At 41.0% G+C, this 262,959-nt stretch overlaps 1 protein-coding gene and 1 non-coding gene across 2 annotated transcripts; both read right to left on the reverse strand.

Moving 5' to 3' along the window:
* Positions 1 to 31,490: 31,490 nt before the first annotated feature.
* Positions 31,491 to 192,536, reverse strand: LOC124786882 (kelch-like protein 18). The gene is made up of 10 exons (XM_047254297.1): positions 192,341 to 192,536; positions 181,953 to 182,083; positions 152,632 to 152,772; positions 99,249 to 99,447; positions 98,909 to 99,069; positions 94,107 to 94,243; positions 93,554 to 93,776; positions 88,698 to 88,914; positions 47,236 to 47,405; positions 31,491 to 36,273 (listed from the first exon to the last, which is right to left on the reverse strand). The coding sequence occupies exons 1-10, from the start codon at positions 192,461 to 192,463 to the stop codon at positions 36,057 to 36,059; spliced, it is 1,719 nt and encodes a 572-aa protein (XP_047110253.1). The 5' UTR covers positions 192,464 to 192,536; the 3' UTR covers positions 31,491 to 36,056.
* Positions 148,871 to 148,944, reverse strand: Trnar-gcg. The gene has a single exon. It is a non-coding gene; the product is annotated as a tRNA-Arg (tRNA).
* Positions 192,537 to 262,959: the final 70,423 nt, after the last annotated feature.

A 262,959-nucleotide genomic window follows, 5' to 3' on the forward strand; every position in this document is an offset into this window, starting at 1 on the left:
ATCCTGTGGCACAAAATGCAGTTGCCATAACAGACTAGATTTCAATGGCCAATTCACAACTCAGGCCATCTGGATCCTCCCATTCACCATCAGCTTTTCTGAACTGCACAGATAGGATTATCCTTACAACACTGTCTCAGCTCCTGAAATCATCCTGGCCTCAAGTTTTGATAACCAAATGTCCACACATCCTGCAACCAACTATTTCTGCCCTATTCCTTACAATCTGTCTCTCCTCACCCTCATTGTGCACTGCTCACTGCCAGTGCATCCACCAGTCTTATCCTCTTTTCTATTCCACTCTCCATTTCCCACCCCTGCCGCCTCTCCCTTTCGCACAGCTTCCCGACACTGTGCATGTTAGCCCTGTCCTGCCACCTTTAGTCTCTGCATGCTCCAACAGGCAGTGCTGATTCCTCAGCCCAACCTGTAGTCTGCTATCCTTCCCCATGCTCCACCACACTGCAACCCATTTTTGTTGCAGTCTGGTCAAAGGTAGTGGTCATATGTAAGGTGTGCTTGCTTGTGTGAATGTGCATGCATTTCTTTTCTGAAGAAGGCTTTGGCTGGAAGCTTATATGTAACAGTCTTTTCACAGTGACCATCTGCAACTCAATGTGTCATCTTTATGGCGAGTAGCAATGTATCCATTTCTAATATTGTTAATATTCCAACCTGGACTTTCCATTGTTTAATTTACCTGACAGATACGCAACATGCATATTCTACAAGGGTCACTCCAAAAGAAATGCACACTATTTTTTTTAAAAAATCCATCTTTTATTCTACATGTTTGAAAGTTTTACAGTATGTAGATACATCCTTTAGGAACAATATTTTCATTTCTCCACATAATTTCCATCCCTCTCAACTGCCTTACGCCATCTTGGAACCAGTGCCTGTATACCTGCACGGCAAAATTCTAGACCAACCTGTTGGAGCCACTGTTTGGCAGCATGCACAAGGGAATCATCATCTTCAAACCTTGTTCCACGAAGAGAGTCTTTCAGTTTCCCAATGAGATGATGGTCACATGGAGCCAGGTCAGGACTGTAAGGGGGTTGTTTCAGTGTTGTCCATCTGAGTTTTGTGATCGCTTCCATGGTTTTTTGACTAACATGTGGCCGTGCATTGTTGTGCAACAGCAAAACATCCTGCTTTTGCCGATGTGGTCAAATACGACTCAGTCGAGCTTGAAGTTTCTTCAGTGTCGTCACATATGTATCAGAATTTATGGTGGTTCCACTTGGCATGATGTCCACAAGCAAGAGTCCTTCAGAATCGAAAAACATCATAGCCATAACTTTTCCAGCAGAAGGTGTGGTTTTGAATCTTTTTTTCTTCGGTGAATTTGCATGATGCCACTCCACTAATTGCCTCTTCGTCTCTGGTGAAAAATGATGGAGCCATGTTTCATCACCTGTCACAATTCTTCCAAGAAATTCATCTCCACCATTCTCGTACTGTTCCAAAAGTTTGCTGCATACCATTTTGTTGTTTCTTTGTGAGCCACTGTCAACATCCTGGGAACCCACCTGGCACAAAACATTTTTTACGCCAACAATTTCAGTTTTCTGCAAACACTTCCCTCCCCTATCCCAACGTAGCGTGACAATTCGTTCATTGTGATGTGCCTGTCAGTAGTCACCAATTCATTAACACTCTGCACATTGTCTGGAGTGTGTGCAGTATGAGGCCTGCCACTGTGAGGACAATCCTCAATATTGCCGTTCCCGTTTTCATCACATAACCTGCTTGCCCACTGACTAACTGTACTGCGATCGACAGCAGCATCTCCATACACCTTTTTCAACCTCTTGTGGATGTTTCCCACTGTCTCGTTTTCACAGCACAGGAATTCTATGACAGCACGTTGCTTTTGATGAATGTCAAGTGCAGCAGCCATCTTGAAAACATGCTGTGATGGCGCCACTCACGGGAACAGGTTGAACTAAGTTTGAAAACAAGCGTGAAGGATGTATCTACACGCTATAAAACTTTCACACATGCAGAATGAAAACTGTATTTTTACAAAAATAGTGTGCATTTCTTTTGGAGTGGCCCTCGTAGTTTACTTTCTTTGTTGGATTTAGTCCTACAATTTTGACAGTTTGAACTTCAGCTACGTTCTTAGTTTTACAGCTTATTTAAATTTCCTATGACTTTAACTGTAGGGCCCTGAATTGTAGCATGTGTTTTTGAGGTGTTCTGAGTCAAACAGTTGAGTTGGAAGCTTGTTTATAGGCTATTTATTATATTAGTATGCAGGCAGTGACATATTGTTTTCTTTTTTGCTTCATAATTTTCAGTTAAAACAGCTGTCTCATCAGGAAACAGAGTTGGTGGAAAGGTGATACTAATGGTCAAATCAATAACGTGGAACAGAAAGAGAACAGAACCTTGAGATGCATCTTGTGACACTGTTCTTCATTTTGAAGGATAATTTGGTGTATCTGAGGAAATCATAACTACTTGCCTTTGGTGACATAAATTTCATGTAAGCAAGAGTGGTGCACTATCACTAATCCCATACGTACCAACTTTATAGATTAGGAAGGTGAGGTCTACAAAGCTGAAGGCTTTTGTGAGGTCACAGAAGATATCTGCCATTTTTATTTTTCTTGTCTAGTGAAACACTAACCTTGTCAACAAAGTTATTTATGGCATAATTTTTTTTCATTTTTTTCCGTGCTAGAAAAAAACTGGTTGCTCACAGTAATGTCACATTTTCAGATTCTGTATCTGAGTAGCATTTAATTTCTCAAACACTTTTGACACGACAGGAAGAGGAGGGATAAGTTTATAATTTTCCATGGCTTTCCTTGACTCTTCATTGAAGCTGGTATATATCTTCGCTCAAAAGACTGATTTATTAATGCAGCTAAGAGGATTATGTGTTATTTTATACTCTGATACATGATGACTACATTTGTGGGTAATCCTCCATAACCTGTGTAATTTTTGTTTGTTGGTGATAATAAAATATCTTCTATATCCATTGTCAAAACATTTCAGAATTTTGCGCAGTTCTCATATTTTTTTATCAAGCCCTAAGGGGCTTACTTATCTTGGGTAATCTCCTGTACAGTTTTCACTACATTTTCAAAAAAGGAATTACAGACACTACAGCAAGGACAAAGCAAGGTCAGTAAGTGTGCCGAATCTGCTTGCAATCCCAGCAATCGAGCTTCTGTGTGTTTACCTCATGCTACCCCTCACAAGTGTGCTATCAAGACTGCCGTAATGTGTACTGACAGTTCCGCAGGGCCATACCGTCCTAACACGGCAGCGTTTAACACTCGGCCGGACGCAAGTGTGCATGCGCGATGAGTGTCACATGTTCCCGCCCCTCGCGGACAGCACCTCAAACAATGCAACTTCGGCTCCTGCGCGCCGCCATGCGACCGCCACTGACAACACAAACAGTGCACTCGCGCCAAGCATTTCACCTGCGACCGTGCTACGACAGGCCGTGCCCTGTGACAGTGGACTCACTAATGCTTCACGAGCTCTACAGAGTTCACCCGACCACGGTGCCACTGCTTCGGTCCAGCGGCCATCTTGTCACGTTGACTCCCGGGACACTTCACCGCCTCGGCTCCCGTTGGATCTGCCGAGTGGCTCCGAACACCACGACCACGCCTCGCCTGCCCTGCCTGCCATACATTGTAAACAAACCACCTCCTGTGCCGCCGGAAACATTTCCGTCGTCACCAACGGCACGGTTCACAAGCTTCCCCTCATGCGAGGCCCCCCGATCTCCAGTAAACCACGTTAACTTTGTCCTGAGTGCCTCTCCGACCTTAAAAAGCAGATTTCTGAACTTCTAAGCTCCAGCATCATTGAACCCTCTGCCAGTAGCTGGTCTACGCCAATTCATATGACACCCAAGAAAGACGGGTCCTGGGGCATGCGCGGAGACTACCGTCGACTAAACACATGAACAATTATGGGCACCTACCCCATACCCAACATTGCCGACTTTACCAGTTCCCTCGCCGGTGCGACCACATTCTCTGTCACTGATTGCAAACGGGCCTACCACCAGATCCCCATGGCTCCTGAAGACATCGAGAAGACAGCAATCACCACCCCAATTGGGTTATTTCAGTTTCGATTCATGCCCTTCGGTCTGAAAAACGTAACCCAGACCTGGCAACGCTTCATCAACGAAGTGCTATTCGAACCAAAATTCTGCTTTGCATATCTTGTTGACATTCTTGTGTTCAGCTCCTCTGTCGAGGACAACATTCAACATGTGCAAACTGTTATGAACACTCTCAAGGCAGCAGGCATCGAAACCAACCAGGACAAATTGCAGCTACATCAGCCCGCTGTCACTTTTCTTGGTTTTCGGGTCTCTGCTGAGGGCATTTCACCGCCCCCTCAGAAAGTACAAACAATACTAAACCTACCCAGACCTTCGTCATTCAAAGAGCTCTGGCGCTTTCTGGGGACGATTAATTATTATCGCCGACATCTACCTTGGGCTGCGGAGATTCAGGCTCCATTGGCAGACGCCTTGGTAGGCACCAAGACTTCTGGATCTCGGCCCGTTCCATGAACCCCTGCTATGACTGACTCTTTCACTGCCCTCAAAAATCTTCTTGCCGAAGCCTGCACCATCGCGCTTCCTCATCCCAATGCGCAGCTTTTCATCACCAAAGACGCGAACGATACTGCCATCGGCGCTATCCTTAGCCAGACAGTCAACAGCCAAACTTTGCCTCTGCAGTTCCTCTCGCGCAAGCTCACCAATGCACAACGGAAATATTCTGCATTTGATAGGGAGTTGCTCGCAGTCTACGAAGCGATGAAGCATTTTAAGACTGACATTGAGGGACGCCCTTTCTATGTTTTAACAGACCACAAACCCTTGGCTGCGGCCATTACAAACCAGGCAGCTGACCCGCCTCCTCACCGCTTCAGATACATGGACTCCATATCTCAGTTCACCACTGATGTCAGACACATAAAGGGTGCTGACAATATAGTTGCTGATTTCCTTCCACGAGTCGACGCAGTTCATTCGCTGTTAGACCTCTCTGAACTGCCTAACCTCCAACCCGCCGACGAGGACATGCAAAACCTGATTTCAGACTCTACCTCTTCACTACACTTCGCCCACACCACCTTCCCTGGCATTTCTGGTGAGATCTGGTGCGACGACAGTACGGGCACGTTACGCCCCCTCATCCCATCCACGCTCCATCGAGCTGTCTTCAATGCACTGCATAATTTAGCCCACCCCGGTGTTTGTGCGTCTGCCCACCTCGTAGCAGAGCACTTTGTGTGGAGAAATGTCAACAAGGACTGCCAGAAATGGGCATGCACCTGCGTCGCGTGCCAACACTGCCAAGTACACAAGCACACTTAACCCCCCTCGGCGCGTTTTCGATCCCTCCTGGGCGTTTCCAGCATATTCATATTGACATTTTCGGCCCTCTCCCCCCTCTAACAGCTTTCGTTATGTTCTCTCATCTATTGACCGAACAACTCGCTGGGTCGAGGCTGTCCTCCTCCCCAATATCAAGGCAGAAACTGTTGCTCGAGCTTTCATCGAGTCATGGGTATCGCGTTTTGGATGTCCAGCTATCATCACCACAGACCAGGGCAGAAAATTTGAGTCGGCCCTGTTCAATGAGATTTGTAACATTTGCGGCATCCAGCGCATCCATTCCACAGCATATCACCCGCAAAGTAACGGGCTAGATGAGCGCTGGCACTGCACTTTCAAGGCGGCTCTTCGATGCCACGACTCTCTATGGATGGAGGCTCTTCCCCTTGTGCTTTCAGCATTCGTGCGATCTATAAGGAAGACCTCAAAGGCACAATAGAGTTCGTATATGCCCAGAACATTGTTCTCCCTGGCAAACTTGTGAGCCCTTCCGCTTCTCTCCCTCAGTCTGACTTAACTTCCTTCGTGGACCGCGGCAGACGCCACTTCATCAACCTCCACATCCCTCTGTTCGCCAGCCATTCCCGCCCTAAGGTTCACGTCCCGAAATCTCTGGACTGCTCCCCTCCAACCTCCATATACCGGCCTGTACCGAGTTCTCCAGCGCTCAGCCAACACCTATGACATCCAGATAAAATATTCAGCTGTTTCAGTCTTTCTCAACAGACTCAAGCCTGCTCATGTCGAGCCCGCTTCTAACCCCCCTTCAGGCCATGACCACACCACTCACTGTTGTGGCTCATGACGCTCAGACCACTCCCTCCACGTCTGACTTACACACTTGGTTGAGTGTCTTCCAGCTTTAATCGTTGAGCTCTTCTCCGACCTTGCCCTCTACTCCGGTCTCACGCACTCCGTCGAGTGACCACATGCTCCCCACGTCGAGCTTACCTACGATCACACCCTTGCCGCCGGGCCCTTCGACAGTCCCTTCGACCTCTCCCCCATCACCTGCCTCACCCTGTCGAGGTTTCTCACGCCCCCATATCTTGAACGTGCCCTCGCTTGAGGTGTTTGTGCCTGTTCCCCCGGACATAATCCACGACATCTCTATAATACTACGCGATGATACACTGTTTGTCCTGTGTTTCCCTTCATCCGGTGCTCATGACACAACCTCCACCATTCCCTGCCACCTGGTGAAAAGTGTTCCCCTCTTGCCTGACGTCGACCTGGACATGCTTCGTGTGTTCGCCACGCCCTCCGGAGACATCATCGTCGTTGCTCCATTCCACCCACACTTGTAATCTTACCCTCCCAACATCACTATTAAAACTCTCTTTCTATGAAAGTTTCGAAAGCTTCAAGAGGCATATGATATACAAAAGAAAAACTTTTTACTTATTTTCATTTTCTCTCCTTGTTGCTGTTGGCTCCAATTATTGTGTCTAGGGGTACATTCTCGCAGCTGAAATTTTGATTTGACGTTGTGGGTATCGTCCGGGATCTGTTGACTGATAACAAAGTTTTATCTGTTGCAGAAGAAGAAAGGACAATTATTTGTATATGCAGTTTTTATCTAAATGAACTTCAATCACTTGATGAAGGAAGACCCGAGAGCTGCCCAACAAAGTTGGATCAACAGTGATGAGATAATATTAACCATGATGGACCGGATTAATTGAAAGAGGACTTTTCAACTACGAAGAGGGACATCAACAAGAAAAAAGATAAGTACAGACTATTTGTGAAAATGTTATTTGTGGACTCATGTGATTGGTAGGAAAATGAATAGAGACAAGGGCAGTGATGTAGATGTGAAAGCTGTAGTATCCGGCCAAGACATGTTTAAACCAAGTGAAAGTGTAGTCAGCAAAGAAACAGTGAAAACCAATATTTTGCTGTTGATTTAGCAAAATTAGAGGAAATGGAAACAGAACAGTCTGAAAACAATAGTAAAATGGACAGGGTACAATACCAAATAGAACAACTTAGTAATCAGGTTTCGGAACTAAAAGAATGAGTTCTCAGATGGATTAAAAAGTGTGAATGAAAAAGTTGATGTCTTAGAAAGTAAATTTATTGTTTTGGAAAGTTTTCACAACAGGAGAAGAATGTTAATGACTGACCCTGTCAACAGAAGGTCATAGAGGAAACAATGGAACAGAACTTCAGTAGTTTAGATGAAAAAAATTTAAATGTTCGAAACAGTATGCTAACTAATGTCAATGTTTTAGATCAAAAAATTTTAGTTGCTCAGGAAAACAGTAGTCACAAAAATCTGTATTCAAATAATGGTATTGCGTGGTCCAACATTCCAATCAAAAGTTTTCCGTCTGACAATTTACATCCAGTGGATTTTCTACACCATTGTAGGAATAGTGTCAGGCATGAGTGATGATCAAAAAATTAAATTTGTTAAAAGTTGTCTTGAAGGCAAAGCTCTGTCATTGGTAAATCTAAATTTATAACATATCAAAGTTTCGAAAAAAGTATTTAAAATAAATTTTGGTCAGAACCCAAACAAGGGAGAATTAAAAGTAAATTTCTGAATGGCCCAAATTGTAGGAATATGGACGGTACACTGAAAGAGTTTTGTAAGAATCAACTTAAGGAATTAACACACCTTGACAAACCATTTGACAAAATGACATTGATTGACATACTGAAAAGGAGATTACCAGAAAGGTTGCAGTGGGATTTAGTACATGGACCTGATGGTTGCCTTCAACAATCTTTACAATATTTTGACAGGCTGGATAGGGCAGTAGAAAGAAGCATGTACCATAACAATCGAAATGATAAGAGATCACAATGGTATCACAGTGTTTTGGAATACTATGTTTAATTATGATGATGTAGATACTAATCACAAACCAGAATGTAAGGGTAATTGGAATTTTGGTGTAGTGTGTACTAATGATTTCTTCTCTTGGTCTGATAACAGTGTTATTGATGTGCGCAAAACAGGTGATGACTGTATTGGATCTGAATTAAGTAGTATTTTTTATGTAGATGTGAATGAGAGCTGTGAAATGACTGAGGTTGATAAGTCTGAGACTAGTAGCTTATTGCAAACGAATGTAGGTGAAGTGTGTGACTTTGATGGTAATGAGACTTGTGTTGTCAATGATGTTGTGTTGAAGTAATTTTGGAAGAATACGATGATGATGATGATGATTATCAGGCATTCGTGGAGTTTAAGAATAATTAAGTTTCAGAGTTGTTTGTGAACGCAGGTAAGGTAAGTGACGTTTGCGATATTGTAAGTGAGAGTCATGGAATACCAGTCCAGTCAAAACAGCTTTTCATTACTGTCATGCAGAGTAATGATCCAAACAGTACAGGTGAGGTATCTATAAGCCTAGAGAATAAAGGTGACAACTTTTTGAAGTTTGTTTGGAACCAGATTGACGATAACATAGATAAATGTGCAGTATGGAATAATTTATCTGTGGTTAGTCAAAATTTGTATCCAAATTGGTGGAATGAAGTGAAAGATGATCTACGTAGGAAGTGTGATTTTGACAGTAATATATTTTGTTTTCCTTCTGTAATAAGTTATGTTAGTAATGCTATGGAATCCATTCAGTGTGTTCACTCTTTACCTGACATGTGTAACCAAAGTAATGCTATGATACCAGTAAAGTTGATAAAACCCTGGAAAATCAGTGTATATATAGCATTTCATGAAATTGAAAATGATCTTTTACATGAAGTGTCTAATAGCAGAGATGATGATTCAGATTTTGGATGTCCTTACATTAAGATTAAGATTGATCAGTGGGAAGGGAATTGTTTGATTGATACGGATAGCCCAATCTGTGACATAGCTGAACAATTTAGAGACAAGATTAAATACAGAAAGAATTTTGTGGAAATGCCCATTACACGTGTAAAGATAAGAGGAGCTACTGGTATGTGAAGCAAATATGTAAAATGTCAAGTACTGTTAATGTTTAATATAGAGGACAAGAGATATGAACGTGGATGCTTAATGATACCTAGTCGAAAAGAATATATTCACTATGTCTGTAGATTTTTAAGACTATGTAATCGTGTTTTGTTTACCATGAATGTAATATGTAAGAGCATGTTGGGTAAGAAAGGAGGAGAAAAGACAGAACTGTATTATAAGGTACACAAGGGTATTTTATTCAGGAGACATATGACTGACTCAGAGGACTGGAAACTATGTTGGCCAGAACAACGTATTGATACTTTAATTACTTATACACATGAGAGTTTTGGACATTGAGGATCAACCAAATGCACACAAAAGATTCAGGAAAACATCTATTTTTATAACATATGAAGAAAAGTCAGAATAAGACTGCCATCTGTGGCAGATATCAAGGAGTGAAGATAAGTAACCAAATAAGAAGAGGCCAAATGCAAAACATACTGCCTAATAGTAACCTTGATCTCATGTCTATGGATGTTTATGGACCTCTACTTAAGTCTAAGAATAGATTTTGTAATGTTTTTGTGGTGATTGATGTATTTTTGAAGTTCATAAAGTTGTTTCCTCTTAAGAAAACTACCAGTAAGCAAATCATCTCTAAATTGGAAAACACATATTTTCATCAGGTTGGTATTCCTAAAACAATTTTATCTGACAATGGTTCTCAGTTAACATCAAAAGCTTGGAAAGATTTTATTGGTCACACAAAAATAAGGCACATTCTAACCTCGGTGTACTGACCTTTGACTAACCCTGCAGAAAGAGACATTAGAGAGATTGGAAAACTGTTAAAACATATTGTAGAAAGATCAAACATTAGAAAATCCAGGATGGAATGTAACAATACTAGAGAAGGAAAGTTGCTACTCACCATATAGCAGAGATGTTGAGTCGCATTAGGCACAACAGAAAGATTCACACAATTATAGCTTTCACCTATTAAGGCCTTTGTCAGCAACAGACACACACACACACACACACACACACACACACACACACACACACACACACACAAAAATGCAACTTGCACACACGTCTGCAGTCTCAGTCAACTGAGGGTTTCAGTCTGCAGACATGTGTGCAAGTTGCATTTGTGTGTGTGTGTGTGTGTGTGTGTGTGTGTAGTGCTGACAAAGGCCTTAATGGCCGAAAGCTATAATTGTGTGAATCTTTTTGTTGTGCCCATCACGACTCAGCACCTCCACTGTATGGTGAGTAGCAACTTTCCTTCTCTAATATTGTTACATTGTAGAAAGAATCATACCAGTTGGTTACATTATGTCAGTGATTTTGAGGATATTATGAAAAGCTTACAACATTCTTCAACAAGTTTTTCACCATTTGAAATAATGTTTAATCACAGACCAGCTAACTTAATTTCTGAAAATGTTGAGTTTCCACCATGTAAAATTCTGTCTCCACAAGAGAGGGAAGAGAGTGTTGGGGAGATGATGAAAAAACAGGGGGACAGGAGAAAGCAGAGACATGATGGTAAAGTAAGTTTGACGTAGGAGATCTTGTGTTGGTGAAGCCAAAGAGAAATCTAAAGTGTTAACATCTGAGATAAAGAAATTTTTCGATATTTATATTGGACCACTTGAAATTCATGAAAATCCACATCCTAATGCATACAGACTTGTGTATCCAAAATCTAAGAAGTTGTCTGGATTACGCAGTATCACTGAATTGAAAGCATACAGACATGATCCACAAATATCTAATTTCTGTTTGTTTGTTTTTCCATTATCATGAATTTAGTATGGGAGATGATGTGATTTCTAGAGTTCTTTCTTATCCATTGACCGAGTTTAAACCATTTGTAGATTCATAAAATTATATAATTGTGTTTTGTTTGTCAGGAATTTAGAATTTAGTATGTCAGATGATGTGATTTTAAGTTTTGTCTTATCTATTGATTCAGTTAAAATCTATGACACACTACATAGTTGTGTTCTGTAATAGATTTGTACTTTAGAATTTGATATATATATGCCATGAGACTAAATGAGTCAATCCTTTTATAATTTTTATAATATGTACTGCAAAAAGTAGGAATAGTATCTGAGCATATCTGTGTGTAATACTGTAGTGATTCGAGAATTCCTGCATAAATTCTAGAAACACTTGGCCTTCTACCATCTCGTACACATGATATTTTAGATATGAGTGCAAGGAAGTGGAATCCTACCTACTGCGTGTCACATGTTTGTGTGTGCAGGTTGGAAATGAGTCGCGAGCAGAATGTAAACGCCGTGGTCAAACTGCACCAACAAGTACTTGTTGGTCAATCCATGGAAGTTTAGTGAAAATGGACAGAAGAATCTTGGAGTATTTATGCTACTCTGTTCTAATTGTGTTTTGACCATTGTTATAGTAACATGAACAGTTGAAAAGAACCATTAAAAACTTTTGTCTTAGCCTACGAGCAGAATGTAGACACAGTGGTCGAACTGCACCGAGAAATACTTGTACTTTTAAGCCAGCTTTCTCTCATATGTAACTAATTTTGTTCCTGATGCTTGGAGACATGAGAGGCTTACAAAACAGTATTTATTTATGTGAAGTGTGGAATTTGTAAAATGTCAGAAGTTAAAATATACATCGTTAATTGAAGCAAATGAAACTTGGTATGTCTACTTATTTTTATAAATAGAAAGAGTCTTAAGAAATTCCTGTATGTAGCAGCATACTTCAGAGAAGAAGTGAAAGAGAGTTTGCAGCAGCAGGCCAGCCAGCTGCGAAGTTTGGCCGAACATCTCAAGGAAGTCATCTCATAAAAGAAGTGGAAGTTTGTATACATACTTCAACACTTTAAGTCATCCAAACCATTAGAGTACCTTAATAGTCCATTTTTTATTGCATTTAACTCTGTTTATTAATGTTTCTTATGTGAAGACTTTTTAATTTCACCTGACATAAATCCCATATAATTGTCTTTGAAAAGTTATTAAGGTGAACATATCTCATGTAATTTGAAGAAGGTACTGAACAGCATGTTTAGTGCACAAAACAATGTTTCATGATTTGATGTGAATGCTAGACAGAAAGTTACCTATCCATTGGAGCGTGTGATGAGAACTCTAAGGAGGAAACTGAAAGATGTAGGCGGATCCACTCCCCACACTGCTGTATCCTGCTGAACCAGTCAACTTGCAAGAGATCACGGGTGCTGGGTGACGCACTTAAGCATCTGTCAACTAAATCAGTGTTATGACTGATATTTGTTAATTGTTAGCCAAGACTGCTAAAGACAGTGTTATTCAGCATAAATGCATATTTTTTCAAGTACAATACATTATGTAACTTTACGTCAGTATGTATTTTTTTTTATCATTTGTAAATGAATCTTCTAGGTCTTTATACATGTAGGTTAGTTTGTATGAACAATTGGCAAATAGTGTGGAAGACATTTTCTAATCTGCTTTCATACTCTGATTTTGGTTCTCAAGTTAATGGATTATGTCCTCATTCAAAGTTATTTATCACTATGTTCACTTGAATCTATCCTGAGTATTGCAATGTTGTATCTGATTGGATCTTGAGTCATGGACAGACTCACGCATAGCTGTTTCAGATATCCCTGGTCATCGGAACTGCGTGTGTACTCGAGGAGAGAGTATAACCATTGACTAAGGCTAGCTACTTCTAACAGTTACTCTTTGCATATAATTGAACTTAGTGATATGATTATGAGCTTTATTAATTTTGTTGTATCGAAACTTTTTTGCTGGTTTGTACCCGGAGTGGTTTGGATTCATGGGCCGATCCTCACATCGTAAGCTTAAGCCCTATTATTTTTTCCGTTATTTTGTTCCTTCATGAGTCAGCATATCCTTGAATACTCTGGTTTATGTGGCTGATTGATTCCTGCTCATGGTGGAGTATACTCTTCTGGTCTGTACCTGTCGTCGTGAGCTTTTCGAGTCAGTCCACTCGTCGTACACTTAGGCTCTGAAATGTTCCTCTTCCATTAGTGCTGTAATGTTGTAGTTTTGACCCTGTATTATTTGTCTTGTGACAGTATGTTTCACAGATCTGAAAATCTGAATGGCATATCCTGATATATATACTGTATAGATTATCATTTGTATAGTAGTTATTTTTCTTATGTTTTCTGTAATATGTTATGTAGCTGGTGCTTCTATACATCTATATGCAGTTGTGGGCATCATTTTGTTCACTGTTTGGCAAACCTTACAGTCTGTCACCTCTTTTTATATATATATTAGTGAACATTATGTCAGCTGTTTAACTGAATGAATTTCAATTGATTTTGCATACGATGCACTACATTTCAGTTGTTGTTGTTGTTGTGGTCTTCAGTCCTGAGACTGGTTTGATGCAGCTCTCCATGCTACTCTATCCTGTGCAAGCTTCTTCATCTCCCAGTACCTACTGCAGCCCACATCCTTCTGAATCTGCTTAGTGTATTCATCTCTTGGTCTCCCTCTACGATTTTTACCCTCCACGCTGCCCTCCAATACTAAACTGGTGATCCCTCGATGTCTCAGAACATGTCCTACCAACCGATCCTTCTTCTAGTTAAGTTGTGCCACAAGCTCCTCTTCTCCCCAATTCTATTCAATACCTCCTCATTAGTTATGTGATCTACCCATCTAATCTTCAGCATTCTTCTGTAGCACCACATTTCGAAAGCTTCTATTCTCTTCTTGTCTAAACTATTTATTGTCCATGTTTCACTTCCATACATGGCTACACTCCATACAAATACTTTCAGAAACGACTTCCTGACATTTAAATCTATACTCGATGTTAACAAATTTTTCTTCTTGAGAAACACTTTCCTTACCATTGCCAGTCTATATTTTATATCCTCTCTACTTCGACCACCATCAGCTATTTTGCTCCCCAAATAGCAAAACTCCTTTACCACTTTAAGTGTCTCATTTCCTAATCTAATTCCCTCAGCATCACCCGACTTAATTCGACTACATTCCATTATCCTCGTTTTGCTTTTGTTGATGTTCATCGTATACCCTCCTATCAAGACACTGTCCATTCCGTTCAACTGCTCTTCCAAGTCCTTTGCTGTCTCTGACAGAATTACAATGTCTTTGGCGAACCTCAAAGTTTTTATTTCTTCTCCATAGATTTTAATACCTACTCCGAACTTTTCTTTTGTTTCCTTTATTGCTTGCTCAATATATAGATTGAATAACATCGGGGATAGGCTACAACCCTGTCTCACTCCCTTCCCAACCACTGCTTCCCTTTCATACCCCTCGACTCTTATAACTGCCATCTGGTTTCTGTACAAATTGTAATTAGCCTTTCACTCCCTGTATTTTACCCCTGCCACCTTCAGAATTTGAAAGAGAGTATTCCAATCAACATTGTCAAAAGCTTTCTCCAAGACTACAAATGCTAGAAACGTAGGTTTGCCTTTCCTTAATCTTTCTTCTAAGATAAGTTGTAGGGTCAGTATTGCCTGACGTGTTCCAACATTTCTACGGAATCCAAACTGATCTTCCCCAAGGTCGGCTTCTATCAGTTTTTGCATTCGTCTGTAAAGAATTCGTGTTAGTAGTCAGTAGTTCTAATGGAGTGTTGTCTACTCTGGGGGCCTTGTTTCGACTCAGGTCTTTCAGTGCTCTGTCAAACTCATTTCATCTTCATCTACCTCCTCTTCCATTTCCATAATATTGTCCTCAAGTACATCGCCCTTGTATAGACCCTCTATCTACTCCTTCCACCTTTCTGCTTTCCCTTCTTTGCTTAGAACTAGGTTTCCATCAAAGCAGTTGATATTCATGCAAGTGGTTCTCCTTTCTCCAAAGGTATCTTTAATTTTCCTGTAGGCAATATCTATCTTACCCCTAGTGAGATAAGCCTCTACATCCTTACATTTGTCCTCTAGCCATCGCTGCTTAGCCATTTTGCTCTTCCTGTCGATCTCATTTTTGAGACGTTTGTATTCCTTTTTGCCTGCTTCATTTACTGCATTTTTATATTTTCTCCTTTGATCAATTAAATTAAATATTTCAGCATTAAATTCAATATTTCAGTATAAAATGTATAAAAATAAGTTAATTTGTTACACACTGTATGTATGGTTCAAATTACTCTTCTTTTAAAAATAATTGAAATAAGAAATTTCTGGCATACTTAAAATTCATAGTATTAAGTGCACAATCTAACACTAATTATTAAATTTATTTCTAGATTCATTTACAAAATAATCATATATTTTAGCAAAGATTCTTCTTTGGTCAAGAAAGTTTGTAAATTCTTTTGTTTTGTAAATTATTTGGAATATTGTGAGTACCGCAGAATGTTGAGAGCAGTGAGCATCCCTCTGATGGAATCAGACGTGTTTTTGATTGTGTCACCAATAATGTAATTTGTGGTGTGATAGAAGTGAAAATTGTACAATCAGAGTGATTTAGAAGAATAGGATAAAATAAAAGAAAGTCATAGCAATAGATAATTCTTCATCAGTTATTTCATCTTCAAGAACCCACAACATTAAATCAAAATTTCAGCTGCAAGAATGTCCCCTTAGACACAATAACTGGAGCCAACAACAAGAAGAGAAAATGAAGGTAAGTAAAAAGTTTTTCTTTTGTATATCTTATGCCTCTTGAAGCTTTTGAAACTTTTATAGACATAGAACTTTACTAGTGATGTGTGGGAGGGTAAGATTACAAATTCCTTCCTAACATAAAGGAAAGATCCAGAATATCATACTTTCTTTCAACCAGGGGAGATATACAATACATGTAGGGTATGGTCCATATCCCAACTACTTACTGAAAATAAAACACACCACAGACACTTGTGAATGTGGAGCAAATGGCACCCTGGACCACTTGTCTGGAAGCGTGGCATTAGACAAGATATTACAGATCAGGATACAGACATCTTTGGTAATACAGCAGTCTATAATAACACAATAAAGAATGAGGAACTGTGGCATAAGCTGAACTCGCTGGCAACTAAAATATCAGCTTATGAACAGCAAGCCTACATGGCTGAGAAAGAACCAAAAAAAAGGCCATACATCGTGACAAAGAGAGGCACGACAGCAGAACATCTACCTATAACAACCTTCTCGAAGCAGTGATGAGATGAGTCCTGGGAGATTTCTGAAGACCCTGACAGCCATCTCCAAGTCTCTACACACTGGGTGGCGCAGAAGCATGGCCTCTATGAATCTTGAGTTGTGCTTCAGCATTCCAGGGTCTAAATATCCAGACAAATGAGAAATCTAGCTCGGTTCTGATTCCAAGTACAGTAGTGTAGTGTATACCAAAATCATAATTACAAAACTTGTGATCCAACAATGCAGTACAATACAGTAGAGCAGTAGGATGTACCTTCTGGATTCCGGATGAATATATACCTGTGCACAAGATGAGCAAAAGGGTAGTACATAGAATTGTTTTTTATTTCTTTTGAAAATTATTTTTTTAATTAGATATTTTATGTAGATTGTTTTCCCCTTAAACGGCACACATGAAATTATGATAAAATATTACATGCTATATTCATGCCAATTCGTGTGCAACATTTGGTCTCTTCTTACATCTAGATAACAGACTAAAAAATAGGAAATAAATAAAAATTCAGTAAGTCTTTGTGAGTAGCTAGTTTTACAGTTTCCTATTGTGTACCATTCTGGGAGATGAGCATAGAACAGAATGTTATCTCTAAGTAAAGTAATCAATAGTATTTGTAGAACAGAAACTGATCACTACATAAAGGTAATCGACAGTATATGGCCCTTTTCACATGTATTAACATTGGCGATAGAGGGTTGGCTGTTTGACCTTATATTTCTCCCCTCTAAATTTGTTTTATAATATTTTCTTTTTCTTTGGTAAATGTGGAAGAGATTCCTGTGTCTGGCAGTGCTTCTAATATTATTGTTTTCTTTAAAGTCAGTACTGCCATTAGACTGTTGTTTATTTACAGTGTTACATTTACACTTACACAATCATGATTTTGGCTTCAAAGTGCCATTATCAAGTGTTTTAAGTGTTATAAATTGCCTAAGATGGAATATTGCCGTATTAAAATACACTATGGCAAAATGCCATCTTATGCAATTTATAAACACTTGAAACACTTGATAATGGTGTATTTTAATATGGCAGTATTCCATCTTAGGGAATTCATAACACTTAAAACACTTGATAATGGCACTTTGAAGCCAAAATCATGATTGTGTAAGTGTAAATGCAACACTGTAAATAATCAACAGTTTAATGGCAGTACAGACTTTAAAGAAATGGTTCAAATGGCTCTGAGCACTATGGGACTTAACATCAGTCCCCTAGAACTTAGAACTACTTAAACCTAACTAACCTAAGGACAGCACACAACACCCAATCATCACGAGGCAGAGAAAATCGCTGACCCCGCCGGGAATCGAACCCAGGAACCCGGGCGCGGGAAGCGAGAACGCTACCGCACGACGTTTAAAGAAATATATTATGACTGCGGCCCAGCATTATGAAAAAATTATTAATACTATTGTGTTTGTTGTGAAACACCTGAAATTCTGAAACACTGATTATTTAAAAACAGCAGGTTATCTGAAATATATTCTGTGGGTGCACTTGCACCAAATGTTTTCTTAGATGTCTCTATACATACAGGCCCTTGGCAACAGCTCCTTTTTCTTAGTGGCCAAAAGACATAATTTACTTTATTGGCTGCAGTGCTTTTTACCCTCTTTTGGATTTAGGGTATAGTATAGTGTATGTCTTTTTACCTTCATCTTCCCTTTTCCTTTCAGTGAACACCACACAGACATCATTCTAAAGAGCATGACTTCCTAAATAATTAATACACAACTGTGAGGACAAGCATTAGGTTTCTGGCTTGTGAGCACATTGCTAACATTTTCCAGAGATTAAATTGCCTTTACCATCTGTGATGGTATGACCAAATACTTAGCAACTGAAATCTTGGCATCATATTTTGAATTTAAGATTACATGCTGCAGTAAATATAACCAGTGCTAAAGCAACAACTGGCTTATTAAATATTAAAATTAAAATGACAGACTGAAGTTTATTATCACACTTTTTATAAGATTATGCAGTTCGATAACCATCAACCTTAAAGTTAGTTTGAAGTTTGGTACAGAAGGATCTCTTATCTTGATAGTGGGCCAGTGATTACTATTTCATGAAGTTCCACATGTTATGTCACTGAAGACCTCTTTAAAAAATTATACAGTTTAAAAATTATACAGTTACACTAAAAAAATCTGTGGAACAATTTACAGCTATAAATATCAAAAATTACTTGCATTTGTCAAAAGATTCAGTACACTGTCCACCAGTGGCGGCCGATTCCATTGGCAGTGCAAAAGAGTTTGATATATTCCTGGAGAACATGATAACAAGTAATATTTAGAAAGAAAGAGAGAGAGAGAGAGAGAGAGAGAGAGAGAGAGAAAGAGAGAGAGAAAGTGGTTGCTTTAGCTACCTTTTTCACAAGTCTGCATGAGATATAAATCGTAACACAAATTCTGAAAATCTCTCTCGCACATACAAATGTAAGCACGCAAACACATATTGACAGCAGAATTCTTCACTGCTCACAGGATATGTGCAGACACTTTTACGTGCCAGTCGTAAGCAGGGGGTGTTTTGATGTATGGTTGCATATGACTGGCAAATAAATATATCACGCTTGAATTGAAAGCTTCAATTTTATATCCAAATGACTTTTCATAGGATAGCATCCCTAAGACACTCAGTCGTTCTTCTTTCATGGTGTTTCATAGAAACGTTTTAATTCTCTTGAGCATCAAAAAGCACCACTCAGCTTCTCATGTCGAGATAGGCCTTGTGATTAGCAGTTTCAAAACTTTAACAGACTCTTTGAATGTGTCATGAAGCTCATCCTCTAGAATCAATGAAAGAAATGGAACTGTGCCAGAAATTGTTCACAACTCTGGCCTAGCAGAGAAGACTTGAAACTCACCGTTCAACTTTCTTTTTTCCACAAATGTATGTGTCTCTGTAATTTCAAGGTATTTGTCTGGAAAATTTGGGATGTATTTGTCAAATTGATTTATGTCAAATAAGTTGGCCGCAATGAGGTGTCCAGTGACTCATCAATAATTCGTGGCTTCTTGGTGGGCATTGTTTCATTTTCGAAACTAATCTCATTAATGATGGAATTACCACTTCAAAGTTCTGTATGTCTTGTTTTGCTTTGGTCAGTTCAGTTATCTTCTTCTGTAGCTGAGCCAAAAGTACGTCTGCATGAGGCATTATATTATAGGAAATTGGTAGCCAGAAAATTAATTCATTATTTTGCAGCCTTTGTTTGTGTGAACCAGCTTTCTCAATAGTAGAAGATGGTTTTATGCTCTAACACGTTTCAACGACTTCCATAACAGAAATAGGATTTTCCCTGTTTTTAGGTACATCTTTTACTATTCACAAATGGTAATCCCTTCTTGTGGCACACACACATGGGGCAAGCTTTTGAATAATGCTGTACACCACTTTTTTTTAATAATGCTGCACACCAGTTCTGATATCTGTGGTGATTTAGAAAAGAAAGAAGAAATACCTGAAAGCTGTGGAAAAAGGATGAGAGCTTTGCTATTAACAGAGGCTGGCATAGACATAGTAAGGTTGAACTGATGCACATAACAATGGATGTAGTTTACATTTGGGTGTTTGTCTTTAATTAATTTCTGAACGCCATTCAACTTGCCACTCATAACATTTGCACTGTTGTAAATCTGAGCTATCAGTTTTGCTGCTTGGACATTGCCAATCAATGGTTCAACGGCTTTCACAATACTCTCACATATAGTACAAGCATTCTGGATTGACAAAGTTCCAAAATCTTTCAACGTGTTTTCCATCAACAACATAATGCAAATACAATAACGAAAAGAAATTTGCAGGACACATCTGTCGTTTCATCCATGATTATTGCAACTAATCGGCACATTTTATTTTTTTACGAACTTCATCATGGTACACTTCCAACATGCATTGCGGTACTTCGTACTGAACAGTCTTAGAAATGCCTTTGAAAACTGATGTTTGACTGAGATGAACTTGAAGATCTTTATCCAGTTCTGCACTGAACTGAGGTAGCTCACAAAAAACTGCCTTATTTTGAGAGGCATCAGTTTCATTGTCGCCCTTAAGAACCAGTTCCAAAGCGCCACAGAACCGAATACAGTTTACAATTAAATTAATTAAATATCTACTCTTTTCTATATGTTTATTGTGGCTGTCAATTGTTTGTCTATATTGTGAATCTAATTTGTGCTGAATGTTGGCTTTGCCTAGAAATGAAAGATTCGGTACATTTTCATGTGTTGCTTTGACGTTTCATGTACCTTCAGTTTAGTCCATATATGCCTAATATCAGTTATTCTGGTCTGCCACCAATGAACATCTCCTCCGAATAACACACAAGGAAAACAAAAAAACTGCATTTTTTTCTTCACAGCCACAAATCCATTTGTTCTTTTGATAAATTTTCAGATTGAACTTACAGTATTGACTTTTTGTGTGCTGCTGCACATTCTGATTCATGAATGGCCTACCTAGGGTTTTTATCTTGAAAATTTTCACTGGGAGTCCTGTCACTAGATGGTGTTTTCAATATCTCTCTTATTTTGTTCATGTCTCCTACTTCCACAATCAACTGAATTTTCACTTACAGGTAACACTGCGCACGCAGTGATCTACAGTCAGTTGTCTGACCATACTCTTACTACAATGTGTTTGTACAGAACTGTATTACACAAACGTAACGAGTATAAACAGAAATACTACACTGTTGTTTGGAAAACAGATACTCAAGAGGTGGTGAATTACGTTAGTTATTTTTGTTCTGTACCAATAGCCCTGCTTTTGTGAAATATGCAAATATTAAAATAATGCCTGTTAGTTTCAAAATCTAAAGGCATAATTATATTCAAACTACACATAGCTGTTTATAACTCTATTTAAGTGTATCATTTTTGTATTCAATTTAATTAAGTATTAACATTAACTTGCAGATAGGTGTAACACTGGATTACAAAACATTTGAGCCCCGATGTATTCTAACATGGCTAGATGGCAGATTGTGCTTCAACAGGTTCTGAACTTTACTGCTTCTGGCAGAAGGAACGTAAATCTCTGAGTCAGAGAAGCTGTGGCTCCACCTCCATCTAAAGAAGCATGTAGAAACCAATGGCCGAGCCTTTCGCACAGTGCTTGTGAGGGTGGACGGTGCCAGTCAGCAGTTGGCTCCAAGCTTCAGAAAACTACCTTGTGCATGTGCTTGGCAAAACATGCCTCTTCAACTCAGAGAATACATACACCAAAACAATATTTTATATGCAATTCGCATAGATTTCTCTCTCTTTTTTTTTTTTTTTTTTTTTTTTTCATACACGTGGTGCCATGGCACAGCAGTGCTGCCTCAGAAGCCGCCCCTGCTGTCCACTACAAATTTGTGAAGACTGCATCTTGATAGATATATTTGCAATGGCCTGCCTTTGCTGCCTCATTCTGTATGTTTACTCGATTTCTTTGGCCATAATCCAGAAAGATCACCTGGTGATCGAACAGCATGAGCAACCACCTCTAGAACGCAGGCTACAAATCTCCTCTAAATGCCACTGAATGGTGAACATTATTGCTATTTTTACTTTGTGCACATATCCATGATACATTATACAGGGTATCCCAGGAGGAATGGTCAGTATTCACGGATAAGGCAGGAATGATAATTTGAGGCAAAAAAATGTAGTAGACATGGTCTTTATAATGTATAGCTTAAGAGCCATGAGCACTTGTTCAGATGTGTTTCACAGTAGCTCTTAAGGTACACATTTTAGAGCCAATGTTCACTGTACTTTTTATTGATTTGGTCCACACTCTCACCTCTCAAAATATGGAAACAAAATAGCTTGCAACAGAAGAGATTTGCTTCACAGTATTGAAGGTGAAGAAATGCTCACAGCTCTTAAGGTTAGCCCATGTTTACTAGACTGTTACTGTTTTGAATGATCATTCCTGTCAAATCCCTGAATATTGACCATTCCTCGAGGGCCACCCTATTTATAATGTGGCGGTATGTTTGTTAAGTCTAATCTCATGTTCTAATTTATGATAAAAATATTGTTTAGTTTAAGGTCAAAGACCACTTAAAATGGAGCTACAGTCATAAATAATAATTTCACTTAAAAAAACATTTTATACACACTAATGAAATTGTGTGCACTATATTTATTTATTTACATTTTAATTTGTTTGCTTTTTATGATGAGTGAGAGTAAGATTATTTTTATATATATAGCGTGTTTAGAATATATACCGGTTCATTTGCCACAAATATATACACAGATCTGGCACAGGTAGAAGTTAAGATGTGTCATATTGAAACTTGATAACCAGTTCTACTGTAGTTAGCAATGTAAGAACAGTATGAAATGGGGGTCTTTTAAGGCAATGCCCACTGCTTAGCTCAACTGGTAGTAGCTGAGAAATGTAAATGTGGAGGGTGTGGTAATTGCAGTCAGCATTTTCTGTAAGGTGAGGTACAGGTTGGTGAGAATAGCCAGAGTGTTTAGGCCCTGGAATTTCCCAGTTGCACTGTGAAAGATAAATGACTGGCACTGTTTCCTGTAAACCGTTGTTGACAGTAACAAAAATCATACTTTTAAGATTTTTTGATCGGCTCAGGACTTGGAATAGTTTGCTGTTGTTTCAGACAGAATTTGGCTGTGAGCCAATACTAAACTTTCTACATGTGATAAGACTCTGAACAACTGTTGGGACCTATCCACTCTCATCTCTTCTCACTCACTTGCACTCGCATACCACAGAGGAGCACAAAATACACAACTCTCAGTCTACGGCTATTTTGCAAAATCCATTGTTACAATACGCATCCTGGAACTATACAGTAGCTACAATAGTGTACTAGGGAACTGTGTCTATCAGATCGCTGAGACAAATTTAGAAGTAGACACATTAAAAAGAAATTACTATCTTCTACCTATTGGCCAATGTTGGTGGTCAGACAATGCACATGACCTTAAAACATGTACCACATGTCTCCTAAAATAGACAGCAATTCAGTTGGTATGCCAGCTGCATGTAACCTTCTGTCTTGATATAAAATACTTTCTTTTAATATGACAGTGGTCCCTCTGGAGGCAGATTAAAATTACTTCTTAGCACCTCAGCAGGAGGAAGCAGAAATGCCATGGCTATATTATTTGTTTTTACCAACAGCAGTTTGGTATTACTCAACCCTAGTCACTCCTCCTCCAACTGACACATGACCCTGTATGGAGGGGGATGACTGGGATGTAACTGCATGTATAGGGACATCATCACATAGAGCAACTGCAATAGCTATGCAGTTGCCTGTAGCTGTTTCATTGCCTTGATTTCCAATGTGCCCTGGGACGTAGCAAAATACCACCATTCCCTACCCGTGCAGAAGGAAAAGGGAGCTGTGGATCATCTGACTTATTTGTCTGCTGGGTACATGCAATGGATGTCCTGAAGGGCAATCAGGGAGTCAAGAGCATACGAGGAATTTGGTAGCACGATCATATATTACTATTAAAAGAAACACATTTCTCCCAACGTGTATCAAGTTTTTTTTATTCCATCACCGAAAAATTCTTCCAACTTTTCTCCAATCCAGGATGTGACAGGTGCCTTCATCTCATCATCTAAGGTGTAGTGATTACCCTGAGGTCTCTCTGCAGTAGAGGAAAAATGAAAATGGCAAGATGCGGCTGGGGGAGTAAGGAGGGTGCCGAATGGCTTCAGACTTCAGGTTTTGCAGAGGCTTTTTAGTTGTGTGCAAGATGTATGGACAAGTATTGTCACATTGCAAGATTACTGTTCAATAATGAATTGGGCACATTCCTTGAATATTTCAATATGATCTGTGATATGCTTCTGAGTGATTCACCTATCAGTTTGAATCAAATTGTCAATGAATTCATGATGTTTATCATCTGTTGCAGCAATCAAATTTTCGCTATGTTATGGCTTTCCTAGGCTCGCAAGCACAAAATTTTATTACCCATTGATTTACAGTTGACCTATAAAAGGCATCATCACCACAAACAGGCTTTAAATGACTATGAGTCTCACTAGGAGTCACTTTTTCACCAGTTAAAAAGTCAATTCGAGTATGCTGTTTAACTCATGTTGACATAGCAATAGAATATGTTTCCATTTTACAAGCATGTGTGCAATACTTTTCAGCCTACCCTCATAGTTCAACACAGAACACTGTGAAATCAATAGGTAAGGAATCAGTGCAATTATATTCAGGAGGTATCACTGTGCAGCTGATGGAGTCTTCCTGCTTAAGCCTTTGGGTGTAAACTACAACATAATTGCAGCTCTTGGATAAAATTCTGTATAACATGGACTTAAAAATGTAGTTCAGCCAACAATTCTCAATGTACCCTGTAAAACATGGACTTCAAAATGTAGATCTCAGTGTACCCTGATAAACCTAAAGTAATTCTACATCTTCTCATTAACCGAGTGATGAATGACTTCATCCTCGATTAAGAATTGTAAAATGGTTTAGTTGAGATGCAGCAAGTCCTGCTTAATGTGACTTCCAAATGACCCAACTGCTCATGGTATATTTACGAATATTCATTTTGTTGAATGATGAGCAATGGTATAGAATGCTACTGATTGGGAGGCCAACAGTAGATTGTAACATTTTTCAGTGACAGTGACTGAACTGAAGCACTCTGCTATTGCCTGTTCGATGTCTCTAGGTGCAGACTGGAAATCCCCTGAAGCATGCTAGGTACTGGTGCCATGAAATCTTTGCCAGATATCCTCCATACAGTTTTTCATGTCTCTGAAGAGCTAGTGGTACAGTTTATTGAATTCAGAAATACTTGCCATGAACTTTTCTTGTTCTCTTTGATTATTATCCATGCATTTGGCCTCACAACCTGAATTGCTCCAAGGTTCTCCACAGGTGGTTGACTTATGTACTGTGACAAAACCATACATCTGAACCTAACTGTGAAGTAACATTTGTCTTCCATCATGGGAAATGTTGCCTCTGAAGTTGGTCAGAGGGCTCTGGAACACATTCATCAGCAACAAGGTGGGTCCCACTTGTAATGTAATCCACCCAGTCTTGGTGCTCAAAAACAGTCAGTCAGTTGTACAGAATCCAGTTTAGTCTGCTGAGAATCTATCATTGGGCTTTCTTTCAGGGATTGCTATGCCTGAGAGGTGGATCCACCTGAATGCAAGTCGCCAGCCACTTTCCACTGAGTAGCACCTGCGAGAGCAGGGGAGCAGAAAGTGAAGTATATGGTTCAGAATGATCCTGTCACAGTCTAAAATACATGTTAGTATCAGTATCTAGAAGAGGTTGGTCTTCTGACACAATGAGGTTTTGAAGGACTTTATCTCCATGGCATGTTGCTGTTAATCCCCATGGCACATCATGTGCACTGAAATCTCCAAGCAGGAATGGTTGTACAATTAGTTAAGAAAAATTACACAGTCTCTTAAAATATTTTAGGGAACCCTCCAAGCCTTTATGAGTCGTTTTTGAATACACAAGAGTGACATCTTCTCGTAAGTACCTTCTTAAGATCACAAAAACTTTTTGACATGCTGGGCATGCCCCGTTATGTTACCCTCCTATTCATTTTTCTGGATGCCTACTAGGAGGACAAACCTCCAGTACTCTGTTGACTGAGTGTTCTTATTGCTTAATGAACCACCTGGACCAATGGGGGTGACTTTTTTGAGAATTAAAAGATGTCATGGTGTTTACTTAAGCACCTAGGGATGTAAAAATATGTAAAAATATATTCAGAGCCCTGCTTCCCTAGGGTACAGCAAATGACCCAATGATTTCCAGGTAATAACTGCTGTTTCACTTAAACAGCCACTCAAACCCATGAGCATATAGCATATCTTACTTATTTATTTATTTAAATAGAGGTTTATTCCACGTGAAATATTTCATGTGCTTATATAGCACACAGTACTTATGCACTCTTTGAATCACTGAGGGGCCACCATTCCAAGTAGTATTTGAATGAATAAGAATAAATAATGGATTTTAATTTATCCATAGATTTTTGTGTTGCCAACCATGACTGAGCCTCCTAATTCACAGACATTTAACTGTTATTTAATATGCAAATGATCCTGAGTTACGACTGGTATAACTGCACAATCATGAATAAAGCCTGTTATTGCAGCTAGAACAGTTGTAGGGTACATATGTAAGCATATGTGACCTACCCCTAAGTTGACATAAATGAGTTACCGTATTTTTGGGTTATGCATTTGTCCACTCTGCCTTGATTGACTGCTGTCATTTGCAAAGAGGCATCCAGATACAATATTAAATGTGAGAGCTTATCTCTCTTTGCCCCTTCTCTACTGGATAGTCCTCTTTGAATTCAATCTTTGTCCAAAAGCTAAACTAGAAATCAACCTTTTCTTTGTGCATGTATGGTACTTAACACATTGCCGTCCGTACGTCTTGTAGAAATCCATTCGCTTGGCACTGGTAGCGCTAAGTCGATTACTTGGCTTGTCGCCAGCCATTCTTGACAGTATCAGGAGATTATAAATCGTGAAGTTTCACTAATATCATCGTTAGTTCTCATCAGTTCTGAATCTTGTTCCCCTACTTTCATGAAATTTCATATACGCACATACATAAATAAATACAAAATTTGTTTGTTTCATGTATTTGTTTATTTGCATTGTCTTTGGTACTTAGTATTTCTCTTTCATATGATACGCAGCAAAATAGTCTCCAAGACATAACGCAACTCCACAAGACTTGCACATTTATTTATTTTTTCTTCGTTTATTCGTTTTGGAAATAAGTATTAGTTGGTGTTGCCTCATACGCAGCAAAATAGTCTCCAAGACATAACGCAACTCCACAAGACTTGCACATTTTTTTTTATTCGTTTTGGAAATAAGTATTAGTTGGTGTTGCCTCATGTGGCTGGAAAGTCTGTGATAAGACGTATGTGATGTAGTGGCAACCTCCAAGTTTTGCTCAGTACATGGTCTTTTATCCACGAATCAGACACTTTCAATAAAAAATTGTGAAATCGGAGACTCTTATGTTCTGTATTGAAAAACTCACTTGTATGGAATGCATTAAATAATGCACAATTAAAGAGGTACATGCAAATCTTTTTTGGCCATTTTGTAGTTTTTCTGCATATAGGATAACAACTCAAATATTGGTCCGCCGGATCCACTCCTTTTATGTATTTGTTGTAGTCTAATACACATTCAGGTTTTATTTTTATTGTGTAATTGGTTTTTCTACGTTTTCTTTGAGTATCAGTCAAAGTGGCATTATGTATAGTAGAGATCATTCATATCATTTTAGTTTTCGAAGCTCTCCATACCTGTACGAGTACTTCACCTTTCTGTCGATGACAAGCTTCAAACACATTGACTTTTGCGCACTTTAATTTTTCCAGAAATCCTCTATTTTATTGTATCATTCTACAAACTTGAATTTTCTTTTCAAGTAACTTTTATGCAAGTTCACACTGTTATAATAAGTATCCATGTACAGGTGATGCCACTTTCCATAAGAAGATGTCAGTAGTTCCATCACTGTTTGCTAAAGGCTGTCCAGGGCCGGAATATATCTTGAGTGTGGAAACGTATCCCGTGCTCAAATCACACAGCATCCGAATGAGTATGCCATACTTCATAATTTTCGATGGATTGTAAACCTTAAAATTTAACCATCCACGCCACAGTTTCATTCCTTCATCAAATGAGATGTTTTAACTTAGATTAAAAGTTTCTTTAAACTTTTGGAAAAATGATCAATTACGAATTGAACTTTAAAAAGCCAGTCAGCATTATCCGTTTTATTGTTGTTGTCGGAAAAATGTAAAACTGATAATGTTTGTCTGAATCGACTGCGGGACATCGTGTATATCTAATTTTAGTGGCCATTAACGGTCTAGCAGCAGCTGTAGGGCCGTCTGTCTCACCTTCTCTACATGCAGATGACTTCTGCATTTCATTCTGCTCCACCAGTACTGGTGTTGTTGAGCGGCGCCTACAGGGAGCCAACCAAAGGGCGCAGTCATGGGCTCTAGCCCACGGTTTCCAGTTTTCGGTTGCAAATATATGTGTGTTATGCACTCTGTCAGCATTGTTCTGCTCATCTGAAACCAGAGCCACTCACTGTAGTGGAGACATTTCAATTCTTAGGACTGGTTTTTGATACCCGGTTAACTTGGCTTCTTCACCTTCGTCAGCTTATGCAGAAGTGTTGGCAGCACCTCAATGCCCTATGCTGCCTGAGCAACACCAACTGAGGTGCAGATTGCTCTAAGCTGCTGCAACTTTACTCGTGGTTTATGGTTCGGTGGTGCCCTCAGTATTGCATTTATTGGACCCTGTGGACCACTGTGGAATTCGACTAGCGACAGGAGCTTTTAGGATGAGTCCGGTGACAAGTGTCCAGGTGGAAGCTGGAATCGCTCCATTGAAGGTTAGGCATGCACAACTGCTCGCCAGTTACATTGCGCATGTTCATAGTTCTCCTGTGCATCTGAATTACAGTCTCCTTTTTCCACCCACGGCAGTTCATCTCCCGCATTGATGGCCTGTGTCATGGCTTACAATTGCAGTTCACATCTGACCCCCTCTATCCGAACTGGAGTCCTTGCCTTTACCACCTATACTAGAGGTCCATTCAAGTACACCTCCAGGGTGTACACCTTGGCTGCGGCTTCGCCTGGACCTTCCACATGGCCCTAAGGACGCAGTTAACCCCGCAGCTCTCCGCTGCCACTTCCTCTCAATTCTTGACATGTACCGAGGCCATGAAGTGGTTTACACCGACGGCTCAATGGCTGATGGTCATGTCGGCTTCGCGTATGTCGATGGAGGACATATTGAACTGCATTCCTTGCCCAATGGCTACAATGTTTTCACTGCAGAGCTGGTGGCTATATCTCGCACTCTTGAGCACATTCATTCATGCCCTGGGGAGTCATATCTCCTGTCTACTGACTTCTTGAGCAGCATATAAGCTATCAACCAGTGCTACCCTCGTCATCCTTTGGTAGCGACCATCCAGGAGTCCATCTATGCCCTGGAATGGTCCAGTGGTTCAGTGATGTTTGTCTGGACCTCAGGTCCGTTGGAAACTCAGGCAATGAACTAGCTGACAGGCTGGCCAAACAGGCTACACAGAAACCATTTATGGAGATCGGCATCCCAACAACTGACCTGCGTTTGTTTTTATGTCGCAAGGTTTTTTGGCTTTGGGAGACGGAATGGCATAGTCTCAGTATGTACAACAATCTGCGTGCCATTAAGGAGACTACGAAAGTGTGGAAGTCCTCCATGCGGGCCTCTTGCAGGGGTTCTGTGTTTCTCTGCCGGCTCCGCATTGGCCACACTTGGGTAACCCATGGCTACCTTCTGTGCTTTTAAGACCAGCCTCAGAGTCGGTGCGCCCGGTTGACAGTGGCCCATATTCTGGTGCACTGTCCCACTTTGACTCCCCTGTGACGAAATCTTGGGTTGCCAGACTCGTCGCTGCTAATTTTATCTGACAACGCCTCATTGGCTGATTTAGTTTTACGTTTTATTCGTGAGGGTGGGTTTTATCATTTGATCTAAGTTTTAGAATATGTCCTTTGTCCCTCTGTGTCCTCCACCCTAGTGCTTTTAGGGTGGAGGTTTTAATGTGTTGCAGAGTGGCTGGCTTCTCCATTTTATTCTCATGTTCAGCCAGCCATGGTAATCTGCTTTGTCATTTAATATCTTCTACCTGTTTCTTGCTTTTCTTTCTCTTGTCCCCTTTGTCCATTTAAGAATTTGATGCCCTTCTGTCGTTCTTGTGGTTTTTCCTTTATTCCATTTTGTTTTGTAAGTCTCATTTGTTTTATTCTCACCCATGTTGCATTGTTTTATTCGGAACAAGGGCCGATGACCTAGCAGTTTGTTCCCTTCCCCCCTCTTTTAAACCAACCAACCTGAATAAAAAGCCAAACATCATTTGCGGAAGCTATTCACCATACTGGTACAATGCCTCAAAGAAAAAAAGAAACCGCCACAGGGACCTTCTTCCTTTCCTGCAACCACCATTCACAACACCTCTCACTTCACTTTCTAGCCATGTAACTACTAGTTAACCCCCCTCTTCCCCCCATACATTACAAACCACATTATCCTACTTAGAGATTTCCTTTCATGGATCCAGCTTCTCAAATGGAGATCTACCTTCATAATCTATTTTAAACTTACAAATGAAAAGTTCCAGCTCAACCACATGAAGAAACTTCTCCTTTCTCCTAAAGACATTCTTGTTAGATATTCCAAGAACTCTTGTACCTTACAGCATGATCTCCCAAACCTTCACGTCTGAAACCTCAGTACTTACTCTTGCAGAGTCAAGTATAGCCATAATATGGATACAGACAGCTCTATCATCATCAACATCAGTGTCCTCTTCCTCCTTAGGAAAGGAGTACATGACAGAAGAACTACATCGATCCTTGACCACTGTGATATATTATACAAAACTGATCCTCATAATCAAATTCTTTAAATTAAGAATGAATTACAAAATATCCTAAGCCCTCTCACAAGGTTTCACTTCTGCTTAAACAGAACTACTTGATCTACAGAACCCTACGCGTGTGTTCTAGCGGCTGTCTAAAATACAGAAAAGACAATCATCCTGATGGTCCCATTGTGGTAGTCTTTGAAGCACCAACCACATCCATCTCTGTTGTGCTATACTAACACCTCCAACTTATCTCCTGGAGCATCCCATCTCACAGCCAAGACAAATGCTTCCTAGAGCATCATAAATCCTTCCCCCACTGCCAGCCCCCCAACTGATATCTTCCATGTCATCAACTTGCCTATATCAACAAATCATACTGAATTTATTTTCTACAACCACTGAAATGTGTAAAAACAAAATATGAGTGAGCTACAAGAACTACTACTACTACTACTACTACTACTACTACTACTACTAGATGTGAGGTGGCAAACAGTGTAACTTTCATATGAAAGCAATTGTTAACAGGAGAAAATAAAATTCATTTAAAATTTTTATTTACATAAATATATTTACAATTCTGACAGCTTACAATACATTTGATTTGTCTTTCAATGTTTCCTCTTTCATATTCTTTCTTGTTGTTCTTGTCTTTACAACAGAAAGCATTTTTTTCCAGTTCTAAGGTAAATAATTTTCTTACAATATTTAGTATGCTTCTTGATGAACAGGACAAAACAAATTTGTACTCCAATATTTAACATCAAAAGTGATAAAAACAGATTGCACATTTTAAGATCCATTCATATAATACAGTATTGAAACACTTGCATCCTTTCAAAGAAATGATCTTTTAGTTCACATCTGCTTCATACACAGGGTAAATAATGTGCATTAACTAAAAATTACTGAAGCAGCTACTCACAGCCATGTTCTTAACATTACAGGAAATCATACAAAGAGTCTCAACATTACATTGCTAAACTACCCTCCTGAACCACAATAGTGGACATTCTTAGAAATAACAAATCCTCTTCCTACCAGTAATTCTAGGTAAGTAAATTAAAAACTTGGACAAATGAAAAAATTATAATCACATCACATCAGCTCTATCTCATACCAACTCCTCCAATTTTTTAAGGCCTGAATCACTGCCAGTTCCTTTACATATTAATCATGTTATAAAGGAAGCACTACAATGTTAGTCAAGAAATGTCACTGGTTAAAGAAAAGAGCAGATACAGAATGCACTAATTGCCATAACAAGAAATGGAGAGCACAGTTTTTCTTGAAGACAGAGCAATAAACTGTGGACAGAATCAAGCACTTACCAGTTATCCATTTATGCCTCAGTAATTCCAGCCCGAAGTGAGAGAATACAGGCTCAGTGCTCTGCAGTTATGGGTATCAATAGCAAGTTACATAAAATGATGCTTTATGACTGTGACAGTCAGTGACTCAAGAAGAGGCGCAATATTTTCAAAAATTTCAGGTATGTTAAAGAAGGGAACGGAAGGAAAGAGAAACAAAGTGTGATCTGCTCATCCCTTCCAGTGTCTGGAGTTCAAGATAAAAGTCAGTAAAAAGAAAACAAAGGAGTGCAGTTACTGCAGTATATCAGAGATGGTGTACAAAGAAAACTGCAATAAGTGCAAAAGCTTCAAAATCATGACAATATGCAAACCAGAAAATTAAAATTATATATCACATTATGTTACCTTAAAAATTCTAACAATCAATAATTTATAAGTAACGTAAGGCTACTCAGCTGCCAACTGCCATCACACCACACATGCAAATAATGAACACAAGGGGATAATTAAATTATAGTTCAAGCATACAAGCATTACAACAGGAATTGACACATGACTCTAAACACAGGAACAGTGGAGTTATTTCTCAGTCATACATTTCAAAATGACTTGCAGAATACAGAGCTGGGCATAGTTTAATGATACAGTTTGCTCACAAAGAGATGAACGAGGACTACCCACTTCTGAATTGGCAGAAATCGGTTGAGTTTGGCCCGCTCGTGTTTCGTGTCAAGCCACAGCAATTTAATACAGAACCTTGCAAAGTGATTGTTGTGCTGTGTTGTATTACATACAAATTAATGAATTTTTTAATGAGTGACGAGTGGTTCCTGGCCCATCATGAGCAGCACCAGATACTCTTTCCACTCCTCTGAAAAGGGGAAGGGACAGAAGAGCAAAAATAAAGAGCTTGTGTCCAACTGCTTGGAGCATAAACTGACATATGAGCAGAAGTGTAGTGTTAGCACTGTGAGAGGTAAGTGCAGCTTGCTCCCGCCATCCCAGCCCTCTCCCTTGCCAGCCAATTGCTGGGTGTTGGTGGGTGGGACTTGCTTCCTATGACCCCTCTCTCACCCCCCTCCCCCTCATAATTCAGTCATCTCCTTGTGAACACACTATACACTTCAATCCAAATGGCTCCATGTCGCATAATAAAAATACAACATGTGAAAGATTACAGATAAGAGCAGTATTATAGGTGCTGTACCCCTTGACATCCAGATTTCTTCTGACCTCGGAACTTTAATATTTAATATAATTATGTGCTCAAAAATATTCAGAGGAATATGCAACTGAAAAGATTATTTTTCTCAGATATGGCCCATTATTATGGAATCAACATCAGAAATTCAACAGACCTCTGGCGTGTTTGTTCAACCACTTTTATTTAGTTTTTCAACACTGTTTGCAAATGATGAAGCTACAGATGGCATTACAAATGATGGCAGTCGAGTTTAGGCTTGTTCTGCACATCTCCTTCATGTAGTCTCCAACAGACAATGAACATACAGTGTTGTTCTGAGCACTCTGCTGTGAATGTCTAAGCAATCCAAGCATCAAATGTTATTGCAGTGAATTGTTTAGTGAATTTTTATTCCATTTGTTGCGAGCTGTCATTGCAGATGTTGGCGACAAGTGAGAAAGTCTGCATAAGTGAGAAAGTCTGCATAAGTGAGAAAGTCTGCATAAGTGAGAAAGTCTGCATAAGTGAGAAAGTCTGCATAAGTGAGAAAGTCTGCATAAGTGAGAAAGTCTGCATAAGTGAGAAAGTCTGCATAAGTGAGAAAGTCTGCATAAGTGAGAAAGTCTGCATAAGTGAGAAAGTCTGCATAAGTGAGAAAGTCTGCATAAGTGAGAAAGTCTGCATAAGTGAGAAAGTCTGTATGAGCAAGCGAGAGACATAATTTGCAAGATACATGCTTTCTTCCAGTACAAAGCACGTGTATGCGAGTACCACAAATGCTGTTTGGAACTGAAAACACTGGAATACTCGTCTGTGCCTTGACCCATGTGAACTGCCATCATTCATGAAACAAGGTTATAATTAAGAAGTGGTCACTTATGGAAACTGTTGTGATACTCAGAATTATTTGTGAAAAATTAGTTCTTGGTGCACTAACTGGCAGTTCATTCTTAATATTACTGGAAGGTAATAAAATATTTCTTCATTGCTTATGCAGAGCATCAAAGTTGAGCCACAATTCTTCAAATATATGAGCATGACGATTGAAAAACCCTAGCCATGTGAACCCAGTGGTAGAGAAGCAGTTAAAAGGATTGTTTCATTTGGTGTGTACTACGGAGAAGCAGCTTTTGTATGTAAGAAGCTTTAAAGAAAATTGAGAAGTCTCTACTTTAGCATCACTTACCAGCCTTAATGAACAAGATGAGTACAAAAACTAAAAGTTCATCGATGAGCCTGTACAACTGGTGGTCCATTTAATGTAAGGGTACAAAAATATTACAGAAATGTTCAATAAACTCCAAAGGAAGAATAAAAGAAATCACAATAAAAAAATCAGTAAAAAGAGAGAAATTGGGGAATATACAGTTGTACACAGGCACTCCCACTGAGAGGGAGAGGTTGGAGGAGGGTATTAATTAATTTTATCAATAACTGTGACAGATACCTCTTAACATACTCCTTAAGATGTGCTGTGGTAAGTGAATGTAATTGGGGTAATGAAATTTCTATGATTGTAAACATAATGAGACAGCTGAGGAAATTCTGAATTGGAGAGGTTCATAAACGGCCAGTATTAGTGTTGATGATGACTAAATTCATGAGGGAGGAACAGTTTATCTCAGAACCACAGCTTATTATCAACACAGTGCTTCTGTTACTACCAGACAGACTGACTGTTATAAGACAGCTGTATCAGACTGCTTGTATAGTTAGGTTGGCTTAATCCCATTAATGAAAATTACAAACAACAGATAATGGCATGTTTTTATTTTTCATAATTGTTCATATGTTTGCTTGTAAATGGTGGAACTGCAAACACCAGAAGGTAATCAATTTTAGTAAAGAACAAAAGCCAAAATTTTCTTCTGGCCACAGCTTGAATCTGCAGGTCTTATATCAATAAATGGGAAATGACAGCACGTAACAGCATACTCTTCCAGAAAACTAAGTTAGGAAAGTCTGAGTTCCATATTAGCAGTGAATAGTAGCTTAATTTACAACAATATTACCCTATAGCTTACCATTACAAAGAAATTAAATCATTTTAATGAATTTAATTCTGCAAACTATAATCCCATAATCAAGACCTCCTTTAGTACTATTAGTGTAGCAGTTACAAAAACTGCTAAAAATTTACTATTAGAGTGGTTTTTATAGTTTTATCACAGTACCACTTAAAAGAAGATAATATTAAGTAGATAATAATATGATCATTAAAAATGCAAACTTTGCATGGCAATAAGAATAACAACAAACATTTAAAAATAATCTCAATTTTTAATTGTTTCACTTTCATTCTCTTGGCGTATCAAACGTGCAATACGATCACACTCTTTTAATCCACACGTAGAATTTTCAACCAATTAAATATAACAATAATCATATTTATTTTATCGCTGGACTATTATTTCAGATATAGTACTTAACAGTTTTGAAATATGAGATCGTTCGCTGTGAAAGCAAATATCCATATCAGATCAAGAATGACATTTCTTTAAATGTAGAATAAAAAATAAAATGCAACACAACATAAATTATTTACAAAAAAACAGTTATGAAACGTGTGTGAGGAAATAAAAGTCAGCCAAGCCACAATCACCATCCACAACAAACATTTCAGCAAATTAACTGTATTATTTTGACACTCAGCTGTCAGTCTTTACATATAGGTATGACACCCACACCGACTCCTCCTTCATGGGCACACATTGATGCTACAAATGACCATGAATCTGTATTTGGGTCATAGACTTCAACTGTAGATAAATTTGAAACACCATCGTATCCTCCAATTGCCCACAGTTTACCCATGTTCGCAACCAATGCAACTCTACTACGCATTACATTCATTGGTGCAACAAACTTCCACCTACAGAAAAAAAAAGTATGTTTCAACATAACACAAGAATGGTTTCTTCAAATCAAATCAGTTTCCATGACATCAAAATAACATGGCAGACAAGAGATTACTGTATTATAATGAAATCAATAATGTAATCAATGATGAACACATTTCATGTCTACATACATGTAGTTTTACTATGTGAATTTCTCTCCAGCAACACAGATCAAATTCAGTAAGTAAATATTCCTTTCAACAACAAAAGCATACCACACTACACTAAAATTGCACCATTAACAGCTGTGCGGGGAAACTGCACAGTTCGCGCTGCTCGGCCTACGTTTTTTCAGGCTCGGCCCATTCCTGTGGCCCTTTGTGATCAGATCAAATGGGAGCTAGAGCGTCTCACTGCTTCAGGGGTCTTGCTTCCTGTCACTTCCAATGAGTGGTCCTCTTCAGTCGTCGTCGTTAAGCCAAATGGTGATATTCATCTCTGTGGTGATTTCAAAGCCACTGTAAATGCTCAATGCCTTATCGACACTTACCCTATGCCTCGACCTGAAGAATTGTTCACTAAACTTGCTGGAGGCCAGTATTTTTCTAAACTTGACCTGTCAGAAGCATATCATCAACTTCCTCTCGACACTGCTTCCTGGAAGTTTCTGGTTCTTAACATGCCTTTCGGCCTCTATCAATTCTTGGAACAATTATTGCTCACTGTCCCTGGGTGTATAAATTACCAGGACGACATTGTTGTCACTGGCTCCACCACTGACGAACATTTTCAAAATCTCCACACACTTTTTCATGTCTTACAGACTGCCGGTCTTAAGTGTAATCTTCAGAAATCAAAATTTTTTCAGGCACCTATCACGTACTTGGGGTTTCAACTCTCTCGAGATGGTATTCGTCCGCTTCAGCAAACTGTCGCTGCGATCGATGCCCTTCCTCGCCGTACATCTGTTAAGGAACTGCAGGCCTTCTTGGGGAAAATAGCATACTATCACAAGTTTTTACAGTCTGCTGCTTCGGTGGCTCAGCCGTTGCATCACCTGTTGCACAAAAACATGCCTTTTCACTGGTACGCGTCATGCAATGCGGTTTTCCAGAAATGGAAGACTATGCTGAAACAGGCCCCGTGCCTGGCTACTTATCGACCTGGCCAACATCTTGTTCTTGCCACGGACGCCTCTCAATATGGGCTTGGTGCAGTCCTTGCGCACCGTTTTTCTGACGGTTCTGAACAACCCATTGCTTATGCCTCCAAAACGCTCACGGATGCCCAACAAAAGTATTCTCAAATTGAAAAAGAAGTTTGGTCATTATTTATGCTCTTCATAAGTTTGGTGTTTTTCTCTATGGATCCAAATTTCATCTTGTTACGGATCACAAACCACTTGTTTCCTTGTTTCATCCATCAATGTCACTTCCCGACAAGGCTGCACACCGCCTCCAGCATTGGGCTGTTTACTTGTCTTGTTTCAATTATGAGATTCATTTCCGGCCGTCGGCTCAACATGCGAATGCTGATGCAATGTCTCGCCTTCCCATGGGTCCTGATCTGGCATTCGATAGGGACGAACTTTTGTGTTTCCACCTGGATGTTGCCGATCAGCGGGTTGTGGACGGGTTCCCAATCACCAGGGATCGGCTGGCGGCTGCTACGGGTTCTGACCCTACCCTCTCCCGGGTTTTACACTATATTCAGAAGGGTTGGCCAGATCGTCCATCCGCTAAGACTTCTGATCCGTTGGGGAATTACTACGCTTTGCGTTACTGCCTCACGGCTAGGGATGGTGTTATCCTCCTTTCTACCAAAAATGCTTCGCCGCGTGTTGTGGTACCTGCGTCTTTGGGTGCTTCGGTCTTGCGCCTCCTTCACCATGGGCACTGGGGTGTCTCTCGCACAAAATCTCTGGTGCACTGTCATATGTACTGGCCCGGCATCGACTCTGAAATTGCACATATGGTCGTTGCCTGCGGCCCTTGTGTGTCACAGGCCGCCTCCCTGAACTCATCTTTGTCACCGTGGCCTTCGCCTGAGAAGCCCTGGGAGCGTATTCATGTTGACTTCGCAGGACCTTTTTTAGGTACTTATTGGCTTCTCGTTATTGACGCCTACTCTAACTTTCCTTTCATTGTCCGTTGCACGTCGCCTACCACCGCGGCAACCACCAATACTCTAGCTCGCATTTTCTCTTTGGAAGGCATTCCCTCTACTCTTGTTACTGATAATGGTCCGCAATTTGCCTCTTCCAATTTTGCGGATTTTTGTGCCCGTTATGGCCTCATGCATGTCATGGCCCCTCCGTTCCATCCACAGTCAAACGGTGAGGCTCAACGACTGGTCCACACATTTAAGGCTCAGATGAGGAAACTCCTGACTTCTGCTGCTGATGATGCGCTTCTCCAATTTCTGGCTTCTTACCGTTTCACCCCCATGGGCAACCACAGCCCAGCTGAGCTCTTACATGGCCGAAAGCCCCGCACGCTATTTCATCTTCTGCGGCCTTCCACCTCATGGCCGCGGGTGCCTCCACTTGGCCGGTTTACCGCCAACGACCTTGTATGGGTACGGGGATATGGCAGGCGGCCATAATGGAGTCATGGCTGCATCTTACGACACCGTGGCCAATGCCTGTATGAAATCCAGACGGACACGGGTGTTGCAGTGCGTCATTCGGACCAGCTTCGGCCTCGTGTGCCGGCAACACCTGTTCCAGATGCCGCTACACCACCTTCGGCTCTACCTGACGCTCGGGATACTGGAATCTCTCATTACTCACAACACAGTCCTCTCACCATCATATCAGTGCTAGCACAAGAACTGACGCCACCAGGAGACGTGCCCATGCAGGAACCAGATGACCATCATCTGTCGGAGCAACTCTACTCGCCTCCTTCTCCTACGGATGCGGACACATCGCCCATGTCTCCTGTTACAGCAACCGGACTTGCCACAACGTGCAGATTGGTGCACGAGGCCCCAGCAGATTCGACCCCCATGTCTCCTGTCATCTTGAACCGTTATCATTGGGGACACTTCCGTCCATACGGGAAGCCTCCTCCTCAAGACTTTACGGCTAGTCAAACAACACCTATGGACGTTAGCAATCTACAGGCCACCTCCATCAAGACCTGTGCAAAAACTTCAAAGGGGGGAAAAGTGTTGTGACTCGCCGATCTTTCAAAGTGCTCGGAGGGGGAAGAGGGGTGCAGCAGCGGCACACGTTCTGCATTCTGGAAAGATCGATCTGTGACGTGTAGCAACATGCACGCTGCATATTTTTGTATTATGAATGTATAAATTTGAATTCTATGAAACACAGCATGTTACTTTCCGAAGTATTGAAATCAAGATTGCGCTGCTCTTTTGTAAGCCAGTCATACCTCATGTCATGTGATCTCATCAGACAATGACAGCAGATATTTAGAGCCTACGACACATGATGTAGTCAGCCAATAGCAACATCACTGTTAAGTAGCGCGAACACACAAATAGAAAAAGTTAATGGTTTAAATTGATATACATAGTATTGCTACAAGGAAAACAAAGCTTTCATATGTAATATTGGTCTCTTAAGATTAATAAGCTGCAGGAGAAGCTAAGCTTTCACATATAATATTGATCTTTTTTGCATATGTTACACTTTAAGATACGTCATACAAATGTGTCTGTAAAATTTTAATAACGACATAAATGTCTGATCTTCTGGGCTCCAAATTCTTCTAAATGGTCATCCTCAAGGAGTTGATTTTTAAATGAGAGTCAGTCGCTCTGTGATTTAAGAAATTCATCGTACATTCTTGCACATAGTTCATCTTGCATGAAAGGAAACTTACTTTGAAAGTAACACTTTTCAAACAACCATTCACAATGTTTTCCCGCGACCTATTAGAAATAGGTTCGTTTCAGTAGTTACCAGAGAGCGGCAGATAACAGGCATCATCACACTTGCACAGATATTTTGACGCAGGAAGTCCATATGTTTGTACGTGTTAAACATTAAAAGATATTACATTAAGTCATAAAAGAAACAAGGCATTAGAGGATACCCAAGAGCATCGGAATTTCGTGAACCATACCAAAATGCATAATTCGGCTTAAAGTGCACATTCGTATGTCCAGATTCGGATGTAAATTTTCTTGGAGTACCAGTACTGTATTATCTCAAGTTTGGTTCTTTATTATGGCATAATGCCACACATGTTAGAAGATGAAAACGTGCACTTGAAATGCAGTGCACAGTTGAAACTAGCCAACAGTGTGGAATTAAACACTCCGTTTCAGATAAATTGTCTGCCTCAGTGGAAAATATTAATAAAAGCCAAATTTCTTTAGCAAACCGACAAAAATAACTTCATTGTTCTGCAAGGCTATTAATGCTTGACTGTCAGAGAGGTGGAAATAAAATAAAATCTGAACCTAATAACATATTTTAATTTACTTGATAGCTCCCAAGCACAGAAACCTTTTTTGTTTCATTTGATGTGAGAGCTGTAAACGAAGAGGAACCGGCAAAATCACTAAACATAAACACGTGTCACATGGAGATTACCCACTTCCCTACTACAACTGAGACTGCAATGTGCATCAGCCCTGGAGCGACGATATTTCCGAACCAGGGTACTACTAGATACAGGACCCCCCCCCCCCCCCCCCCCCACACACACACACCCGTGGGCAATTGAAGTAGGATGTAAAAATTAAAAAAAATAATATTTTCAAAAATATGTTCATTTTGTAGTGCACATCTTTCTGAAGAGTTTTATGCACAACACACATGTGTTCAAGGAAATTCAAGGCATGTTACTTGGTCTTCAGTGTTCAACGGTGCACTGCCACGCCTCTTTACACAGCCTCCTCCTATCGCACGTCACTATTTAGCTGTGTGGAATTCTAAGTGTATATTTTGTAATGGATGCCATCAAACTATATTCGAAATTAAAATGTCCTGTGGTACCTCTCCTGCTCCCAGTCGGCAGGACTCCTCCTCTTCAAAAAAATCTCGTGATTAATACTGGATGGGATTATTTGTAACCGGAAGAACAAGAACTCTTCAGGAAATTTGGACTCTTTATTGCTTATTAGCTAATAAGTTGCTGTTTTGTGTGACATAAAATTACATACAGGATATATAAAACCAGTAAGGACAAGATAGAACTATTTCTTCAATACTCAAGTCCTAGCATTGTTTTCTCTCTAATCTTGCTACAGCTTTACATTGCATGCCTTCCTTTCTGCAAAAGAAACTATTACCTCATTAAAGTTCGTCAAATGTTCTGCCACAAGAAAAAACGAGATGTCTTCATCAAATACTGAAAAACCTGTTAATACAAATAGTAACCAAGACCGGCGTGATTTCTCGATCTGATTACGTGTATTTTGCCACTGTCTGCCAGATAAATGAAATAGGCCTGTCTAATATTGCAGCAATTGTAACACACACCAAATAAATGAGACACAAATGATGATTTTTATAACACGACAGAATATAATTCATGAAGTACCAAAATCAAATGCCTATTAGGCTTATTACAAGCAAAAAGCTTTATGTTAGGAAATAGTTTCACATTTCATTCATATGCTCCAGCTTCTCAAGCATTAGGTCAAAAAGTAGTACTACGAAATTATTGTATAAATTTGGAATCATCATATTCTTACATAATTTGTGTGATGACCCCGTTTCTTCTCCTTCCTCATCCTAACAAACAATCTTGTCATCACTAATTCTGTAACTATTCCTGCCAGTGTCAAAACTTATTCTTCGGTTAATTCTAGTAACCCTGCCACAATCACCGGTTTAGATATCCAGTGTTTATTCTCCGGTTAGGCGTTATTATGTGTTCGTACAACATATTTTCCACACTACTCCCAGAATAGAACTTCAGTGGCTGCTAGCGGGAGGCCACAACTGATCCTTACTAGTGTAGCAGTCTGGCCAAAAATTATCTGTCAAAATTTGATTTTCTTGGATACACAGAGAAGATAATATGTAATCTTTCTTACCTGTTGTTTCTTTTGATCACTTATTTCCACTCTGCTGGTCTGAATCTATGTACTTCATTGGTAATTATAAAACAGTGATGATTCAAAAACCCAGTTAACCACATAAACAAACAGTGACTGGCATTCACCCATTCGGCTTTATTCCGCTCAGCTTGTATAGCCACGTCTCCTTTTGTCTGCAGGAAAGTTTATTTCTAGATTTCTAGAAGGCACGGATTCAACAATCGACTAATGATTCATTTAGAAACCAACTTAGAATGTGATCAAAAATGTTCAAATACCAATATGGATGCATTTCAAAATCATATGAATCATCAATAGAGTAACGTGCGCTGCGTGCTTGGAACTTCGTGAAACAAGGCTTTTTTCCTCATGTCTTTATTCATCCAAAAATTACAACAATGGAAAAGTGTTTGCAAAAATAGTACTTTTGGAAAGTATTCTACATATGACTTATCATTATCCTATATGAGTAAATATTTATAACAATGATATGTACTCTCTTCAAGCATCTGAAGAGTGGAAACGGAAAATGATCAAGTGCCATTTTCCTTGCAAAGTGTTTTTTCATTGCTATTGTGTTCTCGGTACTCTGTTACATCTATGGACTTGTTCCAAATGACAAATCATGGAGAAAATTTTTCAAATGTTCATTACTACCGGTGCATGCTTTTTGTACTAAGCAGTGGTTTCCAATGTAGTTTCAAGTCCCATGCAGCAAGTTTTCCCCTATTTCACCTTGGATGGTTTTAAGAGATAACATACAAGTTCCGGTAAGTGGGCACAGCTTTTTGAGCGGCTACGGAAAATTTTGATATTATAGAGACCTGAAAATAGTAAGCAAGGTCTTTGTTTCGCACAAGATTTGCACAAGACTATTGAGTCCATTAAAGCTATCAACCTCTTTCATGTAATTCCAATGTATACAGCTGGCATATTTGATAATAAAGATCCTGTAAAACACTGTTGCCAAAGCAGGTGTATAAGCGCTCCAAATGCAGTATGACCAAAGTGTCTCATACTCGTCACTTCAAATAGCTACATAAAAATTCTTATCCTGAAAGACAACAACAGAAAAATGTGAACATATTCAAAAGAGGAAACACCCTGGCAGATGTATGTAATGCTGCACTTTATCTGAAAGACCAGACACACTTATCAGTTGCAAAACAGAAAAACCCACTGACAATGTTGCCATTTCTTCCTCAGAAGCAGGAGCAGTTAAACAGTAAACTTTGCAGCATCTCAGGAATGGAGTTGTGTACGATAGGAAAGTCGATACTGAGAGACTTTTTCTTGAATTTAAATAAGTTATTTTCAACAATATTATGAAAAGGATACTTGTTACTCACCAAATAGTGGAGATGCTGAGCCACACATAGACACAACAAAAAGACTGTCACAAAATAATCTTTCAGACCACAAGGCCTTTGTAAAAACAGACCACACACACACACACACACACACACACGCAAACGCCAAAAGTTTATTTTGTGACAGAATTTGTGTTGTGCCTATCTGCGACTCAGAATCTCCACTATATAGTGATTAGCAATTATCCTTTTCATAATATTGTTACATTCCACCATAGATTTTCCATTGTTTGAGTAAGTTATTTTCTTGTCACAAATTTAAAAGAAATGTGAAATGGTTTTTGTTGACTATAGTTCTACTTGTTAAAATATTGTTGCTGTATTTCTGTACTTGTATTATCAAACAAAACATCTTGCATCTGTGTTAGAGGCACTTGGGGAAAAAGAATACTATATTTGTTTGCACTTACAACCAGTCAGTTTCCTGACATGGATTTGCAACATTCTTAATCAATTATTTATTTTCTCATTTGCTTCATTATTTCTGCAGCGATGAGGTGGACAGCATAATTCCGTAGTTTCATGATATCTTCTCCATTTATTGGATACAAATATATTATGTACAGAGATATGCACTGTTTTTTGATTCTCCTGACAAATATAAGATTTGGCACTTAGAATCATTTCCTTTTCCACTATTCATCTATTGCTGATATATTGGGGTGGGGGTGGGAGTGAAAACTGGGTAACATAGGAAATGGACAGAGAAATTGGGAGAAGGACATGGACAGAGAGGGGGAAGGAGGAAATGAACAAAGAGGGGGAGCAGGAGGTGGATATTGTCAGACACAGTTGAGGAGGAAGAAATGGACATAGAGAGTGAGGAGGAGCAGGTGGACAGAGGGGATGGGGAGGAGGAGATGGGCACAGACATGAGGGGAGGTAATGGACAGGAAGAGGGTAAAAGAGGAAATGAACGCACAGTAGGTGAAGGAGGAAATGGATGTAGAGAAGGTGAATGAAGAGATGGATAGAGAGGAGGACGTGAATGAGGAGGAGGAGGAGGAGGAGGAGAATATAGGGAGGAGGGAGGAAGTGACAGACATTGGCATGGGGAAGGAGGAGAGAGACAGTGCAAAGGCGTACGACAGACAGTGAGAGTATGAGAGGGACAGAGAGACAGTGGGAATAGCTGATGGAGAGACAGAGATGGGGAGCAGGAAACAGAGAGGTGGGAGTATGAGATATATTGAGTGGGAGGGGAGGACGAGTGAACGAACAGAGAGGGAGGGGAGGATGGGCAAACAAACAGACAGAGAGTGGGGTGGAGGAGACAGAGAGTGAGAGGTAGAGGAGGAGGGGGAAAGAGGAGGATGGAGAGAAGGCAGGAGGAGATGGACAGGGGGGGCAAGAGGAAGGTGGAGAGAAGGCAGGAGGAGAATGGTCAGAAAGAGGGGGAGAAAGAGGGGGGAGAGGTGCAGGCAGCAGTGGAACATGGAAATGATTAGTGCACAGGAGGAAAACAAAGGAGAGGAGAAGGAAATGGACAGGGAAAGGGGGAGGAGATGGAGAGGGAGAGGGAGAGGAGGCGGATGGGGAAAGGGGGAGGGAGAGGAGGCGGATGGGGAAAGGGGGAGGGAGAGGGAGGGGGAGGAGGAGAGGAGGGGGAGGAGGAGAGGAGATGGAGATGAGAGGAGATGGAGAGGGGCGAAGAGATAATGAGAGGGAGGGGGGAATGATGGAAAGGGGGGAAGAGATAATGAGAGGGAGGGGGGATGATGGTCAGAGAGAGTGGGAAGAAGGAGGAGGCCAGAGAGAGGGGAGGGGGACATGTGCAAGGAGTAGGAGAGGTGGAATTGGTCAGAAAGAGGGAGATGGAGATGGACATAGAAATAGGGAAGGAGTACATGGACATACACAGAGGCAAAGGAGATGGACAGAGGGAATGTGAGCAGATGGGTAGAGAGAGGGGGAATAGGAGGTGGAGGTGGTGGACAGAAAGATGGAATGGAGGAGATGGACAGAGGGAAGAGGAGGAGGAGATGGACAAAGACAGGAAGGTGATGGAGATGGACAGAGAGAAGATGGTCAGGCATAGAGAGAAAGGAAATGGACAGGGAAATGTGGGAAGAAGGAGACTGAAAGAGAGATAGGGCAGAAGAAGGAGGAGGAGGAGGTCAGAGAGAATGGATGGATGGGAGGAGGAGGAGGAGGAGGAGGAGGAGGAGGGGATGATAAGACAAAAGGGGCAAGGAGGATGTGTGCAATACATGAGATGTGTTCATATGCTGGCAAAGACACACTAAAAGGCTAGTTTTATACATAACAATGGATATATGTGTGAGTGTGGGTACATTCCACCCCTACTCCTAAACCACTTGATCATTTTCAATTAAACTTGGTACATGTAATGCTTATTATCTGAAAAGAAGCACTGTGAGGGTAATAACCACCTAGCTCCCATGGGGGTGGGGGACAGGTGTGAGAAGGGTTGGTAATGCATGACATCTAGGCTGCCCTGCACAACTTTGGAGGCTACCCTGAACAACTCTGGTGTTATGCAGGTAAAATCAGAATGTATTCTAGTTGGTATAATTGTGGACAAGGATGGATGAGCATAGAGAAGGGTTAGCAGATGGACAGTGAATGATGGAGGATGAGATGGACAGAGTACAGGGAGAGGAGGATGAGATGGAAGAGAGAGGGCAGAAGGTGGACAAAGAGAAGAGAGGAGGAGATGGACAGAGCGGGAGGGAGAAGAAAACATGGACAGAAAGAGGGGATGAACACAAAGAAAGAGGATGAGATGGGGGATGAACAGAGAGAGGGGAGGGGGAGAACATGGACAGGGAGGAGGAAGGATAGGATGGACAGAGAGGAGGGAGGACAAGACGGATGGGGAGAGGTCAGACGAGATGTGCAGAGAGAGCTGGTGGGAGGAGGAAGGGGGAGGAGATGGTCAGAGAGAGGATGGGGAGAGGACAGACGAGGAAATGGACAGGGAGAGGTGGTGGGATAGTGAGAGAGAGAGGGGAGAGGAGGTGGTCAGAGAGCGGGGAGAGGAGATGGTCAGAGAGTGGGGGAAGGAGATGGGTAGAGGGAAAAGGGGGAGGAGATAGAGAGAAATGGGAGGAGAAAACAGAGAGAGAGAGAGAGAGAGAGAGAGAGAGAGAGAGAGAGAGAGAGAGAGAGAGAGAGAAGATAGACTTTGAAGGGGGGGGGGGGGGAAGATGAGGAGGTGTAGGAGGCTGGTAGAGGGCAGGTGAAAAAGGAAGAGCGTATGAGGAGGCAGGTGGAAGAGGGACAGAGAATGTTGAATCAGATGGAAGAGGGGAGAGATAAATAGGAGGAGTATTTTAGATTAGGGGAGAGATCACGCATATGATAGTGCAATTTATAAAGGCGAGAAAAACTGCAGGTAAAAAGCTAGTAAATAAATAAATATGAAGTCCAACAGTGAAAGAGACTGATAAGCAAAGGTAAAACAGTGACTTACAATAGCAGCCAAAACTACTGCTTTTTCAATAGTGACTACAAATAAAGCAAACTACTATTCATTTCACTTCTAAACACTACATGTATTTCTATAATACCTTGTATTAAATATATTGCAGCCATTTAACATTATGTATGATACGCTTAAAGAAATATGTTTAGGTCACTTACTGATTCAAAATGGGATCATACATTTCCACTGACTGCAGAAATGTTGAGCCATCATAGCCACCACACACATAAAGCTTTCCATTTAGTGTTGCTACTCCAAGCCGACAACGCCTTGTAAGCATTGGTAAAACAGAAGTCCATTGGCCAGTTCGTGGATCGTACCTCTCCACCTGTGTACATATGTAAATGCTCAGTAGCAGCCAGATGGCAACAGTAGTTACTGTTCATGTATGGGGTAACTGAACTAATAAAAGAATTACCATTTTATACACCTGAAACTGAGAATTACTTCACTCTCCAGATGCGTCATGTTAAAATAATTCAGACTTCACAGGCTCACATCATGCGCAGATCAATTTTTCATTGTGATCAGTGAATGACATGACACTGTCCAATCAGAAGTGACAGTTTCAAGGAAGAGGAATAAGGATACCTGGAAACTAGAGAACAAAACAAAAGTACATGTGGGAGTCATTACGGGAAAATGATTTGATATGCAAAAAGTGAAAATATTTTTATAGGATGTAGAGCTGCCACATTTAACTGTATTACAGTTGGTCAGCAGATCTGTTATTCAGTGAGTAAGTTGGACTTCCCCTCTCTGGTTATCACTGCAATTAACTTAGAAAGGGACGAGTTAGAGATTGGCTCAAGCAAATGGAACAGGTGGTCATTTGACCAGAGGAGAGTTGGCCAATTAATGCAAAGTGTGCTTAAATATGTATCATTGAATAAAAGTAGAAATATTCATCTTCATCTGAGAGAAATGGGTCAACAGACTTTACACTGTTTGTTGTGGTGTACTCTATGTTCTACTTAAAGAAGCTCTTTCTCTGAGTATACTACAGCACTTGTGATGACAAAATATGTTCATATAAAAGCAAGAGGTGTGGCTCACAAGTCAATGTGGTAAGATCTACACTTCAAAATTGAAGGTCTAGTGTTTGAATCCAAGCCAGCCTGGGATTTTTTTACACTTACTTCTTCTTTCGTCTTTGGCTAGGAATAGCTGATATGAAAATGGCAAAATTTCACTGTGGTATCGAATGCATGATAAACTGCTGCAAAGTCAGAAGAAGGCACAAGTATCTCAGAGGCAACAGGACTGTACATAATAAAGCACGGTCCTGTTCAAATCAACCTTCAGCCAAAGAACAGCTTTACCTTCAGTTGTGTGGCAGTTGTTTCTAAAAAGATCCCCTCACACCTCATCCAAAGGAAATGACAATTATTGCATCACAAGTTCAGTAAAATGTTCTCTCATAATATAATAGGTCAGGGTCAAAATTTTCCCCCTTGTTACACAGAAAATGGTGCTGCAGTCACCACAGACACCTACTGCAGTGGCAACACAGCAGACAGACCAAAGATGTGGGTTGCCGAATCCGGTGCAAAGTCTGGCAAATGCATGAATGTATACAAGCAAGTACCACAGTTGACAATGAACATGTAGGTGCAGTCAACATCCTTCAGAGAGCAGCAACCAGCAGCAGAGGAAGGGGGCGTGACAATCAAAAAACTATTTCCTGGTGATCATGTGCATGCAAGTAGTCCCAGAAATATCTTACCACCCGGGACTAGATAAGCCAGTGCCCAGCTGTTCGACAGGCAGGTCTTGACTTGCCGAGTATGGAGAAGATCGGCTGGTTCAGCAGTGTGCCACTTTGACCATCCTCTCTTCCACAACAGTTGTGCTACGTTGCTTCCAGCATGGTATGCTATCTACCAGCTGCTAGCAGCCGACTTCGACATGGAACATTTGTACAGGTACAGAGTCGAAGGGCACTCTGATTGTAGGAATCAGTAATTATTTGCTTGCTCTGCAGGAGGGATCCTTATTGCTTTGTTTGTTTTGAAGAGTGTGTTACGGTTGGTGTTTATTGTAGTTTCCATAATAACTAAGTTGGCAAAACCAGTTGGTTGTTGCTCTGTAGATTTAGCAGTATTCATCACTCAAAATTTATTTTTCCTGCTTCCCTTGTAAATACTGTAATACTGAGCCATGCTTCCTCTATAGACATCCATAATTGCAAAAGTGTTGGCAGTGAAGGATTTTGTTCATGGACTGCTCTCAAGATTATACCATAAATGTTCGATGGGGTTCATTTCAGGCAATATCGGTATCCAAATCATTTGCTCGAACTGTTCAGAATGTTCTTCAAACTAATAGCGAACAACTGTGGACCACTAACATGGTGCATTTCCATGAGTGGCTGAAAATGGTCTCCAAGTAGCCAAACATACCTTTTTCAGTCAATAATTGGTTCAGTTGGATCAGAGATCTCAGTCCATTCCATGTGAACACAGCCCACACCATTATGGAGCCACCACCAGCTTGCACAGTGCCTTGCTGATAACTTGGGTCCGTGGCTTTGAAGGGTCTGTGCCACACTTTAACCCTACTACCAGCTCTTACCAACTGAAATTGGGACTCATCTGACCAGGCCACGTTTTAGAGTCATTATGTGCCAAACGCTATTGTCACAAGCTCAGGAGTGGCACTGCACGCAATGTCTTGCTGTTAGCAAAGGCACTTATGTTGGTTATCTGCTGCCATAGCCCATTATTGCAGAATTTTGCCACACTGTCCTAAAAGATACATTTGTTGTTAGTGCCACATTGATTTCTGCAGTTATTTCACAAAGTGTTGCTTATCTGTTAGCACTGACAACTCTACACAAATGCTGCTGCTCTCAGTCATCAAGTGAAGGCCGTCAGCCACTGTGCCATCTGTGGTGAGAAGCAATGCCTAAAATTTGGTATTCTTGGAACACTCTTGACACTATGCATCTCAGAATATTGAATTCCTTAACGATTTCCAAAATGGAATATCCCATGCATCTATCTCCAACTACCATTCTGCATTCAAAGTCTCTTAATTTCCATCATGCGGCCATAATCACAATGGAAACCTTTCCACAAGAATCACCAAGTATAGCTTTATTCATGTGTTGTCATAAAATAGCAGATTTTAAACAATTTTCTTCTTCTCTGAATTTCTTATCTTTCTGACGCACACTAACAATATAACTACTGACTATTTTTGTATCTAAATGTATCACGAACTTCCAATGGAAACAGAAGGCTGACCGACCTACCTACTTGAACTTTCCAGTCCAGATACAGTAAGATAGAGTCTTCAAATGAAAAGGCACAAAACCTACTGTGTCAAAAAATTTATTCTGTTACTGGCACTTAAGTAAATGAAGAATACTGGACTGTATAACAAAACAAACATCTACAAAGATATAAAAATGTCATAGTGCCAGTACACATAAAACTAGTTTACTGTGCAGCAATAAACTTGTTTGCAAGCACTGCCTTAAGAACACAGAGAACAGTTCAATTAAAAGTTTTGCTACAAACAAGAAGACCACTACTGCCAACTGATTATAAATGCCATATTTGATTTTTAATGTTGTCTAAATACAATGTTGCCGACTAATTAACCCACCACAAAATATACACACTATATGTTAACCATCACACTATGTTAAATTATTAAATAACTACCAAGCAAACCCAAAAATTTACATCCAACTAAACAACCTGTTACTAGAAAATGAAATATGTTGGTTGAGGAATTCCAAACTGCCCAACTCAGTTTTCCATAAATGAGCCAGATCAACCAGAGAAATCAGCTTACATTAAACTCAAATCCAGCCAGCAAGTACATTATCAATTATTAATCTGAGACACAACAATGAAATTTATGTTCAAATACAATATCATGATGATACAGCATCAATGGTTACCACAGTTAATAAATCCATCATGGGGGCTTGGAGAGGTTTTATGTCACTAAAAGAAGATAAGCCTCCTACTAAGACAATGAATGGACATCATTTACTTCCAATACAACAGATACAGAGGAATTATGGGATAAGTTTAAACTGATTATAAACCACACTTTGGAGAGGTACTTGCGAAGTAAGGGGACTAAGGATGGGAAAAACCCACCATGGTTTAATAAGAAAATTCAGAAAACCCAGAGGGAGCAGAGACTGTTGCACTCTCAGTTAAAAAAAGAAAAAAAAAGTGGATATGTTGACAGGCAAAACTTATTAGAGATTCAGGCATCTATAGAACAATGGGTGTGTGAAGCATATAACAACTTCCACCACATCTTAGTTAAAGACCTTTCCAACAGTCTGAGAAAAGTCTGGTTCTATGTAAAATCACTGAGTGGGTCAAAAGCTTCTATTCAGTCACTCATCAATGAGAGTCTACAGCAAAAGAAGAAAACAAGAGGAAAATTGAAAGAAGAGAGCAAGAGGAAAATTAAAGTTTTAAGTTTTAAACTTCACATTTAAAAAAAAAAACATGCACACAGGAGAATCATAAGGACATATAACTGTTTGATAGTCACACAGATTCCTGTATGAGGACACAGTAGCAGGCATTCATGGCTTTGAGAAGGAACTGAAAAGATTAGAAACAAATATGATGCCAGGTCTGGATGGAATCCCAGTTTGGTTTTACAGAGATTACTTGTCAGCACTGGTCCTGTACTTAGCTTGGATTTACTGCCAATCACTTGCCCAGCTCATGGTCCCAAGCAACTAGAAAAAAGCACAGGTGACTCCTGTACATAAGAAGGCATAAAAGAATGGCCCCTCAACATTACCGACCAATACCATCAACATCAGTCTGCTGCCAATCCTTGTGCATATTCTAATTTTGAATATAATACATTTCCTTGACACAGAAAAGCTTTTGTCTGGAAATCAGCAAGGACTTAGAAAATATTGCTCGTGTGAACTCAGTTAATCATTTTATTGCATATAGACGAAGGGCAATGTGTACATTTGATGTTCCTAAATTTCCAGAAAGCATTCGGTAGTGGCGCACTGCAAACTGTTAATGTAGATCTAAGCATAGAGAACAAGTTCCCAGATATGTCAGTGGCTTGAAGACTTCGTAAATAATGACCCCAGTAAGTTGTCCTGGACCGCAGGAGATCATCAGAGGCAAGGGTATCATCAGGGGCAGGAAGGGACTGATTTTTTTTTCTGTATACATAAACAATCTGATGGATGAAGTGAGCAGCAATCTGTGACACTCTGTTGACGGTATAGTTTGTGGGAAATTGTTGTCACTGGGTGATTGTAGGAGGGTGCAGGATGACACAGACAGAATATCTATTTGGTGTATGACTGGCAGTTTGTATTAAATGCAGAAAAATGTAAGTTAATGTGGATAATTGGGGAAAACAACCCATAAAGTTCAAATTCGTTATTAGTGGTGTGTTGTTTGACACAGTCACGTTGATTAAATATCTAGGTGTGATGTTGCAAAGCAATATGAAAGGGAATGAGTGTGTAAAGTCAGTCACAAGGAAGGCGAATGGTCAACTTCTGTTTATTGGGAGAATTTTAGGAAAATGAAGCTCATCTATGAAGGGGAGTACATACACAACACTCAACCCATTCTTGAGTACTGCTGAAGTGTTTGGACACCCCCCACCCCCCCTCCGGTTGGATTAAAGGAAGACATGTAAACAGTTCAAGAGGCATGCTCTTAGATTTGTTACCTGTAGGTTCGCCCAGCACATGACTAGTACAATACTGAGAAGATTTGCAGAACCAGTATTTGTGGCTGCCATCAGTGTACATTTCACATAAGGACCACAATGACGATATAAGAGAAATTAGGGCTCATATGGCAGCATATAACCAGTCTTTTTCTCTCTCTCCATTTGCGAGTGGAACAGGAAAGGGAATGACTAGTTAATGGTACAAGATAGGCTAATCTGTCAATACACCATATGGTGGCTTGGGGAGTATGTACGTAGATGTAAATGAAGAAATAAAAATTTGGAGTAATGGCTACATAGCCAAGAAGAGATCTGCTTAAGAGTGTCTTCAACAGAAGCATTTATCACCTGATGCCATTATGCTGAAAGGCTATGATCAACACAGTAAGAATTTTAGTTTCACAGCAATTAGACAAGTTTGAAGAACTTTTCTGAAACAGCATTGGTTCTAATATTCCTGTTGATTGCCACCTGGCTACATTTCTCAATTTTAGTGTTGTGAGTGTTAGTCCTAATGCTTGTACACTGCTCAAATTTATATTGTTGATACTGGGATGTTACAAAATAATAGCAATAACAAAGAAATTTCTGAGTGGCTTTAACTAACAGATTTTTTCTATTTGATACAACAGATATCTCTTGGCACAGAAGTTTGAGGCTTCTCATGATATTGCACATATGAGGTGTGTTCAAAAAGTGATGGGAATTCTGTAATTTTGAATGTTGTATTAGTGGGAATCATAGATTTTTTTATCAAATAATGGAAAATACAGGATGGAATAATAAATATATTATGAAACAGATAGACTCACCATACAGAGGAGAACTTGAGTTGCAGACTGGCAGAACAAAAAGACTGCTAAACTAGTAAGCTTTTGGCCAAAAGGCCTTCTGAAAGACAGCATACAAACACGTGTGTGTGACATGTCTGCAACTCAACATCTCCATTGTATGATGAGTAACGATCTATCACTTCCATACATTTTTATCATTTTTGTATTGATAAAGATGTCTTAAAAGTATCTGTACAATGTAAGCCACAATGAATATTTAGTCTGTTGTCAGCTGTCAAAAAGGCTGCATATGTTTTGGCAATATCAGTGATTATTTATATGGTTTAAAAATAGATCAGAGAATCTGCATTATTTTCTCTATAAGAATGGAATAAAGTGCAGCAAAGTATTATAAATCTTGAATATTGCTTTTAACAATATAAGAAAAAGATTGGTGGCCCCTCACAATAAAGATGACACACTGTGTTGCAGACAAATCACAATGAAAAAACGGTTACACATGTAGCTTTTGGTCAAAGCCTTCTCCAGAAAAGGAAACACACACACACACACACACACACACACACACACACACACACACACACACACACACACACATTCACTCAAGCGAGCACATGCATACATGACCACTGGACAATCATACGTCTCTGAGGTGTGCTTGCTTCTGTGAATGAATGTGTGTGTGTGTGTGTGTGTGTGTGTGTGTGTGTGTGTGTGTGTGCTGTGCTTGTCAGAAACTCAACGTATCACCTTTATGATTAGTAGCAATCTATCTTTTTCTTGTATTGTTGATACTTGAATCAGGAGTTTGCACTGTTAAATATTGCTTTTAGAGTGTCAACTGTGAGTAATGAATTTCATCAGTTCTTAGAAAATCACAGATGTATAACAGAAAGTAAAAAGTTGTCAAAAATATTGAGATTGGTATCTGGGTACAAGGTAATCACGTTTTTCCCAACATGATACAACCACAAATTAAACGTCAGAACATATGATTTTGAGAGATCTTTATTTTGTGGTCACCCAGAAAAAAAGCAAAAATTAATGAACATGGTGATTTAAATCAAAAACTATGAAATATAATGAAAATTGTCAGAATCTAAAGCTGCATAAGCACCAAGCTCGAAACATGTTTCTGGCTATTTTATGTGGACACCATTTGGAAAGACCTTTCGAAATATGTTCCGATACATGGAAACATCTATTCACAGCAGTGTCAGTACAGATCAAAGGGAACAATGTTTCAGGCCAACTACCACATATCACCACTGCATGGCGCAAGTGTATGTTTATATGACACACTGTGACATCTATTGTATAGAGTTGTTGGGTGTTTTGTTTTTTCCCCTGTTGTATTAAGCTTTGCTGTGGGGTTGGGGGGAGGGAATGCAGTGGAAAAGGCAGCAGACTGTCGAGTTGTAATTTTTGTACCAGGCTGAGGGCTGCTTGTGGAATATATGAAGCAAGCAGAATGAGAATAGTAATAAAACACAAAAAGCTCTGCAGAAAACTGCTGCTACATTTGGCAGAATGCTGACAAAGACGTAGAAAAGATAATAGGGCTATTTGTCGTAGCATGCTTCAAAATGTGAAGTAAATACTCATGGCTCTGGAATAAATCTTCCACTGCAAAAAAACTACAACTTATAGCAAGTCTGGTTGTAACTGCTTTCCTGAAATTTCTAGGTTTTTCTTTAAGAAATGGTGATACCACATTTGCCAGAAATTCAAAATTGTTAGATGATATCTGAGTGAAATTACAGAAACTAGAGCAGTCTCCCATATTCAGTTCCCACATGTAGCAAGTTTCTCTAGAGTTTGTTTTTGCTCATCAAAGATAATGACTATGCAAACCAACAAATCGATTTCATATAACTAATCTGCTATACAAATTCTCCATCAAAATATGCAGTAGTTTTAAATAAATTCTTTGAAAAACACAACCTTATTCTGTACAACTACAAAACTCTGAGAGATACTTCAGGCCACAAGTCACAATAAATAAGTAAAAAAATGAAAGAACAATGACAACATCATTCATTTTGTTTGTGTGTACCTTCAAGTATTAATAATGCAGCGCGTATTGCAGTTTCCTCATCTCTAGACATGATGTGGCAGACAATCTGAAAACAATTCAACAAATAGCGTTGCAGATGATGCAAATACACTGAGAAATGTTTGCTGCCCATGTAGACACGCAAACAGAGACAAGAAACAAGTTCCGAAACAGATGTGAAACCCTCAGGAAGCAATGTTTCCAACAGAAACAGGGTTTAACGTGTGTGTGTGTGTGTGTGTGTGTGTGTGTGTGTGTGTGTGTGGATGCGAGCAGAGTGACCTATAACAATTTGCTTGTCAACTTTTCCTTTTTCATTGTGCTGAGTAGTCAAAGTCGAGCCTTCTGCAGTATTGCCAATGTATGCCATTTGCACTTTGAACTTGTTGCTTGCTGTAATGTAAACACAGCAGGTTTCATGAAAGCGTGTATACTTGCGCAAGTTATCCTCCACATGAGGCACTTATTTATACCGCTGAATACAAAATAAAGTTGAGTCTCTTGTGACTTCAGTGTTACATTTCTAACACACTGTCTGCCATCAAAATGCATTAAACACCATTCAGGACTGCAACAAAGATGAACAAGCCATCACACAACTGTTCACTGAAAACATCCTGTTAATTGTGGTGGAGCACATAGCAAGTGGAGCAGCCTACTTTGGCTGTAGTCAGTAGAAGCATCATATGTTCCAAATTCTATCGACAGGCTCTGAGCAGAACTGCTGTAAGTAAAATTAACACACAGTAGTGAAGGGTGTACAAGGTATAAATTAAACCTATGTGGAAGCTGTGGTAACTCAATTTGCTATACACCAATTACATCAGCCGTACTTTGGAACAAGCTACAAAATATGCCACTGCATTAGCATGGCTTCACCATGCTATGCAGATACTGGCTGCAAGTGGAAAACAAACATCTGACATGATGCAATCTGGCAGTTTTCACTGTTTTTCACAAAGGCTATAAATTTTAGCTCTCAAAGTTGTGTGTTTTAAGGTGTAATTTGTGGCAGTAGTGCATTGGGAAATGGCTCAGTTACCTCATACATCATTAGTAAAAGTGATAGTCTTTTCAATTATATACACTACAGTATTACTAAATGCAAAACCCAAAATTTTTTTCCTGATGGGTCTATTATGTGATGTAATATTCTGAAATTTCTTCTTTGTTTGTCTATGGATTTGTGATCTGGTTATGCTGGTTGACGTAATGGGTGGTGGTAAAATTACTACCTACGAGGAAAAGAGCGAAATTCTAGCACCAACTTCTATTCATAGCTTCTGTGCTCATTTTGAGTACTTCAGGAATTTCGAATTTTTTGTAGGACAAGGTCTGTAAACTTGTTATGTGTTTAAGTGTGGTGTGATGGCTTCACTGGTCGTTGGGTGACATAATAAGTCGCCAATCAATAAGGGCCAACTAGCCGGAAATGGCCAATGTTTTCTTGATTCCGAATGAGCATATTACTAAAGATTCAGTGTTTGAATTTAAAATATTGACAATCAATACTGTTGCTGAATTCAATACATCGGGAATACATGTAAAAAGATGAGACTGAGTTATAAGTGGTACATATTGGCTCAATCTGGAACACTTATCCTCAAATGTCCTGTTTTTCCATTGCTGCTGCAACCTAGCAGTAGTTGAATCATAATTGCATGGTGAAGCTAAACGCTATAAGTTGTGATGGCAACTACGATTGTGGATTATATCAGTACTTCCTCTCTCAAACTCCTCTCTCCACAAAGGCCTAAAATATTCCTTTAACTACACCTACACCCATTGTGCAAACTGTCTACCCTTTGTGCCACTTATAACTTGTTCAGTGACGTCAAATATCAATAGAAAGAAAATGCGATGAAGTCAATTGAGACATCAAATAAGAAGTAGAACCAAGGTCAGCCGTACTAGGAAGGAATGTAAAATTGGGAAATTTTAGCATTGATCCTACGGGATTTTCACAGGAGCTACAAATTTATGGTGTAGAATTGCGAAAAATGTAAAATTGGAGAACATAAAATCAAAATTCCACCGTATATGCACTACAAGAAAATTGTGGGTACAAATGTATACAGTAGATCTTAATCATATGTACCCTGGTAATCAGCTATTTAAATACTTCTTGAACAAAGTGCGGGTTTTGCAACTGCATAATGTGTATGGCGAGTTTTGCAAGACAATAGATAGCCCCTCCGTTTTTCTGTAAGCTTGTAAAACCTGCCGTTTTTATGAAAAGAATTTGGAAAGGACGCAAGTGAGTTAATAAAGATACTAACCTCTTTAAAAATTATTGTTATTTTAATGAAATGTTCCCATTGGCTTAACATTCTTATATAGGTAAACTACCAGCAGTTCACAAGTGCTAGCTGAAAAATCAAACAATACTATTACATCAAAATACTGCTAACCAAAGTGGAGACATAAAAGTTACCTGATATCCTTTGGTTTTAGTGCCTGCATTTGAACCCCTTTTTTAATTTCTTCAATGTAGCTGCTCTGGTTGACATTTTATGCCTTCTTGCACACCTCTTAGGTTCACTTATGTTAATGTTGTAAAATGGATCACCATGAAGTAAAATCACATTGTTCTTGCTACACCTGGCTGTAATATTTTTTTACTTCCGGAATATGAAATGCCCTTGGCCTGGTTGTTTGAGGATACCATCAGAATGGGATTTCAAGTTCTCAACTGCAAAGCTTTGTCCCAAGTGGATTACCATAGCGTATCTTCCTATCAGATTTGTGCACTCTTCTGGGCTCTCAATCACATCCCATGTCAGACCTCTCTCTCTGGTTTACCATAAATGCTGTCAGGTGGAATGAATGAGTGTTTGACAATGGGGAACTACATCTCAACAGTTTTAACATTTTGAAGAGCTTCGAAAAGCATCCAGTGAGACAACATTCCCAACACTCCTTTATTCTTCCTCTGACCACCACAAACCATAAACATCAGAAAATAAAAGTACTGTTGAAAGCTCCTCTAAAGCCTAGTTGCATAGTCTGTGATATATTCCTGAAGCAATCTGACTGCACCCTTTCGAATACTGGTTTTCTTCTTCTTTTAAGTTCTGCTTCCAGCAAGTCGCTTTCCATTCTATCACTCAACATATCTTAAGCAAATAAAATCAGATAAATAGCAGAGTAGAATGGTTGTATTGTCAGCTGCATGTATTGGCAAGTTCAGCAAAAAAACAAATAAGAAGCAGCAAAGCTGTTTCTTTCATAGTATAAAGAAAAATATCATCTTCAGTCATTGCTTACTTTCCTTCCTGACTGCAACATAAACATAAAATTTTATTCCGAGAGAAAAAAGTCAACACAGAGGTTGGAAAATTTAGCTAATTTTGCATCTGTAAACTTAATACGATGGCGGACATACCAGCTGCATTGGATATAACAGCTTTCGCACCACCACATGACTATAGCTGGCTTTGCAATTGCACGGCTGATGCACAAAGCACACTTTGCAACCCAGTGCATTTTTATTTGCTCTATGTAGAACACTTGTAGTGTGTTGTGAAACTCAGATTATAATGAATTCTGTGTTCATAAAGTAAAGGAGAATGCGGGATGAAAATCCTGAAATCAAATTTTCTGTCAAATAGCAGGTTTTGCAAGTGGCTTACTCATACGTGAAACTCATTGTAATGCATCTTACGAGAAAGTAGTTAAAACATCACTGTCATATTCTTAACCTTAAGACTCTGCTGAAAATATAGAAAGGGTTAAAAAGCTCTGTCAAAAAAGTAGCACAACTTTTTTTTCAAACCATTATAGTTTCAAAGTAATCTACTAAACGAAGACTGAAACGGAGAAAATTATACTAGCAGAGAACGTAAATAAACAGAGCAATACTCCAAAAAAACTGATACAATGGTGACATGATTTTTACATGGATAGGAGAGAACTGAATACGACTGCTTATATTGATAGCATATTGCAATTAAATTTATTGACAAATAAAGAAAGTCAGTAAGTGAGTACATCTAATTATTGCTCTTTTTAGTCTATTATGTAGTTCAGGAGTGTCTGCAGAGGTGATCTGTTTAGCAGCTGACTTTCTTCAATGAGAATAAAGCCTCGAGTTTTCTTTTTCTGAATGTAAATTTTGAAGTATGTGGGCTGTTTCATCTCCCTGACTGCCCTTCCTCTCCTTATTTGAGCACTGAAAAATTCAGACGACTCCTCAATGTTGGGCAGTCTCCTACAAATCAAGAAATCTCAAAATAGTGGTTGGCTCAGTGACTTTCTGAGTGTTAAATCATAGAATGTTGTTCTAGACTGTAAATGTTCATAAGACACAAATGTAAAGTTAGAAGTGCCTTTAAGTAAGTGTGATATGATTGCTCCTGTTCTCCATATACATAAATGATCTCTTGGACAAGACGGGCAACAATCTCAGACTGTTTACTATCAGCACTGTTGTGAACAGGAAAACATTGTTGTTGAGTGGCTCTAAAGGATTTCAAAATGACTTCAACATTATTTCTATTTGGTGCAATGAATGGCAGTTTGCTTTAAATGACAGTAATTGTAAGTTGATGTAGACATGTAAGGAAAACATTCCTGCATTGTTCAAATACAGCATAAAAGTTATGATGTTTGACTCGTCACTTCAATTAATTACCTATATGAAATGTTGGCAAATAACAAAAAGAAACACACACATCAGGTCAGTTCTGGGAGGATCAATGACTAGTTACAGCTTATTAGGAGTGCTCTTGTAAAGTCAGTGCACCTGTAAAGGACACTACTTACATAATGCTTGCGCAGCCATCTCTTGAATATCTAATGTGGGGTCCCCATCAAGTAGGACTGAAGGAAAGCATCAAATCAATTCACAGACCGTGGGTCTATCACTATGAGAGTGTTACCGAACTGACTCAAGAGCTTATATGGGAATCCTTTTCACGAAATGCTGCTGAATTAGTGTAGATACTGAGCATTTGCAAAAGACTACAGAACAACTCTACTGCCTCCAACATTCACCTCACTTAAGAATTGCAAGGACAAAATAAGGGAGATTAAGGTTCACACAGAGGTACAAATGCAATAAAATTTCCCTCGCACCATTTGCAAGAGGTTCAGGTAATGGAATGCCTGGAAATGGTACAAGGTACCTTCCACTATGTGCTGTACAGTGGATTAAGAAGTACGTACATAGATCTACAATTCTCTCTCTCTCTCAAAAGGAATCCAGTGCCTTTTTCTCAATATTAGAGCATAACAGTACTCTCTAAAACAAGACGAAGAATTCTTGGTGCCTTCTAGTAAGCTGAAAAAGAACAAATTGTACAAGGCAGTTTTCAAACTCTGGATTTCCATAGAAGAGGATAGCTGTAATTGTGTTACAGACAAGATTATGACATAGATTGTTACCGAAAAAATGTGATTTACACACCAGAACAAGTCTGGAATTTTGCATCCATTGCCAAAGTATGGAGTATTAGTTCATCTGCAATTTATATGAAACTGAATTTTGCATCTGTGCAGTGCTACTGCTATAGCTAAAATTTACATGTACAAACAATGCCAAGGAATTTCTGTGAGTCACATATCTCAAAATGTGTTACTGTCTGAAACCCATAACTCAGTTGTTTCACGTGATTCATGAAAAATCCACAGAGGTCAGATGATTCCAGCAGATATGAGTCTTAGACATCACGATTTCCTCTTTACGTATTTGTCTGAGAACCTTCCAGATGATTATGGCATCTACAGCCTGTACTATTTCTCAGACCCAATATATACACCAATCTACATCTACATCCCTGTTCTGCAAACCACTGTGAACTGCATGGAAGAGCGTACATCCAGTTGTACCAATTGCCAGGGTTTCTTCCCATTCCACTCAAGTATGGAGCACAGGAAGAGCGATAAGTGCACTGCATCTGTGTGAGCTGTAATTAGTGTAATCCTGTCTTCAAGATCTCTATGCGAGCATTATATAGGAGATTGTAATATATTCCTAAATTCATCACTTAAAGTTGGTTCTGCAAACTTTCTAAACAGGTTTTCATGGGATAGTTTGCATCTTTCTTCATGTGTCTGCAAGTTCTTCAGCTCTTTCAGAATCTTTGTGAAGCTCTCCCATGTGTTAAACAAACCTGGGGCCATTTGAGATACCAATCCTTTGTATCCATTCAATATCCCCTGTTAGTCATATTTGGTATGGCACCCACACACTTGCGCAAAATTCTCGAATGGGTCACACAAGTGTCTTTTATGCGGTCTCCTTTGTAGACTGATTGCGTTTCCCTAATATTCTACCAACAAACCACAGTCTGCCACCTGATTTACCTCCAACTGAGATCATGTGACCATTCAATTTCATATCCATATCGATTGTTACTACTAGATATTTGTATGAGTTGACCGATTCCAACTGTGGCTCACTGACATTGCAATCATGGGGTATTACATTTTCTCATTTAGTGAAGTGCATTTCTGAACACTTAAAGCAAGTTATCAATCTTTGCACCACTTTGAAATCTTATCAAGATCTGATTAAATATCTGTGCAGATTTTTTCAGACAGTACTTTAGTATAGATAACTCCATTTGTGAGAAGTCTTTGGTTACCATAAATATTGCCTGAAAGATCATTAGTACACAACATGAATAGCAGGTCCCAACACACTTCCCTGTAGCATACCCAAAGTTGCTTCCACATTGTTGATGACTCTGCCTCCACTGTAAATTGCAGAATCCTCCCTACCAAAACAATCCTCAATTTACTCACAAATTTTGTTTGATAAACCCCCCCCCCCCCCCCTCCAAAGATATTAAGCTTAGGTGTTGTATTGCTTGTATGCTTTTCAGAAACCAAGAAATATTGTATCTATATGACTGCCTCAATACTCAGCTATCAGTATACCATGCAAGAAAAGTGAGAGTTGTGGTTCACATGATCGATGTTTTCAGAAGTCGTGCTGATTAGCTTGGAGGAGGTCATTCTGTTTGAAATACCCCATTATGTTTGAGCTCAGAATATGTTCCAAGACACAGAAACACATGGACATCAAAGATATTGGATGGTAGTTTTGTGGATCACTTCTTGTAGAAAGGTATGAACTGCACTTCTTCCAACTACTGGACACAGTTTTTTGTTCAATGAGAGAGATATACACCAAAGCGCCAAAATAAACTGGTATAGGCATGCATTTTCAAATACAGTTATTTATAAACAGGCAGAATACGGTGCTGTGGTCAACAATGCCTATATAAGACGACAAGGTCTGGCGCAGTTGTTAGATTGGTTACTGCTGCTACAATGGCAGGTTGTCAAGATTTAAATCAGTTTGCACATGGTGTTATAGTTGCCGCACGAGCGATGGGACACCACATCTCCGAGATAGTGATGAAGTGGAGATTTTCCCATACAACCATTTCACAAGTGTACCATGAATATCAGGAATCCAATAAAACATCAATTCTCCAACATCGCTGCAGCCAGAAAAAGATCCTGCAAGAACAGGACCAACAACAACTGAAGAGAATCGTTCCACGTGACAGAAGGGCAACTCCAAATTACAAAGCTGGGCCATTAACAAGTGCCAGTGTGCGAACCATTCGACAAAACATCATTGATAAGAGCTTTTGGAGCTGAAGGCCCATTCGTGTTCCTTGATGACTGCATGACACAAAGCTTTATGCCTCGCCTGGGCCTGTCAACACCGACATTGGATTGTTGATGACTGGAAACATTTTGCCTTGTTGGACAAGTCTCGCTTCAAATTGTATCGCGTGGATGGGCGTGTACAGGTATGGAGACAACCTCATGGATCCGTAGACCCTGCATGTCAGCAGGGGACTATTCAAGCTGGTGAAGACTCTGTAATGGTGTGGGGCATGTGCAGTTGGAGTGATAAGGAATCCCTGACATGTCTGCATACAACTCTGACAGGTGATATGCACGTAAGCATCCTGTCTGATCATCTGCATCCATTTATGTCCATTGTACATTCTGACAGACTTGTGCAATTCCAGCAGGACAATGTGACACCCCACATTTCCAGAATTGCTACAGAGTGGCTCCAGGAACACTCTTCTGAATTTAAACCCTTCTGCTGGTCACCAAACTCCCCAGAAATGAACATTATTGAGCAGATCCGGTATGCCTTGAAACGTGCTGTTCAGAAGAGATCTCCACCCCCTCGTACTCTTATGGACTTACAGTCCTGCAGGATTCATGGTGTCAATTCCCTACAGCACTACTTCAGACATTAGTTGAGTCTGTGCTAAGTCTTATTGCGGCACTTCTGCGTGCTCGCAGGGGCTCTGCACAATTTTAGGCAGTTGTATAGTTTCGTTGGTTCTTCAATGTGTAACAAACATGGTGTGGACATTGGTAAAACAGGTAGTGTTTGTATAGAAATGCCCTCAACTGGCAGTCAGGAAGGAAAGTGTGAACGTACACCGCTGCACCATTTGTCTGTTAGATTTGCTCGACAAGAAGTCAGTGAGTCACGTGTGCGTTCAACTAGACTCTGGAAGTTGAGAAAGACGAACAGTGAAGCGAAGTGTAGTTTTTAACTGTGGAAGACATGTCAGGAGGTGAAATTCTTGCCTGAATATTTGCTGTATATGGAGAACATAGTATGCCTTGAGTGGATGTTTTTGCGTGGAATATGTGATTTCCTAATGGTTGGGTGTCACTGAAAGACGGTAGTTGGCCATGACATGCTCATCTTGTCATTACCCCTTCTGTAATTGTTGTAGTGGATGCTGCGATCAGAACTGGTTGATAGTGGAAGACATTCGGCTCATATTAGGCACCAGTCTCATGCTGCTCATGCCATCATGACAGAGCATCTGAAGTTCCAGAAAATCTGTGTGTAGTAGGTTCCCCACAAATTGATGGAGGAGCAGACATTGAACAGAATGTCGACATCACTGCAGCACCTGGAAAGGTATCATGATGAAGAATATCATTTTCTGTCCCGTATTGTCATTGCAGATGAAACATGTTTTCATCATTGTGATCTGAAAAGGAAGCATCAGCACCAAAAATGGAAGCACAAGGATTCACACCTAGTGAAAAAATCCAAAGCTGCTTTTGACAGCTCTGGGAAATTTGTGATGACTTTTTCCTTTGACTGCAAGGGTCCACTGCTACTTAATCTTCTGGCACACAGTGCCACAATTAAAGCACAGCAGTACGTGGTCACTTTTCAAAAACTGAAGCACGCCATCAAGTCCAAACGCTCAAGAATGTTGATGGACGACATCGTTCTGTTGCAGGATAATGCCCACCCACATGTTGCCAAGGTTATTTGGATGATGATGATGATGATGATGATGATGATGATGATGATGATTTCAGGTGAGGGACACTCCACATCATGATCATCAGCACTCTGACGAAAAAAAAAGGTTCAAAATGGCTCTGAGCACTATGGGACTTAACATCTGAGGTCATCAGTCCCCTAGAACTTAGAACTACTTAAACATAACTAACCTAAGGACATCACACACATCCATGCCCAAGGCAGGATTTGAACCTGCGACCGTAGCGGTCGCGCAATTCCAGACTGAAGCACCTAGAACCGCTCAGCCACTCCGGCCGGCTCTCTGACGAAAAGTCAGCATGCTAATCTCATAACTGGGGTTGAAGGACATCCCCACATGCAGCGCAGTTTATAATGCATTAAAGTCAGCCTCCCTGCCCCACCAAGTTAGGGATGAGGCCTTACAGTTCACAATATTTCACCAGTCTTGTAACACTGGAATCAGCATGTGCAGGGATGGTGGGCAGATGTCCATCGAGATTGAGGGCTGCCCTAATATCAGTATATAGGACACACATAGTCACAATATGCTGAACTGAAAGTTGCACACCACAAATTTCACAGTCATAGATCCTCCCACTGGAGGAGGAAGCCACGTGTTAAAGGGCTATGCCCAATGTACAGTCTGGTAAGTGGAACTTCCTTCCAGCGGTGAGGCTTTCATGAAGTTCGCCAAGCCTCAGTGGTCAATTTGAGCGACTGCAGTTTCTTTTCTGTCACCTGCAACCATTCATTCTCACACTGACCCATAATGTGTATGTCAGAAAATGAGATGATGGCGTGCAACAGGATGGGACACTGATGGACAGCACCATCCCAACATGCTTCCTTGCCGGCTTTGTCGGCCGTATTGTTGCCCTGTGTCCCAATGTGGCCAGGTACCCAGCAAAAGACCACTTCTTGCCAATGTTGGAGCTGCTGTAAGGAGTTGTGTATGAGCTGGATACATTTGGTGAAGTGCTTGCAGTGCACTAAGCGTGTCGGGACAAGACACAAAACCCTGTACAGTGATGTCTGTGAACCCCCTCCAGTGCCATCAGAATGCCATATAATTCCGCATCATAATTTGTAAATTGTTGCAGAAGACACACTTTAAAAATCCTAACAGGGAAAACAGCAGAATAACCGAGGACATTTTCCTGCTGGGACCCAGTTGTATAAACAAAGATAAAACTGTGGTACGTACTTAAAATGGACAAAAATGAAGTTGTAAAAATAAAATCTGGAGTACAAGTTTTCTGGAGTACAAGCTTGAAAGCACTTTGGGCCTCTGAAGACACCATGGCAGCAACGCGTTCCATCCCTGGTTGTGTATTTTGATGCCTGATTGATCCAGAAGCTTGAGACAGTCTGTAGCATCTATTCCAAATGGCTTGGTTGCAAGGGGCTGATTCCTGAACTGCCGTTCAACGATGGGTTGGGCTATTGAACTAAATGTCAATGACTGAGCCGACAGAGAGATTTTCAGCACCTATCAAGCCAACAGGATATATCGCCGAATCCAGAGTGGTGGTTCACCAGCCTCTGCCCACAGGCTCTGAAATGGGCTGGTCCGAAAGTTCCAGTCGATATCCGAATGCCCTCATGGTGGACAGCATCTATCACCTTGAAGTAGGAAGGACGGGCTGATCCATGAACCATGCTGCCATAATCTAAACATGACTGAACAAATGCCCTATAAAACTGCAAGAGGCGGGCCTGTCAGCTCCTCATGTGTTTTCACGAAGGCATTTCAAAATATTCAATGACTGGAAGCCCTTTGTTCGTACGTCTTTCATGTGGGAGCCAATTTAATTTTGAGTCAAATAATAAACACAAAAAGCGCACAGTATCTTGAAAATGTAAAATATTGTCCTCCATTGTGAGTGCTGGTCGGTTAAAACTTCAACAAGCATGGTTAGAATTGGCGCATGTAGTCTTCTAGGGTGAGAACTGAAAACCAGTTGTCCTGGCCCAGGTTTCCAGCCTCCTAATGGTCAGCTGTAGCTGCCTTGCCATCATCATAAAATCAGAGGAAGTGTAGAAAATTGCGAAGTCATCCACAAACAAAGAGCATTTGACAGGGCTCCTGACTGCAGAGGAAATGCCACTGATAGCTATGGCAAACAATGTGACACTGAGGACACTGCCTTGAGGGACCCCAATCTCTTGAAAATAGGTCAGACATGGCATTGCCAACGCGATATCGAAAACACTGGTCCTCAAGAAAGGATTGGATAAGAAATGGCAAGCATCCATGTAGTCCTCATTCATGAAGTTGAAGAACGATGTTGTATCTCCAAGAAGTCACATGCTTTTTTGAGGTCCAAAAACACACAGTCCAAATGGTTTCGGCATAAGAAGGACTCCCATATCGCTATCTCCAGTACAGTTAAATTGTCAAGGGTGGAACTGTAGCACCTAAAACCGCACTGGGAGCGGCTCAGGTGAACTTGGGATTCGAGCAGGCACATGAAGTGGTGGTTGACTATGTTTTTATGGGTCTTACCGTATTTACTCGAATCTAAGCCGCACTTTTTTTCCGGTTTTTGAAATCCAAAAAGCCGTCTGCGGCTTAGAATCGAGTGCAAAGCAAGCGGAAGTTCTGAAAAATGTCGGTAGGTGCCGCCACAACTAACTTCTGCCGTCGAATATATGTAGCGCTACACAGGCATGGTTTGTAGGCACAATGATAAATACTGGCGCCAAAACCTCTGCGTCAGTAAATAGATTTTTTTTAAAAAAAGGTGGAAGACGAGCCTTTTTTTTCTCCGCCCCGAGTTTCGACCACTGCATTTTCATACATTATCCAACGAAGTAAATACAAACTCCGTATTGTTAATCTTCGAATGTAGCAGAATTTCAATGTACTACGAAAATCCGACTGGCAAGACCGTTTGGGACGTTTGTCAATATGGCCAACTCTACGTTCTGAAATTTTTCCTACCTATGACAAGAGGTGGTTGCTAATAGGAACTTTTATGAATTGTGAATCACATGCAGTATTCTCTTCACCATAAGAATAATATGAATATAAACATTTTGCCATGTTTTCTTTCGTGTTTGCTGCAATCTCATTTAAATCCTGCCTGCCTAATTAACTACGAAACTAGAGTGAGACAATAGCAAACGCGGAAGAATATACGTATCATGTTTATATTCGTATTAAGTGACACAGTCAGAAATGAAGCACGGCAACTGACTAGATTTTCAAATCTAAGATGACTAATTTCTATGCAGAATTTGATGTACTAAAGAAGCGGCCGCAAAGATTTCCAAACGGAGAAAAATTTTCACCTAACTCTCGTTCAGAACATGTTCTACCATACGCAGCCTATTATTTGGTTCTTGTTGATCATTGTCAAAGAAAGCAGCAGTGTAAGTAACAACAAATAGCAGTCTCTTGCCATTGTTTCGCTAATGAGACGATTCCTCTCTCTTTTTTTTTATTGTTAGCGGCAGTAGCGCGCACAAAAGCAAGCTATGCCGCGAGCGGCGACAGTCCGTAAACACGCACTATCAGAATGCGACAAACAATGCATGACACAGTACAGTAATGCATTTTCAGCTTAGAGTGACGTAAACACCTATAACAAAGAAAACGGCACTTATCAGATCGAAGCAAAATAAGCAATAGATTCAAACCAGACGAAGCACGTGAAAAAGGAAGGGTACCCGTATAAATACGGACGGAGCGCCTGACGCATGCTAAGCTTACGACTCGAACCAAACTACTGTAGCTGTATCGTCATTCATTCGACCTAAATTGTGTCTCATATTACAATGGCCCAACTTTGATTCGATTTGGACGTGCGGCCTAAAACTTTTCTCTCCCCTTGAATTTCGAGTCTCAAATTTCAGGTGCGGCTTAGATTCGGGAAATTTTTTTTCCTTTATTTCGAGTCTCATTTTTCAGGTGCGGCTTAGATCAGAGTGCGGCTTAGATTCGAGTAAATACGGTATTCATACAACTGGTAAGGGCTACACTCCGGTAATTGTTAGGGGTGTCCTTGTCTGCTTTCCAGAATGGAATTCATATTGTCTCCTTCCAAATCAAGGGGTATTGTCCATCAAACAAGATTTGATTGAAACATGAGAGGAGCTGTCCTTTTGCTGCGGGGCAAAGATGGTGAAGCATGGCATAATGGATCTCACTCATCAGGTCCTGGAGCAGCGTCTCTGGCTTCAGACAAAGCTGACATGGTGAACAGAAGGTTGGAGACTTTCTCATTATGCAAGAAGAAATTGAGCTTCCTCATTTCTGTAGTCCTACGGAACACCTTAAAAGCAGGAGCTTATCTCAATGATGTAGTAAAAGTAAAGAAGTGTTCCACTAGAAGCTGAGCCATGTCTCCTGGTGTGTCCACTAAGACCCCATTACTTGGTAAGGCTGTAAGGGGACATGTACTACCCTTGCCAGAAATCCATCTTATCGATTCCCAAACTTGCGCAGTGGAGTGTGTGTGTGTATTTGGATCTGATGGGCACCCCACGGCGGGTCATCAGCACCCTTACACTTATGAAAGCAAACAAATGTGGAGATGAACTAAAGGTGTTGTACATGCACGACCTCGAAATGACCACACAGTCACTCTGTATCACGTGCACTAAAACCAATTACCAGGGAAGAGCGCTAATCAAAAAATTAAAAAAAAGAGAAAACAAAACACAGGAGAATGAAAAGAAAAGCACAGGGAAATGTGCTGGCTGACCTCTTACAAAAAACTAGGGTGAGCTAACCACTCTCTGACACATTAAGACCATCTCCCTAAAATCTTGTTAAAATTGTTGGACAATTCACAAAACTTTAAAATCCTAAACACATTTGTTTGATCATTACACAAAATAGACGGCAGATCTGCTGGCAAATCTGCCACAGTCTGCTGGTCAGCAAATAAAATGCAGTCCAATAAAATATGGCGCACTGTGATCTGTACGCCACAAGCACCACACGTTGGAGGGTCCTCTCGCTGGTGTAAGAATCCCTGGGTCACAGGGCTGTGACATATGCGAAGATGAGTACGAAGGACCGCATCCTGCCGACGTGGCTGGAAGAAAGCACTCCACGGTCAAGTTGTGGGCCTGATGACACAGAGCTTGTTATTCGTCACTGCCAGCCACTTGTCTTCTCATTGACACATGACTTTGTACCTCGACAGCAAGGTGATAGCACACTGAAATACCAGAGGATCACAGCACGCCTCCTTGGCTGCTCGATCCGCCTTTCATTCCCGCAATTCCAATGTGTCCAGGTACCCAGCAGTCGTCGTAGTTGTAGGAGGGCATCTTGCATATTCTGGGTTACTATATCTGCTGGGTACAAACATTGGAGAGAGTAAAGGGCACTCAGGGAATCTCAGCAGGCAAGAAATCTAACACCTGGAGGCAGTCTGACCTTGAGGACACGATCTGGGAATATGACAGAGCAAGCAACAGAGAGACCCTGCTTAGACCTATCCATAAAAACAGCTACATTGTCATGGTACTCAGACAAAATATCAGAGCACATCACATTAAAAACAGAAGCAGGAGTGCTCTCTCTCCTGTGCCGCACCAAATCTAAAATCACTCTGGGCCTTTCCAGGAACCAGGGTGGCAGACGGTTAAAACAACAGATTTGGGATCGTAAAGGCTTCACACCGAGTGGTTCCAGCACACACTGCACTTTGATCCCAAATGGCATTGTGGCTCGTGGACAGTTGGGGAAAAAAACGTTCCAGAGGTGGGCGAACAACAGTATGGTGTGCGTGTGAAGTTGGAGCTGCAAGAAACTTCCACACATGACCAATGAGAAGCTCGCGCTGGATGGTAAGTGGCAGTTCTCCTGCCTCAGCATGGATGCTAGGTATGGGACTGGTCCAATAAGCACCTGTGGCCAGCCGAATCCCCTCAAGATGGACAGCATCAATGATCCGCAAGTACGAGAGCCTAGCTGACCCATACATCATGCAACCCCATGATAAAAGCCTGATAAAACTGAAGGAGAAGTGTCATGTCTACTCCCAAAAACCTGTGGCTAAGGCACTTGACAAAGACCTGTGGCAAAGGCACTTGATGTTGTTCAGTGCCTTCAGGGTTCTGGCTTACAGGTCTCGCAGGTGTGGTAACCACGACAATCGGGAGTCAAAAATGAGGCCCATAAAGCGCACTATGTCTCTAAAATGTAGGATAGTGTAACCCATATTCAAGGCAGGCAAATTAAAAAGATGATGAGAATGATTAAAAAGAACACCCACCCACTATCTACACACAACTTGAAACCCATCTTCACAGCCCACACTGGAAGTTGCAACTGACAACTTGCTATTGCAACACTGGAGGAGGAACAGAAAACAGCAAAAGTGTCTACAAATAAAGAGCACTGTACAGGACTCCTTATTGTAGATGTGATATGATGATGGCTATGGTAAAGAGGGTAACACTTAAAACACTGCCCTGAGGAACACCATTCTCCTGCTCAAATCGATCAGACGGCATGTCACCAACTAGGGACCTAAAAACCACTGAGACAGGAAAGACTGTATGAAGAAGGGGAGGTGGCCACGAAAGCCAAATTGATGCAGTTGTGCCAGAATATAGCGTCTCCAAGTAGTATTGTATGCCGTACTTTTATCAAAGAATATGCTGATACAGTGATGCCTGTGGAGGAAAGCCTCTAGGAGGGTCAGATTGTTGATAGTGGACCGAAATCTTGGGAATCCACAGTGACAGTGGCTAAGGAGTTGCCTGGTCTCTAACAACCAGACCAAAAAATGGTTAACCATTCGCTCCAGGGTCTTTCCTACACAGCTCGTAAGGCAATACTCTGATAACTACTGGGAGAGATGCAGTTCTTCCCTGATTTGAGGAGAGGGATCAGAACTGCCTCCCTTTACGAGTTGGAGAAGTTCCCTGTCTGCCATATTAGATTAAAACATTCGAGGAGGATTTCCTTTGATGCTGCTGGCAAATGTTGAAGCATGCACTACCGGATTTAGTCATGACTGGGTGCAGTGTCACGAATCTCATTCAGTGCTGATTCAAGCTCCCACATGGAGAAAGGGAGAGTTGTAGGCCTCAGAACGGTTGGACCTGAAGTCCAACTTTTCCCTCTCTACAGTCGTACAATAGCGACGAAACACCGGAGCCTGGCTTCCATTGGCAGTAATTTGTGCAAAATATTCTGCCAATGTCTGAGCAATGTCCCTGGGTGTTGTTTCGTGGCACCTCCGTTTCAGCACTGCTACTATCAGTAAATGGCTGCATTTACTGCAGATCCTCCGGATGGCTTCCCATACTTTTATAGAAGAAGAGGAACAATTGACGGAGTCCAGGAACGCTTGCCATGACCTTTCTTACTCTCCCTAATGATGCGTCAAGCCTTGGCCCTCGTGACTTGAAAGGCCCTAAGGTTGACTGCTGTCAGTTGATATTTAAAACCTTGAAGAGCCGAACACCTCTCCCCAGGTCGTGGAACGGCACTCATCTGTCCACCAAGGTACTGGTCGCCTCCTAAGATGATCTGAGGACTGTGGGATGGAGAGGTCAGCGGCACGATGGATCACTCATATGATGTGGCTCAGCCACCCTTGGATGCTGTCGCAGTGTTTGAACACAGCCAGCTGGCTGAAACGCGCCCAGTTAGCCCTGCTGACCATCCATCTATTTTGGTGGCTTAACTTCAGGTGGTGAGCCATTTAGTAGATTAAGGCAGACTGGGAAGTGATCACTGGAACGAAGGTCGTCAATGACCTCCCACTGAACAGTCAGTGAAGGCGGGAGAACAAAAAGAGAGGCCGATGGCTGAGAATGACCCAGTAGCAGTGGAGAAATGTGTGTGAGTACCCGTGTTGAGGATGTACAGCTCATGAGACGTCATGAGGCCCTCCAAAACCTAACCCCAAAGGCAAGTGTTGGTCGAGCCGAGCCCCACAGGACATGATGGGCATTGAAGTCTCCCTGGAGGAGGAATGGTCACGGGAGTTGTGTGATAAGATCCATGAGAGCCTCAGAGTCTACTGCATCTTGCGGAGGTAAATACAGTGAGCAAACAGTGATTCTTTGACACTATGAATTTGAACTGCAACTGCTTGCAGGTCAATAGCCAAGAGGAGAACAGAGAAATGGTGTGCATTAGTGACAAACACTGTGACACCTTTTTGGCCCTTTCCCCTGATAGGTCATCCTTGCAGTATAGCATATATCCCTGCAGCACAGGGACATCTGTATCTTTAAAATGTATTTCTTGCAAGCAAAAGCACAAGGGGTATGCTTGTGCTAGGAGTTTCAGTTTCTCCACATGAGTCTTGAACCAATTTATGTTCCACTGTAGTATGGAAGCCATGTCATTGGTGCGGTTTTAATTTACTCCTACCTTTGCACCGGGGAGGTGACGCACTTGATGAGCAAGGGGGATGGGAGGGGCTGCCTGTATCCAAGGCATCCAACTCCATGATATCCTCCTCATCAGTCACACGGTAAAGAACGATGTCTGACGGCACTCGGTAGAGCTTTGACCCGAATGTCGTGAGCCTTTTCCTGCACCCAGTCCCTTCGAGGATGGAAGGAAAAGGGAGCATTGAGAGGCACTCTGCTTTTCTTGTACCTTCTGAATGCTCACTACGGAACTGTTGTTAGTCTTTCCTGGTGCAGCTGCCTGGATTGCTTTGTCCTTACTCTTTTTCCCTTACATGTACACGTGCAAGTACAGGTGCTTGTGGTGGATACAAGCACACTAGGCACTGTCTGTGTCTCAGTGTCTGCCTTGGGAATAGGGTTTTGCACCACAGAAGAGTATGAGGTGGCAAAGACAGGGTTTTGTCTCCTTAGAGTCTTTTTTGGCTTTGGAATAGGGGATCTGCTTGGTCACTTTTATCTCGTGTATTTTGCGTTCTTCAGCAAAACCAAGGCAGTCTCGGTTCCAGATTGGATGGTTCCCAGAGCAGTTGTTGCAGATTGCCGGAGACAGGCAGTCAGTCCCAGTGTCATGAGTGGCTTTTCTACAGTTCCCACTGATGGCTTCACCTTCACAACTGATGGTTGTATGGCCGAAACGCTGGCATTTATAGCACCATATAGGTTTTGGAATGTAAGGCCGAAAATTAAGTCGAAGGGATCCCGCAATAAGATCTTCAGGCAGTGTCTTCAGGGGTGGGGGTGGGGGTGGGGGTGGGGGGTGGGGGGTGCACACAGTGGAATGGCTTAAGGACAAGGTGCCGATGATATCCTCGTGGAAGGATGTGAAGCTGCTGGTCAAGACGGCAGCGGAGCTTCTTAAGACACAAAGGTACCAATATGGATCCTTAATTATGTCTCCCCTCAGACTCTGTTCGATAAAATAGGGGCCCAGAACCCAAACATCTCAACAGAAGACTGGAGAGTGATCAACCAGAAGGTTGTACGAGTAGGACAAACCCTGGTGGTGGAGGTCAGAGAGAAGTCACTGAAGGCGATGCAAGAGCAAGACCTGATATTGTTTCTAGGGTTCTTGCAGGTCACTGTCAAGGTTATCAAAGACCTCAAAGGCAATGATGGCAGAAAGACGGAGACTGGAGGTGCTGCAGATTAATCTGCAGCACAGTAAAGGGGCCTCTGCTGCCCTGAGACGTTGCCTGGGGAGGCAGAAAGTGGATGTGGCCCTGATACAAGAACTCTAATTATATAAAGGGGTGTATCGGGCCTCTGTGGCACTGGAGGTAAGCTGATTTACACTAGAAATCTAGAAACTCCAGAACACGCATCTATGTAAGAAATGGAATTTCTTTTATGCCAATGATGGATTTCTGCTCCAGGGACCTAGTGAACATTAGAATTCAGCAATGTGAGAAAGGTATCGTGAGGGAAATTGATTTGACCTCGCATATCTTTCTTACGAGGACAGCTTTCCTCCTCCTTGGAGGTAAGGAGACTGGTAGAAGCTTGCCATCGGCAAGGTGACCAACTGTTGATGGGATGTGACGCCAATGCACACAACCCAGTGTGGAGCAGCAAGAACACCAACAGTAGAGGTGAGTATGTTCTTGAATTTCTTTTAGCTAACAACTTGGAAGTCCTGAATAGGGGCAATGAACTTACATTCAGGAATAGCAGAAGGGAAGTTGTAACTGACATAGCCTTTGGTTCAATGACGATGGGCAGCTATGTCAAACAATGCCACGTGGCATTAGAGCCATTCTCACTGGACCACATGTACATCAAATTCAAGGTTGAAATAGGAATCAGACATACCATGACCTATAGGAATCCCAGGAAAACAAACTGGGAGGCATATAGGAGGGGCCTTGACTTGGGCTTATCGGAAATTAAAACCTCAATAAGGAATCCAGTAGAGTTTGAGAAAGTAGCAGAGGCTGTTATCTCTGCCATAGAGACCTTATATCAGGACAACTGCACAATCACCAAGAAGTGCACAAACAGGAGGAATAATAACTTGAAAACGCAAAGAAAACAAGTATGAAGACTGTTTAACCTTGCGAGACATAAAGGACAATGGGCAAAATATTGTGAGGCCATTGTCAACTACAACCTTGCAATCACACACGCAAAAGAGGCATCCCGGAAGGCACTCTGTGAGGAACTGGAGAGCATGGCTGCTCAAGCCAGATTTCACAGAATCCTCACTGGAGTATCAACCAATCTAGGAGGCACGTTGAGGAAGGAGGATGGGATAAATACAAAGACAGCACATGAGATGCTGGAACTGCTCCTCAAAACTCACTTTTACCAATACTCTCTACCAGACAACAAAGACCAGAATGTGATCCTGGAGACAGAATGGTTCTCAGGCACTTGAAGAGAGAATTGGGAGTCGGCCAAGGAGTGTGTGGACTTCAATAAAAGCCAATGGATGGTGGGAACATTCCAACCGTTCAAATCACCTGGCCCAGATGGACTCTATCCAGCTCTCCTGCAACAGGCAGGAGAGAATCTCATAAGAGTCTTATGCAGGTTATTCAGGGTTATCCTAGCAGTATGAATCATTCCCAATGCTTGGAGGGCAGTGGAGGTTGCCTTCATTCCAAAGCCAGGGAGAACTGATCATACCAAGGCCAAGGATATGAGACCAATCAGTCTGTCCTCCTCCATTCTAAAAACATTGGTAAATACTGGTTAATGTATACGTTGGGGAGAGGAGGCTAATTAGGGCCCCTCGACATTCAAACCAACATGCATATCAACCAGGTAAATCATGTGAGACAGCTCTCCATCAACTCATTGGGAGGGTGGAGAAAGCACTTCACTTCCAAGAAATAGCCCTCTGCATCTTCCTGAATACCAAGCGGGCCTTCAGTAACACGACTTTCAATTCCATGGTAAGGGCAGCAGAGGTACATGATAGGGACCACTATATGTAGGTGGACCAAGGCATACTTAGTGGAAGGAAGGTAGAGGCTACCATTAACACCACTAAAGGATGCCCAAAGGAGTAGTTCTGTTGCCTTTATTGTGAATCTAGTGGTGAACGAACTTATTGAGGAACTAAATCCCAGACAATGCTTCTGAAAAGGATACGCACATGACCTTGTCAGACACAGTTAGAAATATGGCACAATGAGGATTGGACATTGTGCAAGACTGGGGCAGTAAACAGGATCTGAGAGTTAATCCTAAGAAGACTGCTGTGGTGCCATTCACGAAGAGGCATATCCAACACTCAAGTTGGAATCTAATGCTCTTCAATGGAACTCTACCTGTGAAGGGGATAGTGAAATATCTAGGAGTAACCTTAGATGAGAAACTAACATGGACCCCTCACATTAAGAGAGTCTGCTCCAAGGTGAAAAGTACTCTAGTGAGTACCAGAAGGGCTTGTGGTAAAAACTGGGGCCTAAGCCCCACAGGTACGCACTGGATATACACCACAGTGGTTACACGTAGGCTTTCCTATGGGGCCGTAGTGTGTTGGACGAAGGTAGAACAGTGGGTTGCAGCTAAGGAGCTTGCTAAGGTGCAGAGACTGGCCCGCTTAGCCGTAACAGGTGGAATTAGCAGCACACCAAATGCTGGAATGGATGCTATGCTGGACATGCCTCCACTACACCTCTGGGTCATACAGAATTAAAACTGGAAAAACTGGATCTCTTTGGGATATCCAGAATCACACACTAAGACAGTGAGTGAGGTAAATATAGGAATGGCTGGGGAAATGCCGGCCAACTATATAATAACTCCCAACTGCTTCAACAAGCCTTACAATATAATAATTGGAAGCAGGGAGCAGTGGGAAAAAACAGTTCGACACCGTACGGGTGACACTGTTTGGTTCACCAATGGCTCGAAATCACACAAAGGCTCGGTATTCCAAACTGAAATTACCACAAACAGAGCATGTGTGGAGGAGAATATGTGTAGGTGCTACAAGGACCATAGCATCTACACCTATTGAGACAGCCAGGCAGCCCTGAAATCACTGGCAGCTCCTGCAAAGAGATCTAAGAATGTTGGAGAATGCCACAGGGCTCTGGTGAAGCTAGGGGGAAGCACTAGGGCAAACCTAGTGTGGGTCCCTGGCCACTCGGGGAGCTGTGACAATGAACAAGCCGACAGATTTGTCAGGATGGGGGCAACGACTCCATTTACTGGACCGGAACCTGTCCTGACAATCACCAAGGCTATTATCAAACCAGAAGTACGGAACTGGCTCAGGAAACAGCATGCAGAGTATTGGACCAAGGTCCATAACAAAAACATGGTAAGGTAATGACACCCAAGCCATGCTTGAAAAGAAGCTCTGTAATCCTGGTATTGAACAGGAAAGAGATAGAACTCATGACTGGTCTGATGACCAGCCATGGGACTTTCAAAAAACACCTACACACAATGAGTATAATGGAATATGACCCTCAATGTAGGAATTGTGATGAGGGTGAAGAAAGTACATCACACCAAATATTCGGACACATGGCATTGGAGAGCAAAAGATACAGAATCTTCGAGACAAGGACCTGAAGAAATTGTGTCTAACAAAAAACTGGTAAAGGGACTCCTTGCACTATTTATGGACATTGGTTGGCTTTACTAGATATACAGGGAGTGATGCTGCACAATAAACTCGGTTTTGGTGCGGGCAGTGGCGGATTAGACCTAAGATGTTTTAGCTTCCCTGTCAAAATCAAATCAAATCACCCAGTTTCTGCAATTTCTTAAGATGATCTACCTGCTTTGACCTGTTAGTTTTGACCAACAATGAGCCATTATGCAATTGTTTTACGGATTTTAATGTTCCAGCAAGGTTTCCAAACCCTTATGGATATAAAAGGGGGACACTTTTTCAAATGTCCCCTCTTTCCTCTTCATCACCAGAAACACATAGTTATTTACAACTCTATGAACCCTGTTACTGCAGTCCAAAGTAGTGTTATTATGAAAAGGACTAGCCTCTCTCATTCTTTTGGATGAATGGGTGTGAGTACTCCAAGGCGGTACACCCTTCCCGCTGGAAGGAGAAGATGATGATTTCGAGGGTTCCATCTCAGTCTCACAAGCAGCTAGCAAAGTAAGGGTCCACTCAGAGCCCCACATGCCTGAGTAAGCCATATACAACTGAGGTACGGCAGGTTCCCCAGAGGTTGCTCGCTAACGACTGTTCCACCTCACAGCCATGCATCCCATCAGCGTGCAGCACACCTTGAGATTGAGGTTTTTTTTATAGAGGTTTATCTTGTCCTCGCGATCCGGGTGATCAAGCCAGGATCCCCACACCCTGAGACACACATTCCACCACCGCGCTGTGTGGTGGTCGCTGAAGCATACCCAGAGATCATGCTGACAGGGGACTGGCAGTGCTTACCAGTCCCCAGCTCAGGAACCCCGGGGTCACCAAGCCAGTATCCAGCAAATTAATGCTGAGTCCCTGAGGGCTTGTGCACCAAGGTGGTTACTAGACTGGCAGATGGACTATGCGGCAGCCCATTGGATGTCACAAGTGATATGGGCCACCGTCTCCTGTGCACAATCCTTTTGTTTAAAAATGGCCTGTCAATTGTACTGTAACCAATTTGCCATTTGTACCATCCATCAGCATGGTCTCCTGTCTGCCACGGTCCTAGTTGGCAGACGGATTCACACTATGAAGTGATCACTAGAAGGTAAGTCTCTAGCTACTTCCCACTGTACTGAGTCTGCAATAGCTGGAGAACAAAAACAAAGGTCAATGGCTGAAAAAGACCCTGTAGCTGTGGAGAAGTGCATTATCTGACTTGAGTTCAGAAGGTAGATATTCTCAGAATGGTCGAGTCACTCAATCATCTGACCCTTGGAGCAAGTGGTCGCTGAGTCCCACAGCACATTGTGTGCATTGAAGTCCCCCACAAGGAGGAATGGGAGTGGGAGTACACAGAAGACTTTTGCCAGTGTGTCTGCATCCAAAGCATCATTAGGGGGAACGTACAAAGAATACACTGTGATATTAAAGGGCGTGAGAACTTTCATGCCAATTGCTTGCATGGTCATGGTAAGAGGGACAGGAGGAGAGTGGCATCTGTCATCAACGAAAACAGCCACTCCATCTTTAACCTTGTCTCCAGTAGTTTCGTCCTTCCTGTATGGGTGGTAACCTCATAATGCATGTGTCGGTGACTTTAAAATGTGTTTCTTGTAAGCAGATGCAGAACAGTTTCTCCTTCCAAATGTGAGCGATATCCATTCAAATTTCACTGTAACACAGAAAACCCTGTGGAAGCCATTGTTTAGCAATGCTTGCTCTTTTATTTCTACCCTTGGAGGTGGTGATTTACCGGGGACGTCAGTGGGAACATTAGCCGGTTCCCTCCTCTTTGATTCCTCCGATTGTAAGACTATACCCTCAAGAGCATAGTCCCCATCAGAGAGTAAGAGAGCTAGCCAATCCGAAGGATTAACTACCGCTTTCTTGGACTTGGAACTACTGTCGAATGATGTTTCTCTTTACTGATGGGAGGAGGTGGTTGTCTGGGTTGCGGGGACAGCTTAGTTGACTTCAGATGGTGAGTAGTAGCATGTGGCTTAGGTGGTAAGCCCACTGCTGACAGCTTCTGAATGGCTTCAGCTTTAAATGTAGTGTTCCCGCACAGGTACACTGACAAGTGCATGTGCTCGTACTTGAATCTGTGATCTGGGAGTTTGTGTGGAGGCTCACACTTAGCAATTGATGTCTTAAGGGCTGTTGCAAGAGAAGTTGCAAAAACCGGCAGTTGCATAGCTTTGAAAGCTTTTTTAGCTTCAACTTAGGGTATGCGTCTCTTGACTTTCAACTCCTGAATTTTCCTTTCCTCATTGTAAACCCCACACTTTCTGCTTCACACTGGGTTATCCCCAGAGCAGTTTACACATTTAGGAGGAAGCGTACAAGGATTGCCTGATTCAGGAGCTGAGCCTTCACAATTGCCACACGTAGCCCTACCATTAAATCCCATAGTGGTATGGCCAAATCTTTGACATCTGTGGCATCACACTGAGTTATGGACAAATGGGTGAACCTTAAGACAGATATAACCTGCAAAGATATGTACAGGTAATTCCAGGGTACTAAACATTAGAATAAATGCTGCCGACTTTTCCAATTTACCATTGACTCTCCTCATATAGTTCTGCTTTTCCATGACACCCATCCATTCTTTATGTAACTCCGCGAGGTCCTTCTCCACTAGATCGGAGCAGGTAACCACACCCCTACTAAAGTTAAGGGTGTTATGCAACTCAGACTTGACTGGATAGTCGAGTAAGGCCTTACATCCCAAGACCTTAGCTATTTTGACTGAATTAGCAGTTTCAATTAGATATGGCCCATTATGAAGTCATTTGACACTTTTTATTCAGAGGCCCAGAAATATCTTCCAATGCCTCGTGAATAAAGAAAGGAGTATCTTCTCAAATGTTCCCTCTGTTTGCTTGATTACAATGAAAGTGTCATGGCACACTAATGCTGTTACTATTATTCTAAGATTTCTTTTCAGGAGGACTGGCCAACCAAGCTCTCTTTGATGAGTGGATGTAGTTACGACCTGATGGTACACGCGTCCCATCAGTAGTAGTTCAATGAAACCGTTACAGAGGGATCCCACGAGATGCTAGGGAAACAACCATTGACCCAGGCAGAGCCCTGCATGCCTGAGCAAACCTGAGAGACGACAGGTGCCCCAGAGGTTGCCCACTAGAGACTGTTTTACCTCAACAGCCGTTCACCCCATCAGCACGTAGCACATCTTGAGGTTGTGGTTTTTTTTTTTTATAGAGGTTTGCACCTTCCTCACGGTCCAGGCGGTGAAGCCAAGACCCCCATTCTCTAAAACACACAGCATTCCACCGTGCACCGCACGGTGATCACTAAATCATGCCCAGAGGTTATGGAGAGAGCGAGCTGACGGTGCTTACCAGTCAACAGCTCAGGAACCCTAGGGTCACCAAGTCTGTCATCAGCACATGATTTATGAGTCCCTGAGGGGAAGGTTGTTTGGACTACACTGCAGAAGTTTCAATGGGAAGTCCTTACACATATTCCATAAAACTCCAATCTCTCCCCATGTGACTTCCATGTTTCTGGAGCCCTGAAGAAAGTCGTTAGTGGCCATCAATCTGCTTCGGATGAAGAGGCACACACCTGGATACAATCATTGTTGCACAGGTAAGCACTAGTTTTCCCCGAAGGCACTGACTCGTCTCAAGTGCGATATATGTATTGACAGTTACGGTGATTACTTTTGAAATAATAAACAATATACTTATTTATTTATTTTTCCTGTCTGTCTCATTTTCATTTGACTGCCCCTTATAGTTAAAAGAGGGGTTAATTAAGCTACAAATTCAGTAGAATCTGATAGGGATTCCATCGGGCTCTGAAGCTGTGTTCAATTTTAATGATCTCAGCTGTCTCTCAATGGTACTGACATTAATATCTATTCAACAAATTTTTTCCGTGGTACAAGATTCAAATTGTCATAACACTTCTGCTAGGGAAACAACCATTGACCCAGGCAGAGCCCTGCATGCCTGAGCAAACCTGAGAGACGACAGGTGCCCCAGAGGTTGCCCACTAGAGACTGTTTTACCTCAACAGCCGTTCACCCCATCTGGGGGGGGGGAAAAAAAAGAGACGGGCAGAGAAGTTTTGGAGAGACTTTTAATTTAAAAAAAAGGAGAGAAGTGTTGGAAAGACCTTTGATTTGCAGCAACATATACGTTCCATATTTTCGTATTACGAAAGTATAAATTCGAATTGCACCAAACACAGCGCGTTACTTTGCGGAGCGTTGAAACCAAGGTTGCGATGTCCTTTTGCAAGCGAGTCATATGTCAAGCCACGAGATCTCGTCAGCCGATGGCAGCAGCTATTCAGAGCATAGGACACGTGTTATAGTCAGCCAATAGCAAGATCACTGGTTACATAGTGCGGACACGCAAGAGGAAAAGTTAACGGTTTAAATTAATGTACACAGTACCGTATATCTACAAGAAAAGCTAAGCTTTCACATATAATACTATGTCTCTAAGATTTACACACTTTCACATGTAATATTGATCTTTTTTGCATGTGTTATATTTTAATATATATCACACAAATGTGCCAGTAAATTTAAAATTATGGCATAAATGTCTTGGCTCGAAATTCTTGCAAATGGCTGGTCCTCAAACTGTTCAGTTTCGAACGCTCGTGATTTAGATATCCATCCCACTTTCTCACACGTAACATAATTCATCTTGCGTAAAAAGAAATTTACTTTGAAAGTAACGCTTTTATAACCACCGTTCGCAATACTATCCGAAGACCGTTAGAAATAGGTTCGATTTACGTTTCCAGAGAGCACCAGAAAACAGGCATTATTGTGTGTGTGCAACTACAGTGGTGTAGGAAGCCCATATGTTCATTTGTGTAAAGCACTAAAAGAGCTTACATTACACCAGAAAAGAAACAGGGCATCAGAGGGTACTCCAAAGAGCACCGGAATTTCTTAAACCATACTAAAATGCATAATTTGGCTTGAAGTGCGAATTGGCTTTTTCCAGACTCACAATGAAGTAGGTCCCATCTGATATTAAGCTTTTCAGGGTGGTTTTTGGGATGTAAATTTTCTTGGAGTACCAGTACTCTACGATCTCATTTTTGGTTCTTTATTATGGCATAATGCCATAGATGGCAGAAGATGATAACGTGCACTTGAAATTCAGTGAAAAGTTGGAACTATCCAATACTGTAGAATGAAACACTTCATTTCAAATAAAATGATTGCCTCAGCAGAAAGATTAATAAAGCTAAATTTCTTAAGCAAACTTGCAAAAATAACTTCACTGTTTTGCAAGGCGATTAATGCTTGACTGCTACCAACTTGGAAATAAAATAAAATCAGAAAACTGAAATTAATAATATATTTCTGCCCTCCGTAATTATGTGAATGTATTTTAATTCACTTGATAGCTCCCAGCCACATAAATCTGTTTTGTTTTCATTTGACTTGGGAGCTGTACACGAAGAGAAACAGCAAAATCACTTAACGTAAACACATGTCATGTGGAGGTTAACCCCCTCCCCACTACAACTCTGTGCAAGCGTGAATCTGGCAGCTAGGGCGCGCGAGAAAAATTTTTCTCGTTTGCATCTGGCTGCTTGCTGCTGCTACCGATACAGCTAACAGCCAAACTTCAAGTAGCGGGAGAAGGTACTGCTTATACGCGAGTCAAATGCGCATGCGCAACAGACCGCTGGCAATTGGTCAAACGAACCTAATGTGAACAGTTGTGACGTCATGCTCATAGCATGCAGTTTACTGTTACGAAGAATTGCAGTCTGCGCCCTACGGCCTTTGACATATTTTTGCTATTTGCAAACGCTTGTGCGTGCACGGTTTTTTGTTGTTGTAAATTGCACATTTCCTTTGTCATTAAAGTTTTATTTTTTTCCCCTCCCGTTTATAATTTATTGCTGCAGTATCATTCTCCAGCAGCAGGATACAATAACATTCTTTGCTAGAGAATCAATTCTGCAGCCAAAATTAAAGAAATTTAACTGAAAGCTAAAACAATGAAAAATTCCCGGAATTCTGAAAAATTCCCAGGTTTTTCCCGGTTTTCCCCCAGATGAAAAAATTCCCGGGTTTCTCCTGGATTTCCCGGGTCATATACACCCTGTGGAATGGTCCAAGTGTGACCTCGGAGCCCAGATGATAGACCAAGGTGTAAGGTCCCATTGCTGTGCCATGCATAAACTTGTCAACTGACAAAATAATTGGGGGTTCTGATAGCAGATGGTCAGGATGGTTGGACCTCTTGACAAAATTTATTGGCCCAACTTTTCGCCACTTCTCTCTGTTGGTCTTTGCACACATAGTGCCAGTGCCTCAAAAGAATGCCTACGTGCAGTGAGGCAAGGGCAGGTAAACAGCTTTGCCTTTTGCTTCCTCCTACCCACTACTGCATGAGCCACTAGTTGACACGTTCTTGTCATGTGCATATTTTGCAAACTTTTATAGTTCCTCTCATTTTGCTTAAATAAGTCAATGAACAGGAATAGCCTTTGGGAACAGGTCAGTCCCCTGTATCATAACAGGCACAAAATGAAGCTAAAAACTCTGTAGAATATTGACTGAAAAATGGATCTTACAGCAAGTTTAGAGACACTGGAGGAAGAAGGGGGAGGAGGGGGAGAGGAAACATTGCAACTTCATACAAAAAGAATCATAAAAAAGTGAGAACTTACTTCCCAATCTACCTAAAACTCACTTCAAGGCATAAATGCAAGAAAAATTTGTTTGTGAAATAACACAGGTATCATATGAAATTAGCTTACACTGGTGCAATGAAAGAATTTAACACTTTTAATAAATTTATGACATGTTTAGCCGAACGACAAAGATGATACATTTCATCATCAATGTAGCTAACAAAAACTAAAGCGTATTATTGTAGCCTGTTTTAATTCAAGCATGTAAGACTAAGAAACTAAATTATGAGAAGGAAAGTTGCTACTCATCATACAGTGCAGATGCTGAGTCGCAGATAGGCACAACAAAACAGCTTTCAGAATTAAAGCGTTTGGCCATTGGCCTTCATCAACAATAGAGACAGACAGACACACACACACACACACACACACACACACACGGTGTCAGTTACCTGAGACTGCAGTCGTGTGTGCGAGTTGCATATGCGAGAGAAAGAGAGAGAGAGAGAGAGAGAGAGAAAAGTGTGTGTGTGTGTGTGTGTGTGTGTGTGTGTTGTTTACCAAGGCCAATGGCTGAAAGCTTTAATTGTGAAATCTTTTTGTTGTGCCTATCTGCAACTCAGCATCTCCGCTATACGGTGAGTAGCGACCTTCCTTCTCATAATATTGTAACAGTCCAGCCTGGATTTTCCATTGTTTGATTTGAGGCTAAGAAACAATACACTAATGATGAAAAAATAACTTCTGGGCAATCAATCTGATGTCAGCACAATATCAGTTTTCAGTTTTCATAAACTGTGCTGTCTGTAGGGGCCATTAGACAAACCACCTTGACATGAATGAAAGGTTCTCAGCCAAAATACTGGATGAAGATATAGTGATGCACCAGGTCCATATCCACAAAAATGATGGAACACAGTTGTTTCTGAATAGTTATTAACTGAAGTTTCCAAATTTACACATTCAATGTCTACAGTTAGTTTGCAAAGATTTCTTGTTTTCAGCTGATTCAGAATTTGGGATAACTTATTTTGAATTGACCAATACTAATGTATGAATAGGCCCAATATTTCTATTTATTTTCATGATGATATAAAATAAACAGGAGAGTAAAAATAACCTGGAGTGCTTTTGAGAAACTAAATAGAGCTTTCAAAAGAGTAAATATTGCCACTTTTGACATACCGCCATAACACACTAATTTTCAATGCCAAAACCATTGCAAGACTGAGGGTTTTTCAGTGAGGAACAGAGAGAAGGTGATCAAGAATTAGTAGCAGAGACAAGAAAACAGACAAACAAATCAAAGGATAGACTGGAGAAGAAGATGTAATTCAGAATCATAATAGAGGTGGCAGGTCATCCAGCCATACAAACAGGTGGTAGACAGATGAAGAAGGATCTTCGCTGCATTCCCATGAATAAGAGAGAACTGAGATAATCACCAAATGATAGATGGGTAGATCATATTAAGAGGAAAATGTAGGAGTAATGTGGATACAGATGAAAACCACGAGGCATCAAAAGGATTGCAGGAGGAATGTCAAATGGCTGATGATGATGAAATGTGTCCATACTGACAATGATGAACCAATTTTACTCAATTTCATATTCCAAAACACATAATTAAGCATTTAAACTAGTAATTAAGAAACAGATGTATGTAAAATACACAAGGAAAAATGAAACTTCACAAATGCTTCTTTTAGTTTACACACTTAGAATATTCTAAAAGGCATTGAATATATATTACATACTTTCAAAGCAGGATAATAAACTATTTCATTATTAGTGTTCAAGCCAAAATTTAATTGAAGTGGAAGTTCATAACATACAACAAAGTGATATTACAACAAAAACAATGACTTATTGACAAAATAATTTAAATGGATAGATAAAATTCTACTCACCAAGCAGCGGCAGAACACATACGTAAAAGACAGTTGCAATTGGCAAGCTTTCAGAGCCAGTGGCTCCTCCTCCCGACAGAAGGGTTGAAGGGAAAGGAAGAGGGGTGAAGAAAAAGGACCAGAGAGGTATAGGAAAAGGGGTAGATTTCAGGACAGTCACCCAGAACTGCATATCAGGGGAGACTTACCACACAGGATGAGAACGAATAACTAATTGTTGGGGACTACAACGGATGAGATTTCAAAACCTGAGAGCTTAAAGGTGGAAGACAGGGTAATATGCAAACAGAGATTACTGCTTAAACATAGTAGTCATGCTGATACAGAAGGCCTAACGTGACTACCACCAGATTATCAATTAGGATTAATGGGCATAGGCAGACAGTGTATACTGGCAACTCGCAATATCTTGTTGCAGAGCATGCTTTACAACATGATAATTGTGGCCTCGGTGCCTGTTTTGTCATATGTGCCATCTGGATTCTTCCCCCCAGACACCAGTTTCTCACAACTCCACAGGTAGAACTAGCACTGTAACATGTCTTTGGTTCTCACCGCAGACCTGGCCATAATTTATGTAAATTTCTCCATCTCAGCCTTTCTTCACAGTAACTACTCTTTGCTTCACTCCATTTTAGTTTTCTATATCTTTCGTTGTCGTACCTGTCTATTTTTCACCACCCCCCTCCCCCCTCTGTTACATACAATGCGGTTAGCTTTTCACTCTTATCAACTCATGCATGATGTTTAAGCAGTACTCTCTGTCTGCATATTACCCTGTCTTCCATCTTTAAGCTCTCAGGTTTTCAAATCTGTCTGATGCAGTCCCCAACAATCAGTCTTTCCTTCTCCTCCCATGTGATAACTCTTCCCTGACCTGCGGTTCTGGGTAACTTTCCCTAAATCTACCCCTTTTTCTAGACCACTCCAATCCTTTTCCTTCAGCCCTCTTTCCTCCCCCTTCCACCCTTCTGAATGGAGGAGGAGCCACTGGCTCCGAAAGCTTGCCAATTTTGTGTGTGTTCTGCTGTCACTTGGTGAGTAAATGAAGTGATATTGTAATACTCATACGTCTTTTAACAACAATATACTACTCACCATGTAGATGAGGCACTTAGTCACAAGCAGGCACAATGAAAAGAAAAATAAAGAGAGAGAGAGAGAGAGAGAGACTGACAAGAAATATTTTCAGCTTTTGGACAACATTCTTCTTTATTCATTGCCACTGTCACTGTATGCTGAGGCCTAACTACGACTGGGCCTGACTGCGAGGTGACAATGGCCATTTGCGTGCAAGTTTTTGTTGTATGGATTTGTGAGAGTTCTGCTTCTGGAGAAGAACTTAGTCCAGAAGCTGAAAATATTTCTAATGACTTTTTTGTGCCTGTCTGTGATTCAGAGCCTTCTCTATGTGATGAGTAGCAATCTATATATTCCAGAATGAGATTTTCACTCTGCAGCGGAGTGTGCACTGATATGAAACTTCCTGGCAAATTGAAACTGTGTGCCGGACCGAGACTCGAACTCGGGACCTTTGCCTTTCGCGGGCAAGTGCTCTACCAACTGAGCTACCCAAGCACGAGTCACGACCCGTCCTCACAGCTCTACTTCTGCCAGTACATCATCTCCTACCTTCCAAACTTTCATATCAGTGCACACTCCACTGCAGAGTGAAAATCTCATTCTGGAAACATCCCCCAGGCTGTGGCTAAGCCATGTCTCTGCTATATCCTTTCTTTCAGGAGTGCTACTTCTGCAAGGTTTGCAGGAGAGCTTCTGTAAAGTTTGGAAGGTAGGAGACGATGTACTGGCAGAAGTAAAGCTGTGAGGACGGGGTGAGAGTCGTGCTTGGGTAGCTCAGTTGGTAGAGCACTTGCCCGCGAAAGGCAAAGGTCCCGAGTTCGAGTCTCGGTCCGGCACACAGTTTTAATCTGCCAGGAAGTTTCAATCTATATATTCCATATTACTGTTATTCCATCTTAAAGTTTCCACTGTTTCCTATTTCTTTTAATTATATCAAGTAAATTTCAGTTGTATTCAGTAAGAAATTTATTGTTCTGAAAGACAGGATTATTACTTTTTACTTTCAGTTCTTCTCTTTGCTGTACTATGAACTGCATTTTCTGAAGATAAAAACTGGCCATTGTTCCACACATATTTTACATAGGGACAACTGAAAATGCGAGATGAACAGAAATACCTCAACAGAAGTCTGCAGGAATGATGAGGGAGACACCAAATTTGAAACGGAAAAGGGAAAGATACAGATTCATAATAGCTTACCGAATCAAATATTGAGAGACCATCATGACCACCAAGGGCATATATATAGCCCTCAAATGCAACTACACCACCAGCGCTGCGATGTCTGATCATATTTGGCACCATCGTCCACTCATCTTTGTCTGGGGAATAACACTCCACAGTATTCAGTGAAGTAACACCATCATAGCCTCCACAAACATATAAGCAGTCATTCAATGCAGCTGCACCAACAGCACTGTATGTAAAACAAGGAGTAGTAATTTTTAAATTTCTATTCACACATTATAAAATATATTGTTTACAAAAATCTAAAAGAAAGATAAGCTTAAATATAAAAGATGAATTTAAATATATGGTTCTTCAAGGGCAATATAACTAACATGAGAATTAGGATGTCTACGTGATGTGGATGCTGTTAGACATGATACAAATTATATGTCCCAAATGCCAAAATATGAAAGAATTCTTCAGTCACCTACATGTGAAATGAGTGACAAATAACAGTTTATGATGGTCCACAACTGGACACGGGTATCACAAAAACGATAATGGTCATATTCATCATCTGTTTGTTTGCTGCCACCATCAGCATCTAACAAAAGTGGATGAATATAATTTAACCACTAGTAGATACATGGTACAGAATGTTCAACCAAGTGAGGTGGCACAATTGTTAAGCCACTGGTACTCTTATTTCGGACAGTTACCAAATGATCCATTATGGTCACCCAGGATCAGATTTTTATGGTTTCCATAGAGCAGTTAAGATGAATGTCAGGGTGGTTTCTCTGTAAAGGATGTAGCCTATTTCTTACCCACTATCCTCCACTCCACACTTGTGTTCTGTCTCAAATGATCCTAACCTTATTTTTGGGTACCAGGTGTCATCCAAGAACACGGACTATGAAGAATTGGCTGTACTGTTAAGTACAGTCGACATTAGTCTTTGAAGCAAATGAAATCATAGAAAACATCTGGGTATTAATGAGTAAAACCATTTTAACCAAGTGTTTATTTTTATTTCAGTTTTGTGATATAAAAACAGCGCAGCAGTAAAAAAAAGGGAGGGGGGAGGGCGGGGGGTTCAAAAATCACAGTTTGCAATGACTCTAAGCATAAACCTACATGAGAAGCATTAAACTAAATAGTTTGTAAAATCTATTAAAAATACAGACCTGCAAGATCTAATCAATGAAGACAATGCTAAAACTACTTCTCCACCATGATACGAACAATAATTTTCAAATTACTTTTCGGGGGCTATAGAAATGAATAAAAGAAAATCTTTTCCACTTCTATTTTTCTGCTAACCGCATGAAATTTTATGTAATAATAACTGTTTGTTCTTTTCTTTTTAATTTTTTTCTGCATGGGACTTCTTGAAACAAATTCCAAAATGAAGTGCTGGCTTAATCTTATACACCCACATTTCTTCTGCAACAAATCACACAATCCTTCAATGATTTCTTTTGATTTGGAAATACAAAATGTATCTTCCCATTCAGAATTTCCTTAGGATCAGAAGATGACAATCTTCCACTCATTCTTGAACTTCTGTTCCTAACATTATCCACAAGTAGAGTGATGAGATTTCTCTTATAAAAAAGACGTGTCCATTATTTTTCGCCACTCTCCTCACCAAACAAGTAAAGGAGGCAGTTGTTCACAACTGCAGCAGTTATAAGCTACAGGCATAGCTTTTCCAACAATTTGTATGACCACCTTGCGAATCCATAGCAGCAACAGTACTGATCAGCTCTGGCCACTCCTCCTATAAACCATGTGTACTTTGGGAACAACTGTTCATTTTTTCACACTGAACAGGCTGTTTGTTTCTATAACCAGAAATCAGCTGTGACTGAGAACCAAAGAATGTACTCGGCATTGTCACTGAGCTCTTGTTATGGAAAAATAAACACATTATTTGAAAATCTTGACAGCCACTCAATTTATGCTGGTGAAGTTTCTTCTCTTTTAAATCAGTTAGAAAATCCTTTTGCTGTGGCGTAACTATCCCTGGTGTAAGCATTTCCATTTTACACAATTTCTGAGAAAGTTCATACAGAGTCAGTCACGGTACTTGAGACAGCCTGAATCAACAGTGTGTGCTTGCAGGGCTTGTGCTAAATGAAACAGTATTTTAGATGTAAATGGCAAAGTAGGAAATATAAAACTTTCCATTGTCCTTTTGTCATAATACGGAATGTCAGATAAAAAGTAACCGTTTTGTGAATCGGAGAGAAATTTTTTTTATATATTTCACTTCACATATACTTTTGGGTTGTTGCACATAAAGTGAATTCCACTTTGAAACCCACTGTACTCTCATTTACATTGACACTTCTACATAGTGTGTGGAGTTCTTCCCACTTGTTACCAATATATTTACTAACAAACTCCACTTTGGTGCTTTTGGAACTCATATTACTTTGATAGGCAACAGGTGAAAGTATCAAGTGATTATAATTGATGTGCAACTACCCACAGAGGTCCAGTGAGGACTGTAATTACTGTGTGACAGCAAAACTTGGTAGATATTCTAATGCATTAATGTGGAACCGATTTATGCTGGAAAAAAATTAATTCCAATTTTGGTCACCAGGTGCAAATTTGGCAATGCAAATGCAAGACAGACATATAAAAATCTTTCCATACGTACTGGATTAGAAATGGGACAGGGGCAGAAAAGGTCAAACAAGTGAGAAAGGCATAATGTTGTTTTTATTATTAACCACCACTTACACACAGTTGGTTTCATACGAGCACCTGAGGCATTGATAAGATGCCGTACAGTGTCAGGTTTGTATCTGGTGGTAAAAATTGGAACTAATTTTTTTCACCATAAAGGTATTCCGCATTAATGCATTAGCATATCTAAAGCGTTTTGCTACCATATGATAATTACATTCCATGCTTGAATTCTGTGAGTAGCTACACTTTAGTTATAATCACCAACCCAGCATCCAAAAACATCTGGGAAATTCAAAGAAAAATAAAACATTTTTGAAGGACTGAGTTTGGTCTAGCCAGTCTTTAGTGCAAATTCACCTTTAAATTCAGGGCCATATACAGCATTACACCAAGAAATGGCTTCATTTCTTTAGTGAAACATCTTTCCATGACCGTTTTGTCATTTCAGTCATCATCTCTGCTATGTACACATTTGATGCAGTCATAGTTTTATGAACGAAGTCATCCATAGACAAAAGATCAAAATATTCAAGTTATGTGGTTGGCTGAGAACTATGAAGAAATATGAATCCCTGTAGTCATAGAAAGAGTAAATGACCTTAATTAAGATCACCATCTCCATCTTGATAAACTTTTCAGCTGCATGTAACTGCTTAAAGAAGAGATACTTTCTCACTCTCATTATTAATTTCAGATTCCTTGAGAGATATATCATTGCATAAAGGAAGAGATGCTTTCTAATCTCTCACCATTATGCTCTACAGGGTGGTCAGTAGGTGTGACACCATCTTTCTAAAACAAAAAAAGGTAGATAAACAAATTTAAAGTCAAGTAGTATAAGATGGGAGAGGCAGCAAAGCATCTGAGGTTCTATTATCAAAGTAGCAGCAATTTAGGAAGCTGCGATTTTAGATGGGTCACTTGGTACATCAGATAGAGAATTACATGAGGAAAACAACAGTCTTTTGTTTGAGCATAGCTTTATTCTATTTCACATTATGACTGATGTTTCTTTCTTACATGTGATGTAAGGCTGACAGCATTAACACAAGCTGAACACACTGAGATCATCCTGATATTTGGAGAGAGGAACACTAATTTTATCATAAGGATTTCAGTAAATGCTACAGACAGACAACAGTGTGGTGGTGAATCTTCTCTCAAAAGTTTCTGAAGCTGGCTCTGTTTCAGGCAATGTGAAAGCTGGACGACCAGAAACAGCCACGGATGAACCAACATCATCAAGTGTTATAGCATCATTCAGTACGATCCAGAGTCCAGTACTCACTGCATCTCGCAGAAAATTGTTGTCAGCTGTACATCGACACCTACAGATTGTTGATGCTTATGGTCCCATTCCACTACATGTGTTTGTGAGAATCTATTAGGAGTGGGTGAATCAATTATAAATAGCCTTACAACATACTGGACAACACATCGAGTACATACTGTAGCCTTTATGTTCAATTACTAGCATTTGCCTTGTTCGGTACAAAATATGTCATTATCTGAAAATGAAAGAAGAGACACCAATGTTTACCTCAAGTATTTATCTATTTCTTTGATACATAACGTGGTTCCCTTTCCATATGAAATTATGAGTTCCATCCGAGACGGCAACTTCCAAAATGACTGCCAGTAATATAACTATCTGCAATAATATAGTCACCTCATACTATCTAACTTTAAATTTGTTTAGTCACCTGTGTGTTTGTTTTAGGAGTGTGGTTTTACATCCACTGAAGGACCACTCTGTACTTCAACTTTGCTATATGACTGTCACTTATATTCCTTATGCTTACCATCTTCACTCAAGCAGAAACCATAAGAGGAGGACACATGACCACTCACATATGTCTAAGCATTGGTTAGAGTTTGTGCTACACGACAAAATGTGTTGGATTTTATGCAACATCAGGGCACTTGAAACGTAGTAACACAAACAGCATCTTGGACATCTTGCAGTATAGGAGCCACAGTAACCTGTGCGAGAGTGAAAAGCCTGGATTTTATGGCATTTCAAGAACATGTATGTTATCTATAGTCATCACTCCGACATTACTGAACTTGACAGCATCCAGCAATAAATTGTTATCTTGCTTAAATTGCGTTTCCAGAGAAACAAATTTTAACCAATTTTCATACTGTGAAGGTTCATAAAATAATAGTTTATGGTCTCTTACCTTCGCCTGCAGTGCATTGGTGAAACTTTATTCCAGACACGTTTCTGCGGATCAAATACTTCAACAGTGGATAATCGTTCACTGCCATTGTACCCACCAAACGCATAAAGCCTGTTGCGCATCACAGCAACACCCACTCTACTACGCAACATACTCATGGCTTCAGCTAGCTGCCAACGGCCAACAATTGGATCAAATACTTCAACAGTGCTTAAAGAATCCCCTACAACAGAATGCATTTGTTACTTAATTCAAAATTGTACAGCTACACATAAAATACTGTACACACACAGACAATGCTATAATAATGTTGATAAGGCACAGTATTTAAACTGTAATACTAATGGCAATCAAAACAGGGACTCAAAGGTGGCACAAATTTACTAAACTGGATCATTTACTGATAAGTTCTGGTCCTCCTCTCAAATCTGTGAGCTGCCAATACTTTGAGCTAGTGCATTCAAAGTCAGTTTAGTAAGCTTTTCAACTGCACAGGTTTCACATCAATGATATGATGACTTTTCAAAAACTCTATACATTCCTGTCAACTTACCTGTTTTTGTTAAACCACCAACAGCAAATATGTGGCCCATAACATAGTTGCAGCAACGTGGCTTTATTCTAAAACTTTGCAGAAGAGACCTCCTCTCAGGCATAAGATGATAATCTCTTGCTTCATCCAGAAGATCACTGTAAGAGTGAGAATAGACACAGACATAAAAAAACGCTACGAATTTTCTTGACTCTAATTAGTACACTTAAATTATGCATATAATTATCAATAATGAAATGAGATCAATTGACCCAGGTCATTTTGAGAAGTATCTATCAAATGAAGTAGTAATTAATTACATATATAAAGAAAATTATCATGATAACAAAAGTACAGTTTCACAAAGAAAGAAAAAAATAAATATTTTCCACAAAGTGCCAGCTGTACTAAAAAATGAAAAGTGACAAAAATTCAAGATTTCCCAATCAAAGGTTCCTTTATCTTACAAATGAAAGAAAGAAGAGGAGGGAGACAGGGAAGTCAGTCAGTCTCCTCCCAAGTTTTGCTAGTTCCTGGTAAGTAGATCTCTATAATAAGTAATTCTCATTGTTGAAAACAGTACACAATAAGGCCAACTTCCTGAAACATTTTCCTTGATGCAAAAAATCTTTGGCAGCAGCACTGATATAATTAATAAAGTACAGGAGGCAGCAAAAGGCTCTTCATCCTTAAAGAATGTTAATATTTTATCATGCTTGTCATAACAGTCCATATGATATATGGACAATCAATAAGAATGCAAAGAGACCATATTACGTGATAACATTTTTACACCTTTTCCGACTTTAAATACTCCTTGCTGAATTGAAACGGAGTTTATGTTCTCAACAACGAAGAAATTATGGAAAGATGCTCAAATCTATATAATGTGTATACAAGTCAGTGACCTGACTGACTGACTCATCACTGCCCAGCCCAAACCACTAAGTATAGAAACTTGATATCTGGGAAGGGTGTTGATCTTATAATGTAAGCGTTACTTCATAAGGGAGTTTTCGAAATTCCACCCCTAAGAGGTGAAATTGGGGATGAAAAGTTTTCTTTCTTTCTTTTTTATTTATTTTCTAAATATGTCATCATTAAAGCAATTTTGTAGTTAGACCTACGAAAATTGGTAATTAGCTTCTCGGTCATAAATGAAGAAATGTGTGTTTCAGCATTTTTGTGAATTCAATGCCTACAAGGTTAAAGAGAAGTGAAAGTTTTTATTGAAAATAAATTATTATGGAAGAAGTAATAATATATTTTAAAAACTACATCTAGCAAAATTGGTATTTGACTTCTCTGTTACAAATAAAAAAAAAATACATGTTTCAGTATTTTTGGAAATTCAACCTTTAAGAGGGTGAAGTAGGGGATGAAATGTTTTATAAAAATATTTCATTATGAAAGCATGTCTAAATCTATGAAAATTGGAAGTTGGCTTCTCAGTTGGAAACAATAAAAAAAACTTATTTCACTCGTTTTGGAAATTCAACCCTTAACACGGTGAAAGAGAGAGTTAAATGTTTTATGAAAATATTTCTTTGTGAAAGCGTTTTCAAAGCTACATCTTTGAAAGTTGGTGTTTGGTTTCTCGGTTAGAAATGAAAAAACACACGTTTCACAGTTTTTGGAAATTCAAGGCCTAAAGGAGGTGGAATATGGTCAAAGTGATTCAATGACTCATCATCAGCCTGGTCAAACCTCAATGGGTAGAAATATGAAATTCAGAAAGGGCGTTGATCTTATCATTTACGAAGGGACTGTTCATAATCCCACTCCTAAGGGGGTGAAATAGGGAATGAAAGACTTTTTGAAAATATGTCGCTATTAAAGCAATTTTGGAGCCAGAACTATGAAAACTGGTACTTGGCCTCCCAGTGAGAAATAAAAAACGCGTGTTTCAAGAATTTATGGAAATTCAGCCATTAAGGGGTAAATTAATGGGTCAAAGTTTTTTTTGAAAATAAATAATTATTAAATAACTACTAACGCATTTTATAGCTATATATTTGGAAATTGGTATTTAACATCTTGGTTGGAAATAAAAAACAAAAATATGTGTTACAGTATTTTTGAAAATTCACCCTCTAAAGGGGACGAAACAGGGAATGAAAAGTTTTATGAAATTATTTCATTATAAAAGCACCTTCAATGCTCCACCCACAAAAATCTGTATTTCGCTTCTCTGTTAGAAATAAAATGTGTTTCACTATTTTTGGAAATTCAACCCCTAATGTGGTGAAATGGGGGATGAAAAATTTTACGAAAATATTTTGTTACACTAAAAAATTTTAAATCTAAATCTATGAAAATAGGTATTTCACTCCTCAGTTAGATATAAAGAAATGAGTGTTAGGACATGAAATTTACTATAGAAATGCCTCCATACGAACCCAAAAGACATGATTAACAGAAACATTGGACTCCAGCTACCAGAATTGCTTTATGGTCAGAAGTACATTAAGGAAAGACCATGGTTCTATGGCATTAATAGCGTGAAACGTTAAGAGGATTTTGCAATTTGTGAACAATCTGTGCAGACCATACAGTCTATGCAAGTGAAGCAGTGAGTGTTAAGCTAACTTTACATAAAACATATCTGAACGGATAAAGTAGTAATGAAGCAGATATCCACATTAAGAATTCAAGTTTCCAGCACAATAACTAAATTTATTATAAATCACTGTAGCTCTTTCCTCAGGAATCATTCTAAAATACTAGACATGCTTTACGAGTAATTCAAAGATTCTGCAAAAACAATTATTTGATACAACGTTGGCCAACAACTGCAAACACCATGTGCGTATACATCAGTGAACACTTGTTCAACACCCAGTCTGTATATTTTTGGTCATCATTAAGTTTAATAGTAACAAAGAACAATCAGATCGTAAAACCACCACATAAAATCTGTAATAGCAAAAACTACTCCTAAAATACACAATGGCATAAAAATTGAGTAGGCAGCATATCACATTCATTTCGTATGAACATAATCAAACAATGGAAAATCTAGGACAGAATTATTATACGAAGGTAATGATGATTAACTACAAGCCTGATCCAAGTAATAGTATAAGCAGTAAACCAAGGAGAGAGACACGTACAGCTACATTATCATACTAATCGTATCGTAATTGTGTACATATATGTGCTCTGAAGAAGAATCCAATTTCACAAGCTGAGCAACCACGTCACATTTATTGTTTAGTTAACTATCTGCTGCTTAAAACCCCACAACAGTTAGTGGTTACATTTCCAGACTCCATTCTCTTTATTTCACTCGCAATACTGCACTATAATATCAAAGGTAGGCCTACAAAAATTTTCACCATTTTAGTGTCCTAATTTTAAGTATTAAGGGACATTGTACATGAAATTCGTTGAAATTTGACATTTTCTGTTTTCTACTCCACAACGTACTTTGGACTTTCCTTAAGATTTCGGTATATAATACATCAAAATCAGTCAATTGTGAGACCTTCAAATAATATTTCGAATGTTGTGTGACTGTCAAATTTCATGGCTATACATATACTGCCACAGTTGAGTAGTCATATCTTGGGAACTACACACTCCAGAAAGCTGTGAACTGCTTTGTTTTGTGCCTACTGCTACGTCTCAGAAGTTGGCATTGCAAATAAACAAATCAGTCATTTGTTTCTGATACTGGATAAGTAGTATGCTTATCAGCTATTTTTGTAGTAAGTTAACTTCTATTGCTTTTTGTATGTAAATAAAGTGACTAAGCATAAAAATAACTGAGAATTTAGAGAAGATGAAAAGAGCTGTGTGGAGCACTTTCTTTCATCGAATACCAACTGATGAAAAGCCATGTCATGTTTTGTGTCCACCTCCAACAAACACTTGGTGTAAATATAGGCAAGCTTGATTTTGTGGCACCCTGCATCAATTTACTCATAAACATTCTCTTCCTTTGGCAGTAATGGAAGCAATCAAACCTATTTACAGAGATTTGGCAGTTCCTGAGCTACTAAAGAAGTGTTTACATAGGAAGACTCAGAATGTGAATGAGTCCTTCAATAATGTTGTGTGGTGCCTTGTGCCTAAAAATGTATTTGTTCACCTTATGACTCTAAAGTTAGCAGTGTCTGATGTTGTAATAACTTTTAATGGTGGGAACTATGAAAGACTTAAGGTTCTGGAGAAGTTAGGGGCAAGATTTGGACAGAACACAGTTAAAGGACTGCGGGAACTGAATTAGCTTTGTGTATGTGAAGCAGAGTTAGCTGCTCAGCAAGTGATAAAAGAAGCAAGAAAGAAAAGGAGGGGGCAAGCACTGGGCTGTTGTGACACTGAAGGAGACAGACTATGGGCCAGGGCAATTCTAGTGCATAAAAGACACAGAAATGTAGGTTTGTACAAGAATTTGTAATAAAAAAGTTTTGAACCTCAATATCTCTGAACTACATTTTTTGCAATAAAAGACCCGTTTTTTAAACAAGTACTGATGGTAGAGACACGAAATTTTCACCGCATGCCAAGTGTGAGATTCAATGCATACTAGAATAATTAAAATATCCTGAGTTGTTTTGTTTTTATGTTCAATTATTTACAAAATTCAGTCAAAAAATTAAGTGTTTGAAAAAAAAGATAACATGCCCCACAATACAATGTTAGTAATAATTCTAATTCAGTGTATCTAGAAAGGTGCATTCAATAATTATGGAAAATTGTAAGTTGGTGTCGTAGAAAGTTTCCAAGATAATGGGTCACAAAATTCGATAATTTAACATTGGCGGCGTAGGATATACAATGTCCCCATTAACGAGTAGTCTAAAAAAACTGTCACATACCGACATTCATGAGACGATCTGATTAATTCTTCTGTGGCCACCCGGTCAGCCAAGTAGTGTGGAGGCAAAAGAGGTAGACGAACTTTGGCAAGAAGTTGTGGCAAATTTTTCTTGCGGCCTTCAGGATCTCTCTTAACCCACCTCATAACAGCCTCAAAGACCTGTGGAAACAGGTTGGTGCAAACTGACATTTTAATCTGGGATTCTGCTTTATACATACACACAATATTGAGTGAAACAACAAACAAAATAATAAGTGTTGCATGAACAGCACAAATTCAGAAACATGAATTACAACAAAGATTGAAGCATTGAAGGAGACATCGAAAAAATGTTTTACCTGTTCCTCTGAAATAACATGTAGTTCATCTCTTCTAACAATATCAATCAGTTCATTCTGTGATAACGATAGAAATTCATCACACAAAGAAACATCATTGAAATACTGTTGCACATACTTGTCTGCAGCTTCAACAAGTGGCGAGCAGCATAATGTGTCTGCAAATGATCTTATACCCAGAACATTATTTGGATGAAACCTGTCGAAATACAAATCAATAATCACATTACTGATAAATATAAATTATAGTTATTTGAGAAAATAGCTCTTAACTCTTCATTTCTATCATTTGTACAATCATTGTTCAGGGAATAGTATTTTACAATATTGTAGCCTCATCCCTATCATCAAAAAAATTCCTCTAAAATTGCATGGTTTCCCAATATTATATTTGGGACCAATATAGGCATTAACTTCTCATGATCAGACTAATGCATTATTTTGATTTTACACGTAACAGAAAGTTTGCCCATTATAAACTGTGCATTTATTTTTTTAGCATATAAATTCTGAGGATCTGACAAGACAGGCTAAATCAAAATCAACACAATGTGATTTATTGTTGCTGTTATAACTAAACAAATTCAGTATGGAAAAGTAAACTTTCTCATCAAAAGTATTCAATCAACCCTGGGAAAAGTGGAGTTGAGGAGTACATGTCACACAAGATAGAACGCCAGTATAAAGGGAGGTGGTGCATAATGTGTACCATACATTGGATGTCACCTGAGTAACAAATCAAACAGGAACAGTTCAACCCTTCCAATGCTGCCCTATTTGAGTTTTGGCAACGTGACTGTGAAGTGGAAATGTGAAGGAACAGTTACAGCTAAACCAAGCCCAGAGAGACCTAATGTTCTAACGGACAAGGTACAATAGAGCATTGCAGAGAGTGGTTGTAAAAAATTGCGAGAAATCAGTGGACGGAATAACATGCAAGTTCCAAAGAGATAGCCGCAGTCCAGTTGGTACTATGACTGTGGGGGGAGGGGGGGGAGATACAATGGTCAAGCGGCTCCTCAAAAGCCACACATTTGCATAGTCAGTGCAAAGCAACACTTGGGATAGCATAAAGAGTAACGCCACTAGACTCTGGGTGACTGGAAACAAGTGATTTACAGTGATGAATCACGCTATAACCTGTGGCAATCCAATCGAAGGATTTGACAAGAGTCTGGAGAACATTACCTGCCATCATGTGTAGTGCAATTAATGATGTATGGAGGATGCTGTGTTGCGATATGGGGGTGTTTTTTGTAATCAGGTTGTGGTCCCCTTATTTTGCTTACAAATACACTTTTCAATGCGGAAGGATTTGAAAAAATTTTACAACCTTGTGCAATGCATACAGCAGAGGAACAGTTCAGAGATGATAATTGTTCATATCAGCATGACTACATCCAGCCATTAAGAAGCATCTGTGAGGCAATGGTTGTGGACAATAACATTCCTGAAATGGACTGGCCAGCCCAGACTCCTGACTTGAACCCACTGGAACACCTTTGGGATGAGTTAGAATGATGATTTTGCTCCAGACCCTGGCATCCAACATCAGTACTTTCTCTGGTTTCGGCTCTTAAGAAAGAACAGGCTGTAATTACTCCAGACATCCACACGCTTTATGGAAAGAGACCCCAGCAGAGTTAAAGCCATCATAATGGCAAAATGTGGATACAACTATCATTAACACCTTTTTGGAAACTTTCAATCAGACAATGCATGTGTCTTATACAAAGTAAAAAACTTGGTATTATTAAGTCTTAAATTTATTACTGCACTGAGTAGCATTTGTAATGTCACATATAAGGGGCAAACAAAAATTTTCTGTTTGAGAGTGTTGCTGAAGTGTATATGCAACTTAATACAAGTCCAATTCAGGTATATAAGCCCCGACATGTAAACAAGGGATTAGTGTGCCATTTGTGCCGTTCCGAAATGTGTGCGATGAATGCGGAAAAGTGAACTATGGCGACATAAATATCAAACACATCCAAACAAGACCAACGTGCTGTCATTCTTTTGTTCACTAACAGAAGACAGACACAGGTAGACCTCCATCAGAGAATGAAGAATCTGTATCATGCAACATGCCTGTTGAAAACCACCATGGTGGAATGGTGCACCAAGTTCTGTGTGCTGCAGCTTCACGATAACGCATGACCCCATATCGCTAACGTCTCAACACAGAAGTTACGTCATCTCAAGTGGAAGACACACTAACAACCGCCCTATAGTCCTGATCTCTCCCCATATGGTTATCACACCTTCGGTCCCTTAAAATGGGCCTTGAAGGGTTGACAATTCTTGGCGGACGAGAATGTGCAGCAGGCAGTTACGAACTTCTTCACGCCACAGGACACGGTGTTTTACGAAACGGGTATCTTCAACCTAGTGTGTCAGCTTAATGATTGCCTCAACACTCACGGCAATTTTGCCTGATTGGCGTACCAATTCTGGACTGTACGGCCCTGGAACAGAAACATTTTGATTGCCCCTTATAACTACCAGAACACAAACATGCACTTACTACCAATGAGAAGAGAAACACCAGTAATATTATAAAAAGAAAATGATAATACTGATTTATTCAGGATCAGAAAGAAAAATCAGCACACAACAAAAATCAAATACTCTTTTTATGGGAGAACATTTCCAGGCAACTTTTATCTTGTGTAAACTCTAATGTAGCAGATATGGAGAAGAAGAAAAGTGGATTTTGATATGAGAGCCTTTTAACTGATTATCTTAGTCAAAAATTGCTTTGATATTGTTAATGGAATTGTTTTTATAACTTTTGATCGCCAAACAATGGAAAATCCAGGATGGAATGTAACAATGCTATGAAAAGGATAGTTGCTACTCGCCATAAAGCAGAGATGCTGAGTCATAAATAGGCACACCAAAATGACTGTCAGAAAGTGAGATTCAGCCAATGAGACCTGCTTCAGAAATAGCTGCGTGTCCGTTTTTTTTAAGAGGCCTTATTGGCCGAAGGCTCACTTTCTGACAGTCTTTTTGTTCTGTCTATCTGCAACTCAGCATTTCCGCTATATGGTGAGTAGCAACTACCCGTTTGTTTGCCAAAAATATTGGAAAGAACATGATATATGATATTTTGAACATGTTGCTGGCCTCGAATATAGTACCGAAACCACAAAATATATTGATTCTATACCCTTCTAAAAAAAAAAGCACAAGCCAGGATCCACCGTTGTGTAATATTGTGCATCATGTGAAAGAAAGGACATATTTCACGAACTCAATAATTTGAAAATATTCCTACATCAGAATTGTGTTCATTTTCAGCATCATTAATTTTTTCCATGGTTTTGAAACGTAAACATGTAACTGGAGAACCCAAAATATCACTCTCATTTGATTTTTATCTGTAAGTGACTAAAATTCTGCAATGGTCAATTGTAAGCTGTCGGTAAGCCCTTACTCTCCACCCACAAATGACTGTCAATGTCTTCATTGAGATTGTTCCTGAAAACTGGTATACCATGTTCTTTCATGAGATGGAGCCATATAATAGTTAATCAATTAAAACTATACCCATTGTTCTCTCTTCTGTAGCTATTATGTGTCTTTAATAATTTTTCTCTGCTGTGCAATATGTACTAGCTGAAATCCTGTTGCGATGATTCCCTTGCACTTCATCTCTGTTTCCTGTCTTTTATTCGTGCCTTGATCAACATGACTAGTAATCAAATATATGTTCAGCAGTGTTTACAAATTCATTTTCCTCTATTTTTTCAGTAGTGATCATTGGATCACTGTTTTTCGGTTGCTGAAATCATGTATTCTATTGTACACTGAAGGTAGTTTTAATTAATAAGAGGAACTGTAATTTTTTACTCCTTCACCTAATAACTAAGAATTAATTCTTATTTGCTCAAAAACATTCAAATTTCCCATTCTTTTTCTATGTGAAGCATGACTCAAGTATTTGTATGTTATGCTGTGGTAGAAGTTTCTTTATCTTTAAGCCTAAAGTACTAGTTTGACTGATAGAGTATTTACAACACTACCTGCAGTTTACCAAGTACATGTTGTTATGGTCAGTTACAAGCGTGCAATTCAAACGTGCGTGCGTTCTTCAAGATAATCTGTCAATGGTATGTTTCTGAATTTTCAGCTAAGGTGGCAGTTACCTTTTTTTCCTCCCATAAGATTATGCTGACTCTCTTATATCATTTTCTACAGATGCTCCAAGCAGTAGTAGAACTTAAGTTGAACATTTAAATAATGTGCACAAGAATGAAACTGTCGACAAAACTGGAAACCCAGAAACATACTATAAGGTCAGCAATGCAAAGAAAACTTCAAAAATCATATGTAGTCAATTGCTGATGGAGGAAAAAAATGCACTTTTCATATTCAGAGAAAATTAGAAACTTTTTGAGGAATAACATCTGAAAATGGTGTGAATGCGGATTACTAGGCCGTATCTCACATAGTTATCATTTCTAACATTTTTCTGAGTTGATTTCAATAGATTAGCAATTTATGTTGTGTAACAATTAGTCTTTGACAACATTTACTTCCTTTTGACAAGTGGTCTGTTAATGGTAATGCATGCACTGTCTACAGCATGGTCCAAAATGTAACATGTTTTTATGTGTTAGGTCAGTGTAGCATACTGTAAACAATGTAGCCACAGTAAGTTCTTCATGTTCCATAGTAAACTTAAGTTCTTTGAGGAGAGAGTGAAATGTTTTGAATAGTTTCTCCAATTTACAGCATTTCTGCTAAGAACAATAACAACAAAACATAGTCACATATTTTCTAAATGTGGATCTTTTCAGCAAGTCCACTTTTATACCGAAAAAGAATCACCCCTTAATATCTAGGTCTACTGTATTGGCCCAAATATGAGCTGCACCCTTAATTTTGAGGATGAGGTAGAAAGAAACTCAGTGGAGAATAATTTGTCCCATCACTCATTTACAAAAATTGCACACAATATGGCCACTCTTAATCAGTTTTTTTTTTAATGTGGTAACGCAGATAAATTACAAAGAGATACTTGCACTGTAGTCACCATTTTAGAAGATGTTACTGAATTTCTTTCATCACTGCCACTCTCCTGGCAAACTAAACTGTCACCACTACCAACCAGGGGATTGGACATTCGGCACTTCTTGAATCCTCTGATGACAGAATCTGGTGATATTGTGCACCTGGTAAGAATCCACTCACACATGAGGCTAACTAATGGCTTTTAACCCCTTAACATACTGAAGTGTATTTGCAACTGTATAATGGAATGATGAAAATGAGAATTTGTGCCAGACCAGGATTCCAACCCAGATCTCCTGCTTACTGCAAGTGGTCACTTTACCGTTTGGCTCGCCAAGCACAACTCATTAGCCAGACCCAAACTTCCAAATGTCATCAACTATGTGTATACAACCTGTACTCATACATCCATTATGTATATTCCGGTACAAGGAAGACATTTTACTTGAAAGTTGCTCACCTGGTGTTGGCAGATAAGTACAACATTGTAGTGCCTGTGTTATCCAGAATTATGATGCAATGTATCTTCGGATATGCATGTCCAAAGGAACAGGCACTGCGGCGACTGCAGCCGCTGTGAAACTTATTTGCATTTGTGAATATGGACAACCATCAGCTGTACAACTGAATGACGAGAACGAAAATTTGTGCCAGACCACATGTCTGACCGAAGGTACACTGCATCTAATTCCGAATAACACAGGAACTGCAGTATCATATTTATGTGCTGACACCGGGCAAGTGACTTTCATGTAAAATGCCACCCCCATACAGGAATATACATAACTGATGCACAAGTACAGGATGTATACACATGATTGACAACATATGGAAATTTGAGTCCGTGAGTCATGCTTGGATAGCCAAACTCTTGATAAGTGGGAAATCTGGGTTCAAGTCCTTACCCAGCACAAAATTTCATTGTAATCATTCCATTATACAGCTGACGGTTGTCCATATTTGCAACTGCAAATATATTATGAAATCATAATGGTTGTAGTCACCACAGTCCAAACAACACAGGCACTTACATATCTCCTTAGAGAGAGAGAGAGAGAGAGAGAGAGAGAGAGAGAGAGAGAGAGAGAGAGAGAGAGAGTGTGTGTGTGTGTGTGTGTGTGTGTGTGTGTGTGTGTGTGTGTGTGTGTGTGTGTGTGTGTGCGCGCGCGTCTATATATATTAATGACACATACATTCTAAAGCCTAAGTATATTCATGCCTGGACTTTGACTTAAGTACCCCAAAAATTAATTTTTTAGTTTCTGTGTAGATTTGAAGTTGAACCATGTATTTCACAATGGTTTTCTGTGAATGGAAAACTTGTAGAAGCTGGCTGGAGCACAGCACTTGTCAGTCACATGATGATCAGGGCAGTCATCCATACCCAGAAACATTACCTAGACCGTAATGTAGGACAGAGGCAGAAAGTGCACATTTTACTACTGCGTATCTGCAGCTGAACATAGTAAAGGCAAAAACTACAGGCAACCGCCTCAACCAAAATGCGACAGCCCAGCAGCAAATGTTCAACTGGATGCGCTCTAGTGATTGAAAATTTAACTATCCATGCTGAAACAAATTTAAACAAGGTTTTACTTTTGCAACGTCTGTTCTTCAGTTTCTTTGAGTATACTTATGATTTTAAGTTTCCGTCAAAATAATAAGAACAAGTTAACTCAAAACTTTATGTTAAGGTGCTAATCTTGCCAGATGGAGTGACTGCATGCCCTTTCTAAAAACCCACCAGAATAGTGTTTTCGAAGATGGTCTTTAAATGGCTTGTTTACCACAACAAAAAGCCCCTGAAGCCATGCCTTTAGGCATAACGACTAGGATAACTTCAATGTAGCAACTGTACTCTTCACTTCAGATGGACTAGAACTGCTCTCTTAATGAGGGGGGCACCAGGTCTGATTCCAAGCAACACTTAGTAGCTGTTCTCATCCAACCTTTTGCTTTGTAACAATCATGAACCACTCAGTGAAATTTTTTTTGAGAAAAGTTTCACATTCCAGAAAAATATGGGTGAGGGGAGAAGGGATCGGTAACTTTTCTCCCTCAATGGTGACTGCTAAGAGCAGAGTAATTCTTTATTTTTTTGTTTCCAATTGTTCTTAATGTTACTTTTTGCCCCTTTATTGCCCACTGCTTTATTACTTGGCATGTCCCGAAAGGCAGGCATTTCATCAGCATTACCAAATTGGTATAGAGGGTAAGAGTGTCACTGCCGCATATGGACTGTGTGCCTCTGGAGTTTCTCAGTAAAACCTCCGGGTAGTCTCTGTGGTAGTGAAGTACATAGTCAGATAGAGGTGGCACTCCTGCATATAAACCTGCAGCACAAACCAATATTTCCATGGAATTCTGCCTCTAGTATGTTTAACAACAGAATCTCCAAGTTGGAATATCAACAATATAAGGAAAAGGTAGATTGCTACACTGTTAAGGTGACACATGAAGTTGCAAACAGGCACAATGAAGAGACACACATAAGCTTTCGGCAAAAGCCTTCGTCAGAAAAGGAAACACACACACATTCATATTTATTCATACAAGCAAGTACACTTACTGCACACATGACCACCATATCCAGCAGTTCGGACCGGAATGCCCATTCTGATCCGAGCTGCCAGAAATGGCTGTCGCGCGCGTGTGTGTGTGTGTTTTTTTTTGTTTTTTTTTTGCTTTTCTGATTAAGGCTTTAGGTGAAAGCTAATGTGTAAATGTCTTTATATTGTGCTTGACTGCAACTTGACGTGTCATCTTTAAAGTAAGTAGCACACTATCTTTTCCTTATATAGTTGTTGTATGTTAATGCATACACAATTCCAATGACCAAAATTATTATTGGCACTAGTATTCAATATTTTGTTTTATCTTGAACAAAGGAAAGAACCTTAGTTTCAAGTTCAGGATACTTCCCAGGTTTTGGCCATCTGCAGGATTTTCTTGATAAAACAACAGTTTGCAGCTTATTCTGCAAAGCAATCCAGTGCCACACAGACACATTAGACAATCCAATTCATAGTTTTTGCCAGCTCCTGTATTACATGTGCTCATCACATAATGAATAGCTGAGGGGTTTGAAGTCTGCATTATAACTGTGCTGAATTCTGAAGTTTGTTATAGTTTCCTTTCATCATTATCGCTCACTGGTAAAGACTAATTTTACTCTTTAGTTGGAGGAATACTGTACCCATCTTGTTTTGTAAAATATTGGAGCTGTAAGCATGATAATAGTCACTACCCAAATTAAACAACAACTTAAGACAGTTACTCTGTTCCTCAATACATAGCAATTTCCAAACTCTAATCACACTGTAGCTCTAGTCTGAATTAATGAATGAGCACTAAAACTGAAGTTTCTACTACGCGGAACAAAAAATTCAGTATTTTTTGGGTCAGGCAAATAAGTTACATCCTATTTGTCCATGGCAAAACACAGGGAAAAGTGTGGTTTATATTCAGACCAACACAGTTCATTTATCAGTATGCTGAAACAGTGTTACAAAAACATAGGTTCTTTCTCAGTTATTAAATTTTCTTATTAAATGTTAGATTATTATGGGTGAGAATTAATTTTCACATTTTTTTTTCCTCACATTCACCATTTTGGATGATGTCTCCTGTCTCATCAACAGGTATATTTATAAACAACGGCTTTTCCTCCTCCTGTGTCAGTGACATTTGCCATGACTGTTTCAATGCAGGATCGCGCTTTGCATGTAAATCTGTATTACAAGAAAGAAGACTGCACACATCGCTCTGCAGAAGTTCCGGGCACCAAAGGGCTTGAAAAAAGGCGTTGGTTGGTCCAATGACTGCCGTGGGTCTGGAGAAAATGATTCAGAAATTTGAAAAGATGGGTTCTTTTGGTGTGCAACCCGGTAGAGGGAGGAAATGAATTGATTCGACATCAGTGGAGGCACTGGCCACAGCAATGCAGGAGGAGACAAGTGGTGGTGTGCAAGCGTGTAGTGCATGGAGAATTTCCTGAACATTGGACATACACATGAGCATGGTCCGTAAAATCCTACGAAACATCCTTCTTTGCTATCCATTCAAGATTACCCATGTGCACGAGTTCCTTCCTGTTGACCTGCCAGCAAGAGAGACCTTTGCTTTAGAATTTCTTGCTCGCATGGAAGTGGACAACAATTGGCCGTGGAAGATTTTGTGAACAGATGAAGCCCACTTCCATCTGACAGGATAGGTCAATACACAGAACTGTCAAGTATGGGCAACGGAAAATCCACATGCAAATCAACCAGCACCACTTCATACTGAAAAGGTCACTGTGTGTTGCGGGTTAACAGCATCATTTACCATAGGGCCATACTTTTTTGAAGAGAAAGGTGCTTCCGGTCCTGTTACCTGTACCTTCACCGGTTAAGTGCTGTGAGTGTCTTTTGCGGAACCAAGTCATTCCAGCTCTCCAACAGTGTGGATGGGATCATTCTTCCACAAGATGGCGCACCTCCACACTTTGCAAATCCAGCTATGCAGCTGATGAAGCGGCACTCCGGAAACGCTTGAATTATCAGCAGCCATTTCTCTACAGCTTGGCCATCCCGATCACCTGATCTTAATCCGTGTGACTTCTGGCTGTGGGATTATCTGAAAGGTGCTGTGTTCAGAGTTCTGATTGCAAACTTAGCTGCATTGAAGGCACGTATTGCACAACCCATTCTGAACATGACCCCCGAAACACTTTGATCAGTTGTGGAAGATGCTGTTTCTTGATTTCAACTTGTTGCAGAAAACAGTGGACAGCATACTGAACATGTTTTGTGCCGGTCACATGGAAGTTAATAATCCGATCTGATTTTGATTTATGATTTTTATGCAGTTTCTGGCCTCAGGACAATTAAAAACTGATGATTGATGCTTTTTATGAGGTTTTTGGCCTCAGGATAATTAAAAACTGATTTTGCCCATCCGACATGATATGACCTTGCCGTGGTTGATGGGCTTACGTAACTACCAGTATCACACCTGTTCACCCACGCATACTGAGTAGTACATATTGTTTAACATCAAATTTACACCTTAGGCACTGTTGTATGATTCATTTGTCATTTGTATTTGACCACTATTAAATTATGATGCTTACAGTGCCATCTATTGCTACATTTTGTAACTATTTATTTTTCTTCTGCCGCACATTTTCCCCCTTCTCTGATAATATTCTGTTGCAATTTGACATCATTATGACCAGTGGTGTTATTTCTACAGTGGTTTGAAAGTTTAACTTTAATTATAATCACTTCGTATATTGTTGTAAAATAAGGAATTTTTCTGAGAGGTTACAAACTATGTGCGACACTAGGACACAGCCACTCATTATGGAATGGTCCTAGGGAGTTGTTAAGACAGTCTCTTTCATATCCCTCTAGTCAGAATTGATTGTGCAGTGAGAAGAACCTTAGATGAGTTTAGAAAGAGAATTAGAGGAAGAGATTCCTTATACGTCTGATTAGCTACTATAGAAAGTTCAAGTCTCGGTCCGGCACACAGTTTTAATCTATCAGGAAGTTTCATATCAGAGCACACTCCACTGCACAGCGAAAATCTCGTTCTGGAAACATACTCTAGGCTGTGGCTATGCAATATCCTTTCTTCCAGGAATGCTAGTTCTGCAAGGTTTGCAGAAGAGCTTCTGTGAAGTTTGGGAGGTAGGAGACGAGGTACTGGCAGAATTGAGGCTGTGAGGATGGGCCGTGAGTCATGCTTGGGTAGCTCAGTTAGTAGAGCACTTGCCAGTGAAAGGCAAAGGTCCCGAGTTCGAGTCTCAGTCCGGGACACAGTTTTAATCTTTCAGGAAGTTTGATAGAAAGTTACTTGAAAGTAAATATTTTGGTTCATGCATATATTTACTGCAGCTTAGCAAATGAAAATATACCCTACTCAATATAATTTTTTGTTTTATTTGCTAAAGTAGGTGTATTACTTTTAATTTTCCTCTTAGTTGTCAATACAGACAGGAATGTGGAAATTGTAGGAAGTAAACTAGGCAAACAGCACAGTAATGGGGAGAGGGATGTTGCAAAGACAGAATGCTTTTCCTCATGCATAGTAGCAGCAATATGCAGGTCATCTGTAGCTATTACGAAGTGGAGTAACCAACGGTTCAGATTCCAGTGTTGCTGTCACTCATTAACAGTAACAGCATGCATTTCCGATAATTGTTTTGTGCAGTTAGTGAACCAGTCTGCAAAAAGGAAAGCATGTTGGTTCTGTTGACAACAAGCAGGCAGAAATGTTTTATCAAGTAATTTAGAGACTGAAATCAGAAACTACATGGATATTACAGTATAACTGATCAATGCTGATAAACCACAGGTTTAAACAGTGAGAACAAGCAAACAATGGAAAAGCCAGGATGGTATAACAACATGAAAAGGATGGAGCACTACTCAGCACATGGAGGAGGTACTGTACAGCAGATGGTCACACTGACTATTGAGTGTTAAACATCATTTAACTATCGAACTAAATCCTTCATCAGATATAGACAAAACAAACACATTTCATATTGGCACTATTGTCTCAGGCACTAAGGCCTTAGCAAACTGAGACGACCAGTGCCATCTCTGGATGCTAAAGCTTTAGTGCCCAAAGATGACAGAACCCATATGAGTGTTTAATGCTTGATTACATTACTGACAAACAGTCATTATAGAATGAAATTTTCACTCTGCGGTTGAGTGTGTGCTGATATGAAACTTTCTGGCTGATTAAAACTGTGTGCCAGACCGATACTCAAAATCAGGACCTTTACCTTTTGCGGGCAAGTGCTCTATTGACTAAGCTACCCAAGCACGACTCACAACCCATTCTTAACGCTTTGCTTCCACCAGTACCCCAGAAGCTCTGCTGTGAACCTTGCAAGTCTAGAACTCCTGGAAGAAAGGATATTGCAGAAACATGGCTTAGCGACATCCTGGGGGATGTTTCCAGAATATTTCCACTCTGCAGTTGAGTGTGTGCTGAATGAAACTTCCTGGCAGATTAAAACTGTGTGCCAGACTGAGAATCGAACTAGGGATTTTTGCCTTTCGCAGGCAAGTGTTCTACTGACTCATGACCCATACTTAGTTCTCACTCCACTGTAGAGTAAAATTTCATTCTGGAAACATCCCCAGGCTGTGGCTAAGCCATGTCTCCACAATACCCTTTTTTCCAGGAGTGCTAGTCTTCCAAAGTTCACATGAGAGTTTCTGTGAAGTTTGGAAGGTAGGTGAAGAGGCACTGGCAGAAGTGAAGCTGTGAGTATGGGTCATGACTCATGAGTCACGCTTGGGTAGCTCAGATAGTAGAGCACATGCCCACGAAAGGCAAATGTCCCGAGTTCGAGTCTCAATCCAACAGACAGTTTTAATTTGCCAGGAAGTTTCAGTCACTGAAATTAATCATAATCTTCAAGTATCTGGGAGTTTCTGTCTGGAGCTGTTTAAGGCGGAACAACCACATTAATCTATGTAAGGGAGGATGATCACAGGCTCAGGTTTACTGGAAGATTCCTACTTCCGCATTAGAGAATATGCTTATAGAACCCTCACTCGTGCAATTCTTGAGTATAATATATCAATCTTGGATACTTATCACATTGGATTAACAGAACGGATGAAAAAGATTGAAAGAGAAGCTACACAATTAATCAGAAATCCATTCAGTCAGTGTGAGAGCAACACAGAAATGCTCAAAAAATTGTGGTAGGAGACGTTACAAGAAATAAGTTACCCAGCACTCAATAAGTAATACGACACTTTTTATCTGAGAACAGGTTGGTTTTATTCAGGATCCCAACACACCATACTACTATCCCCTCTTTTGGCTACAAAACCCTATTTTACAACAGTCTCTATTCACTGTGACAGCCTTATGCTACTTTACTTGGACAGCCTGTATACCCGCATGGTATCACTCTACTGGTTGACATCAGAGCCAATGTCCTGCTGTATCAGTAACCTCCCCATTATCCACGTCCTGCTTCACATGGAGAGCATCCTTCATTGGGCGAAACAGATGGAAGTCAGAATATTTGAGATTGTGATCTGTTGATCACCTCGAATAAGAGTGTCTGAATGTTACAACATTTTAGGAATCATAGCTGTGTGCAGCCAGGCGGCATGCAGGAGACTGTATGGGTTTGCACAATCTCGTTGCAATGATGCAGACGCCTCCCCAACGGCTTACTGTTTTTTTTACGAATTGCCAGGTCTCCACAGACATTCTGCAAGCAGCTATGAGTATCTGTGTTGCTCTGGTTTTCCACCAAAAGAAGTTGAATGATAGCACTCTGCATGGAATGTACCTCCATTACAGATATCATTTTTGGGGCACATTTAGCATTCCCACCGATCAGAACTTCATGAAACTACTGGGGCTGAAGAGAGAATATTCCACAATGTCCCACAACAAGTTCCACATTTTTCCAAGTGAAAGCGGCTGAGAAAAAAGTGCGTCCCATTAATTACTGAACACTCCTTGTACTTGCCTCAATCAACATTGTGCATAATGAATATTGCACTAACATTTAGAGACATTCAGTTTATACAGACGGGTAAACAGAGTATTCCTCCTATGAACCATCTGCAATCAGAATAGTACAGTGGGAGAATTTATATCAGTACACCATGTTTCCTCTACAACACCTCTGCGTGGTGTGCTTTATAGTAACTATCTGTGAAGAAGAAGCTATAGGATTAGGAAGAAAAGCTTAACTCACTCAGAAAAAATCCTCAGCCCTACTTGTTGAAGATGCACTAATCTTCCTACGGAAGCATGTAAATAGAAATCACTACAGTGGTTGGTTCATGGAAGAAATCTACAGTAGAACCCCTCTAATCCGACCTTGGATGGTCCGTCACTCCGGTTAGTCCGACCACGCTCAGGCTCGCGAGCCTGTGCCGACTTGTCACTAACTGGATGCCTGTCAGGCCATTGTTGCTGTGTCTATTGCTGTGCATATTGTTATACTGTGCGTTATTGTGCAGTTTTATACTTTGTTGGGATTAAAAAAAGTCGTTGTTTGCTTTATTCCGTGTTCTCTACAGTACGTCATCGGCAAACCTAAGAAACCAAGGGCATTCAAAAATATAAACTTATTTTCCTTGCCGGTTTATTACTGCAATCAAAAATCTGCTTGGATGGAGTGTAACCTTTTTAAATCCTGGTTTTTCGACGAGTTTGTGCCATCGGTCGAAAAAGACTTGAAGCAAAAAAATCTGCCTGTTCGTGCTCTACTGCTGTTGGATAACGCACCATCACACCCACCTGAGGAAGATTTGGTGGAAGGGGACATAAAAGCTCTCTTTCTGCCTCCTAATGTGACCTCACTCGTCCAACCAATGGATCAGGGCGTTATCGAATGGTTAAAAACGCGATATCACAGAAAGTATATCAGCTCAATCTTGGAAAAATATGAAGGAGGTCATAACTTATTTGAGGCAATGAAATACCTGAACATCAAAAATGCTATCTACACAATCGCTGCAGCATGAGACGACTGAAACCTGACACACTGCGGTAATCGTGGCATAAGCTTTGGCCACAAGTTATGACTGAAAATGAGCATACTGAAGATGAGCAAAACAACGATGCACTGGAAATCATTAAAGATCTATAAACTCTGGACCCGAACGTCCCTGCCAATGAAGTTGAAGAGTGGCTCAACGAATGTGACAAAGACTGTGACACTTTTGAAGAGCTCAGTGATGACCAGAATGTTGCCGCTGTTAGCCAGGAAACAGTGAATGAGGACTCGGATGGCGAAGACGAACCCCAACCCGGATTTCACACAACGATGCAAAAAACGCTTTTGACATCGCCCTTCAATACATCGAGCAGAATCCATGTAGAATATTACTGTAGACGTCTTTTAGGTCTTAAATCGTTTAATTTTTTGTACTAAATGTCTTTTTATATTTTTTTGCAATAAATATTAGATTTTTCGGATAATCCGACCTTTTTTTCGTTCCAACCATGGTCCCGGTCTCGAAGGTGACGGATTAGAGGGGTTCTACTGTATATGAATGGTTCGTGAAAGATCAACAAAACTACAGACACAAGGTTTAGTTTACCATAATGCTGCTTATGAGGGTACAATGGCAGAAATAATTCTGTAAGAAATAGAATCATTTTTCCACAACCACCACTTGGATATTTTTTCACATGAGCAGTTTCTAGAGTCTAAAACTCATTCTTGAACTTATCATGGATCATTTTGTCATATAGAAAAATACTGAACATCTGTTTAGTACAATAAAGTATTACCAAAGGACTGCATGTTCTTTATCCTTATGGTTGATAAATCTGTAACAATGAAAATAACCAATTTTTGACAATGTAATGTAATTGGATAGATAGAAAATCTACTCACCATGACAGCAAGGAAACACACATATAAAAACAGGTTTTACTTATGCAAGCTTTCGGAGCCAGTGGCTCCTTCTTCCAGCAGAAAGGTTGAAGGGGAAGGAAGAGGTGTGAAGGGAAAGGAACTGGAGAGGTTTAGGAAAAGGGGTAGAGTTCGGAAAACGGAAAACTCAAAAAGAACCCTGGGCCAGGGGAGACTTACCGGACAGGATGAGAAGGAAAGACTGATTGCTGGGGATTGCACCACATGACATTTAAAAACCTGAGAGCTTAAATGTGGAAGTCAGGGTAATATTTAAGCCAGGGATTACTACTAAAACATTGTGGATGAGTTAATAAGAGTGAAATGCCAAGTGCACTGTATGTAACACTTTCACCACACACCTTGCTTGTCACTATTGATGCCCTCTCCCTTTATAGCAGTGGTTTCCAACCTGGGTGTATTTACCCCCTGAGGGGTAAAATGAAATTTTCTGCTGAGGGGTAAAATGAAATTTTCTGAAGGGTAAAAACCAAACTAAATGATTTGATTCTGTTTCAGTCACAAAACAAAATTATTTTCAAAAGATCCATTACTATTATCACAATTTTTCAAGACTCTAATATTGATAATGTAAGTTATCAATAAACCAAACTAAATGATTTGATTCTGTTTCAGTCACAAAACAAAATTATTTTCAAAAGATCCATTACTATTATCACAATTTTTCAAGACTCTAACATTGATAATGTAAGTTATCAATAATTACTTTTTCTCAATTACTACAATTAATGTGACAGAGGTTAAAGGTCCCCCACATAGTCCACCCACTACACACAAGTTGTACTTTGTCCTGTACTTTGCTGATGATAAACACGAGACATAATACATGTAACAAATGCTAAATATCTCAAGAAAATGTCTTCTACAAGTTGTAGATGGTACTTGTAGTAGTCCGGAAATTGTTTCACTACTTGCTTTGAGGCAGATAAATGAATTAATTGACAGCACAATACAGCAGTAACTACATAAGACTGTTCACAGTATTATTATTATTATTATTATTATTATTATTATTATTATTATTATTACTACTACTACTACTACTACTACTACTACTACTACTATTAGTGGCTGTGGTCAGATACAAAGCATTAACATCCTGAAGTCTTCCAATTTCTGCCAATTCAGAAGTACAGAGTGCAGCAATCAAGTAATTTATGAATAGTACACATTTTAACCTGGTTGATTTTAAATGAAGTCGCAAGTGCCGCAATGGAGGAGAGTAATGCAGGGGAAGTATGTTTTGTAACAAGTGCCTACAATCAATGTTGATAGTTATCTTTCTTATCTGAGATAGAGTCATAGGTATTACATGTGATGCACCACGAATTCCTTCGTCATTCAACACCCCCCTCCTCCCCACACACAACACACAAACTAAATACCATGCCTCTTTCATCATTTCAAAAATAAAAGTGTTCCCAGAAAAGTCTTCCATTCTACAGTTTGTTTAAGAGCTAAAGTTGGTGATAACGTTGGGGAGGGGGTAACAGACAGTGGGAGAGGGGGGGGTGGGGGGAGGGGGGGTGGAGTACTCAGTAATGTCTGACTGCACTCACTCAGGGGCAATGGTCTAAGAAAGATTGGGAACCATTGCTCTATACCAACAACCCGCCATATACATGCTCTTTCTGCTGCTGAATATTTCATCCTCAGCAAGTACCCATGTGACTCCAAACCTATGACATCCTTCCTTCTCACCTTAATCACCTTTAATCTAACCAACAACTACTTCACCTTCGAGGGGCAGACATACAAACAGATCAGGGGTACAGCCATGGGAACCAGGATGCCTCCTTCCTATGATAATCTTTTCAGGGATCACTTGGAGGGGGCTTACTGGGGATCCGTATGCTTTCAGACCCTAGTCTAGTTTTGATACATTGATGACATCTTTGCCATATGGACTCATGGGGAGGCTGACCTATTAAAATTCCTGGGATTTCTAAGTACCTTGTCCTAATTAAATTTCACATGGTCCTATTCCTAACCCTGGTTTTCTATGAGGATGAGATCAACATCAAGGAAAGTGTTCCACGATGTTGATCTCATCCTCACAGAAAACCAGCTACACATTTCTGTGCACATTACATCAACTTGCAAAGAACAGGACCTACATCTTAACAGTTGTCATTCTTTTCACGTCAAACATTCCCTCCCATGCAGCCTTGTCATTCAAGGCAAACATATTTGTTCAGATGAAGACTCTTTACAGCAACACACCACCATTCTCACCACAGCTTTCACTGGATGTAATTACCTCACCAGCCTAGTTCAAAAGCAGATATCCTGGGCCATCACATACAATCCTGGTACTGCCAATCTCTTCAAAAAACAACTTCAGAGCACACCACTTGTCATTCAGTATTATCCTGGTCTTGACTGTATTAATCAGCTACTTCGACAAGGCCATGATTTCCTAAAATCACATCCAAATCTCCGCAATATTCTTGTCAAGATGCTATGCTCCTTCTGAATCTATCTCGCTAACCTATGACGCCTACCCGTTATTGTCTGTGCTGCAAAGCTTACCTTATGCATCCTCCTACCACCACCTACACCAGCCCTGTAACTAGCAACACATATACTATCAAAGGGAGCCACATGGGCAATGACAAGTAATATACCACCTATTATGTAAACACTGTTGAGCCTTTTACATTGGCATGACCCACACTAAATTATCAGTTAGGATGAATAGGTGTAGAAAGTGAGTGTATACACAACACACAATATCCTATTGTAGAGCATGCTCTACAACATGATAGTCGGGAGCCCAGTGCCTGTTTTACCATCCACACCATCTGAATTCTTCCCATTGACACCAGTCTCTCATAACACACTCAATTTTAGTTTTCTACATATTTCATTTTCTGACATGTCTATTTATCGCCATCCCCCTCCAACATCTGTGCTATACCATGCACTTAGCTTCTCACTCTTATTAACTCATGCACAATGTTTTAGCAATAATCTCTGTCTTGCATATTACCCTGTCTTTAATCTTTAAACTCCCAACAGTCAGTCTTTCCATCTCATCCTTTCGGGTAAGTCTTCCATGATCCAAGGTTCAGGATGACTTTTCCAAACTCTACTCCTTTTCCTAAACCTCTCCAGTTCCTTTCTCTTCACCCCTCTTCATTCCCCTTCAACTCTTCTACCAGAAGATGGAGCCACTGGCTCCAAAAGCATGCATAAGCGAAACCCTTCTTTATATGTGTGTTTTGCTGTTGTCACTTGGTGAGTAATTTTTTTTTAATCTAATCAATTACATCTGTTTGATAAATGTGGTATTTTTGCATCTACAAATGGATTACTGTTCCACTTTAATGCATACTGTTACAAAAACTAATCTAGTAGTCCTTTGTGAGAGATGGTCTTAAGAAAACTCATACTGGGACTCCACCCTGATAAAGCTCTGATACTGTTTATTAGAATTTTCATATATTCCATAGATCAATTTGTTGTACAACGAGAAACTAGGCTCTGTTCACTTGTTCTCACTCCATGCTGATTGTTGGGGAGACAAATAGGGCAACTGAGGTGACTAACAAGGAGCTCCAGCAACACAACTGAACTGTGGGAGAACATGCTATATTTACTCCAGCCACTGTTTATATTACACAGATTTTATGACTAAAAACAGTGAGTGAAATAGATATAGCAAGGATTCTTCCAGAAAGGTGTATCCACCTTGACTATTCAGATTGTCTTCTCAATTTAATTGAATGAAATAACTACAGTAACAGGATTTGGGGCACACATTTCCAAACACAAAGTTTCAATTCAAAAAATGTAACAACTTCAGCAAAAGGATTTGGGGCACGTATTTCCAAATTATAGTATTTATAAGAAAATTACCATCTTTGAAATTATATAAAAGCAACCATTACAGAGTTGTACAAAGTTTTCAACTAAAAAATGTTAACCAAGGTGCCACTTTGGTACTCTTGTTTCTCAGGCCAGGAATATTTTTGGACAATACTTTGGATTGAATATTAACATGCTAAATTCAAGAACACCCAAGGCTGCTTCAATTGATGCAGACTTATACATTTCACATTCTCTATATTTGCTTGTTTGGTGGATGCTGATGAAGTTCATGTGGCAGAGAAGTTACAGGTGGAACTTATTGAGCTTCAGATGCATTTAATGAAACAATTATAAATCAACAACATAGTAGGAAAGTTTTGGTGGAATACAAATAATTTAGGGGTAAAGGAGACCACTCACCATGTAGCAGATGTGTGGAGTCATTGACAGACACACACAGAAGAGGAAGAAAACCTGCTAGCTTTTGAAATAAATCCTTCGCCGAGTTGGACTACACACATGTACATAAACGTGTGCATGCGCGTGCCCGAACACACACACACACACACACACACACACACACACAGATCTAGCAAGTTTTCTTTCTTTTTTGTGTGTGTCCTTGTTGACAACTCAACACTTCTGCTATTTGTGAGTGGTCAACTTTATTCCTAAATTATTTAGAACAACAACACTGATAAATTTTAAAAAAGTTATTTCGTGTAAGCAAAGTACACACATTTACGTGTGTCTTCAAAAAATATTATTTGTCTCTTTGGGTGTGGTTGCTCTGTGAAGAAATAAAATAAACTGTAATTTAAAATAAGAACAACAAAATAAATACTGTTGCTCTCACAACACGGGAAGTACAGGTCAATGTTCCCGTTACTTTATTACCCAGCCAATATAGTACAAAATTTGAGCTGTATTCAAAATTAATGAAATATGTAGTAGCAGCTAGTTTTAATTCCTTTAATATAAATTTGTTTTTCTTTATAATTTTAGCCAAAGACAGGATGATAATATTGTCACCTAACTGGGATAGGTTGCTCTGGCTTGACTTCTTAATGACTATTAGAATTCTATTAGACAACTACAGTTTGCATAAGTTGGCAATAACTGGACACTAAATAATGACAGGAAGTTTTCAGACTTCCACTGATACAGAACCAAGTAGTTGAATGTTTAATAAAAAAAGTTTAGAGATAGTACATTCAATCCTAACTTAGAGGCACATCTTTAAAACAAAATCTGAAGTTTTGTGAATGGAGTCACATAAAGCACAAATTAACAACAGTAAAACAGGCAGTTAAACGATGGCAAGTATTCTGTTGGATTCTGTATACCACCGTCCAATGTTATAGCCACTGCATACAGTTGCTGCAACTCTAACATTAAAGGGATTTTATTTTTTGGATCCAACAGAGAAGATTCTTTAAGATGTGAAAAGGAGTCCAAATCTGTAAATTTTTATTTAACATGGAATACAATACAATAATTTAAAATCAAGAAACACAATACAATAATATGAATCTGCTACAGCCTGGAAAATTAAAAAACTGCCTGTGAAGGTACACTTCAATGAGTAAAGTAATTATAGCTATAATCAAAAAATGTAAACTCCAGTTAGGAATATCAACAATGCAGGAAATGTCAGATTGTTACTTACTGTCTAGAAGACACATTAAGTTGCATACAGGCACAACAAAAAGACACTTAAACATAAGTTTTTGGGCACAGCCTGCATCAGAAAAAGAGAAACCAGACCATTCATTCACACAAGTAAGTACACTTCATGCACACTTGAATGCCAATTCTGGCAGCTCAGGCCAGAATGCCACCATCACATGGGTTGAAGCAGCAGTTGGAGAGGGGGGTGGGATGAGGGGGAGGGGCGAAGAAGGGATAGCAGATAGCAGTGTATGGATGGGGAGAGAGAGAGGAGTGCTGTCTGGCAGAGTGGGTAGGGATTATAATACCAACTGGCTCAGCATCAGGAGGTTGTGGGGTAGGAAGACAGGCCACAAAAACAATGAGGGTCATACGCGCCCTTGTCAAAACTGTAGAAACATGAAGACAAAGAGAGGAGTTAAAAATGACTAAACCTTAATCCCAACTGACAGAAGATAAGACAGCTAAAAACAGGGACATGGAGAAAGGTCTGTAAAATAGATCATAGAGAAACGGAGATCCTGAACTAAAAATTAAATGGTCTTCGCCATTTTGCTACGACGGATAAAAAGTAAAACGCAGTCGACAACCTGCAAAAACTGATAACTGAGACAGCAACCACAAACGGGTGAAAAAAAGGGCATTCTGTCGGATAATGGTGGACAGTTAAAAGTTGGGTGCAATGTGCACAAAGTGATGGGGAAACACCACTTAACAAATGGAAATGGCTAAAAAGGCAGTGCCCAATACGCAACCTAGTTAAAATGACCTCCTTGCGGCAAGAGGGCCGAGTGGAGGTCGCCCAAGCTGCTGGGAGAGGCTTAATAAACTGGAGCTTGTTCCCATAAAGGGAGGACCAGTGGTGATGCCAAAGTGACACCATCTGCTGACAAATGGCAACACTGAGATCATCAGAGGGAATGTAAGAACTAGCAGGCTGAGGTACAATGACTGCAGCCTTGGCAGCAGTGTCATCAGCCTTATTTCCTGTCAGACTGATGTGACCAGGAGCCCACATAAACATCATATTGGTTCCATCAAGAGTGAGCAAGTGACAGCTTGCCAGGACCCACTGCACTAGGGGATGGATTGTGATAGCACACAGAGACTTTGAAGCACGCTGAGAGAGTCCTAGCAGATGATGCAATTAAAATGCGTGTGTTGCCGGATGTACTGCATGGTCTTATACAGGATGAAGAGCTCTACTGTAAATACTGAGCAGTGTTCCAAAGCCAATATCAAAAAACATTGCTGCCAATGACGAAGGCACACCTGACACCACGGTCAGTCCGAGAACCATCAGTGTATACAAAGATGCTACTGCGAAGACCCCATGTGAAGAGCCTGATACTGAAGAGAACGAGGCTGGAGTAGCGTCCTTAGGAAGCGAATGAAGGCCAAGGTGGACAAAGACTGCTGCATGAAGCTAAGGTGTTGAAGGGTTCACACCCAATTGGAAAGTTGGAGGGATTGTAAAGTTAAGCTGCTGGAACAGGAGCCGAAAGTGAACTCCATGAAGTAACACAGAAGAGGGATGCGCCCCATATGGCAATCAAAGGAATCATCGAAGAAGGAGGCACAGGATGGGTGGCCACCTGCTGAGGAGAAAGTCACAACGGTAGTTCAGCAGCTTCTGCACACAGACTCTCAACCGGGCTAGTGTAAAAGGCACCAGAGGCCAAACGGATGCCATGATGGTGGACAGTACTCAGACAGCATAAGAGAGACAGATTTGCAGATGCATAAACGAAACACCTAAAGTCTAGTTTCAAACAGGTAAGGGACTGGTACAAACGGAGGAAGGTGGTTCGATCCGCACCCCACGAAGTACCACTGAGGACATATGGAATACTGAGGGACTGCATAAATGGTAAGCCACGTAAGACATGTGGGAGGACCAAGAAAGTTTCCTATTGAGCATGAGCCCCAAGAAATTCGTAGTTTCAACAAAAGGAAGACCAACAGGCCCAAGATGTAAAGACTGTGGAAGAAACGAATTGTGCCAGCAGAAATTCATACAAAAACTTTTGCCAGTAGAAAGACAAAAGCCATCGTTGATGCTCTATGAGTAAAGACACTGCTGAAGATGCTACTCAAAGAGATAAGTCTGTGGAGACTTACAACAGATGGCAAAATCGTCAACAGAAAGGGAGTTGGAGATGCATGGCGGAAGACGGGCCATTAAAGAATTAATGGTGATAGAAAAGAGAACGACGCTCAGAAAAGAACCCTGAGGTACACCATTTTCTTGGATAAAGGTGTCCGACAAAGCAGAACGCACACACACCCCGAAAACTCAGTCTTTTAAAAATTCCTGAAGGAAATGGGGCAGGCGACCATGGAAGCCCCACGTGTAGAGAATATGGAGGATACCAGTCCTCCAGCAGGTGTCATAGGCTTTCTCCAAATTGAGAAACCTGGAAACAGTCTGAGATTTCCACAGGAAACCACTCGTGACATGGGTGGACAAAGTGATGAGATGTTCAACTGCAGAATGGTTTGCTTGAAATCCGCATTATGCTGTGGTTAGTAAATGGTGAGACTCGAGCCACCATACCATCTGGGCATGAATCATACGTTCCATAACCTTGCAAACACAGCTGGTGAGAGAAATGGGGCGTTAGCCACAAGGAAGATGTTTATCCTTACCGGGCTTAGGTATGGGTATGACAATGGCTTCATGTCAGCGTTTGCGAAATGTGCCCTCTGCCCAGATGCAGTTGTATTAAGCAGAAAGTGCTTGCCCACAAGAGAAAGGTGCTGCAACATCCGAAAGAACAGCGTCTGGCCCTGGGGTGGAGGATTGGGATGAAGTGAGAGCATGATCTAGTTCCCTCATGGTAAAGGCAGCATCACAGCACTCATGATTCTGAAAAGAGAAGGGTATCGCGCGAACCTCCTCCGCTCATTTCCGATAAAGGAAGGCAGGGTGACAGTGGGAGGAACTTGAAATCTCCGCAAAATGGCAGCCCAAGATGTTGGAGAGAGCGATAGGGTCCATGATGAAACTGTCTGCTACTGTCCGGCTGGAAAATGGGGGAATGGATCTCGGTCCCAGAGAGCCATCAGAGGTTGGTCCAAACGACGGAAGAGGGAATGGAACTCTTAAAAGAACTAGTAAATGAAATCCAGCTAGCATTTCTGCTATTACAAAGAATGTGACGACACTGTGCACGCACCTGCTTATAATGAATGCAGTTTGCCATTGTAGCATGATGGTTAAAAATGCAGCGAGCACGTCTCCACACATGAACTGCATCGTGTCACGCCTCAATCCACCAAGGAACCGGGACACGGATTGGTAAAGAGGAAGTGCAAGGAATGGAACATTGAGCAGTGGTAAACACAACATTTGTAAGATATTCCACCTGGTCATCACAACTGCAGAAATCTTGTTTGTCGAAGGTCGCCAGGGAGGAGTAAGGCCTCCAGTCGGCCTTAGTAAGGGCCACTTGGTTGTGCAAGTAGGTGGGGTAGGAGTCAGCAAATGGACAGCACACGGGAAATGGTCACTTGAGTATGTCTCACGAGAGAATGAACCACTTGAGACAATGGGAAAGCTGGACAGTGCAGAAGGACAGGTCCAAATGGCAATAGGTGTGTTAGGAATCTGAAAGGAACATGGGTGCTCCAGTGTCATGGCGGAAGAGGTTAAGTTGATTAAGAAGGTCAGCCAAGAGGGCACCTCTCAGATTCCGGGAGAACCCCAAAGGGGATGGCATGCATTAAACTCACCAAACAGCAAAAAGGGCTGAGGCAGCTGCCCAATAAGCTGGAAGAAGCCTGCCCTGCTGACACTGAATGACGGAGGGGTGTAAACGGTACAAAGAAAAAAGGTCAAGTAAGTGAGAAAAGAAAAGGCAAACCGCAGCAGCTTGAAGATGGGTAGTCAGGGAGATGGATGGCTATGAACATCATCCCATATGAGCAGCATGACTCCCCTGTGAGAAAGGGGGAGGCAAAGAATAGTGAGAGGATAAGACATGCTACACAGATCTACAAATAATCAAAGGATCACTTTTTTGAAACCCCACAACTGTCTCCCATTCTGAAGCATAAGTTTAAAATTTGGCTCAAAGGTGCCTACAACTGTCCTCTGTAATGGTGCAAAAGCATGGAACCCTGTGAAATCACTGTCGGGCTCGATGATGCTTCAAACAACAAGGTGTTGACGCATGCAGAAAAAAAGCTAGATTTCAGAAGTTTGGTGTGTAAAGCAGGTTCATGACGTCACATTGGGACCAAATGTCACCACAGTTCTGCCCAATGCAACTGTGGACTTGTCACACATTAGGAAGATCTTTACAGACCCTCTTACCAATCTTTCATTCCTTCTTTTAATGCCTGTCTGATGGAGATGAGAATTGTGATGAAAAGTATTAAAAGAATGTGGTTTTCTTATGGGTGGCCACGGAAATCATTTCAGGTACACTGCCACTCGGAATCAAAATGAAAAGCCCTCGGGGAGTGGTATAAATGGTGTCAATGAAACCATCTCATTACCTTGGGACGTTGATTCCCACACATTCCACAGCCGAAAACGACAGTTCGCAATGTGATGAGCAAAAGGACAATGTCCTTGACAACTTTTGCCACTGTTGACACCTCCTGGGCAATTCATACCTTCTTGATGGACATCATGCGGTTGCAACCACCCTGGATGCTATCGAGACCCTTTGGAGTGCAGTGTAACCAAAATTTTTGCTCTGGTGTACAGGGTGGGACCACTAGGGACCATTCAAGACCATTTCATGAAATTCAAACATGATCTGAAGCAGCAAAGGGTCCTTATGCTGTTTCAGTGCTTCTGTTTCATTCTCTTTTGTGGCATGATCATGGAGGGGTGCGACATCAACACATCCTTGAATGAAACACCAAAGGTTCCCTCCAAGATCCATGGTGGCACCTGTTCACATTTAATGAGTTTCTTAAAAATGTGACTTTCGTGTGAAAGCCTGTGAAATATCCTAGGTGCTTGCAAGCGGGCAGATGGCCTCAGAGGTGTGTCAAGTGGTTGCCCACTGGGAGGCATTTAGGGCAACTTAACAGGTTCTCTCTGTAAAGACATATTTTTAAAATTCTAAAGAAATGTAGGCAGGTGCCATCAAGGGTTCTGCTGAAGCTTGGAATCTTAGAGGTATCCTTTGCTATTTCATTTTTGCATGTGTCAATGTCGCACCCCTCCATAATCACGCCACATGAGAGCATGAAGCGGAGCACTGAAAAACGATAAGGACCCTCTGCTGCCTTGGATCACATTCAAATTTCATCAAATGGTTTTGAATGGCACTAGTGATTCCAACCAGTACATGACAGCACTCCAATGAGGTGTGATAATTTTCAATGGGAATGCAGCCCCACAATGTCACAGATTTGACCTCCATCACACATGCACCAAACGAAGTGGTGAAATATGGGAAAGGTGGATCTGTGATGACCTTCCCATCATGTGACACGTCCACAGTGGCACTGGGCAGAAGTGTGGTGAAATTTAGTGACAATGTGACATCATCAACCCGCTTTACACATTACACGAACTTCTGAGCTCTGGCCTTTTTTTCACATGTAACAACACTTTGCTGTTTGAAGAATCGTCAAGCAGAGCACTGTGTTTTTGCACCATTACAGTGCAAGATTGTAGGCATCTTTGAGGCAAATTTTAAACTTATGCTTTGGAATTGGAGGCATTTATAGGGCTTTGAAAAAGTAATCCTGTAATTGTAACACAGCGTAGTTCATAGATTTTGAATCAAGATAGCACATAATTTGTTTGTTCATGTGAGAATACAAGTGTTATTGAATACAGTCTGATGTCATTATCTAAAGCACATTTTCTCAAAGTTGTACTTCCAGGTCATCAGTTGCACACATACCCCTCACGCCCCCTTCAAATTTATTCCATAATGTTCACTGCTTGCCCATTGTGATATTGCTGCACTTAAATCTTTAATTTTCTGAAAGGAAGCTTCCTGTGCTGATCATCATCATTCCCAAGAGTTCACAGACTTTAAGGCAGAATTAATACAGCAAAATCTGCCAAGATAGAATCACAAGAGTGTGTAACATATCTACAGATCATAAAGGTTTTCAGCCTGATCAGATATAGCATAAACCAGTTTGTTCACACTGTAAAACTATTTAAAAAATAGGTGGATTCAATCAGAAGCAACATATGTATTACAAAAAATGAACAGTAAAAATTTATTTTATTTTTTCTAAAAACCACAATGGTGAATTTAGGAACTCAAGAAAAATCACCATTTACATACAAAAGCCAAATGATAGAAAGTAAAAAGTCGTACAGAAAATAAAAGCAGCCTTTTCTTCGATGTCTTGCAAGAGGTGGTCAGTATATCACTGGCAAAAATCATGCCTCCTGCATTTTGATAGTGTTTTCTTGTGTGTCTTATTATAACTAGCAATATTCAGCTGCGAAGTAACACAAATACTGTTTAGTGAAAATTTAAAGAGTCCAACTTTCAAATTCATGTGAAAGGCACAATAAAAATAAAATTCTGCTTTCAATTCACAAGTTTTGAAGAAATTTTTGAAACTTATCTGCCATGAAAGTTTCAGGGCAATATTAAACATAACCACCTTGCACCATGAAGTTTATCTAAGACACTGGGAATAATTTTGAGTGGTAAATGGTTCCAAAGTCATTACTGTAGCTGAACACCACAGAACATTTTTAGTTTTACCTTTAGGTTATTTCCAGGATATTAAGTGTTACCATAATTTTTAAAACAATACCATGTACACTCTTTGACATAAAACTTAGTAAGCGGTCGGCTACCTCGGAGTCCAAAACCGCACTGACTGTGACATGGGACAAATAATGTGGCCATGCTGACAATACTGTGAGTCCAGCTGTCTGCACAAACTGGCAATATTCTAGGCCACAGCAGTTCCTAGTAGAAGCCTAGTCTTACTTTTGAACTGTCATGCTACCTCTATGCCCATGCTCTTGCAGTAAACAGCATGTTACCTGAATGAAACATCTCGCTGTCGAAATCGCCATTACTCATTTTTTACAATGCCTTTCCTCTGAATGCTGAAGCCCTGACTGTAATGGTTGCGCATCTACAATATATTTCACTTTCTAGCACACCGATAATAATAGTTCGCTCCTATAACATTTTTGCGACAAATTTCTAGGTAGACTGCCTGTCTTTGAATACCACATGCATCACCTACCACTCATTGCTTTGGAGACTATAAAATGGTTTACTGTTGTTTAGTGACCCTACACAAAGAATACCTATGATTTGCATTTCACACTCAACAGCATGGAGGCAGACAACCCGTTTTTATATGTCGAGTGTTCTATTACACTAATATGCAAGACACAAGTATGGCTCAAAATTAAAGTTTGTGATACAATCCAAATATCTCATTACACAATTTAGTGTTGTTATTAGTACTTTACACCTTCTTTCTCTTCATTTTAAAACTATTCTTCATGCAATCTTTCTTCGGGAATTCATATGTTTTTGTCAAGTAACTGTAAGTAACTGCGGTGCAACGAGTTTTACTGTCGCTCCACATTTTGAGGTCCACATATGGATTCATAAAGAACTTAACTTTGACTGAAAGTGAAATTAAAGGTACTGAACTAAAATTAAACCAACAAAATTGCCCATTTCTGAAGCCACACAGAATGGAAGGAAGCTGCTAACACTGGTATCAGCAAATGTCTATGAAAAGGAAGGAAGGAAGATCGCGTTTAATGTTCCATCGACATAAAGGTCATTAAAAACGGAGCACAAGTTCGGATAGTGTCAAGGATGGGGAAGGCAAGTGGTCATGCTTTTCAAAGAAATCATCCCAGAATTTGCCTGCAGCAATTTAGGCATGAAGTTCTTGTCGGGTCTTCAGCTGGATCAAACTGTCATCTGCACACAATATTTCCAAGGTGCACCTGGCTGCCGCTCTCGCCGATAACTGAATCAGTAAGATAGAAGTAATCCATTTGATTATATCAGACAATTTGCAATAGAAGTTGTAGTGAACTGTTATTACTATACTCAACTGTGCTTTTCATATTTAATTTCTGTGGTTTTCACTGTGATACATCCCAATGTCCAAACAATTAGGTTTCAGAAAAATGCTAGCTAACCACAATTTTCTCAATTCTTAAAAATTCTAAAACATATTAGCTTCTCACTCTTTTTATAGGGTGTGTTACAGCACGTCAAAATCAACTGTGTCTCAGTAATGTCTTGTGCACATACAAAGAATTTCATGACCAGCACGAGAATGCAGAAGTATGGTGGTGGGGATGAAAGCAGGAAGTATCACAGTTCACTACTTATTTGATACCACACAGCAGTGAATTCATTTGAGGATTCAGAAGAGAAGAAACTGAGAATTATCTTCATTAACACTGAAACTAAACTGTAAATGCGGGCCATGTGCAATTCTGTGCCTTCATATGTTTTTCACTATGAGATCTATAAACATAATGCTTATTAATTAGCATGTTCACTGCTTTTGTAATGTTCCCTTTTTGTTTTGTCCCTAAATGATTAAAAGAATTCAGATAAATGTCACTGAATGTCCCTTTTAATCTTTCCAGTGACTTTTCTTGTATGTCGTCATTTGGTCTTCGCAAAACAGACCACTATGTCTGCTCCCATGAGCAGACAAATTGTATTCGAAATTTATTGTCACAAGTGGAACATAGACTTGTAGACCTGGAATTTCCATGTCAGTTTCCATAGTCATGTGTATAACAGCAAGAAGAAACTCTAATTTATCTGTTGGTATAACTCGTTCAAACAGCAGCAGAACAAAATTGTCAGACATAATCTTCCATTTAAAGTTAAAATACTGTACCGGCAGGTGAGCAAATGGTAAACCATGGTTGTGATCAGAAATTCAAATTGTTCTGTAGCAGTGACAAGGTCCATACTACATATTTGATTGTTGTGTAATATACTGTGACACAAATTTACCAGTCCTTCTGGTGATAAATCAACAGAAACTGTTCCATAGTTCTGCCTGCATCACCGGCCTCCCATTGTCTTCTTTTGTAATTGGGCTTTTCCTGCTGCCCTGGAAACGAGATACCAAGGTAAATGTGTGTATCCTGCTTGGCAAAATATCCAACATTATATTCTTCCAGATGGACTGGTCACGTGCACCGGAACCAAATTGGGAAAGGAAAGTTTATGCGAGTGAATCGGTAACAATAATAATATTAACAATAAGAAACTAATAATTAATGAAATTTATTGCATTACAGAAGGAGGCTGAAGATTAAAAATAAATAAAAATAGGCTGATCGTTCAGTTGGCACAATGCAAAAGTTTTCTTAGTATTTTTGATTACTTGAAGAGAGAGAGAGAGAGAGAGAGAGAGAGAGAGAGAGAGAGAGAGAGAGAAACTGAAGCGATACACATCAATAGCCCAATGAGATCTGAACCAGCAACTACCCTTGCCTTAGATCACGAGATGAGTGTGGCACCAAGGAGCAAATATTGTTTTGTTTAGCCCTCTAACATTGCTCTGATGTTAGTTAATGCAGACAGTTCACAATATGGAACACAAAACCAGTTGAAATTTAAGATCACAATTGCCTTCCCAGGATTAAAAAGAAAAACTTAAAATCTCATTGTCATATAAACTCTACGACTACTCAGATTTATACATCAACATGAAAACAGAACATTATGAGAATGTAGCACGATCACTCAGCACCAACCATAAAAGTAAATGAATATTCAAGAGATGTAAAACATTGTTAGAAGTACTGTGAAGTCTCAACTGCACTAGCAATGTGAAGAATTTCATTGACAACTCAAAGAATTTTCTCGCTGCTATCCACTGCCTGCTCCACAACCAGCCATCGGTAGATGTAGTCCATGCACAAAAGACCTTTTTTGAAAGAAGAAAATTTACTTTACTAACATATTGTGATACCTGCAGTGAGAATTTTTCAGAGCATTTCACTGAACGTACAAGCAGAGGTCAGTACCACATGCCAGTCTTAGGGATGGCTTCGATCCCATAATACAATTGAGTAGCACATTTATGCTGTCTGATTTGCATCAGATGAGTATTTTAACAAAAGTAAAAATCTGTGCAAAATGACAGTGTCCAACATGTCAAGAATCACTAAGATACTATGCATCATTGACCTCAACCAGATTGTATCTATGTCCTGTATTGTGTCATACACAACTAGAATACCACCAAAATGTGGAGATCTTACAGATAATAGACTAATGTATCAACGACACAGAGTAATAAATCAAACACAGGGAAAAATTAAATGTGTCACTACTGAATCAGAAACACAACAGAAGAAATAGGCAAACATGCACTTGTTCACTTCCATACATTTTTCACTTCCAGATCTACCATACTAGGGCATGTCAAATATTTTTACTTCGTTTTTCTAAAAATGAGAGGGGTCATAAGGTTGTGTTTTGTTTAGCAATTCCCAATTATATTTAAAGGAAATTTGAGTTACTTGTTTTGATTGGTAAATAATTACTTCAATTTTGTGATATTTTGACATTTCATGTAAAATTCAGTCAAACTGTCTTCTTTCCAAAGTGCCTTTTTATCATTATTTCTGTCTGTAATTCTGCTCTAAGGATAAGAATTCACTAAAAAAATCTGTAATATCCTGGTTCATGGTTCATGGTGTGGGTTCCTGTTGTCATGTCCTAGTTCATGAACCACGGGCAACGTATGAGTGGCCAAGTAAGTGGTCCTGACAGTCGGGATACCAGTTACTTTAGAATAAGGCTGGGCATCTCGGACATATTCTGAGTAGTGGTCACCTTTGTGCTCAGATGGCAAAGACTACCAAATCCACCGGTTAGTCCCTCAACCGTTAGGGGTAAAACTCAATGGGACCTGGGGCAAGTAAGGCTAGCAACCTGCTTCCCTGGTACTTTAAATATGATGTTGGCAACAATCAGAGCAAAATGCCTCGGACCTTTGGAGGTGACGGAGTCCCACCTCTAACTGACAAACCAGGGACTCCTAACATACGACTTGGCAAACGAATGGTAAGGAGATGGGGAGCTATTAATATCAATGGGGGCTACTCTCGGAAGAAGGTAGAGCTGGCAGAGGCTGCAAGTAAGATGGGGCTGGACATTTTAGCTGTTAGTGACATTCGGGTAAGGGGTGAGGAAGAAGAGGAAGTGGGAGAATACAAGGTCTACCTGTCAGGAGTCAAAGCAGGAATAGCACAATGGGGTGTAGGGCTTTACATTAGGAAAGAAATGGAACCCAGCGTAGTTGCAATATGGTACGTAAACGAACGACTGATGTGGATAGATTTGACAGTGTCTAGCAAGAAAATTAGGATTGTGTCAGTATATTCGCATTGTGAAGGGACAGATCAAGATAAGATGGATAGTTTTTATGATGCACTCAGTGATGTAGTTGTTACAGTAAAGGACAAGGACAGTGTTCTGTTCATGGGTGATTTTAATGCCAGGATTGGAAATCGAACAGAAGGGTATGAAAAGGTTATGGGTAAATTTGGAGAGGATATGGAGGCCAACAGGAACGGGAAACAACTCTTGGATTTCTGTGCCAGTATGGGCTTAGTAATCACAAACTCCTTTTTTAAACATAAGAACATTCACCGGTATACTTGGGAAGGCAGGGGAACCAGATCTGTCATTGACTATATAATAACAGATCAGGAATTCAGGAAGGCTGTGAGGGACACACGCGTATTCAGGGGATTCTTTGATGACACTGATCACTATTTAATCTGCAGTGAAATTGGTATTGTGAGGCCAAAAGTGCAGGAGGTCAGGTCCATATGTAGAAGGATAAGAGTGGAGAAACTTCAGGATAAGGAAATCAGGCACAAGTACATAACAGTGATCTCAGAAAGGTACCAGTTAGTTGAATGTAGTCAATTACAGTCATTGGAAAAGGAATGGACAAGGTACAGGGACACAGTACTAGAAGTGGCTAAAGAATGTCTTGGAACAGTAGTGTGTAAAGGTAGGATGAAGCACACAGCTTGGTGGAATGACACAGTCAAGGCAGCCTGTAAAAGGAAAAAGAAGGCGAATCAAAAATGGCTACATACTAGAACTCAGGTAGACAGAGAAAGTTATGTTGAAGAAAGAAACAAAGCCAAACAGATAATTGCAGCATCCAAGAAGAAATCTTGGGAAGACTTTGGAAACAGATTGGAGACTTTGGGTCAAGCTGCTGGAAAACCATTCTGGAGTGTAATTAGCAGTCTTCGAAAGGGAGGTAAGAAAGAAATGACAAGTATTTTGGACAGGTCAGGAAAACTGCTGGTGAATGCTGTTGATGCCTTGGGGAGATGGAGGGAATATTTTGAAGAGTTGCTCAATGTAGGTGAAAATACGATCAATGTTTCAGATTTCGATGTACAATGGGATAGGAATGATGATGGAAATAGGATCACATTTGAGGAAGTGGAGAAAATGGTCAATAGATTGCAGTGCAATAAAGCGGCTGGGGTGGATGAAATTAAGTCGGAACTCATCAAATACAGAGGAATGTCAGGTCTTAAATGGTTACACAGGATAATTGAAATGGCGTGGGAGTCAGGACAGATTCCATCACACTGGACGAAAGCAGTAATCACACCAATCTTTAAACACGGAAACAGAAAAGATTGTAACTTCTACAGAGGTATCTCTTTAATCAGCGTTGTGGGTAAAATCTTCTCAGGTATTGTTGAAAGGAAAGTGCCAGTATTAGTTGAGGACAAATTAGATGAAAATCAGTGTGGGTTTAGGCCTCTTAGAGGTTGTCAGGACCAGATATTTGTCTTACGACAAATAACGGAGAAGTGTTACGAGTGGAACAGGGAATTGTATCTATGCTTTATAGATCTAGAAAAGGCAGATGACTGGGTTCCTAGGAGGAAATTATTGTCTGTTCTACAAGATTATGGATTAGGAGGCAAACGTTTGCATGCAATTAAAGGTCTTTATGTAGATAGTCAGGCAGCAGTTAGAGTTGATGGTAAATTGAATTCATGGTTCAGAGTAGTTTCAGGGGTAAGACAAGGCTGCAACCTGTCTCCACTGTTGTTCATATTATTTATGGATCATATGTTGAAAACAATAGACTGGCTGGGTGAGATTAAGATATGTGAACACAAAATAAGCAGTCTCGCATATGCGGATGACTTAGTTGTGATGGCAGATTTGATTGAAAGTTTGCAAAGTAATACTTCAGAGCTAGATCAGAAACGTAAGGACTATGGTATGAAGATTAGCATCTCCAAAACGAAAGTAATGTCAGTGGGAAAGAGATATAAACAGATTGAGTGCCAAATAGGAGGAACAAAGTTAGAACAAGTGGACGGTTTCAAGTACTTAGGATGCATATTCTCACAGGATGGCAACGTAGTGAAAGAACTGGGAGCAAGGTGTAGCAAAGCTAATGCAGTGAGTGCTCAGCTACGATCTACTCTCTTCTGCAAGAATGAAGTCAGTACCAAGACTAAGTTATCTGTGGACCGTTCAATCTTTCGACCAAGTTTGTTGTATGGGAGCGAAAGCTGGGTGGATTCAGGTTACCTTATCAATAAGGTTGAGGTTAAAGATATGAAAGTAGCTAGGATGATTGCAGGTACTAGTAGATGGGAACAATGGCAGGAGGGTGTCCACAATGAGGAAATCAAAGAAATACTGGGAATGAACTCTATAGATGTAGCAGTCAGAGCAAACAGGCTTAGATGGTGGGGTCATGTTACACGCATGGGAGAAGCAAGGTCACCCAGGAGACTCATGGGTTCAGCAGTAGAGGGTAGGAGGAATCGGGGTAGACCAAGGAGAAGGTACCTGGACTCGGTTAAGAATGATTTTGAAGTAATAGGCTTAACATCAGAAGAGGCACCAATGTTAGCACTGAATAGGGGATCATGGAGGAATTTTATAAGGGGGACTACACTCCAGACTGAACGCTGAAAGGCATAATCAGTCTTAAATGATGATGATGGTGATGGTGAGATCCTCATTTGCAGCAGAGCACCTTTTTCTTAATATCACACAATTCAAGATATTTCTTTTTTTTTTCTTTAAAAGCACAAATTGTTTCTTCCACTTTCAAATCTGAAAATTCGTAGCCATGGTTAGTGGAAAGAAGACAAGGCTGGCAACTACCATCCATATGAGTAGCTTCATTGGAACTGGTCAAGAAATGTTGCTTTCTGAGCTCCCAACTCTGCATGATGCTCTAAGATATGCACTTCCGCTAAGAGAGCAGAGTGGACCAAATGTCAGAATTCACCCAGCAGCCACTCTTGTAAAGTATATTTATCCACACATTCTTGAAAAGTGGCGGCTGGCAGATTGTTTTTTGTGATGCCCAGTTTAAATTCTAGAGTCACAGTCCTGAAGAGGGCAGAAGAAAACTTGGAAAAGGCCAAAACAAATCACTTGGGCAGAGGAAATGTGTAAGTGAAAGAGACTTTCACAGCACTTTACACAAGCACTTTGACATCCTTATTTGCAAGTGTGAGATTAAGCTATGTTCAGAACTTGAGGGTCAATGTCCAGGTGATGCTAACTTTAAACATGGGGTGCACATCTCTTGATATTTTTCTAAGGACATGACGATCCCTGTCAAAGAACTGGTGTTTATTATAGGTCAAAGAGAGAAAGTTGGGTCTGTTGGACGGCATCGCATGGGGTTACCAGATCTACCCTAGCACAGAAGACAAATTAAAAAGCAGAAGAGGCAACAAAATGAATTAAGAAGAACTTTTGAATATAAGCATAAAATGAAGGTATGCTTAACATTACAGTTAGATGAAATTCTTTTCTCCAAAAAAAAAAAAAAGGTGAAGAGGCAGCTGATGTTAAAAATGAAGATTCTGAAGACCCTTGGCAGATATCGTGATGATTCTGATGTACCCTCTGTTTGAAGTATAAGTTAGTATAACACATTATAATTGTGCAACAATGCGTTGCGAAGTATTAGGTATGATTTCATTCTACGTGCTACAGCTGCCATTACAACAGCTACATATTGGATGCTGGATTAATTACTGAAGGTGACAGGAGGCTTGTAGTTGGTCACAATAAAGTAAAATGGGCCCAAGAGAGTATCATAATTACTTGATGAATAATTTCATGACCAATGCACGATAGCTAAGATTGAATGTATCTTCTTTGATGGACGCCAAGATTCCACTGAAGTACTGTTAGAAGTTATCAGTTTCCAAGTACTGTGAAACAAGAACATTACAAAGTTTACAGTCAGCCATGTGGAAGATATCTTCACTACTTTACTCGAGGGGTGTCTTTGCAATTTTACTTCAGAGAACGATTTAACAGAAAGGAAACCTGCTGAAGTTATTGATAACCATCTTGTGGAATTTAAAGAAAAAACAGTGTTGGTAAAAGTTTGCAGACTATTGGTGGTGACTGAATGAATTTTGACACTGGTTGCAAAGGAGTAGTCATGCATTGGGTTGAGACAAAGCTGAATCATAAACTCATCTGGTTGGTTCGTGCTCTTCTGAGAGCTACTTAATCAAACTGCTAGATGGAAAAACTTTGTCTCACAGCAAGTGGAGTGGTAAGTTTGGCACCGTGCTTGATAGTGCAGCAGAATTTGAAATCAATCTCTCGTTTCTCAGAATTTCCTTTCCACAGCTTCTGGTTTCAATAAGTGACACCGTTTTCAAGGATCTCTCTACATATCAGGCTTATGGTTAGGTGACAACTCAGGCCCCAAGGAAAGGTGCACTTCCAACTAAATGACAGTATTAGAGATTGGTTCTGTAAGCTGCTCTCAGTGGTTAACAACTGCAAATAGGACTTGTCACACACGGCTTTGAAAACATGACCTTAAAGGCAACAACTTCATGACATTACAACTGCTTGTGGAATACACTGTTGCTGTTTACTATCCCTGACGGTTTATGATCATATCGAAATTCTGTTGGAGGGAAGGAACTCACAGCATTCTGTATCAACTGAAGCTCCTGAAATCCCAGAAGAAGGCAGTAGCAGATATAGTTTTGCAAACAACCCAACATTCATAATGGTTCGCATGTAGTGAAATGGTGCTTCAGACACTTTTATGCACAGAAGACCAAGAAGAAAGAGAACCTAGGATCCAGAGGATAACTGAATTGAGGAATGAAGATAACGACACACCAGGAGACCTATATGTTCACCTTAGGAAGATACCTATAGTAAATCCATATACAACTTCACTTTTGGAACTTATCGACTAGACTGGTCGAAGAAAGTATAAGACCCTTCACTTTCTTGTTTAAAAAAAAAAAGTTTGTTCAAGAGCCAGTACCCCATTCAAAAGCAGCCACTTCATGGACAGTCCATAAAGAGGTGTGTGCAACAAGGAACAAAGGCTACCAGCAAAGTGTGTGCTCCTGAGAAATGAGAAGGCTATATTAAAAGCCAGGAAGCACACAGAAGAATGATTTCTAGGAATGAATTGAGCAAGATTTAATGAATATTGTTGACTGAAGCTTTTTATATTTTTACAATGTGTTTTCAGTGTTTGACAATAAAGACAGAAGATAAGGAAAATTGTTTGAGTTTGTTACCATTTTTTAGCGAATTTTGCTTTATATTAAATTGAGCCCTTATCTTGAAAATTTAAATATGCATTATAATCAAGTGCAAATTTACCAAGCTAAATGTTTATCAATTAAGAAAAACCTTTTAAATTAGGATATTACACATCAAAAGGCATATTTTTGGACCACCTCACTCACAAAAATCATCAAATTTTATTTTTGTCTTCTAAAATGACGCCCCTTCTACCGTATGCAATACACAGTAACTTGCTCATTCATTGCTTCCACGATTCATCATGTCTTGTTTGATACTGAGATGATAAACAAAAAATACAAAATAGAGATTCCTCTCACTGACAGCTGCTTTGAGTCTGATCAGAGACTTTCTCTTGTTTTGCTGATGATGTAGTTTGGTATTTGGTGAAGCAGGTGACTATGGCTATTTCTGCAACGTTGGCAGGAGACACATGACAAGGAGGTTTAAGATTCACTGCTTACTTTGACAGCTACCAGCTCACTTAAAGTACTAGCGAAAGGAAGTGATAAGATACAGCTTTTGTAACAAAGTTGGAACTGGTTTAGAAATCAGCTACCATTTCAGAAAGTAAGCACTCTACAACTATCCGGACAAGGCAATCCTGCAGCAAATACTCTCCGATTGCCATAAAAATTGTAGCTGAGGTAAATAGCTTGCAATGTGAAAGGTGAGAGTAGGTGTAGTTTATGCACGATATGACCTTTTTAGAATTATAAAATTTTACTTTACTAACACAGTGTGATAGCTTTGGTGGGAATTATTCAGAATATTTTATTGAGCTTACAAGGAGAAGCCAAGCGAATTTAGTAGGATCAATCACTCCCACACCCTCAAATCACTGTTATGACAACAGAGTTGGCAAACAATGCCTATGACACAGCAAAGTCTTGGCTACTTCAGTGCTAGAAGAACTGATTTGCATAGATGGAATTGAGCATGATTGGATTCGAACATCCAATATAGTGCAAAACATTGTGCTACAGTGGATGTCCAGTGTAGTCTTTCGGGATATTTGTAAACATCCCAACACACCATTGGAAAGCTGTCAACAAGAGATGCTCGTGAGTAAGTTGAATAAGGATAAATGTAGTGGGAAAGGAAAACTGTGTGTTTTCCTTTCTTGTACGCAGTGAATGTGGAGCAGTGGTGGAGCCGGGGAGAAGGGGACCAGTAAAAATGGTATTGCAACCACTGATTGTGGGAGTCATTTGGGTCATGGTGCAGCATGTGCCTGAATACAAGAGCCATGGAGTAAACAATGCACCAGTAAGGCGTAACAAACATTTGAACAGCACTAGTTTTTTTACCTGTCCTCTCAGGTCCTAAAGCACGCATGTACGGATGTTTTTGAATGTACTCAAGTGAGTAGTATTACCGTAGCAATTGTTTGTTGTGTTATTAAAAGAAATATACCCCTGTATGTGAGAAGTGTGGCTATTTCTTTAGTAGCGCAGTAGAGCGAACTTGCGGAAGCATTCCAGGAATCTTCACCGCAGTTGGATTGACAGAGAGGTGGCAAGGAAAGATCTGGACCACCAAAAAACTCCTCTGAGAAGAGAAGATAAAGGTAATACTACTTTTATCTGGCAGTGTATTAGGGTTGGCAAAATACTGCCAAGTTATATCGGCCAGGGATGCAACTTCCCGCTAGTGCTGGTATAAGACCCACCACAAACCCTACAAAATATACATCAGCAGGAGAAGAGGGAAAAATACACCCCATGTGGCGACCTTGGAAAACGCGAACAGAGACTGCAGCAGCAAGTAAGTGTAGAAAATTGATTTGAGTCAGAATTACAACTCCAAAGAATAGAAGACAAAGAAGTTGCCCCTGGCAACCAGCGATCAACAACAGTGCCTTATAATGCACGTAACAAGAAATCAAAAATAATTCAGAGCTTCTTTTAAATGAATTGTCTGAGAAATATTAGTAAACACACAATGAATGGAAACTATAATTTACTGTTGGATATCTGAAACAGAAGAAGACAGTGGCAGCAGAAAGTGCACACATACTACAAGCAGTGAGTGCACAGAATTAGTTCAAAACTTGAAAAAATTGTTTCGATGGGATGACACACATGGCAGACGTCGATCCAACGAGAGTTATCAATGCAGAGTGGCAAGCAGTTGCGCGAGTACAGAGTGCTGTATTGTCCAGTCAGCGGCAGTGCACAGCACAAGAGCATACGTAGGCTTCAACTTCAGCGCCGGATTTGGCTGTTCTACAACCACGACACAGTTCTGGTTATGGGCATTTTGGTATAAGGAAGTTTATGAAACATATGATAAAAGTTTTACCATTTTAAACACCTAGATAAGAAAGTTGTCAGATTACTACAGACATGTCAAGTCTGTCAAAAGGTGAAGGAAAATAATAAAGGAACACATTACACAATGTATCCTACAATACCTAGAGCTTTACAAGATTTAACAGCTTCGGATTTTTATTGGCCATTACCATCAAGTCACAGAGGTGTCAGATATATTTACATTCTATTAGAGTGTTGGTCTAAATATATTACATTATATCCAATTAAACAAGCTAACACAGAGATAGTTATAAACTGTATGCACAAATATTTTGTAAAGGTAGGAAAACCTAAGAGATTATTAACAGATAATTGTTCACAGTTTGTGAGTCAATCATTTAAAGAGTTTCTAGCTTAGGAGAATGTAAGGCTTGTCACAATATCAAAATATAATCCAAAATCAAATCTGTGTGAAAGAGTTATGAAGGAGATAGAACGTTTATGCACAACTTACTGTTCACTGAGACATACAACTTGGACAAAATTAGTGCCAGAATTTCAAATGGTTTTGAATTAACTATCCCATTTGTCTACGGGATTGTCTACCATAAAAATACTACGAAGAAAATGTATAGGGGAACCACTATTAAAATTCTTCAAATGGCCAGAGGTAGAACAGGAAGAATGTGCTAACTTAGACAAAGTAGTACAAAATCAATTGCGTAGATAAGATAATAAAAGATTACAAAATTGTAATACGACAACAATAAACCCAACATTTGAAATAAACGATCTTGTGTTGGTAAAAGAAGACCATCATAGTTCAAATCTAAAATGGAAAAGCAGAAATTTTTTCCGAAATATGCAGGACCATTTAAGACCGTGGATAGACCACACCTGTAAGCATACTATTTAAGTGACCCACATACTGGTCACGAGAAAAGTTTTATATATCTATCTATTTAGTCACGTGATAAATTAGGAGAGGAGAGAGGACAAGCAACCAAGTACTAAATAGTATTTGACATGACTATAATAATAGGATGACAAATAGAAAGATAGGGTACAGGTACAGAAAATGGATTAATAGAAGATGGCAGTAGAAACAGTAAGTTTTTGAATTGGTAATCTAACTGGAGCTCGAGTTTTAAGAAAAGAGAGAACAAAAGAAAGAATACAGTGCAATTAAGAATACTTAGACATGCAGTGTTGTCAATAAATGAGTTAAGATATGGAGAAGGTAGTGATCAAAAGACCTAACAACTGAAATTGAGTGCAGACATGGAAATCAAAAGAGAACCTCAAAGTATTATGGGAGAAAGTAGAAGAAACAGTAATGGAAGATATAAGTATATCTGAAATGTGGATCGTACTATCTAATTAGGAATGATAAATAAAACGCAGATAGTCGCACTTAAGAAAGACTAACCTATACTGTGCGGGCAGGGGCACCAAGAAGGGGATTAACCTGTACCATAGCAGAATAGGAATTAATATGGGGCACTACCACACTGAATGAAACACATATATATTACTGTACTGAGACGCAGAAGTGGTCTTTGGTGGAAGGGAGAAAAAGTTTTGTTCAAAGGATAATTCATAGATTATTCTTAAAATTGGTAATAAATAACAAGAGGTTTTTCCAAATGGTTTATAGCAGAGAGGTGATAGGATTTCAGTGCAGTGGTAGAGACAATTTATACCTCCACATTATTGCACGCAAAGGCTTTGCAATACGAGTCCGTACTCTTAGAAGGTGGGATATTAAAGGAGTTAAGATATCTAAAAAGAGAAGAGTTAGATATTAATATAATGGAAACTTAGAAAGTTTATAATCAGTATAATAATGAAAGATGATGTCCATTATAATTATCCGGGCTGTTATGCCGTGGTCGGTTGATGAATTCTGTGGTGATTCCCAACGTTTAGTCTCCGACTGCGGGAGACATCTTCAAGGGGGTCCGTAGCTTGATGGAAGGTCCAACACACACACTGGCTCGCTACTGACTGCCGCTAAATTCCATGTCCGCGCGCCCCCGCGCCGTGGCGTGACGTCACGTGTTTTGAAAACGTCAGTGCAATTGGCCGCTGTCCGTCGCCGTCGATCGCCGTTGCCATCACCTTGTAGTGGACGAGTGGTACACATCTTCTTTAACACCGGCATCCATATACCGTTTAATTTGACGCCCTCCTCCTTTCGGTTGAAATTATTTGGGTATTTAGCGATTTCGATTGCCTCCCTGTAGAGCCTTTCGTAGTATCCGCTCGTGGCCGCTAGTACTTGTGGCTCCTCGAAACGAATATTGTGGTTCCCTGGCTGGAAAGCATGCTCCGCAACAGCTGATCGTTCCGTTTCTCCTCTTCTACAATTTCCCTTGTGCTCTTCCAAACGTTTAGAAACAGTTCTTTTGGTGGTACCCACATAAACATCACCACAGCTGCATGGGATCCTATACACTCCAGATTTTTCCAATGGTTTGCGAGCGTCCTTGGCAGGCCTAAGGTATTCCTGTATCTTCCTGGTGGGCTTGTAAATTATGGTAATATTCCGCTTCGTCAAGATCCTCCCTATTCTTTCCGTTACATTTTTAACAAACGGCAGGAAAACCTTAGATTTTGCAGTAGCCTGTACGTCAGTATGATTTCTGCATGGCTGCCTCAACGCACGTTTTATTTCGGCGGACGAATATCTGTTCTTCGTTAGTGCATTGTGGAGATGTTCCATCTCAGCGTCAAGCAACCTTGGAGCAGTGGTGGAGCCAGTGAGAAGGGGACCAGTAAAAAGGTATTGCAACCACTGGTCATCCGGGAGTCATTTGGGCCATGGTGCAGCATGTGCCTGAATACAAGAGCCATGGAGTAACCAACGCACCAGCAAGGGCATAATGAACATTTAAACAGCAGTAGTTTTTTTATCTGTGTTTTGTTTGCTCTCTCAGGTCCTAAAGTACGCACGTATGGATGTTTTTGAATGTACTCAAGAGAGTGGTATTACTGTAGCAATTGTTTGTTGTGTTGTTAAAAGAAATAGTGAAAATGTTGGGCAAAATATATCCCCGTTTGTGAGAAGTGTGGCTATTTATTTAGTAGCACAGTAAAAACAACTTGCGGAAACATTCCAGGAATCTTCACCGCAGATGGATTGACAGAGAGGTGGCACGAAAGGATCCAGACCACCAAAAAACTAATCTGAGAAGAGAGGATAAAGTTAATACTAATTTCATCTGGCGGTGTATTAGAGTCGGCAAAATATTGACCAGTTATATCGGCCAGGGATGTAACTTCCTGCTAGTGCTGGTATAAGACCTACCACAAACCCTACAAAATATACATGAGCAGGAGAAGAGGGAAAAATACACCCCACCAGATCTGATCATGTACGATTCCATCTACGAAAATGCATTCTTCTTGCCTCCAGCATAGTCAAGACTTTGCAACATCATACACATTGCTTGCTGATTCTGTTTTCATAAGAGTGATTTGTGAGTGTGGGACTGATTGATACTGCTCATTCTCTTGACCTTTTCTCATCAACTCGATAGAATATTCTCATTAATTCCCAGTTAAGGAATCACGTTGGGTTAGTATAATAAACTTTCTTGATTCCAAAAGGATGTTTCATATATGAGATACCTCCACCCTCACCTTTCATGTAGCGAGCTACCTACCTCCACTACATTGGTAATGACAGAGTATTTACTACAGCAGTGCCTTGTCTACACAGTTGTAAAGTGCACACTTTCTAAAACAGTTGCTGATTTCGAAATCAGTTTCATTTTTGCTACAAAAGCTGTATCTTATCACCTCTACTACTTTCACTACTACTTAAACAGAGCTGCTAACTGCCATAAGTAAGTGGCGAATCTTGACCCTCCATGTTGTATATCTAATGGCAACCTCACAGGATCAGCCGTAGTCATTTGCTTCACGAATAAAAACTTACATCACCAACAAAACATGAGCAAGTCTCTTAACAAATTCGAAGCAACTATCAGTGACAAGAATCCATTTTTTTCATTATATCAATATGAAACAATACAGGATAAATCACAGAAGCAATGAACAGGCCTGTGACTATGTACTGCATAAAGCAGATCCAGAAATGAAAAGTGTATGAATGTGCACCACTGCAGATTTGCCTGTTTCTTCTGTTTTGTTTCTGCTTCAATAATCATACATTTATTTCCTCGTGAACCCACAATTTGATTTATTACTCTGTGTAACTGATGTATCAGTCTTTTATCCATAGTATCTCTTCATTTTGGCTGTATTCCTGGTATCTCAGTTGTGCGTGACACAAGACTGTACATAGAGATAGTTAGTTTGAGGTCAATAGTGTGCAGTACCTTACAGCTTCCTGAAAATATCATTTTGCAGATTTTTTTGTTTTGTTCAAAAACGCTTTCATCACAAGCCAAACAAAATAACTGTGCAACTCCTTTGTATTTTTTCAGTGGCATAATGTACTGTCTGTCTGAAGCCATCCCTTAGATCAGCCCACACAGGGCTGTTTGGAGTAGGTTGTGGATTGTAGTGAGGGCACTGTGAGCTGTCCATGAAGTTTTTTATATTGCTAGTGTGGCTGACACTTGGCAGTTTTGCTGACAATGTTTGGCACCTTGTGATCATTCACTCACTTTTGGACTAGTGCTGAGTGATCCTGCAAAATTTTTGTAATCTTCTCTTCTCATACTGACGAAATAATCTGAATAGTCATTCAGTTCATAAATTTAATTCTTCAGCCTTACAGAGATAATTCTACACTTAAATTTCAGCTGGTTTGTATTTCATGTTGTGAACTAAACAAAACAGTGTCCCGTTTGCTTAATAGCCCATGCTTGTCCGTAATGTAAGGCAAGGGAAGTTGTCGGTTCATATAACATTGGGCTGCCAATGTTCATCACTTCAGATTTTTTCTATTTTCTCTGCAAATAGCCAGAATGGAACAGACTGGTGGAGGCAATGGCAGAGAGCAGCACACAATGAGGGAGATGACAGGACACAGAGGGTGAACCTGTTGGGTGAGGGTGTACCATAAGTTGAGGCCAGGATGATTTCAGGAGCGGTGAATGTGTTATAAGGATAACTCCTGGCTGTGCAGTTAGAAAAGCTGATAATGGAGAGGAGGTTGCAGATAGCCCAGGTTCTTTAACAGCCACTGAAATCAAACATATTATATTCAGCTGCATGTTGAGCCACAGGTTGGTCCACCTTGCTCTTAGCCACTGTTTGGCAGTGACCATTCATCATGGTGGAGAGCTGGTTGGTGGTGATAACAACACAAAAACCTGTGCAATAACTGCAGTAGAGTGGGTAAATGACACGACTGTTTATGATCTGTATAGAGGAAATCTTCCTGGCCTTCCAAAACCCCAAACCCCTGGTCTGGTTCATGTTCACTGAAGATACACCATGTGATCAAAAGTATCCGGACACCTGGCTGAAAATGACTTACTAGTTCATGGCGCCCTCCATGAATAATGATGGAATTCAATAAGGTGTTGGCCCACCCTTAGCCTTGATGACAGCTTCCACTCTCGCAGGCATATGTTCAAATCAGGTGCTGGAAAGTTTCTTGGGGAATGGTAGCACATTCTTCACCGAGTGGTGCACTGAGGAGAGGTACTGATGTCGATCGGTGAGGCCTGGCATGAAGTCGGCATTCCAAAACATCCCACAGGTGTTCTACAGGATTCAGGTCAGAAATCCGTGCGGGCCATCCATCACAAGGATGTTATTGTCACGTAACCACTCCACTACAGGCCGTGCATTACAAACAGGAGCTTAATTGTGTCGAAAGATGCAATTGCCATCCCCGAATTGCTCTTCAACAGTGGGGAAACAAGAAGGTGCTTAAAACATCAATGTAGGGCCGTGCTGTGATAGCGTCACGCGAAAGAACAAGGGCTGCAAGCCCCCTCCATGAAAAACACAATCACACCATACCACCATTGCCTCTGAATTTTACTGTTGGCACTGCACACACTGGCAGATGACGTTCACTGGGCATTCGCCACACCCACATCCTGCCATCGGATAGTCCCATTGGGTACCGTGTTTCAACACTCCACACAACGTTTTTCCACTGTTCAATCTTCCAATGTTTACACTGATTACACCAAGCAAGGAGTCATTTGGCATTTACCTGCGTGATGTGTAGCTTATGAGTAGCCGCTCGACCATGAAATCCAAGTTTTCTTACCTCCTGCCTAATTGTCATAGGACTTGGATCCTGGTGCAGTTTGGAATTCCTGTGTAACGGTCTGGATAGCTGTGTGCCTATTACACATTACGACCCTCTTCAACTGTCGGCTGTCTCGTGTCAAGCAACAGATGAGGTCGGCCTGTACACTTTTGTGCTGTACGGGTCCCTTCACATTCCCACTTCACTATCACATCGAAAACAGTGGACCTAGGGATGTTAGGAGTGTGGAAATCTCATGTACAGACGTATGACACAAGTGACACCTGATCACCTGACCACATTCGAAGTCTGTGAGTCCCGCGGAGTTTAGTTTAGTTTAGCCCCATTCTGCTCTCTCACAATGTCTAATGATTACTGAGGTCACTGATATAGAATACCTGGCAGTAGGTGGCAGCACAATGCACCTAATGTGAAAAACGTATGTTTTTGGGAGTGTTCGGATACTTTTGATCACATAGTGTACATTCGTAACCTGGACTCAGAACCAAAATGCCCTATCCTCTTTCCTTCACAACCTCAATGCCTTCTCTCCCCTCTGACTCAGCTGTTCCTCCTCAATCCAACCTCCTGTCTGAATGCTCTATCCACACCTCTGTCCCCATTAAGAGCACCAACCAACAACAGTACCTGCATTTTGACAGTTTCCATCACTTCCACACCAAAAACCTCTCCCATACAGCCTTTACACCCAGGGATGGCACATCTGCAGTGACAGACACATCCTCGCCCAGAATGCTGAAGGTCTCACAAGTCCTTCGCAGACAAGCACTATCCTCCAGATCTAGTCTGCCAACAGATTTCCTGGGCCATATCCCCCACACACCCCCAATCCTCCCACCAACCCCAAGAACCAGCTACAAATGAGCACCCCTTCATCACCTGATACCAACCTGGACTGGAATAACTGAACTACACCTTTTGTCAGGGTTTTGATTATCTATGAAACTTCCTGACAGATTAAAACTGTGCCGGACCGAGACTCGAACTCGGGACCTTTGATTATCTATCATCAACTCTGGAATTAGGGACATCCTACCCAAGATCCATCGCACCCCTCCAAAAGTGGTGTTCTGTCGCCCACCTGACTACACAATATCCTGGTCGATCCCCACACCACTACCAATCTCAGCCCCTTGCCACGGGGATTGTTTCCCTATTGAAGACCCAGGTGCAAGACCTGCCCAATCCACCCATGCAGCACTTCCTTTCCCAGTCTTGTCACAGGCTCATCCTTCCCTATAAGAGATTGAGCGAACTGAGAAAGGAGCCATGTCACATACCAGTTCTGCTAAAGTCATTTCACAGGCTTTTATACTGGTATGGCCACCAACCAGTAATGCACCAGGACGAGTGGCCACTGGCGAACAGTGACCAAGAGCACAGTGGATCATTCTGTGACACGACATGTAGCTGATCACAACATGCCTGAGTTCAACGGCTGCCTCAAAACTCATCCATCTGGATTCTCTCATCTATCCACACCTTTTCTGAAATGCATAGATGGGAGTTATCCTAACAACACATTTTTTGCTCCCTGAATCATTCTGGCCTCAAACTACAGTAACCTACTGCCCCTACACCCTCTGTCAAACAGTTTCCACCCCCTCTGTCCTATCACATCCTCTTACTTTGTGTCCCTTAACCATCATTGTGCATCACACTCTGCCAACACACCAACTGGTCTTTTCCCCTTCATTGCTCCCCTCATTTTCCATTCCCCGCTTTCCTCTCCATGGTGTCATGCTGATCTCATGACCTAAGAGAAGGGTAGTCTGCTGATTCAGATCTTGTTGGGCTACCAATGTGTATCACTTCAATTTTTTTTCTTTTTTCTCTGCAAATAACCAGAATGGAATTCAGTAATAAAATGCGAGGAAAATCCTTTGCATTGTGCCAACTGGACAATCAGCCTATTTTTACTGATTTTTAATCTCCAGCCTCCTCCTGTAATGCAATAAATTTCATTCATTATTAGACTGTTATTGTTAATATTATTACTGTTATTTATTCACTCACAAAAGCATTCCTATCCCTACTTGGTACCAATGCACATGACCAGTCAGTCAAGAGGAATGGAATGCTGGATGTTTCATCATGCGGAAGAAGTTCATTTACAATGGCGTCTCATTTCCAGGGCAGCAGGAAAAGCCCAATAATGACAATGAGAGGCCGCTGATGCAGGCAGAACCCTGCAACAATTTCTGTTGATTTAACACCGTGAAGACAGATAAATTTATGTCACAGTATATTACTCAACAACTGAATATGTAGTATGGACCCTGCCACTGATGGTTGGTTGGTTTGGGGAAGGAGACCAGACAGCGTGGTCATCGGTCTCATCGGATTAGGGAAGGAAGTTGGCCGTGCCCTTTCAGAGGAACCATCCTGGCATTTGCCTGCAGTGATTTAGGGAAATCACGGAAAACCTAAATCAGGATGGCCGGATGCGGGATTGAACCGTCGTCCTCCCGAATGCGAGTCCAGTGTCTAACCACTGCGCCACCTCGCTCGGTCCCTGCCACTGTTACAGATAGCTACAAATTTGTGACCACAATCATGGTTTAACATTTGCTCAGCTGCTGGTTTTAGTGTTACAACTGTAAATGGAAGATTATGTCTCACAATACTGTTCTGCTACTGTTTTAATGAATTGTACCAATGGATAAATTAGAGTTTCTTCCTGCTTTTATCCACGCAGCTATGTAAGCTAACATGGAAATTCTGGGTTTACAAGTCTGTGTCCCACTTGTGACATTCAATTTCGAATACAATTTGTGAACCTTCTGGTACCCTCAATCCAATACTTGTGGGAGCAGGCATAGTGGTCTGTTTTGCGGGTACCACACAACACCACACAAAAAAATGTCACTAGAAAGATACAAAGGAACCTTTAGTGACATGGGTCTGAATTCTTTTAGTCATTTAGGGACCAGACAAGAAAGGAATGTTACAAAACAGTGAACAGGCTAGTTAAATGCATTATACTTACAGATCTCAAGGTGAAAAACATAGGAAAGCACAGAATTTCACATTGCCCACATCTACAGTTTAGTTTCAGTATTAATAAACATAATTCTCAGCTTCTTATCTTCTGAATTCTCAAATGAATTTATTACTGCATGGCATTGAATAATTAGTTAAGTTCATTTCTTCTTTCTTCCATCTCCACCAACAAGCTTCTGCCTTCTTGTGCTAGTTGTGAAATTCTATTTGTATGTGGCATAAGACTGCACGTAGACACAATCAATTTTGAGGTGCAAAGTGTTTTAGATCTTACTGTTTCATGGCATGTGGGGGAAGGTTGATTTCCAATTACCTTTTATTCCACTGAAATAAGTTTTTGTTGGAAGCTGTCTAAGTGGGTTTGTATTTGTTTGTATTTTCGGGAAATTGTAATTAGAAGGAAAATTATGCACCTCAATATTTCACATGTAATATACTGCACAAGTAGAAACTAATACCACTTGCTTTGCTACCACTGTGCTGAAATTATACAACACCGGCATTAACAACCCCCATCCATATCGGATGGCTTGAAAAATGAAAAACACTAAATTAAATATAATTGAATGCCTTACATACAGATGGACCTGGAAGTTTCAGAAGATACCCAGAATGAGATTTTCACTCTGCAGCGGAGTGTGCACTGATATGAAACTTCCTGGCAGATTAAAACTGTGTGCACCGACCGAGGCTCGAACTCGGGACCTTTGCGTTTCGCGGGCAAGTGCTCTACCAACTGAGCTACCGAAGCACGACTCACGCCCGGTACCCACAGCCTTACTTCTGCCAGTATCTCGTCTCCTACCTTCCAAACTTTACAGAAGTTCTCCTGCGGTAGAGCACTTGCCCGCGAAAGGCAAAGGTCCCGAGTTCGAGTCTCGGTCGGTGCACACAGTTTTAATCTGCCAGGAAGTTTCATATCAGAAGATAATGCAGCATAACCAAATACACTCGCATCTCCCCTCTGAGAGACCGTATAAGATGAGCACAAGCATTTTGCTACATAGCTGCCCGCCCCTAGCATGGGTAAGACTTGGCAGCACACTTTCAAATATTTGGCAACCCTGTGACAGTGCATTTACTTTGCATGGGGATCTGAATTGTTCTGCTAAAATCACTTGGTGTTCCCTCACCACTTCAATGAGTTACACTGCATAACCCTCATGTGAGACAATTTAATTTTTGCAATCCATGAATGCCATGCTTCACAAAAGTAACAACTGTCCTTATCTATTACGTTGCATTACAAGGCTCAGCAACCATTATTGTGGTGAGACAGACCAGCTCCCAGCAGCATCTGGTCAGCTCAGTGGTACCACATGTGTTTTATGATGCAAGGGCGGTGTGAGTTTTCAGTTCTAGTCACAATTCAGGCCAGTGCACTCGAGGTTCGTGCTATCCATTTTATTTAACGGAGCTGCAAATTAGTACAAGGAATCCTTTAACGAAGTTTGAAGACAACCTTTACATATTAATTCTTCTCACAAGCCCAATTCAATAAACTGGGTTAATTAATGGTCATAGATGTCTGCAATGTGAATACCAAGCTTCTTCCCATGCAAACATCTCCAAAGAACTTTGACTCTACCGCCAATGACACAAATTTTGAGTTTTTTTCATCACATAGGATCCGTATGTCAGTGGAATAATTACAAAGTGGATGTAGTTCCTCTGTGCTAAATCTCTGCAACAGCAATTAGGCACCCTAGTAGTAGACGTTTGGTGACATCGCCATTAGCAACTTCCACGAATCCATATGTGGACATCAAAATGTGCAGCATGCTTGTGTTGCTATAGAAAATGCACAGCAAAGTATTCACACTATATATCATGTACATTTACTACAAGAAACCAAACGACAGGAAAATCTATTACATCGCAGTTACTCGTCATGACTTGACAAAAACTTATGAATTCCTAAAGAAAAACTGCATGAAGAATCATTTCTAAACTGAACGGCAACAAGATATGAAGCATTAATAACAACACTAAGCGACACAATCAGATATTCTGATTGGATCACAAACTATAAAATTAGTTTTTAACCCTACTCATGTCTTGCGTATTAGTGTAATAGAATACTCAACATATAACAACAGGCTGTCTGCCTCTGTTCCCACTGACAGTGAAACACAGATCATAGATATTCTTTGTGGAGCACCACTTAACAACAGTAAAGCATTTTATACTTTCCAAAGTGATGAGTAGTAGATGACACTTTGGATATAGGGCTGGGGCGCTCGGTGCCCTTACCTCATCCGCTGCTGGGTCCCAGAGAGGTCTGACGTGCCATTCAAAGCGGATCATCTGCCAAGAAATCTGTCGCAAAAATGTTATAGGACCAAGCTGTTATTACCAGTGTGACAGAAAGTGAAATATATTGTAGCTATGCAAACCACTACACTCAGGGCTTCACAGCACTCAGACAAAAGGTGCTCTAAAAAATTCGGTACCTAGCTGTTCTGACCGCAAGACATTCCACTCAGATGATACGCTGTTTACCAGTAGAACAGGGGCATAGACATAGCATGAAAACTCAAAAGGGGGAAAGGGATTTCTCCAGGAACTACCACAGTATACAATGTTGCCACTTTGTGCAGTTAGCCAGGCAGAGTAGTGGCCATGTTATTTGCTCCATGTTACAATCAGTGCTGACTTACTCTCTGAGGCAGCCAGCTGTTGACCAGGTTTAATGTCACTTAATGTGGTTTCTTTTTCACAGCCCAGAGATCCCTTTCCTCAGGATCGATGGAACAAGAATAATGCAAGGTAACATTTATATCTCTCTTTTAACATCTCCCACACCCTTTGGCTTTTCCTCTCCTTGACGTTAAAAATTCTTGTCACCTTACCTGCTTAGCAGACTTCAATAACCCAAACAAAATGCATTGCTAATGTTTAGTTTAATGTTTAGTATTTGAGTAGTTAGAGTTTGGATGTTAGTTACTGATGTCTGTTCCAATGTTTAAAAGTCTATCTTATTGAAACATCTGTCTGAAGGGTGAAATTATCTGCAACCAGTAGTCTATTAGATTTAAACAGACAACAGCTTTTCTTACAGACTCCAACTGACAATAACAACACTTATCTCCTGTAATTTGGAAATGAAATCATGATTTGGTGACTAGGTAAAACTTTTCTGCCGAAGCAAAGCAAACAATTTCACAACAACAGCATTTCCAGGAGACAGTAACAGCCCATTCTTTGATGCTTACTGATTAAACTTGTCCACATACTCTTCTCTAGATGTAACAGCCATTGAAATTGTTTCGTGGAATGTGCAGTAAAAAAGTTACACACACTCAAAAGAGATTTTTGTACTGCATGCAATACATCGGCTTCTTTACAATAAAAGATTTTTCCATTTCCCTTACACAACAGCACAAATGGAGTAGTTTCCCTTCATATATTTTTCCTACAACACGCATTTCTCAAAAAGGGGTTTTGTAGCTAATGTTCCTTTTTTAAATGCTTGTCAGCAATTTCCTCTTCATTCTTTTACAGATAAAAAGTGATACTGTGCACAACCCAAAATGAAAGTCAGGCAAGGAATTTACGAAGTACCTTTGAGAAACTCACAAGGTATAATCATTGTGCTTCTAGAATGGTTACAGTTAGTACGCAAAACATCAGCTGTCGCTGACAATTATACCTAGAGGCATTCCCCTGAACTTTTCAAGAAGTCAATATATTACCTAAAGTTTCAGTTCAAAGTTATGAAATATATTCCCTTTTATTTCTGTGCCTGTTCGAACACTTCTTGTAGCTAAAGAATCAGCAGTTCCTCATCTACATTCATTAATATCTAAATTTACAGATGCTCTTCCAACTGTTTTGTTTCCTAGTACTCCTTGAAAGAATTCAATCTTGATTTCTTCTTTATTAATCACGTTATCACAAATTTGAACTTCCCAGCTACTTATCACAAACAACATATTGAGTGTAATTTGCTGGCAAAGTCAGGTTTGCACCTTTTGATCTTTGATGCACCTTTTGATGGTCAATGGTGCGTTCTTTCTATAGGTCATTCAGAGATTTCTTGACACATCTGTGGAGGGTTGAAGCCATTTCTATATTATGTTTCAATATTCAGTGCAAAATTTCACACTGAATTTTTAAGTTTTCAGGAAGTGTGTGCCACACCAAAGAACAGTGGTGGACAGCTTCCCAGTATATATCTGTATGAATGGATTTTCTATAAAAGTTATGAAACAGGAATTACATTCGCAAGAACACAGAGAAATGGTCAGGTGCCATCTTATTTACCCAGTATTCTACATGTTGCTTTATAGGTCCTCTAATGGAATATAATACAAATTTACTTGAAGAAAGAAAAAAATGAGTTGTAAAGCAATTTCCAGAATTGACAATATCTGTATTGCCATTTTCTTATTTCTACAGGTACGCCACATCAACACACATTCACATAAATACTTACCGCCGTTTTAAGAAGTCAGCACATGCATCTCTGACTTTGTGTAGGGCAAGGAAAGATGCACCAACCATTAAAGACTGTACATTGTTGCTGTCAATGACAACTCTTCCACTATATGCAAAATTAACCAGTGCCTCGAGTGCCCTGAAAGAGGGAACTATCATTAATAGTTAAATACTGTCAATTCTTTTACAAGCAATCACGCTGATAGAAGAACACATTTCAAGCATAAGAAAAAAATCGATAACAAATGTATGCACAGGGAGGTAGGAGGGGGAGAGGCAGAGGGCGAGGCTGAGGGAGAGGGGGATAAGGAGAGGATAGACAGGGAGGGGGAAGGGGAGGGGGAAGGGGAGAGGGAGGGCGAAGCAGAGGGAGAGGGCCAGGCAGAGGGCCAAGAGGAGGGGCAGGGAGAAGGGAGAAGGGAGAGGGGCAAGGGAGGGAGGGGGCAGGGGGGAGGAAGAGGGGGCGGGGGGGAGGAAGAGGGGGGCGGGGGGAGGAAGAGGAGGCGGGGGGAGGAAGAGGGGGCGGGGGGAGGAAGAGGGGGCCGGGGGAGGAAGAGGGGGCCGGGGGAGGAAGAGGGGGCCGGGGGAGGAAGAGGGGGCCGGGGGAGGAAGAGGGGGCGGGGGAGGAAGAGGGGGCGGGGGAGGAAGAGGGGGCGGGGGAGGAAGAGGGGGCGGGGGAGGAAGAGGGGGCGGGGGAGGAAGAGGGGTGGGGGAGGAAGAGGGGGGGAGGAACTTGTGTGACCCGACATACTGCAGCCATCCCCTGGCGAAAAGAGACATACAGAGTGACATGAAATCTGATCCACTTGTTATTTCTAGTGAATGTTCGCATAGCTGCGAGGGGAAGGCTAGGTTAAGGGCTGGCTGAAAAAAATCTGTGGTGCGTGGTTTCCAGGAACCTTCTATACCAACGGATCACCAGGCCTGATGTCACAGCAGTTAAGTCATACTTAAGAGCAAGTAGGTTCTAACTCCCATAGTGTCACCCTACCATTTTTCATAAATCGTTGCACATAAGCTCGCTGATATTCCTTCATTAAAACAAAAGAAACATCTCAGCAGACTTTGAAGGCCTAATGGTGCCGATCATATGCCATGTCATCCTCAGACCTTAGGCATCATCTGATAAGGATATGGAGTGGCATATGGTCAGCACCCACTCTCCCAGCTTTTGTTAGTTTTTGTGATGGGTGACACTACTTCTCAATCAAGTAGCTCCTCAATTGGCCTTGCAAGAGCCAAGTGCACCCCACTTGCCAACAGCACTTGGCAGACCCAAATGGTGACCCATCCAAGTACCAGCCAAGCCTTACAGTGCTTATCTTTGGTGATCTTAAAGGAGCCAGTGTTACTTCTGTGGCAAGGCCTTTGGCAGTTCCTTCGCTGAGGTCACAACCAATCCACTCACTCATTCTTGTCCAAGCCATGTTAATGTTCCACCTACGATGATTTCCAAGCTGATGGGATGTAACACTTGTAACCAACTTTCCTTTTTTTTCAAATATATGCCATAGTACACAGAAAAGATGTTATGTCATGCCATCAAATGAGACTTGTTAATTGCTTTGAACATATCTTGATAGTCAAATGGAAGTACTGTCATCCACAGCAGATTATAAGACTTTCATTCCAACATTTCTGCTACGTAAAAGAATCCATGGAATCGTGAATTCTGACTATTCAGACAGTAATACAATCAGACCCTCTGCAAACTTATATTCATTTTCTTGCCATAGAAAGGCTAGTCCACATTAAGAGGATACCAACAACAGAGATTCATTTGTTATTTATACATATACAAGTAGCATTTAAAGGTGTCACTTCACTTCAAGTATTTCACAACCTTAGTGTACAACATTCAGTACATGTAAATGTAAATTTAATATGCCTTTTGACACCATAAGGTTTCCAGTTAATAAAGACTTCTATGAGCTGAGTGTATGGTAATGTATGACATAAAAACATTGTTGGTAAATTGCAGACCAATGTTTGGGGTTATGCATAAAATGTATCCACCAGATCGTAGTCTTTAACCAAATGAAAAATGCTACTACAGCCCCTGGCCAAATTATTAGACGCACTGCACATTTTTAATGTTGTTGTTGTGGTCTTCAGTTCACAGACTGGTTTAATGCAGCTCCCCATGCTACTTTAACCTGTGCAAGCTTCATCATCTCCCAGTACCTTTGGCAACCCACAACCTACTGAATCTGTTTAGTGTATTCATCTCTTGGTCTCCCTCTACGATTTTTACTCTCCACGCTGCCCTCCGATGCTAAATTTATGATCCCTTGATGCTCAAAACATGTCCTACCAACCGGTCCCTTTTTTTTGTCAAGCTGTGCCACAAACTCCTCTTCTCCCCAATTCTATTCAATACCTCCTCATTAGTTATGTGATCTACCCATCTAATCTTTAGCATTCTTCTGTAGCACCACATTTCAAAAGCTTCTATTCTCTTTTTGTCTAAACTATTTATCGTCCACGTTTCACTTCCATACATGGCTATAATCCATACAAATACTTTCAGAAAAAGACTTCCTGACACTTAAATCTATACTCGATGTTAACAAATTTCTCTTCTTCAGAAATGCTTTCCTTGCCACTGCCAGTCTACGTTTTATATCCTTTCTACTTCGACCGTCATCAGTTATTTTGCTCCCCAAACAGCAAAACTCCTTTACTACTTTAAGTGTCTCACCTGATTTAATTTGACTACATTCCACTATCCTTGTTTTGCTTTTGTTGTTGTTCATCTTATATCCTACTTTCAAGACACTGTCCATTCCGTTCAGCTTCTCTTCCAGGTCCTTTGCTGTATCTGACAGAATTACAATGTCATCGGCAAACCTCAAGGTTTTTATTTCTTCTCCATGGATTTTAATTCCTACTCTGAATTTTTCTTTTGTTTCCTTTACTGCTTGCTCAATATACAGATTCAATAACATCGGGGAGAGGTTACAACACTGTCTCACTCTCTTCCCAACCACTGCTTCCCTTTCATGCCCCTTGACTCTTATAACTGCCATCTGGTTTCTGTACAAATTGTAAATAGCCTTTTGCTCCCTGTACTTTACCCCTGCCACCTTCAGAATTTGAAAGAGAGTATTCCAGTCAACATTGTCAAAAGTTTTCTCTAAGTCTATAAATGCTAGAAACGTAGGTTCGCCTTTCCTTAATCTATTTTCTAAGATAAGTTGTAGGATCAGTATTGCATCACATGTTCCAACATTTCTACGAAATCCAAACTGATCTTCCCCGAGGTTGGCTTCTACCAGTTTTTCCATTCTTCTGTAAAGAATTCGTGTTAGTATTTTGCAGACGTGGCTTATTAAACTGATAGTTCGGTAATTTTCACATCTGTCAACACCTGCTTTCTTTGGGATTGGAATTATCATATTCTTCTTGAAGTCAGAGGATATTTTGCCTGTCTCATACATCTTGCTCACCAGATGGTAGAGTTTTCTCAGGGATGGCTCTCCCAAGGCTGTCAGCAGTTCTAATGCTATGTTATCTACTCTCGGGGCCTTGTTTCGACTTAGGTCTTTCAGTGCTCTGTCAAACTCTTCATGTAGTATCATATCTCCCATTTCATCTTCATCTACCTCCTCTTCCATTTCCATAATATTGTCCTCAAAAACATCGCCCTTGTATAGACCCTCTATATACTCCTTCCACCTTTCTGCTTTCCCTTCTTTGCTTAGAACTGGGTTTCCATCTGAGCTCTTGATATTCATGCAACTGGTTCTCTTTTCTACAAATGTCTCTCTAATTTTCCTGTAGGCAGTATCTGTCTCACCCCTAGTGATATACGCCTCTACATCCTTACGTTTGTCCTCTAGCCATCCCTGCCTAGCCATTTTGCACTTCCTGTTGATCTCATTTTTGAGACATTTGTATTCCTTTTTGCCTGCTTCCTTTACTGCATTTTTGTATTCTCTCCTTTCATCAATTAAATTCAGTATCTCTTCTGTTACCCAAGGATTTCTATTAGCCGTCATCTTTTTACCTACTTGATCCTCTGCTGCCTTCACTACTTCATCTCTCAAAGCTACCCAATCTTCTTCTACTGTATTTCTTTCCCCCATTCTTGTCAATCGTTCCCTAATGCTCTCCCTGAAACACTCTACAACCTCTGGTTCTGTCAGTTTATCCAGATCCCATCTCCTTAAATTCCCACCTTTTTGCAGTTTTAATCTACAGTTAATGTACAGTTCATAACCAATAGACTGTCGTCAGAGTGCACATCTGCCCCTGGAAATGTCTTAGAATTTAAAACCTGGTTCCTAAATCTCTGTCTTACCATTATATAATCTATCTGAAGCCTTTCAGTATCTCCAGGCTTCTTCCATGTATACAACCTTCTTTTATGATTCTTGAGCTAAGTGTTAGCTATGATTAAGTTATGCTCTGTGCAAAATTCTACCAGGCGGCTTCCTCTTTTATTCCTTACCCCCATTCCATATTCACCTACTACGTTTCCTTCTCTTTCTTTTCCTACTATCGAATTCCAGTCACCCGTGACTATTACATTTTTGTCTCCCTTCACTATCTGAATCATTTCTTTTATCTCATTATACATTTCATCAATCTTTTCATCATCTGGGGAACTAGTCGGCATATAAACTTGTACTACTGTTGTAGGCGTGGGCTTCGTATCTATCTTGGCCACAATAATGCGTTCACTATGCTGTTTGTAGTAGCTTACCCGCATTCCCTTTTTATTATTATTATTATTAAACCTACTCCTGCATAACCCCTATTTGATTTTGTATTTGTAACCATGTATTCACCTTTTTAAATTTTCTAACCTACCTGACCAATCAAGGGATCTGATATTCCACGCTCCGACCCCTAGAATGGCAGTTTTCTTTCTCCTGATAACAACGTCCTCTTGAGTAGTCCCGACCCAGAGATCCAAATGGGGGACTATTTTACCTCCGGAATATTTTAACCAAGAGGACGTCATCATCATTTAACCATACAGTAAAGTTGCATACCCTTGGGAAAAATTATGGCTGTAGTTTCCCCTTGCTTTCAGCCATTCAAAGTAAAAGCACAGCAAGGCCGTTTTGGTTAGTGTTACAAGGCCAGATCAGTCAATCATCCAGACTGTTGCCCCTGCAACTACTGAAAAGGCTGCTGCCTCTCTTCAGGAACCACCCATTTTTCTGGCCTCTCAACAGATACCCCTCCATTGTGGTTGCACCTACAATACGGCTATCTGTACCATTGAGGCACACAAGCCTCCCCACCAATGTCCATGGTTCATGGTAACAACTACATGCTGAGTACTATATTTAATGCGATCGATCAGAAAATTTTTGACAGTTATTCATGTCACTTATTAAGTTGTTGAATTTTGTATCTATTGTTGCTACATGACACTGGATTGTTGACTTATTGTAGGTATCAATGTGCAGAGTACAGCATACAAAAAAGGACCTGTTCAGTGGCGTTCTCGCGTGTAAGCTTTGATTATCAATTTCATAATATCGACTTCACAACGGATTGTTTAACAGACAGATTTTACTAATTGTAACCTCCAAAAATGGGTAAAAGAGGAGACATTTCACCATCTAAAAAATCAGAGGTCAAAGCCCTCTTTAGTGTAAAAAAATACAGTAAGCAAGTTCAAATGTATGTAGGGGGTGGAGAGCTGCACCAAACCCATCTGAGACTAATATCTGCAACAACAACAGATTGAAACACTGCATGTGTGTTAGGAAGTAATTACAAATTACGCTATAATCAAAATGGGAACTGACAATTAAGGATGTATATTGGTCAAAATAGAGGATCAGTGATAATGGCATCACACATACGTCAAAGATTTTGAACACTAACTTAACATACTGTATCATTACATTGTCAGAAGCTCATATAAATTATCAGACAGGAACAACACAATACCATTTACAATGAAAAGAACTCTCTGTTCAGTTTATTTGTTAAAAACATTTAAATGTTTTAAACATGCAGTGTTCTGTAGCCCACATGAATCTCAGCAACTTCATCATGACTAAAAGTCAACACTGGCTGTGTAAGTACTATGCAGCCAATGATGACTTTTAGTCACCAAGATATTTCTATAATATGTGAGTCTTCACAAGTGGCTTATCTAGATAAGCAACAGGTAGTAATAGTAGTTAAGGGAAGGAATCATCATGCAGGACCTTATGTCAATACATCACTTTCTATCAGATTAGGAACACTCTCATTTAAGGTACTATTTTGTTCCAACTCCCTGTAGTGACAGCTGGTAGTCAATGTTAGCTCTAACTGTTAGCCCTTACAACCTGTGTCTTTCATTGAAACTGCTCCACACAGCAGGCACATGTAGATTGTAATAACATTCGAGCTGCTGGAAAAGGAAGAGAAGGAATAGAGATTTACAGTTCTGCAAACAACATGAATGCTTCCAGAATGAGATTTTCACTCTGAAGCGGAGTGTGCGCTGATATGAAACTTCCTGGCAGATTAAAACTGTGTGCCGAACCGAGACTCGAACTCGGGACCTTTGCCTTTCGCGGTCAAGTGCTCTACCAACTGAGCTACAGAAGCACGACTCACGCCCGGTACTCACAGCTTTACTTTCTGCCAGTACCTCGTCTCCTACTCTCCAAACTTTACAGAAGCTCCCCTGCGAACCTTTCTTTCAGGAGTGCTAGTTCTGCTAGGTTCGCAGGAGAGCTTCTGTAAAGTTTGGAAGGTAGGAGACGAGGTACTGGCAGAAAGTAAAGCTGTGAGTACCGGGCGTGAGTCGTGCTTCGGTAGCTCAGTTGGTAGAGCACTTGCCCGCGAAAGGCAAAGGTTCCGAGTTCGAGTCTCGGTCGGGCACACATTTTTAATCTGCCAGGAAGTTTCAACATGAATGCTTAATGTCCAATACACACAGAAATGACCTGGTGGAGACACTGGCAGTGGCAAGTCAGGGACGTGGGACAGTCATGCTATGAATGGGTCAAAATATGTCATTTTCATCAGGCAAAGATGCAATGGATCTTTTATAACTCTTAGATGTTGAGCAGCAAAGAAGATATTGGATACATTTGTTATGTTTCAAAAAGAAATATATCACATTCGACATAATGAAAGAACATGTATCCCAAACATTTCCAGCATTTTTACAGAATGTCTCAGAGGAGTTTCAGTATTGCGTTACACAAAGTGAAGGATAGTTTGCAGAAAAAAGCAATAAAATTGAATGTTTTGACCATAATTCCCATTTTTACATATATGTGGTGTCTGTTCTTTTGGAGATGTCCGAAAGAACTAACACCACATAGACACTGATGAGCCAAAACATTATGACCACCTGCTTCACAACCTGTTTGTCCATCTTCAGAATTAAATACATCACAGAGTCTGCAGATCAGAGAGACGACAGCTTGGTGGTAGGTTTGTGGAGGTATGTGGCATTAGATGTCTTTGCACAAGTTGTGTAAAGGTCCCGAGTTTGAGTCTCGGTCCGGTACACAGTTTTAATCTGTCAGGAAGTTTCATATCAGCGCACACTCCGCTGCAGAGGGAAAATCTCATTCTGGCACAAGTTGTGTATTTTGCATAAATAACAGGCCGATGATGTGTGTATGTGGTGATAGTGTCCGATAGCGCTCCAGATGGGTTACATACGATTTACATCAGGCTAATCTGGTTGCCGAGACATAAACATGAGTTCACTACAATGCTGCTCAAAACACTGTAGCATGATTCTGGCTCCGAGAGATGGACAATTATACTGGTGAAAGATAACATCATCGTTGGGGAAGACAACATCCATGAAGAGATACATGTGGTTCACATGCTGTCACCGTGTCTTCGATTACCACCACAAGTCCCACACAAGCAGAGCAGAATGTCTCCCATAGCGTAATCCTGCTCCCACCAGCTGGCATCCGTGGCACGCTGCTCGTTTCAAGCCACCGTTCATCTTGACGACGGCATTTGTGGAGACAACCAGGGACCTAATGCAGCAAAACTGTGATCACCTGAAGAGCCGACGCATTTCCAGTGATTGACAGTCGAATCCCAATGATCCTGTGCCCGTTGCAATCATAACTGTGATGTCATTAGGTCAATATGTGAACACGTAGGGATGGTCTATTGTGGAGCACTACATTCAACAATGTACAATGAACGGTGTGCTCTGAAACACTTGCGTGTGCACCAGCATTGTTCTCTTTCAGCTTACTTGCCAAAGATCACCATCCATCCTACTTTACAGAGCAGACAAACCTCCCAACCCCACATTCTATGACAAGTTGAGGATGTCCAACCATTTAGTACCCAGTGGTAGTTTCACTGTCCTTCTACCTCTTTCCATACATGCTCAAGATGTTAGCACATGAACATTTGACCAACTTCGCCATTTTCAAGATACTCATTTACAAGCTCTGCATAATAATAAACTGTCCTTTCTCAAAGTTGCTTATCTCATTGAATTTCCCCATCTGCAGCTGATATCTTCATTAGGGTGATTCCCATCCGTGTCTACCCCCCTCATACACTTTTGTTGATGCATCACATACCCACAACACTACCAGGTGGTATTCAACTTCACGTTGGGCAGGACGTATCAGTGTATATAATTAAAGTGAGAACAACCAATGATCTCTTCAATGCAGATGCACACCAGGCTTGAACTCTTATGGAAACTGGCGAAATGCCGTGAGTAATGAGTATAACGGGCAAGGGACACTAGATTTGTAGTGTGTGGATAAGCTGAAAATTTGGGTCAGATGGGAGACATGCTAGGGTGGTCTGTGGAGTTGTGATAATCACTGTCTCTGGATGACTTGGTGATCAGAGCATCTGCCTAGAGAGCAGGAGACCGGGTCTGAATCCAGGTCTGGCGCAAATTTTCAACTTTCCTCACTGAGTTAAAACATACTCCCAGACAATGTCTGTGATTCTTTCTGTCTTGTTTCTTTTTTTCATATGATTTTCATTTGAATGTAAGTCTAAACATTGCTGATTTTGTGAGAGATTTTCAAAATATTATGACTCTTCTCCAAAATCTAACTATCCATAAATATTTCGCTGCTGTAAAGCAGAAATGACTCATTATAGGGCATTGTTTCCCACTGTAACAGAGATTTTGCCCTTACAGAAAAGAACAAAATGCCTTTTCACCCAGTAAACTGGATTCAAATCATTGCCAATACCAAGGACAACAGACTCCTTCTGTGCAAGATGGACCCAAAGGATTTCAGGGATCTTAGCACACAAGACCTTGAGTTGCACAGAAGTTCAGTCGAAATAACTGAGCATACCTGGCTACATATTCCATCTGACAACACTACTAAACTAATAGCAAGGAAATGTCGTAACATCCAGCAACTGGGGATTTGTCAAAGCATTGCAAAGAAGCTGAGAGATGCTGGGAAAAGAAATCTTTTGCTAGATAACATTAAAGGTTTCCCTAACTTGTGTGATAAAATTCTGTCAGTTAAAAGTACCAAGCAGAAAACTTTACTTCACATGTGGCAGTATATCCCAGCTGAAAAACAGAGTTTATATGAGAAAGTACCTAGTGAACACTGAATATGCAAGTCTGTCTGGCAAAACCCATTGATGAGGACAGAAAATGTAATGCTGAGTGTACATGTTTAACATAATGGCAAGAGGAATGGTGTCAAAAGTTTTCCACATCTTCTGCTGGTTGTGCAGATTTGTATTGCAGTAAACATTGTATGTAGTGATTTGTGTTGTTGTATTTTTGCAATATAAGGTTTCTATTTCTGCACATAAAAACCAGTGGGTTTCAGCAGCACACAATTGTAACCGCACAGTTTCAACATTGTTTGTCCAGGAAAATAAAAAAAGATAGGTTTTTTTCAAAGACAACACAAACAGTTATGTAATAATTATTACAAAAATATGTGAAATGGAGTTTTACTTCATATAACCTGACAGCATTAAGAGGGGAAGGGTAAGTAAAAAAACAGGTAGATAAACAGGTAAGCATAAAGCATCCAGAACACAATGTTTTACTTATATCAACAGCAAAATCCCATCTCTCATTCATTGCTTGCTGGGACACACAACATTTGTTCAACAATATCCAAATGAAAATAGTTATTGAATGTTTCATGAATGAAACTGTTAGTGTAGACAAGATAAATTTCCATATACAGTATATAGTAACTCTGCCACTGGACCTGTGATTGTCTACCTCTAGTTTTAAAATGAAAATAACTCATAATGCAATATTAACTTAAGTAACTGACTTCATAAACCATGCTCAAAAGAGAAACACGAACCACAAATCTGCTTAGCGCGCAGCTCTAACAATGATTGTTGCATGTCATAGTTCACTGCGGCCAAATGTCAAAACGGTGTGTACCACCTAATTACTCAGGACTGAGAAGAGATATTACTCTCCTTCCACCACTAAAAACAATTTCAATATGTTCGCTGTATTTCGTATGCAGCAACCATGTCTTAATACCCGCCACAAGTACATATAAACAACTTCACTGCAAACTTTTCATAATATTACAATAACTGTGGACAACTAAGAAAATAAAACCAGTTTACTACCAAGCTGTGATGTCAGACTACAAAATGTAGAAAAATCAATTTCTTTTCTCGAATAGGTTCCTCAAAATTGAAGGAGAAAGACTGTATAGGGCAGAACACAAGCAAATCCCAAAATAGTGGCTTGAGATGGATGTAGCTTTGCTTCATCTATATAAAACAACTTATTAAGAGGCACATCAAATGTCCTCAAATTAATGAAAACAGCAGTGGGCCACTTGACATCTGAGTCACGTGTCCCTTTGGAGCGCCACTTGTGGTGACAAATGGACATGGTGCCGATCACAAAGCGACATGTCTCTGCTTGAGATAGGTCATTCACAAACTAACAGGTCCAAAAGAACGGTTCACCAAGATTAATGGAAGGAGCGAGGAACGAATTCTAAGAAACGTCTTTCATAGTTCACTTTGGTCACGGGTTTCTACTTATAGTTCCCGGGAATGGGAAACGGTCGATCTTGTTCCCACAATGGCATGCTGGTTGGCATCGCTCCAGCCTCGGTCCCGTTCCCATCTGTCTAAGTCTCGGTCTCCCTTGGCCGGACTTGTCCTCCTTTGCGTGGCCACTTGTCGCAGTTCCACTGCCGACTGCTCCTAATTAGTTCAGTATCGAGTCGTTTGTTTCATTCACTGTGCACGCCCATTCTAGATCTTTTTCAAAACTTTCTTGAACTCTGGACTTTTGGTTATTTCTGTATTGTATTTAGCATCCACAACCGGTAATTAAAATGTATTTTATAATTACGTAAATTATGTAAAAATTATGGTGTATGTAATACATGCATCTTTTCAGGTAGCAAAATGGCATGTCAGCTCACTGCATTACTTCAATAAACAGCAGAAGACATAGTTATAAAAAGCCAAGTTTTTTCGTTATTACAATTGGAAAGGAAGTAGACACGCCACACATGTGTGGCCATTTTCCATCCCTTTTGATCCAAGGTAAAACAGCATGTTCATTGTTATAGAAGGCAGACCGACTTAAAACCAAATGAAGCCCCCATTCGATAATCGAGTGTCTGGTCTCAAATTTTGTAAACAGAATATGGTAACTTCTACAGTATTATTTCAGTGGTACAGGGTAGCACACAAAAAACCGGCATGAGTACTAGACTACACACTGTCACCCACCAATCGTCATCTATTGTTTTGAAGTAGTTGTTTGCATTAGCTTATTTTTTATTTCTTCACTGCCTAAGTATTACATGTTTATCTATTCTGCTCATAGCGGTCAAAAAATCCTGCGTAATTGGCAAGCAGTCTGTACTCGGGGCCAGTTTTTCGTGCGACACCTTATATTATTTCACAACAGTCAGTCACATAACGCTACAGTTGGCTAAATGAGAGGTTTTGCAGAATCACGGAAATTGCTTCTACAAGTGTGTGAGAATTCTGTAATGAATAAAAACTCTGTACTCCAGGTGTGAGGCAAGTGCCTCTCTTGGCATCTTCCATCCTTCAGTCACTTATGTTACTAATTTTCAATTTTTCATAACAACCATATACCATGCACAAATGAACGGTGAACAAGTAAAAATGAACAGTTCCCAAAAAAAGGACGATAACCAGTGAACTAGTTCCCAAGGATGAACGAGTTTGCCCATCTTTAGTCTCCACCACACCATCCATAAAGCAAATTTGGTTTTTCGTTTTCCCATAATATATCACCTTGTTGCCCACACTACTTAATGCCGTGAAAATGTGGACTGAATGAACAATGAAAGGCATCAGCCAATGTTCCTGCCTAAGTTCATTCAAAAATATTAAGCCCTTCCGTTTTTCCTCTGACCATGTTCGATAAGTTGCACTGCAAGCTTTTTCTAAAGATGCGTCCTTGCACTTAGCCGGAAAATGTCTGATATGAGGTGTGACACACAGGAAGAGGACTTGATGATGCAGATCGATGCATTTACCTACTGACTGCATCCAAATTGGACAAAGTTGAGTTTACAATGACCCTGCATTAGTTAATTGCACTTCTTATAACATTTGTTCCTCTTGTTTTTCATGAGGTTCCACTGGAGCTCTGCTATTTCTGCCTCCCAGTATAACACAGGGACAGGCATGTAGAAAATTGCTCATCTACTGCCTCTGAGCTAATCAGTTTAATATATTACTGTTTGTCAAGACAAAGTTTCAAGAAACTACATGACTTACCGCAACAGAACATTGAGAAGAAGACCACAAACAGACAAAGACATACTGAAACTGGGGAAAGATTAGTTTTGTGACTTAATGCTTTGCCACACAGGACACGGTGTGTCTCTGCCTGCTGTGATCCAGTGATACATTTGTACAATGCATCACTGCATTACCCCTGTCACATGTGGGGCGGTATGTCACAGTGAAATGGTTTTGATTGCGGCGGTAGAGGACATGTTTTTACAAAATCACAAAGTATCGTGCGGTCCAGGCAATTTACATCAGCTCAACAAGGGGTTTTTTCAATTGGGAGATGAAACAGAATGGTTCATAGAAAATGTGAGAAAGTACACATACTTGTACAACACTTCACACCAGTTCTACAAAAATGTAGTGAAAACAGCAGAAACATGGGCTGAGATTGCTGGATCACAGCAGGCAGAGACACACCGTGTCCTGTGTGGCAAAGCATTAAGTCACAAAACTAATCTTTCCCCAGTTTCAGTATGTCTTCGTCTGTTTGTGGTCATCTTCTCAACGTTCTGTTGCGGTAAGTCATGTAGTTTCTTGAAACTTTGTCTTGACAAACAGTAATATATTAAACTGATTAGCTCAGAGGCAGTAGATGAGCAATTTTCTACATGCCTGTCCCTGTGTTATACTGGGAGGCAGAAATGGCAGAGCTCCAGTGGAACCTCATGAAAAACAAGAGGAACAAATGTTATAAGAAATGCAATTAACTAATGCAGAATCATTGTAAACTCAACTTTGTCCAATTTGGATGCAGTCAGTAAGTAAATGCATCGATCTACATCATCAAGTCCTCTTCCTGTGTGTCACACCTCATATCAGACATTTTCCAGCTAAGCGCAAGGACGCATCTTTAGAAAAAGCTTGCAATGCAACTTGTAGAACATGGTCAGAGGAAAAGCGGAAGGGCTTGACATTTTTGAATGAACTTAGGCAGGAACATTGGCTGATGCCTTTCATTGTTCATTCAGTCCACATTTTCATGGCATTAAGTAGTGTGGGCAACAAGGTGACATATTACGGGAAAACGAAAAACCAACTTTGCTTTATGGACTGAACATTATAAAATAGCAAAAGAAAAGAATAATTTGGAAAGCTACAATAACTTGTATGTAAATATTAGAGCTGTACAGCCACACTGTCAGCTTCTGAGTGTTTTCAAAAGCAGGATAAGCACCATGTCCACTACACAATCGACTGAAGGGGAAACTATAGTCAGAAATGTTACTTTTACAGTCTGTAGATGAAAAGATGTGGGATATGAAATATTGATTATTGTTCAATTCGATTAATACATACAATATCACATGTATTTGTATATTGCTTTTTACGCCACTCTATAAATTCATCATGTAACATCAGCATTAAAAGCATCAATGTTTGGTGGTTGATTATTACTGGCCATCAGTGTTTAAGTGCTGATAATGAAATCTACACTGAAAAGCCAAAGAAACTGGTACAACTGCTTACTAACATATAGGGACCTCGCAAGCATGCACAAGTGCTGCAAACACGGACAAGACTAACGTCTGAAGTAATATTGGAGGGAACTGACGGCATGAATCCCGCAGGGCTGCCCATAAATCTGCAAGAGTACGAGGAGGTGGAGAACTCTTCTGAACAGCACATTGCAAGGCATTCCAAATATGCTCAATAATGTTCATATCTGGGGTGTCTAGAGGACAGCGGAGGTGTTTAAACTCAGAAGAGTGTTCCTGGAGCCACTCTGTAGCAGTTCAGGACTTGTGGGGTGTCGCACTGTCCTTCTGGAATTGCCCAAGTCCATCGGAATGCACAATGGACATGAATGGATCCAGATGATCAGACAGGATGCTTACGTACGTGTCACCTGTCAGAGTCGTATCTAGACTTGTCAGGGGTCCCATAACACTCCAACTGCACACGCCCCACACCATTACAGAGCTTCCACCAACTCAAACAGTCCCCTGTTGACACACAGGGTCCATATCCATACATGTCCATCCTCTTGATACAATTTGAAATGAGACTTGTCCGACCAAGCAATACGTTTCCAGTCATCAACAGTCCAATGTTGGTTATCAAGGGTACATGAGTGGGCCTTTGGCTACAAACACCCATATTGATGATGGTTTGTTGAATGGCTCACATGCTGACACTTGTTGATGGTCCAACATTGAAGTCTGCAGCAATTTGTGGAAGAGTTGCATTTCCGTTACGTTGAAAGATTCTCTTCCATCGTCATTGGTCCCGTTCTTGCAGGATCTTTTTCCAGCCGCAGCAATGTCAGAGATTTTATGTTTTACTGGATTCTTGATATTCACGGTATACTTGTGAGGTGGTCATAAGGGAAAATTCCCACTTTATCACTACCTCAGAGATGATGTGCCCAACCGCTTGTGCGCCGAGTATACCACCACGTTCAAACTCTCTCAAATCTTGATAATCTATCATTGTAGTAGCAGTAACCAATCTAATAAATGTGCCCGACACTTGTTGTCTTATATAGGCTTTGCCAACTGCTGCATCATATTCTGCCTGTTTACATGTTTCTGTATTTGAATATGCATGCTCATACCCGTTTCTTTGGCACTTCAGTGTAAATCAGCATTTATGAACTGTCATCATTGCTTACTCTTAGTTCTGAGTATCTACTCACATTAAATCAAATCAATTGACATAAAAGGCTGCCACAACGACAGTGAGATGTTTAATTCACAAAACTGTAGATGATTCAAATTCCACATTCCCCTCAGATACAGAGGCATTGTTGTCAGTCACAGCATTAGGATAGGGCGTATCACAGAATACCCCATTGTTCCATTTGATGCACCCTTAGCCATGATGTCTCTCCCTGCAATTTCTTTGATGACTAAGAGTAAGAGGAATGCTCTTTTTCATTTACTTGTAATAGCTCTTAGTGCTTATAATTCAAAGAGTCACAGATACAACATTCTCTCATGTATCATATAACACTGATCCTCTGATTTGACCACTATAAGCCCTAATTGTCAGTTTTCATTTTGATTATAATGTAATTTGTAATTATTTCATAAAGACACTACACAAGGCAGTGCTTCAGCTTGTTACTGTTGCAGTCATTAGTCTGAACAAGGCTTTGGTGCAGCTCTCCAGCCTACATCCATTTGAACCTGCTTATTGTATTCAACACTTTGTCTCCCTTTACAATTTTCCCCCTATTTTCAACTATTCCTTTGTACCTTGGTGATGTGTCTTTTCAACCTGTCTTCCTTTTCTAGTAACAATATGACACTTCACGGAATACCACACAGTTTCATTTTGTGCCCCTAGTCATTACGTTTCTCCCAGATTTTCCATTGTTTATTTTATCCCTCATTTCTTTTAGCCTAGTTGTGCCATAAAGCTCTTTTATCCCCCAAGTGATTAAAGAAAGAAGGAAGGAAGATTCAAGTTTAACAACATGTCAACATCGAGGTCATTAGAGACGGAGCAAAACCTTGGATCATTTCAAGGATTGGAAAGAAATCATGGTGCCCTTTCAAAGGAACCTTCCTGGTATTTGCCTGGAACAATTTTGGGAAATCAAATCACAGAAACCCTACATATGGGTACCACCTTGCTTGGTCCAATGCAATTAGATGCCTGTTCAGTTACTCTATCCACCCATCTAATCTTCAGCATTGTTCAGTGGCACTTCAAAAATATATATTATTGGCTTGTCTGTATTGTTTATTGTCCGTGTTCCACTTCTGAACAAGACCTCATTCCCGACAAATACTTTCAGGAAAGACTTCCTAAAACTTAAATTTTTATTCGACATTAATATATTCAGCTTTTTTATGGAAAAATTTATTGTTATTCTGAGTCTACAATTACGTACTTTTTATTTCTGCTGTAATCAATTTCTTCTTCTTCTGCTCTTCTTAACTTCATGGAATAGGTCTACAGCTCCACTACAGTATCCTGTTTCTCAGTCACTCTACGTCTCTCTTTCTTACTGGTTTATAACTGATTACTTGCTTAGCTTAACTGTCATCAGTTATTTTGCTACTCAAGTGGTCTAAGTTTTCTACTACTCTCAACATATCATTTTCTATTCTTATTCTCTCATCATCATCATCTGATTTAATTTGACTGCACTCAATTACATTCACTTTATTTAAATTTAGATTCATCTTATAACCTGTTTCCAAGATACTACCCACTTCATTAAACTGCTTTACCAAGTCCTTTGCATCTCTGACACAATTACTACATCGTCAGAAAACCGTTATGTTTTTATTTCTTCTCCCTGGACTGTAATTCTCCTTTTTTTTCAATTTCTCCTTTGTTTCTGTTACTGTATCTCAGAGCACAGAATGAACAACATGGTGCATATGCTACAAACTTGTCACTCCCTTCTCATTTACTGACACCCTTTCATGTCCTCTGACTCTTAGGCCAGATCACACTGAGGCAATATGATATGCTATACAACTAACAATACAACACTGAACCAACTCACATTGGTAAAAATAAGTAAAGAGGTAGATAAAGTAATGTTACTGCCTTCTTTGTAATTAGATTCTCAGAAAAACTTTTATTTTTCGTATAAAAAAATTAACAACTATTGCTATGGAATTCGATTATGAAGAAATCACTCAGTTAAAAAAAAAAAAAAACTGGTTTTGTTTTTTGCATCTTATCATCTGATATCACAGCTTGATAATGAACTGCTTTTCTTTTTGCCATTGCCCATGGTTCTTGTGCTACTTCGAAATTAAATAAAACAAGGTGCCTATTTTGAAAAGTCTGCAATAAGAATGCAGCCGCTGGCAAGTTTACATTTGGTGCATTTTAGGTCAAACAATGCTGTGTATTAAAATGGAGCTAACAAATTGAATTCATTTTCAATGCTGGAAGGACAGTCATACTTCTTTCCAGCCTCTTTTAAGTCGACATATTTTGAAGTTGTCCACAATGAGGCTGGCAGCAACGTACCACATGCTTGGCTACTGGTGTCTGCTGTGTCTCACTCCTTACTGTATCATTTCTGCAGGAACACAAGTGTTACACAGCTAACAGTTGCATCATATGCTCTCCACTGCAACACATTGTATCGCGTATTGTTTTGCCTCGATGAGACCCACGCGTTTCTATTGGATTCTGGTTTTTGTGCACATTCTGGCTGATCTTTTGCTTCCTGTTTTTTATCCCCAATAACTTTATAATTCCAAGAAGTATATTTCAGTCAACATTGTAGAAACTACTTCTAAGTCTACTAATACCGTAGCTGGGGGTTTGCCTTTCTTTGCCCTTTCTAAGATAAGTCATCAGGGTAGTACTCCATTAATGATGTATATATGAATGCAACAGCTTCTATGAGCCTTTAAAGGATAGTGGAATGTTAAGATAGGGAAGAGAGGTCAGGCAAGAGATCCCACAGCACCAACATTATTCTCAGCAGCACTACAGGAATTTCTAAAATGGGGAAAAAGAATATATATGAGGTGACTGAACACAGCAGAATCACCTTCACATTGCTTACGGCGTCCACCTGCGCCTAAACTTGAATGACTAATGGAGGAAGAAGTTAATCGAGGAAAAGGATGTGGGAAACTTCAAATGTGATACCAGAAATGGCGGAAGCCACGCCCTCGTTTCTTGGCAGACTGACATGACCAGGAACCCATAGAAACATCACACTGGCTCCACCAAGAGTGAGCAGTTGACAGTTTTCCTGGACCTGCTGCACTAAGGGATGGGCAGTGTATAGTGCACATAGACTGTGTAAGGCACTGAGTCTGAGCAGAGGACACAACTGAAAAGGCTGTGTTGCCGGATGTACTCCGTGGCCTGATACAGGGCATGGAGCTCAGCTGTAAATACTGAGGAGTGTGCCGGAAACCTATATCTAAAGACATGGGTGCCAATGATTAAAGAACCCGACCCCAAGGTCAGTACGAGAGCCATCAATGTATACAAAGGTATTACTGTGAAGTTCCATGAGAAGGTTGTGAAACTGAAGGTGATAGACCAAGGCTGGAGTAGTGTCGTTAAGAAGTGAATGAAGGCCAAGGTTAGCATGGGCCACTTCACGAAGCCAAGGTGGCAAAGAGTTCACACCCACAGGGAAAGATGCAGGTAGTGCGAAGTTAAGCCACTGTAGCAAGTGCCGAAAGCAGACTCCAGGAGGTAACAGATAAGAAGGATGAGGCCCATACTGATGATCAAAGGAATCTTCAAAGAAGAAGGCATACAATCGGTGGCCACGCATGGCAGACAAACGGTGTGCATACCTGCTGAGGAGAAAGTCACGGTAGTAGGACAGTGGTAGTTCAGTAGCTTCAGCATACAGACTCTCAATCAGGCTGGTGTAAAAGGTGCCCATGGGCAAACGAATGCCACGATGGTGGATTAGTGTTGAAACGGCGTAAGAGGGATGGGCCTGCAGATACATAAACAAAGCACCCACAGTTTAGTTTCAAACAGACAATGGACCAGTACAAATGGAGGGGGGTGGTTTGATCAGCAATCTGGGAAGTACCATTGAGGATACGTAGGACACTGAGGAACCATGTACAACTGGCTGCCAGGTAAGACACATGGGAGGAGCAAGAGTGTTTCCTATCAAGCACGAGTCAAAGGAATTTCATAGTTTCAATGAACAGAAGGTCAACAAGCCCAAGATGTAAAGATGGTGGAAGAAACCACTTGTGTCACCAGAAATTCACACAGACGGTTTTGTCAGTGGAAAAGCAAAAGCCATTGTCGACGCTCAGGAGTAAAGACGGTCAAGACACTGCTGAAGACGCTGCGCAGTGAGACAGGTCCATGGAGAACTGCAATAGATGGCAAAATCATCAACAAAAATGAAGCTGGAGATGCCTGGTGGGAGACAGGCCATGATAGGGTTAATGGTGATAGCAAAGAAGACGACACTCAGGAAAGAACCCTGAGGCACCCCGTTTTCCTGGATAAAGATGTCCAACAAGGCAGAACCCCAAATACCCTGAAAACTCGATCTTGTAAAAATGCCTGAAGGAAACAGGGCAAACGGCCACGGAAGACCCATGTGTAAAGAGTACGGAGGGTACCAGTTCTCCAGTGGGTGTCATAGGCCTTCCCCAAATCGAAAAACACAGCCGCAAAAAACCATTAATGACATGGGTAAACAGAGAAATGAGATGGTCAACTGCAGAACGCTGCGCTCGAAATCCTCGCTATGCATTCGTCATTAAATTCTTGAGACTCGAGCCACCATACCAGCCGGGCATAAATCATGCGTGCTATCACCTTGCAAATGTAGCTGGTAAGACAGATGGAGCAGTAGCTAGAAGGAAGATTTTTGTCCTTACCGGGCCTATGTATAGGTATGAAGGCGGCTTCACACCAGCATCCGAGGAAATGTGCCCTATGTCCAGATGCAGTTGTACGTGTCAAGCAGAAAGTGCTTGCCCGCAAGAGAAAGGTGCTGGAACATCTGAATGTAGATGGCGTCAAGCCCTGGGGTGGCGGATCAGGATGAACTGAGAGCATGATCGAGCTCCCTCATAGTAAAAGCGGCATTGTAGCACTCACGATTCTGAGAAGAGAGGGGTATCGCCCGAGCCTCCTCCACTCGTTTCCGATGGAGGAAAGCAGGGTGATAGTAGGAGGAGCTCGAAACTTCCACAAAATGGTGGCTCAAGGTGTTGGAGATAGCAAGAGGGTCCACGATGACATCGTCAGCTACTGAGGCCGGAAACGGGGGAATGGATCTTGGTCTCAGACAGCCATCGGAGGTTGGCCCACACGTCAGAGGAAGGGGTAGAGCTGTTAAAGGAACTCGTGAATGAAATCCTGAAAGCTTGTTTGCTATCCCAAAGAACACAGCGATGTTTCGCTCGCATCTGTTTATAATGAATGCAGTTTGCCACCATAGGATGACGGTTAAAAATGTGGAGAGCACGCCTCCTTGTGCGAATGGCATTGCGGCATGCCTCAGTCCACCAAGGGACAGGAAAACGACGTGGTAAAGTGGAAGTGCGAGGAATGGAATATTCTGCAGCAGTAAGGATAACGTTGGTGAGATAGTCCACCTGGTTATCACAACTGAGGAAATCTTGTTCTTCGAAGGTCTCCAGGGAGGAGTAAAGCTGCCAATCAGCCTTAGTAAGCTGCCATTTGGGCATGAACAGGGATGGGGTAGGAGCCAGCAAATGGACAGAACACAGGAAATGGCCGCACAAGTAGGTGTCAGAAAGAACAGACCACTCAAGATGATGGGCAAGCTGGACGGTGCAAAAGAATGGGTCCACATGGGACTAGGTGTGTGAGGAATCAGAAAGGAAAGTGGGTGCTCCAGTCTTAAGGTGGTGGTGGTTGTTGGGATGTTTAAGGGGGACTAAACAGCGAAGGTCATCAGTCCCCCATTCCAAAATCAGGCGAGCCCAAAATCGACGGAGAAGGTAAAAACCAAAGGGGGAGGAGACGTCCCCCGAGGCGCTAAAAGAACACAAATGCAGCAACAAACACTACAAACAAGAACAGGACAGAGGCACACCAGACAGAAAGAAACAGAAGAAAGGAAGATGGCCGGAGACTGGTTGACTGACCACGAGAACAAAAATGGGAAAGAGTCAACCATCTCACGGCACACCAGAACAGCAACAGACACAAGGACAAAAGACACAGAAAGGGAAAGGTGCAGGACCTCCCTAAATCGAACCATAAAACGGACTACCACGGATAAAATTTAAAACGTCATCAGCCCTGGAGGCATCGTCAGATAAAACCAAAGCCAAAGTGCCCGGGAGATTAAAAGATTGCCGGAGTGTGCGCAGTCGAGGACACTCCAGCAAAATGTGGCCGACCGTCAGCCGGGACCCACACTGACACAGGGGGGGATCCTCCTGACGCAAGAGATGGCCGTGCGTCAGGTACGTATGGCCGATGCGCAGCCGACACAGGACTACCGAGTCCCTGCGAGAAGCCCGCAGGGAGGAACGCCACACGGCGATCGTCTCCTTGACAGCCCGCAGTTTATTCGGGGCTGTCATGCCACGCCACTCAGTAGCCCACATCCCAATCAGCTTACGGCGCAACACCATCTGCTGGTCGCGAGCCGTAAGGCCGATCTCCAAAGCCGGGGCGTCGATCGCCCCTTTGGCCAGCCTGTCTACACGTTCGTTCCCTGGGATGCCAACATGACCGGGCGTCCAAACCAGGACCACCGAACGACCAGAACGGGCAATGGCGGAAACAGTCTCCTGAATGGAGGACACCAGAGGAGAGGAGGGATAGCAGCGGTCGATGGCCTGAAGGCTGCTCAGGGAGTCACTGCAGATCACGACGGACCTACCTGAGCAGAAACGCATATGGTCAAGAGCGCGCAATATGGCCACCAGCTCTGCAGTAAAAATACTGCAGCCAGCCGGCAAGGAGCGCTGCTCAACATGAGCAGCATGAGCAAAAGAGTAGGCAGTGCAACCATCAACCAGGGAACCATCAGTGTAGACAGTCTCACAGTCCGAAAATGAGGCGAGGAGAGCAAGAAAACGGCGACGGAGGGCCACAGGCGGAACCGAGTCCTTGGGTCCCTGTGCCAAGTCCAGACGGACGGACGGCCGGGACAAACACCAGGGAGGCGTAGGTGTACGGACCCGGAAGGGAGGCAGAAGAGGGAATGACCCCAGTTCTGACAGCAGGGACTGGACACGGACAGCTATGGAAAGCCCAGACCTAGGGCGCCGTTCGGGCAGATGGAGGACCATAGCAGGGAAAAGCAGGCGACGATTGGGATGATCTGGCGAGCAATGAACGTGGACAGCATAGTCGACAAGCAGACGATGGCGGCGAATCCGCAGTGGGGGAACCCCGGCCTCCACCAGTAGACTATCCACGGGGCTGGTGCGAAAAGCGCCAGTGGCAAGCCTAACCCCACAGTGGTGTATGGGGTCTAACAACTTTAACACTGAGGGGGACGCAGACCCATAGGCCAGGCTCCCATAATCAAGCCGGGACTGCACAAGGGCTCTGTACAACCGCAGCAGCGTGCAGCGATCTGCACCCCAAGACGTGTGGCTAAGGCAGCGGAGGGCGTTGAGGTGCCGCCAGCATTTTTGCTTCAGCTGAGTAACATGAGGAACCCATGTGAGCCGGGCATCAAACACGAGTCCCAAGAAGCGGCAAGTGTCCACCACTTCAAGCAGGTGGCCGTCGAGGTAAAGTGCAGGATGAGGGTGGACCGTCCGACGCCTGCAGAAGTGCATTACTCGAGTCTTGGCAGCAGAGAACTGAAAGCCATGAGTCAGTGCCCATGATGCTGCCTTGCGAATGGCGACTTGCAGCCTGCGTTCGGCAACTCCCGTAGTCGTGGAGCTAAATGAGATGCAGAAGTCGTCGGCATACAAAGAAGGAGACACCGACGACCCCACTGCTGCTGCCAGACCATTAATGGCCACTAAAAATAAGGAGACGCTCAACACCGAGCCCTGCGGGACCCCATTTTCCTGTATATAAGAGGAACTAGAGGTGGCACCGACTTGCACCCGGAAAGAGCGGCGCAATAAAAAGTTTTGAAGAAAAGCCGGGAGCCGACCACGAAGACCCCACCCATGCAACGTGGCGAGGATGTGATGCCTCCATGTGGTGTCATACGCCGTCCGCAAATCGAAAAATACAGCAACAAGATGCTGACGTCGGGCAAAAGCCGTACGGACAGCAGATTCCAGCCGCACCAAATTGTCCACTGCAGACCGGCCCCGACGGAAGCCACCCTGGGATGGAGCGAGGAGACCGCGCGACTCAAGGACCCAACACAAACGCCGCCCCACCATACGTTCGAGCAATTTGCACAAAACGTTGGTGAGGGTAATGGGACGATAGCTGTCCACCGCCAGTGGGTCCGCACCGGGTTTCAAGATGGGGACAATAACGCCCTCCCGCCATTGCGACGGGAACACGCCTTCGCTCCAAATGCGATTAAATATCGCGAGAATGTGTCTCTGGCAGTCCCTGGAGAGATGCTTCAGCATCTGCGCGTGGATGCTGTCTGGGCCTGGTGCTGTATCAGGGCAATCGGCGAGGGCGGCGAGGAATTCCCTCTCGCTGAAAGGAGCATTGTATGTTTCAGAACGACGCGTGTGGAATGAGAACGGCGTCCGCTCGGCTCGCTCCTTTAGAGAGCGAAAGGCGGGGGGATAGGAGGCAGTCGCAGAGCTCTGAGCAAGGTGCGCGGCTAGCCGTTCAGCAATGGCGGCAGCGTCCGTGCAGACAGCGCCGTCCAAGGAGAGCCCAGGGACACCCATAGGGGTCTGGGAGCCATAAATCCGCCGGATCCGGGACCACACGTGCGAGGACGAGACACGGGAGCCCAGGGAGGAGACGTACCTCTCCCAGCACTCCTGCTTACGCCGTGCAATAAGACGACGGGCGAAGGCACGGAGCCTCTTAAAGGCGATGAGGGTCTCCAGAGACGGGTGCCGCCTATGACGCTGGAGAGCCCGCCGACGATCGCGAATAGCCTCAGCAATCTCCGGCGACCACCAGGGGACAGCCTTCCGCCGAGGGAGGCCAGAGGAACGGGGGATGGCAGCCTCGGCCGCCGAAATGATGGACGTGGTGAAAACACGGACCACCTCGTCAATGTCACCCTGTGGGGGAGACGCAATGGTTACAGCGGAAGTAAAAGCTGGCCAGTCAGCCCTGTGGAGAGCCCAGCGGGGCAAGCGCCCAGAAGAATGACACTGTGGCAGTGACAAATAGATGGGAAAATGGTCACTGCCACACAGGTCAGGATGTACCCTCCAGTGGAGGGATGGGACAAGTCCAGGGCTGCAAATAGAGAGATCGATGGCCGAGAACGAGCCATGGGCCACACTGAAATGTGTGGGAGCACCGGTGTTCAACAGGCTAAGGTCGAGCTGAGCCAACACATGCTCCACGGCCCGACCGCGATCATCGGAGACAGTCCCACCCCATAGAGGATTGTGGGCATTGAAATCGCCCAGAAGCAGCAATGGTGGCGGGAGTTGAGCCAGCAGCGCAGCCAAGACATGGCGGGGGAGCTCCCCATCCGGAGGAATGTAAACAGAGCATACAGTAATAGCCGGCGAGAGCTCAACCCTGGCAGCAATTGCCTCTAAAGGCGTCTGAAGGTGTACTGGCGAGCTACAGACAGAGTGGTGAACAAAGAGGCAAACCCCACCTGACGCTCGTTGACAGGCAGCACGGTTCTTATAGTATCCCCGATAACCGCGAAGGGCGGGGGTCCGCAGTGCAGGAAACCAAGTTTCCTGCAGAGCAAGGCAGAGAACAGGGGAATCACTCAGAAGCATCCGGAGCTCTGGCAGGTGGCGGAAATAACCGCCGCAGTTCCATTGGAGAATGGAAGCAGGAAGGGACTGGGAGGGCGTGAATGCGACTAAGAGGCAGACAGCGCTTCAGAGCCAACCGCCGCCACTGGGGGAGAGTCAGCTGAGTCCATAGGAGAGGCCCCCAAGGGTTCCGTGAGGGCGAGATCCGCGGCAGAGGCGAGGATCTCCACCTCATCCCCGGAGCCAGGACTATGTACAGCAGGCGGTGCTGAAACCGCCGGAACGTCCTTCTTCTTGGACACATTCCGTTCCTTCTTCTCGCGTCTGCCCTTAGGGTGAGAGGGCTGGGAGAGCTTCTCTGAAGGAGCGTCGGAGGCTGACGACGACGCAGAAGCCCTACAACCAGCAGGTGGCGGAACCTTCAGCCACTGGCTGACATCTGGCTGGGAAGGAGAAGAAACGGAGGAAGGGAGAGCCCCGAGGGACCCCTTCCACGAGAGAGGAACCGGCGGAGGCAACGCCGCCGGAGAAGGAGGGGGAGGAATCGAGCCTCCCGGTTGTGGAGCAGATGTCACTCCCGAAGTAAGCTTGGGGGGAGCGACAGAAGAGGGTTTGCCCCCAACTGCTAAGGGGGCAAGAGAGGAAGGCTTGCCCCCAGGCACGAGGGGGGCAGACAGAGATATATGGCCCCGAGGGCCCACTGAAGGCGGCACAGATGAAGCGACAACCGTCGCCCGTGCGGGCGACGATAACGTGGCTGCAGCATAAGATGTTCGAAGGGAAGCAGGGTACAACCTTTCATATTTCTGTTTAGCCTCTCGATAAGTAAGCCGGTCCAGGGTCTTAAATTCCATGATCTTCCGCTCCTTATGAAGAACGGGGCAATCCGGCGAGCATGGAGAGTGGTGCTCCCCACAGTTAACACATACAGGCGGAGGTGCACATGGAGAATCAGGATGAGAGGGGCGTCCGCAATCTCGACATGTAGCGCTGGATGGGCAACGGGAGGACATATGCCCAAACTTCCAGCACTGGAAGCACCGCATCGGGGGAGGCACGTATGGCTTGACATCGCAACGGTAAACCATCACCTTGACCTTCTCGGGCAAGACATCACCCTCAAAGGCCAAGATAAAGGCACCGGTGGCCACCCTGTTTGTCTTGGGTCCTCGATGGACACGACGGACAAAATGCACACCACGTTGTTCCAAGTCGGCTCTCAGCTCGTCATCGGATTGCAACAAGAGGTCACGATGGTAAATAATCCCCTGGACCATATTTAAGCTACTGTGGGGAGTGACGGTAACAGGGACGTCACCCAGCTTATCACACAAGAGCAACGCTCATGACTGGGCTGGGGAGGACGTCTTGAGGAGGATGGACCCATTCCTCATTTTTGACAACCCCGCCACTTCCCCAAACTTATCCTCCAGGTGTTCCACAAAAAACATAGGCTTCGTCGGAAGAAAGGAGTCACCATCAGTCCTGCTGCAGACAAGGTATTGCGGTACATAAGGCTCCCGCTTGGCACTAGATCGGCGTCCCTCCCATGGCGCAGCCAACGAGGGGAACGTCTGAGGGTCATACTGCGCAGCATCGAAGTCGACTCTACCTCGCTTAGAGACGCTGGTGGCCGTGCGACCACCAGCTTGATGTGATTTATTGCGCTTCATTGCGCCACATCCGCCCAGATGCCACCTACTCCGAACGAGGGCTCTCCCCAAGGGCGCCACCCAGCCAAAGCAACGGGTACCTGGCCGATATCCCGTTGCCCGGAGTCCCCGTGCCCCAGACAAGATGGGCACATACTCCTTGGCATGCATGGGGAGGAAACAGCTCAGGCATCTGTAGTGCGATCCCTGCGTGGTCAGGGGGCTACCACCAAGAGGGTACATGACGACCCCACCACAACGGACTGGCTACCGTGCTGGATTTTAGGTGTTTAAAGGGTCCACAGTTGTCGTAGGCGCTAAGAAGAAGAGTGCACACAAGGCGAGGAGGAGACCACCCAGAAGATGTTGGGCGTAGTCCCCCCCCCCCACGACAATAGGTAACATGCAAGATAGTGGAGCATGAGGGACCAATACAAAAACACCACGTAAGGTGTCCTTCCCCAAATGGCACGCACTGACGACGGAAATTTGGAAGAAAAAAGGAGGTCAAACCCAAGAGGGGACCATCACAGAAGGCCGAAACGTTTGAGACTCCTTTTAGTCGCCTCTTACGACAGGCAGGAATACCGCGGGCCTATTCTTACCCCCGAACCCGCAGGGGGATAGTCTTAAGGCAGAAGAGGTTAAATTGGTTAAGTAGGTCAGCCAAGAGGGCACCTCTCTGACAGGTCCTGTGAGAACCCCAAAGGGGATTATGCACTTTAAAGTCACCTAGTAGCAAAAATGGGGGAGGCAGCTGCCCTATAAGCTGAAAGAAGTCTGCCCGGGTGACATCGAATGATGGAGGGACATAAATGGTAGAGAGGGAAAAAGTCAGGCGGGGAAGGAAAAGGTGAGCTGCAACAGCTTGAAGATTGGTAGTCAGGGAGATGGGCTGACTTTGGATGTCATCCTGTGTGAGCAGCACGATGCCCCCATGAGATGGAATGCCGACCTCAGGGTGAAGGTCAAAACGAATTGGGAAGTAATGTGAAAGCTCAAAGCAGTCATGAAGGTGCAATTTTGTTTCCTGAAGGCAGAGTACAAAGGGAGGCTGTGATGCTAAAAGGAGCTGTAAATCCTCTTTGTGGGACCGAAAGCCGTCAATGTTCCATTGGAGGACAGTAATGATGAGGAAGAGATGTAGAGGTGTCAATTCGGCGACCGCCGAGTGACAGCCAGTGTAGAGTTGCTACTACAGGGCACAGGAGGAGGAGGATCCTGCTCCATGGGGTCCACAGAAGCATCGGCATGCTTGTACGGTCAGTCTGTGGAGTCCAACGCTGAAAAACGGTTGGTGGTGCGCACCGACGATACAGAGGCCGGCCAAGTTACGGTACCACGTGGTGACGCTGACGATGAGGATCTTGGAGTTGGCAAAGGACAAAACTGTTTGCCTTTGGTGGACGTTTTTGAGCCTAACCAGTTAGAGGAAGACTCGGGTGGTGTTTGGCTTGAGGGATGGAGGAAGTCTTCATGGGAGTACTTCTGTCCTTTCCAGCATACCAGTTGTGTAGCTGGTGGCTGCGCCCCTTGAGGTGGGAGTTTGATGGCTTGTTGCACAGCTGTATGGGAGAATGGTGATGCTACATTTACACTGGGCAATTTGACAACCTCAGAGGTGAATTTTAGGTTGCGTGTCTGCGTAGCCATGTCCTTCATGGAGCGAGGGATAACAAGACCAGACCTCTAGGTACCAGAACGGAGAACACAGGGTTTGTGACTAGCCAGTAACTTGCGAGCTACTGGGTAAGACACTTTTTACCCGAATCTCTTGGACAGCCCGCTCTTCTAGATACACAGGACAATCCCAGGGAAGGAGGGAGGGAGGGAGGCATTCCAACATTTCTCGACACCGAAGCACTCCCATGTGCTTGTGTTCGTCAGTCAACACTTTTGGGATGATTTTGGCACACACTTTTCTCATGTTCAAATCTTCGGTCACAATGCGGAAAACGGTTGTTTTTGACATGTTTAGAGTTTGTGCTATCAATTGAAGGATCAGCCATCTGTCAGAGTTCAAACAATCGCGCACACGCGTCAGATTTTTGTTGACTCGTGCGGCTGATGGCCGTCCACTGCGAGGTTCGTTGGTGATCTCCTCTCGGCCCTCCATGAACGACTTGTGCCATCGGAAAACTTGTGATTTGGACAAGCAATCACTCCCAAAGGCATTCTGAAGTAATGGAAATGTTTCGGTGGCGGAATTCCCAAGTTTAACGCAAAATTCGATAGCCTACCATTGCTCTACAGAATGATCCATTGTGCCGTGTTACATAAACTCAAAAGGGGGTTGACGGAAACGCACATCCTGACTCTCCAGCAGCTCACAGCCGAATAAGCCGAAGAGCATTTTGAAGCTAACTCCCCCTCTACTTAGCCCAGCTGGTTACAACATGCTGTGGTGGACCATTGTGTCAGAAAAAAAACTGATCGCATTACTTATGGAACGCACTCTGTACATACTACTCATAACCTAACTTTTGAATAATGGCCCATCTTTATTTTTGTGCTTAAGTTAAGGGAACTTCTGCAGCTAAAGAAGGGCACTTGAAATCAGTATGAAATCAGACCAACACAAAAACCTTGTACATGGTTATAAGCTAGGCGAGATATTGCATATGCTGAATCAGTAATCTTACAACAACATTACAAAAATACATAACATATGCTGTAAAAAACTTCAAAAATTTTGTAGTTTAATGTTGCCTTACGATGAGTCAATGCCTTGAATAGTTATTTCTCTTTGCTTGCTTTCCACCATATCATGTGTAAACATCGCATTGAAATAGGGAATAGTAGCCGCAAGAACAATTCGGTGGGCACTGTAGGACTGTGAATCAACCTGAAATTCAAGCAGACAACACACCATTTCAGCACATGCATATTTTTCAGGATTTAATAGTAACAGTAATAGTAACAATAATAATAATAATAATAATAATAATAACAATCAATAAAAAAGTGAGATGCTTACTAAGTCACCAAGAGTCGGAAAACTGGTCTATCAGCTATATTGAATTAAAACACTGTAAAAGGGTTTCCTTTGACACTGGTTGCAAGTGCTGCACCATGCTGTACTGGATTTGACCGAGATTGGATGCTGTAACATGAACATCAGACGGTGCCGATACAGGTCCACATGGAGAAGGGGTAGTTATACGGCTCAAAACTCATGGACTGGAAGTCCAACTTGATCCCCTCCATGGTGGTACAGTAACGACCAACCACTATACACTTGGCTGGCAGTGGTGGCAGTCAATGCAAAATGCTCTGCCATTGTCCTTGCAATGTCTCCGGTGTTGTTTAGAGACACACCTGTTTCAACGATGCCACCATAGGTAATCAACTGCCTTTACTGGAAATACTCTTGACATCTTCCCATACTGTTGTTGAACAAGCGGAACGACTGACAGAGGCCAGGAATGCTTGTCACGGCCTTTTCTGATCTTCTTGATGATGTGTTGCAGCCTTGGCCTTGCCAACGGAAAAGCTGCAAGGTTTCCTATCATTGGACAGCACTTAAACAGGATTGCCACTAGTTTTCCCAAGTGAAATTCCCTTATATTTCCCTGATTTCCAGATAAGTTTTAGCATTTTTCCCTGACACATTTTGAGGTCTCCAGGATAAGGTAAGACGTAAGTTGACAATCCATCTTTGCAGCTATGGTACAAAAAAAACAATAGTGTAAACAAAGAAATACCTAAAAAACCTTGCATGCAGACGGCATTTCCTGATGTGCGCAAAAGTCTGAAGTATTAACAACAACACCTTTTGTAATGAACTGTTTTTAGATGGAGAAAGCAAGCCAAATGGTGTATGTGTTTCATTAAGACCACTGATGTGATTTTATTTCAATAAAACAAAACACATTTGGTGACAAAAATACGTTTTACCCTGGAGTCGCAGGACAGATTTAAAGTACCTTCACTGATTTCAGAAATAAATCTCAGAAAAAAGTAGGCCTCTTGAAAGAAGTGTATAAGGCACGAAAGAACTGTGTAACCAGACACCGTAGGTGACCACCAATAAAATGTTGGTTCTACTACGTTTGTTATTCTCGGTTATTGCCCACTGTGTTATACCTATTATTTCACAGGTATTGTGATGAAATCCATTGTTCATGGCCTCTGTCCCATTGAGGAGCAACGTGTTCTGGGTCCATGGATAAACCACAAGAATCTGCTGAATTACACCACACACAAACAGATCCAGCCTGTGGGCAGATCGGTGAGACTAGATTAATGGGCAGGACTTGCATATTAGTGGGAACAGAAGGGCTTCAGACCCGCAGGTCCGATTCATTAGAGGTACACGCAGAAACTGCCTGCGGTTTTGGCCCATCGCAGAAATCCACTTGTGTGGCCAGCTATTCATGAGTCACAGAGAGCATGTTGTTGAAATGACACCATGGTGATCAAACCATTCAACAACAGATAACTTCTTCAAATACTCTGAGAACCAATAATAATGAGGATAGGTAGCAACTCACTGTAAAGATGACCACTGACCCACAGACCGGCACACAGAAAAGACAATCATTCTTACAACTAAATTTTTACCCATAGCTTTTATCAGAAAGCAAGAGCACACACACATTCACACAATCACTCAGACACATCTCACACACACATGACTGCTGTCTCCAGCTGCTCTGTCTACAGTCTCTGAGAATCAGATCCAAACAAATGACTCCTCACACCTCCCAGCCTCTCATTGGCAGCTGCTAGGCTAGAGGCAAGACGTGGTGGCAGCACTGACAGCAAGCTGACGGGAGTGGTAGGAAGGGGAGAAGTAGTAGTAATGAAGGAGTACGGAAGCTGTGCATGTACACAGTTTCATCCAGCCAGTGACCACGCATGACACATCAGTAAACAAATCATTTCATCTAATGAGACAAAAATCGAGATTTTTCCAGTGTTTTTTTCAAATTTCCCTGACATGTTTGAAATTTCCTGATATTTCCTGATTTCTAGAATCTGTGGCAATCCTTTAAACCTTTGCAGAGCCGCACATTCGATCTGGATTAGTCAACACCACTCAATCAGTCCACCAAGGGACAGAATGCCTCTGAAGATGACCTCATGACTTTGGGGTGGAGAAGTCAGTGTGATGTTGGAGTAACTCGTGTGATGTGGTCCACCCTCTCCTGGATGCTGTCAAACACAGCCAGCTGGCTGAACTGCTGATGACCTTCATTCTGGTGACCTACATCCTACTCTGGCTACTGGATGGAACTCTCCCAGAAAGGACACAGCCACAATGGATGCTCAGCAGAGAAAGCTGGATGCTGTCAAACACAGCCAGCTGGCCGAACAGCATCCAGCTTTCTCTGCTGAGCATCCATTGTGGCTGTGTCCTTTCTGGGAGAGTTCCATCCAGTAGGTGAATCCAGAGTGGGATGTAGGTCACCAGAATGAAGATCATCAGCGACTTCCCACTAAACAGAGCTCACCAGGGCTGGAGAGCAGAAAGAGGGCTTGTTGGCTGAGGATGACCCAGCCGCACACATAAATGAGTGGAAGTGCTGTGTTCAGGTTACAAAACCCGACCCTGAGCGCAAGAAGAGGTCAAGTCCCACAATACATGATAGGCACTGAGGTCTCCCAATAGGTGAAACGGTTGGGGGAGTTGTTCTACAAGATCTGCAAGAGACGGAGGTGAATACAGTGAGCAAACAGTGGTCCTCTGACACACATGAATTTCAACTGCAACATTTTGAACGTCAGTAGCCGAAGGGGGGGGGGGGGGGGGGGGGGGTTGCAGATGAGTAATGGGCATTATTGACAAACACAGTAATTACCCCTTGGAGGCAGCAAAAGTGGCATGGGGGTTGGGGGCAGCATGGCCTTGTAAATCTTTTTGGCCACATCATACAATATGTACTTCATAAGTTTAACCTCTTTTATCTCTCATTCTCCAAAATATATGCTTCAGTCCCTACTCCAAACGAGGTGATCCCCAGAGAAATTTACACACTTTGAAGGAGGAGAACAAATGACTCCTTTGTGGGTGGCCTTACCACATTTGCCCCAAGTGGCTTCTCCCTTACATCCAAAACTAGTGTGTCCAAAGTGCTGGTGTTTCAAACAGCTCATTGGGTTGGGGACATAAGACTGCACATTAAAATGAAGAAAACCTGCCCTGACATACTTCGAGAGCTTTGTGCTATCGAAAGTGAGGATGAGTGGGTTATATTTGATCAGTAACAATATTATTAAAAGGAAAACTGCCACTCACCGTATAGCAGAGATGCTGAGTCGCAGAGAGGTACAACAAAACGACTGTCACAAAGAAAGCTTTCAGCCTATAAGGCCTTCGTCAAAAATAGATCTCTCTCTCTCTCTCACACACACACACACACACACACACACACACGACTGCAGTCTCAGGCAACTGTAGCCACACTCTTGAAACTGCAGTCATGTGCGTGTGAGTTGCATTTGTGTGAAAGAGTGTGTGTGTGTGTGTGTGTGTGTGTGTGTGTGTGTGTGTGTGTGTGTGTGTCATCTATTTCTGATGAAGCTTCATTTGTGACAGTCTTTTTGTTGTGCCTATCTGCAACTCAGCATCTCCGCTATATAGTGAGTTGCAACTTTCCTTTCCATAATATTGTTACATTCCATCCTGAATTTTCAATTGTTTGATCAGATCGCCTTCTACTCTTTTCATGATATTCTGCACATCAACAGTACCTCCTTGAGTCCATTCAATTTTCAGCTCATCTTTGGAAATGTCCACCAGATTCCCATATATTACGACATTTTTGTTGCAGTTCACAATGGTGTGGAGCTCAGTTTTAATGTTCTCCAAGGCTTTCACTTTCTGCAGGTCTGCTGCTTGTTGAGAATGAGAGGTTTCTATGAATAGTGTCCCACTGCGTATCTGATGACAAATTTTAATATTTTAATGTTCTTGCTATACCCTCTAACCCCTTTTAAATGTAGAAAGGGGAAACTTTCACAAAGCTTTCTTCTCTTCTTTTAAAATGCATTCTGACTTGCAGCATGCATTGTTACTAAAAATGGAACTACTCTGAACTAGTCCAGGATCTGGAGGCCTCATCACAAAAAGCCTCTTGAGCAATGGGGTGTTGGTACCTACCAGCAGCACTCATTCCGCATGGAGGTGGAAGAGAAAATTTTGAGGTTCCATCTCGAACCCATGAGCAGCTAGGGAAATAACAGTCCAATCTAACAGAGTCCCACTTGCATGATTGACGTACAGCAGTTTCCCCAGAGGTTGCCCACTAATGACTGTTCCATAGGGTATAAGATAGGGCTGTAGTCTTTCACCCCTTATGTTTAATACATACCTCGCAGAAGCAATAGTGGAAATAAAAAAGAGGATCAAAAGTGAGATTAAAATTCAAGGTGAAAGGATATCAATGATAAGATTCGCGAAGTAAATGACTTCTTCTACTTTGGAAGAAAAATAACACATTATGGAGGACATAAGAAGCATACTAGCACTGGCAAAAGGGGCATTCCTGGCCAAGAGAAGTCTACTGGTATCAAACATATCCCTTAATTTGAGGAAGAAATTTCTCAGGCTGTAGTTTTGGAGCACAGAACATATAGTAGTGAATCGTAGGCAGTGGGAAAACCAGAATAGAAAAGAATTGAAGTGTCTGAGATGTGGTGCTACAGAAGAATATTGGAAATCAGATGTAATGATGAGATTATAAGTAACGAGGAGGCTCTCTGCAGAACTGACAAAGAAAGGAACATATAGAAAACACTGACAAGAACAAGGGAAAGGATGACCTGCAAGGTAATGTAATGTTCACCATTCAGTTTATTCTTATTGGCTTACAAAAATGCATTTTACCAGACTGGGGGGGAACAAAAAAACATATAAATAAAAAGACAAAAAACTAAACACACAGTGCTCATGAAATAAGCTGGTAGAGGCAGCAGGTAGGAAGTATGTGTAGCCTATACCTAATTACTCCTGGACCTATTCCACACTTCTGAAAAGTTCCTTCAGCAGAAGCTCTAGGAGAGTGACCAAAATTATTATTTCATTGGAACATTGTCAGAATACACTGCTGCCCTGCGACTGATCCTGAGAAGATTTTAGGAATGAAATTTGCTGAGGAAACAGCATTCCCAAAAAGCAATTTCTCAGTTAGGATGAGTAGGAAACTCTAAACATTGCTTGGATATTCCATGTAAAGTAGTACACACTTAGGATTTTTAAAAGTTTAAAATTTGGTACTTTTATACATTGTTTGAAAAAGCTGGACTTTTTACTGTATGGCAACAATGGGTTATGGCCCATTATTGATTTCCCTCCATAACTTGTAGCCATTTTTATAAGGCCATATGCTTTTCATGTGATGAGAGTGTGAATTATTGGAGATTTTGTTCATTCACATCAATTAATTGGCAGGTAAGAATTAGCATATCAGTATTTATATTAAAGTTACACACCCAAATGTATTGCATAAAGGGTACAATAATGAATCTGGTAAATTAACGGTTAGGATAAATAATATAATACAACATCATGAACTTTCATGTAACATGAAACACTTTCATGTAATTAAGTTTTTATATCAAGAGGGATGTTACAGTTAACTTTATCTTGTTCAATAATTTACTTCTTTGTGTGAATGTGTAACTAATATCACTACTAAAGATTTCCCAATCTCAACCAACATTGTAAAAACAGAAAGTTAAATGTGTAACATGAGTTACATCATCTGAGTCACAGATGTATTATTTTAAGGTTAGAAGAAGAGGATGCCCTTAATAGCAGCAAAGACAGAGCAGAAGGAGGGAAATGTTAAACAGTGAAGGAAAATAAGAATCTAAGAAGCAGCATCTGGACAAAGCTAGAAAAAGCCACCAGGAGCAGAAAGAAAAGTTCCTACTATTGAGTCAATATAAGCAACGACTGTTATTTGAAGAAAGAAGAGCTCAAACTTGGGAGAGAGTTAGAAAACATGGGCAACATAAGATGCAAGATCAGCAACCTAGTAAAGCTGGTCTGTCACTGTATGTCACATAGTTCTCTGGATAAAGCTATGGTGCAAACCAATCAATTCTTGCCATCTTCACCAAGACGTAAAGTCGTAGTTGTCTGTAAATTGTTCAGTAACTTATGTGGAAATTCATCAAGTGGAAAGTCCAAAAGACCCAGTCATGGGAGTAATCCACAAAACTGAGATCTTAGTTCTGAAACTAGAGACTTGATAGTTGGTTCCTACTGTCATCACAATGTTAAGTCAACAGTCATCGTGCAGGAAGGACACAATAGTAATTAGAGAAAATAATGAGAAAAAGACAGTTCATATTCATCAGTTAGTCACGTCCATCATGGAAACATGTGAGGCATTCAAACAGGAACACCCTGAAGCTCAAATCTAAGCTTGCACAAGTACGCCCACCACATGTTCGATTAAGCAGATAACTATCTCATAACGTATGATTGTGAAATATCATTAAAATTTCATAAATGCCATCAGCAGCCTTCATAAGACACATGATACTATTCCAGCTTATGGCATCACATTTGTATCAACCATCATATGTCAGCCACGAAGTGAGCTTTTGTTGGCAGAATGAATGTAACACACGACAGAATGTTACAGGTTTCAACAAAGCCTACAAATTGATGCGCAAGAAATTGTGAATTTATTATGGTATGTTTGGAAGATATTATTAAAAACAACGAAGAAGGCTCCACAGCTGTTAAGTAAAATACATAGTTTCTACAATTCCTCAGTTTCCTCTTCATTGTTATACAAAGACAGCTCAATCTGCATTTTTTTATATATATATATATATATATATATATATATATATATATATATATATATATATATATATATAATAGAAGGAAACCTTCCACGTGGGAAAAATAATATATATATATATATATATATAAAAATGGTTCTGAGCCAAGATTCCAAGGGCTTTGCACTGCCACACATTGATTTTGTTGAAAATTACACCTATGTTTTATCAAGATGAGGTGCAAAGTGCACATTGGGCAGCAGTTAGTATTTTCACAGTGTCAGTGTGACATTCATGTAATCACCACCCAACTGTTTTCTTTCAGACAACTTAACCCATTCCAAGGATACTGCAATTGCATTCATTAGCAAAGTACTGTCAGCTATACCTGAAAATGTGAAGGTAGTTTCACAATCTGATCAGATAGACCCTCCTCACAATTTTAAAACAAATATATTACTACTGCTGTATCTCAGTTTCAGTCATTGCATAATGTGGAAATCTACTGGAAGTTATTTGCCACATTCCATGGTAACGGAGCTGTAGATGGAATTCACGCAGTTGCAGAAAGGCAAGTGTGGAATGCAGTAAATAAACGAAAAAAATCAAGGAATCAATGTGAAACTTAATCAGGTTCAAATATGTTCTTCAGGATATTCAGTAGCAAATATAAAAAACACTCAACGATTTCATTACAAGGAAGGAGTACATATCTGCTGTCTCCAAAGAATTTCTCTGCTGCAGATCATTACTGGTACAAAGTAGAATGTTACTCTAAATTCAATGCTGGAGATGTAAATGCACTTTTTGAAAATTCTTACCTAATCGGTGCAATGGAGCTTGCTTGTCACTACTGGAAATGACCTGTAAAATGTGATGATGTACTGTACACAGAGGACAAAATTATACACCTAATGTTGTCAATGCAAGAGTGTATTTTCAGTTCTCTGACTTTTACCTGAATTTACAGTTTATTTTCCAGATGTCATTCCTATAATTTTTTGTAGTGTTTAAAAAGTGAAATGTTGATTTTAAGTTCCTCTTACTTGGTACATAATGTCATATTTTCTTTTCTCTGCTTGCAGGAAAAAAGTTTTTCCAACAATAAGTAGCAATTAACATGACTCATGTAACATTGAATCACATGCCCTTTTTTTTCCAAAGTATTACAATATTTCAAAGTGATATAAATATTTTTAGAAATCTGTAACTGTGTCATTTGAATGCCAACCTAATATGCATCTTCTGTGATAAAAACCAGATACATACTCCTAATGTTTGAGGGCACCTTTGACCTAAAATTTAAATTAGGAATAGATTTTATCAAATTTGTAATGTAAGTCACAACATAAATTACATTCTTTTTCTGTAATTTCAATGCTCTTCCCTGCTTAAGACCTTTGCCTCAATAGCACAATATATGATGATGATGATTTACAAAAGAAAATATGGGTTTATAGATTCATAAAAAGTCAACTTAATAAAACACAGATTTCAAAATGTAACACGAGTCACCAAGGGATCTCCCTGCTAGAAAACATTGTCACTCAGCTGATATCCGGGGGCAGATTTTAACAAATTTCAGACTACAATAATTTATTCCTATGAAACATATTACAGTTGGCACATTCTTCTGTTGAGGCATACCCTTAGTGTGGGGAGCTTTTCAAAAGAATATCCACTACTAAAAAAAGTCAGTAACCATATAAAATTGGTATAATATACCTATACAATATGTAAGTGGATGTATGTAGAAAAATTAGTGATGTAAAATTCAAAACAATGTAAACAGAATTTCTTTACTCAATTTAGCATGTATACCAAAAGCCAAAGAATACTGTCTTAGAAGTAATGATCTATGTTCTGGCTGAAATTTTACATTTTCCCCTCAGTAACTGAATGAAATTTTACATATAGGCCTAAGGCTGTAGTTGTGAATATGGCTAGAGAAGTTCCAACAGATATGTTGGCTCTGGAATTCCACCCTAATGTCACACCTGTCAATATAGCAAACATTATATTACAGCAAAAAAATTTACCGCAACATTTCTTCTCACAATCAGACTCGTCATCTAAAATAACATCAGCCAGGAGATTCATCAAATTTAACTTTTCTTCCAGCCTCACATTTAATTCACATAAGTTTTCTCAGACTGCACTTTCCGTAAACTTGCCAACTTTGCTCCAACATTTGAAAGTTTCCTGTTCAACTCAGTTTCTTTCCCTGTGTCCTAGTAAACGTTGATGATTTCTACCTTTTTTCTTATCCCAGTTTTTTAAGGCAGACATCTTCAAGTGTGAAGCTTCCTTCACTTGTGCTTGCTTTCCTGGTGCAGACGTCTCATGACAGTTGAAAACAGTTTGATTTTTTTCTGGTTTTCTTGGTTCACATTCAGCTGTGCCATTCACTTCACCAAGCAAAGAACTCAAAAATATGCAGGTTGTATATTGCCTCACTAAGCTAATTCATAATTGTCAAGAAATTCTGTGACATTTTCCTTATTAAAGGCTATTCTTCATTTGTCATTTATCAAATAGCATTAAAAGACTGAAACAGCAAACCAGCACTTAAAAACAAAAGAATATCTGAGTGACACGCAATTCTAGTCAATAGATGCAATTTAGGATTTGACACAGTAAGAAAAAAAAATGTATGTCATTCCACAGTAGGTATTTTAAACATTTGCTAAAGCAGTCATAAAGCTTACACTGTTGACCTGCAGTGAAAATTTGTTGATTTGTATACGATGAGTGGTAGTGGTGGTGTCAGATTATTATTAGCTTAATATAAAACACATTATTTTCTATTAATATGAAAACAAGGTAGAATAATAGAAACCACACGGATCAGCGGCTTCTGAGGCTTCATGAATATTAAAGCAGTTGTCGTGAAAATCTGTGCTAAATTTTGACAGGTTTCAGGACGCAGGAAATTGAGAACAGAAAAGGTGACAAATAATCACGCCATCAGTTACCAGGTTTTTATGCAGTGTGCGTGCAGAGGCTACAATTATGAAAATCTCACTGCAAGAAAAGTTACGATTTTCCTGTATTTTCCTCAACAGAAAAAAATCAAGTATAGAAATTGGGAAATGCATGGCATAAAAACAGTGTACTGATGCATACATATGTAAAGTCAGTTGTAATGGGGTTCATTAACGACTGATTTGTTGACATATTTTCCCTTTAACCATTGAAGTCATCAAACAATGTAGATCCTTTTATGCGAAAGTAACAGCGTGATGTGCGCCTGTATTTGTAGAATATAACTATTAGGATCTGCCTACTTCCATGGCTTTTCGGCAGCAATTTATCCCATTAGTTGTCATTCGTTTACTCATCAAAACAATTACGCTACCTTTAACGTCACGTCGCATAATTTACCCTGCCGCCGAATTTCTTCCATAATAGGAAACCCTTGAGAAAATAGGTCCAATTGCTGAAATATAACACATTCTTCGTTTTCAGTTTCGGGCTGCATCACTAATATCGATATCCTCACTTTGCAAACAAAATACACAATTTAATTTACATTTACAACATTGCTGCTACGATTCGAATTTACGAACCGGAATCGATAGATTGATGTATCGAGCTCGTGGTATCGATTATTCGTTATATAACTATATAGTGCTTTCAACCTAATCATGGGCACAATTTTGTATCCATGAAGCTAATTTTATAGAGCTGTAAGACGGTCACTAAATTGCGTGTTATATGTGGGCGTGCAGCCCGCATCAAATGTGAACATTATTCTTTCTTCCGTATTTAAAAAAACTCTCCACTCTCAACTACGTAAAGGAAAGTCATGGACGTTGAAAACAGGAGCATTTGACGGAAAAGTAAACTTTTCGCTGTGATAGATAACTACGGAATAATTATATTAAAAACTAAAACCAGAGTGTTCAATAGCGTCTGTTCTTAGGCATGGAATAAGCGTGCACATCACCGCCCCAAGTGGCGAGATTGCGAACTTCGTTCACGTAACTTGGCAATTGCGCTGCGGGACTCGCAATCTCCGCCGTCTTCACGCAGCTCCCCGCGGAGGAGCGGAGCGTCGTTCGTCTGTTTCCATAAGCCCTGACGCTGTTGAGAAATCGTGACGGAAAATGGACGTGCTGGCCCGACCGCGTTTGGCGCGGCAGCTCAGGCACCGGCGGTTCATCAGACGGCGGTTAGATCGAAGAAGGCAGGGAATACGGTTAGTTGGTTGGAGAAGGCGGGGTTGCTTCAAACGAGTCATCAAACACAAACGCGCGCTTGACACGATCGATGGAGACGGTGCTGCGTTTGCTCTTAGCAGAATGTCCATTGTTTTATCCATGCAGGTGAGGACACTATGAGGTCCGGTATAAGACAGTGTGAGAGGTGCTTTAACTCCATCTCGTCGAAGCATGACATGAGTGCTGTTTGTTAATTCTTTATGCACTAATGAAGGACGTGGACCATGTAGTGACGCTGGTTGAGGACACATTTGAGCGATGTATTCTCTGAGTCGAGTTATTAATTGTGGTTGAGGTGAAAGGTCTCCCAAAGACACTCTTGACTGCACAATTTCCTCTGGTAGAGACGAAGTGTCTCTCCATACAAGAGCTCCGCTGGCGATGCATCACATGAGAGGAGTAGGGCCAAGTTAAAATTCATATCGTGGCACATGAGTGCTGCTTTCAAGGAGTGGTGCCAGTGCTCCATTATCCCATTGCAAGCTGGGTGGTAGCTTGTGGTCAGATGGTGTGTTGCGCCATGTAATTTTCCTATCTGCGTGAAAAGTTCAGTGTCAAACTGGCGGCCTCCATCTGTGTTATATGTAGAGAACAACCAAATGGCGCAACCCATTGTGCCATAAATGCTGCTGCCAGTGTCTTAGCAGAGGTACTGACCACCATGATTTCTTCAGGACAAAGCGTGACTCTGTCGATAACTGTTAACAGGTATCGCTGTGCTTCTAATGGTGGCAAGGGTCTCATTATGTCCATGTGGATTTGGGTGAATCTCTCAGTGACCTTCAGAACATTGTTAGTGGGCACATACATGTGCCGTTTAATCTTGCTTCATTTTCATGCTGTGGAAGAGCAGACCCACTGTCGGTCGAGAACTGGTATCATCAGAGACTCGGGGATCAAGCCCATATGTCTAATGCGCCATGTAAACACGGAAATGTTAAACACTAAGCAGAAGTCGACGCGCCTCTCTGTCCCTCTACCCGCCTGTATCTCACCGACAAAAAGTTGGGACGCAGATTCTTGATAGATACAGGCTGAGATTTAACTTTCTGCCACACGACAAGGCACATATGTATCGCCTGATCACCACCTTCTTGCTGGCAGCGTCCAACGATTCCGATATTTGAACATACGGCACACAGTATGTGGAGTTACACCTGGGACTGTGTCGTGCAACAACATGAAAATTTTCGTCATCATCGATGTGTGGAACCGATCATCGAGGCGGATCTTCTAGCTCACTACCACCTGCTGTCTGACATTGCCAATGCCTGGCCACAGAATGCAGTCACCAGGTTGTCAGCGACCGGATATCGACGTCGCGTGGACAACGGTGATGTCAAGTCGTCCAGGCGATGGCAGACGAGTTCGCGAAGCTACTTGACCAGTTCCCGATATTGACCAGGCCTCCAGGGGCCCACAGCAGGAATGCCATTTTGTGTAAGTCCAGGCAGTTGGTCCCAGACAGATATGCCAGAGTGGAGGCTGAGTATGGCACTATGCTGGTAGAATGGATAATATGTTCATCCAGTGGTGCAAGGTCAAGTTCACTGCACCTGGTCCCCAAAAAGAACGATGCATGGTGGCCATGCACGGACAACCATGCTTTGAACACTAGGAGTATACCACATCATTACCCAGTGTCACACTTGAAAGATTACAACCGTGCATTGAGTAGGAAACAAGTGCTCAGTGTCCTTGACTGCACCAAAGCATATACACAGATTTCTGTGCCCAAGAAAGACATTCCCAAGATGGCAATAACTACACCTATTGGTTTATGATTATGACCTTTGGCCTCAGGAATGCGACACAAAGCTGGTAAAGGTTCATTGATTCTGTACTCCAAGGATTGTAACATTGTTTTCCTTACCTCGAAGATGTCCTTATCTTCTCATAAATGCCAGAATCACCCCAGCAGCACCTTACTCAGGTTTTCAGACATCTCGCTATTTATGGTATCGTCCTAAAGGAGTCATAGTGTGTGTTTGGTAAACCAGAGAAGACTTTCTTGGGACATCATATTTCATCAGAAGGCTCTTGCCCATTACCAGATAAAGTCGAGGCCTTAGCAAACATGCCATTACTGGCTACAGCAAATCAGTTGTTCAGATTTCTTGCCGTGCTCAGTTTTTACTGGTGCCAACTACCACATGCTGCTGAAGTGCAGGAACCACTCATGACTGCACTGTTCAATCCCAAGGTGAAGGGCAAAGCATTAGTGCAATTGGACACCAACAGTGAGCTATATATTACAGGCAGCCAAGAAGACTCTTGCCGATGCTGCGCACCTGGCACACCCTACCACAGACGTGCCCATGGCATTGGCTGTAGATATCAGTTAAACAACAGTCGGAGCAGCACTTCAACAATTTGTCGGCGACACATGACAGCCTCTTGCGTTCTTTACGTGTAAAATGACAGCAGCGCAACAAAGATGGAGTACGTATGATCGCAAGTTATTAGCCATGTATGCTGCAGTAAAGTACTTCCGCACCTGACTGGACGCAAGAAACTTTATCGTATATGCCGATCACCCACCTTCGCCACAACCCTGTCAATTATAAATCCTGAAACTGAAAGAAAGAGACAAGTTTTGCTCACAATTTATTAAAAAATTGTGTGGGAGATGAATTCTCACAAACTTAGAGGTGATAGGGCCAAATCTTTAATATGTATGTTTTCTGATCAAAATTGGCCACTGACCGTTATTTCCCACAAAATTAGCTTTCTCAGTCGATGTTAGTTAGTAAGTTACACGTTCCATGGATCATTTTTCACGATAGATCGTAATTATGAGGAACAAGTCATTTTGCATTCACATCGCAAATTAATTTGCACATTTAGTCACATTCTGAAAATTTCTAAATTTGTATCTTTTGTGCAAAAATAACAAAAAGTATACAGATGTGAGTTAGTAATTCCTAACCACCATCTTTTATGCATTACAGTGAGAGATATTCTTCTACAGAATAGAAAGGCGAAACTTAAAGATTTTTTTTTTTAATTATAGTTTGCAGTCTAAAACGTAATATCTGTGGCAAACAATATCTTAAAGAGTATGTACTTATTTTTGATTGTATGTCAATTAGGAAGCGGCTTGTATGGAACCACGACAAGAAAGTGTATGCAGGCTATGTTGGTTTGGGCAACATTGTGAATATAGATGCTTCAGTTTTTCAGATAATGTTATATACTGAAAAGTTTAAATGTCCAGTTGCATATTTCTTTGTGAATAAAACTGTCATCACATCTCATTACTGAAATTGTGAGATTTTGTACACTGAAACTGTTTTCTGTAGGTCTTCTTGTGAGGTCAGTGACATGTGATGGTGTTGCTGTCAACATTCAGTCACTGAAAAATCTTGGGTGCTTACTGAATCTGGAAAATTTTGCTCCTTACTTCAAGCATCCTACCAATGACAGTAATGTTCAGAGAATTTTTGGTCCATGCCATATGCTGAAATTAGTTCATAATACTTTATCTGAAGAAAAAATTGTTAACTGTGGAGATGTGAAGTGGGACTTTATATTGAAATTACATTATCTGCAAGAACGTGAATCTTTAAAATTTGCCAATTCACTCTCTGGTTCACATGTGAATTTCTATAATAAGAAAATGAATACCTCTTCAGCAGCCCAGGCAATGAGCTCCAGTGTTGCTGACATCATTGAATGTCTAGGGCGTTCCCAGCAACCAGATTTTCAGGATACCTCTGCCGCTGTAGAATTCGTCAGAGTTATTGATTAACTGTTTGATATGTACAACTCTAGGAATATTCATGCTAAGGGCTTTAAACAACCACTGCACTGAGAACTGAAAATGTAAATTCTTTTACTGAATTTATTTGTCGCACAGAAAACGTCCTTCAAATATTAAGAATTGATGATGTGTGTGCATTAGTACATCCACGAAAAAGATATGTGCTAGGACTTTTAATGTGCATACATTGTGTTAGAAGCCTCTCCCAGGAGTTTCTGTTTTGGGATACTGAAACTGTAAAGTATTTTTAACATACAAACTCTCACAAGATTGTCTAGAACTTCTTTTTGTTGCATCAGATCTATGTTTGGTTGGAACAATAATCCCGTCACATTACTGTTCCTGTCTGCTCTGAAAACAATGGTGTTCAGGAACAATGTTACTGCGAGTAACAAGAGTAATGTAGAGGACAGTGAGAAAATGAACTCTCTCGGAGTTCATGAATTCATATGCCATAAGAAACAAAGCGGAAATCCACTGATGATAGTGGAGATACTAGTTACTTTATCAAAGTACTCAGTGAATACCAGGAGAATATTATTTATTATATATCATGGCATGTAGTGTCGAAAGATTATGAAAGCGTTAAGTTGTGCTGAGTGTAAAGAAATTATTACCATTCCTTACATGTGCTCAAGTGATCACACTTACTGCAAGACTCCTGTGACAAACCCAGTGGCCTTTACTATGAAAGTTTATAGAGGTGGTCTGCTTCACCCACCTGTAGCAGTGTCTAAAATTGTGCAGCATACAGAAAAATACTTTCGTTTTGCTGTAGTTAGATTTACTTTAAACTCAAACCATTTTTATGAACAGCTTAGTAATTCTGTTTGTTGTTTCTTTGATCAACCATCCAATGTATTTGGAAAATCGCATACGCTAGAAGTGTGCCATTGACTCTGAAGACATGCAAGAGTCACAGTTAATATGACATATTGCTACTGTGAACTTTCAATTTAGATTAAAGAGATATACAGTAAAAGCAACAGCCGCAGCACAATGTAACTGTTCTAGCATGAGGCAGTGAATGAGGAAGCTGATTACATTTGCCAATGTATGACATTTGAATATATACGGTGAGTCGCTAACTATTGCCACCGAGAATAGCTCCGAAAGTATGATAGTAGCTGAAAACGTTGTTCAACAAAAGTTGCATGGGACAACAGGGGCCATAATATGACGTTGACTTTTTCTTGCTAGGTGGGGTCACATCAGAGATATGAATATTTACTACTTGCACGCTATACGAGAGAGAACTGTCAGAGCATGTACTTCGATGAGTGCCGAAGTGATGAGGGATACCACTCAATCTATGATAACACGATTGCAGCACCACATTGATACCAATGGTCATCACTTCGAACACTTTCTGTAAATGGACGTTCATGCCACCTTTGTGACCTTCGTTGACCTTCAAAGACCTTACTGTTACGCACCATTGGATTCGTCTCGATAGCCGCTATCAGAAAATAAGAACAAAACTACAGCATCCCATTAAAAAAAAAAAAACAAAGTTGACTTTCATATTGCTGACGCGACCCCACCTAGCAACACAAAACCAACGTCGTATTATGGCTCCCATTGTTTCATGCAACTTTTGTCCCACAAAATCTTCAGCTTCTGTCATTCTTCAGAGTTATTTTTGGTGGCAATACTTAGTGACTCCCCCTGTTTACTGAATGACGGAAGACGAAACCGAGATGTTGGATCTGAAAATAATTTCGCGCAGGGACAATCACAATGATGAAAGAAATAACACTCTGAGACGAAACTACTGTCTTCAGTGCAAACTAACCAGCCATTGACACGTAAATATCACCTAGAGACACGTCATCCGTTCAAGATATTAGAATTTTATCGTATTCGTTGATATAGGCATTTCGAATAACTAATTTTTAGTATAACAGCTGTCACATCACACTCGGGAGCTGTTTCCGGGGTATAAATCGGCAATTTGTTAATGCTTCACCCCACAAGTCACAAAGGTTATACAACTCGCTCTTTTGGTTACATGTATTAAATTTAATTATTTAAAAATCTTTTAATATTATGGGATATGTCATTGATTTGAAAATAATGCACACACACACACACACACACACACACACACACACACACACACACACACACACAGACCCACTCACTCACTTAATGACTGATGCAAAAAATAAATCATGGGTTGCTGTTCTTGCAGTTCCAGAAGCTGCGCAAGTGTATTTGGCGACCACTGTTTTAATTTTTTTAATAATAAAATGATAACACACTGAAACTGAATGCAGTGCTGCAGCAACAACCCAACAATAACTGCCACAATACGCTCGTGGCAGCAGTGGTGGAAGGAAAGTGGCGCAACAAAGTACACCCAAACTGAACTTTTTGTGGTATGAAGAAAGTTGCGTCTCTTAAGTTGCACCACTGAAAACTCGGAGTTCACACAAGGAACTGCAGTATGCCACTAGCTGTGGCGATACTTTTGTCACTTGTGTGAACCCAGCTTAAGACACTTTGACAGCTTATTAAACGACTGAAAACATTTGGGTTAAAATTCGGACACCATTCTCCCTGAATCCAAAGTTGTTGCCAGTGTAAGTAATATTAGCCCTGAATTTATAAATCTGCACTCTAAGGAGAGGAAACCATTTGATGATGAAACCAGAAATGAAGTGACAAATCTGAAAACATAAGAATTACTCAAGATTAATTTATTACATCATTATTGTCAATCTAATTTCTAACCTGGAAACGCGATATGGAACACTGAAGATTTTAGGCAAAATATTTGGGGTTTTATGGAAATAATCAAAGATGTCTGATGACCAAGTCGCTGAAGCATGCAGGTTATTTACGAGGAAATTCCATAATTGTGTCATAATAGATTTAGAGGAAGTTAAATCTTAGAAAACAGTTGTAACTTCAGACTCGAATACATTATTTTGGAACCATAGAACTCTTGAATAAGATGTAGAAGCTTTAAATTTCAAGCTTATTTCCAGATGTACACGTAGCTATGCACATCTTTTACAATCTTCCAGTGACCTAGAGACAGCAGAGAGTTCATTCAGCGCAATGGCTCAAGTCAAAAATTGTCTCAGATTAATTTTGCATCAACAGTGTCTCACAGTTTTGGCAGTTCAATCCAGTTTGGTGAGACAATTGAACCTTGATGCTGTAATTCAAACATTTGCTGAACAAAAGACTCCCAAAGTGCCATTGACAGTCGTTTAGGCAATTAGGCTATAATATGCTATTCATTATGTGACTCATTACGATTTATATGTGAGCATGTTGATATCTGGTTATTGAAACGTGTGGCTGCATCAGAGAATGAGCACTGACAGAACACTCTATACTACAGTGCTACAGGCATAAGACATTTTGTTGGTGTCCAAATCAGTATAAAACTTTTATTTTACAGTGAAATGAAAGGAAATTGAACAATTTTAAAAAATCAAAGTGAATGGAATGTATAAACATTTCACCCAGAAATTGTAGCTGAGTAGCATCTGAAGTAGAACTTGTAAATTCTTCAGTTGTGTCACTTTTCTCTCTTCCTATATAGGTCTTGGTCAGGCTATCATCCAGTCCCTACCGGTGATGGCACTCAGTTCCTGATAACCCTTCATAATTACTTTTCAAACCAATATTTATTACTGCTCTTTAAGTCTCCTAGTCAATCAAAGCATCATGGCACTGGCATTCTTTCTCAATGTATTTAACTTTTGCACTCTAATCCATGATTCATCCAATTCCTATGTTAGCTGTAACAATGACACAGTGGGAAACTGGAGACATGCTTTACTAATATTTTCTGTTTTCCTACATTCCATGTGTTTTTGATTGTAGCACTTTGTAGGGATATGAAATGGAATGATAACATAGGATTACCAATTTGTAAAACAGGTGGCAGACTTCTGTTTATTGGCATAATACTAGGGAAATGCAATCAGTCTACAAAGGAGATGATTCACAATCATTTTTCAACATCTTAGAATATTGCTCAGGTGTGTGGGACATATACAAAATAAGACTAATAGGGTGTAATTGGGAAACCTTTCTGAGACATATAGAGAATGACGAGAAATTCCAGTATGTGTCCAGTCCAGTTCCCCTATGAGTTCATTGGCAATGGGCATGGGCCTATAAATCAATTAAAGAAATTAGTGTGTCTATTTTTGAATCAAAATAAATTTTCCACAGCCAACTGAAACCACCCATAGCTTCTGTGGGTAGAGGACTGTTGAATGGTGGGAGTTGGTCAGTTTTCAAGATAGCCAATCACTTAATTCCCAAAATAAACAAGGCGGAGAAAACCGGCAGAAGTTCCAGGGCCATTACTTTGAAATTCAATCCACAACAATGTCGGCATGAAGGAATACTGACCCTGCCCACAGTGAGAAAACTGGCGCCACCTCAGGGTCACCAACCTGAGAGTCAGATGGCTGAGTGGCACGCTTGGAAAACGCAGTGGGAACGGTATGCATTGCCTCCCCCAGTCAAGCTGGTTAAAGAGACCTTTTTCTATCAGAGGAGATGGAAATCGCAAAACTATTGAGAGATGTTGTCTCTGCCTCATTTCATTGCAGCTCTTAGTCAGCCCATTTCGTGACTAGCATTAGTGCTGTAGTTTCCGCCATTTTTGGTATATTTTGGCTTCCATCATCTTGGAAGCAACTGTGTGTAAATTCAGTTAGCTTTAGTCAAGACGTTGTGTGGTAGGATATCCATGGCAATTTGGTCCACAATTACTGTGGGCAACCAACATCACTGTCCCACTGATGGAGTGGCAAGCTTTATCATGCTGCACCTGTCTGCGTGCTCATATTATGTGACTCCTCGTGGCTAACTGCTCTCGTTCTCAGTTCTCAGAATTAATCTGTTTTTCCATTTACCACTCTCTCTAAGAACTGGACGAGTTACTGTTGTCTGCTTGTTACTGGTCCATAGTTTCCCATTGTTCCCATCATTAATCAAGTCATTTACCTAGACAAAAGAATTCGCTACTTTAAGTAACATAGTCTGATGTCTCCACAGTCCAGGAAACAGAAGATCAGGATATAAGGTCGTTATTGTCTGCTGGTAAGGGAAATGGTGTCAGACAAAATCTGTCATTTACATCCCACCAAGCAGCTACAGACATCGTAATCAAATCTACAAGGGGTATTGAACACATACAAAGAAGGGGAATGGTTACTATTTTTTGACCTATAGGAGAATGTCATAGAGATGTTGAAAAAACCGAACTGGGAGACACTTGAAGATAGATGCACACTATCAAAAGATAGCCTACTTACAGAGTTTCAAAAACAGGATTTCAATAAATACTCTAGGAACATAGAACAATCCCCGACGTATCAGTCCCACAGAGATCGTGAAAACAAGCGTAGATAAATTGCAGTATGAACAGAGACATTTAGAAAGACATTCTTCCTGCACTCCACAAGTGAATGGAACAGGATAAGGCACTAATAATTAGGACAATGGGAAGTAGACTCTGACATGCACTTCATAGTGGTTTGCAGAGTATGGACGAAGATGTAGACAAATGCATTCGCAATGACGACGGCAAACAGAAAAAAGTTCCAAGCCACTATTTTGGAGCTCTCCATTCAAATGCAACTTTTTGTCGTTTAAAGGTCCATATACACACTCCGATTTATTGGCGGAACGACCAAAAAATTATGTGTGTGTGTTGGCTTGGTGGGCGACTGACAAATAGATTTGATTGTAGGGTGGTTGGATGAGTCTGACCACATAACGGCTGACCCTCCAGGGGGCTGTATTCGGGCTTCCCTTGGGAAACTTGTTCTACCAAGGCCGGCTCCTGTGACGTCACTGGGGGATACGGCAACAGCTTAGACATTGTCGCTAGATACAATCTCTAAGCAGTAATGGGCTCATGTACATCACTGTGGTTTAGGTTGTTGTTGCTACTTTTCTAGTGAAAACTGGATTGCCAGTGAAAGACAGAAGAGCAAGCGTAACTCTGCTCTCGTTCATTGCAACAACATGACGCACAAACATGACACAGAAAAAGAGGATGTTATGATCCATCATTTTTCAAAAATACTTAAACTATTCCAAATTCACCACATCAGTAACAAAAAATGAAATGAAGACCTTACGGGGAAAAAAGTAGTAACAATAAAGTTAAGGCTAATGGCCATGTCGCATCTTGCAGAAGTCACGTGGCAATGTTCTAAGAAACCAAAAGTCGATGCGAGACGAAACAAATATAATTTTTTAGACTCCATAATGGCTTCATTTGGCTCCCAGAGACAGTGAAAGATATATATTTTGTGAATAAAAGTCCATCGACTGTCTGTATTTTGGTTTTTAAGCTTTTATTTACGGTAAATATAAAAATGAAATATAAAAACCGAAATACACACAGTCGACAGCCCTTTACTCATAAAATATACTGGCTTCATTGGTAAGAGCGTTAAAAAATCCAGCCGAACACCGCGCCATCTACTATGAAGAGCAAAGCGTAAGACTGAAATTTTTTACGCTGCTAAAGGACGGCATATGCTTTTTTCTTGCGCATCTATATCTGTATTTATTACGTACCCCTAATTTTATGTGAGTTTCTAAAATCTATGAGGAACATTTTTTATGCATAAAGTTTACATGAACGTTATACCTTTTGATGCGATCTTCCTGGTCAGAGGAGTCGAAACACCACACTGTCGAAAAGTTTCGACGAGTTTCCTACTCGTCATCTTCACGTGAAGTGTTGGGTTCATGTCTGTTTCCTTATAGCTGTTGGACTGCAGACTACTCTGCCCACGTCCCTATGGCTAGACCAATTGCGTGCCAATGGAAGGGATGTCACGGCCAGTGGTAGGTTGCCCTAGCGGGGTGGAGGGGTAGTCAGGTATCATGTCTGTTCTGCTCACTGATTCTGCTGCTTTCACATCGGAACGTTTCTGTCATAGTTATTGGTAATGTCGCGTCCCATGTGGAGCTCAGCTGGATGTTGTTGGCCCAATTGACAAGATCGCCATATACACTTACTTTCAATGCCACTTTGATAGCTGAATCCTATAATCAATTGGCAAGGACCATCACCTTTGTCTGTTCAAAAACAAACACATGGCCTTGGTTGATACTGTGATTTTCCACTGCAGACTTGTCAGTCTGACAGAGGCAAATGCTCCTCACATATTCTGAGCAGTCCTGTGAGATGTAACGCTTTGTCTGGCCAATGTACTGCATACCACACTCTCAAATGATGCCACTGACACATGCATATTTTTAGTTTTAACCATTTTTGAGTTGTCGTTAGAGTTGTGGAGAGTCCACATCTACAAAGAAGGTTTATAATTCTATGGAAACTAGCTGAAATTAGTGGTTCCTATAATAGCACAGACATGTGCATGACTTATCTAGCTATGTGTACAGAGTCCTGAAAATGGTGCTAGTGAATCACTGAAACTGATAATCAAATATAATGATTAATAAGATTCCGGTTGTCGGTATTTATTTTCTTCAAGGCTTTGGAAGTAGGTGGTGAGTATTAATGTTTTACATCATTGGCAAAAGAAGCGTCATCATAGATTCTTAAGATGTCCAAAGTTGTTTTAAAGTTGAGAAATTTGATTAAACTAAGCATTAAAACATGGTTTTCAGATATAATATTTTATATATTAGTATTTTGTCTTCATGTATACAGATAGGTCAAGAGAGGGTGTTTTTTTCATTGGTCTTTTTTTTTAATTGAACCTCAAGGATTCGCCAGCCGACCATCACAGTGCACAATGATAAGACATTAGCGAAATTAAATGCTGTGGAGTACAGTTGATGACAGTAAGGAAAGAAATTTTCTTTTGTTCTGGTACCTTTAATGCTCTTACGACCTTCAGAACATGTTCCTTACGGATTACAATCTCGCTGTTGAGCTAGAAGTTTACAGAAGTCTAAACTAGAAATATGACTGTTCCATTCTTCCTCCGTGTAAGTGAGAAAAACCTGCTTGTTCCAGTCGTTTCCACCTACATTCAGGAACATTTCTGATGTCATGTCCAATACTTCCCGACACCATGATTCCAGGAGCTGGAGAGATATGGGTCTTGAGAAGTAATGCTACCTGTACCCGTTCACCAGGTAGTCTGTGAACATGTTGGTGTGTCTAACAGACAGGCTTTATCACTCTTGGGCAATAATGACAATTCATTTCATGACCAAGCAAGTAACAATATAGTATATAGACGTCTGTGGTGTAGAGTATACAATGAAGTGACGAAAGTCATAGGATAGCAACATGCACATAGATAATGGAGGTATTATCGCGTACATAAAGTATAAAAGGGCAGTGCAATGGCAAAGCTGTCATTTGTACTCAGGTGATTCATACAAACAGGTTGTAAGTAGGCTATTTAGGTTTTCTTATTGGTAACGCCACGTAGCGCTCTGTATGAAAATCACTGGCTGTGCTGTGTGCAGTCTGTGGCTAGTTTGCATTGTTGTCTGCCATTGTAGTGTTGGGCAGCTGGATGTTAATAGCGCGTAGCTGTGGGGAAGTGAGATGGCAGATTTTTGAGAATGGATAATCTGGAAGTGTGTCCATCAGAAACAGTACATTTGTAAGAATGGATGTCATGAACTGCTATATATATTATGACTATTAAGGTAAATACATTGTTTGTTCTCTATTAAAATCTTTCATTTGCTAACTATCCCTATCAGTAGTTAGTGCCTTCCATAGTTTGAATCTTTTATTTAGCTGGCAGTAGTGGCACTCGCTGTATTGCAGTAGTTCGAGTAACGAAGATTTTTGTGAGGTAAGTGATTTGTGAAGCGTATAGGTTAATTTAGTCAAGGCCATTCTCTTGTAGGGATTACTGAAAGTCAGATTGTGTTGCGCTAAAAAAAATATTTTAGCACAGTCATTTATAATTTTTCTAAGGGGACGTTTCATATGTCGACCCTTAGCCGAGGATACCTCACTGGAATCTTCTGATTTTTTTCTTGTAGTTTGTGTAATTAGTGCAGCCTTTGTTTATTGCTAGCACGTAATTGTAGAGAGAATTTCCTTTGTAGTTGTAGTTTTTCATTCTTGTACAGTAAAACAGTTGTGGCATGCGTGTAGATTTACATCAAGTATTTCGCAGTTGCGCTTGCAATTAACGAGATATTATTTTCAATGCTATTTTAATGTGTTTTCTTATTTTGCTCTTCAAATTGTGGTTTTCTGTGTTGTCGTGTGAAATATTGTGACAATAATGGCGTGTGAAAAACGTAATACTAGGCTCCAAAGTAAACTGAGAAATGACAGTGAAGACGAAAGCAGTGTGTTAGCGCCGCCAAGTAATGAATTAACTAATGTTCAAAGTAGTAATTTGGTAATTGTGCATAGGGAAATGGAGCAGGCTGCAAATAATGGTGTAGGCAGTGAAACAATTAGTGAACAGGGAAGCATTATCGATCGATCGGTCGGCAACAGCTCGCCTCAGGAATCTGAAATGACAGGACACAATCTTGCAAATACTGTAGATTCAGGTTTTGCGTCCTCACCGATTTCTCAAATAAGTCAAGACACATTTTCTGCTTGTCAAAATGTGAATGTTGCCGGTTCAAATGCACTGCCGAAAAAGCATAGAGGAACAGATTCCAGACACTAATATATTATTATTGCAATTAATGCAACAAACGAAACAAAATCAGAGACAAACACAACAACCTTTAGACACAATGGAACAAAATCAGAGACAAACACAGCAAAAGCTTCAAAAGTTAGACACAATTGAACAAAAGCTTCAAAAGTTAGACTCAGTGGAACATACGCTTGAACAAACACGTGAAGATTTAACTACTGAGTTACATAAAATCGAATCGAAATGTCAAAAAGTCTTAATGACGTAAAAACACAAATTTGTGAGCATTTCCAATCTATTTTTTCGCGGCATGAAAATGCATTACAGAATCACGAATTAGCCATAAAAGAACTGCAAACTATTGTTCATGAAAAACATGAGACCTTGCAAACTAAAATTGACTCAGTTGCATCTATCGATTCGGTTGCGCAACTTGCAAAAACTAAGAAAAACTTAAAGAACACAGTAGATACGATTTCAACACAAATGGACACTCTGAAATTTGGTTCAGAAAAACACACTGAGGAAATAAGTACACTATCAGAGAAAGTAGCCGAACTTTTGGATCAGTTCACTAACTTATCTGCAAAGGTAGATGATGATCTGAATGCCACAAGACCTGTAGCCATCACTGACACAGAAGAGTATGAACAAATTAAGAAATTCAAACAAAATCAGAATCAAATTAATACGGAACACAAAAGAGAAATCCGGGAAGTACAAGATCAGTTGGCACAAGTAATACAAAAATTACATATTTCAGAGGACACTCGCGCTCCAACACGGGAAGAGGGACTTAGAAATACGGAAAAGCCACAAAATAATAACACAGGGCATTTCGGAAATTATGAAAGAAATTGGCAAGGTGCACCGAATTTTGAGATGGAACCGCCGACACGACGTAACAATGACCGATATGCTACTCGCCGACACGATGATTTTGACTATAAGCTGTTCATTACTACACGTAAATTCAAAACATTTAAGAATTCTGGCAACGACATTCATCCACAAGCGTGGCTCCATCAATTCTCTCATTGTTTTCCTCCCAACTGGTCATTAGAGCACAGATTAGAATTTATGTGTGGCTACTTAAAGAATGAACTAGCTAAAAGAATGCGATCGGTCATTCACGATTGTCACAGTGAAGGAGAATTTTATCATGCCTTCATCTCAGCATATTGGTCTCAAGCTACACAAGACTGAGTAAAACATAGCATCATAACGATGAAACGTTTCGAACAATCTGAATTTTCCAGTCTTGTGAAATATTTTGGAGACATGTTGCACAAGAATCAGTACCTGTCAAACCCACACAGCCCCTCAGAACTCTTCCGCATTTGCTTAATCAAATTATCTGAACATTTATGACATATTATTTTGGCAGGACGTTGCAAAGACGACATTGAAGCTTTTCAGGGACTCTTACAAGAATTGGAAATTGACACTGACAATCGCAGAACGCGAAAACAGGAGCACAACAATTACAGGAAACATCCATCACAATTCTGCGATGAAAGAAATAATAACTGGATACGACAAGGCTATTCCCACAACACAAATCGCGACCAAAACAGACACCACCCGTATAACAACCGTTGTCAAAGTAGTAATAATTACAGGGAAAGATCACCTCTCCGCAGTAATGACTATCACAGAGACAATCAGTGAAACAGACAATATGGGAACCAAAATAATTATCAAGGGAGACAGAATAACTTCAGACGCAACGGTCCAGCAGGCAGCTACGATTCCGGGAGAAATTCTCCACCATGTGACCGACAAGAAAGAAACTATGGAATCTACCGACATGACGCCAGACGGTATGATCATAACGACAGACCTGAATTGCATCAGAACTGGCGGGATTCAAACAGAGCAGGGCACTCTCAACAAGGTGAATTTGTCGAAGTTAGGTCTCCTAATCCTAATAAAGACGCGCGCCAACAAAGAGACAGACAATGATTCGCTCCACAGGCAGCCACGTGCGCTGGCTGGCTCAGAGAAAAATATCATAGATGCTAACCTTGAGAAAAATTTTAGCATTCCTTACCGATGTATACAACATGACAATTGCTTTGAAGTTAACTCTGAGCACTAGGAAGAGTAAAAGCTTGCACCACATTTCACATGTAAAACAGTTTATTGAAAGATAATTTGCTTTTTAACTTAGTCTTTGCCATAAAACTTTTCACTTCACGCTACTAGTACTCTTTGTCACACTTACGAACTGTTAACATGCAACAATGTTCTAAAGTTAACTATCCAGTCAAGAACCTAGGGAACTTAGACAAGTAATTACAAATGCATTGTTATAGTGAACAGAGGACACAGTGTTACTGTGTATGTACATTCTTCCTTGTTAGTTGCACGATTACTAACGAATATATGGCATACATACTTAGAACATATACTGTTAATGAGATTTTAATGCAACATTTTGGTTTACTTGAAAAGACATTATTCATTTGAAGTACTTTATGTGAGATTACCGATGACTTAGTATTTGGTTCCTTTGACAGCTACACGATTATATCACGACGCTACAATATGTGACACGATTTACATTGTTGCTTTTGCGGTGTATCTGTTTTATATCTGCACAGTTTTTCTGAATTCTTCTGGAAAGTAAAACATGTTTTAGTAGTAACTTTTGTCGTATAGCTACAATGAGACAGCCTTTTTCGTAGCACAACAATACGTTACATTATAGTACTTTCTTGATCACGGTAAGGTACGTAATAACTACGATATCTATACGCAAGGCATTTCACTTTCGTTTATGATGAGGTAAGTACATTGATTTCAGCAGAACTTTGCTTACAGAGGACGATAACTACGACAGTTCCACAGAATTTCGACAGTTCCACAGAATTATCTTACAGCAAGACGCACATTTAGCGCTCCAGGACACGCATTTGAGTGATTAATTTTGTACTTAAAACATTTATTTTTAAAGATTTTTGAATTACAATGATACAAAGGTTTTCCATTATACATTTCATTCCATTGCTGTAATCAGTAACACCTGAGGGTATAATTACATTAATCCTCAAGGGGGTACACGCTTACTTTGTGTGCCATGTGTTTGGCAAGCACAAGGAGCCCTAGCTAATATGGTATTTGCTTATACAACTTTACACATCGGTACCATATTTCTCCAACACAGAATTACACAGCTACCTGATTATTTAACAGAGAAACAAACATTTTTTTTATTCTGTCAGTGACAGATGTTTATGTAATTACACAGTTGGTCAACTTCACACTTATGAAACTGTATTTTGTATGTACTTTGTGAACTCTTCATATTTTTTCAGAGCCATTGTAATACTATGAGAGCTTTGAATGATGTATTTGGTATGGGGTCATGATTTTTAAAGCACGATTGAGGTAGATGACACTATTGAAATGAGCAGAGAATATTTTGTAGGGTTTGAAATTCTTGCAGAAAGCTTTGACGTTTTGGAGATTTGGTGGAGTTTTTATGATGTTATTATTACGATGACAATGTGAATTATGCTGTTGAGGTATGTTTACGATCAATAAGTTGATGCTATATGAGGAATTTGATTATGCTACATATTTATTATGATGATATATTGAAGAAGTGTCGACGAATATGTATGTGTGTAATAAGGTAAGGACTAATGAGTAGAGGTTAAGGACTCTGATTTGTGGAAAAGGATGTTGGAAACCAAAAATCGTACTTTAAGAATTATGAAATGTGTGTAAATGCGTGACTGTATCACAATGCCAGCAAAAATTTTTTGGACACTGTTATATTTATAGGATTTTGTTTCTACAGATTTGTAACGCAAATATTTCGACCTGTGAAATTTTGTTTGTATCAAACTGTCACTGTAGCGGAAACTGATGTCGTAAATATTTCGGTAAGGAAGGTAGGTCACTGTAAGCACCCAGCTGCGCGACAGTCACCTGGAAAAAAGCCATTAGTGTGTGCCTTTCAGAGACACAGGTGAAAAAAAAGAGTCCATTATCCTCCCTATTGACATTTCTTTGTAGAAAGCATCGCAAATACGACACACCCAAACTTGAAAACATATGATTACACTGTGGAGCTCTTTATTTACGATATTTACTGAAATTAAATGATGAGAAACATTTCATGTCTATTGTCTTGCTAGTTGAAAGATTGTTTACTGCATTATGAAACGCCATATGGCTAGTGAATGACGTTTCACGCCTTGCTTTGCCTATTTTGTTTAATACCTAGTTTCTAGCTGCACTGCAGCATTGGTTAAAATAAAATTTTATAGATGTACTAATATAAATATTTTATGCCCACAGATCCAGTAAATAATAACTTTATGATGCACTTAAAAAAATCGAAGGAGCACAAAAAGACATTTCCCTTCATAGGAATTGCATACAGAATTTTCTTTTCACGTACTTGGTAATTTTTGGTAGAATAACTTCTTGTGGTGCACCACTTTAATTACATAGACATTAAGACGTGAATATACATTTCCCTTATCTGCATTGTTGTCTTTAGTGTAATATTTTTTCTGCTTGAGCTTTGTCATGTTTAGATATAAGTTATTGCGTTTGCTGCTGCTGTTTGCCAGGCATAGTGCTACTAAATTTCACTTTGTATTACTACTGATTTATTTTTCTTGTTGCTGCACATTGGCTCATATTAGTTGTAAAATTGCAATTTCTCTGCTAATTTAGATTTACTGCTGCTTGCTTTGCCAATTTGCATTTTTTTGTCTTTGCTCTTTGTTTTAATTTGCTTTGTGCTGCTGCATTGCCTCGTCCCTTGGTATATATATTTGAGCTCAGTAGATTTAAGTTAGCTTAGGAGGGGGTAGACTATATAAGAAACTATGATGAATCGGAAGAAATGCATTGAGAAGCTATAAGAAAATGGTTTGGCCAAAAAAGTAGTGTACAGTGGAGAAAAACTATTTTTGAAAGAGAATGTGAACAGAATACAGAAAGCATGCTTGGATAGGATTTTTTTGGTGGAAACAAATGTTGAAATAAGAGGAAAGATCTACAGAATGAAGTTTAGGGTTGGACTGCAGTACCAAATGTCACACTGAAAACAAACCCTGTCCTGTACCTTTGTGTTATTATGCTATGTGAATTTGTGTTTTTCCTGTTTATCTAATAAGATTTACGTTGTAGAATTTTTCTGATGTTTAGACATTATTTATTCTGTTTTGTTTTAATGCTCATGTGTGAAGTTGATGTTTCAAAAGTTATTCTGCTCTCTTATGTATGTACTTGTCGTAATTCTTGTAACACTGATGAACATGTTTATTTCTATTCTTTTCTAAAGCCTGTTTTACTACAAATGTTATCTGTATTGTTATGTTTTTTAATGATGTATTTTGTACCTTTGTTATTGTATTCTTATGTTGTAAAATTGTAATTGACACCAGTTCATCAAATTAAGTAACTTGTAAGTTACATTTCACTGCACACGTTTCTGTTGGTCATAGTATATGGACAATATGTGAGAAGTAGGGACTGATAGTGTTTGCACGTGTGTTAATAATTCAGCAAGGGACTGGTTAACAGCATTGCTGGTGTTATGGACAATTAGAAAAAAACTTTGTGAGTGCACAAGTGGTGGTTTATGGACTTGCTATATTGCCCACAAGACTCTCCTATGGTGATTGTGCACCTGCACAGTTGCAACAGATGGCTGCTAGCCATCTCTACAAGGACTACAGTGGGTCTGCACCTCTGGTGGCCCACCAGTACCATACTCTCTACCAAGACTATAGTGGGTCTGCTCTGTGATGTCCTACCTACCAATATTCTTTAAAACTTCGACTGACTCTGCTGTGGATTTGCTCTGTTATGGCTCATTACCTGTCTGCATGTCAAGAGTCAGCACTGTCTTTCCATTGGAAGGACAACACTACTTCGTCAAGACTGCATGGAAATCCACTACTTCCGTGTGCATTCTCTTTTAGTGCTCAGACTTTGAAAAAAAAAACACTGCAATTTTACTGTGATGAATGATCAGGACTGTCTTTATGGACTGTGAGAAAATTTTAATTTTTGACCAGCATTGTATCAATAAGTGTGTGCATTTGATTTCTTTGTTATTGTAATTGTGAAAAATTATTAACAAATATGTATCGGACAGTGCCCAAAACAATTTGTAAAATTTTTTGTGGGGAGCATAGGGGCTATGTAAGTAGGCAGGGTGTATACGGCCCGGGAGTTCCAGGAAAAACCCGGAAATTTTTTCATCTGGGACAAATCCGGGAAAAACCCGGGAATTTTTTAGAATTCCGGGATTTTTCATTGTTTTAGATTTCAGTTAAAGTTTTGTAGGTTTGACGTGTAAGATCTGATAGCTGACAAAGAACTTTAGTCCACTATTGCTGAATAATACTGCAGCAATGAAACATAAATCGGAGAATAACACCAAAATAAAAGTTTAGTTGTATAGAAATGGGTAATTTACACAATGCACAGACCAGTTTGCCGACACCGAAAAGTGTCAAAGCCTTTAGGTAGAAGATAGCGCAGTAAGTCCGTAACAACTAATGTGCATTCGATGTGCGTCACGTCACAATTGTGTACATTTCTAACAGATCACCAGAAAATATTACGAATAGGGGCTTGAGATGCGTTACTTACAAAGTAAATTTCCACGCAAGATGATTTATGTTACGTGTGAGAATGTGCAGTGAATTTCTTAAATCACAGGGTGTTATAATTCTCATTCAAAACGTAACGCTTTGAGGATCAGCCACTTGAAAAATGTTGGGCCCAGAAGATAAGTCATTTATGCCACTATTTAAAATTTTACTGGCACATTTGTATTTGATATGACTTAACGTGTAACACACACTAAAAAAAGACCGAGATTCAAGTTAGTTTTCATATTTAATGTTGTTCTTTCATAGATAAAAAATTATGCAATCGATGGCAAAAAGTCTAATTGACCTTCAAAAAAATGTGCATAATGTGTTACTGAGCAATGTCACAATTCTCTTCATGCCAGAACACCTCGACTTTTCTATGCAACTGATAATCATTTTGGCACGATTTTAATTGCCAAATTAGAGCCTGTTAGTAGGCTTACGGACTTCCTATCATTGTAGGACTAATAACAGTGGATGCCAATAGACGATGCAATTCTCGTTCGTACATACACATCTACTTACGAGTTAACCGGTGCAGAAACGCACTTTGCTGATTTGAGCGAGCTCGGCCTACCTTCGTAACGTACACGCCGCGGCCTGTCTTTCTCGTAGGCCTCATGCTCTGAATAACTGCCGTCATTCGTTAGCGAGATCACGTGACATGAGCTATGACTGGCTGACAAAACTGCATCGCTCAACGCAATCTCTATTTAGAGTTTTGGAAGCTACCGTGCTGTTATTTGTGGAATTTGTGTATATACTTTCGCAATACGAAAATAAACTTTGTGCATATTGTCTCGCATCAAACAACTTTCCAAACGCATTGTTTTTCCTGGATTTCGTTTCCTAAAGTGCTGGGACGTCCTCCGCCGGTATAAGACCTTTACGATTCAAAGGACTGATAGGTTTTACAGCTCCGGAGCTATTTACGTTTTCTTATTGGTAACGCCACGTAGCGCTCTGTATGAAAATCACTGGCTGTGGTGTGTGCAGTTTGTGGCTAGTTTGCGTTGTTGTCTGCCATTGTAGTGTTGGGCAGCTGGATGTTAATAGCGCGTAGCGTTGCGCAGTTGGAGGCGAGCCGCCAGCAGTGGTGGCTGTGGGGAAGTGAGATGGCGGATTTTTGAGAATGGATAATCTGGAAGTGTGTCCATCAGAAACAGTACGTTTGTAAGAATGAATGTCATGAACTGCTATATATATTATGACTATTAAGGTAAATACATTGTTTGTTCTCTATTAAAATCTTTCATTTGCCAACTATGCCTATCAGTAGTTAGTGCCTTCCATAGTTTGAATCTTTTATTTAGCTGGCAGTAGTGGCGCTCGCTGTATTGCAGTAGTTCGAGTAACGAAGATTTTTGTGAGGTAAGTGATTTGTGAAACGTATAGGTTAATTTAGTCAAGGCCATTCTCTTGTAGGGATTACTGAAAGTCAGACTGCATTGCGCTAAAATATTGTATGTCAGTTTAGTGTTGATCAGAATATGTAAAGAGAGTAATGTCTGAGTACGTTCAGTTTTACTCAGCTGTTTGAAAATCAAATAACGTAAGGGGTTTATCAGCACAATCATTCATGAATTTTTCTAAGGGGACGTTTCAAGGTTTCCGACATGATTATGGCAGCACAAAGAGAATTAACATACTTTTAAAGCTGAATAGTAGTTAGAAGTAGACACATGGAACATTCTATTTCGGAAATCGTTAGAGAATTCAACATTCTGAGACCTACAATGTTAAGAGTGTGCCAGAAATACCAAGTTTCAGGCATTACCTCTCACCATGCACTAAACAGTGACCGGTCGCCTTCACTTAATGACTGAGAGCAATATCGTTTGCTTAGAGTTGTTGTGCTAACAGACAAGCAACCCTGCATGAAATAACCGCAGAAATGTGCTGCGCACGACGAACATATCCGTTAGGACAGTTTGGCGAAATCTGGTGGGCTGTAGCAGCAGACGACTGACGTGAGTACCTTTACTGACAGCATGACATTGCCTGCAGTGCCTCTCCTGGGCTCCTGACCATATCAGTTGGACCCTAGGTGACCAGAAAATCGTGGCCTGGTCAGATGAGTCCCGATTTCAGTTGGTAAGAGCAACGGTAGTGTTCAAATGTAGCACAGACCCCAAGAAGTCAATGGACCCAAGTTGTCAACAAGGCACTGTGCAAAGTGGTGTGCCCCCAGAATGGTGTGGGCTGTGTTTACATGGAATGGACTGGCTGCTCTGGTCCAACTGAACCGATCATTGACTGAAAATGCTTATGTTTGGCTACTTGGAGACCATTTGCAGCCATTCATGGACTTCATGTTCCCAAACAGCAGTGGAATTTTTGTGGATGACAATACACTATCTCACTGGGCCACAATTGTTCACAACTGATTTGATGCACATTCTGGAGAATTCGAGTGAATTATTTGGCCACCCGTATCTACTAGCATGAATCCCATAGCTCATTCGTGGACATAATCGAGAGATCATTTTGTGCATAAAATCTTGCACCAGCAACACTTGCAATTATGGACTGCTCTAAAGGTAGCACAGCTCAGTGTTTCTGCAGAAGACTTCTAATGATTTGTTGAGTCCATACCATATCGAGTTGTTGCACTACACTGGGCAACATGAAGTCGATGAGATATTACGAAGCATCCCATGACTTTTCTCACTGCAGGGTAAGTAGGGGGACAATTCCAGACCCAGCACACTTTGTTAGTGTGGTTTACCTATGTAACTCCCTCTCAAGAGAAAAGAAAATTTTTATAACTTTGCTGAGATGTAATGATTCATGAGAGGAGTCACTATTTCATCCTGAACCCAGTTATTGTATCGAGATCTGTGTTAAAAATTTCCTTTCAGAGACAAAAAGTAACTTCGATCAAATGCTTTTATCATTATTATTATTATTATTATTATTATTATTTAATTACTACTTTGATTTAATTATTATTATCATTACTGATCAAGGAATTAGTTCTTTAGTATTTGGTCTCTCTAAGAAAAGAGTTTAAGTCTTTGAAATTAACAAATAAGCAAACAGATCTCACTAGACGACGTTTCTGTTCAGGGGATTGTGCACGGTAGACTAGAGATCTGCTGCTGCACATTGACTGTAAGCTGTACTTGAAGTCTCTGCCGGTCATCGAACTGTGTGTTGAATCAGTAGGAATCTTAGTCTATGTTAACTATGGTCCAATTCTCCTTTCTGTGGAAGATTGTCCACCGAAGTGGATTTGTTCAAATGTCTTTAAATTAATGACCGTATAGAGTTTGCAGGTTCGAGCTTCTGCAGTCCAAAGAAATGTCTCGTAGGCATGCACAAATATTTGAAAATGTGAAACCATAAGATGGAGAACAATTTATGCGATACACATTTTGTTTATGCTGCCAAGAAATTGGTTTATTGGCTTACTATTCTCGCACAAAATCAGAAATGACCTTTCAATTAAAGATGGCGGTCTCACAACAATGCCTTCTCTCTTAAGCTGTAACACATTTGTCCATACTGATTAAGATCAGAAGCTAGACTATATCTTTTCACAATAATTAACATTGAACCAAAGCTCTCTCAGTTCAAGGAATAGAGAGAGCGTTACCAATAATGCTGCTTTCTCACAGTCCATTGAGCGAGACTACACTTCAAATAATATCTTGTTTGGCCTTCTATCTTTTACTCGCACATGACATGAACTGCTGCAATGCTCCTGGTCAAAAAATTTTCTCAATTTTCGAAGGGACACTGCAGTTACTATATGATCTTAAGACAAGTAGCTTAGCTGGCGTGCTACTGGGGAACAAGTTTAGTCTATAATAAATTACCTCTGTATGTTGAATCAGTTCATGTAGCCTGGGACATTCGCAGTTTTCGTCGCCTCGTTCACCCTCCTGGCTCCACGAAAACCTGGGAAAACGCAGGGCGCGGTGTTTAGTTAACCTTGCCTACATTTCTACGTTTTACAAAAATCTCACAGAACTTTACAAAATTTACATACATCAGTTGTACAAAAATTGACATGTGTTTTGAATTTACAAGTAACTCATTGAAATTAAATTGATATCTGAATGTTACTATTGAAAACTTAATGTTCATTTTGTGAATGCACAAACGAGAAACAAATTTTTTTTGCACAATCTTGTTAGAGAAGAGATGGTTGGAGAGGTGGTTCTTTGTGGTGGAGCTGTGAGGTTACAGGAGCAGAAGGTGGTTGGAGAGGGAGGAAGATGTACAACCCTCAGCAGGAGAATGGAATGTGTGGGTAACAGTAGACTTCTCTCGAAACCATTATGTCGACCTCAAGTACTGCCCTCATCACGATTACATGAAACTTAAGTAAATGGGCATTAATGTTTTACCAAAGCTATACTCGCTAAAAAGAACAGATTAATCACACCAATAGTAACAATGCAGCACTTTTGATATGGTATGGTTTACATCTAGAATGCTTCCAATTAGAAAGATTCCAGCATCACTTTCGGATTTATATGTGAATCCTAACACATCAAATCAACTATTGTTGTCCATGATGTTGTTATTGCTGCTACCAAAAGGTCACATTTCAGTTCACAGTAACTCAATAATTCACCATGTCGACAACTGTCATCCATGATGATATTATTGATTATTCATAGAATCACATTCTTATCAGAATTGAACACAATAATACTCCTTGCCAAAATTTCACACTGATATTTTCATCAGAGTCCTCTTTTTTTTCATGTGTTGTTTGATCAATTGCTACTCATGATATCGTTTCACAGATTCACATCTCCCTCAGAATTGAAAGCAATAATACACCTTGCCAACAACTGTCATCCATGATGATTTTATTGGAAAAGAAAAATATCACTGTCATTCTTTTGTAGCTCCAATAATTCTTTCCTTCACCAGTGAGGTTCTGTTATTCTGAGAGCACTAACAAGACTTGCATCTGAAGTTCCTTGTATCATTCAATCTACTATGTTCACTACCATCACGGTTTCATCCACCAAGAATGCACAATACTTCAAATTGAAGTTTCTTGCCATCACTTGAATGGATTTATATTATCATACTAAGGCGCCACATAGAGTCACTCGTGTTTACTCACATGATCACTGTCTCGTACATTGTCTCCAGTTTAATGTTCACTTACAAACCTTTGTTCTTCATTAATTCATAATATCCAGTGTACTATACGCTTGCCAACTCACATTATTCCACATTACTCCTCTCCACCCTTCTAAAAATTGTAATTATACAGAATACATTACAGGTCCTAATTCTCAAGACAAAGCTTGAGCAATCTCAATCTGTACCATATTTTTTTCTAACCAAATTGTCAGAGTACCTAACCATCTATTTTGAATCATGACTCAACAGCAAATCAATTTATTTTAGTGTCAACTAACAATTACCGTTAATAGTAACATCAAAAGGGAAAATTCAAAGTAAACCTCTCTACCACTAGCTAATTTTTTGACCTCCTATGCATGAAAAGACTAGTGATCATCAAATATATACTACTAGTAATTACTTACAACTAAATAAATTTCATTGAAAAATCACATGTTCATTGACAAAATCAAAAACCATCTCCATCCCTAACTTTGAATAATTATCATATTACTCATTACCCAACATTTCACATTGATATTTTCGTCGGAGTCCCCTTTCTTTTCAAGTGTTGCTTGATCAATTGCTATTCATGGTAACGTGTTAGGTATTGGTGGGAGGACATCCCCTTTACTTTCCCTGATCCTACATGCTGTAATATGTACACACCACAATTTGGTACTTTGCTAAATTATATTACCCTGTATACAGTCTTTGCCACTTCCTGTTCTTTTTCTTTAATAATGAAGACTGGGGGGTATGTCCTCAATAAAACTTTGTTTCCGATCTTGTGTTCAAACACTCTTTAAATTCTTGTCAAAGTTCATGTTCCTTTTCCTTGTCTTTTCAGTAATGTTCACTATCACATCTCGCAGTTTTTATTGCAATTCTTGCTCTTTTGCAGCATGTCTTGGCAAACAGTTTACCCACTCATTCTTCACTAGGTTACTGAACATTAATTCAGCCAGTGTAAACGCTGTTGTCATGTGCAGTAACTTGTTTAAAATACTCTCGAATACATCCAAATAATCAATCCATCTTGACTGTTTTCCCAGACAGTATGTCCACATGAAACGATGTAATTCTTTAAATATTCTCTCCACTGGACTCCCTTGTGGATTGTAGCACGAAGTAAGGACCAGGGTAATTTTTGCTTCTGACAATGCTCTCTGGCAGGTAAAACTTGTGAAGGTAGAAGCATTGTCAGACATCATGGCCTCTGGTTTTCCTACACTTGGAATGTATTCTCATATTAGCTTTCTCACTATGGTTGAACTCGCTGTGGCCTTTACCAGGTATAATTTCACGTACTTCATGAATACATCTAGAAAAGCAGCAACATATTTACAGCGACCCCTCGAGTTCAGAAGAGGGCCACAAACATCAACTGATACCAAAAAAAGTGGTCTATCAGGTAAAATCAAATTCAACCACCCTTTTCTGCCTTGATGATTATCTTTCGATCTTTGGCACTAATCACATGACCTCAATAGCCTGGCTATTTTCCTTTTACCATTAGGTGTGTAGAAATATCGCCTAATCCTCAATAGACACTTAGAGGCACCGAAATGGCCCCATGCTAAATACATATAACATATCAGATTTTCTACTCTATCGTTGGGTATACACACACACCACTTCTTAGACTTTTCACTATCCCTGTTAAACAATACTCCATCTACTAGCTTGAAATATTGTCCCAGATTGGTGGCGCTCTTTTGTTCCGGGAGATATTTGATCTTACTCCAACATGGGTCCTACTCTTGTAATGCCACTATGCTCTTATAGGAATTTTAAATAATATCTGTGTGCCATATCCTTTATTAACAAAATCTGAAGTTCATGTTCTGCTTTCCCTACACATACATCCTCTTCGAAGTATTCCGGCATCCTGGACAACACATCTACAATCAGGTTATCTTCGCCATTAATATATTCAATGGATAAAATTGTACTCTTGGAGAAACATTGTCCAAAGACTCAATCTTGTGGGTAGTATCTTGCATGTTTGTAGGAAATGTAATCCCTGATGATCACAGAATTCTTTAGTCTGAGATTGTATAGGTAATAGAGAAATTTTTTAAATGCCCATATTATTGCCAATGTTTCTTTCTGAGTGGTGGTATAAGCTCTTTCACAATTGCTTAAGGTCCTACAAGCAAATGCTATCATACAGAATGTTGTGTACCCTTCAGTTTTTCCGACTTGGAATAGGCATTCGCCCAACCAATATTCGATGCATCTGTCATTAATACAAATTCCACATTCATATCAGTATGATACAATAATTGTGCATTTACCAAAGATTCTCTGATTTTCTCAAAGTCTCTCAGACATTCTATGGTCTATTGCCAATGTACATTTTTCCTCAGTAAATACAAATCTGCAGAAAAATGACACTAGGCCCATAAAACTTTTCAACTGTCTCTTTGTAAGTGCCATAGGTAAAGTCTTTATTGCACTGATCTTATTCACATCTGCTAAAACAGCCTTATAATCAATCAAATGGCCTAAAAATTGAATCTGATTCAAACCAATGTGAGATTTCTGCACATTAGCCGTGACTCCTGATCCTTCGAATTTTATGAGTAATCTTTCCAAAGTTTTTATATGCTCATCCCATGATCTTATAGCAATTAAAATGTCATCAACAAACAAAGTTAGGTTGCTTCTCAGTTCAGGTCCTAGGACATAATCAAAAGCTACAATAAAGACTCCTGCATTTACTTGAGTCCAATGGTCAAAACTTTAAATTGATAACTTCATCCGGCATACATGGATGCGGTGTACTTCCTCAAGCTTTCATGAAGTTTTATTTGCCAGTATGAGACCTGTACGTTAATGTTGGTAAAATAAGTTGCCGCATTGAACTGTTGAATTAATCTGTCGTTACTCTCCAGATGCATTCACACTGGTACTATTGTAGTACTGATTACATGTGCACCCAGTGCAAGACAAACTTTTCCTCCCAATTTGGGAACTATCAAAAGGGGGTTACAATATGGACTTGTGGAATGTTCAATCATATCCCACTTTAACATTGTTTGTATCTCTTGGCCCTTGAGATACAGCTCCTCGTAGCCTCCTTGGGACCGGGTAATAACTTTGGCAATATGTCTTGTGCGATTTGACATCTAATTTACTTCCATAGCTACTTACTCCGCTGGGTCTTTCCTTAAAAATATTGATAGATCTAGACAACAATCTGTTCAGTTGGTGTGTCTGTTCAGGACTCAGCTGGGTCGATTCATTAATTTTTTGTTGTAAATGGTTAAATAACTCATTGACAGCTGTTACTTTTTCTTCTTCTGACATGCTTGGATCTGTAGCTTCTTACCAGCTGTATGTGAGCTCCCTCACAATATTTCCATGTATATTTCCTGACTGCAAAAGCGGTACCTCAGTATCTCATGCTATACTCTCCATTCTCAAAATACCAGGTGCAAAATCTATGTTTGCGAGTGTTTCCCTAAAAAAAATTCAGCGTAGGATGCAGTCCACAATTAATCCCTCATCAATTAGAAATGTGCCCGTATAGGCTCGGTTCCTCAGATAAACAATTACAAGCGCCTGCCTCCTAACGAGATTGGACTTGGGTCCAAAAGCACCTATAAGCTTGCAATTACTAACTGGATGTACCGGAAACTTTGCTTCCTGGCTCAGTTTGTCAAACAAACTGGCTGAAACCGCATTTACTGATCTTTACTTCACTATTTTCAATTCTACTCTTAACTGCCTATACTTCACACCTTGTCTGGTCTGAGAGTAATTCATCTCTTAATAAATGCCCGCCATTGTATCGTAGCAGATCCAAGTTACTACCACTGCCCCTCCAAATCTTTCCGATCCCAACACTGGGGCTGTAGCAGGGTCTTAGGCGTTTTCCTGATTTTTGTTGGTATTCCTGTTTATATCTTCACGCGTTTCTGTTATTACAGGCGTATACTGACGGCAGTCTGTCGAATTCGCACTCTATGGTACACTGGTAGTTGGTTCCTGTACGTTTACTTGGTTATTGTTCCAGGTTTGATTTCCACTGTTGTACCATACATAACATGGCCCATATCTCATGTCAGGTCTTCCGTTTCTACCTCGGTTCTGCCTATAATTTGGATCGTAAGCATATTGTATTTGGTTATTTCCATTCATTATCATCTGTAGCTGCACTCGCACCTCATTTGTTGCCACAGACTGCGCGCCGATCATTTGTCTAAAGCCGTTGACATATTTCCGTGTTGTCTGTCCATTATTCTCTGCACGCTTTTTGTCGTCCTCTTGGATTATGTCATATGTGTTCAATGTTGCCAAAAATTCTTCAGTGTCATGAGCTTTTCTCTGGTGGCGGTGGGTAATTTTGATTTTAATATCTGGGTGATATCTTCTTTCCTCGTCGGATTATTGCAGAACTTTGCTTTGTTCAGATATTTTTCAAAATATTTACACAATCCTCCAGACATCGCTGTAAATGGTCCTGGGTTTAGTACTTCTTTCATTAGCCTCTCTTGTGCACCACGACCAATACTTCGACAGGAATGCTCGCTCGAACTGTTCATACATAGTGCATGTTTTTATGGCATCAAGAAACCCACATTTTGCTTTCTCCATGCATGTATCCTTCTACATGCTGCATCTTTCGGTACTCGCTCCAACCTCTTGTTAACAAGTCAGTAAAAGTCCTTATGAACACCACTAGATGTATTCTCTTCTCTTCTGGACATAATGTTTGGAATTGATGGTATTTTAGTAGGTTTTCTTCACTACGTGTAGGCCTACTCTCTTCATCATACGTTGTAGTTTGTCCAAAATTATGTGCTCGTTTTCTGCTGACTTCCTGAATGCAAGCGGATCTGTTGTTACTTTCTGGGCTGGTGGTGACATTTGTCCAAGGATTTTCGATCCTGCCCATTATTCATAGATGACACTTGACCATCTCCTTCAACTCGTCTGACATGTGTGAAAAGTAGTTTTTCACAGTGTTGAGCACTCCAAAAAATATGTTTTGCGTTGTTTCCATTCCTTTAGTTACTATTCTTTGGATCTGAGGGATGTAGACCGTACCAGAATTCATTCCTTCCTCTATTTTCTTTTCAACTACAGTGCCTACTGAAACATTTTTGTCTTGTATCTACTGTCCTAATTTTTGTTCATAAGCAGTATGTTTCTCGTTGATTTTGAGTGCAATGAATTTCTCACACCCTGAAGCAATTTCGGTTACTACTGTTGACAAACTATCTACTTTTTCATGTACTTATTGTTGTTTTTCAGTGATATCATTAATTTCTTTTCTCATCTGATGTATATCCTTCACAGGTAGCTGTTCTTGCTTCTGTTTCGCTTCAGCAACGGTTTTGTATAAGTCTTGGACTTCTTTCGTAATAGTTTCATTACTTATTGATAAATATTGCGTTTGTGTGACAAAATCTTCTTGTTGAGTCTTTAAGATTTGAACTTTATTTGATACAATCTTTAATTCTTCCTTTATTTCTTCCTTCAAACTCTTCAGATGTGAAGATACCTCTTTTAGTTCTCTTCTATTAGCTTCTTCCAAATTCTTTATTTGTGACAATACTTCTTTAAATTCTTTTCTGTTATTTTCTTCCATGTTCTTCATACCTTGCACCATTAATTTTTGAAAATCTATTAGCAGTCAGGTGACAGTATCTTCTACTGCCCTCATCGGTACATTTTCTGTTTCGATTGAAGTGTTCACTTCAGTCGGAAGTCTGTCCACGATGGACATATCTGACTGATCCAATGATACAGGTCTTGCATCTCCATGTACAGCTACCACATTCTGAGTCGATTCTGTCGCAAAATTGTCTTAATCCTTTTGTTGTTCCATTTTGTACTGCTATGGGCTTTGACGATTACACATACACACAAATATTAAAAAGAATACACCATATATTTGCACAGAAACACTGGACGCCTTAGGTAAACTTTAGACACATGCAATGCAATAATCTCTAACAAACGAATTATTCACTTTGAAAATATGTTCATAGAAACTCACAAGTACATCTCAAATAAATAAATATTATTCTACTTCAAACTACTAGGAAATTATTGTCCTCAACCAATGAAAGTCTACAGTTCTACAAATTCTGTCAGTTAAAGATTGTTATGATAACGCACAGAAAGAGAACTGCCAAAGTCTTTTTTTGATCTTGCCTTTCGATGAGAAGTGATGATGGGAAAGCTCCACATTCAAAGAATATTGCCTGCTCCAACTGGAAATATTGGTAGTGGGAGGACATGAAACAAATCACACATTCATTAGTCTATTATAATAGTAATGCATGCACAAATGACAGAAACTTAACCAAAGACACATATATTAATACTTTTGTCATTTAATCTGATTAGCTTTCAAGTTTATCTTTGTCATGATTACTTCTTGTCACTCAGAAAAAGAAAGTTACCACAAGCCAAAATTCAGTAATTTTTCAGTTCTCACACACTTCTAGACGTCCTGTCACAAAGGGGGCCATTGTAACTCCTTCTCATATGAAAGTTAAATTGTTATAAATTTAATAAGATGTAATGATTCATGAGAGGAGTCATTATTTCACCGTGAGCCCAGTTATTGTGTGGAGATCTGTGTTCAAAATTTCCTTTCAGAGACAAAACGTAACTTCATTGAAATACCATTATTATTATTATTTCCTTTCTCAGACGTTATGTCTGGTTAAAAATGGAAAGTGACACGGACCTTGATCAAGCGTGACTTCCTTTTAACTCTACAGTATATGTTACATTGCATTTAGGAACTTTCGGGCATTGAGCAAGTATCAATAATTACAGATTTCTGTAGTTGTATATATACGTTTGGATGTAGCTGTATTGCGTTGATGTACTGGTGGATACTGTGTGGTATGACTCCTGTAGTTGATAGTATAATGTCAACTTCATCCTGATGCCACATGTCCTTGACTTCCTCAGCCAGTTGGATGTATTTTTCAATTTTTCTCCTGTTTTCTTCTGTATATTTGTTGTATTGGGTATGGATATTTCGATTAGTTGTGTTAATTTCTTCTTTTTATTCGTGAGTATGATGTCAGGTTTGTTATGTGGTGTTGTTTTATCTGTTATAATGGTTCTGTTCCAGTATAATTTGTATTCATCATTCTCCAATACATTTTGTGGTCCATACTTGTATGTGGGAACGTGTTGTTTTATTAGTTTATGTTGTATGGCAAGCTGTTGATGTATTATTTTTGCTACATTGTCATGTCTTCTCGGGTATTCTGTATTTGCTAGTATTGTACGTCCACTTGTGATGTGGTCTACTGTTTCTATTTGTTGTTCGCAAAGTCTGCATTTATCTGTTGTAGTATTGGATCTTTAATAATACGTTTGCTGTAATATCTTATGTTCATTGTTTGATCCTGTATTGCAATCATGAATCCTTCTGTCTCACTGTATATATTGCCTTTTCTTAGCCATGCGTTGGATGCATCTTGATCGATGTGTGGCTGTGTTAGATGATACAGGTGCTTACCATGTAGTGTTTTCTTTTTCCAATTTACTTTCTTCGTATCTATTGGTTTTATGTGATCTAAAGGGATGTAGAAGTGGTTATGAAATTGCAATGGTGTAGCCGATGTATTTATATGAGTGACTGCTTTGTGTATTTTGCTAGTTTCTGCTCGTTCTATAAAGGATTTTCTTAAATTGTCTACCTGTCAATAATGTAGGTTTTTTATGTCGGTAAATCACCATCCTCCTTCCTTTCTGCTTAATGTGAATCTTTCTGTTGCTGAATGTATGTGAAGTATTCTATATTTGTGGCATTGTGATCGTGTAAGTGTATTGAGTGCTTCTAGGTCTGTGTTACTCCATTTCACTACTCCAAATGAGTAGGTCAATAATGGTATAGCATAAGTATTTATAGCTTTTGTCTTGTTTCTTACTGTCAATTCTGTTTTCAGTATTTTTGTCAGTCTTTGTCTATATTTTTCTTTTAGTTCTTCTTTAATATTTGTATTATCTATTTCTATTTTTTGTCTGTATCCTAGATATTTATAGGCATCTGTTTTTTCCATCGCTTCTATACAGTCGCTGTGGTTATCCAATATGTAATCTTCTTGTTTAGTGTGTTTTCCCTTGACTATGCTATTTTTCTTACATTTGTCTGTTCCAAAAGCCATATTTATATCATTGCTGAATACTTCTGTTATCTTTAGTAATTGGTTGAGTTGTTGATTTGTTGCTGCCAGTAGTTTTAGATCATCCATCTATAGCAAATGTGTGATTTTGTGTGGGTATGTTCCAGTAATATTATAGCCATAATTTGTATTATTTAGCATGTTGGATAGTGGGTTCAGAGCAAGGCAGAACCAGAAAGGACTTAATGAGTCTCCTTGGTACATTCCACGCTTAATCTGTATTGGCCGTGATGTGATATTATCTGAATTTGTTTGGATATTAAGTGTGGTTTTCCAAATTTTCATTACTATGTTTAGGAACAGTATTAATTTAGGATCTACTTTGTATATTTCCAGTATCTGTAGTAACTATGAGTGGGGTACACAGCAAAAGCTTTTTGGTAGTCAATGTATGCATAGTGCAGCGACCTTTATTTAGTTTTAGCTTGATATGTCACCTCTGTATTCCTTTGCAGCAGCCTTTTTGTTCTTCATTTATAATTTTGTTCTGTGTTGTATGTGTCATTAATTTCTGTGTAATGACTGAAGTTAATATCTTGTAGATTGTTGGTAGGCATGTTATGGGGCGATATTTTGCTGGGTTTGCTGTGTCTGCTTGATCTTTAGGTTTCAGATACGTTATTCCTTGTGTAAGTGTATCAGGGACTGTGTATGGGTCTGCAATGTAATTGTTAAATAGTTTAGTTAGATGTGAATTTGTAGAGATGAACTTCTTTAGCCAGAAATTTGCTATTTTATAATTTCCAGGGGCTTTCCAATTGTGCATAGAATTAATTGCTCAGGTGACTTCATGTTGCAAAATTATCACTTGAGACATTTGTGGTATCATCTTGTATGTGTCTGTTTCTGCTTGTATCCACCGTGCATGTCTGTTATGTTGTACCGGGTTTGACCATATGTTGCTCCAGAAGTGTTCCATGTCTGTTATGTTTGGTGGATTGCCTATTTTAATGTGTGTGTTATCTGTTGTCTGGTAAAATTTCTTTTGGTTTGTGTTGAATGTTTGGTTTTGTTTCCTTTTATTTTCACTTTTTTTGTATCTTCTAAGTCGTTTGGCCAATGATTGTAATTTCTGCTTCTTTTCATCTAATTGCTCTATTGCTTCTTGTTGTGAGATGTTACCTAACCTTTTTCGTTTTTCGTCTGATATTTAATTTCTTATAAATTGTGTTAGCTGTCCGATGTCTTTTCTCAGTTTTTCTATTCTGATCTGTAGCCTGTGTTACCATGCTGGTTTTGTGGGTTTCTTCTGTGTGTTGGTTGGTTCTGATCTCTGCCTAGTGTGTATATTTACTGTAGTGAGTGCTCCTACATAAACCAGTAGTTGTAACTCTTCCATAGTTGTATTTTCATTTATTTTGTTGTGTATGATTGTGTTGATAGTTGTTATTGTTGTTTCAACTTGTGGGTTATTTGGTGGTCTATGCAAGAATGGTCTAATGTCTGTATTTGTGTCTTTGTATTCTATATATGTCAACTGAAATTTTTCTTCTGCATCTAACATGTGTGTCACTTCATGTTCTATTTGTGCTTGTTCTGGTGGCTGTCTTAAGATTTCGTTTTCCTCTGAATGTTTAATTGACGCATGTTGTTCTTTGTTTCTTTGTGTCCATTACTGTATTTTCTTCTTCTTCTGATTGCACATTATTTTGTTCAAGTATTTGTTGTACTTGTTGTTTGATGTTTTCTAATTCTGACTGGGGTATCCTGTTATTTTTATTATTACATGAATCTGATCAGCTAGTCGTTGTTCCGTTAAAAATTTTAATTCTGGGTATCTGGTAATAAATGTTGTGTATACTTGTGATCTGTATCCAGTTTTGTTGGTTCCTAAGTTTGTTGCTTCGTAATAACAGAACATGAGGTATTGGTTAACTTCATCTGACCATCTCATCCTCTGTCTTTGTTTTCCGTCTAGAGTGGTTGCAGGAAGCATATCCTGCAAAACACCTATATTTGGATTTAAATCATTTTCCATGTGGCTAGCAGTGTCGTTACCATTGTGGACGGGCATAGGTTTCAAGCGTCATCCCCGACCATGACAGCGCTTTTCCAAGGCTTCATTAGTTCTGTCCTGAACCAACTAATCACACTAAAAGGGGGGTTAGCCCTATTAGTGGTTTGTTCTTTTCGTCGCCTTTTACGACTGGCAGAACATACCGGAGGCCTATTATTATTATTATTATTATTATTAAATTAATTACTACTTTGATTTAATTATTATTATTACTGACTCAAGGATTTATTTCTTTCTATGAAAACAGTTAAGGTCTTGGAAGTGAACAAATAACTAAACAGATCTCACTAGACGACATTTGTGTTCAGGGGATTGCACATGGTAGACCAGAAATCTGCTGTTGCATGTAGACTGTACGCTGCACTCAATGGTTTTGCCAGCCATCAAACTGTGTGCTGAATCTGCAGGAATCTTAGTCTACATTTACTATGGTACAATTGTCCTTTCTATGGAAGACTGCCCATTGAAGTGGATTGGTTTAAAAATCTTTAAATTAATGACTGTATAGAGTTTGCATGTTCGAGCTTCCACAGTCCAAAGAAATATCTCGTAAACATGCACAAATATTTGAAAATATGAAACCATAAGACGGAGAACAATTTACGCAATACACACCTTGTTCATGATGCTAAGAAATTGGTTTATTGGCTTATTATTCTCGCACAAAATCAGAAGAGGCCTTTCTATTAAAGATGGCGGTCTCACAACAATGCCTTCTCTCTAAGCCATAATACATTCGTCTTTTCTCATTAAGAACAGAAGCTAGAGTATATCTTTTCACAATAGTTAACATCGAACCAAAACTCCCTTAGTTCAAGGAATAGAGAGAGCGTCAGCGATTATACTGCTTTCTCACAGTCAGTTGCGCGCAAGTACGCTTCAAATAATGTTTTGTTCGACCATGCATCTTTTATTCTCGCTTGACATGAACCGCTAAACCTACATCAGGGGCAGGCATGCACTCAGTGCAAACCTGTTGTTCTCCTTTGATTGACAGGTCCTTAACCTGTTGCTCCCCTACTCCACCCCACTCCTCCTCCTCCTTCCTATTCCCACAGGAAATCTCCAACCCAAAGCCTCCCCATCGCAGATACAGGTATACTTTCAGGCCTGAGTTACTCGAATAGCCCCCTCCCACTCTTATAAATTTAATTGGCTAATTAATTAAATTGATCAGTTAGTCAACCCCTCCTCCTCTGGTATACCCTCCATCCCTCACCCACCCCTCTCCCTACCCACCCCTACCAGGAAATTGGTGGCTCCATGGCGGAGAGTAAGGATCTCATGAAGGGAAATTCAAGGATATATTGTTTATTTCTAAAAAAATCGGTTTGCAGGGGTTGGATTTCTCTATCTAATCATTGTCTGCTGTTTCTAAAGGGCAGGTCTTTTAGGAAGTAAATAAGTCGAATGCCTTTTTTTCATTCAGATCGCACAAGGAATACTGTCACGAAACACCTCTCAGACATAATTTACAGTTAAAAATCGTTCGATCACGAAGTATGCCGCACAGAACACCACCACACACACTGCCATGAATTGGGCGGCACCAACTGGTGGACCCCACAAAGCGACGATGTGACCGTTAGCTGCCGAGCCATGTGCAGGTGTCCATCAGATCCTGTGAACTTGAGTAGGCTGGATCCCTTCATACTTGACACCTGAGAAAATCCCACAGCCGGCAGTGGTGGCCGAGCGGTTCTAGGCGCTACAATCTGGAACCGCGCGACCGCTATGGTCACAGGTTCGAATCCTGCCTTGGGCATGTATGTGTGTGATGTCCTTAGGTTATTTAGGTTTAAGTAGTTCTAAGTTCTAGGGGACTGATGACCTCAGAAGTTAAGTCTCATAGTGCTCAGCCAAAATCCCACAGCTGATGCATAGCCTTCATACCTGCGGCTCCAGAGCCAAGCGAGATGTTTGCAGAGCGTCTCACCCTCACAGCTGTAGCTAAAAGGTTGTCAGTCTTATACTAATGTCTCATATCTATGTAAATAACAGCCAAGTCTTCCTGTGAATTCACTATAGAAATCTGTTGCAATGCTTTCAGAAAGTGTTTACGTAAATATCCCAGAATAACATAGTTTGCATTCTTCCTATCGATCATAACGGAACAACCCTTTTATTACATATCAGTCCCTTCTCAGAAATCGTAACTTCCTGCGTTCAACATAGATCTCGGTTAACGTTAGCTCATGTTCTTACAGCTAAAAGCCTTCATCAGGGCTGTGTATGCTTGCAAAAACACCACTAATCACGAAAGTATTCTTGTTGTGTGGAAAGAGAGCACTGTCTAACCACAGACGGGAAAATCAGAACAATTACATACACAGAATTCGAAGCAATGTCCTACAGAAGAGAAAAATGGCTGGAATTTTCGTTGTCTACAGCTGCTGGTCTGGAGATGTCCTAATGCCACAATGGCAGATGAGGGACAGCATCACGCCAGAGATGGATGGTCTGCTTCAACTCGTCTTTAAACACTTCAACAAGGAAGAGTTTACGTAGTTACCTTGCCCCCATCTTGTTCGAACCAGTCTGTAGAGGCGCCTATGTCCCAGCATAAAGGATGTCTTGTGAATGAATGGAGCATTCTGATTAACTCTTATGGAATTTACCTGCCAAAGTGCTGCTGCTTCCAGTGTGGGTGCACTGTCCGCAATTTTTTCCTGCAGATGAGACATTCAGTGACAAAAATATTTTGTACAGATTGCTATATTGCACTAACAGTTAAACATGCAAAAGTGGTCCACAGGTCGTCAATACATGTCACATACTCACCGTGCCACAGTGCAGCACCGGCAGAGGAAACTGCCGCCATAAACGCGACTCATGACCACAGACCCGGAAGCGTGTGTCAGCCAGTGAGGCCAGCCGGCTGTGAACAACCTCCCATCCCAGGAGGACCAGAGTGGTAGCAGTTCGAATGCTATCAATATCCCCAACGCAAACACTCGCCGTATTGAATCTTCTCAAATGCAGAGTATACACGGGACACATGTGGTCCCGAAGGCAATTCAACGTAAACTGGGTATTAGTTCACTATTCACCACTCCACAGAAAGGTGCGAGACAAATTGTCATAAGAGAGAAGCTTCCTCAGACTCTCTGAACTGGTGTACAAACGGTGGGCGATGCTACGTTTTCTATCACAATCTTCAGACTCACACACGGGAAAGCAGTCTGCATGGCGCCATCTGGGGCAGGTGTTTTGCCTTCTGTAACTGGGTTAAAACCGCCAGGAGACGCTCTGGTACCCGGAAATCTTCAGATTGCTCTGAAGCGCTCTTGAGGCTCAGAGGAACCTGAGTGGGGTAGGGACCATATTGTCCTATCCCATGGCCTTGACGAGGCCCCAGCGCTATGTAACCCCCTCAGATGGGGTGAAGCTAACACGGGAAGGGCCATCCATGCATGACGTTAAAAGGCTAGCCCTTAACTGGGTGCAATCCTCACTTAATCACACTGGTCCACCGTGAATTATCAAAAGCGGTGGGTGAGACATGGTCGGCCATGATCCCCCAGTATGTGTGGAGGCCCTACAGGGAAAGTAACCTGGGCCTGAGTGCCGCACCGTCTCGATGATGTCAAATTCCACAACATAATACCCGGGCCATAACATCACAATCATCACATCATCACAATTTCATAACATCTCTGGGCTGTGGAATGGTGAGGGTTGTCATGTGTCAAAGAACGACGTTAAACTCCCGTCAAGGTAGGACATTAAACGCCCCCAACCCAAGGTGAAAGCGAAGGGTGCATGGCACAGGGGGAGCTGTGTCCTGAGAGAGAAGATCTGTCCCTGGGGGGAGGGTTGGGTGGGGCTGTTCAGTTGCAGGGGACATCACTCACTTTGTGCGCGACCCCTCTGCACTGGGCTGTTGCCTCTTCCCTCCCTCTCTTCGTGCAGAGCACAGACCAGCAGGTGCTCTGCATGCCGGGGACCTCATTTGTCGGCGTGGGACCTCGGCGTGAGTCTGCAAGGATGCTTCGTCGCGCCCATGGGTAACCGAGGCGTGTTCTGCCAAACCCAGGAGGTGGTGATATCGCCTGGGCCAGGTTAGCTGCGTCCAGATCGTCGAACGACTGGGTGACCGGCCCGCCACCTGAGCAGGAGTGGGTCCTTGGCCGTTAGGTGGAAGCTCGGGCAAGTAGGCAGCGAAGGACGAGGAGTGCATCCACTTTTCCAGAGTGCAGGGTGCACTTGCCGGTGAACACTGAGTGAAATCGTCGATGACGGGGCCACTGAAGGGTACCAGTACGTTGGCAACGGTGTGCTGAACCCAGTAGCTCAGGGGTGCTCTTGACCTAGGGACAAGGTTGGTGGGTGAGCTGCAGTTAGTCCCCCCCCCATGGCAGAGGAGCCGGTCCGAGGTTAGAGACGGGTTCCCAACACCCTTTTTTCGCTTGTCTAATCATCGCTGATGCAGAGACAAGCGACTTGTGTGTGTCTGCGAGGGCTTCAATGCCTCCTGCTCCCGACCCATCGGGGGACATGGAGCAGATTGAGGAGAGCATTAGCGATAGGCATACTAGAATCACACAGTTATTGGAGTCCAACGTCAAAAATGGCAAGATTAGCCAAACTGCGATATTAGCACTGAAAAACGAACTCGCCTCCTGGGCTATTGCTTGCTCCAGATGCAGAGCAGAGGACCATGTCAAGAAAAACTGCATGAGATCCGGAATTTGCATTCCTTGCGTTGAAGGAGGAAAGAATACATGCAACGCCACTGTGAGAAATTGCCCAACTTACATGATGATGGAGCAAAGATTGATTTCAAGAACCGATTATGGCTGAAGCCACATTAGTGTGTAGGATGCGTAGGGATGCGGCAAGGGCTGTTAAATTCAAACAATTCTTAACTTTTGTTGCAGAAGGTAAAACGCGGAGAAGGGGAATGGTGGACGTGTGCATCCAGACAGATCCCTGGGAACAGGTGGCCTCCCCTCTCCCTCCCCCTGGAACCTGAGACTGCCAGAAGATCGGGCACTGCAAGCTAGGTGTCCTGCTGTGTTGGACAAACTAATATCTGTGAAAAGTAGCTCCACACCTGATGAACCAGTGAATGCAGTTAGTAGCACAAATGCCATAGCTATCCCAGATCAGCCCTTGGTCAAACGCCTGGAGGTTGACCCCATAAGAATTTATCCGAATTTAGAATATGCTTTGTAATTATCCCATCTGGAGGAGCTGGCTGTCCTGACCACAGCACTAAGGCACATAGTGCGGGTAGGACATCAGTACGGACGTAAGGTCACCTTCTCGGCCATGGAGGCTGTTGATAGAATACAGTTAAAGACCATGAATCTCCCTACCGACTTGGGCGCCCTGCGTGATCTCGTCAAAAAGGTATTTCAAAGAAGGAACGAAGAATTTGACCTTGATGAAATCTACAATCAGGCTGTCCTAGCTAACGGTAGGATAGCATACGACTGGAAGAAGACCATCCCAGATTCATACGTTCATACGTATTTTCCATGACTGCTACGATTCAGCTGGGGCAACCGAATGCACATAACAGTAGACTGGCCATGCAGGAGCTCCGGAGGGTGGTGAAGGAGATGAGTCTTGACGTACTCTGTCTACAGGAGCCATACTCTCTTGTGGGAAATATAGCTTTCGCTGCAGTAAACTGGCAAATAGTAAGCTTTGGCAATGATCCAAAGGCCACCATCATCATAACAAACAAAGCCTTAAGAGACATGGTGCTTGCACATCTCTCAGACGGTCATTGTACTGTTGCTGTACTCCAGACGCCCGTGGGAGTCATACACCTGGTGAACATGTACTTCCAGTATGGTGATGATACAGAAGTGTACCTCAATCAACTTGTACAAATAACCATGGCGCTGCGAGGTCGAAAGATAGTGGTGGTGGCAGACGTAAATGCGAAATCCCCCATGCTCGAGGCAGGATTCGAACCTGCGACTGTAGCGGTCGCGCGGTTCCAGACTGTAGCGCCTAGAACTGCTCGGCCACTCCGGCTGGCAGCTGGAAATGCCCCTACCTATATTGGCAGGGGAGGCGAAGGCACAAACATAGACATAACGTTAGTGTCACCTAATATTGCTGGCCACCTGCAAAACTGGATAGTAAGAGACCAAGTCACTACCAGTGATCATAAACTAATCACCTTCGCACTTACTGACAGAGAGTGTCACTGGGACATATGGTGGGAAGTTCAGTTCATCTACAACGAAACTAACTGGGAGCGCCTAACAAGAGAATTCGTCATCCCGACATGGCCAGATGGTGATGAAGACGTCGATAAGCATGCCGAAGAGGTAGTTGGAGCGATTACTAGAGCAGTGAAGGCAGCAGTACCAACCAGGAGGGGAGCCACGGCGGCCGCTCCGTCACCATGGTCCGCTGAACTAGGGCAGATGCGTCAGTCTGTCAGGAGAGCAAGGAGGTACTACCAGCGAAGTGTCGTCTGGGAAGAGAAACAGTGATGGCTGCAAATTTACAGGGACACCAAGAAAGAACTCCAAAGGGAACTCAAAAACATCAGACTCCAAAGCTCCGAAAAATATGTCCAAAGCCAACTGGCTATTGACCCCTGGGGCATACCCTACAAAATAGTTAAGGGAAAGATATGGTCGCCAATGGTACTTTCAACCGTTAGGGATGGGAACCGGATGACTGGGTGTTGGCAGGAAACTGCCAAGGTGCTCCTCTGGTCCCTACTCCCGGGTGACAAGGAAGAGGAGGATACTGAAGAACAAGGCCTAATTAGCCTAATTAGTATTCAGTACCCATTCTCTGAGAATGAGGTGGCGATGCACATTAAGACGTAAAGCCCCAGGACCAGATGGCATCATAGCGGAGGTGGTGCAATACCTCGCTTCTCAACTGGTAACACCTCTAGCAGGAATATACAATGAGGCCCTGAGCCTCAGAACATTTCCCTCCATCTGGAAATAAGCCAACGTAGTAATTATCAAGAAAGGGCAGGATAAAGATCCTAAAGAAGTCAAGTCCTACAGACCGATATGTCTATTGGATCTGCTTGGGGAATTGCTGGAGCAGTTTCTAGCTGACAGGCTGCTGGCACACCGGGTGCTCTGTGGGATGAGCAGTAGGCAATTCAGCTTCAAGCCAGGGTGATCTGTGTCTGACGCAATCGCCATGGCGGCTGAGGCCTGCGGGTCATCCCCACACAAGTACATAGTTGGCATCATGGTAGATATTATTGGCGCCTTCAACAATCTGTGGTGGTCTGAGCTCTTCTCCCGCTCGCAGGAGAAAGAGTGTCCAGGGCCACTATATGGATGTCTTAGAAGCTATTGCATGGATAGAGAGGTCTGGCTATCATCCCCTACCGGGAGAGTGGGCAAGAGGATAATGAATGAGTGTGCACAGGGCTCTGTCCTGGGGCCACTCTTTTGGGGTATTAATATGGAGCCTCTCCTAGACAACTTGGAGAACAGTGCTGATGTGCTAGAGGTGATAGCCTACGCCTACGGCTTCCTCCTGTCGGTTGGCGGCCGTAGTCGAGAGGAACTTGAACCTAAAATCGAAAGAACTATGACCATATTGCCACAATGGTGCCACAGGACCAAACTTAAAGTTGCACCAAGTAAGTTAACTTATTCGCTCTTAAAAGGCCAATTGGCAAGAAACCCAACCATTAGGATTGAGGGCACACTGGTTACACGCCATCGAGAGGCATGATACCTGGGAGTTACTCTGGATGAGAAATTGAGCTTCGCCCGGCATATTGAAGTGGCAACACACAGGTTGTTAGAGATCCTGAACAATCTCATTATGATTGGGCGTAGGCGATTCCATCTTCCTCCACAACTTATTAAATTGTATCATAACACCATCCTCACTTCCATCGCGGGCTATGGGTCCGGAGTCTGGGCTCACAGGCTCACGAGGGTCGTTCCTGCTGTGGCTATGTGGAGGGTGAAGCGCAACATGCTATTGCATTCGATTGGAGCCTACCACACATCCATAGGTAGAGCACTGCTGACTCTCATGGGGCTGTGCCCCCTAGATGTAAAAGTCAGGGAGCAGGCTGCATGGTATTGGGCAAAAAGTGGACAGATTGAAAAAACTCAGGGCATCTTGGGGCTGCGAGTAGGGGATAAACCATCGATTAGAAGAAGGGAGAAGGAATTATGGCAAGAGTTCTGGGATTGGGAAGAGACAGGCAGAAAAACCTACCAGTTACTTCCGAACATCCAGGAACGTCTACAAATGAAATATTTTCAACCTAGTAAGGGACTGCTGCACTTCCTCACGGAGCATGGTCCATATCTGTCATATCTTTGCCGGTTCAGGAAAAGGGCGACTCCCTCGTGTGATTGTGATGACAGGATAGGTACACCGGACCATGTGGTCTACGATTGCCCCATATTCGATGATGTTGCCACATATTTAAGGAACCAACTACCAAACACAGACACCTTTCACTTGATCAGGAATCTGGTTACCTTTAACATCATCGACAGACTTGCCAGCGAGGTATCCGTCAAGGTCCTGTGAGAATACCGAAGGGAGATAGAATGACGTGCAATAAAACGACATTACACACCTATCCCATTCTACTGGGGCATGGACTGGCCGACTGCTGTGACGATTGGGATCCGCCATGTCCTGGATTAGGGGGAGGGTGTGAACTAACCCAACTTAGACACCACACACTAATTATGACCCAGTAGTTAGAATTCATTAGTCGAATATAGCTCTTACGATACTCTTGAAAGACCTGCAGCGATTACCAGTTAAGGCCAGCCCAGTGCCATGGACATGCCCACTGGGATTAGCTCAGTGGGCACAGACAAGAGATAGTAGGATTGTATTCTGCTGGCACACTTGTAACGCTGCAGGATGTAGCTTAGCAGAGTAGATAGTATAGTAGGTTAAATAGTAGGCTTGCCCATAGAGTAGCTTACTTTCCATCCTGTAGTTAATACTAATATTAAGAAGATAAAAGAATAGTAAATGTTGCTTGGTAATCAGTACTTTGTATGTAACTAGGACCCACTAATGTTTTAGGTGGTGGGTCATTATGTATAGTATTGGTTTTGATGAATAAATATTGCTTTTTTTTAAAAAAAATCTCTGGACTCACTAGAATATTGGGAACCAAGAACATATTTATCAGTGTAACTACAATTAAATAGGATTGCTGCTGCAGTCTGACACTGAGCAATGTAGTGGAAATGTCTCCCCTTGATGGCAGCAGTTCTGGGGCGGATCTCAATATCCATAGCTCAGATAACTTTCCACACAAAAAAATCCTTCATTCCGCTTAAGGCTATCGCAGTTTTCGATGTCAAATTCTTACCTCCTTCACAACAGGACGCACAGTCAATTTCTACATGTATACACATTTCGGACAAGCAGTGCAGTTATCGTTTATATGTGTACAGCATCCGAAAATATTATGTTACGCCTTCACTCACACCAGCTATGTGACACGATTCTCTTCAGTTCTCTAAAATTATCTGATATTTAAGTTTTCCTGTCAGCAGTTCCGGAAGGTGATCCACCCTGCCAAGACTCTCTCAAACAAGTGTTACAAAGCACAGGCATGCGGCACTATGTGGTAATCAACAATGCGCCCACAGGCGAAAGGGTTGGAAAGACATTACCGATACGGGTTGCTGTACTGTAATCAACATCACTGTCAATAGTACAACAAGGGAAATGTTGGTATACACTTAGGGCTGCTGATGGCGGTACTTTTGTTACAGCCTTATTGTCCATCCTGTTTGTACGCTGTACCAGGTCCAGTTGAACTCTTGTATTGCTATGTAGTTCAGCTGTTTACAAAATGAATCTATCATCCAATACGTTTGGATATACTCCTCAGTGCATTGAAATTACAGTTCACCACATCAAATCTATCCTTCCCTGACGACTAGACGTAAGTAGTAGGACAAAGTTCATTCTGGTGCGTATTTTTGGTGCAGGTTGCCTACATCAGGGGCAGATATGCACTCATGGGCAAACCTATTGTTCTCCTTTGATTGACAGGTCATTAACCTAATGTTCTCCTTTGATTGACTGGTCCTTAACCTATTGTTCCCCCACCCCCTCCCACTCCCCTCCCCCCTCAGGAAACCGCCAACTGATTACCCCTCCCACTCGCTGCTACAGGTACCCTTTCAGGTCAGAATGATTGGAATAGCCCCTCTCATTCTTATCAACTTGATTGACTAATTAATTAAACTGATCAGTTAATTAACCTCTCCCCCTCTGGTAAACACCCTCCCCTCCCATCCTCCCTTACGGATATTGGCGGGAAAAAGACTCAGTTGATCGGTCATTTGGAGGGAACTCGACTGCAGTGTTTCGAATATTGTTTCAACAGTTTAGACAATATATGGACTATTGTTTAATTATTTATGGCAGTATATAGAATATAGTTTTTTTAGTTAAAGAACTTGTCCAGAAATCGATTGCTATGTATGTAATATTGTTTAAACAATTTAGACAAATTGTGGAATATTGTTTATTTAAACAATTTAGGGGATTCAAGGCAGTATATGAAATATAGTTTATTTATTTATTTCAAGAATACTTCAGGAAATTGATCACCGCCCCCGCCATCCCATCATCGCCCCCCTCGCCCCCTCCCCTCTCCCCCCTCCTCTACCTGGAAATTGGCGGCTTTGCGGAGGAGAGGAAGGATCACGCGAAGGTAAATTCAGGGGTACATTGCTTTTTTTATTTAAAAAAAATCAGTTTGCGGGGCTTGGATTTCTCTTGCTCATCATTCTCTGCTGTTTGGAAACATGCATGTCTTGTGAGAAGTAATTACATCGATGGCTTTTCTTTCTTTATTCCGATTGTGCAAGGAATACCGTCATGAAACGCACATCACAAGTAATTACACAGTTAAAAATCTTCCGATCGCAAAGCACGCACTTCCCACTGTCCCCTGTCCACTAGACTGCACAGGACGCTACCACACACTCTCCCAGGAGTCGGGATCCACTGGCGGCTCCTGCGAAGCTACGATGCGGCCGTAATCTGCCGAACCACGAGCAGATGTCAGTTCGGGACCCACAAGGGTGAGGCGGCGGTATCTCTTTCATACATGACACCTGACAAATACCTGTCGAAATATGTGTTCAGCTAGGCACCGTTGCTAGCGCAATGACGCATAGCTGCGGCTCCAGCGCTGAGAGAGATGTTTGCATAGCGGATCACCCTTGCAGGTGCAGCTATGAGGTTGTAAGTGTTCACTGATGTCACATGTCTATGTAAATAAGAGCCAAGTCTTCCTCTCGGAAATCTTAAAGTGGAGGAGAAATAGTTAACAGTCGCTTTTATAGTTGGTGTAGGAGCTTTCGTGATGTCTCAGCTTGTCTACATCGAAATTCTTGTCCTAACAGAATCTGTTTACGAAAATAGCCTAGAATAACACCTATTACATTCTTTCTTATGGTCCTAACGAGATATCACGTGTTTCCTTCCTGGAAATCGTGAAGTCCTATTTCAACAAACGTCTCAGAAACGGTAAACGTTCTCACCACTAACAGCCTTCATCATGTCTGTGGACGCTCCCGAAAACACCGTTAATCATGAAAGCATTCTTTTTGTTTGGAAAGAGACCACTGTCTAAGCACAGACAGGGCAAATCAGAATAATTATGTAAACAGAATTCGAAGCACTGTCTCACAGAAGAGAGAAATGGCGGGTATTTTCTGTGCCCTACACCTACTGGTCTGGAGATGTCCTAATGCCACAGTGGCGGATGAATGACAGCATCCCGCCAGAGATGGATGGTCTGCTTCAACTTGTCTTTGAACACTTGCTTTCTCAGAACTTTCCGTATGTGCCTTGCCTCCATCTTGTTCGAACCGTTCTGCAGAGGCTCTTATGACCTAGTACAAGGGATATGTTGTGAATCAATGGAGTACTCCGATTGGCTCTTACTGAATTAACTCGCCAAATTACTGATGCTGCCAGTGTGGGAGCACTGGCTCCCACTTTTTTTCTGCAGACGAGACTTTCAGCGACAAAACTATTTTGTACAGACCGCCATATTGCGCTGATAGTTAAACTCCGCAAAACTGGTCTACAGATCGTCAAATACATCCCACGTACTCACTGTGGCACTGTGAAGCGTAGATGTAGGAAACTGCCGCCATAAACGCGGCGCATGACTCCAGCTGCGGAAGAGCGTGTCAATCAGAGAGAGACCAGCCAGCCATGGACAACCCCACACCCCAGGAGCAGCTGAGTGGTAGGAGTTCAAACGCTGTCAGTACTCCCAGTTTAAGCACTCGTCGTACTGAATCTTCTAAAATTTCCGCAGAGTATACACACGACATACGCTGTCCCAAAGAAGACTCAACGCAAAATTGGTATTAGTTCACTATTCACCCATCCAGGGTATGCTGCGAGCCAAATTGTCATAAGCCAGAAGCTTTTTCTGACTCTCTAAACCGATGTACAAAGGATGGACAAGCGCAAGCTCGGAACAAACGCGTCTGCTGAGATGCGGTTTCCTGCTAAGACCTGCTTTCTTGCTGCTGCGCTTTCTACAGCCATCTCCAGACTCACAAGAATATTGGGAACCAAGTACATATTTATCAGTGGAACTACAATTAAATATAAGGAATACTGCCACAGTTTGACACCGAGCAATGTACTGCAAATGTCTCCTCTTGATGGCCATGGTTCTGGAACAAATCTCAATATCTATAGCACACATAATTTTCCTCGTAAGAAAAATCTTTCATTCCCTTTACGGCTATCGATATGCTGAATCTACACCTCCCTTACGACAGGACACACAGTAGCGGCTACCAGACACTCGTACATACAATGCAAAGACTGTTGTACAAAGTCTGTGTCAGTTCCTGATTAGATTGGATCAGATTAGTTTTTCGTTCCATAGATCCGTGCTGAGGAGATCCTCGTGGATGTGAAATATGTCAAATTTTTTTTCTGGCCTCACCTCCTTGCTTGCTTTCTACACCCATCTCCAGCCTCTGGGATTACAAGAACACATGTGTTTTCATATGTTTTGCCAGAATATTATACCACTTACGCGATACTTCTCGATATCAAGCACATAGTAATATCGGTAGCAAAGCAGTATCGCTTGCACCATATAATTCTGGAGATATAAACTGGAAATTGTTTCTCTAGGAACCTGAGAGGTGCCCTTTGCTGTAAACCACTGAATAACCAGAAACTTATCCCATCTGTGAAGATCTTTCCGTGAAAACCCGAAAAACTGGAGGAAACCGATATTTCCTCTCGCGAATACAGATGTCGGTGATATAGCAGTTTCCAAATCATTCTTATTATTTACCAAGTCAACTAAGGGATTTCTCAAGTCTAGAGAACAAGCAAACATGTCTTCCACCCGTCTTTCACTTGCTACTTGCACATCCACAATCGATGTTCTCTCAACCAAATAAAGGAAGCATATGTTCAAAAGCAGTCAATCGGTCAATTAACACACATCCATATTAAATCTTCCCAAGTATCCACGCGATCACGAAAGCGGTCCAACACATGCTAAGTACTAGTTCGCTATTCAGTCATCTAGAGGACGACATGGTTAAGTCAGCTACATTCCTGCATCCCAACAGGCCTTTCCATTAGGATGGCTCCTGCTGTTAGTGGGAATTGTGAATCATTCCTGCCACAGGTCACCGTTTCCGCGCGCCACGAACTCCTAGAAACAATCGACCTAGGAAACCGGCCGCGTACATATTTGATCACTGTACTTACAATTAAATATTACGATCACAGTCTCTTATATTACATTCGACAATGGGCAAAGTATTGGAAATACCCTCAATTGACGGCAGTGACTCTCAAATAAGTATTTGTACCATTATCATGACTTGATGTACTTTTACCTTTGCTGTTACAGTATTCCACGTCAAATCCATACCTTCCTTACAACTAGACATAGTCATTTCCTTTGCACATGTCGGAACACACACACACACACACACACACACACACACACACACACACACATACTTCATAAGCATGATGCTCAAGGCGAACCTATCATGCATCCCCTACTACTAAGTACAATACTTCGCCAGTAACTGATTGCTGGCGATACGAAACAATAACGAGCGAAAATCTGCGATGGGTGGACATGTCTCATAAGTTTTTCCTATGAGTGGGGCTACTGTGTATTAGAAAAAGAAGGGTAGTCGTCTTACAAAGACATTAAAAAAACACTCTCACAACGACCATATTACTATCACACTCGCTCTTGGTTCTAGAGGTGCACACAAGTATCCATGTTGAAAGCTACACTGGCTTTATAAATCGAAGTACAGCATTACCTCCGAATGAAGTGGCTTTTCCATACAAATACCGTGACACTGAATATAGACGGTGATCGCTGTGGCGTATATTAACAGACCGACAGTGCGATTACACTGAAAGGGTACAGTACCGCCCGACATCGAAAATAGGTACAACATTCTTCGTTATTCTTGTCAGAACAACATATTTTTTGTAATAATAACTCAATTTCACTTAACACACCGAAGCCGGATACCAGTGTAGGAAATAAGGACAATTTATTTATTTAATTGATCAAATGTGCACTCCCACAAAATAAATCCCTTATCCAATTTGGTGAGATCTGGAAATGAATGAATGTATGGTCGTCTGCTAACTGCAGATAGTGAATGGGCAATATATGATCATCTTTGAGATGGTCCATTGGTCACCTTTGGTGGAGCCAAAGAGATGAAATTTACCTGAGCTCTGAGCACCTGAAATGTGGCTGACCAATACGGTAGCAAGGTGCTCCCCCACCTTGACGGAGGTGCGAGGTGACCTGAAGAACGGCCATGTTTCAGCACTCTGGCGGTGTATCTTGTGTTGGTAAGATCTGTCTTCGGTGTGCTCCATAAAGACAAAAGAGTGGAGAGAATGGTATGCATGTGTAATACTTAAGAGTAGTTTGGAATAATAATTTCTCTACTTCAGGAACTTTTGTGGGGAAAATTAAATGTCAGGCAGGTAATATTAAGGGGATCATAGTAATCTTCGGAAGTGACCAACGGTCACAATGAAACCACGAGTAGCAATAAGTTGAAATACTTCCGAGTGCCTAAGTTAAGCTCAATTACTGGCATGTGTACTATAAGTTGGAAATATTTAACAAATGGCGTGTGCAGGACTTAAAATTAGAGACGAGTACTTCCATGTGGTGAGTACTGTGTGAGTCTCAATCTGTGTATGAGACAAAGGATAAAGAGAAGTACTTGTCCATGGAATCAGTTGAGGACTCTCGTGTGTGACGAATATGTTCTTAATATTACTTTGTGTGTTATGTTTCCGTGTGACACTGGATTCAAACTCTAATACTCTGAGAGAGAAGCAAGGTGAGTCAGTCGTCTATCCAACAACGTCACTTGGCTTGCATTGCACAGGAAGACGTGCACATATCCTCCAGAGTTCGTGGTAGGAAAGAAAAGTTATGGAGTGGGGCAGTGTCGTGTGAAACTGGGATGAATACTAAGTGAAGTGGGAAAGCTGAAAGTGAAGTGATTCGAACGTTGTGACTATTCTTTGTGATGTATGTTGCCAGTGTGATGTATTTCAAGTAATTTAAGTATATGTGGTTTGCATGGGAGAGTGGCAAGATAGGTTCAGAGGCAGTGGGTCATGCATGTTCCTTTTTGAACCGCTCGGTCTGGAGGAAGTTTTCGTGATGATGGGTGTGAGAGTCGAAGTGTGAGATATAGCAAAAGATCCACCATCCTATCCAGAAAGTGCACTGTAGCGTTAAATAATTACGAGACCATAAAATAGAGAATCACCAATGTAAATCGATGCCCACTGGGCGGAGTTTCTCATGTGCAATTGTTGTATGAAATGTAATGGAGTGTTTTATCTTTGAATCATAATATAATTTATCGGAATAAAAAGGATAGTGAAAAGAATAAGATTGGTGGCCTTGTTCTTCGAGTAGTGTGTAGTCATGATACCCAGAATTTATAATGTGTGCGCCATTCATATTCAGTGCGATGGCCACGTGTTGGTAAAAGCCGTTGGGTAAGAAAGAAAGTGTAGTATTGCCAGAGCGTAGTCAACAATCAGAGTTGTGTAAATTACTAATAGTCAGAAGTGCGTTATCCGTTTCCGTTGCATAATTTTCAAACATGAGAATAATTTGTAGCTTAATTGTGAGTACTAGAGCTCATAATCGGTCATTGAGAAATATGAATAAATCCACTCGCTTGGCAAACCACTCATCTTGCAGGCCTGACTGCTTGATGCCACAATATGAGCAAGGCAAGTGGGTGCCTCTCAACACGTCTCTAACAGTGCAACCTCGGAATGAAATTCCGAATTTAGAAAGTGATTCGGCTAAGAAATGTGGTATGAAGCCGGTATTTGCAACTCCCTCACGCCGCCACTAAATATTTCTCCAGTATTTGTAATGCATTCTGTCTGTATGCCACCTCAGAGGTTCGGTGATATATCCACTGGGTTATAGGCGATGGCTGATTGAGAAGGATTGCAAACAGGAAACGGTGTGCTGATTGATGCCATAAGAAATGTACACTAGCTTGGTGGATATGGGAAGATGTTGTTGTAGCGCTGCCAAGAATGTACGATGTGTAATGTCAGCCCCAACTGAAGCCTGTTCCTGCAACACAAGGTAGTATAAAAGACGGTGTGGGAACTGGGAGAAGGGCAAGGACTTTGCTACTGCATTGTGGTGCGTCCTCAAACTAAATACAGCTACTGCAGTCCGAAGCAGATCCACGTCCCTCAGGGCCCATTCCCGTCTATCACCCCATACCAAATTACAAACTGTAAAACTTTACTAACTTCATCTGATAGAGAATTTGATAAGATTTTTACCCCATCTCTCTTTCCCCATATATCGAAAACAAATACCATCTGCATGGTGGCATCAAGCACATGTGACGATCCTATTAAATATACGGGTATTGATCCATTGCACAGACCAGTGTAAAGTTGCATCGCCTGTACTGTAGGAGGATAACCATATCCCACAAACGATACTATAATTCGCAAGAGACACATCCTGTGACACTGTGTCGTTGTTTTGTTTTTTCTGCCATGACTTCGAGGTCTGTGTCAGGTTCTAAACTGACATTAAAACGTTCTGATCCATTGATTCTCACAGAAAACTAGATGTTGCATGATGTAAATCATATTGTTGCTGCTGCTACCATAACACACTACACAATTTGGATGATTAAAAAAAAAGGACAGTTACGACATAAGGAAGCTGGAAGAGTTTGGCAGCGATGTGGAGCATTTCCAAACTGGTGTCCGAAGGTGATTGACAACCTCTACTTTAAAATCATTTGTCACAGTGACAGAATAGCTGATGGCTCTGCATTCCGTTTCGACTGATTCCTCATATGCCGTCATGAACACCATCACTGTTTTGGTGGTAGCCATACCCAGAAGGTGTTGCCCCTCCACCAAAACTCTTTCTCCATCTCACACAAGCGATGCCAGTTAATCATTATGTGGTAATCAACAGCACACCAGTGGATGGATGGGATGGAAAAGACACCGCAATGTACTGTAATAATAAGAATTACAGTTGATAGTGCAAACAATTTTAGCAATTTTACAATAATTTCACCACTGAACAATGATGCGACAGCATGTTTCCTAATTTCAGTGTCATTGCTAAACCGCCCCTTCTCTACTTTCTACATCTACATCTACATCCATACTCCGCAAGCCACCTGGCGATGTGTGGCGGAGGGTACCTTGAGTACCTCTATCGGTTCTCCCTTCTATTCCAGTCTCGTATTGTTCGTGGAAAGAAGGATTGTCGGTATGCTTCTGTGTGGGCTCTAATCTCTCTGATTTTATCCTCATGGTCTCTTCGCGAGATATACGTAGGAGGGAGCAATATATTGCTTGACTCCTCGGTGAAGGTATGTTCTCGAAACTTCAACAAAAGCCTGTACCGAGCTACTGAGCGTCTCTCCTGCAGAGTCTTCCACTGGAGTTTATCTATCATCTCCGTAACGCTTTCGCGATTACTAAATTATGCTGTAACGAAGCGCGCTGCTCTCCGTTGGACCTTCTCTATCTCTTCTATCAACCCTATCTGGTACGGATCCCACACTACTGAGCAGTATTCAAGCAGTGGGCGAACAAGCGTACTGTAACCTACTTCCTTTTTTTTCGGATTGCATTTCCTTAGGATTCTTCCAATGAATCTCAGTCTGGCATCTGCTTTACCGACGATCAACTTTATATGATCATTCCGTTTTAAATCACTCCTAATGCGTACTCCCAGATAATTTATGGAATTAACTGCTTCCAGTTGCTGACCTGCTATTTTGTAGCTAAATGATAAGGGATCTTTCTTTCTCTGTATTCGCAGCACATTACACTTGTCTACATTGAGATTCAATTGCCATTCCCTGCACCATGCGTCAATTCGCTGCAGATCCTCCCGCATTTCAGTAGAATTTTCCATTGTTACAACCTCTCGATATACCACAGCATCATCTGCAAAAAGCCTCAGTGAACTTCCGATGTCATCCACAAGGTCATTTATGTATAATGTGAATAGCAACGGTCCTACGACACTCCCCTGCGGCACACCTGAAATCACTCTTACTTCGGAAGACTTCTCTCCATTGAGAATGACATGCTGCGTTCTGTTATCTAGGAACTCTTCAATCCAATCACACAATTGGTCTGATAGTCCATATGCTCTTCCTTTGTTCATTAAACGACTGTGGGGAACTGTATCGAACACCTTGCGGAAGTCAAGAAACACGGCATCTACCTGGAAACCCGTGTCTATGGCCCTCTGAGTCTCATGGACGAATAGCGCGAGCTGGGTTTCACACGATCGTCTTTTTCGAAACCCATGCTGATTCCTACAGAGTAGATTTCTAGTCTCCAGAAAAGTCATTATACTCGAACATAATACGTGTTCCAAAATTCTACAACTGATAGACGTTAGAAATATAGGTCTATAGTTCTGCACATCTGTTCGACGTCCCTTCTTGAAAACGGAGATGACCTGTGCCCTTTTCCAATCCTTTGGAACGCTACGCTCTTCTAGAGACCTATGGTACACCGCTGCAAGAAGGGGGGCAAGTTCCTTCGCGTACTCTGTGTAAAATCGAACTGGTATCCCATCAGGTCCAGCGGCCTTTCCTCTTTTGAGCGATTTTAATTGTTTCTCTATCCCTCTGTCGTCTATTTCGATATCTACCATTTTGTCATCTTTGCGAGTATCATTGCAAATATAGATAGATGACTGTGTAGTACATCCATTCATTGTTAATTCTCGAACATATACATCATCAGATTATACCAGACAGTGCTAAACATATTTGTAGCACCTTGAGCATAGCGCATAATTTACGATCTATTTCTATGTGGATGGGAGCCCAGGAAATTCTCGCAGTCTTAGGATAAAATTAGAGACTTAAAGGCCCCCTTGCACTGTCTTTGACCAACACGCCCTGCAGTACTGTTACGAATTTAATCTCCAGCTGACCAGAAGTAGACCGCTACATTCCACGTCTCGTGCATGAATGGAGCTTGCCGAATCCTCACCCACCCAAGTGCACAAGATTTCTCTAGATGCGCCCATGTCGAAGAGATTAGCACCAATTATCGGTGTATAGTAGTAGATTTGAAAGTGTTGTGATTAATAGCAGACGGTTCAGAAGAGCAAGAAACAGGTGGTTTTTATGGAGCTCCAGGCGGATAGAGGTCAAAGCATTTTTCATAAATCAACTGCGCTATCAATTTAAAAGTGTTATTCTAGTGTCTGGGATCAGTACCAGGAGGGTATCGGTAAGAGAGAACATATACACACACACTCCTAAGGTTACATGGTTCTGAAATAAAATCAGGCCATAATATTAGATCTCTTCAGTTTCCGACATATCAGTCATGTGGAATGCAGTGCTGTTAACATTCCAACGTAAGAAATATATTTCCAGAGCATGACATACATCCTTCTTGCAGGTTTCTCTACGATAAACTGAGGTAGCAAACTGTAAAATGAAAAAAAACTACTTCCTTAGAATATCGATTCTGTGTATGTGCATGTGTCACGGATGGCTCCCATGACCTGCAGTAGACCCGAGTTAGTGTTTGAGTGTGGATCTGCTGTGAACTATATATCCAAACCGATGTTCAGAGGCAGATCCACCACACATCAGTCTTGGATAGGACTCGCAGGTGGACCAATGACGCGTTATGTCTGAAGGTCTGTTCTATGTTCGAAGCTGGGTCCACCAGCGGGAGAACCAGATCCTGGGAGCCATCCACAACACATGCACATAGACAGGCATACAGAGAACAGAGCAAAAGCGCTACAAATGTGGAATATGTGGGGTGGAGGCGACTGGATGCAATCGAGTGCAGTGTTGTACTATGCCTCCTGATCAGAAAAATAGTGCACATGAGCTAGTTGTTGGCAGCTGTACTACATTTACAAGCAATTTTAGAACACGGAAAGAGAGTTGATATCATGATCGCATGGGTAGAACTGACATAAAATCTATAGAATTGCGAAAAATGACGGAAAATACGTATAAATTGAAGGAATATATACCGAAATATGGGGAAATTGAGGAAGTACTTGCGTGTCTCCTGGTTGGTGCAGAACAATTTGTACATGGGATCAAGTATGCGACAGCAAGAAGAATCCGAGAAAATGTCGACGTGGAAGCGGAGGGAACCATGGAAACAGTCACTTCTATATCCGTTCAGGCACCATTCTACTGTATGTCAATTTAGGTAAATGTGATACACGCGAGTTGACTATTGTATTTGACGCTTTTCAGCAAAACAGAGAACGATCTGCCTCTAAACTTACATGCATTTGCGTTAAAGGATAACAGAGAGTAGACGGAGTAATCGAGTGAGATGGAGTTGTAACGAGGTGCGATTTAATGGGCAGACTGATGATGCATTCTAGAGAGGGAGGGCGATATTGCTGCACGTCATTTGACCATTTTTTCCGCTGTTCTGTCAGGATGAATTAGTCACGTGACATAGCCTGCGTTCTGTATGTGACTTAGAGCACTGTCTACTTGTGATCATTATCAGCAAACCTCTCGGTCATCAGAGGACTTCCATCTCATGTGTGATGAAACGTGACCATCCTGTTTCGATGCAGTCCTCTACAAGAACGAAGATTTAAGCGATGTACGTGACTCCCCTGTCGCATCTTGGGTATAAAATCATGACTTCTGCTTCATAAGTAAGATGATTCTAAGTTAGCAATAACATATTGGGGTGATAGACGTGAATGGGCCCTGAGGGACGTGGATCTGCTTCGGACTGCAGTAGCTGTATTTAGTTTGAGGACGCACCACAATGCAGTAGCAAAATCTTCGTCCTCCTCCCAGTTCCCACACCGTCTTTTATATTACCTTGTGTTGCAGGAACAGGCTTCATTTGGGGCTGACATTATACATCGAACATCGTTGGCAGCGCTACGACATGTTCCCATATCCACCGAGCTAGTGTACATTTCTTATGGCATCAATCAGCACACTGTTTGCAATCCTTCTCAATGAAAAATGGTTCAAATGGCTCTGAGCACTATGGGACTTAACATCTATGGTCATCAGTCCCCTAGAACTTAGAACTACTTAAACCTAACTAACATAAGGACAGCACACAACACTCAGTGATCACGAGGCACAGCCTTCTCAATCAGCCATCGCCTATAACCCAGTGGATATCTCACCGAACCTCTGAGGTGGCATACAGACAGAATGCGTTACAAATACTGGAGAAATATCTAGTGGCGGCGTGAGGGAGTTGCAAATTCCGGCTTTATACCACATTTCTTAGCCGAATCACTTTCTAAATTCTGTAATTTCATTCCAAGGTTGCACTGTTGGCAACGTGTAATCGCACTGTTGGTCTGATAATATACACCACAGCTTATCACCGTCTATATTCAGTGTCACGGTATTTGTATGGAAAAGCCACTTCATTCGGAGGTAATGCAGTACTTCGATTTATAAAGCTAGTATAGCTTTCATCATGGATACTTGTGTGCACATCTAGAACCAAGACCGATTGTGATAGTAATATGGTCGTTGCGATCGTGTTTTTTTAACACCTTTGTAAGATGACTACACCTCTCTTTATAAGACACAGTAGTACCACTCACAGGAAAAACTTATGAGACATGTCCACCCATCGCAGATTTTCGCTCATTATTGTTTCGTATCGCCAGCAATCAGTTACTGGCGAAGTAATTTACTTAGTAGTAGGGGATGCGTGATAGGTTCGCCTTGAGAATCAGGTTTGTGAAGTATGTGTGTGTGTGTATTCCGACATGTGCAAAGGAAATGACTACGTCCATCGTAAGGAAGTTGTGGATTTGACGTGGAATACTGTGACAGCAAAGGTAAAAGTATATCAAGTCATGATAATGGTACAGATACCTATTTGAGAGTCACTGCCGTCAGTTGCGGGTATTTCCGATACTTTGCCCATCGTCGAATGTAATATAAGAGACTGTGATCGTAATATCTAATTGTAAGTACAGTGATCAAATATGTATGTGGCCGGTTTCCTAGGACGATTCTTTCTAGGAGTGTGTGGCGCGTGGCCTGTGGCAGGAATGATTAACAATTCCTACTAACAGCAGGAGCATCCTAATGGAAAGGCCTGTTGGGATGCAGGAATGTAGCTGACTTAACTGTGTCGTCCTCTAGATGGCTGAATAGCGAACTAATACTTAGCATGTGTTGGACTGCTTTCGTGATGGCGTGGATACTTGGGAAGATTCAGTATGGATGTGTGTTTCTGCACATTTCCCTCCTTTATTTGGTTGAGAGAACATCGATTGTGGGTGTGCAGGTAGCAGGTGAAAGACGGGTGGAAGATATGTTTTCTGGTTCTCTAGACATGAGAAGCACTTCATTTGAGTTGGTAAATTATAAGGATGATTTGGAAACTGCTATATCACCGACATCGGTATTCGCGAGAGGAAATATCGATTTCCTCCATTTTTTCGGGTTTTCACGGAAAGATCTTGAACGGTGGGTTATGTTTCTGGTTATGCAGTGGTTTATAGTATGCGGCACCTCTCAGGTTTCTAGAGAAATAATTTCCAGTCTATATCTCCAGAATTATACGGTGCCAGCGATCCAGCTATGCTATCGATATTACTATGTGCTTGATATCAAGAATTATTGCGTAAGTGGTGTGATATTCTGCCAAAACAAATGAAAACACATGTGTTCTTGTAATCTCAGAGTCTGGAGAAGGGTGTAGAAAGCAAACAAGGTAGGAGGTGGGGGCTAGAAACAGTGACGCCTTTGTGCCGACGAGAACCGACTCAGCCTTTGTACAAAAGTCTTCGCGGTATGAGTGTCTGGTGGTCGCTACTGTGTTTCCTATCAGGAGGGAGGCATAGATTCGGCATATCGATAGCCGTAAGGGAAATGAAAGATTTTTCTTACGTGTGCTATAGATATTGAGATTCGTTCGAGAACCAAGGCCATCCAGAGCATTTCCAGCACATTGCCCGGTGTCAGACTGTGGCAGAAATCCTAATATTTAATTGTAGTTACACTGATAAATATGTAGCTGGTTCCTAATATTCTTGTGAGTCTGGAGATGGCCATAGAAAGCACTGCAGGAAGCAATCTGGTCAGGGCCAGAAACATCATCTCAGCGGACGCCTTTGTTCTGAGCTGGATCTTGCCCATCCTTTGTACTCTTAATCAGAGAGTCCAAGAAAACTTCTGGCTTATGGTGATTTGACTCATGGCTCCCCCTGGATGGGTGAATTGTGAACTAAAGCCTGCATCACCTAGAACCGGAAAAGTAGCGGTGTTGGAGGGGGGGGGGGGTGCAGCAGAGAGTCGGCAAATGAAGTCTACGTTGCGGAACTACCTTGCTGCGTACAACTGTCAGGCTCGTTTGCCAACGTTTGTATCATATGTTAAAATTTATGAGGGGAATAATAAATATTAAAACCAATTTCGATGAATCTTCATGACAGAAATATTAATTCATGTCGTTAATTTATGTCCACTGCTTCACAGGTTTACTCTGCATGATGTCGAGAGACGAGAACAGCTGACGCAGCTTTGTGAAGACGTGAAGCACAATTTTTCTCAAAATGAAATTGAAGCTGCTTGCAATAATTACTATTTATTGCTATTTGAGCTGCATTATAAGTAAAAATTCAATACACAACAAAATTAACTTCAAGCACAAACCGAAACCATTATATTTGCTGGACAACTGCTTCTGCTTAATAGAATTTTTTAAAATATGTAAGATTTGTGGGTGTATTTGTCTGCTTGTGTTTGACGATAGTTACGTGTAATCACTGCATGTAATAAAGAATTAGTGGTAGAAAAGACTAATGTAAAAGACTATCGCGAAAATGGTCAGTAAGTTGTCATATTTTTCGTCGTTAATGGGCGTTATGAGTGTAAACTAACACGTTTGATATTACAGTGAGAGACCACATTTATAATCCATTGAAGAAGCAAACAGTTAACCATCATCTGCGAATAACTCCAGGGAATGCCGACCAATAACATCGAAAACCACCGATATCTCGACAAGTAACAATTACTGTCATTTTAGGGCCTTATCCAGTTCGTGCCTTGAAAATGACAGAAGTTTACAACATGGTGGCAGAAACTTAACTTCTGCTTGGGCAATATGTTGAACATTACAGTCTGCATAATTAAAAGAATACAAAGTCCTATTCAAAAACGCTAGGAATCTGATATGCTGACAAACAGATTTTTTAAACCACGAGTCTTTAAGAAATATTATTACTTTGTTCCAAAGTCTACGTCGTAATACCATTGTCACTTCTTTTTGAGTCTGTTTCCGAACAGTAGGATTTTAAATGTACGATGATAGGTTCAAGGCTTATATCCATCATCACTTCCCTGTCACATTCTTCTTTCTGAAGCTTTTCAGCATGCCACACAGACTGTGCCCACGATGCAAGTGGGATGTTGTCTGTTGCCTCATTGTTTATTGCCTCATGCGCAAGCGATTCACTGTATGTTATGTTGAACTTTTTTTTCCCTCACACATACCCTTAGAACCCCGTGCTCAAATTAATCCCATGGGGCTACAATGACAGTGACACATGGGTAAACACAACACTGTGTGATCCCATTCACGTGCAAGAAAGTAAAGTCTGTACATTCTGTCACGTGACTGACGAGCTGCAGGAGATCGACACGAGTCTCGTTTATACGGTTCTTAATATTTTTATTTTTAAGCCAGGGAAAATATCCTTTTTTCTGGTGTTTGTCCTTGAAGTTTTCTCTATAACAACTGAATTATAATTGGCAATGGCCGGCTTGGAAGCAAGGTATGACAAGAATTGTGAATCACGTCACGAAAGTGACAGCATTCATTGCCCAATGGTAATCACTGTTGTTTTTCTTGCACATAAATACAAGTTTTATTCTCAGAAATAAAACCAGAAGAAGAGTCAACATGCAAAATAATTATCCGAAAACCTACCCCTATTAGAATTTTAAAACTGCCAGTACCATCACTCATTTTCCAGCAGACCTTCTTGGAATGATTGTAATTGACCCCTGTTTCATCAAGGTAATACACTGTTGAACTGCCTCCTTCTTTTCTATCGTGAATCTTTATAAGGGATATAGTTCATGCTGCACTTAGGTCACTTCTTTGAACTAAAAACTCTCTTCTCAACATATCTGGAACCAACATCTTTTAACACTTTTGCACCTGAGCCCAATGCCGACATGTGTCGCAAGCTAATGAGCATTTTCATGATTTTTAGAATTTAATAACTTTTTAAGCTGTAATGCTAGAGGTAAAAATTTTTTATGCTTTTGCAGACATGTGTCATCTTTTTGAGACAATAGGTTGTGACAGGCGAAAAAAAGAAACAAATTTTTGATACCAAAAAATATTACTGTATACACACGTCAAACAAAGTTTTGCATAATCTTGGCTCTGAGAGTTCCGGAATCTGTACAGAAAATTGGAACAGAGATCAACACAAACATCATTTCCATCCTCTTTGTTGCTTATGAAAACCACACATCAGTAATGGAACAAAGCAGTCACCACACCACTCTCAATTGTTGCGAAATGTATCCAAGATGGCGGCGATTACGTCATCCAAGATGGCGCCATGTAGACTTGGCAACAGCGTTTGATGTCATCCAAGATGGCAGCCATGACTTCAGCTGTGGACACAAGTACCATTATCTAAGATGGCGGCCTTTGGCGGGAAAGTGCCAACGTCACTCCCCCAGAAAAATAGTGGAAGTTCAAATTCCAACAGAATAATGCATTACAACTAAGAAAATCGCGGGAAGATAGGTCACTTGGGCTACCTCCACTAATCTGTCATCTGACCGCCACTTCTTCCTATGAACTAGCGCCAAGTTTGAATTTTGGCTGTAAATAAAGGTCAATTCGTGTATCTCTACTAAGCTAAGAAAATGGCGCGAAAGAAAGGGCACTTGGACTAACTTCAGTCACTCGACTGCCACCTCCTAAGGATTTGTGGGAAAAGGACTTGACCAGTGCTGGACGTAAGTCTTTATTTTGCATGCACCAGTCTTTATTTAAACAATTTCATGCCGCATAGCCATCCAGTGTGTTCACCGAGAGGTCTGGACTCCAACTGACTTAGTACACAGTACCACCATCACGAGGTGCTCTCATCTGTGACGTAATCCAAGATGGCTGGAAACAGTGAGCTCACCACGAGGTCTGGACTCAAACTGACCAAGTACACAGAGTCACCACCAGAGGGCGCTATCGTACAAGATGGCGGCCATGACGTAAGGTGATGACGCAAGTACTGTTATCCATGATGGCGGCAAACAGTGTCTTCACCTAGAGGCCTAGTACATATTGACACCACCAGAGAGCGCAACCGCATTTTCGTAAATGCCACACTCACCTGGACTTTGAAGGAAATAGTTAAAGTCTCCACCACGATCCTCAACCGACCGCCATGTCCCCTTACCAACCCATGCTGACGGGCTAATGTGTACTAAAGTACACTAATGTGTACTAACGTGCACTAATGTATACTAACATGCACAGCAAATGACGTCATCCAAGATGGTGACTGTGATGACAGTTGATGATGCAAGTGCCACCCTGCCCCCCCATAGCTGGAAGTTTGAATTTTGGAGGAAGATAGGTCAATTGGGCTACATCCACTAATATAACACCTCTCCCCCAGAAAAAACGGCGGGAAGTTCAAATTTCAAACATGATAACGCATCACACCACGGTTATCTCCACTAACTTAACAAAATCGCGTCAAAATATTTCACTTGGGCTACCCCATCTAATCTAAATCACCTGACCGCCACCTCATCCTAGGAACTGGGGCAGAGTTTGAATGTGGTGGTAAATAAGGTCACTTGGGGTTACTCTACCAACTTAAGAAAATTGCGGAAACAAAGATCACCTCCACTAACCTAATTCACCCATCTGCCACATCTTCCTAGGGACTGGTGGGAAAATGACTCAGCCGGTGCTGGACAGCTGGAGAGAGGAAGGAATGTGCTTTATTTCTTTTGGAACAATTTATTTACAGATGGAGTATATTTATTACACTGACACAAAACACTCGCCCTGATGTGCTTGGGGTCACAATACAAAGTCTGAAGACATGAAAACTGCTCGTAAATAACGGAACAGACACACCTGCTAATTGTAGACTGTCGAAGTAATGCATTCCACAGCCTATACACATGCAAACTACTATACTGAAATAATTTTAGTACAGATCTGCAAACTCCTCCTAAATAATGCAGCACAGTGATGTGCAGACGCCAAATCGTAAACTGTCCAAATAACAGCCTACAGATCTACTCACAAAATAGTGCAACAGATACACAGTCAACGCACGCAAGCACCCTCAGCCACCCCCCATCCACTAGACTGCACAGGAGGGTAACAGCAGACCCTGCGAAGTGATGCGGCCGTCAGCTGTCAAAATACACACAGACGCCCGTAAAGGTCCTGCACGCATGAGGCTGTGGCGCCCCTTTCGTACTAGACACCTGAGAAATTCCTCGCTAAATACATGATCACCTAGGCGCTATTGATGACGCGACCAGGTGTCATAAGTCCCCTAGACTTAGAACTACTTAAGCCTAACTAACCTAAGGACATCACACACAACCATGCCCAAGGCAGGATTCGAACCTGTGACCATAGCTTTAGGGGTTTGTAGAGAAATAATTTCCAGTCTATATCTTGGGAATTACGTTGCGTTAGCGATCAGTAGGATGCTGTCTAGTGCTTGATATCGAAAAGTTCCCCGAAAATGGCATAATATTATGGCGAACCATGTGAAAATACATGTGTTCTTGTAATTCCTGAGTCTGGAGATGTGCGTAGAATAGCGAGCAAGCAAGGAAGTGGGTTCGGAGCAGAAACAGTAACGCGTTTGTGGCAAGGGGAAACGATCCCAAATTTGTAGAACAGTTCTGAGAGCGACTTTGGTCTGCTGAGGGTACTCTGATGTAAAAGAGGTGATTTTTTATGGCAGACGATATGAACTGTATGTTTACTACATTGACACAGTATGCGGTGATATATTTCTGGTTTGGACATCGGTTTCACACTCTAATATTCAAGCTCCTGTCCTCAGTGGGTGAGCAGTGTAATTGAGTAACAGTCTTTCCGTGTTTGACGATATGTATGGTATATTGCGAGGTATAGTTGTCGGTGCAATGTGGTGATCAGTGTAAAATAGTTTATTGTTGCTGAATGTCACATCTGCAGAAAGAAAGAAAAGACTGATGGTGCTTCCCTAAGACTGAGGAACGTAGTGACATATAGCAAGTGTGAGAGTAGGCATGCCATAATTATTTTGGGTGCTGTACAGATATAAAAGGTAATTGCACTGTTTGTGTAAAATGTGTATATATTGTATTGTAAAGTTACTGTGGCTTACATTCTGTAAAATGGGTATACATTGCATTGTAAGTTACTATGCTTTATGTTGTGGCATGACTAAAGAGAAAGACTGTGTGTCCGATCTTGAGGAACATATAGATTCAGCACATTGCTAACCACAAGGGTATGATAGCGATTTTTTTCGTGGAAAATTGTGTGTGCTATAGATACTGAGATTCGTTTCTAAAAGCACAACCGTAAAGAGCAGAAATTACGTGTACATCGTTCGGTGTCAGACTGTTATGGGAATCGCAATAACATTTAATTGTAGTTAGACTGGTAAATATGTTCCTGGCTTGCAATATTCTTGTCAGTGTCGTATGTATTTGATGATCTGTAGACAACATTGCAGGTTTAACTGTGAGTGCAATTTAACGATCTGTGCAAAATAATTTTTCCGTTGAAAGTCTCGTCTGCAGAAAGAAAGAAAAGGTGGACGGTGCTTCAATACCAGCGGCATCAGTAATTCGGCGCATCAATTCGATAAGAGTCAATCATAATGCTTGATTCATTAACATCGTTTGTGCTGGGATATAGGAGCCTCTACATAGTGGAGAGAACGTTTGTGTCTGTTGAAAGCAGGAAGGGTATCACGTGATGGAGTCGGTACCACGTCAGGTCACGAGGAAGTCTGCATTCTACGTAATTCTGCGTTATTTTCGTAAACAGGTTGTGTTAGGGCAAGAATTTTCGTGCATCAAACTGAGACACCAAGAAAGCGAATGTTAACTATTTCTGGGACTCTACACAATTTCCGCGATGTCGACTCGGTTTTTATTTTTTACATAGTCATGTGACATGAGTATAAGATTGAGATCATTGTTAGTTGCGTTTGCGAAACTTTGTAGCTACTCTGCCATCAACTGTAAAGACACATGCGGCCCAGAGGAGTCTCGCACATGGGGTCTGCATGGGCGCACCCTGTAGTTCTCTGACGTCAGTATAACAGTGACTGTATACTCGAAAATAGAGGCAACTTTCACCTGCATCCGGCAGTTGCTCGCGGCTGTGATGGCGCGCGCATCTGGTCGCGTCATCAATAGCGCCTAGGTGATGATGTATTTAGCGAGGATTTCTCAGGTGTCTAGTACGAAAGGGGCGCCACAGCCTCATGTGTGCAGGACCTTTACGGGCGTCTGTGTGTATTTTGACAGCTGACGGCCGCGTCACTTCGCGGGGTCTGCTGTTACCCTCTTGTGCAGTCTAGTGGATGGGGGGTGGCTGAGGGTGCTTGCGCGCGTTGATTGCGTGTCTGTTGCAGTATTTTGTGAGTAGATCTGTAGGCTGCTATTTGGACAGTTTACGATTTGGCTTCTGCACATCACTGTGCTGCAATATTTAGGAGGAGTTTGCTGATCCGTACTAAAATTATTTCAGTATAGTAGTTTGCATGTGTGTAGGCTGTGGAATGCATTACTTTGACAGTCTACAATTAGCAAGCGTGTCTGTTCCGTCATTTACGAGCAGTTTTCATGTCTTCAGACTTTGTATTGTGACCCCAAGCACATCAAGGCGAGTGTTTTGTGTCAGTGTGATAAATATACTCCATCTGTAAATAAATTGTTCCAAAAGAAATAAAGCACATTCCTTCCTCTCTCCAGCCGCCCAGCACCGGCTGAGTCATTTTCCCACCAGTCCCTAGGAAGATGTGGCAGATGGGTGAATTAGGTTAGTGGAGGTGATCTTTGTTTCCGCAATTTTCTTAAGTTGGTAAAGAAACCTCAAGTGACCTTTCTTCACATTCAAACTCTGCGGCAGTTCCTAGGATGAGGTGGTGGTCAGGTGACTTAGATTAGTGACATATTTTCTTGCGATTTTCATAGGTTAGTTGAGATAACCTCAATGTTAACTGTCGTAACATACTAAGGAAGTAAGAGCTCCAGAATATGTTTCTTGTGTGGTTACAACTCTGTTGTTGAACAAGAAGAGATGCGCAGTCACTATCCCCCTTTAATAGTGATAACTAAAGCATGACCATACTTTGCCCAATATACTCACTATCACTCCTCAGAACTATGGCAATACCTTATCCACAGATATGCTGCACACACTTGAAGTTAAATAACTGAATGACGATGGATTCATAGTCATTATTATGTTACATACAGCTGGTGCACTGAAACACACAAACAGAAATCTATTGTACGCTTGTAATAAAGCATTCTTTGCATTCAGGACTGTAGGAGATTTCCACATAACATGGTATTCCTTTTTGAAAATTCAACTACCGCACACACACGTTATAGGATCTAAACAGGTCTGTATCATTAAGTCACCGTTCCTCGCGCATGTAACAAACAAATTTTTGTATGGCGCTCTAATGGGTTCTTTTGTTCTTTCGTAACAAACTCAATTTTGCTAGCTGCAACAATAGGTCCGTCTCGCGCTGATCGCCCTCCTCCTGCTCCAAAGTGTTACACAGTATGGTGCTCAGCAACAGGAACCTAAAAATGTGTTTAGTCTACAACAGTTTTGCGGTTTCTCCATGCATCTGTTCGGTCCATGAAAATTGACTCTAATGGACATACTTTAGTATATATTGCACTCACAATGATTTCTTAGTCAGAGAAATTTGTGTGATCTGGGTGGTGGTCGCTGCACATGGAACCTACTGACACAAACCCCGATTTGGCGGTCTGAATATATAAAAGCCGACACTCTTTTTTTCCCTCTATTTACAAGTATCGAAAATACGAAAACGTTTCGTGAAGTGATGAAATCGATAAACCGAATAGACGCTAGGACTTTTCTAAATTGTAATTACATCCTTCATTCATGGACAAATAAGTGATGGTGGGAGGATTTTTTGCGGTATGAGAACGGCACCCAGCTTTTATATACACCTATAATTGATAGAAATGTTATGCTACTGCTTGAACGTATAGGTACCGTGGCTTATGTTCCAACTCATCACTAGATGTTTGTGGGAAGTAATCAAACTACTACGCACATTTTAAAAAATACTTATGTCTATTCATCAGGGAACGATATATTTGATGTGGTGAATCGTGATTCCTAGGCATTGAGGAGTATATCCAAACGTAAGGGGTGGTAGATTTATTTTGTAAACAGCTGCAAAACATAGCAATGCAAGAGCTCAGCTGGACCTTGTACAGTGTACAAACAGAACAGGCAATAACGGCTATAACAAAACATCCCCTCATCGGCTGCCATAAGGGTGTCCTCGCGTTTCCCTTGTAGCACCATTGACAGTGATGTTGATTACAGTACACCAACGCGTATTGGTGATGTCTTTCCAACCCTTTCATCCGAGGGAGCATTGTTAATTATCACATAGTGCCGCACGCTTGTGATTTATAACACTAGCTTGAGAGAGTCTTGGCAGGATGCAGCAGCTTCTGGAAGCGCTGGCTGGAAAACTTATACATTAAATAATTTCCTAGGACTGAAGAGAATCGTGATACGTAGCTGGTGTGAGTGTGGGCATACAATATTTTTTTGAGTGCTGTACACATATGAACGAGAACTGCACTGCTTGTCTGAAATGTGTGTATGTTGCAGCCTAAAGTTACTGTGGTTTATGTTCCGCCATGTCCAGATAAAGTGACCGTGCATCCTATAGTGCTGGAGGTATGGATCTGACGTGGAAAATTGCGGTAACCATAAGAGAAATGAAAGATTTTTTTTACATGGAAAGTTATCTGAGTGATGGATATTGAGATCCGTTCCAGAACTGTGCCCGTCAAGTGGACTCATTTCTACTACATTGCTCAGTGTCAGACTGCAGCAGCAATTCTATTTAATTGTAGTTACACTCATAAATAAGTGCCTGGTCTCCAATATTCTTATGAGCGTAGAGATTACAATAAAAACGTAGCAGCAACCAAGTAGGTTGGGCCTGGAAACAGAATCTCAGCGAACGCCTGTGTTCCGGCTTGCACATTCTTTGTACACCAGTTCAGAGAGTCCGAGAAAGCTCTGCAGAAATTTGAGGTGATTCAATACAACGAGTGTTGGCGTTGGGGGTAGTGATAATGTTTGAACTCCTATTGCTCAGGTCCTCTTGGGATGGGATATTTTCGTAAGCTGTTTCTGAAGGCATTGCAACAGATTTCTGTAGCGTGTCGAGAGGGAGACTTGGCTGTTATTTATATAGACATGTGATGTCAGTATAACTCTGACAACCTTTTAGCTGCGCCTGCGAAGGTGAGCCACTATGTAAACATCTCGCTCGGCGCTGGAGCCGCAAGTATGAAGGCTATGTGTCAGCCATGGTGGCTAGGTAAACATGTGTTTCGAAAGAAATTTCTCAGGTGTCTAGTATGAAATGGATGCTGCTGGCTCATGCTTGGGGGACCCATACTGACACCTGCAATTAGCTCAGCACCTGACGGCCGCATTGTCGCTATGCGGGCTCCACTGGCCGGTGCAGCCCCACTCCTGGCAGTATGTGTGGTGGCGTTCTGCTCGGTCCAGTGGATGGTGCATGCTTCGTGATCGAAAGATTCTTAACTGTGTAATTACATGTGATAGGTGTTTCATGACGGTATTCTTTGCATGATCAGAATGAAAAAAAGGCAATCGATTTATTTACTTCTTACAAGACATGCATCCCTCCAAACAGCAGAGAATTATGAGCAAGAGAATATAAGAAAAATCATCAAACAAACTTCAGCCAAAGAACTTGAGACAGAAGGCAAAGACAATTTGTCAACAAATTCCCACGGAAACCTTAACAATTGTAATCCTTTTAGGTTAACACCAGTGTGAATCCATTATGTATTTTTGAGCATCGACAATTCATTTGTGGTAGTCAGTGATGGGTGCCATTCTAGATCAATGAAGTGAGAACCATTTGGTCACTAAAATTCATCTGAGGCATCCAACCCGATCAAGGAAGTAATTTAAAATCGATTTGATGCAGTAACTGTTTTGTTTATGAAAATAGGAAAGCTGAATAGTGGCGCAGTAATCATTCATTAACAAGAGAGATGAATGCAAGAAATAGTGTACTGGCAAAAGATGCCCCCTACTTATGCAATAGAGAAACTACTCTTGGAGTATGATATTTCATGTATTTGCAATTTCATAAAGGTGAAATCAGATTTGAAACAGGTTAAAAGGGTGATTTTCAGTATGCCGTTTCAAGGTAATGTCAACATTATCATCAAATGTCACTTAACAATACATCAACGATATAAATCTTCAAAGAAAATATGATAACCAAGACAGGAGATAAATATCACATCGTGGTTTGTAGAGTCGAAAGTTGTGGGTTTGTATCCTGTCACAAGCTAAAAATTTTCTCGTGTTAGTATTGTTAACATGTTCTGAGACTCTCTTATGAAAGTAATACAAGTATGTTCTGCTATATTCGAACTTATCTACATTGTCTGATATGAGAACGAAGGATGAAATAAATATTTAGCTATTTCCATGTGTTTGGTTAGAAAGGAACATGAGAAGACAGTTTAAATTAATGTGAGTAAGATGAAGAGCATTAACATTCATATTTTTCTTGTCACAAATATTTCACTGTTTATTTACGAATCTGTGATTATCTCCAAGTGTGTGGTTAGGCAGGAACCTGTGTACAGCTTTAACTGCTGCAA

This window comes from Schistocerca piceifrons, chromosome 1, assembly GCF_021461385.2.
Source record: "Schistocerca piceifrons isolate TAMUIC-IGC-003096 chromosome 1, iqSchPice1.1, whole genome shotgun sequence".
Taxonomy (NCBI): domain Eukaryota; kingdom Metazoa; phylum Arthropoda; class Insecta; order Orthoptera; family Acrididae; genus Schistocerca; species Schistocerca piceifrons.

Bases quoted from the DNA above. Each gene is read 5' to 3' on its own strand.
- LOC124786882 (XM_047254297.1), bottom strand. From the start codon at position 192,463: ATGCAGCCCGAAACTGAAAACGAAGAATGTGTTATATTTCAGCAATTG. The intron at 182,084-192,340 runs GTAGCGTAATTG...CTTGAATTTCAG, and splicing joins TATGCGACGTGACGTTAAAG to GTTGATTCACAGTCCTACAG. The intron at 36,274-47,235 runs GTAAGTGACCTA...TTTTTTCTGTAG, and splicing joins TATGATCCCATTTTGAATCA to GTGGAAGTTTGTTGCACCAA.